The 244,843-nt window shown below is 42.3% G+C and overlaps 5 protein-coding genes across 50 annotated transcripts; 2 read left to right on the top strand and 3 right to left on the bottom strand.

Annotated features, from left to right (window-relative positions):
- Window positions 1-13,794: 13,794 nt before the first annotated feature.
- Window positions 13,795-126,295, bottom strand: ZNF10 (zinc finger protein 10). 19 transcript variants are annotated; one of them, XM_057526037.1, is made up of 12 exons: window positions 125,673-126,289; window positions 123,964-124,090; window positions 123,492-123,587; window positions 69,436-69,522; window positions 67,795-67,921; window positions 67,285-67,452; window positions 63,464-63,650; window positions 51,407-51,488; window positions 37,003-37,203; window positions 25,076-25,202; window positions 24,696-24,782; window positions 13,795-18,155 (listed from the first exon to the last, which is right to left on the bottom strand). In XM_057526037.1, exons 2-12 carry the CDS (start codon window positions 123,982-123,984, stop codon window positions 15,682-15,684), a joined length of 3,657 nt encoding a protein of 1,218 aa, XP_057382020.1. In that variant the 5' UTR covers window positions 123,985-124,090; window positions 125,673-126,289; the 3' UTR covers window positions 13,795-15,681. The 19 variants fall into 19 exon arrangements, with proteins under 19 accessions (XP_057382020.1, XP_057382007.1, XP_057382008.1 ...); XM_057526029.1 differs by lacking the exons at window positions 13,795-18,155; window positions 24,696-24,782; window positions 25,076-25,202; window positions 37,003-37,203; window positions 51,407-51,488 and having other exon boundaries at window positions 60,302-63,650; window positions 123,964-125,385; window positions 125,673-125,725; window positions 126,016-126,295; XM_057526028.1 differs by lacking the exons at window positions 13,795-18,155; window positions 24,696-24,782; window positions 25,076-25,202; window positions 37,003-37,203; window positions 51,407-51,488 and having other exon boundaries at window positions 60,302-63,650; window positions 125,673-125,725; window positions 126,016-126,295.
- On the top strand, window positions 93,167-94,940 carry ZNF891 (zinc finger protein 891). Its single transcript, XM_057526051.1, has one exon. It carries the CDS (start codon window positions 93,274-93,276, stop codon window positions 94,909-94,911), a length of 1,638 nt encoding a protein of 545 aa, XP_057382034.1. The 5' UTR covers window positions 93,167-93,273; the 3' UTR covers window positions 94,912-94,940.
- Window positions 126,296-138,594: 12,299 nt separating the features above from the next.
- Window positions 138,595-164,179, bottom strand: ZNF84 (zinc finger protein 84). 14 transcript variants are annotated; one of them, XM_057526039.1, is made up of 7 exons: window positions 163,857-164,048; window positions 163,191-163,285; window positions 162,309-162,421; window positions 160,602-160,788; window positions 147,162-147,288; window positions 146,244-146,339; window positions 138,595-144,427 (listed from the first exon to the last, which is right to left on the bottom strand). In XM_057526039.1, exons 4-7 carry the CDS (start codon window positions 160,614-160,616, stop codon window positions 142,443-142,445), a joined length of 2,223 nt encoding a protein of 740 aa, XP_057382022.1. In that variant the 5' UTR covers window positions 160,617-160,788; window positions 162,309-162,421; window positions 163,191-163,285; window positions 163,857-164,048; the 3' UTR covers window positions 138,595-142,442. The 14 variants fall into 14 exon arrangements, with proteins under 14 accessions (XP_057382022.1, XP_057382025.1, XP_057382026.1 ...); XM_057526042.1 differs by having other exon boundaries at window positions 163,206-163,285; window positions 163,857-164,044; XM_057526043.1 differs by lacking the exons at window positions 163,191-163,285; window positions 163,857-164,048 and adding an exon at window positions 164,061-164,179.
- A 7,803-nt stretch (window positions 164,180-171,982) lies between these two features.
- ZNF26 (zinc finger protein 26) lies at window positions 171,983-203,800 on the bottom strand. Of its 2 annotated transcripts, none has more exons than XM_057526052.1 (4): window positions 203,370-203,800; window positions 195,092-195,218; window positions 194,727-194,822; window positions 171,983-180,004 (listed from the first exon to the last, which is right to left on the bottom strand). In XM_057526052.1, exons 1-4 carry the CDS (start codon window positions 203,400-203,402, stop codon window positions 179,982-179,984), a joined length of 279 nt encoding a protein of 92 aa, XP_057382035.1. In that variant the 5' UTR covers window positions 203,403-203,800; the 3' UTR covers window positions 171,983-179,981. The 2 variants fall into 2 exon arrangements, with proteins under 2 accessions (XP_057382035.1, XP_007181358.1); XM_007181296.3 differs by lacking the exon at window positions 171,983-180,004 and adding an exon at window positions 190,284-192,236.
- An 18,922-nt stretch (window positions 203,801-222,722) lies between these two features.
- ZNF605 (zinc finger protein 605) lies at window positions 222,723-244,327 on the top strand. 14 transcript variants are annotated; one of them, XM_057527443.1, is made up of 9 exons: window positions 222,725-222,775; window positions 223,628-223,776; window positions 223,896-223,967; window positions 226,788-226,886; window positions 226,988-227,114; window positions 229,134-229,301; window positions 235,581-235,701; window positions 235,884-236,024; window positions 239,473-244,327. In XM_057527443.1, the coding sequence occupies exons 6-9, from the start codon at window positions 229,287-229,289 to the stop codon at window positions 241,266-241,268; spliced, it is 2,073 nt and encodes a 690-aa protein (XP_057383426.1). In that variant the 5' UTR covers window positions 222,725-222,775; window positions 223,628-223,776; window positions 223,896-223,967; window positions 226,788-226,886; window positions 226,988-227,114; window positions 229,134-229,286; the 3' UTR covers window positions 241,269-244,327. The 14 variants fall into 14 exon arrangements, with proteins under 14 accessions (XP_057383428.1, XP_057383426.1, XP_057383427.1 ...); XM_057527441.1 differs by lacking the exon at window positions 222,725-222,775 and adding an exon at window positions 222,796-222,970; XM_057527449.1 differs by lacking the exon at window positions 222,725-222,775 and adding an exon at window positions 228,664-228,726 and having other exon boundaries at window positions 223,333-223,776; window positions 226,988-227,074; window positions 229,243-229,301.
- The last annotated feature ends 516 nt before the right edge of the window (window positions 244,328-244,843 follow it).

Here is a 244,843-nt window from a genome sequence, read left to right as displayed (position 1 = left end):
GGTGCCCTCGTGCCCCTCACCCGCCGCGCCACCGCTCTGTTTCTCCCACTTCTCACACCGTTTGTCACCGCGTTTCCTCCTTCCTTCTCCGGGCTCTATGGGGGGCGGGCGCGCCTGCGCTGGGGTCATCCGATCCCCCCAGCATCTGCCAGACGGAGAGCAAGGCCTCTCGGAGTGGGTGGGCAGGGCCGCGGGCCAGGGGCTGGGCAGACGCCCTTGGCGCTCCTTCGAAGGGGAGTCAGAGGCCCGCTAGGTGGGACCAACAAAATTCGCTTTTAACTATTTTAATTTTGGGGGAAAAACCCCTTATATTTGAAAACCACAAACATTTAAGGGTTGCTCTAATCCGACAAAATAGTAAAATTAGAAAGGGAAGAAGGAAAGGAGGAACGAAGACAAGAAAAGAGAAAAAGAGTGAAAGGAGGAAGGGAGAGAAGGCACCCAGACAAAGAAATGAACACGTGCCGGCCTCTGGCCCAGCCCTGCTGGAGTTTGGGCTCCCTGCCCTCACATCGCCGCGGGCACCAAGCTTCCCGCTCTGCCCGGTGAGGGCACAGGCTGAGAGCTGAGGTGACCTGCAAAGGCCCGAGGGCGGGGGCCCGGCCAGGCTGGCTTCCGTGTGGCCCGCTGCACCCCAAAAGCCCGCTCTGCCGCCCTCCCACCCCGACGCAAACAGGTGAGCCACGGCAAGCTGGACCGAAGGCTTTGCATTGTTCTAAAAAATTACCGTCTAACTATGCAAACAGACACCAAGTTTTAACAGCAGAGAGAGTTTGCTTGTGGCGATACTCAATCGGGCCCGCACCGCAGGCATGACTCCCGGTCTGCGCCGGGTCCTGCAAAGCACCCGTGCGAGGCGCGGCGTAACGCGTAACGTGCAGCGGCAGCTTCCCAGCCGCGGCCGCTGACGCAGCTGGCGATCGCTTTTTCAAACAGCACGTGCAGACCTGTGTTCACAACTACCTCACGTCTGTGGAACAGGCTCCTGGAAGCGAGCGTAAAGGGCGCGTTTTTAGTCGGTGCTGCCAAACCGCTGTCCGCACGGGTTGAGGGAACCTGCGGAGAAGTGCCGCGCTCCCGGCGGAGGGTCTGGCCTGCTTCCAGCTCTTTCCTCCCGACAGGGCCTCCAGGGCGCCCGCCAGGGGACGCGCTTTCGCCGCCGCTTCCGGGCCTCAGCGCCTTGTCACGAGCTCCTGCCTCGGGGCCCCACGTTTCTTCCCGTCGCGACTGGCAGGAGGCCCGCGACCCCGCACCCTTCGAGGGACCCGGGTGTCCCCCAGCGCCGACAGCCCGCCCCACCCGGCTCCAGGAAGGGCGGGAAGGAGGCTAAGGGCCGAGCTCATGGAGAGGGTCCCGGAGTTCGGGAAGGAAGTGGGCTCGGGGGGCACCCCGAACACTGAGGGGGCCCGGCCCGGCGGGCACAGAGGGGGCGGGGGGCAGGCGGCTCTGCCCTGCGTCCTGCCCGGACACCTCCGTCTGGCCGTGGCCCTGCGCCGCCGGACCTCTCCCGGCGCCCTTCTCCCCGCGGGGCCCGAGAAGCCTCCCCGGCGGCCCGCCCCGGACGCCGGACTCAGTCACCGTCGCCTGGACGCCCCCCACGTTCACTCACCTTCATCCGCACGCCCCCAACTACCCGCGCCAGGCGCCCGGGGCCGCTTCCACGCTCGGCGCGCACGTGCTCCGCCCGCACGTCCGGGGAGGCGGCGGGAAGGCGCGGTTGCTACAGAGTATCAAGGCCTCCGCCAATCCCTGCGAGGGCCCCGCCCGACGACCCCCGCCCGTGCCCTGCGCCCCGTAAATCCGGGGGGCCTGCGGGTCCGCCAGCCTGGGTTTGGGGGGGAGCCGAGAGGTTCTCGGGGGTCCGTGGCATCCGGGGGGCTGCACAGGAGCCGACAGGTTGGGGGGCGAGGGGGGGCGTTGAAGGCGCCACCCAGCCTGCTTCTGCGCGTTCTCAGGTCCCAGAAGGAGCGGAGCCGGGGTTCTGGGGGCGCTGGGATGGGGTGGAGGAGAGGGCGCCACGACCCCCGGCCCCTGCAGCAGGAGGAAGCTGTGACCCTGGATTAACCCCACGCCACCGCCCTGGAGCTCTGCGGAGACAAAGCCCGGCTGGGATCGCAGCCCGGGGGGCAGACACCCCCGCCCCGCCCGTGCCTCCGCACCCCCAGCCGGAGGCCCCCGGCGATCCCACCCCCGCGTGACCCTGGGGCGCAGCTGCGCGCAGCGGAGAGGCCTTCGCGACGCTGGGGGCCTGGGGGCCCGAGTTCTCGGTGACCCTGGTCAGCCATGCAGGGGAAGCCTCTGAAATGCCGCCGTCCTGGCTCGGACACGGTCTGGCCTCTCCCCTGTGCAGTTTAGTTTGGGGAGATGTTGCACACACAGCGAGCTGGAAGGCGCTCTAAGAGAGGAGACCAGGAGGGTTTCGAGTTGCTTTTTAAAGGGTGGTCAGGGCAAAAATTCTCTGACATCAAAGCTCATGCCTAAACTTACGCAAAAGACTTCGGCAGAAAGAGAAACATTTCAGCGTTTGTTCACTTGAAAATCTGGAGACGACCCCAGTGCCTGGTGGACTATTGCTAAACACATCACACTTCGCAAACAGGATGGGCTCCTGGAGGGTAATTAGTAGTTGCGCGGAGAAAGAATGCTTCCTGACCCGACTAGTGATACATTGTACAATAAAAACCGCTGTTATAAAGCAGTGTGAGTGAGACGAGCCCATTTGAAAAGTACAGACACAAAATGATGTATGCCACATTGTTAAACCCTGGTTGCCACCGGGTGACAAAATTATTGTTTTATTACTTTTATTTGGCTTTTAAATTTTCTCCTTTTGCTTATCCATGTTTTCTAATTTTTATAAAAAGATAATCTGTTTTTCTCGTTTTAAGGTTCTTTTCAAGAAGTGAGAGAAAAAACATAGACAGCAGGGTTGGGGGAAGCAATCCCCACCGTCCAAATATACTAAGGCGGACGTGGGTGAACAGAGAGGAAATTGGAGATTTGCTGCAGGAAACCCTCCTGTCGTGGGAATGCGATCGCAGGCCCTTCCTCCAGGACCGGCTGGTGCTCAGTGAGGATATTCCTGGTTGCACTCCACCCGCGAAGCATCAGTGAAGTTAAAACCTCAATGGAAACCAAAATGTCCAGGTACCTACGTTATTAAATTTAAATGTAATTCAACAAATTTTATGATTCTAATTCATTGTTATAAAATCAGTTACTTTTTTTGGCTGCCAGGTGAGAAGTTATTGTTTACAAACATTGTCTTATTTGAGCCTCCCAAGCCCCCTCTGAGCGAGTTATGTTCCCTTGTTACTAAAAAGGAAATAGGTCCCAGTGCGTTTAAAACACTTCCAACCAGTAAGTGGCCTCCTTTAACTGTCAGACTCAAAAGCATACATTCTTAACTTAAGCACATAATAATTTCAAGTATTCTAAATCAGGGCAAACTCTTCGTAAGCTTCATTTTTAATAGAAGTCTGATCTTCCAACAAAAGGTAGGCCAAAAGGTAATTATCCAACACCGACTGTAAATAGAGGCTGCCTCTCTCTTCCATGCTCACTAGTCTGAAATGCAATCATTACCACATAACGCAACCTAAGGCATACTTACCTGCTATTTCCTTATTTTCTATTCTCTTCTGGACCCAGGCTACCTGGGGCGGACTCCCAGTTCAATTGCTTAATAGCTGTGTGACTTTGGACAAGGTACTGATCCTGTACCTTCTCTCCTCTTGGTAAAGTTTATGATTTGTAATAATAACAGGCCCTCTTTTCTCTTTGGTTTGAGATCATTAAATGAGTCAGTACTCTACACGCACTATCTTCTTTACCATTTTGTTTCTTACCGGTGTTGTTCACTTTTAACACATTCAAAATCTGGTAAGGGAACTTCCGCCTTAGGACTTCTCCTTTTCAGAAATGTCCTGGCCATTCATGTACTTTCCCCCATAATGAGTAGCTGAACACATTTTTTAAAATCCCTGATCCACGGAAGGCTGCAAGCCCATCTAGATACAGCCTCCTAAGAACCTCTACTTCACCCTGAACCCCTCTTCCCTCCAGGGAATTACCTTTGTTCCCAGAGGTCCCCCTGAGGGAGTTCCTCGCCCACCTGCACTGCCCCATGAAGCCTTCTCGAAGCCCCAGGGTGAGTACCCCCTGTCAGATTTGTCAGATTTGTCTAATCTGTCTGTATATTGGGGTGCTTGTAGCCACTGGAGACCAGTCCTTTGGGCCGTTCGTTGGGTTCACAGAACTACGGGGAGCAGGCTGTCTGGGGAACACCCTTGGGAAACCAATGCCTGACAGAAAAAGAGAGGGGATGTTTGACGTCCTGGGTAGAATGCTGAGAAGGACAGAGGGAACGTAAACAAGAGCTTGAAAGAGTGACTCAGCTGTCCTTCCTTTCTTGGAAGATGGCAGGTGCAGGTGGGGTAGGGAACAGGAAAACCCTCCCAACATACTGACCCAGAGACACTAGGAATGCTTCTTTTTTTTTGCTAGAGAAAATATTTTAAAAAAAAATTTTTTTTTAATTAATAGCTACTCTATTTATTTATTTATTTATTTTTAGCTTTGTTGGGTCTTCGTTTCGTGTGAGGGCTTTCTCTAGTTGCGGCAAGCGGGGGCCACTCTTCATCGTGGTGTGGGGGCCACTCTTCATCGCGGTGCGCGGGCCTCTCACTATCACGGCCCCTCCCGTTGCGGGGCACAGGCTCCAGACGTGCAGGCTCAGCAGTTGTGGCTCACGGGCCCAGTTGCTCCACGGCATGTGGGATCTTCCCAGACCAGGGCTCGAACCCATGTCCCCTGCATTAGCAGGCAGATTCTCAACCACTGTGCCACCAGGGAAGCCGTAAAAAGTTTTTAAAGATGAGATGAGTATTACCGATTTTTCCTTCTGCTTCAGGGTCAAAGGTGGCTGGGCAGTGGTGCTGTGCCCAAACAAGGCCCACTTCACCTGCTACAAACCTTCTTTCCCTCTGGTGGTAGGTCAGGTGCAGGGTGGGGACAGGGACTCAGAGCCCAAGGTCTATTTACTGAGCATACGGGACTCTGTGAGGTGGGTATTTTGCCATCATTCCCATGTGACAAGATGCCCATCAGAGAGGTTAAGTCACTGGTCTACTCACAGAACTGGTAGGGGGTGGGTTTGAGGTTAGCCCACTCCCATCTGGCCCCCAAGTGTTGGTTTTCACGTCACCCAGCAGCACACTGACTCGGAGGGTGGGAGAGAAGGAGGGAAGCCTCGCTGCGCACTACATTCTCATTACTCAGTAACCGTGCTTGTTACACTCCAGGCCGAGGCTGGACACTGACATCACAGATGAGTGAGTGTCCCTGCGTTTGAGGAATCCGTCCTCTCAGGACCTGTTGATTGCCTACTCTGTGCAGAGCTGGAAAAAATCAATCTATCTATTTTGAAAAAAGCCTAAATAGATATTTAACCAAAAGCATTTTAAATTAACATAATATTACATGTGAAAACTTGCACAGACATACAAGTCCAAGAAAATGAAAGCACATTGTGAAAGTTCTTGATGATTTTGATTTTCTATCCTTGTAAGTTACATAAAGTGCACAGATCTTTAGGGTTTACCTCTGATTTTTCCATACGTGCAGATACTGTGTCCTCACCATTTCCAGCATGCTTCAAGGCTCTCTCATGCTGGTTTCCAGTCACTACCCCCCCACGGTGACCACCCTGGACTTAAGTCACCAAATGTTAGCTTTGCCTGTTTTTGCACTTGATCTGCCTTCTCAAATGCTACAAAATTTCCCCCATGTAACCTTCTAGAAGGTCTATTTTTTTCCCCTTTACATTCAGGTGTACAATTAATCTGGAAATAATTTTAACTTATGGTACGAGGTATGGGTGTGTCAACTGCCCCCCCCCTTCAATAGGACATCCAATTTACCTGATTTATTGAAGAGTCTTCACTATTGCACTACAGTGGCACTTTTTGTCTTAAATCAGATGATGGTACATGTGTGGGTCTGCTTCTGGGCTCTCTGATCTGTTGTTCCATTGGTCTGTTTGTCCAACTTTACACAAAACCATACTATTTTAATCATGGGATAAGTCGATATTCAGTGTGTATCCTTCAGTTTTCCTCCTCTTTGTCTTTGCTATGCTTCACGCTTTGCATCTTCACAGGAATTTCAGAATCAGCTGGTTAATTTTGACAAAAATGCATCTACTAGGACTTTGAGATGGCACTGAATTTATAGATCAATTTGGGAAATTTTTTTTTATATAAATTTAGTTAGTTTTGGCTGCCTTGGTTCTTCGTTGTTGTGCACGGGCTTTCTCTAGTTGCAGTGAGTGTGGGCTACTCTTCGTTGTGCTCTGCGGGTTTCTCATTGTGGTGGTTCTCTTGTGGAGCATGGGTTCTAGGCACGTGGGCTTCAGTAGTTGTGGCACACGTGCTCAGTAGTTGTGGCTCGCGGGCTCTAAAGCGCAGGCTCAGTAGTTGTGGTGCACGGGCTTAGTTGCTCCGCAGCATGTGGGATCTCCCCAGACCAGGGCTCAAACCCGTGTCCCCTGCATTGGCAGGCAGATTCTCAACCACTGCACTGGGAAGTCCCTGGGAAATGTTTGAGAACAATATTGAGTCTCCCAATCCACAAATACAAAATAGATCTAGTTTATGAAATTTCAAGCAATATTTTGCAGTTTTCTGTATAGAGGCTTTTCACACCTTTCTTTAGACTTATTTCTAATCATTTAATATTTTTGATACTATTGTCATGGTACTTTTAGTTCAATTATCTAATTGTTTTATAATATACAGAAATACAGTTGACTTTTGTATACTGACATTCTACCTAGCCACTCTGCTAAATTCACTTAATTCTAACAGTTTATCTTCAGGGTTTTTTTGGTTTTCTAAGTACATAAACATATTGTATAGGAATGGCTAAATTTTCTTTCTTTCTTTCCAATGTTGAATTAAAGAGGTAATAGTTGTAATTTTTTCTATTCTTATATGCAAGGAGAGAGCATTAAGTATTTCACCTGAAATGAAATGATGTGTTTGCAACATGAAGTGTCTGTGATAGATTTCTTTTGTAAATATGCTTTATCAGATTAAGGAAGTTCCTCTCTATTACTAGATTTAAGAGCTTTTGCTATAAATACCTGTTTAATTTCATCACTTACTTTTTTTCTGCGTCTCTGGTTGGTTTTTCTCCCTTATTCTGTAACTGTGATGGATCTCAGTGTGTGTGGGTTGTTTGTTTGTTTATTTTGGCTGTACCACGTGGCATGTGGAATCTTAGTTCCCTGAACAGGGATCAAACCCGTGCCCCCTGCACTGGAAGCATGGAGTCTTAACCACTGGACCACCAGGGAAATCCCGTTTTTTGGGTTTGTTTGTTTTTTTAACAATAAACCCGGGCTTCCCTGGTGGCGCAGTGGTTGAGAATCCGCCTGCCAATGTAGGGGACACGGGTTCGAGCCCTGGTCTGGGAAGATCCCACATGCCACGGAGCAACTGGGCCCGTGAGCCACGACTACTGAGCCTGCGCGTCTGGAGCCTGTGCTCCGCAACAAGAGAGGCCACGACAGTGAGAGGCCCGCGCACCGCGATGAAGAGTGGCCCCTGCTCGCCGCAACTGGAGAAAGCCCTCGCACAGAAACGAAGACCCAACACAGCCAAAAATAAATTAATTAATTAATTAATTTTAAAAAAAAAACACCAAAAAAAAAAAACAATAAACCATCCTTGCATGGATACAATAAACCATACTTGATCATGATATAATTTTTATATATCACTAGATTCCATCTGTTAATTCATTGTTTAGGATTTTTGCATCTCTGTTCATGAGAAATAAATGTCCACATTTTCATTTTTTTCTAGTGTGTTTGTTGAATTTTGGCACCAAAGTTATGCAGGTCTCAAAAAAAGTATTGGGAAGCATTCTCTCACTTTTTCTATTCCCTGGAAAATTTTATAGAATTGGAATTATTTCTTCTTTAAATTTCAGAAGAATTCACTAGGGAAGGCATCTAGACTTCAAGCTTTCTTTGTGGAAAGGTTTTTAATTTTGGATTCAATTTCTTCAATAGATTTAGGACTGATTTGTTTTTTATTTCTTCTTATATCCAATTTAAGTTGTGATTTCTAAGGAATTTGTCCTTACTATCTAAACTGTCAAATGTGTTTGCCTATTGCATAACCTTCTTTTACATTTACTTTATTTACTTTCATGTAAAATCTGTTGTGATATCCCATTTCATATTGGATACTGGCAATGTATTTTTTTCCTCTTTCTTGGTTTTTCTTTTTCTTTTTTTTCCCAGTATTTTATTTTAACATCTTTATTGGAGTAAAATTGCTTTACAATGGTGTGTTAGTTTCTGCTTTATATCAAAGTGCATCAGCTATACATATACATATATCCCCATATCTCCCTCTTGCATCTCCCTCCCACCCTCCCTATCCCACCCCTCTAGGTAGTCACAAAGCACCAAGCTGATCTCCCTGTGCTATGCAGCTGCTTCCCTGTCTTGCTTTTTCTTGATCAGAAGTGAATTTTATTAATCAAAGAATCAACTTTCAGTGGCAATTTCTCTTTTGTACATTTGGTTCCTATTTAATCAATTTCTGCTCTTCATTATTGCCTTCCTGCTACTTTCTCTGAGTTTAATTTGCTTTTCTTTTGTGGCTTCCTGAAATAGAAGGCTAGATAATTGGTTTTCAACCTTTTTCTTAATACATTAAAGCTATACATTTTCCTTCACTTTTTACCATTGTATTTTACCATCATTTATGTAAAAATATTTCCTAATTTCTGAAATTTCTCAATCTAACATTACTATTTTTGTAATTAAGAAGTATCTGAGAGGAAAATACTTTGAGACTAATATTTGTTCCTCATAATATTTTTGCTTACAAGTTTCAGTATTCATTAATTCCTGCCTGAAACAATCTTTACTATAGTGGCTGCCTAATGACAATTTTCTAATTTCATCATTTCTTCTACATTTATCAGTTGGAATTCTCCTGCCATAAATGGTTTTTCTCCAGCCCCCTCCGTTATTTCAGTGCAACCTCTTTATATTTATTTTTTCTTCTGTGTGGTTCTTTGTTCTTTCAAATAATTTCTTTTGTAATTTAGGCTTCATATTGTTCCAGTTGTTACTTTTATATCTTCTTATAGTGCCCTGAATCCCACTTTTCTCCATCTTTTATTATCAGCCTAACAGTTAAAGTGGTATCCTTTGCTTTCCTCCTAATATCAATGGCAGTATCTTACTTCCCCCAACCCTCTCTTTCCTCTTCTTATGCTCACTTCATATTCTTACTTTACCAGAAAATATCTTTATAAAGTATTCTTCCATCTTTGCTCAACCCTCATTTTAGTCTTAGATGTAAAATTAAATATATTAAATGCTCACCATCAGCCCTTTAGCTGGAAGCTCAACCTCTAGTATATTCCTCAAAAAATTAATTTTTGTATATGGTGTAAGTATAGACCAAGACATATATTTTTCTCAAACAGATGTGCAAGTGTTTCAGCACCATTTTCTTTGTAAAGACTATTCTCTTTCCAATGAATTGATTTTGTAATTTTGACAAAAATCAGTTCACTATGTAGTGTGTAGTTTTATTCAGGACTCTCTTCTGTTTCACTAATCTATATTTCTGTCCTTTCACAATACCACAGTCATAGCTGCTGTAGCTTAATGACAGGCCTGGAAATCAAAGAGTATATGTCTTGCAACTTTGTTTTTCCTATTCAAAATTTTGAGTATTCTAGTTCCTTTGCTATTCCACATAAATTTTAGATCAGTTTGTCAGTTTTCACAGAAAATCTTCCTGGGAATTTTATTGGAATGGGATTGAGTCTAAAAATCCGTGTGGAGAACACTGACACTTTAACGACATTGAATCTTCCAATCCATTAACAGGGCACCTCCTCCCATTGTCCAGGTCATTATTATTCCCTTCTTCATTGTTGTTCTCAGCATACATTTCATGTCACTCACATTTAACTATTCCATGGTTTTTGGTGCTATCATAAATAGCTGTGCATTTTAACCCTAATTTTCCATTGTATATTGCAAGTATGTAAAAATAGAACTGATTTTTGAATATTGATTTTACATTTTGCTGTCTTGCTAAATTGACTTGTTATGTTGGCTTTTTTAGTGTGTGTGTAAAGTTTTAAATGGTGTTTGAGTGAAGGCAGTCATGCTGTCTCTGAATAGTTGTCGTTCTTCCTTTCCAATCTGTATCTTTTTAATTTCTTTTTCTTGCCTTATGCAGTCAGCTAAGTCTTCCAGTACAATGCTGAAAGAGTGGTGAGTGGATATAATTGACTTGTTCTCAATCTTAAGGGAAGCTATTCACTCTTTCACCATTATGACATTAATTGTAGACCAGCGGTCCCCAACCTTTTTGGCACCAGGGACCAGTTTCACGGATGACAATTTTTCCATGGACCAGGGGGCGGGGGGATGGTTCAGGAGGTAATGTGATTGATGGGGAGTGATGGGGAGCAGCAGATGAAGCTACGCTCACTCGCCTGCTGCTCACCTCTTGTGTGGCCCAGTTCCTAACATGCTGCAGACCAGTACCAGTACTATGGTGCCCCCTGGGGGTTGGGGACCCCTGCTGTAGACATTTTTCAGATGTGCTTTATTAGTTTGAGGAAGGTACTTCCTATTCCCAGTTTTCTGAGGTTTTTTATCATGAGTGCTGTGGAATTTGAACAAATGCTTTTACTACACCTGTTGATGTGACCACATGATTTTTATTTTTTAGTTGGTCAGGTATGAATTAGTGATTGGATTTTGAATATTGAATCAGCCTCAGCTTTGTATACCCAAGATAAACTCAAATTTGCCTTCATGTATTACCCTTTTATATGTTACTGGATTTAATTAACTAATATTGAGGCTTTTTACATCTATGTTCATGAAGAACATTTGTAGTTTTTTAAAAATTTGTAGTTTTTTCTTTTAATCAGTGTGACACTGATTTCATAAAATCGGTTAAGAAGTATTTGTCATCTATTTTCTGGAAGAGTTAGTATAGAATGGCTATTACTTCTTTCTTAAATGTTTGATAGAAATCACCAGTGAAATGATCTGAGCCTGGATTTTTCTTTGTTGGGAGAATTTTAACTATGAATTTAATTTCTTTAATAAACGTAGCACTATTCAGGTTACCCATTTCACATTGTTTTGGTGGTTTGTGTCTTTCAAGAATTTAGTCCATCAAAGTTGTCAAATTTGCGTTTTGTGTTGCTTACCCCTTCCACTGTTTTTGTTTCACTGGTTTCTGGTCTTATCCTTACTATTTCATTCCTATTTACACTGGGCTTTACTCTTCTTTTCCTAGTTCCTTAAGGTAGGACTTTAGATTATTGATGTGAGACCCTTATTCTTTTCTAATGTAAGCATTTAGTGCCATTAATTTCCCTCTACACACTGCTTTTTCTGCATCTCAAAAAATTCAATGTTATACTTTAATTTGTACATGTTGTATATAATAATTCAAAATATTTCCCATATTTTTCTTGAAATTTCTTGGAGCCATGAATTACTTAGAATTGTGCTGCTTAATTTCCAAGTGTTTGGAGATTTTTCTGTTCTTGTTGCAATTGGTTTCTTGTTAAACTGCACTATAGATGGGAGAAATTTTGCATGGTTTCAATTATTTAAAAAATGTTAAGATTAATGACTTAGGACATGACCTGTATTGATGAATGCTTCACAGGTAATTGAAAAGAATACATACTGTGCTGTTGGATATTCTAGGCATGTCTACCAGGTCTAGTTTATTGATGGCATTATTCAGTGCTTCTATAGCCTTGCTGATTTTTGGTCTCCAAGTTATGTTACTGAGAAATAACTGTTGAAGTGTCCAACTAAAATGGTAGAGTATATTTCTCATTTCAGCTCTGTTTTTGCATGATTTTGAAGCTTTCTTGTTAAGTACATGCACATTTAGGATTGTCTTTTTGGTAAAATGATGCTTTTCATTATATAAGGTACCTATATATTCCTGATAATTTTCTTTGCTCTTTGAATATATATTTACTTCCAGAAAAGGGTACATATTTTCTAATGTCAGCTCTTAGGCTGGGAGATAAGGTGGAGCTGAATCAATCTGATCTGTATTTCAGCTGACTGAGCTTTGTTGAAGCTTTTGGTTGAGTTAGTGCAAAACTGCCTTCAGATATTTTGAGGGCAAATCAGAATGTTTCCCTCAGCAGGGCCTGGAATCTGAGAATGGAGACATTGTAGAGATTTGTTTGTGCTCACAGCCAAGCTGCCAGCTCTCAGAGCTGTGCAAAACAACTCCTTGCCTTACAGCCTGTAGTTTAAATATTTGCCTGTAGTTTATTTTGGTTTTTCTAAATAGACAATCACATGTGCAAACAATAGGATTTTTGTTTCTGCCCCAAACCCCAATTCCTTACAACATTCTGTTCTCACATATTGGCTAGAACTGCCATTATATTGCTCAATAAAATTGATGAGCATTCTTTTTCTTAAAGGTATACATCTAATGTTTTATCATTAAATATGACATTTGTCAGTTTTTGGAACATACTCCTTGCAAAGTTAAAGAAGTTAATTTCTATCTCTAATAACATTTTAAAATCATCTATGGGTATTATAGCCCATCAAATGATTTATCTACACATACTGAGATACTCATATGGCTTTTTTCTGGTAGTGTGGTTAATTTTACAAAAAGATTTTCTAATATTAAATCTTCCAAACACCCTAATGTGTTTTAATTAGGATCAGATTCAGGTGCACATAACAGAACCAACTCTCCTCCCAAAAAGAAAAGATGCCGTGAACAAGACAGTCCATCTCTCTTTTGTGTAAAAATATACCCAGACTTGGTAGTCTAGGGCTGGCACAGCAGCTCCATCATTACCAGAGAGCCATACATCACTCTTATCTCTCTACTGCACTCCAGCAGGCAGCTTCCACCCTCAGGAGGAATTCAGATTCTAAGATGGCTGCTGAGTCTCCGGACATCCAGCGTGTTGCATATTAAAAAGAAAAGATGAAAGCACACTAGGGGGCTTTCCCCACTTGTTTTCCTTTTGAAAAACCTTCCCATTATCCCTCTCGGTAACTTCTATGTCCATTTCATTACTCAGAATTAGCAGCATGATCACATTTAGCTACAAAAAGAATGGAGAAATGCAGCTTTTTAGCCGGACACATCACCATTATGAAAAATACAGTGATACTGTTGGTAATGAAGAAATACTGGGTTCACTACTAACAGTCTGCTACACTTAATAATGTCATGACTTAAAAAAATAAAAACTCTACATTACTAGATGCATTTTTGCTATAATTCCATTTAGGATTTTTAAATCTATGTTCACAAATGACTTTGTCATTTCCCCCCAAAATGTCTACTTCCTGTGAAATATTGTAAAATGTTAGAATTATCTTTCCTTTAACTTTCCTGAAAATTATCAACTATTACTGAAAGTCTCTGGAACCTCTTTCTTTTCTGGGGCTGGGGCAGAGTTAGAGGAACTAGGTAGATTTTCAAGCCAGAAATTCAATTTTAACTTTCCTATTTTGTTTACTGGTTGCTGATCTATTGATTTTTGTTGTTTCATTTATCTGGAAAATTTTCCATTTCATTTAAAATCAGACCCAATCCAGCATTATCCTTTCACACAGTATTTGATTTATGCCTTCAACATTATGTTGACATCTCTGGCTTCTACTGGGAGAGGCTGAATGTGGATTTGCGTCACACAATACAGCACCTTTAAAATCTAATTGACCCTGGATAGTGGTAAACAGAATATATGTTTATTCTTTATTTTGTGTATGTATCTTCCTTGAAACATCAATGACAAAATACATATTTATGATATTTTCCAGGTTTAGGGGATAGACTGAAGCAGATATCTGAAATTCTTTCCTTATGCAAGTCTTCTCTTCCCTTCTGTAAATCATCATTCTTCACCCCAGGTCTCTTGACATTGGATGATAATAATGAGCTGAACACATAAGGACTTGGGATTCAGAAATCATTGACTACGTCCTTCAAGGAAGATGCAGTTTCTTTGGGTAAGAGATGGGATTCCCCACTGAAGTAAAGAGCACAAAGTAGTGGGTGTTTCAGAAATATTTGCAGTTTTGAAGCCTCATATTCCTCCAACATAGCCTAACCTAATTTTCAGATTAATGCTCATTCACATAAGGTAATTGGTGAGGCTGTGAAAAAAACTGACGTTGTAAGTAAGCAACTGGTAGAAAGACGTTTCACCATCCTGAATCTATAGCTATACATACACACTTCAGCAGCATCACTTAAAGGTATCACTTAAATGTACTGAGAGGACACAAGATAGTTCAAATTAACAGAGAAGTGAACTATGATTAAAAAGGGACAACACCTAAATCTATTCTGGGTAATCTATATAGAAGGAACTAATTAATACTAACAGTAAGATGCTACCTGAGAACAAAAGCTAAGTTTGATTTTCTGTACTAAGGAGTCCATTAAAACTTTATATTCTGGACTATCTCAGCCAACTCCTGGCAGGGCACCTTGAATGATGATCCCATCATGACTGCATACACTGTGAATTCTCTTAAAGGAAATCAAGGTGTTCTAACCAGAGAGGGCAGAACAGATTGCAAATACACAATCACATGAAATGTGCACTATATTGATTATATAACTAAAGAGGTAGCTTTCAGTACCATTTACAAAGGGTACAAAATAATAAAAAAAGGTTTAAAGTATTGAAATGCATTTTTAATGCCATATTGTTCTAGTAAGAAGTTGTATTTTTAAATAAGAATGTTGCTATGCAGAGTAGAAACCCCTGGAAAATGGTATTGTTATCTAGCTAATTTACCTATCAAATGTGGCATTCACAAGAATATGCAAAACTACAAAAAACATATTTTATAGTATAGAAAGGAAGATAACACCTAAACATCCCTGCAGGTCTTATGATGTAATCCTTATTGTTATCTTGATTATTACATTTATTTACACGGGTTAAAAAATCTTTATGTTCTACTATGAACATGCCTATCATTGATAGTTGAATACTTTCTCCAATCGTTTCCTAAAAGTTTGGACCATTTGGAACATAATTTCCCTTAATTTGTAAAGGAAATTATTTTTTTCCAAATGAATCAAAATAATAGTAAATAAACCTTCCTGCTGAGGCTTTACCCGATCTGAAATATTCATAGATCTTCATTCATTCAAATATTTTTTTCTTTTTTTTTTTTTTTACTAGAAGTTTGTCATTCCTAGATGAAGAATTTCCCTAACTTATAGCATGGTTTCTCCAAGGTATGAGCTTATGATACCTGCAATTCATTCATTTATGTTTTTCTCTCATTAAAATCCTAATTCTTAATAAATTATGAATTTCAAAGGACTATATTCTATATTCATTTGCATTATGGAATTTCTTCTTTGTGGATGTTAGCATATTAAAAAATGACTTTCTGACATTCATTTCATTCATAATGTTCCTCACCTGCACAAACCTACAAGACTTTCTGCTAAGAACTTTCATAGGGTTCACTGAATTCATAAGAGTCCCTTGTGCACATGTACTGATATTTTTTGTGTGTATAAAAAACAGTGTTCTGTGGATGCCCCTCCACATGCCACATATACATGGTGTACAATGAGATGATTCCATTTACAGAGTTTCTCTCTTGTACAATTCTGGGAATTCCTGTGAATTGACTTTTGAGAGAAAGTTTCTTACATTTACTTCACCAACATGGTTCTCATCTGCATGAGTTCTCTGATGCATAATGAGCTGTGACTTCCAACAAAAGGCCTTCCCACATTCACCGCACTTACAGGGTTTCTCTCCTGTATGAGTCCTCTGATGTGCACTGAGAATTGATTTCTGAGAGAAGGTTTTTCCACATTCACTGCATCCATAGGGTTTCTCCCCTGAATGAGTCCTCTGATGTACAATGAGCTGAGACTTCCTAATGAAGGCTTTTTCACACTCATTGCATTCATAGGGCTTCTCTCTTGTGTGCATTCTCTGATGTACAATGAGCCGTAATTTTCCACTGAAGGACTTCTCACATTGACTGCATTTATAAGGGTTTTCCCCTGCATGAGTGCGCTCGTGTACAATAAGTAGCGACTTCCAAATGAAGGCTTTCCCGCATTTGTGGCATTCATATGGTTTCTCTCCAGAATGAGTTCTCATGTGTATAATGAGGTATGACTTGCTACTAAAGGCTTTCCCACACTCACTGCACCCATAAGGTTTTTCCCCAGCATGAGTTCGCTGATGTGAGATGAGCTGATCTTTTCTATTAAAGGCTTTCCCACATTCACTGCATTCATAGGGATTCTCCCCTGTGTGAATTCTCTGATGTACAATAAGTTGTGAATTGAAACTGAAGGATTTCCCACATTCACTGCATTCATGTGGTTTCTCTCCTGTGTGAGTCCTCATATGTATAATGAGGTAGGACTTGCTCCTAAAAGCTTTCCCACATTCAATGCATCCATAGGGTTTCAATCCTGTGTGACTTCTCTGATGTACAATGAGCTGTGACTTCAAACTGAAGGCTTTTCCACACTGATTACACCCATAGGGTTTCACCCCAGTGTGTGCTCCCTGATGTACAATAAGCTGTGACTTGAAAGTAAAGGATTTCCCACAGTCACTACAACCATAGGGTTTCTCTCCTGTGTGGGTTCTCTGATGTACAATAAGATTCGACTTTGTATTAAAGGCTTTCTGACATTCACTGCATTCAAAGGGTTTCTCTCCTGTATGAGTTCTCTGATGTATCACGAGCTGTGACTTCAAACCAAAAGTTTTCCCACAGTCACTGCATTCATAGGGCTTCTCCCCTGCATGAGTTCTCTGGTGTGAAATGAGCTGGTATTTCCGACTGAAGGCTTTCCCACATTCACTGCATTCATAGGGATTCTCCCCTGTGTGAATTCTCTGATGTACAATAAGTTGTGAATTGAAACTGAAGGATTTCCCGCATTCACTGCATTCATGTGGTTTCTCTCCTGTGTGAGTCCTCATATGTATGATGAGGTAGGACTTGCTCCTAAAAGCTTTCCCACATTCAATGCATCCATAGGGTTTCACTCCTGTGTGACTTCTCTGATGTACAATGAGTTGTGACTTCAAACTGAACGCTTTTCCACACTGATTACACCCATAGGGTTTTACCCCAGTGTGTGCTCCCTGATGTACAATGAGCTGTGACTTGAAAGTAAAGGCTTTCCCACATTCACTACAACCATAGGGTTTCTCCCCCGTGTGGGTTCTCTGATGTACCATGAGGTTAGACTTTGTATTAAAGGCTTTCCGACAATCACTGCATTCATAGGGTTTCTCCCCTGTATGAATTCTTTGATGTATAATGAGTTGTGATTTCAAACCAAAAGCTTTCCCACAGTCATGACACCCATAGGGTTTCTGTCCTGAATGAATTCTCTGGTGTGAAACAAGCTGGTCTTTCCTACTGAAGACTTTTCCACATTCACAGCATTCATAGGGATTCTCCCGTGTGTGAATTCTCTTATGTATAACAAGTTGTGAATTGAAACTGAAAGTTTTCTGACAAACACTGCATTCATGCAGTTTCTCTCCTGTGTGAGTTCTCTGATGAACAATGAGGTAGGACTTGCTGCTGAAGTCTTTCCCACATCCATTACATTTGTAGGGTTTTTCTTTTGCATGAGTTCGCTGATGCACCACAAGGTGTGACTTGCTGCTGAAGGCCCTCCCACAGTAACTGCATTCAAAGGGTTTTCCTCCCATACGTATTTGTTGGCATATGAGCTGTGACTTTCTGTTGGCAGTTTTTCCAGATTCATTACTTTCACAGTATTTTATCCCAATAACAGCTTGCTCATGTTTAGAATGGAAGGACGATTCCCTATGTGCATGAAACCCATTAGGATTCTTTCTGGCATAATTATTACCGAAATCTGTATTATATTTCAAACTCTTTCCATTTGTGACACATTTATGAAGTTTTTGTTTTGAAGAAACATAATCTGTACTAAGAAGACATAGTTTTCTAAATGCAGTACACTGATAGCCTTTTGACATACTTCTTAGCTTGCCTTGATTTTCCTTATGCCATTCCATACGACCATCAATTTCCCAGACTTCGTCTAGAAATGAAAATACTCATGTTATAAATAGTAAAATGATCCTTGTACAGCATAAAATTTGCCTTAAAAATGCCATATCATGAGGTTTTCCTTAGTTTCAGATATCAGTTCTGAATATAAATAAAATCTCAAGTGTAAATGTACCCAAACTCCTGGGCACTGGGGAAAACAAAGCAAATCAAAACATGAAAATAGGTAACGGGAACTGACAATAAATAAAGGTAGTCTTGAGTTTCAAAATTTTGCAAAATGCCTTCTTTAGAAAGCACAAAGAAAAATGAGCAAAATATGAAGACGTGGGGTCTTCCCTGGTAGCACAGTGGATAAGAATCCGCCTGCCAATGCAGGGGACATGGGTTCGAGCCCTGGTCCAAGAAGATCCCACATGCTGCAAAGCAACTAAGCCCATGTGCCACAGCTACTGAGCCTGCGCTCTAGAGCCTGTGAGCCACAACTACTGAAGCCCATGTGCCACAACTACTGAAACCCGTGCACCTAGAGCCCATGCTCCGCAAAAAGAGAAGCTACTGCAATGAGAAGCCCACGCACCATAAGGAACAGTAGCCCCCGCTCGCCACAACTACAGAAAGCCTGCGTGCAGCAACGAAGATGCAATGCCGCCAAAAATAAATAAATTTATTTATTTATTTGTTTAAAAAAATATATATAAAGAGGTGGGAAAGGATCTCTGAGCATTAGCTTCATTCGACGAATAATCATTAAATATCTATTATGCGCCAAACACTGTGCTGAGCTCAGGAGAAAGCAGAACCACTGCAGATTGGTTTACAGTCCTCTTGGGAATAAAGTTCCACTGAATACCCAAATAGATGAAAATAAACTCACAAGAAACATCATCGAGATGTTTCAGAACACTGACAAGCAGCAGCTAATAAAGCTTCCAGAGAAACCAAAAAAGTTTCATATAATGGGTCAAAATTTAGAATGGATCTGACTTCTCATTAGCATCACTAGGAGAGAAAAAAACAGAGCATTCAGGAGTAAAGTATAAACATTTTCAGAGGCACAGGTCTCAAATTTTATATCAAATGCACCCTTTCACAGGAAGCAACTATGAAAGGTGTTCCTTTCACGGGAAGCTACTATGCAAACAAACCAAGAAAAAAGATGACACAAAAAAATAGAAAAGAAAATCTGAAAGGAGATTCCAGGTTAAAAACTGTACAACCAGGTCTTGAGAAAAATCAGGTTACACTGGAGCAAGTCAAACGACATGGGAGTGATGTCACCAGGAAGATGAAATTGACAGAATCACTAATTTAGCTGAATGTACCAAAAGAATATTTAGACATGTGAAGAAGAGTCTGGGGTTAAATTAATTATAAATACATTAATGATAACACCGAAAACTGGGCAGGGAAATAAAACAACTCAAGAGAAAAAATGATTTATGAACGAAAACTAACCATTGTACACTTGCATGATTTACCTGTAAACAGAAATTACATGGTCGTAAAGATACAAAAACTGAAGACTGATCTAAGTATGAAACAGCTTGATTAGGATGATGGAGGTATGGGAAGAGACAGTGTGTATATCATGGGGAGTATGAGGAGAGGAGGATGAAAGAGAATTAAATCTTTACCCTTCACACTAAGCAATTAGGAGAAAATCAAGGTGCAAGAGAATAAGCTGGTTATTTAGAAAACATGGAGGTAAATACCATAAGAAAGAGCTAAAGAGATGAAATTGTTTTTCTCTGAGGGAAATGAAAAACAGACGGGGCAGGGTGGCCAGAATGCTGTTTAAACATAAACCCAACCCAACTCCCACCCCCCAACCAAATTCCAAAACCACAAAGTAGATAGGGAACTAGACACAGGAATAAGTCCTCAGTCATAATGACAAATATTTGGAGGTTGAACAGAAGAGAGAATGGGTAGAGTTGACCTAGATGTCCCAAAGTAATATGCTGACCAAGGCAATGGACAGAAAAGAGTATTAAGAGAACACAGAAGCAGGTCAGGTTTGAAGACAGCAACATCACAGGATCTTAATACCTCACTTCAGGTTTCCCTACATCCTAAATCTGAACCCTCTTATTTATTTTGTACACAACCTCCAAATTATATTTTCCCAAACATCAGTTCCCAACTGGGATAGTACCCACCCCCATGCAGTGAGAAATGAACATGAGCATGTTTGACGATTACAGCGGCTCTGGAGGGAGTATTACTGGCTATTACTGGGTTGGCCAAAAAGTTCCTTCGGTTTTTAAGTAAACATAAAAGATACATTTTTCATTTTCACCAAGAACTTTACTGAACAACATACTCACCATTTTGTTCCACTACCTTCTGCCATTTTTCAGGCAACTTCATAATTCCACCTTCCCATAACTTTTTATCTTTTTGAGCAAAGAACTGTTCCAGGCACCTTTTACCATCTTCCAGGGAATTAAAATTTTTTCCATTAAGAGAATTTTGTAAAGACCGAAATAAATGGAAATCCAAAGGTGCATTGTCTCGTGAATGTGGCAGATGAATCAGAACTTCCCAGCCAAGCTGTAATGGTTTTTGCCTGGTCATCAAAAAAACATGTGGGGGCTTCCCTGGTGGCGCAGTGGTTGAGAATCTGCCTGCTAATGCAGGAAACACGGGTTCGAGCCCTGGTCTGGGAAGATCCCACATGCCGCGGAGCAACTAGGCCCGTGAGCCACAACTACTGAGCCTGCGCGTCTGGAGCCTGTGCTCCGCAACAAGAGAGGCCACAATAGTGAGAGGCCCGCGCACCGCGATGAAGAGTGGCCCCCACTTGCCACAACTGGAGAAAGCCATAGCACAAAAACGAAGACCCAACATAGCAATCAATCAGTCAATAAAGAAATCTTAAAAAAAAAAAAAAAAAATGTGGTCTTGCATTATCCTGATGGAAGATTATGTGATTTCCGTTGAGTAATTCTGGATGTTTATTCTCGAGTGCTGCTTAGAGTTGGTCTAATTGGGAGCAGTACTTGTTGGAAGTAACCATTTGGTTTTCCAGAAGAAGCTAATAATAGAAGACTCCCTTCCAATCCCACCATATACACAACATTACCTTCTTTGGATGAAGACCAGCCTTTGGTGTGGTTGGTAGTGGTTCATTTCGCTTGCTCCACGATCTCTTCCGTTCCACATTATTGTACAGTATCCACTTTTCATTTGCCCGTCACAATTCGTTTTAAAAACGGAACGTTTTCATTACGTTTAAGTAGAGAATCGCATTTGGAAACATGGTCAAGAAGGTTTTTTTCCCTTAACTTACATGGAACCCAAACATCTAAGCAATTAACATAACCAAGCTGGTGCAAATGATTTTCAACGCTTGATTTGGATTTGGATTTTGCATATGTCAGCTATCTCCCTTGTGATATAACGTTAATTGTCCTCAATTAATGTCTCAATTCGATTGCTATCAACTTCAACTGGTCTACCTGACCATGGAGCATCGTCCAGAGAGAAATCTTCAGCATGAAACTTCGCAAACCACTTTTGACATGTTAGATCAGTCACAGCCCTTTCTCCATATACTGCCCAAATCCTTTTCTGCATTTCAGTTGCGTTTTTACCTTTCTTGAAATAATACAGTATAATAGGCCAAAAATGTTGCTTTCTTCCATCTTCAATATTAAAATGGCTACACAAATATTCACCAATTTTGATAATTTTTTTTTAGTGCACACTGATACGACAACTGTCACAATACAATCTAACAAAACTGTTTCAAATGAAGTTAAAGACAACTAAGCGCTACTAGAGCCATCTTACGGAAAAAACCGAATGAACCTTTTGGCCTACCCAATACATGGTCTTAAAGTCAGAAGTGTTTCCATCAAGAAGACAACAGGCCAGTGAGTAATTAACCTTTGCCCTCAAATCATATTTGCTCATGTTTGGCTGTCAGTGTTGTCCCTGTAGACTCTGAAAGTTCATGGATACTGAATCTGTCAATTTCTGTACTTCACCCTTCCAATTCTTCTGTTGCTGCCACCACACTCCTGCTTATTTTCCCTTGGTTCCCACATCTCTGGCTTCCTTCATTTGATTTCCCAGGAAATCTAATGTATTTGCTGTTGAGCATTTTCTTTACAACAATAATTGCGGGAAATTAGATCATTGCTGGTATCTCAAGGGAGAGCACAAAGAATTCAAGAAATAAGGACAGAATACCAGAGCCAGTGAGTAGAAGACAGGAATTCACAAGATTAAAGATTATTTAAACATGATTCAAGACTGTATTAAACATGATTACTGGCTGTGGCCCATCTTGAGTTTAGCCACAGAAAACAATGGAAGAGGAAATCATGCTAAGACAGCAGAACCCAGGCTCACCACGCCACGGCAGGAAGCCCCAGCACAGCCTGCCCAGCCCGGGTTCCAGTGCTTCTCTGTGGTGCCACTACTGCTGCACTCCCAGAACGACGTTCCCGTTGTACCCACCCTATACTTCTCTCTACCACTCTACCTGTCTGGCTGGTTGTACGTGGATAACTTATCTTTAATTATAGATCACCAGACCATGAAGAACCACCACGTCTGATTAGAAGCAAAGATCCTAGACTTGCATTAATATACTAGAAGAATAACAAGAGGGGTGATAGAATATTTTTGAAGACGAATGGATGGAAAGAAGGGTGTGACTGGATGATGGCTAACCAAAGAGGTAGATGGAGGTGAACAGTGCTGCCTACCAAGCCGTTCTGCTGCCCTTTTCGTGGCTGGCAGAAACCTGATTTTATTTCCTACCTCCACTTGTAAGGCCATGTGCTGCAGTTAGGAAAATGGGGACCCACCTCCATACCCCTGCCGAGAGTGAAGCATGATATAGCTGAGCCAACAGTGATAGCCCCGTTTCCCTCACCAGAGTCTTCTTTACACAGGGATATGTGATAAGAATCTAGCCTGCTCAACATGGTAAGTCTGCTGGGGCTTCCTGAAATAGATTTTAATGCCTGATTAAAAGGGCCATGTGGGAAGAAACAGTCTTTCTTATTTCACTGCCCACTGGTATATCTGCAGGTGTTGGCTGGAACTGTAAGAGCCATCTGATGATCATGAGGGGAGGAAATCTGAGAAATACTGACATAGTTAGAATGGCAAGGCAGAGATAGACGTTTGGGGATTTAGTAAGTCAATCAGTCCCACATCAGGACATTTTGTGATGTGTGGTAATAAATCACTTCTGCCTAAATAGTTTGATTTAGGATTAATCAAAAATTGCAGCTGAAACAATCCTAATAATACAAAGATTAACTGTTGATTTATCCTGCCACACTTATGACGGAATACATAGTTGCTTAGGGAAATATATCTGACAGTAACATCAGGATGAACTAGCAGTATAAAAAGAGTAAAAGATATAAATTTGGCTAATAAGTAGAACAAGCAAGAAATGAAATAATGGAATTCCCTGGTGGTCCAGTGGTTAGGACTCCATGCTTTCACTGCCAAGGGCCCGGGTTCAATCCCTGGTCAGGGAACTAAGATTCCATAAGCCGTGTGGTGTATCCAAAAGAAAAAAGAAAAAAAAGATAATATTGGGAATTATCTCATTCCCAATGAGAAGGAGGTGGGAATTGAGAAGATGGAGGCCTTAAAAGAGTTATTTTTGAAGGACCAAAATACTAACAGATTATAGCAAGACTAGTGAAGAGAACTGCATAAAAAGGAGATTTAGGATCACGCCCCAGTGCCAGGAAGAAGAACCAGGAGCATAGCAGAACTAACAAACAGGAAGGTGAGAAGAAGTTATCATTACAGCTACAGGGCAGCAGAAGAGACATTCCAATTCCAGTTTCTGAAAAATGAGACAAGGGAGTGGCCCATGCAGGGAAGATGCCCTGTGGACCAATCAAACCCAGTACCAAAGGCCAGATTAAAGAGGGATGGGGCTGTCAGTCACCAATATAGAAAGAAAAAGCTTAAATCTTCAGAGTGGAAGTCTTTTAAAACTTATAACATACGAGGAAAGTGGGGAATATAGGAAAGACCCCTTTGCACTCAGAGGAAAGAGCATGCGAGGGCAGTAAAGCATGAGGAGAATAAGCACTGTGTCGTGCAGTGTGAGAGTGGGTTCCATGGGGTTCACTTGAGTAAGGCGTGGGGGAAAGGCTTCAGGCAAGAGAACTGATATTATCAAATGATGCAGGAATACACTCAGAAAGAACAGTGATGACAAAGCCATTAGGAAGGAGAAGCAGAAAGGGTAGAATCTCCTAACACATAGGTTTCAAGGAGAAGGAAATCGGAACTGTGGTTGTTGAATATGAATGGAAGTAATTTTTTAAAAATAGAAAAAAAGTAGAAGGGGTGTGAAAGTCACATGAAAAGAGGTAAAGAGGAAAAGCTTGCTTAAATGCATAATGAAATGAGTCTAACACCACGGGAAAGTAAGAAGGAAGCTGAGAATGCCACAGAGGAGATTAACTAAGAGACAATGGTTACAAATGACCCAAAAGTACAAACACGAAGGGAACATCATGTCAGAACTCACACCAATTCTGAGTAAGAAGGAAAAGATCTAAATGTCCTGACCACTCACCCGGATGGCCCTCACTTGGAATTTGCATCATCCACAGCTCTTCTTGTTCCAACTGGAAAATGATATTCGGTTTGGTGTGTTGATACCCTGTGAATAGAAAATCACAGACAACCTGGCCCAAAACTGCCTAGGACCCAGGGATTCAGCAGAATGGGGAAGACTCGGTTTAGAGGCAGCGTGAAGAAGCTGCCCTTTTGCACTTTGGCAAAGTAAACACCATTCAACCAGCAGATTCTGATGCCAAAAGGGGAATAAGAAAATCTGGCCTCTAAATATAAGCCCGAAATCAACAAGCATTTTACAAAAGTGCCCCAGCTTTCAGCAACTAACAAGGGGAGCCTGGAGATGACACACACTCCTTTCAGGGAAGTGGTACTTACCCAGGGACACCAGGTTGCTATAGTTCTCCAACATCACACTCCTGTACAGGTGCTTCTGAGCTGGGTCCAGCAGCTGCCACTCCTCCCAGGTAAAGTCCACAAACACATCCATGAATGACAATGGTCCCTGAAACAGCATATCCCCATTGAATTGCAAATCATTTTACTGAGTTTGTAGTAAACAAAAGGCTGCTAAGGGTGTCCATTATTTACATTCTACTTTGGGAGAAAAGCAAACGTTTACTGAAAATATCCCATCAATATACATTAAATCAGTCAACCTCTCATGCAACATATAAGAACACCATGTGCCAGATATTCAACTAGGTGCAAGTAATATAAAATGGATGAAAGACAGAAGTGTTCAGCATTGCAGAAAACAGCAAAGATTAAACCCATAAAAATGTAACAGGCAGTCAAAGATGCTATGACAAAAGAACATGCAGAGAACATGGGCACAAAGGGGGAAGCAAGCAATGCTGCTTGAATGCACCAGGAGCTACCACTGAAGAGAAGACGTTAAAATTTCGTTAAATAAAAAAGGCAACAGCTGTAAGGAGCAGCCACGTTGTGGGGTGACAGATCTGAACATGAAGATACACAGATGGTAAATCAGCATATGAAAAGATGCTCAACATCATATATCATTAGCGAATTGCAAATTAAAACAGTGAGTCACCATTACACATCTAGAATGGCTAAGATTTTCAAAAATGGACACCAAGTTTGAAAATGAAATTCCAAATTTGATGAAGCCATGAATATAAACATCCAAGAATCTGAACAAACTCCAAAAACGATGAACTCAAAGAAACACACATGCTCAAATTTTCAATAGACAAAGAGAACCTTGAAAGCATCAAGAAAGCAATGACTTGTTTCCTACAAGGGCTCCTCAGTAAGATTATAAGTAGATTTCTCACCAGAACCTTTGGAGACCAAAAGGCAATAAACCCATATATTCAAAGAGCTAAAAGAAAAAAAAACTACCAGCCAAGAATCCTGTATCTGACAAAACTGTGCTTCAAAAGTGAGGTAGAGGGCTTCCCTGGTGGCGCCGTGGTTAAGAATCCGCCTGCCAATGCAGGGGGCACAGGATCGAGCCCTGGCCTGGAAAGATCCCACATGCCATAGAGCAACTAAGCCCGTGGGCCACAACTACTGAGCCTGTGCTCTAGAACCCATGCCCTGCAACAAGAGAAGCCACCGCAATGAGAAGCATGGGCACTGCAATGAAGAGTAGCCCCCACTCGCCACAACTAGAGAAAGCCCACATGTATCAACGAAGACCCAATGCAGCCAAAAATAAATAAATAAATAAATAAATAAATAAATAAATAAAAAATGAGGTAGAAATGAAGACATTCCCAGAAGAACAAAAGGTAGTTTGCTACCACTAGACCTGCTTGGCAAGAGATGCTCAAGGGAGTCATGCACGTGAAATTAAAGAACACTAGACAATATCTTGAAGCTGTTTGAAGAAATAAAGATCTGAATAAAGGTAAATATCTGGGCAATTATAATGGCAGTATATTTGTGCCTCTACATTTCATTCTCTACATAATTATAAGAGACAAATGCATTTGAAATAATTATTAGTTTACATTTCAGGGCACACAATGTATAAAGATGTAATTCTGTGACATCAGCAATCAAAAGGGATGGGACAGAGCTGTAAAGGAGCATAGTGTTTGTATGTTATTGAAGTTAAGCTGGTATAAATTCAAATCAGAATGCTATAACTTTAGGAAGTTAAATGTAATCCCATGACAACCACAAAGAAAATAGTTATAAAACTTACACAAAAAGCAAATGAGAAAGGAATTTAGACATTTCACTACAAAAATTCAACTAATCACAAAAGACAGTGACTGCAGGAACTGAAGGACCAAAAAGCAATAAGATATATAGAAAATAGCAAAATGACAGAAATAAATCCCTCCTTATGAGTAATTACTGTAAGTGTATATCAATAAAACTCTCCAGTGAAAAGACAGTTTGGCAAAATGGATTAAGAAACATGACTCAAATATGCTGTCTATAAGAAACTCACTTTAGATCCAAAGACACAAACAGATCAAAAGTGAAAAGATGGATAAAGATATTCCATGCAAGTAGTAACCGAAGTAGAGCAGGGGTGGCTATACTAACATCAGACAAATCAAAAAGGTTATAAGAGACAAAGAAGGAAATTACATATTATTAAAGTTTCAGTACAGCTAGAAGATAGACAATTATAAACAGTTACACCTAATAACAGATCATCAAAATATATGAAACAAAAACTGACATAATTGAAGGGAGAAATAGTTTTATAATAATAGTTGGAAACTTCAATATCCCACTCCCGATAATGGATAGAACAATCAGAAAGAAAATAAGTAAGGAAACAGAATTTAAATAAACTAACTCTAACAGACATATACAGAATATTCTACCCAAGAACAAAATACACATTCTTCTCAAGTACACATGAGACATTTTCCAGGACAGAGCATATGTTAGGCCACAAATAAAATCTCAATAGATTTAAAAGATAAATATCATACAAAGTATCTGCTCTGACCACACAGGATGAAGTTAAAAATCACTAAAAGCAGCATAAAAAAAGGAAAATTCACAAATTTGTGGGAATTAAACAACATGGTCTTAAACAACCAATGGATCAAACAAATCAAAAGGGAAATTAGTAAATACTTAGACATGAATGAAAACAAAACACAGCATAAAGTTGTTGGGATGCAGCAAAAGCAGTGTTAAGGGGAAATTTTACAGTTAAAAACACATATTTAAAACAAGAAACATCTCAAATCAATAATCTAACTTTACAACTTAAGGAAACAGAAAAAGAACAAATTAAACACAAAGGTAGCAAAAAGAAGGAAATAAGATTAGAATACAAATAAAATAGAAACTAGAAAAATAGGGGGAAAAAAATCAATGAAACCAGAGCTTAGTTCTTTGAAAAGATCAACAAAATTTGATAAACCTTCAGGTAGCTAGACTGAGGAAAAAAAAAGAGAAGACTAGAATTACTAAAATCAAGAATGAAAGTGGGGAAATTAGTACTGATTCTACAAAAATAAAAATGATTATTGGAAAGTACTATAAACAATTGTATGCCAACAAATTGGATAACTTAGTTGAAAGGAATGAATTCCATTTGTGTTTCTATCAAGATCAAATCACAAAGAAATAGGAAATATGAATAGATCTATAACTAGTAAGGAGATTGGGTCTGTAATCAAAAATCTCCCCCCAAAGAAGAAAAGCCCAGGCTTCACTGGTGAATTTTAACAAATATTTAAAGAAGTAATAACATCAATCTTTCTCAAGCTTTTCCAAAAACCTAAAGAGGAGGGAACACTTCCTAAGGCTCTGATACCAAATCCAGACAAAGCCACTGTAAGAAAACTACAAACTAATATTCCTCATGAACATAGATGCAAAAATCTTCAAAATAATAGCAAATCAAATTCAGCAACTTATTAAAAAGATCATACACCATGACCAATGGGATTTATTCTTGGAATGCAAGGATGGTTCAACATTTGAAAATTGCTCAATGCAATACATCACACTAACAGAATGAAGTTTAAAAAATGATTATCTCAATGCAGATTATCTCAATTGAAGCATGTGACAAAATTCAACACTCTTTCATGATCAAAACACTCAACAAAGTAGAAATAGAAGGAAAGTACCTCAACATAATAAAACCCACATCTTAAAAACCCACAGTGAACATCATACTCAATGATGAAAGACTAAAAGCTTTTCTTCTAAGATCAGAAATGAGGCAAGAATGCCTGCTTTCTAGACTTCCCTGGTGGTCCAGTGGTTAAGAATCTGCCTTCCAATGCAGGAGACATGGGTTCAATCCCTGTTCAGGGAACTAAGATCCCGCATGCCACAGGGCAACTAAGCCCACGCACTCTAGAGTCCACGCACCACAACTAGAGAGAAGCCTGCACGCCACAATGAAAGATCCCGCGTGCAGCAACTAAGACCCAATGCAGCCAAATAAATAATTTTTTTTTTTAAAAAAGGAATGCCTTCTTTCTCCACTTCTATTCAACATAGTGCTTCAAGTTCTTGCCAAAGCCGTTGGACAAGAAAAAGAAATAAAAGGCATCTAAATTAGAAAAGGAGTAAAATTATCTCTGTTCATGGACAATATCTTCCTATATTATATAGAAAATCTTAAAGATTCCACACACATACATACACACACACACACACACACACACACACACACACACACACACAAAACCTAGTTAGAACAAATGAATTCAGCAAATAACAGGATACAAAGTCACACACAAAATCAGGTGCATTTCTCTACACTAACAATGATCAATCTGAAAAACAAATTATGAAAATGATTCCATTTATAGAATCATCAAAAAGTAATAACTGAACCTAGGAGATAAATGACTTGTAGAATGAAAACTGAAAACCTTGCTGAAAGAAATTAAAGAGCACATAAATAAATAGAAACATACCCTATGTTCCTTAATATTAAAATGTTAACACTACCCAAAGTGATCTACATATTCAATGCAATCCCTAATAAAATTCCAATGATGTTTTTTGCAAAAATAGAAAAACCCACCCTAAAATGCATATGGAAGCTCAAGGGACCCTGAATAGCCAAAACAATCTTGAAAAAGAACAAAGCTGGAGGACTCATACTTCCTGATTTCAAAACTTACTACACGGGACTTCCCTGGCAGTGCAGTGGTTAAGAATCCTCCTTCCAATGCAGGGGATGCGGGTTCGATCCCTGGTCAGGGAACTAAGATCCCACATGCTGCAGGGCAACAAGGCCAGCACACCACAACTACTGAGCCTGCACACTCTGGAGCCCACGCACCACAACTAGAGAGAAGCCTGTACACCGCAACTGGAGAAGACTGCATGCCACAACAAAAAGATCCTGTATGTCACAACGAAGATCCTGCATGCCGCAACTAAGATCCAATGCAGCCAAATAAATAAATAAATATTTAAAAAAAAACTTACTACAAAGCTACATTAATCAAAACAATGTGGTATTGGCATAAAGGTGACAATGGAATAGAACAGAGTCCAGAAATAAACCCCTGCATATATGGTCAAATGATTTTTGACAATGGTTCCAAGACCATTTATGGGGAAAGTCTTTCCAACAAATACTACTGGGAAAACTGGATATCCACATGAAAAAAATGAAGTTGGACCCTCATCTAACATTATATAAAAATTAACTCAGAATGGATCAAAGACCTAAAACTATATAAACCCTTAGAAGAAAACATAGGGCAAAAGCTTCACAATGTTAGATTTGGCAATGATTTCTTGAAAATGACACAAAAGGTACAAGCAACAAAAGAAAAAACCAACCAATTGGACTTCATGAAAATTAAAATTTTTTGTGTCAAAACACAACATCAACATAGTAAAAAGGCAACTCCCAAAATGGGAGAAAATATCTGCAAGTCATATATCTTATAAGGGATTAATATCTAGAATATATAAAGAACTAAAACTCAACAACAAAAAACAACCTATTCAAAAGTAATCAAAGGATTTGAATAGACATTTCCCCAAAGAAGATATACAAATGGCCAATAAGCACATGAAGATGCTGAACATCACTCATCATAACAAAAATGCAAATCAAAACTACAATGAGGGACTTCCCTGGTGGCGCAGTGGTTAAGAATCCGCCTGCCAATGCAGGGGACACAGGTTCGAGCCCTGGGTCAGGAAGATCCCACATGCCACGGAGCAACTAAGCCTGTGCACCACAACTACTGAGCCTGTGCTCTAGAGCCCAGGAACCACAACTACTGAGCCCGTGTGCCACAATTACTGAAGCCCGCACGCCTAGAGCCCATGTTCTGCAACGAGAGAGGCCACCACAGTGAGACGCCCATGCACTGAAACGAGGAGTGGCCCCAGCTCGTCACAACTAGAGAAAGCCCACGCAGCAGCGAAGACCCAACACAGCCAAATTAATTAATTAATTAATTTTCAAAAAAAAACCTATGAGAGTCCGCTCACACTCATTAGGATGGCTATCAAAAACCATGAAAATAACAAGGGTTGGCAAGGATGTGGAATAACTGGAATGCTTGTACACTGCTGGTGGGGATACAACATGGTGTAGCTGCTGTGAAAAACAGTTTGGTGGCTCCTCAAAAAATTAAAAATTATTATTACCATATGGTCCAGCAATTTCATCTCTGGGTATATCCCCAAAGGAAGTGAAAGCAAGGTCTTAAAGAGATATTTCTACATCCATGTTCACAGCAGCATCAATATTCACAGTAGCTAAAACATGAAAGCAATCCAAGTGTCCATGGATGGATGAATGGATAAGCAAAATGAAGTATATACATACAACAAATTATTATTCAGCTTTAAAAAGGAAGAAAGTTCTGCAGTATGCTATAACAAGGATGAACCTTGTGAACATTATGTCAAGGGAGATAAGCCAGTCACAAAAAGACAATTACTGTATGACTCCACTTATATGAGGTAACTAGCGTAGTCAAAATCATAGAGACGGAAAGTAGAATGGTGCTTGCCAGGGGTTATGGGCGGGGGGGAGTTATTGTTTAATGGTATAGAGCTTCAGTTTTTCAAGAGGAAGAGCACTGTGGAGACAGATAATGGTGGTTATGATTGCCAATGTTATGAATGTATTTAATACCACTGAATTGTCACTTAAAATGGTTAAGATGATAAAAGAAAATATGTGTGCAGAAATACGTATGCTCCAAAATACAAACAGTGGTTTAAAAAATCAAAGATCTAAAACATGTAACAATATAGGGTGTTCATGGATTGAAAAACTCAGTATTGTTAAGATGTAAATTTTCCCTAATTGGACTCATGGATTCACTGTAATTCCAATCAAAGTCCTAACAAGTTTTTTTGTAGCTATCCACAAGCTCTTCTATAATTAATACGGAAAGGCAAAAAACTAGAACAGCCAAAACAATTCTGAAGAACAAAGGTGCAGCACTCCCACTAGCCCACTTTAAGACTTCCTATAAAAGCAAGATAGCATGATACCGGTAAAAGATTAGACACAAAAATCAATGGAACACAAAAGAGAGCCTAGAAATAGACCCACATAAACACTGTCTCTTGAAAAAAAAAAATTCTTTTTTTCATAAACACACAAAAGCAATTCAATGGAGAAAGGATCACCTTTTCAACAAATGGTGCTGGAACCCTTGCACATCCATACACATAAAAAATGAACCTCAACACATACCCCACACTCTATACAAAAATTAACTAAAAATGGATCACAGACTTAAATGTGAAAGCTAAAACTTTACAAATTCCAGAGAAAAAAAATTTTTAATTTGTGCACTTTTGTTTGGGCAATGAAATTTTAGATATGACACCAAAAGCAAAACCCGTTTTAAAAAATTAAAATTCAGAAAATAAACTTTATCAAAATTAAAACATTTTGCTCTGTTGTTGAAAGTTGGTGTCATGGAAATGAAAACACAAACCAGAGACTGGGAGAAAATATCTGAAAATCACTTTTCTTATAAAGGATTTAAATCTAGAATAACACAGAATTCTTAAAAATCCATGACAACAGATGGCCAAAAAGCACATGAAAAGATGCTCAACATCACTAATTACTAGAGAATACAAATCAAAACTGCAATGAGGTATCACCTCCCACCAGTCACAGAATGGCCATCATCAAAAAATCTATAAACAATAAAATGCTGGAGAAGATGTGGAGAAAAGGGAACCCTCCTACACTGTTGGTGGGAATGGAAATTGGTACAACCACTATGGAGAACAGTATGGAGGTTCCTTAAAAAACTAAAAATAGAACTACCATATGACCCAGCAATCCCACTCCTAGGCATATACCCAGAGAAAACCACAATTTGAAAAGATACATGCACCCTAATGTTCACTGCAGCACTATTTACAATAGCCAGGACATGGAAGCAACCTATGTGTCCATCAACAGAGGAATGGATAAAGAAGGTGTGGTACCTCTATGACATAAATCACAGCAAGATCCTTTTTGACCCACCTCCTAGAGTAATGGAAATAAGAACAAAAATAAACAAATGGGACCTAATGAAACTTAAAAGCTTTTGCACAGCAAAGGAAACCGTAAACAAGACGAAAAGACAACCCTCAGAATGGGAGAAAATATCTGCAAACAAAGCAACTGACAAAGGATTAGTCTCCAAAATATACAAGCAGCTCATGCAGCTCAATATCAAAAAAACAAACAACCCAATCCAAAAATGGGCAGAAGACCTAAACAGACATTTCTCCAAAGAAGACATACAGATTGCCATCAAACACATGAAAAGATACTCAACATCACTAATCATTAGAGAAATGCAAATCAAAACCACAATGACGTATCACCTCACACTGGTCAGAATGGCCATCATCAAAAAATCTACAAACAATAAATGCTCAAGAGGGTGTGGAGAAAAGGGAACCCTCCTGCACTGTTGGTGGGAATGTAAACTGATACAGCCACTATGGAGAACACTATGGAGGTTCCTTAAAAAACTAAAAACAGAACTACCATATGACCCAGCAATCCCACTACTGGGCATATACCCTGAGAAAACCATAATTCAAAAAGACATATGTACCACAATGTTCACTACAGCACTACTTACAATAGCCAGGACATGGAAGCAACCTAAATGTCTACTGACAGATGAATGGATAAAGAAGATGTGGCACATATATACAATGGAATATTACTTGGCCATAAAAAGGAACAAATTGAGTTATTTGCAGTGAGGTGGATGGACCTAGAGACTGTTATACAGAGTTAAGTAAGTCAGAAAGAGAAAAACAAATACCGCATGCTAACACACATATATGGAATCTTAAAAAATGGTATCGATGAACCTAGTGGCAGGGCAGAAATAAAGACACAGACAGAGAACGGACTTGAGGACACAGCGGGGGTAAGGGGAAGCTGGGATGAAGTGAGAGAGTAGCACTGACATATATACACTACCAAATGTAAAATGGATGGCTAGTGGGAAGCTGCTACATAGCACAGGGAGATCAGCTCAATGTTTTGTGACAACCTATATGGGTGGGATAGGGAGGGTGGGAGGGAGGCTCAAGAGGGAGGGGATATGGGGATATATGTATACATATAGCTGATTCACTTTGTTATACAGCAGAAACTAACACAACATTGTAAAGCAATTATACTTCAATAAAGATATTAAAAAAAAAAGAATAAGAAAGCATGATTTTGTAGCCCCAAATCCTGAAGAGCCGTATGTAATATCTTAATGTCATGCCCATCAAACTCAGTAAGTTTGGCTTCTGCCCTCTCAAGACAAAATAAATAAGTTAAAGAATAAAAAAAAAATTTTTTTTTAATGATGCGGTACATATATACAATGGAATATTACTCAGCCATAAAAAAGAACAAAATAATGCCATTTGCAGCAACATGGATGGACCCAGAGATTGTCATACTCAGTGAAGCAAGAAAGACAAATGTCATATGATATTGCTTATATGTGGAATCTAAAAAAATGGTAGTAATGAACTTATCTACAAAACAGAGACAGAGTCACAGATGTAGAAAATAAACTTATGGTACCGGGGGATGGGAGGAAGGATAAACTGGGAGATTTGGATTGACATATACACACTAGTATATATAAAATAGATAACTAATAAGAACCTACTGCACAGGGAACTCTACTTAATACTCTGTAGTGGCCTATATGTGAAAAGAATCTAAAAAAGAATGGAGAGACTTCCCTGGGGGTCCAGTGGTTAAGACTTCACCTTCTAATGCAGGGGGTGCGGGTTCAATCCCCGGTTGGGGAGCTAAGATCCCACATGCCTAGGGCCAAAAAAAAAAAAAAAACCAAAACATAAAACAGAAGCAATATTGTAACAAATTCAACAGACTTTAAAAAAAATGGTCCACATCAAAAAAAAATCTTAAAAAAAAATTAAATTAAAAAGAGTAGATATATGTATAACTGATTCACTTTGCTGTACACCTGATACTAACACAACATTGTAAATCAACTATACTCCAATAAAAAAAATTTTTAAATATTAAATTAAAAAAAAATCAATGACAAGAAAACAGATACTTCACCAAAGATACAGAAAGAATAAAACACATATAGAAATATACTCGATAACACTAGCTAGCCATTAGGGAAATGCAACTTAAAACCACAGTAAAATATCACCTCACATCTATTAGAATGGCAAAATTTTTAACAACCTGACAATACCTAGAACTGGTCAGGATGAGGAACAGGGACGCTCATTCACTGCAAGTGGGAATGCAAAACTGCAAGGCACTCTGGAAGACAGTCTCTTAAAAAGCTAAACATAGAATCGCCATACAATCCAGCAATCATGCTCCTAGGTATTTACCCAACTGATCTGAAAACTCATGTCCACACAAAAACCCACATGTGAATGTTGATAGCATTCATAATCACCCAAAACTGGAAGCATCCAGATATCAAGACTTATTATAAATCAAGATAGCGTGAAACTGGCATAAGGATAGAAAAGTAGGCCAATGGAACAGAATAAAGAGTTGTGAAACCAAACTATATTTATGGACGCCTGATATATGACAAGGTGGCACCGCAGAGCCATAGGTAGAGGGTCAATCACTTCAGTGGCACTGGGGCAATTAGGCAACTTGATGAAAAAAATAAAGCTTGACTCCTACTCACACTAAACATAAATATTAATTCTAGATGTATTGTGACTCTACATGTGAAAGGTAAATGTGAACAATGAAAACTGTCTTCATGAGCTTTGGATAACAAAAAAGTTCTTAGATTGGACACAAAAAACACCAGTAATAAAAGAAAAAATTTATAAACTAATTTAAGTTAAAATTAGAAATAGCTGTTCATCAAAAGGCAGCATTAATTAACAGAATGAAAAGGCAAGACAGGAAAAAAACCCAGCTTGTAAACAAATACTGAACAACAGTTAATGCTGTGCATACTGAAGTATTTAGAGGGAAGCATGCTGATGTCTAAAATATATTAAGAAATACAGCAAAAATAAGATGGGGTAAGAGATGCAGAGGGATGGAAAGATGGATCATGTGATAAAGCAAGTACAGTAAAATGTTAAAGGTAAATTCAAGGTGATGAGTATACAGATGTTCACTGCAAAATCCTTTCGACTTTGCCCTGCGTTTGAAAACCGTCATAACAAAATACTGGAGGTAAGAAAAGCACCCCAGGTAAAACCTGAGTATGGATTTGGTATCAAGTTTGCTTTAAACTTCAATGTGCATGAATCACTGAATCTTGTTAAGATGAAGTCTTGATATAACAGGACTGAGGTGCGGCCTGAAACTCAGCATTTCTAACAAGCTTCCAGAAAATAAATAACTCCTTTCAGTCAATAAGAAACAGACAGAAAACACCCACAAAAGGTAACAAAATGTCCAAAAAGCATGCTAGCAGGAAATGCAAAGTAAGCCCATACAGAAACACCACCATACCAGAATGGCTCAAATAAAAAGAACAGTAATTAAGAGCTAGCAGAGAACATGAGGCAAGTGGACACCCAGACACTGCTGATGGCCGTACAAGAGGACGGTGCTTAATGAAAAATATAAGCAATACAGCAGGATACACATGTGTACACGCCACCAACATAAATTAAAAATGCATTCACACCAGAAACAATACACAGTTTGTAAACACATAAACAGAACAATATCCATTAAAAAATTGGGGGGGGGGTGTGGAAAAGGAGCTGAAAATTGAGTCTGGGGAAACCAGGAAACAGGGACCTCAGGGACCTTACACGACCTCCCACCTGAGGACCTCCATCCCTCTCCCACCAAAAAAATGAAAAAGAAATAAAGAAAAGAAGTGGAAATGAACAAAGCAGTAACTCACCCAGGTCTTCTTCGCTTTCGGCTGCTCCTGGGAAATAAACAGCCACTCTAGGACCTGCTCCGTCCCGGGACTCTTGTGCCTCTGCCGGGGTCCTCCAGGGAGAGGCCTCTGGTCAGGGGTCTCTTGACCCAGGATGGATCCCTCCCCTTGAAGCTTTCTGATGCCATCGTGCGTGCTGTCTCGCTCCTGGAGAGGTGGGACCTGCAGACCCAAGAGCAAGCTCACTTTTGCGAGCACTTTTCCTCTGGGCCCCGACCTTGGTCTCCTTTGCTGGTGAACGCGCTCACCCAGGCTGGGCTGGGGGCTCTGCAGACTGTGGTCAGTGCGGCTGGGGGGGGGGGGCACAAGTGAGAGGAAACGGAAATGGGGAACCCAGCACACGACCACAGCCACCCCCCACCGCCAAGACTCTGCACAGGCCCCCAGGAACCCTGGAAGTGCAGCAACCACCCAGAGATTTAAACAACTTCGGGCAGACACTCAAGAAGAACATGATGCCAGATGGTAAGGAGGGAACGACCCTGCTGGAGGCGATGTACACGAGAAATAGGCTGTGGACGAAACAGTCTGTTTCAGTAGAGCTTCTTCTCTCAATATCTGGATGTCCATGAACAATTCACTTCATCTCTCTCACTGAGTCTTACTTTTGTTGTTAAACATTGAGAGTAGGATGAGATCAGGGGAACAGTGTAGTCTTTTAATCTCCCAATAAAAACAAAAGAGGCCTACCAGAATAGCAAGAGAAGAAGCCCAGAGATGTCCACAGACAGACAAATGGACCCAGGTGACAGGGCTCCTCACAAACCTAGGATCCAGGCAGATGTGACCTAACTGCAGAACTGGGGCGGGGGACCGGGGGCCACATGCTGCCGATCTCCAAAGTCACCCCCAACAGGAGAGCACCTCCCGAGGGGAATCTGAGCCTCTCAGGCTCAGAGGTGCAGGTGACTAAAACAGACGTTCCCTAAGTCGCTAAGTGACCTAACAGTGCTATGGCCACCTAGGAACACAAAGGTCTGAGGAATCACGGGCAAAGCGTCCCTTCCACAAGGACGGGTCTTCCCTGCGAGGGGAAGCTGCTGGAAATGGAGCCCAAACTTATCAGCACAAGTGAGAAAAAAAAGATTCAGGCAAAGAGAGGGACGAGAGAAAGGAGATTCTGAGAATGAGAGGGGAAGGAGAGAAAAGGGAAGAGAGAAAGGCACTCGGCAGTCAGGGGGAAGGGTCCAGAGGATGCTCATTCCAGAAGCTATTATAACAACAAAATACAAGGGGTAAAACTGAGAGAAACATGTTAGGATACAAGGCGTGCTGAACTCTAGGAAACACCGGGCTAGAGGCAGAAAAAAGGCTTCCTGACAAGGCTTAGCGTTGAGTCAGGTCAGGTATGTGTGTATGTGTGTTTGCTTATATTTCCAAAAGAATCACTGAGAGGATGAACTAGAAACTGTAAAAATGGTTCCCTCCAGGGGAGGGAGGGAAGGAACAGAGCAGGAGGGATGGAGGCTTGTCTGAATGACACTACGTACTTTCTACTTTGAATCATGTACATATTTCACATGATCTAAAAGAGGAGGGAGGGCAATCCCTAACGCTGAAAATAAATGTCAACAAATACATTTATTTATACAATTGGAAACAAAACTACAACGGACAACCATTTTACCAACTGACTTAACATGTGGTATTTAACTGTGTATTCTTTGGATAAAATGGGCTACAAAGACAGACTGAACCTCATTTAGTACCCTTGTTAATGGTAACAAATTGTTGTTTTAAAACCGTCTTATGTATGCTATAGGACATGACAGTTATATCACTTTTTAAGAACCAAGATATCTAACACATGACAAAAAGCTGCAAGAATAAAGCTTTTAACCCTCACGCACAGCTGGTGAGAATGTAAAATGCAGCAGCCACTTTGGACCCAGCTTGGCAGTTCCTCAGTGTTAAACCCAGAATTACTGTATTACCCGGCGATCCCATTCCTAGGTATCCGCTCAACAGAATTAAAAGCCTACATCACAGAAACGCTTGCACACAAATGGCTCTAACAGCCTGATTCCTAATAGCCAAATACCCGTCAACGGATGAAGGGATAAACCATATGTGATCTATACATACAAAGGCACGTTATTTAGCCATAAGAAGGAATGAAGCACCAAAAAATGCTACTACATTATGAACCTTAGTACTATAGGTACCTGACAATTAGCTTCTTTTGACTGTAATGCAAGTGCCTGATCGTACTGAAAGCTTCTGATTTCTGAGGCGCCACTTCAAAGACATCCGTCTTCGATAAGCGCACTGCCAGCCACACGGCGGGATAAGGAGTCAGGCCGCCCCACCTGACGTTCCCCTCCCAGAAAGCCCTGGGTGACCTAGGTAACTGCTCACTGGAGTGACCCCGCTCTTCCCTTCCAGTGCCTGAATTCTCAGCCTTATTTTAAATTCACCAATAAATAATGAACCGGGCTTCCCTGGTGGCGCAGTGGTTGAGAATCTGCCTGCCAATGCAGGGGACACGGGTTCGAGCCCTGGTCTGGGAAGATCCCACATGCCGCGGAGCAACTGGGCCCGTGAGCCACAATTACTGAGCCTGCGCGTCTGGAGCCTGTTCTCCGCAACAAGAGAGGCCGCGATAATGAGAGGCCCGCGCACCGCGATGAAGAGTGGCCCCGCTTGCCACAACTAGAGAAAGCCCTCGCACAGAAACGAAGACCCAACACAGCCATAAATAAATAAATAAATAAATAAATAAAACCTTTAAAAAAAAAAAAAAATAATGAACCTGCGACCCCCCCTTGACCCCAATAATAAAGGCAGAACCTCAACCCCCCTTGACCCCGGTAAAGGCAGAACCCCAGGTGCACAGTCTCGTCCTCTCCCTCTCTGCTGTGTGGCCCCCCGTGTACCACGTACCCCGCAGGGCCTGTGAGTTAATAAACCTTACGTTCTCGTTGTTCCCGACGGTTGCTGAGGAGATGCGCCTTGCAGTCACAGTAAGAACCACAAGGGCTGGTCCAGCCACGACGCTGGCTCCAGTCAGGGGAACGTCTGTGGGGCTGCCACCAGCAGCACGGGCGCCGGCGAGCCCCGCCCCAGGCGCTCTGCGTCACAGCGTCATTCCTGCCAGGCTGAGACCAACACAAAGCTACCTTGAAAACACTACGCTAAATCCAGGAAGCCAGATACACAGGGCCACCTCTGACATGATTCTGTGTACACAAATGCCTAGGATAGGGAAATTCTTGAACACACCAAGTAGATTAAATGGCTGTAAGGGGATAGGGGATGGAGGGGATGGAGAGTGGCTTGTGAATGGGGACAGGGTTTCTTCTGGAAGTAATGATAATGTTCTGAAATTGGATACGGTGATATTTAGGCAACTCTGTGAATACTAAAAATGACTGAAGGAACACCTTAAAAGGGTAAATTTTATGGTATATAAATTATACCTCAATAATGCTTCTATATAAAGAGTAATTTTTTTTAACTTCAATGATTTTTAATAAATTGAAAGTTTTGCAACAGTCCGCTCATGCAGGTTTACAGCGTTCCTACTGCCTCAGACATTCCTCCGGAGCCGAGGCCCACGCTCACCCCCGACGCCCAGACAACCACTGCTCTGCTCCTGTGCACAGATCTGCCTGTTCCGGACATTTCACATGACTGGGACCACACGAGGTACTGCGTCTGGCTTCTTCCGCTCAGCACAATACTTTGGAGGTTTATTCTTGTTACAGCACACACCAGAGGTTTGCTCCTTTATTGCTGAATACTGTTCCATTTTGTCCATACGTTCACCACTTAATCCACATTTAGATTCTTTTTAGTTTTGAGCTACTATACAAGTCTTTGTGTGAACATGTCTTCCTTTATCTTGGGTAAATTCCTAGAAGTAAAACTGCTGCACTGTACAGTAAGTTTATATTTAACCTTTTAAAGAAACTGCCAAAACCTTTACAAAGTGACTGTACCACTTTATATTCCCACCAGCAGTCTACAGTGGTTCCAATTTCTCTACATCCTTGTCAACACTTACTGTCTGCCTTTTTGGTTATAGCCATTGGGTATAAAGTGGGACTTCATTATGATATTAATCTTATTTCCCTAGTGACTCATGATGTTAAACATCTTTTCCGGTGCTTACTTGCCATCTATACATCTTCTTTGGTGAAGTGTCTGTTCAAATCCTTTGCCCATGTTTTAAATTGGGTTGTCTGTCTTCCTACTGAGTTGTAAGCATTCTTCATATATTCTGGATATATCCTTGTTATCAGGTACATGATTTGCAAATACTATCTCCTGGACTTTAAATACTTAAAGTCCCGGTCTGGGACTTGTGTTTTCATTTTCTGAATGGTAACTCTGAAGTTCAAAAGTTTTTATCTTGATGTGGCCCAATTTCTATCTCGAAAAGCACAACCTATAAAAGAGCTTTCTGGGCTTCCCTGGTGGCGCAGGGGTTGAGAATCTGCCTGCCAATGCAGGGGACACGGGTTCGAGCCCTGGTCTGGGAAGATCCCACATGCCGCGGAGCAACTGGGCCCGTGAGCCACAGCAACTGAGCCTGCGCGTCTGGAGCCTGTGCTCCGCAACAAGAGAGGCCGCGATAGTGAGAGGCCTGCGCACCGCGATGAAGAGTTGCCGCCGCTCGCCGCAACTAGAGAAAGCCCTCGCACAGAAACGAAGACCCAACACAGCCAAAAAAAAAAAAAAGAGCTTTCTAAGAACTTTAGCCTAAGAGAAGGTCATGAATATTTTCCCCTATGATTTCTCCCAGGAATTTTATAGCTTTTGCTCTTGAAGTCTACACTCCAACTGGAGGTCATCTTCTGGTATTGGGTGAGCTAAGAGTCACGGCTCATCTTCTCAGAAGATTTTTACTTGTGAAAACATAAAATACGTAACATAAACTTAGCATCTTAACCATTTTCAAGTGTACAGTTCATTGGAATTCAGTACCTTCACAGTGCTGTGTAACCATTCCCAGCAGTCACATTCATCTCCAGAACTCTTCATCTTGCAAAACTGAAACTCTGTATCCTCTGAGCAGTAACTTCCCATTCTCCTCCTACCACGGCTCCCTGACAACCAGCATGGACCACACTTTCTATGCTCTTGACTACTCTAGGAACTGAAACCATGCTCCACAGGGTTAACAGACAGTGGCGACTAACAGAAATTCTCGAGCTCGTCTTACAGAGCAGCAGCCAAGGGGCAGCTTGTTAAACCCCCCGCCTGAACCCGCCCTCAGTGACTAAGCTTGCCTGAATTACTAACTGTCCCCTAGAGGTAACACCTCTGACATATGGGTCACTATATCAATGGGCACTTAAGCGGTTTTCCAGAAACCTAGAGTCAGCTCTTGTCCAGTGCAAGGCAGCCAAGACCGGTTGGGACCGCTGACCCTAAAAACCGGGCCTGCACACATGTCTGATGAATGACCGCCTGGTGTCAGAGGGCCAAAACCTCCACCCTCGGATCATGCTAAGTGTCTACATTTTTGAACTCGTATCCCACGAAGAAGCATGTACCCCAATACGCCTGCACAGAACACAGATTACCTCACCTTTTCCCTACTTCCAATCACTTCCCCACACCTAAGACCTCCCTACTTCTTTATCCAGGGAATATCTCAAGGCCCTCACCTGCGAGGAGACAGACCTGACATTTGTTCTCCCGTCTCCTCACTTGGCTGTCTCGTGAATAAACTCTTTCTCTGCTACAAACTGCAGCACCTCAGCGTTTGGCTTGCTGCGTGTTGGGCGAACAAACCTGGTTCAGTAACAGAACCTCACGCAAGTAGAATCTTACAGTATTTGTCCTTTTGTGACTGGCTTATTTCACTGAAAACAATGTCCTCAAGGTTCACCCATGTTGTAGCATGTGTCAGAATTCATTTCTTTTTAAGACTGAATATACACATACACACCCACACCCCATTTTGTTTATCCATTCATCTCTTAGTGAACAACTGGGTTACTTCCACCCAAAAAAGAGTAATTTCAAAAAAATAAATCTTTTAAACTCTGTAATTTGAATTGGAAATATCAAAATGAATCATAATTTTTTTCCTTTCCAAAGATCCCTAGGTCTGCCTACTGAAACAGCCCAGAAGTAATGACATTCCAGTATCAACAGTGGTCCCTGAGCACACTCCCTACGAAAAGACACAGGCTCCTGGAGAAAAGGTTGATTCCAGATTTGGGACGGGAAATACGCAAATGAGCGGAGAATACCTTCTTGGGCCCAAAAGCAAGGAAGCCAGGAAGCCAGCTAAGACTAACAGAGTCTTTCCAAAAAGCCTCAGAGCCAAGCTGAAAGGCTCCCTTTGGCTAAGGCTGGGACAATGAAACCCTCTAAAAGAATACTGACTGCAACTGATTGAAACTAACTGTAAACAGTATTAAGATTTACGAGTTTCTTAATCATACTCAAATTAACAAAAAGAAAAAAAAATCAAATGAAAAACTCACTGCTGTCACCAATGGATGTAACTAGCGCATCATCTCCTTAGTGAAAACTGGCAATTAAAGGGAAAGAGTTAAGCATAGATCTGCCATCCCTATACAAATCGTGTCTCTGGGTAACCAAACGGTTCTGTTGATGAAGAAATGTTCTTTTTTAGAGAAGCATTCTGTAAATTCTTTCAGAAAATTCCTGCTACAAAAATGGAAAGAATGATAGAGTTAGAAAGTCACCACTTTGTAGATGCTGTGAAATAACTGGCCGAGGGGAAGGTCATAATTGATGAAACCGTTAGAAAAGGCTGATGGGAAACTTCACAACAACAATACCACACCGTCACCCCTGACCCCACCAATTGATCTTTGCATCACCTAGAGCGAGTCAACCAGACATACGTGCCTCCTGAGGTGACAAGACAAAGCACTATCAAGTATTCTTGCCAAAAACATTAATAAATGAATCTAAAGTCTCTAAAGATAAATTTCAGTTTACCAGAAATACTGGTGACAGGAAACATGTTAAATGTGACCACAAGGAAACAGAGATAAATCTAAAATGAAGAACATTCTGAAGGACAAATGGCTCAGCATCTTTAAAAAGTCAATGGGGGAAAAAAAAGAAAGAAGGATGGGTTACTCTGGATTAAAAGAGACTTAAAGTATGTAACAGTAAGAAGTGTGTACCTTGTTTGGATTTTGATTTGAACTTGCCAACGTTAAAAAGGAAAATGAAATCTGAACATGGAATAATTCCATGATACCAAGGAATTATTCTGTTAGGTGTAATAGTGGTATTATAATTATATTAGAAAACGTATGTCTTTTAATGCCTAGTGATGTACGGATGAAATAACATGAGAACTGAACCTGCTTCAAAATACTTCAGAGTATTTTGGAGTAAGGTACCTTTATCCTATGCCTTAAATTTTTCCTTTGAAGAATTTTTCAAGAACAGTGACCACCACACAAGAAAATAAAGCTTTCAGAAAACTAGACAACATGAACAAGAACCAATGAAAATCAACAAACAACAGAAAGAAAACCTTGTAGCCAACAGACAGTGCAATTGATGGACACTGGTTATAAATCAAATATTATATTCAAGGAGAGAAAGGCAAGCCTTATGACTTGGCAAGGGCTTGGACAAATAACTTAGCAAGCACATTTGAAAAAGAACTAGAAAGAATTTATAGGAATGATAAAAATACATCAACTGAAGTCTCTTTAATAGCAGGTTAGGAAGAATTAGTAAACGAAAGGACTAACCGAAAGAAATTATCTAGAAAGTAGTATGGAGAGACAGATGGGCAAGAGAGGAGAGCAGTGATACACAGACTGAGAAGGTCTATCATAAGCTGCACTAGAGTCTGAAAGGAAACAACAGAGCAAATTTTAAAATGGGGGGTGGGGCACAGCTTTCTGACAGCAGGCAGGTATCTAATGAACGTAGAAAGAATAATGAAATTAGATAAAACTCATTTGTCAACTAGCATAATAAAAACGCACACAAGAATCACCCATGCAGGCTAAATGAGTGGGTGAAAGTTTGAGGACTAAAAGGTATTTATTTCATCTCAGTATCTCCCAACAGATACTGACTTACAAAGGGAAGAGAGAGTGACTACAGGGGAGGGAACACAAGACACCACCTTCACCAAGTGAGGCAAGTTCACATCAGCAGCCACGAGTGCCCCTGACGTGACGCAGGGAAGAATGCATCACTTCTGAAACGGATCAGGAGGAGGAGCAAACAACCCCAAACTGAGGGATACTCCACAGGATGCCCTGGACTCCAGAAACACGCCACGACAAAAAAGACTGAGGAACTGCTCCAGGTTAGACGAAAGAGCCAGCATAGCCCATCGCAACACATGATTCAAGTTACTCTTTCCCCATAAAGGACAGTATTTCCAAAATTTCTACAAAGAAACAATTGGCAAAATTGCAATAAGATCTGTAAATGAAATAACAGCATTGTATTGATGTCAATTTTCTGATTCAGTGGTTATGTAAAAAACTGTTCTTGTTCGTGAGATGTACTGCAGTATTTAGGGGTAAAGGAACATCATGTCTGCAAATTAGTTTCAGTTAAGAAAAAAAAATGTGTATGTATGAGGAGAGAGAAAGAGGAGAGGAGCTGGGAACAGAGAGTGAGAGAGAAAACGATAAAGCAAGTGCAGTAAAATATTACTATTTGAGGAATCTGGATGAAGGTATAGAAGAACTTTTGTATTATTCCTGCAACTTTTTTAAGATCTAAAATTATGTCAAAATAAAAACTTAAATTAAAAAAACTTTACAGCATAAATAATATGTATAATGCCCAAACATCTTTACAGAAAGAAAAAGAATAAAAATTATCAGTCAAAAAAGAGCCAAGAGAGGAGAAAAAACAAACAAAAAAAACAGATCAGGTACAGCAAACACAGTATAGAAAAAACACAGTAAGATGGCAGATTTAAACTCAAATATAACAGTAATTACATTAATCATAACGGACAAAGTGTCTAAGTTAAGTACAAAAATTGACAGACTGATTTAAAAAAATGATGCTATTTTAAAAAGACACATCTAAAAGATAAAGATACAAAAAAGTCAAAAGCTGAAGGAAAAAAAAAAGAAGCTAAAGAAAAATATATGACAAGCAATTAACCAAAAGGAGGCTCCTATAAGAATATAAAACAGACTTTAAGACAAAAAAAGGATTCCTGGACATACGGTGACTCCACAATCATCAAAGCCTCGAGTCACAAGGAGAGTGTAGTTTTCAGCTTGTCTGGAAGGGGTGAGCAGCCTTCTCAAAGACAGCCAAGCGGGGGACAGGCCGCCGCATGACCTGGCCCCCACCTAGCCCGACAGCTGAGCGCTGAGCCGGCTCCGGAGGCCTGATGGCGGCCGGCCCCTCCCCGCCCACTGCTGGCAGCGCACAGGGGCTGCCTCTGCCCGCAGCCTCCTTCTCCCTCGCCTTCGCACGGCTAATTCCACAGGTCCTTTGAGAGCAGCTGCCAAGGTCACTTCCTGGGCTTCCCTCTGCCCCAGCGCGAATCCCGTGGCCACCTGGCCTGCCCTCTGTCCCCTCTCTCAACTCCCAGGGCTGCCTTTGACCCGTGTATCCTCGGTGCCTAACAGGTACCTGGAATATATAAACAAGGGTGCGTGAGGGTTGTTAGTTTTGAAAGAGTAATTCATGAACACTGCCACATTTTAACAGGAAATTATCGGGGCTTCCCTGGTGGTGCAGTGGTTAAGAATCCGCCTGCCAGTGCAGGGGACACGGGTTCGATCCCTGGTCCGGGAGTATCCCACATGCCGCGGAGCAACTAAGCCCGTGCGCCACAACTACTGAGCCCGCGAGCCACAACTACTGAAGCCCGCGTGCCTAGAGCCCATGCTCCGCAACAAGAGAAGCCACCGCAGTGAGAAGCCCACGCACCGCAACAAAGAGTAGCCCCCGCTCGCCACAACTATAGAAGGCCCGCGCACAGCAACGAAGACCCAACGCAGCCAAAAATAAATAAATAAAAATTTATATATAAAAAAAACCCCAGGGAATTATCATTTTAACCTTTAATTCGCCAAGAGGGTCAGTCTGGGCGCAGCTGAAGACATTCAGCCTGGTATGCATGGGAGCGCTGGCCAACCTTCCTCTGAAAGGCCCCATCAGGCAGAATTCCCTTCTCTCTCCCACACCCCCTCGCGTCAGTCTTGAAGCCCCAACTCACTGCACTGCAAACTATGCTATTAGCAAGTCGTGGTGGTGACCGTGGTGACGGTGTTTGGCGGTGGTCCATGGGAGCAGAGGCCCTGCCCAACGCCGGAGAAAAAGGGAAACAAGGTTCCCTGGTTTAAAATAAGTCAACTCCTACATGAGAGGAGGACACGGAAAATCTTTCCAAGCCCCTAGGAATGCAGACTCCCTGAAGTGAATTTGTAATGACACATTTAAGGGAGGGAAGTGTCAACAGCAGAAAGTAGCCAAACTGAAAAAACAAAACCTGCCAGTAAGTGCCCAGCGTCCTCCGAGGAAAGAAACAGAGACTTAGGGGCTCACAGGCCTCAGTGCTACGTCACCGCCGAGGACCACCTCCCTCTGTTCTGAATTCACACTCATCTACAGCCTTCTAATTACTAGGTATCACCCTGGATACCCAGGAGGAGACACCCAGAGTATGGGTCGAGGATGTCACCGGCCACGGGAAAGGGACCCCTGTGTTGTACAGTTTTAAAATGTCTTGCATATGATATCCTTTCCGCTTTCAGCGCATCCCTGAGTGGGGTCATCCACATCCTCTCTATCGTTCCCCAGGGACTGGGCCACACACACCCACTGCGTCCAGGGCACGGCAAGGGACTTAACTGCTCCTGAGTCCAAGGAGCAGCTGATAAGTGACCTATTGTGGGTAAACAATAACTACTATTAGGGCCCAGGAGTCTAGAATCTCTGTCTCTTGAGAAATTCTCAGGCTACACCCTGAGGCAGTAGAGTACACTGGCCAGGGAAGCAGGTGTAGGGCCATCCCACCCAGGTTCGAATCCTGGCTCTGCACAAACCAGCAGTGTAACCTGGTCCCAAGAAGAGGCAATGATGAATACCTACAGCAGACGCAGCTCAGAACCCCACGCACAGTGAGCGCTGAGCATTCACGCTGGGCTGGAATGGTAAGAAGTACAGGACTACTTACACAAAATAAACAGTGACCACGGACTAGGTGAAAAGCATAAGTTGGCTGTCAGAAAAGAGGACTCACCTTCCAAACACCCCCAATTCTGTCTAGTCTCTCCGTTTCCACTGCTCCAGGCAACACCTCCTCCGCCTCTCGTCTGCGCCCCTGCAGTCGCCCATTCTCCACTGAGCAGCCAGAGGGTCTCTGAAAAGCCCAGCCCCCTTTCCTAACACAGCAGCTTCCCAGCCTGATCGGGCCTCTGGCCCCCTCTGTGTCTGTCTGCTCCCCTCCCCTCCCCTCCCCGCCAACCCGGGCCACACAGGCCTTCCTTCCCTGCTACAAAGGCACGGACCCTCCCCCACCTCGGGGCCTTGGCGATGGCTGTTCCCACCCTGCATGTTCATGCACCTGCTCTTCCCAAGGCCGGCTACTCTGGTAACTCAGACCTGCAAACGTCACCTCCTCCATGGGACCTTCCCCAAACACCCAATCTTTCACATCAACCAATATTAATTCCATGTACAACACGATAACGACATTTCCTGTTCACTTGTAAGTAGTTTCTCCATCATTTACATGGCATCTGCCTTCCTCCACCAGAGTGCAAACTCCCCAAAGCATGGATCCTGTCAGTCTCATTCACCACCACATGCCTGGACCTGGAAGGGGGCCTGGCACATAGTGGGTGCTCAATAAATACCTGGAGACTGAAAACATGATGAACACTTCAAAGACCAAAGCCTGGGATTTGCATCTATCAGTTCACTCTTCCGCCCCAGAGGGTATATGCTGTCCTGTTAAGAACTCAGAGCAGGGAGGGCTTCCCTGGTGACGCAGTGGTTAAGAATCTGCCTGCCAATGCAGGGGACACGGGTTCCAGCCCTGGGCCGGGAAGATCCCACATGCCGCGGAGCAACTAAGCCCGTGTGCCGCAAGTACTGAGCCTGAGCTCTAGAGCCCGTGAGCCACAACTACTGAGCCCACGTGCCACAACTATTGAAGCCCACGTGCTTAGAGCCCGTGCACCGCAACAAAGAGTAGCCCCCCTCACCACAACTAGAGAAAGACCGTGTGCAGCAACAAAGACCCAACGCAGCCAAAAATAAATTATAAATAAATAAATAAATAAAAGAACGCAGAGCAGGGAGCGTGAGCCCCTGGGTTTGAATTCTGTCTTCTGCTGAGTGATCCTGGCAGACCGCCTGCCTCTCTTTGTCACCTTTCCTTGTCTTTAAATGGGGCTAAGAGTCCTACCTTCCTATGAGGCTGCTGTGAGGATCAGTTTGTATCTGTAAAGTGCTGAGACCCAGGGCTAGGGAGAGTAGACACTGTAGAAATGTTAACTAGTATTACTGAAGTTGTAAAGTTTTCTTTATACAAGTCCTCTGCATTGCTCAGGTTTATAGTACTTTCACCTGTTTTACTGCCATTGCAAATAGGCTAATTTCCCTCATTATAACTTCTAAACAGATACAATTTATAAACAGGAAACGTACTGACTTTTAGACTGATTCATACCAAGGAATCTTACTGGATTCTCCTCAAGCTACCACTCTCTTCCCACAACCACAGGGCACACTGATTCAGTTCACATGGCTGTCTTCCTGCCTCATTCCCATTTCTGCAACCAACCGCTGCTCCCTCTACCCTACTCCTTCCTCTCCTGCCCAACAAACACCCGCACTCACACTCTGCTCTGGAAATATCACAGCGAAACCCACCACTACCATCACCACCAAGTCCGATTTGAACTTGTGTGACATAACAGTACTTGACCTCCCTGGGGCATCTCACATGGCAACCATTTTTGAGGTTTCTTTTTCTTTGACTCTGAAACATAAGTCTCTCCATTTCTCTCATTTCTATGGGGCTGCTCAACCTTCAGCCCCTCCTCCACCACCTTCCCTTGTCCATCCCCTGACCACTGCCCTCAGTGCTCTTCCCAGGAAACATGTGCTCCTTGAGCTAATCTGGCTATACCTACTCAGTGATACCTGTCCAGACCTTTCTCTCGAGACAAATACCTACCCACCTGCCCACCAGCAACCGCAGGGTCCCACCATATCTAAAGGAAATGTCCACCAGTCCTCCATAACAACTCTGATGGTCTTCACTGACTCAGGGAATGGTACCACTCCCAACCCAGGCCCACAGAGCAGACCTCCAGCAGTTATGCCTGGCTCTTCTGGCTTGCTCACCACCAGCACCCAACTAGTTACCAAGTCCAGTTGCTTCTGACCCTACCGTCTTTCTCCCTAGAGGATAAAATCCACGTGTTTTTTTTTTCTTTTTTTTTTTTTTTTTTGGCCGTGCCGTGCAGCTTGCAGGATTTTAGTTCCCCGACCAGGGATTGAACCCGGGGCCATGGCAGTGAAAGCACCGAGTCCCAACCACTGGACCACCAGGGAAGTCCCCAAATCCAAGTTTTTAATGTGATCCTCAAAGCCCTCTACGATCCAGTCTCTGCCTATGGCTCTGGCCTCATTTCTTAATACACACTCCACCACCACCATCACCTACAAAACCATAAACTCTACATTTCAGCAACTGTGAAGTGTTCCAAAGTCACCAACATACTACAACACTTCAAGCCTCTCAAATTTGCACGTTGCTTCCTTTCCCTAGGCTGACCTTCAGTCCCTTGTTCACCTCATTCACCTTTCAAATCTCAGTTTAAGACTCCCTTATTAATCCCTGAAGCATTTCTTGGGGTGTCCTTACTTCCAAAACTGGCCCTGTGCTGTGGGTCTCCAAACACTTCCACGGCCGGCTCTCGGAGGACCCCTAACGTGTCACTGTGCTCATACATTTTCTTGCCCACAATTCCCACCAGACCATGGCTCTTCCAAAGCAGGAACGACCTATCTTCGCACCTTTAGCACCTGCCCCAGGATCCAGCAAACAAAAGACAATAAACAAAACTGTTGAATAACCGAAGGGACAAATGCATAACTTCCCAAATGAGGCCCCAAAATCTTAGACACGGAAAGAAAAAACTAAGAAAATATTTGTCGAAGAAATTGGAAAATGGATGATGACCCCTCGTTTAACTCAAGGCTCAAGGTACAGAATTAGCAGAAAAGAGACTGAAAGAAAGAGTAAAGTAACAGTCTGATGACAAGAAGCACTTCTGGACGGCCCAACGTCATCTAAAGGAGGTGCAGTGGCTTGGAAGCCCCACGCAAGCTCCGACCCTGGAAAAGATGGATGAGCACACGTGGGTGTTCAGGGCGCTTTTCAGAAACGAGAGAAAAACCCCCGACTCACCCAGACGGCAGCCGTCCGGACCCTGGTGGCCATCCTCACGGCCAGTTTTGTGCGCCCTGCGGGGGGTGGCAGGACCCGAAGGCTGCGGGAGAAGAGAACCGTGAGGGAACCGGGAACCGGTCTCCCCGCCGCTCCCACGCCCACGCGGTACCCTCCTGCCCCCCCGAGGACCCGCCCCTCCCTTCCCACGGCCGGGCCTCCTTCCCTCACGCAGCGGCGGGGTTCCCCAGCTCCGCCCCCACCTACACACACGCGATCGGCTCAGGGCAGGCGCGGGGGGAGGTCAGACTAGTCTGCACGGTCCCGCCGCCCTGACACGGGAGGGACTCGGTGCGCGCGGCTCCCCCAAGCCCTGAACCGGCAGCGGGGGATGCGGGGGGAGACCGGCTCCGCAGCCGACCTCCCGGATCTGCAGCCAGAGCCACTCGGTCCTCGCTCTCGACTGTGCGCCGCCCGCTCCGGGTGCTTCGGCGACGGCTCTCGGGCAGACGAGGTCGGCGCGCTCCAGCTCAGGTCCCCACGACGAGCAGGGGACGCAAACCGCCCACCAGTGCTCTCCCGGCTGGGGCCGAGCCGACGGCGGCCGCTAGGGACGCACAGGAAATGCGTCAGGGCGACCCGAGGGCAGGACGAACTACAACTCCCGGAAGCCTCTGCGGGCGTTCCTCCTGCGCGGGGCGGCTCCAGCCGAGGGCCGCCGGGACGGGGCGCTGCGGCTGCGAAGCGCAGGCCCTTCCCGCCCCACCCCCGGGCGCGGGCGCGCAGACTCTCAGAGGATTAAAATAATTGACAGGAATAGCGCAAAGGCGGGAGGCGTATAAGTTCAGCTAAAAGTGTTCTAAGGTTCCTGCTTTTCCAAATGGTAAAAGTCCTAATTTATACTTTAATAACGCAAAGATTCGTTCCGTTGTATAAGTGACATTTATTTTCCAGGAAAATTAGGAGTGGCATTGTCTTCCTTTGGGGATGGGGGTGGGTGAATCCTTTAAATGTCTGGCTTAATATAAAACAGCTGGAGTCTCATATGTGCTTCTGCGTTCACTCTGTTGCATGTGTTGCTTATGTGGAAGTATCAATATATTAAAAAATCTGGCCTCACATAGGTATGTGTCAATAGTTGGAAAAGGACAGGGTATTTTAATATACTTAGATAACTGCATATTCTTTGTAGTAAAAGTTGAACAAGGAATAGGTCAGTTTCAGTGTACGATCTGAAACCAGAGAGGTGAGCTTTTTCTACTCTATTAAAACCCGTTGGTCTGTCTTGCACTTCGAATGCATGGTTTTATCAGGCATGATTTTGTAACAACATGCATTGGTCATTTGGAAAATATTGGTTCACTGACTAATGCAGATCTTCCAAACACTGACACCTCTCTTTATACAACATGAAAGCTCATATTCATCAATATCATCATTGATCTTAAGTACTGGGAATCTGTGAAGTTCACAGTGGCAGATACAAGATTTCCAAAATTCTGTTTGCACTTGAAAACTCTAGCTTTGTATTGGCAGACAATGCGGGCACTTGTTCCCCTTGTGTGACAGCTCACTTGGTTGGCAGTTGAGAATGTGTCTGCCTCACCCACGTTTGCCTCACCTTTCAGTCCAACTTTCACGCAAAGTTCAGCTCCCAACTCACATAATCACACAAGTGCATTTTCTAGAGACAGTTATGGAACTTCAGGACGCAGCACAGAATATCTGTTGCATAGATACTAAAAAGATACGGACTCAAGAGTTGAGATTTAATAAAATTAGTTTTCACTACTCCATCAAGGACATCCAGAAGTGAAATTGGTCCTTTTCTTTTTTTAACTGTGAATGTGATGATGAAGAACATAATGGCGACTAATAAATGTCTTTGGTGCCACTTCCTAGATGCATGGGGAGTGCCCACAGCGGTACCCCTATGGCTTTTGCACCATCAAAGCAAGTTCAACACAGTAGGCAACATCTTGAGTTTGGAATATCAGTACTCGCTGTAAAATTCTTTCAACTTTTCTGTATGTTTGAAAATTTTCATAATAAAATATTGGAGGAAAATATTGTGGAAGAGACAAACTTTTCAATAAATTGTGCAAGCCAAAAACAAACAAATAAATAAATAAATAAATAAAAATTGTGCAGGAACAATGAGATAGCTATACAAGAATAGAAAAAAAACTGCTGTCTCACAATATATTTAAAATAAATTCTAAATAGATTAAATATGGGACTTCACTGGTGGCGCAGTGGTTAAGAATCCTCCTGCCAATGCAGGGGACATCGGTTCGAGCCCTGGTCCAGGAAGATCCCACACACGGTGGAGCAACTAAGCCCATGTGCCACAACTACTGAGCCCGTGTGCCACAACTACTGAAGCCTGTGCACCTAGAGCCCGTGCTCCGCAACAAGAGAAGCCACTACATGAGAAACCCATGCACCACAACAAAGAATAGCCCCAGCTCCCTGCAGCTAGAGAAAGCCCGCGTGCACAAAGACCCAACGCAGCCAAAAATAAAAATAAATAAATTTATCTTTTAAAAGTAGATTAAATATTAAACGTGGAAAGGAAGGCTCTACAGGTTTTAGGTTGAAATGTAGAGTTAGCATCCTTTGCCCACTGATTTGTTAACCAATCCCTGTTATCTGCTAAGTTCTCGTGTTAGTTTTCTGTGCTGCTGTAACAAAACACCACAAACTTGGTGGCTTAAAACCACACACATTTATTATCTTACAGTTCTGAAGGTCAAAGGTCCAACACAGGTCTTCCTGGGCTAAAGCAAGGCATTGGCAGGGCTGCATGCCCTTCTGGAGGCTGCTGGGGAAAACCCTCTCCTTGCCTTTTCCAGATTTTAGAGGCCACGAGCATTTCTTGGCTCAGGCCCCCGTCTTCCACCTTTAGAACCAGCAACAGAGGGCTGAGTCCTCCTCGTGCTGTGTCGCTCTGGTCTCCTTTTCTGTCTCCCTCTTCCACCTTTAAGGACTCGTGTGATGACATTAGGCCCACACAACAATCCAGGATAATCTTTCTATTTTAAGGTCGGCCGATAGCAAACTTGGTTGCCCTTTGCCCTGCAAGGTAATACATTCATAGGTTCCAGGATTGGGATGTGGACGTCTTCCAGGAGCCATTATTCTGCTGTTCTGTTTCTCGTCTCTTTATTTTGTTCCGTTGATATTTGCCTATAATGGGGGTCTGCAAACTTTCTCTGTAAAAGGCCGGTGTATTAGTTTTCTAGAGCTGCTATAATAAAGTACCAGAGGGTGGCTTAAACAACAGGAATTAATTTTCTCACAGTTCTGGAGGCTGAAAGTCTGAGATAAATGTGTCAGCAGAGTTGGTTTCTGCTGAGGCCTCTCTCCTTGACTTGTAGATGGCCATCTTCTCCCTGTGTCCTCACAGGCCGTCCCTCTGTGCAGGTCTGCGTCCTAATCTCCTCTTCTTTGTAAGGACACCAGCAGTCATATTGGATTAGGGCCTGACCTAATATTCTCATTTTGACTTAAAATGTTTAAACTTTAAAGACCCTAAACAGTGACATTCTGAGTTACTGGGGATTAGGACTTCAACAAAGGAATTTTGGGGGACATAATTCAGCCCATAACAATCAGTTAGTAAATATTTTAGGTTTTCTGGGCCATAGTCTGTCATAACTACTGAACTCTGCCATTGTAGCACAAAAGCAGCTATAGATATTACATAAAATGAACATGGCTGTGTTCCAGTAAAACTTGGACAGCAGGCCAGATTTGGCCTCCTGGTCCACACTATGGGAATCCATCATTGTCTTGTTATGTCATCACAGCAAGCCTTGACAAGTAGTGGGTCAAAGCCCTTTTTTATTGTCATTCTTCAAAAAGGCCTCGGTTATTTTTCCTCCTTTGGTCTTGCGTGTACATTGTAGGCTTTGCTTGCTAAGTTCCATGTAAAAGCCTTCATAATAAAGGGTGATACGTGCCAAGCTGTATCTCCACGGGGCAGGCACTGCCACTTCACTGTACAACACTCCTCCCACCTTCTTTGCTGAAAGAACACTGTATATGCTCAGGTGCTGGTTGGCCGTACGTTTGTGGTTCAGTGGGTGGGTGTTGGCTTCTTCATCAATTCATTCAACTAATATTCACTGAACGCCCACTATGAGCCATACTTCACTCATTAAAGTGAAGCATTCATTCTGGTGGGGAAGACAGATAGTAAACAGGTAGGTAGGTAGGTAGATTGAAAGGTTACAAGCACTGTGGAAAAAATGAAAAGAACAGGGTAAAGGGGATTAGCAGTGCCTGTGGGGTGGCTGCACGTTTAAATAAAGCAGCATCTTAGATTCCTAGGCCTGCTGTAACAAAGCACCACAGAGTGTGGGCTTAAACCACAGAAATTTATTGTCTCACAGTTCTGGACCCTAGAAGTCCAAAATCAAGGTGTTGGTGGGATCGGTTCCTTCTGAGGACTGTGAGGGAAGGACCTGTTGCAGGCCTCACTCCTGGACTTGTAGACCCTTCTGCCACCTGTGTCTCTTCACATCACCTTCCCTCGATCTGTATCTCTGTGCCCAAATTTCCCCCTTTTCTAAATAAGGACACTAGTGATATTGGATCAGGGTCCACCCTAACGACCTCACTTTAACTTGACTACCTCTGTAAAGACCCTTCCTCAAAGTAAGGTCACATTCTGATACTGGGGATTACGACTTCAACACATGAATTTTGGGAGGACACAGTTCAATCCATAACAGGCAGTCTAGGTAGGACTAATTTGTAAGGCAATACCCTCTAAATCTAATCTCCTTCCACAGGGCTGTGTGACAAGGGAACTTTGTCACTAAAAATATCTAAAACTTAATTCCTAACATATGGAGTCAAAGGCAGTTGGCTTTTCCAGCTCTCTGAAGGCCCACATCTTTGGAATCTCTGTTCCCTTCCATCTGTCACCTAAATTTATCTCATAATTGGAACGTCTTGCCGACCTCAACCACTAGCTGTTTATACACACCATTGCTTTCTTTTCAACCAGTACAGCTGCTGAGACACTAGACACATGGCCACCTTGCAACTTATTTACGGACAAAGGTAACTAAGTCAATTTTTTTCACTTCTTGCCATTAACAAGAAAACAGATTTAATCAATATGTGCTTAATTCATGGATGAATATAAAGAAAATATTTTCTGATTCCCCATGGCCTATAGCGTTGGTGACTGAGATGCTGGGCCTTTCTTAAGATTCCCCAGTGGTTTCCCATTACCCTTAGGAGAGCGCCAGGACCCTTAGCCAGATGTGCAGGCAGTAGGAGCGGCAGGAAACCAGCAGACGCTGGAGCCCAAGTGATCTAGGCGCCTCCACTTCTTACTGGGCCACCGGGACAAGTCACTCTGAACTCACGAGATGGAAGGAAGGAGACGCATTAACAGAACTGGTGTGAAAACCAAATGAGAGGGTGCCTGTAACTCATGTGCCACACGACACTTTAACATAATTAGTTTACTTTCTTCCCGTTAGGACCTGGTTTCCACTTAGTAGCTGTGTCATTTTAAGATATCACGTCACTAACACAGTGACAGTATAAAGAGGGAGACCTCTAGAGGTCGTTGTTTGAGCAGGGTCTGAGTGAATTTGTCTCAGGAGAGGACAACAATGGTAGTGCGTATTTGTGTTTTACATTAGAATAACTGATTTTATAAAAACCTCTGCTATGTCAGACTATCTTATTTCAGATCTGCCACAGTTGCTGGTTGTTTTTCTTTCTTTTTTTTGTTTTTTGGCTGCATTGGGTCTTTGTTGCTGCACGCAGGCTTTTGCTAGTTATGGTGAGTGGGGGCTAATCTTTGTTGCAGTGTGCGGGCTTCTCATTGCAGTGGCTTCTCTTGTTGCAGAGCATGGGCTCTAGGAATGTGGGCTTCAGTAGTTGTGGCGTGCGGGCTCTAGAGCACAGGCTCAGTAGTTGTGGCGCACAGGCTTAGTTGCTCCCTGGCATGTGGGATCTTCCCGGACCAGGGCTAGAACCCGTGTCCCCTGCATTGGCAGGTGGATTCTTAACCACTGTGCCACCAGGGAAGTCCCTGTTGGCTGTTTTTCAAATGAAGCTCTACCATTTACTAGCTACATGATTTGGGGCAAATTACTTAAAATTTCCAAACTCTAGTGCCCTTAACTGTAGGGGAATAATATTATGCTCCTCATAGGACTATAGAGAGAAATAACTTAACGCATTAAGGGGCTTCACAGATTGGCTATCTCATATCAAGCTGTCTATGATGAAGATGCGTTACAAAAATAAAAACCACCACACATTCGTTATTAGCGTTCGTTTGGAGCTGCAGGTTTTCTTGTTTCCCAGAAATCCTTGGTTTTCCGATTTTTTTAAAACAACTTTATTGCGGTTAAAGGTTACACACAACAGCCTGGATCCAGCTAAAGTGTCCAGTTCAATGAATTTACCAAATGAAGACAGTCATGGAACCACTACCACAACCAAGACACAGGTCACTCCCAGTGGTCCCCTTATGGTCCTCTTTGCAGTCAATTGCTCTCCCACCCGGGCCACAGGTGACCCCTGACCGCTCTCCTTTATCTATTACGCTTTCTAGAATTTTATACATGGGAGTCATATAGTATGTACTCCTTTGTGTCTGAATTCTTAGAATGCTTTTAAGATTTAACCATTTAGCCTTGCAGGGCTAGATTACAATGTGTTTATCTACTCACATGCTGTGAATTATTATACATGACATCTGTTGAGTTTACTGTATTTGTGTTTGTTTTTAGGCGATCACAGTGCTTAACATTCAGGCACACATTTTTGCATGGACATATTTTCACTTCTCTTGGTTATTTACCTAGGAATGGAATTGATGGGTCACGTGGTAACTGTATGTTTAGCCTTTTGAAGACAAGCCAAACTGTTCTCCAAAGTGGCTGTACTATTCTGTAATCCCACCAGCAACGTGTGAGGGTTCCAATCTCTCCAATCTTCAATAACTAGCCTTATCTTTTTTATCTTAGTCATGCTACTAGATGTGAAGTCCTATCTCCTCCTGGTTTTGACTTGCATTTCCCTATGACTGACGCTGTCGAGCATTTTTACAAGGGTTTACTGGCCATTTATACACATTCTTTTGTGAAGCATCTGGCAAATCATTTTGCACATTTTTTTGTTCACCTTCTTACTGTATAATTTATGAGTTAGTTATGAGCATCCTTTGTATTCTGGATACAAGCCCTTGTCAGATATACATATTGTTAATATACCAGTCTATGGATTGCCTTTTCATGTTCTTTTCAAAAGAGCAGAAGTTTTAAAATTTTTATTAAGTCCAATTTATCATTTTTCTTTTATGATTCATGCGTTTTGTTCTATCTTTGCTTAGCCCAGGGTCATAATCATTTTCTCCTATGTTTTCTTCCAGATATTGAAAAATTCTAGCTTTTGCATTTAGGTTTGCAATGCATTTTGAGTTATTTTTGGATGTGATGTGAGATAAGGGGAGGGTTTTTTCCATACAAATATCCAGTTGTCACACCACCCTTCATTTAAAAGAATGTCTTTTCCACATTGAGTTATTTTGGCTCTCATGTCAAAATTTAATTGACAGTATATGTGTAGGTCAATTTCTGAACTCTCTATCCTGTTTTATTGATCTATATCCACCCTCATGCCAGCATTTTATTAGTATAGTTCTATAGTAAACTTTGAAATTAGGTATTGTAGGCCCTACAACCTTATCCTTTTAAAAAAATTTCTTCAGTTATTCTAGGTCATTTGCATTTCCATATAACTTCCTGATTAGCTTGTCAGTTTCCACACAAATGCCCCTGAACTTAAAGATTAGTTTGTGGAGAATTGCTCTCCTACTATATTGAGTTTGTCCATCCTTGACCATGGTGTATTTCTTCACTTATAATATTTATTACATGCTCTCTATTATGTGTTCTTGAATTTCTTTCAGCAATGTTTTATACTTTCACTGTACAGATCTTGCTCAACTCATTAAACATATCTAAGTATTTCATATTTTTGTATCATTGTGAGATTGTATTTCTGATTTCATTTACAAATTGTTCACTGCTTGTACATATCAATTTTTGTATATTGATCTTGTATCCTGCAACCTTGCCAAATTCCCTTATTAAAGTTCCAGTAGCTTATTTGTAGACAAGAACTTTTGAAGAGAAAATATTCCATCACTGAAAAGATTATTTTCCTGATCCTAAAAGTAATACATATTCTCCGAAGAGACTTTGAAAAGTACAAAAAAAAAAAAAAGAAAAGAAAAGCAAACACCAATTCTCCCAATATGTAGGTTAATTGCTATTGATCTTTTGACAAATCTTCTTAGAGTTTTGAGCAAGATTCATTTCCGTTTTTTGAAATTCATTTATTTATACATATCTGAGCTTACTCGGTATTGACAATTATTTATCATGCTTTTTTTGTATACCACAAGGACATTTTTCATGTTACCAAGCTTTCTGTTTGTGTAACCTTAATGTCTATAAATAAAAAATTTTCTATTATACATTTTTAATATTGCAAATTTTGCAGTATTATAAGTACTGTTTCAGTGATCATCCACAGACGTACATTCCTTAGGGTGTTAATAATAGTAATATTATTATTATTAATAGCTAAGACATACAGTACTTCCTATGTGCCAGGCACTGTTTCAAGTACTTTACACAGTATCTCACTTAATCCACACAACTATCCTCGGACATAGGTACCAGCAGTATCTCCACTACACAGTTCAGGAAAACTGAGCCATAGGTTATCGGAAATTCTAAGAGGCCCAGCTATGGGGCTCCTCTTTTACGCCCACAGAGAACCACTGCTTGTAATGAAAACCACTTCTGGTAGGAGTACGTTACATACGTGAATGGTGTGTAATCACTGAGGAGTTACTCAGCCATAACTGAGGCGCCAGGAGGTTCTCAAAACGTGAGGCCTTCATCCCAACTGTGCCAGAAGAGTGAGCTGTGGCCTCTTGCTCCTGCAGTTCTCAGGTCTCTCGAGTCTAACAAGCATTTCTAGATTAGTCCTGGGAGAGACAGCAAGGTCGTCGTCCTGTTATTCTCAACAATCTTTATATCATTCAACAATCAGTGAGCATCTAACGTATACACATTGTTTGCTGGAAAGTGGCAAATAATGGTCAGTCCCTACACACACAAGATCCATTTACAGAATGAAACAGAGAATTAAAACAGATTCTCTTTCTAAATCTTTTTTGGGTCATGGACTTACCAGAGAATCTGAAGATTAGGTTCCTCTCTCTTAAAGGGAAAACCTCCATAAAAAGAGAGTGCTTTTGCATGCAATATTAAAAGCTGTTTACTGATCCTCAGAATGCATCCATATACCCACTATGGGTCAGTGATTTCCTTGGTTGGTAAGTTCTGATGCAGGTAAAAGGGAAGACATGTGTGACTGGAATGGAAGTGAGAACTCCATCAGTTCTTACTGGCAATTGATCAGTTTAAAGTGAATGACAGACACTAGGGTGGGGCAATAATGTAATGTTAACAATCACACCTAATGTAATAAAGCACTTCATACATATGAGGCATGTTCTAAGCTCTTTATGTGTTTACTTGTTTGCTCCTCAGCACGATCCCATGAGGTAAGTAATGTTATCCCTAATTTGCAGAGGAGGACATCTGTAAGTTAGGCACAGAGCAGCTAGGCAGCATGCTCAAGTTCACCCAGCAAGGGAAGGACAGAGGTGGGAGTTCAACTTGGGGAGCCCAGCTCAGACGTATACTCTTAACCACTGTTTTCTTCATAAAGATACAGCAGTGCTGTGTCTATTTTAGGAGCATACTTGCTCCAAGTATTGCCCGGGTACCTGCTCCCGCTCAAATGGAGCCTCTCCCTGGCGTGTTCAAGTACCCAATGCTCCTTTAGGTCCCAACAGCCAGAGGATCATTGTTTTTAACCTCCCAAGAGTCTTTAGCAGCCTGTCCCAAGAAGCACAACTCTATGACCCCAAACAACTTAGAATTAATGGGAAAGTTTGCTAGCAGGAGGTTCTCAAGCTTTCTTGATGGTAGAATAGGAGAAACTGGATATCCTTTTTTAATATTTAAAAGCGTCTCCAAATAATTATTACAGTGACACCTAATAGACTATAAAACTCACTCATAATTCCCTTATCTAACAAGTCAATTCTGTTCATTTATCCATAGATACGTTTTCAATTGTTACCCACATGCAAATATATTTAAACTGGGTACTAATAGTAGTAAATGTGTTCTTCCTTCTCTGCCTCACATGATAAGATTTTCCCTGCTGCTAGCCAAAATGTGGTTTATATCAGACACATAAAACAGACTAAACACTACAAAGTATCCCAGGAGAGAGGGACAATCAAGTAAAAAATGGCATCTTAACTCACTGCAATATCATTTTCCATTGTTTGTTACAATAACTATACCCATTTTTTATTCCCCTCAGCAGCAACTCTCATTTATTTGCCTTTTTAAGGTAGCGCTCTCATTTATTTTTTTGAAGGAAACAAAGCTGGATCATCTATCAATAACTCACTTACTTAATGGTTCCTTCTCAGATTTTAGCATTTAACGCTGGGTGAAGAATGCTCCCAGGCCAACTACTTTTGCGGGAATTTGGGAAAAGAAGACAATCTGATATACTAAGGTGAAATTTGTGTGTTTTTCCCCCTCCAGGACCAATTCTCTAGTGCAAGAAAGGGTAGTAACAAGACTGAAAGCAGCTCTTCTCCAGAAGGAGTTCTCCAATGCTAAAAAAAGTTATTGATCTTTGTGAATAATTCCATATTTATTACATTAATATGCATTTTCTCTAATATGATTTGTCTGGTATCTAATAAGGTTAGGGCTATTAACAAGTGCTGTCCCACACTGATTACATGTTAGGAACTGCTCTCCGGTGTGAGCTATTTGATATACTATACGTGGAGAGTTCTGGCTGAAGATGATCCCACACTGATTACATTTATAGGTCTCTTCTCCAACATGAACCCTCTGGTGCTTAATAAGGTCATTCTTCCGAATGAAGGCTTTCTCACACTGACAGCATTCATATGGTTTCTCTCCAGTATGAATTCTCTGGTGCACAATGAGGGCAGAACTCTGGCTGAAGGATTTTCCACAGTCATGGCATGCATATGGTTTCTCCCCAGTATGGGTTCTCTGATGTGAGAAAAGGTGAGAGCTTCGACTGAAGCATTTTCCGCAATCTTTGCACTCAAAGGGTTTCAGTCCAGTGTGAGTTCTATGATGGACAACAAGGTGAGACCTCTGGCTGTAAGACTTCCCGCAGTCACTGCATTCGTAGGGCCGCACCCTAACATGGGTTCTCTGGTGCAGAATGAGATGCGTGCTCTGTCTGAAAGACTTCCCACATTCGGCACACTCATATGGTTTCTCTCCAGTATGAGTTCTCTGGTGCCGAATAAGCCTGGAGCTGTGAACAAAAGACTTTCCACACTGATTACATGTGTACAGTTTGTCTCCTGTGTGAGTCCTCTGATGGGTAACAAGGTGAGAGAACCAGCTGAAGGACTTCCCACATTCTTTACATTCATAGGGTTCCTCACCAGTATGAGTCTTTTGATGTCCAATGAGGTGAGAACTCCGGCTGAAAGATTTTCCACATTCTTTACATTCATAGGGTTTTTCTCCAGTATGAATAAGCCGGTGCCTGGTAAGATTAGAGCGCCAGCTGAAGAATTTTCCACATTCCTTACATTCATAGGGTTTCTCTCTATGCGTACCCTTTGATATACCAAGGGATGTACCATGAGTAAGAGAGTTGTTATCAGGGCATCTGTACAATTTATCTCCTGCTTGAGTTCTTGCAAATTGAAGAAGGTGAATGTTTTGACAGAAGGTTTGACCAGAGTCATTACTGTTGCTTGCATAACTTTCCTGATGACCACTGAAAACCAAATCATGTTTTAAACTTTTAGGATGTGAGTCATGTTTATGGAAATACTCTCGCAGTGCTAGCTGAGAAGGAAGAAGACAGTTTCTCCCATATTTCCCATTTTCACAGACTCTCTCCTGACGAAGTGCTTTCTTTTGGGTGAATGCCACTTGCCTCAGATGTCTCTCCTGGCTGTCCTGGGGCCTGTCCAACTGACCTTCACGTGTCCAGACTTCTTCCAATGACAAATACCAGAGATCACTCTTTGCCATTCTTTTCATTTTAACATCACAGGAGTGTTTATCTTTAGAAATGCTCTTACTGGAAGTTGATGATTTAACTTCAACTGCAGTCTCCAAATCTGAAAGAAATGGAAAAACTTTGCATAACTAAAAACAGTATTAAGGTCAGAATGGTAGGATGTATGTAGAAAAAAGTATGTAAGTCATGCAGAGTTGCTTTTAAATATGGTTTTGTAAGCTTGACAGAGAGTGAGAAAGGGAAGGAAGGCCCATTAACAGGAAATGGGCCGGGCTATAATATGCACATAAAAGGAGCAAAGAGGGTAAGAGAAGCCACAGGACTGGCTACGACACATGGGATCAGGATGTTCAGTGCTGGGGTGGCAATTAAGGAAACCCAGAAAGCGCTGCACTGCCACGATGTAACCCAACTATTAATGATACAAGAACCTGACATGTCTCCTTGCTGCCAGGCCCTTCCCCCACATGAATTCTTCACATTCCTAAACCATGAAAGCAGCCATGTGGCAGGAAATGGCTTCTATCTATGTCACCAAAGCAGTACAGAATGATTACATGTGACTGACAGAGCAAACCTCTCAGAAAGGCCATGGGGTCGGCTGGCAGGGCGACTGCACAGAAGGGACCCAGATACAGGTTCTAACCTACGCTTTGCTACTACTAGTGGTGAATTTAGACAAGTTGCTAAACTTTTCAAAAATCATATTGCTTCTCTGTCATCTAAGGACCTATAAGGTTATCCTAAGTATCGTATAAGGTGGGAGCTCATAACCGATATGCTCACTGTTATCATCATCCCCGTCTTCTACTTTGATTCCTTTGTTCTGAGACACCAAGACTTAATTAAAACTGACAGGACTAACACAGGACACTAACTCAGAACCTGAACCTTAACTCACATTCTCCTGGACTTTTCGCCCTTCTGTTTATATGCATGCATATTACTGCAAATTATTTTCCCTGGTTCAAAGCCTGCGTTTGTTTCTCAATGCCTTTCAGCTAAAATGTTTGGTTCTGAAATCTAGAAAAAAATCCACTATTTACCCAATACCACCTCTTCCTACATAAGTGGGGCAATACTCTACTCTTACTTGGTGTATGGGGTGAATTGTGTTCCCCAAAGAAGATATGCTGAAGTCTTAACCCCCAATATCACAGGTTATGACCTTATTTGGAAATAGGATCATTGCAGATGTAATTAGTTAAGATGCAGTAGTACTGGTGTAGGAGGGCCCTAATCCAGTCTGACTGGTGTCCTTACAAGAAGAGAAGAGAAGATACAGAGGCAGACACACAGGGGAGGCGGCCATGTGAAGATGGAGGCTGGGTGAGGTGATGTGTCTACAAGCCAAGGGGCACCTGGGGCACCAGAGCTGGAAGAGGCAGGAAGGACCCTCCTCTGGAGCCCCAGAGGGCACACGGCCTGCCCACACAGTTCTAGAGACTTCTGACCTCTAGAACTGTGAGACAATAAATGTGTTGATTTAAGCCACCCAGTTTGTGGAACTCTGTTTTGGCTGCCACAGGAAACAATCCCTGGTAAACAATCCCTGTGCCAGGCTCCTAACTGCCTCCTTTGTACAACCCAAACCCCTTTCCCAGTCCTCATTTTCATTCCCAGCTCTGTTAGTTGCTAGTTTCTTCCCCATCCTGATTTCTTTTTTAAAAAATTGTGATTAAAACAATACGTATAACATAAAATGCACCATCTTAACCATTTTTAAGTGCACAGTTCAAGTATTAAGTATATTCACATTGTTGTACAGCCATCACCACCATCCATTTTCATCTTGTAAAACTGAAACTCCATACCTATTAAACAATAAGGACCCAATCTCCCCTCAACCCAGCTCCCAGCAATCACCATTATACTTTGTGTCTTTATAATTTTGGCTACTTCAAGTACCTTACATACGTGGAATCATACACTATTTCTCCTTCTGAGACTGGCTTATTTCACCCAGCATAATGTCCTCAAAGTTCATCTACGTTGTAGCAAACTGCAGTATTTCCTTCCTTTTTAAGGATAAATAATACTCCATTACATATACACACACCTCTACCTTGATGAGCTTTGACAGGACGTATACCATCTTTTCCCTCTCCTCCACCCAGTGCATCAGAATCCCATGGAGAAGTTTTTCAAACTACTAATGCCAACTGGAAAATTCTAGAATGAACATGTGTGATGAGGGGTAGGGCTGGGTATGGAAAGACAAGTCTGGAGAAAGCGACAGAAAACACGGACGCGTTAAAGTCCTAAAAATCTTCCATGTGTTCTGTAACGTGGAAGATAACTCAGGTGCGTTATCTTCAAAATCTGCAGCATCCATTAATCAATTCATCATCTGAGTTTTTAAGGCCATCACCCGTTATACTTTTCATTTTGATAATGAAGTTCCCATAGCTTGTAGATTCCCTTAAATTCCAGTCGATTAAGCACATACATGGAATTTCAGTATTTCTTTTGACAACAAATTTCCCATTAAAAATGTAAACTGCTGGTTATAGTCAGTTATTTTTGGATACTTGTCAACAGACATCCAGGAAAGCCTGCTAAACTGAACACATGAATGGAAAAAATAAGGACAGGAAGAAATAGGGAAATGAAAGGAAACAGAGAACAGTCTTTCCTGCCATGGCCCCAAAGCAGCTGACTGATCAAGTACTTCCCAGTGTCTGAGGGACCTGCCCTGAGACAGGTACTGGCTACAGTCACCTACGAGGCCCAATGTAAAAAAAGTCAAAAACAAAATTTATGACATTTAAAAGTAGAAACAAAGTGGAAGCTCAGAAAAAGAAGGAACCTGTACTTAATAAGCCAAAAGGTTTCACAAAAAAGGACTGGAGGCGAAACACAGAGGACGACTGAGACACTGGCGACTTCATTCACATCACACTCACAGCCTGAGGTGCAGGGAAATGCCTGACATGAGTGGACGTGAGTGCCAGAGGATTACGAGGTGCCTAGACTGCACTGGGCCTGGGAGGCCATGTGTCCCCAGGAGCCCACGTGGGTCACTAGCACATGGAGTCGGCCATCGGCAGCAAGATCCAGACAGCAACCCCCCAGATGGCTGGGCTAAGGAGAAAGACATAAGAGCACTGAGCTTAGAGACAGGGGTCAGAGAGAGCATTGCTCAGAGAGAACAGAGCAGGAGGAAGATGAAGCACTGACTTTGTTTCTTAACCCAGAAGGATGATCTTCCCTACACAGGGAAGCTGGGGAAAGGACTGATGCTAGGAATGCACACAGTGGTCTGCATTTTACAGATATTAAGATTAAAATGAAAAAAAATTAAATTAAGAGCTAGATTATAATGAGAAAACAGGTGTTTTTGAGAGCAGCAATTCTGGAAAGGAAGGAGGGTTAAGTCAACAGGGATTGGTGAGGCCTCTGCTGCAATTTGCTAACCGGCAAAAAACAAACTCAGAGCAGGGGCAGGCGATGGGGTCCCATGGCAGAGCTTACACAGAGCAGCAGATCAAAGGCTGTGGGAAGGGACACAGAACAGGGAAAAGACAGGCAAAGATAACAGAATAATTCTATGAAAGATAAGAGAACGCAGATGCTTGAGTTAGTAGTAATTATCAGGAAAGCAATATGAACAGGGCTGGAACCAAGCACTGAAACAGAAAGATAATTTTCATGAATGCAAATGGAAGTGTGACAAGACTGTAGAAAGCAGACTAGCAATGGGGAAACCGAAGCTAAATAAACCCAGTCCTCACCTTCGAAATGCGGAGAACTAGTGACCACTCTCGCCAGGGACTCCTGCCCGGAACGGGCGGTCTGGTCCTCACCTGGATGGGTCTCTTGGTGAATCCCTCTCTCCACCAGCCACGGCTCCTCCCCCTTCTCCAACTGCAGGATCACCTCTGGCTTGGGAAGCTGATGCCCTGTTCCCAGTGAAAGATAAAGAACTGGGCGAGGGTTGGGCGCTCTGGGCTGGACACAAAGAAGCATCCCAGTTCAGCCCCAACCCCCGGCCCCTTCAATAGTCCTGGGAGGCTCTGAAGAGTAGACAAGGTAGGGCTACAGAGGCAGCAAAATACACATTTCTTAAAATTCAACAAACCAATTTTTTTTTCATAAAAGCAGAAGGAGCACGAAAACCCTGTTCCATGCCCCAAAGAAATTAGGTCCCTGGCCCCAAGCTCACACTCCAATGTATGCTTCAGGCTCTCCATACCTTTTGATCAATGAGGAACCCAAACCCCCCAAACAGAGGTCCATCTCACCCAAGGACATCAGGTTTCTGTAGTTCTCCAACATCACATCTTTGTACATGAGCTGCTGAGCGGGGTCCAGCAGCTTCCACTCCTCCCTCGTGAAGTTCACAAGTATGTCCTTGAAGGTCACCAGTGTCTACAACACAAAGCAAATTTGAGCCTGATGTATATCTCTGCTCTCCCTTTCCCGAATATTGACAGAAAGAGAGATTAGGCAGATAGCACTTGGGTAGGGAAACAGGATAGAACAGAATTCATTCTAGGAGTGAGTAGCATTTACGTTGAATTCTGGACAAGTCCTAAAAGGAATGGTATTAAGTACGTACTGTCTAGAAACCAGTTCCATGTTATGCTTTCAGTTTAGAAACTGTCAGAAACACTTTCATTTAAATCAAGTATGTTGTAAACGGCTAAAGCAAGGAGAATCAGTTAATCTACACTTATGTGAAATAATTAGAACCTAATACAAGTCAGGAGAAGAAGGGAAAAACAGTCTTGAGCTCAAGTGCAACTTTACACTTAAGAGACCAACCTAGTCATGTTTTATGACCTAAAATAAATTTCCAAAACATTTTTCCTAAATATTGGTAGGCATTTAAAAAATGGAGAAGAGATTATATTTTAATAGTAACAAAACAATAGATACAGAAGCAAGGCCTTTATTAGATACATCAAAAGGATCTATAGATGACACACAGAAAAAAACCCATTTGAATAACTGAGCATTTCTCATCAAAGACTGTGAAGGTAAAACGACAGTGGAATAGTGGGGATTTTTTAATGCTGAAAGAAAAGAACTGTCATGCTAGAATTTCAATTATTAGGTGAAAATATCTTTCAGGAATGATGAAAACTACATTCTCAAAAAAGTTAAAGAAACAGGATTTGTTACCAGCAGACCTGCTCTAAAAAGAATGCTAAAGGTAATTCTTCAGGCAGAAGGGAAATGATACAAGAGAGAAACTTTAAATCTCAGGAATGATGAATGAGAAAGAAAAAGAGTAAATATCTGGGTAAATACAATAGACTACTTTTCTTCTCTTAAATCCTTCAAAATATGTAGGACAGCCAAAAGCAAAGACTATGCTTTCTGGTGGGGTTTTGAGTACACGTAGGAGTAAAGTATGAGGGATCATCTAGGGGCGAAGCTCAGTGAGTCTGAAGGAGGGTCCCCCACCCATCTCTCTGTCCCCAGAAGACCCACCCTCCCCCGGGGCTCTTCCTGTCTTGGTTGCAGTTACTCCTGGATAATTACCTAACTTGTCCCCAAGCTCCTCCACAGGCAGTCCCCAGGGAGGAATTAACACACCAGACCCACACCCAAGACCACCAGGGACCAGGGAATCCCTCAGAAAGGCACCAACATCCCAGTTCTGTCATCATCTTGAAGGGAGAAAGCTTGCTGTGTGCTCAGTCATTCCTCACTGTGGACGAAAGAGCAGCTCATCAGAGTCCTCAATATTTCACACATTTCTGTTCCAGTTGTGTTTCTTTGATATGAAAGGAAATAAAACTACAGCTATAAATAAAGCAAATAAACAGTGCTAGTCTATTGGAGGAAGTGTCTGAGATACGGACCCCTTAAGAACCCTTAACTAAAAAGGGATTCTCAGCCGGAAAACAAAGAAGAATGAAGGCAGCCCAACTTACGTGAGACCGGGCAGTTAGCAACTCGGCCTCCATGCCCTCCTCGTTCCTGACGCTTCCTGAGTAACAGGAGATCCCGAGCAGGTGAAGCTGCGGAAAAGGCAGAAACTTGAGGAAAGGTGCTGTGACCTGGGGCTCATTAATCGCGAGCCTAGATTCCCTCAGACCAACTGCTGTACCTATACATCCACACATCCAGACGACATCTGACTGTTCCAGAAATACACCTATAGTGCCCGAAATCCCCAGGAGTAGGAAGAAAAGAGCTCCGAAGACTGCCTCTCCCGCACCCTGCAATCTCTACAGTTCCATGCTAAATTTCATTTGGAACTGAATGGTTCTAATACATCAAATCCTCTTATTTTTTTAAAAATCCTTTTTATTACTGAAGTATAGCTGATTTACAATGTTGTGGTAGTTCCAGGTGTACAGCAAAGTGACTCAGTTTTACACACACACATATATATATATATATTCTTTTTCAGATTATTTTCCCTTATAGGTGAAAAGGGAATCATACGATATTTGCCCTTTCATGTCAGGCTTATTTCACTCAGCATCATGCTTTCAAGGTTCATGCATGTTGTAGCCCGTATCAGTAGTTCACTCTAATGGCTGAATAATACTCCATTGTATGGACCCACCACATTTTGTTTATCCATTCATCTGCTGACGGGTATACCTAGGAGTGGAATTGCTGGCTCATCCGGTAATTTTACGTTTAGCTTTTTGAGGACCCACCAAACTGTTTTCCATAGTGGCTGCACCATTTTACTTTCACACAAGTAATGTACAAGGGTTCCAACTTCCCCACATGCTTGCCGACACGTGTTGTACCATCTTTTAAACTATATAGCCATCTTAGTGGGGGTGAAGTGGTATCTCACCGTGCTTTTGATTCGCATTATTTTCGTGTGCTTACTGGCCATTTGTACATCTTCTTTGGAGAAATGTCTGTTCAAGTCCTTTACCTGTTTTTAAATTGGGTCATTTGTCTTTTAGTTGTTGAATTGTAGTTTTTTATCTATTCTGGATAGTAAACCCTTATCAGATAATATAACTTCCAAATATTTTCTCCCATTCTGGAGGTTGTCTTGCCTTTGTTGTTGAAATATACTTTTGCCAAATATAGACTCCTAAGCAGACAGGTATTTTTCCTTTCAGTGCTTCATATAGCTCCACTCCCAGTGCTCCAGCAATCAGAAGAGCTTTCCAGCCTGGCCAGCAGTAATGGCCATAACCCCCATGTGAACACCACATGCTGTTCCCTGCAGCTTCCTCCCCCTTGTGTGCTTTGTGTGATCACTCAGGGGCACCCTCTGCACTCTGTGAAGGCTGCTGCCCTGCCCTTCGCAGCCTCAGCTCTGCATTCTGGACTCAGGGTCTGCTCAGCCGCTCTCAGCTTCCCCTTCCTCTGCTGTAACCTGGAAACCCTCTCAAGGCAATAAACCAGGGCAGTCAGAGGGCTAACCTGCTTGGTTTTCCATCTCTCAGGGATAATTGTCCTTTGTGGTCTGATATCGAATGTCTTTAAACGATTGTTTCATGTATTTTGTCTTTTTGTTGTTGTTGCTGTTTGTTTGGGCAAGAGGATAGGTAAATCCCCTCCCTGTTACTCCATCTTGGACAGAAGTAGAAGTCTATAAACACTGCACTTTTAACTTGTTTTAAATTTAGATTGTATCTTTAATTTCCACCCTTTGAATACTAGGTTTGAATATTTTCCATATGTTTATGTTTATGGCTCTTTTGTATTTGCTTCCTTTTACATTGTTTGCCCCCTTTGTCTTCTGGAGATCTTAAGGATTTCCATTTCAATTCTACCCATACTTATTGTACCTGAACAAAAGCACTAGGGTTTCTGACCCCTCACCAGTGCTAAACTGGTTTTCACCAATGACACCTGTTATAGAGGCACTGCTGGCCTCTCAATTGTTCTTGAACCTCTTTATTGACTTTGCTAGCCCCTCACCTAGTTTTCCTCTATATATCTTGGTACTTCTTAGTCTTCTCTAATGACTTAAAAAATTATGATTAGATGCAACTAGAGACTACCATACTAAGTAAGTCAGAAAAAGAAAGACAAATACCATACGATATTACTTATGTGTGGAATCTAAAATATGACACAAATGAACTTATCTATGTAACAGAAAAAGACCCACAGACATAGAAAACAGACTTGTAGTGGCCGGGGGGAGGGGAGGATTGGGAGTTTGGGGTTAGCAGATGCAAACTATTATATATAGAATGGACAGACAACAAGGTCCTACTGTATAGCACAGGGAATTATACTCAATAGCCTATGATAAACCATAAAGGAAAAGAATATGAAAAAAGAGAATGTACACACACACACACACACACACACACACACACACACACACATATAACTGAATCACTTTGCTGTACAGCAGTAACTTTTTTTTTTTCTTTTAGCCACATCGCACGGCTTGCGGGATCTTAGTTCCCCGACCAGGGATTGAACCCACATCCTCAGCAATGAAAGCACAGAGTCCTAACCACTGGACCAGCAGGGAATTCCCTGTACAGCAGTAATTAACACAACATTGTAAATCAACTATACATCCATTTTTTAAAATTAAAAATACTAATAAAAATTAAAAATTATGATTAGCTTAAATGTAGGTCACCCTTTGTTGCTTCTCCGTCTTTCTCAGTCTCCGCCGTATCAATGGCCCCCTGGGCACTTCCAGGGCATGGAGCACACCTACTTGTTTTACCCCATGGTCCATCCCATTGTTGGCTCACGACAGTCTCAGTGTTGGGCTAGAATGAACAGATCACTCTGTCCTCTGCCCCTATGTCTTCCCCAACCTCAAGTGCATATTCCCAACTGTGGTTAACAGCATGGCTTCTGCAGCCAGACAGCCTGGGTTCAGACCCCACTCCACTGCTCACAGGTGGCTTCTTAACCTTTCAGTATCTTGGTCTCTTCATCTGTACAGTGGGGACTAAATAGTGCCTACCATAGGGTTATTACGAGAATTAAATGAGTCCATATTTGTAAAACACAGAAAACAGTGCCTGACACACGGTAAGGATTATCTGCTTGTTAATTAAAAACATACACGACATCTAGGGACAAGTAACGCAAGTATCTTTCTGGACTCTGTCCTCTTAACATCCAATCAGTTACTACAACCTGTAAATCCCCTCCTAGACGTTTCTCTAGCCCACCCCTCCAGATCCCACGGCCTTGGCTCAGGCTTGGCTTCCCCGCCTCTGGTCTTTCTCACTCCGATGAGTGTCCACATCAGCATCATCTCTGTAAAACACGTAAGTTGCGCTTCTTGATTAGAATTCTCTGCTGATCTCCCAGTACTCACAGGAAAATGGACCAAGTCCTCAGCAAGGATTTAGGGTTCTTTGTGGCGGGCCCTTTTCTCCCTCACTAGCCCTAAATGTCCCATCAAACTACCACCCACCCCCCCCACATCCATGCTGCACCACCTGAACTGCCCAACCTCTTCACACGCCCTAGTCCTAGGCCAGGAAGGCTCTGCCCTTTCGTGCCGCTTGGTAAAATCCTACCCATCCTGCAAGATCAAACATCACCCTTTCCTATGTCATTCCCTAATTTCTCCAGGAAGGTTTAGTGTTCTTTCGCCTCTGTGCTCCCACAGTCCCTAGGACAGGAAGCAACATGAACTGAACAAAAGTACAGCCAAAGAGCACAGCTACCTGCCCAAGGTCATGTCTGCTTGGGGTGAGGTCACTGATGCCAGGCACAGGTCTGTCCTTACTGCTTTTAACCCTTCCCCAGAAACTTGAGTAACTTTAGCTGAACACACCAGCTGTGGGAGTTAAGACACAGAAGCGGACACGTGTTCTCTGTGGGGTATCATCAGAGGAGCACAGGCTCATTTCCAGGAGTCAGAATCCAGTCAGCAGGATGGAAAGGTGGGATGAACACGTGTGTTCCTTGTTCACACCTTCTTGCTCCAGATGTTTACCAAGGGCTCACGAACCACATGCCAAGTACTATTCCAGGGGCTGAGCCCAGAGCAGCAGCTGTTCAGACAGGCCCCTCCCTCACTGAGCTCAGGTGAGTAAAGGCTGAAATAACCAGGGACGTCCAGCCTGCATAAGAAATTACTTGGGTGAAGCAAGAGAATGGTCTTCACACATTTACAGATCCTGTGGAACAGGGATAATATATATATTTTTAAACATTTTGTGTTTTATTTTTTTGGGTACGTTGGGTCTTCGTTGCTGTGTGTGGGCTTTCTCTAGTTGTGGCGAGCAGGGTCTACTCTTCGTTGCGGTGCACAGGCTTCTCATTGCGGTGGCTTCTCTTGTTGTGGAGCACGGGCTCTAGGCGCACGGGCTTCAGTAGTTGTTGCACACGGGCTCAGTAGTTGTGGCTCGTGGGCTCTAGAGCACAGGCTCAGTAGTTGTGGCTTGCAGGCTCAGTAGTTGTGGCTCACGGGCTCTAGAGCTCAGGCTCAGTAGTTGTGGTGCATGGGCTTAGTTGCTCTGCGGCATGTGGGATATTCCCAGACCAGGGATCGAACCCATGTTCCCTGCATTGGCAGGCAGATTCCTAACCACTGCACCACCAGGGAAGTCCACAGGGATAATATTTATTATGAGTTGTTCCAGAGGGCAGAATTTGGAAAAACGTGTGGAGTCACAAAGTCAATTACAAGTCAACATAATAAGACACCATTAATCAAACAACACCTGGTAACAGATCAGGTCACGGAAAGAGGCAGGAAATTTCTAGTCACTGATAAACTTTCAATAGGATCTTATTTAAAAAGAAAAAAAGAAACTATATACAGCCTCCAGTTTACATGGACATCTAAGGTTCATTCCAGTGACTCTCCTGTTTTATGATTTAAAGCAAATAGTCTTATGTCACCCTAATTTCCCTTAACGCCCACTTCTAGATAATTTATTTAAAACTTTATCTAAACTGGCGGTTTATAGCCCTGACTGCACACTGGACTTTCCCCCTATATTAATAAATTATTAATACTTGGGTCCCATGCCACCCTTCCCCACCAAGAGAGTCTCATTTAATTTTCTGGGGAGGGAGCACTCCAGGTGGTTCTGACGTGCACCATGGTTGAGAGCCACTGATCCAAGCTGTCATGGAGTCTATTTAATTCTCAGTTTCTACCATTTCTTGGGGGTAATCAGATCCTTTCATCAGACACCAGATTTACGAAAGATCTTCTTATGCAACTGACCAAAACTGACTTCTCTAACGTAACAACAGATATTGCCAGGGGAGGGACACCGGGATGAGTTTTCATTTGTATTTAGGGAAACAGCAGGTAAGCTGATAACTATTGTGATCTTCTGTCATTTTTCTAAATCATTCCTGAACACTTTACTATGATCCCAGCTGTGTCCCAGGCCCAGGGGATAAAACGTGAGTGAAGCATTTATCCCTGCCCTCAGCAGCTAAGTCGAGCTGAAGAAACCGACCCCCATGGAGCACAGACGGCAGCCAGCACGAGCTGGGGGTCTCAAGGCTGAGTCCAGAGCACAAGCTGGGAGTCTCAAGGCTTAGTCTAGCATGAGCTGGGGGTCTCAAGGCTGAGTCCAGCATGAGCTGGGGGTCTCAAGGCTGAGTCCAGAGCACGAGCTGGGGGTCTCAAGGCTGAGTCCAGAGCACGAGCTGGGAGTCTCAAGGCTTAGTCTAGCACGAGCTGGGGGTCTCAAGGCTGAGTCCAGCACGAGCTGGGGGTCTCAAGGCTGAGTCCAGCACGAGCTGGGGGTCTCAAGGCTGAGTCCAGAGCACGAGCTGGGGGTCTCAAGGCTGAGTCCAGCACGAGCTGGGGGTCTCAAGGCTGAGTCCAGCACGAGCTGGGGGTCTCAAGGCTGAGTCCAGAGCACAAGCTGGGGGTCTCAAGGCTGAGTCCAGCATGAGCTGGGGGTCTAAGGCTGAGTCCAGCACGAGCTGGGGGTCTCAAGGCTGAGTCCAGAGCACGAGCTGGGGGTCTCAAGGCTGAGTCCAGCACGAGCTGGGGGTCTAAGGCTGAGTCCAGCACGAGCTGGGGGTCTCAAGGCTGAGTCCAGAGCACAAGCTGGGGGTCTCAAGGCTGAGTCCAGAGCACGAGCTGGGGGTCTCAAGGCTGAGTCCAGAGCATGAGCTGGGAGTCTCAAGGCTTAGTCTAGCACGAGCTGGGGGTCTAAGGCTGAGTCCAGAGCACGAGCTGGGAGTCTCAAGGCTTAGTCTAGCACGAGCTGGGGGTCTAAGGCTGAGTCCAGAGCGCGTCTGAGTTCAGGCAGATAAGCGAGGGTGGGGAACCATGAACAAAGGCAGGGCCTTCGACAGTGACGTGGGGGGAGAAGCTCGACGTGTGGCCGTCGAATGTGGTGCAGGGCAGGGAGCAGCCAGAAACAGGCCAGGTCGAGGGCACAGAGGCCCAAAGTGCCATCCTCAGAAACACAGACTCTTGCCGACATGCTGTCAGCTGGGCAATGACAACAGATGTGTCTGTCTTTGAGGTAGCTGCGTGACGGACTAGAGGGGGTGAAAGAGCTGCAAAACCAGGCAGGAGGGAAACTGTGATCTAGAAGACAGGGGCACAAAGGAGGGCAGCAATGGAATTGATTAGATGTGGATGGGAACACAGGTTCAGGGTTCAAGGTGACCCCAGGTTTCTGGGTGACAGAATGGACAATAACGTCTGGGGGTAGGACTGGCTGTGCACACGGTGCATGAGCCAGAGGAGGAAGAGGGAGAAGGACACGTTTAGATGTGAGGGTTATCCAGCTGTATCACCCGCCATCCACATTTCTGTTCTACCTGGATCTACTCAAGCTGCACAGCTATATTCTCAAACAGGACAACTTCTTGAGGGGGAGTGGGGGTGGATCTTTAGTCACAGATTTGGGGGTGATGTATTCATCTACTCTGATGCGGGTGAAGGAGACAGATGGGGTCTAAGGGAGATTATACATCCCTGGGACATGATTCCTATAAAGCCCACCAGGAGACAGAATATCTGGTAAAGCTGGGTAATGGCATTATCAGATGACACCATGGCAGTGCATAAAATCAACCAAAGATACCATGGAGAGTAAAATAAACTGTAGGACCAGAAAATTGTGGGATAGGGACTTCCCTGGTGGCGCAGTGGTTAAGAATCCGCCTGCCAATGCAGGGGACATGGGTTCGAGCCCTGGTCCAGGAAGATCTCACATGCCGTGGAGCAACTAAGCCCATGCACCACAACTACTGAGCCTGTGCTCTAGAGCCCGCGAGCCACAACTACTGAAGCCTGCGTGCCACAACTACTGAAGGCTGCGCGCCTACAGCCTGTGCTCCGCAACAAGAGAAGCCACCACAATGAGAAGCCCGCGCAGCACAACGAAGAGCAGCCCCCGCTTGCCGCAACTAGAGAAAGCCCGCACGCAGCAACAAAGACCCAATGCAGCCAAAAATTAATTAATTAATTAATTAATTTTTAAAAATCATGGGGATCTAAAAGGAATAAAAATTGTGGGATAAATTAGCATCTAGGAAGAAAACAGAGGAGAAAAGGAATCCCAAAAAGGAAGCAGAGAAAGATCCACCAGAGAATGAGAAGATCTACAGACAGATCTATAGAAGAGCTGTAGAGATGTATATCAGAAGCCAGAAGAGAGAATTTCAAGGAAGGGAGGATTAACAGAGTTCCGATGAATTAGGCATTCTAGTGCCCTGACTGGTTAGATGAGGGTTCACTAAAGCGGGAACAGCAGACAAATTCCACAATAGGGCTGAGAAGTTTGGAGGCGAGAACAGCAACGAAAGGGCGGAGCTAGAAGAGGTGGTAGGATCAAATGGGGACCTGGGCGTGTCTGTGGGCGTGAAGCAGGGCACGGGTGGGCTCAACAGCTGGGAGGGAGGGACCAGGCTTGCAGGCAGGAAGCCCGCAGCAGCAAGGTCACTGCCCTCTGTGCCCTGCCGCCTCCGCTGTCACAAGTCCTCCGACCCTCACCCTCTGTCCCCCTGTCCCCCCCACATAACCCAGGGCAGGCTCCCCGTTCCAAGGTCCTCGGCTGAATCACATCTACACGGTTCCTGTTGCCAGGAAGCTGAGGCAGCCACAGCTTCTGGCAGTCAGGACGCAGATGTCTTTTGAGAGCTGCTATTCTGCCCACCACCAGAGCAGAGATGGCCTGAAAGAAGCTTCCAGCACCAGCAAGAAGGCTATGGAAGTTACGATCTGAGGCACAGAGGTTCCATGCACAGCTCTGATCACAACCATCCACATTCTGGGCCCTGACAACCTTTCAACCTTCAATCCTACTGCACTTGCCCCATGTTCTCTAAGCCTCATTCACATGCCACCTTTTCCAAAAACCTTCCCATCGTCCCAGAGAAAATCCCTGGAGCCTTTTGCCCACGCTCCTAGCACTTCAACACTTGGCTCATTTGTCCACCTCCCTGTAAGATGAAGAACCACTTGAGAACTGGGATAACCTCACTCTAAAACCTGGAAAGAGGCCAGCACAGTGCTTTGTGCTTCGTATTTGTTCACTCAGCATTTGTCAAACACTAGGCGATAACTTGTGGTTTGTACATATGTCTGCCCTCAGGGCAGGCAATGGAGACTGGAATACCCAGTGCTTGAGGACCAGTGCCCATGGACCGGCGAGACCTTCTCGGGGATAGCGTTTCTCTTGGGCATATGGAGTATGTAATTCTTAATAAAAGAGAACAGATCTCTTAAGGTTCTGAATAAGTTCACTGGTATTTGGCATCTGTGAAGGACAAGGGATCATCAGCCAAAGGACCCAGCAGCAGAGACAGCAAAGACATACTCAAAGATACAAAAGGCAAAGATTGTGCATCTGTGAAAACTCAACAAATGGACACTCTCAGGTTGTGCATTTCTTTTTATGTAAATTTCACATCAAAAGCAAAAGCGAAACAAACATTAAATTCTGGTTAACAATGCACATGCATTCAGAAGTATTTCAGGAAAGCATACTGATGGCTGCAATTTACTTTGAAATGCATCCCAAAAAAGAGGGACTGATGAAGAAAGGGACAGACAGATATATGTTCAAATTAGTATAGTAAAATGTTAATGGTAGAGTCTAGGAGGGGAGGTTACAAGTATTCACTGTAAACTTCTTTCAGTTTAGCTGTATGTTCAAAATTTTTCATAATAAAATATTGACCAGAAAAGGTAAGAATGAGACAGCAGAAAGGTATTGTGTGGAAAGAGGCAAAAATTATGCTCCTGGTGTTGGTTCTAAGCCAGAGATGCATATACAGCCGGTGACACACCAGTCCTTACCTTGCTTCAGAGCCAGAAGATTTAAGACCCTGGCTGATCTGAGTCATGCTATAAGGAAAAGTACAGGTGAAAATCTATTGTAAGCAAAACGGAGATATCACACAATGAAACTCCTTTTTCCTTAAAACAAAAATTTTAAAAAACTAAAAATTTTTAAAACTATATGCTACTAAGCCTTCAGTGCTTGAATTATGTGATGAAAACCAAGGGAACTCATCATTTCTAGGAGTATTTTTCCTTTAACAGAAACATTTTCTCATCTAATTAAAAGGAAAAGGAATGAGTCACTTTCATAACATTTTTAAGAAGATGGAGATATAAAAGAAAGAAAAAATTGCATGGGGTTCTTTAAAAAAACAATCCTAGTAATATTTTCTTGGCAAGTGCATTTAAGCCATGAACAGAACTGTTCTCATTCCTACTCATCCTTTATTCTTATTTATGACTCCTAGGATTATTTCTAAAGTTTTCTCTTATTATTCAGATACATTTCTAGTTAAAATTACTAGGTATCTTCTTCCTGTTGTGAACAGACTTTCTTTTACAAAGGTATTTGCAAATTTGTTACTGAGGACAGTTAAGCAATCTGTTTATATGCTCTTTCCAGTCCCTTTACTAAACTCATTGATATTAACTAAATCTCTTGTACATGCTGGGGATGTAGTTAATTAATAAGATACTGTGTCATCTCTTTCCCAGAAAGTACACCTTGTATCTATGTAAATACTATTAATATCTTGTCCTAGACAAAAGTTTGAGATGTTTATATAAAATACTGAGAAGCAGACTTCATAATTTAACTTATGATATATATCTCAAATACTGGCCCTGTGACTGGCACATGCTAAGAGCTCAAGAAATATGTGTTGAGAGAGGGAATGAAAGAACAAATGAACAATTTTCAAGAAGGGCAGGAACGTGTGCCACCCACTGTCCACGAGGCTTTGTAAGAGAGGGACAATTTTAATGAAACAAGAGAAGAGGCGATTAGTTAGGTCACCGAAGAAAATTACTGCAGCGTTGATGTAGTTTAAAAAGGGGCCGGGAGGGGTTGTGCTATTTATGTCCCAGGTTAACTTTAGTCAACACCGCTAAGGTGACTAATATTTTTTAGCTAGCACTTTGGATGACAACCTGTCTTCCCTTTTACTTCTTTTTTTTTTTTTTTTAACAGTATATTCTGTATATGAAGTAAAGATAGAACTTAAATTCTTCACCTTCTCCATATACTTTGGGTGGGATCTATGTAATTTTGATGTCAACCTCATCTTTCACATTCATACCAGGTGTTAGTTTATGTACAAATTTGATTCGTTTAACCGTCAAGAGAAAATAAAAATATAATAATTATGAGCTATCTCTGAAAAGTAAAACTAGGTTAAACACATACACACCCTCAATTAATCTATTTGATTAAAAAAGAAAACCCAACAACTGAAGATCAGGAAGCCAGGAGCTAGAGATGCCGAACCTGCTGGATCTTAAACACTGATAAGACAGGCAATTCTGAGGAAAATAACTGCCAAAATAAGTCTCAATAAGTAAAAAGTTTTTTTAATGAATATTTTTAGACTGGAGCAAGAAATAGAAATCGATCCAGCCCTTTCTGCCACCAAACTTCTTAAAAGTAGACCTACTTCATCAATGTTTGCAGCATATAACTTCTACAATATCCACGAATAGAATCCAGAAGTATATATTTTTTAAAACCAGTATAACCACGTTGGATGTCTTTTAGGAACGTTAGGACATTTACTGTAAAGAAATTTCCCATTCTAACAAAAAAGAGCATGATCACGTTTAACAGATGCTGGAAAGGCCATATGCAAAGTTTTAAACATCTAGCCCCAGTTGGGAAGGAAAAAAAAAAAAGAAACAGGAACAGACGAAATCTTATTTTGCATCGCTGAGAATATGTGGTTCAAACGCCCCACCACCGCCCGGCGCGTCCGGGCGTCAGGGTCCCATCCCACCAACGCGAAGGCGCGCTAATCCAAGTGGCAGCGGGGGTCACTCAGGCCGGGAGACCACAGGGAAGAAAAACCATTTGTTGGTGAAAACCGTCCGCCTCGGCGAGGAGACGAGGAAACGGCGGCGCCGCCTCCCGCTAGGAAGAAACCACATCCAGCCCTCTCGCGTGTACCTGCGATCGGCACCTGCAGGCGCAGCACCGGGAGCGTCGCCGGCGGGGCTGCACCGTCACAAAGGCAGCGGCTCGGCGAGCGCGCCCACATCCGGGCCTCCGCGTCCCGCGCGGGTCCGCAGGGCGGGCGGCGGCAGCTTGGTCCCCGCCCGGCCTCCTGCGCCCGCCCGGCCCCCACAGCCCACGCCGCGCCCCGGGCCCTCGCGCACGCGCACGCGCTCCACGTCCACTCACGACCCGCCGAGAAGCGCAGCCGGACGCAAAGCCCAGAATCGCTCCGCGGGGCGGCGCGGGGGCTCCTGGGAAGTGGAGTCCCGGCCCTGGCTCCGCGGGCCTGGGGAGCGCGCGGCTCTGCTCCTCGCCTCCCAGCTGAGGGCCCTCGGCGCCGCCGCCTGCTCCGCGCGCTCTCGCCTCCCTTCCCACTGCAGCCCGGTCGTCCCCACGCGAGAGGCAGGCAACCCGAGGACAGGTGAGCGCGCAAGCGCGCGGACGTTGAGGAGACGCGGGAGGGGGGAGGGTGAGGGACGCGTGCACCCGAGCGGTGGGCCCTCCTCGGAGTTCTCCCCAGCTGGGGGGCGGGGGCTGCCGGGAGCGCCGGGCTAGCGGGCGGAGGCGGGAGGCTGCGTTCCTGGAGCCCTGGGTTCCCTGGGGCGGAGCGGGCGCCGGGGGGTGAGCAGGCCAGGCGCAGGTAGGGAATCTGACTCTACCCCGTGAGTGAGAGGAGCAGGGATGTCCTGCTTGTACGTCTTATTTTATCCAGGACCTGTTCTTCCATCTGTCTTAACTCCGGTCTATTGAAAAAAAAAAAAAAGCACAACCCAGAAGTTGACCATTCCGTTACGTTGCGCGTACTTTCTGAGGCTGTAGCCCGGGCTCAGCCTCTCCGAGAGCTCTGAGGGACCGCTCCCCAGAGGTAAAGGGGGAGCAGGGTATACAGGAGGCTTGCAACAGAAGCCAGGTAATCAGAACCTCGGAAGATTTCTGTCAATTAACGAGAACCAAACACCTCAAGTTAATGACCTTAGCACTTTTCTGTGTGGGAAGATGCAAGAGCTTGGGCTCTTTGAAGTCATTCCTTTGATAAGGATCTTAACTCTCCAGGGCCTAGTATCCTGCCTGTCTCCACCCTGAATCCCCTCAGGGTGTAGTCAGGACGGCTGCAGTGGCTGAGGACTTGAAGGCTGCAAACATCCTTTGTTTGCTGATGTGGCAGGTGACATTCTTCCACAGTGCCTCCTCTTGGTCATAAATTTGTTTAATATTTGGGAGGCATTTCATGACCAGTTTTTTGGTTTTGGGGGGTTTTTTGGCTGCGCTGCAGCATGCGGGATCTTAGTTCCCCAACCAGGGATTGAACCCGTGCCCTATGCAGTGGAAGCGCGGAATCTTAACCACTGGACCGCCAGGGAAGTCCCCATGACCAATTTTGTCCCATGGCACTAGGAAGGCTCATTCCTAGATCAGGCAAAGTTTCTGTTGATAGGCCATTCGATGCGCTGGGTTTTTTGTGTTTGTTTTTTGTTTGTTTTTTGGATTAGGCCCTGTTGAGAATCTAAAATTCTCTGGATTGCTTGTCTTACTAGTTTATATGATCCAGTAGATGTTTTCCCTTGTTGCTTCTAACCGTATTTAGAGTTTGTACTATTACAATTATTCTATGTAGAGTTAAGTATATGGTTAACTTCTTGAGACATCATTAATTTTGTTGGAGGCCTGCTAACACATTGGGTAATTCAAGAGACAACAATCTTAGAAAACAAACAGAATATAAGACAGCTGGTAACATTAATAAAGTTATAGTGTAGCGGAGAGAGACACAAGGCATAAATAATTTGAAAACGAGAGAGAGCAAATTAAAACAATGATTAGTATAACTAGTTGTAATCTGGTCACAGTAGGCCATCAAGTCCACAGTGCAGCCAGCTGGAGAAGCCAAATTCTGGAAGGATCAGGTAGAAAGAAAAAGATAAATGTTTCATCTTTGTTTACAAAGGCATACTTTATCAACTTGTAGGTCATAGCATAAGAGGAAAGTTTTTAGTGGAAAACGAAGATTGAAAGCCAGTATATTTCATTAAAATGTCATAAAATTATGAATCATATTTATCAGTTCATTCAGTCCCATGTAATTAATTCCTGTTATTCTGGATGAAGCCATCAGGTTTTCCATTAGAGTTTTGTAATTTCTTACCCATTTCAGTGGTATGATTTAAAAGTTATACTTGTATTTGTCAAAAAATCCTTTTTATGAATCTTCTTGAAGATCTTCATTTTATAAAAGCATCAGTGTAAAATAATGATTGTCTATAAATGACAAAAGACTTAAAATGACATGGTCAAAGATCTGATTCCAAGGCAGTTGACAAGAAACTTGGATATTTCTGTGACATACAACATTTTAAGATAATAACTAGAATTATGACTGATAACATTATACCAGGACATACCACATTTTTAGGAATTCCATATAAATTTTGGAGTATCTATATTAATGACATTTACCCATACAATATAACCTAAGGTTTATCTCCAAACACTTGACAATGCTTCTCAAGTAATTTAACATACCAAATAAGACTAATTAGTTTAATATTCCTCTCTGAGATGTCTCAGGGCTCCTTTGAAGCATCCCAGAGTTGGCGGAAGGTCCAAAGAACTTTAGTTAGAATTTGATATTTGAGAAGTTTGTCAAAAATATCAAAAAGGTTTCAAAGCACTTGGTCAAATAGGATCATAGGACACTGTGAAACAATGCTTATTCACTTAACCAAAGTGACAAAAGATTTCAAAAACAAATACAGATCACTTAAAGGCAAAGAAGTTCACGCAATGTGTTACCAAAAGCACTATTCCAAGAAAACTTTGTTCTCTTAACAGAGAGGAACCAAATCAAGTCTCGCACCAGCCTACTTTTAATAACAAAATCCGTTTACCTAATTAAATTTAATCTAATCCAATCCTAACCATGGACAAAACTACTTTTTCAGGGCTCCCTCAACCACTGTGCCACCAGGGAAGCCCTCCTTTTGTATGTTTACTTAATATTTCCTGAGGGGTACATCTACGTGCCTTGTCTTATAATACCAATACCAAGCGGGGGAAGCATTACTCATTGGTCACCAACATTAAAGGACCCCTATCAACAAGTTTTGGTCTTATAAGGAGTCCTAGAAACTTTCCTTTCATTTATCCCTCAACCATTTTATCTATTTTGTATAAAATGCTCTGGGGTCCCCAGTGAGGGGTTGAACCAAGGGACTCAGGCCCTTTTGTCAATCTTTTAACTTGTTTAATTGGCCTAACTGTTGCCCCAAGTAATTGTTGGTCAGCTATCTCAGTGTAATTTTCTTCCACCCCTTTATTTTTTTTAAACAAGTTTTTTTTAATTAATTAATTAATTTGGTTTTGGCTGCATTGGGTCTTCATTGCTGTGCACGGGCTTTTCTCTAGTTGCGGCGAGCGGGGGCTACTCTTCGTTGCGGTGCGCGGGCTTCTCACTGCGGTGGCTTCTCTTGTTGCGGAGCATGGGCTCTAGGCACATGGGCTTCAGTAGTTGTGGCACATGGGCTCAGTAGTTGTGGCTTCCGGGTTCTAGAGTGCAGGCTCAGTAGTTGTGGCACATGGGCTTAGTTGCTCCGCGGCACGTGGGATCTTCCTGGACCAGGGTTCGAACCCATGTCTCCTGCACTGTCAGGCAGATTCTTATCCACTGCGCCACCAGGGATGGCTAAGCTCTTTAAACATATATATTTTAACTGGGGTAAATCGGGTGGACTTGTATGGGTCCCTTTGGCCCATCCAACCTTAGGTAGTATTGTACCAAAACCTTTTGTTTTAATCCCATTAACATTTGTTTTATTTATCCCATTTCTTAATAACCATCTAGAGATTTCTTTATCTTTTGGAGATGAGTCACTTTAAAATTTCCACCTGGTTGGGAAAAAATCTCTAAACTTTCAGTTTTATTTTTAATTTCCCTATTAATCAACCTAATTAACATTAATTATTCCAGTGTTTTTATTAGCATCTGTAAGACCCATTGAGGGGAAGCATAGACCACAAATAAGACTTCCCGAGCCAGTTTTTTGTTTGTTTTAAATTAAAGGAGTTCTTAGATTAACCATTATATATATATTTTTCCACTGTTTAATGTGTTTTTCCCCCCCATAGGTACCAACAAAACAGCTGTTTATAATGAGTGCTCTCTAAAAATTTACCAATTTAGAAGTTTCTCCCATTTGAAGGATCCATCATCTGGCCATTAATGAGATATATCATAATAGTGACTCAAACCAATAAGATGCAAGAGGCTTCCCCACAAGACAGTGTGAAGGATACCACCTAAACAAGACCCAGAAAGTTTACTCCCAAAAATAGTTCAAGAAAGTAAAGGCCTTCGTTGTACAGGCTGACACAATGAAGGTTAAGGTGGCAAAAAGCCCCTGCGAATTGGTACAGTCAGACAAATGACTGCTCAGAATCCCAGTCTATTCGATTGCCTCCAAATGTACACAATATGTGTACCTTTTGGATGGCAGAGACCAAGTTCTCAAACCACACACACACACACACACACACACACACACACACACACACACAGAATACCCAAGGAGATCAGATAGAACATTAACATTTCAAAGACACAGGAAGAGAAAGGCAAGTTACCCCTAGAAGGGCTTTTGTTTCTTTGAGATCAGAATTCTGAAAAGATGTTTTATCAAGCTAGCTTTCTCTAACTTAACTGTGTATGCAGTAAAAGAGCCCCATCTTAGTCATTTTCTGGGTGAGATTTCCTTTAATTCCCAATTAAGTAGATCCTTGCAAGTACGAGCTCTATACGTACATGCATCTGGCTGGGGTGTTAGTTGGAGGTTGGCTTTCTGATGCCCCTAGTTTATCTGAGAGAATCTATTTCCGATTTTAAAGTTGAATTCGTTGGAGATAAAATTTACTAGTGAAATTGCATGGTGGCCCAGTGTGCTGCTTGTGAGCTTGACTTCTCTAGGTTTTTACCCTAGAGTCTTTTCAGCTCGTCTTATGTGTCTAGGTTCTCCCTCTGGTAGTATAAGACCATCGTGGATGCTTGGATCAGAGTGGCCAGTTCTTATCTGTGTCCCAAGCAGAGCAAGTTTTTTTAAGTTAAATTGAGTGGGCTTCCTTATAGGGATGTCTGCATGGTATGAGGACTTGCCTTTACCAGTCCTGCAAGTTTCTCAGTTGCCTGAGAAAAAGCCGTTGCTGGCCATGAGATTCCCTTCTTCAGTGCTGAAAGCTCTCATGTAATATTTTCACTTTTATCCCGACAAATTCTTGTTAAGATAGCCATTTGAGGAAGAATGCCAGGTCAGCCTCCTACCTAACCACTCAGCCCAGACCACTCAGTGTCTTTCAACTGTTGCAAGGGGGTTCATTTTCCCAGAATCTGTCACCTGGGGAGCCAAGCACCTGTTATACACCACCAAATAAAACACAGGATCATCAACCAATAGTTGGGAGATCCAAGAACCAGGAGCGACTCACCCAAATTCATCTGAACTCTCTGAGGAGGCAGACGGACACAGGAGGCCTCTACCAAGGCTCTTTCATTGTAGAGTTCATGCAAAGGAGCAAAGTCAGCTCTGGGTCCCTTCATTGTTTGCCAAAACTGTCGACTGAAAAAAAATGCACAACCTGAAAGTTGAGAATTATGTTTTATTCAGTGGACTTTCTGAATAGCTCTGAGGGACGGCTCTGAAACCATAAGGGGGGAGCCAGGATATACAGGAGTTTTTGCAGCAAAGACCAGGTGGTCACAACATCGAGAGATGACTGTTCATTAAAGAGAACCAGGCATCTCAGATTAATGAGTTTAGCACTTTTCTATGTGTGGGAAGATGCAAGAGTCTGGGCTCATTGAAATCATTCCTTTGGTACACATCTTAACTATCTAGGGCCATATTCTGCTTTTCTCCATCCTGAATCCCCTCAGGGTGCACAGTCCGGAGTGGCTGCAGTGGCTGGTGGCTTGAAGGCCACAACAACCTTTACTGATACGGCAGGCGGCATTCTTGGTCTGCACCCCTTAATCTGTTAATGGATTGCATCACAGTAACGAGATATCATTTCTCTAAGGCAAACCTTAATACATCATTCCCAGATCTGCTTCAAAATAGAGTGATGGATACAAGAGTGTTCATTATACCATGACATTATAATAACAGTAATAGTTTTTCTGCTTTTTAACCATCCTGCATTCCTGGTTAAACCTTGCTTGAATGGGACATTGTATTATTACTTTAATACTCTGCCATACTCAATTTACTAATATTTTACTTAGGACTTTTTCAGTGTTCAGACTTAAGATTGCACCTTAATCTTTCTTTGTACTATCCTTGCAAGATTTTACAAGTCTCATGAGTAATTTGAGAAGCATAACTTTTTTTCTTCTACCTGGTAAAATAATTTTTCCCTTGAAAGTTTTGGGCTCAAAATCTTTCAGGGTGGATATTTGACTTCTGATTCCATTTTAAATGGTAGTGATTAATTTCAGTTTGTAGTTCTTAATTGAGTCAATTTGGGGCACATGTTTTTCTAGAAAATTGTTCATCTCATCTAAGTTTTCAAGTTTGTTGACACAAAGTTGTTCATACTATTCTTTTTTAGTGATTTTTTTTTTTGGTGTTTTGTTTTTGTTTTTGCTTTTTTTGGCCTCGCTGTGCAGCATGCGGGATCTTAGTTCCCCGACCAGGGATTGAACCCATGCCCCCTGCATTAGAAGCGGAGAATCTTAACCACTGGACCACCAGGGAATTCCCTTTTGGTGATTCTTTAAATTGCTGTTTGTTAGTGATATTTTAAAATCACTGCTCTAATTGTAGCTATTTTTTTTTTGAGTTTAATATTTATTAGGGCCATCTTTTTTCTTGATTGGCTCTGCAAGATATACATCTACATTAATCTTTTCAAAGAAGCAGATTTGGGTTGTTTTGGTAATCTGTGCTGTGTTTTGGTTTTGTCTTATGTTCCTTGTTTTTGGTTTTCAGTTAGAGTAACATTTGCTCTCTTTTTAAATTTTCCTTTCCTTTTTGCTATTTTTCTACTTCTTGATTTGATTGCTTTACTTTCTCTGTAATTTATTTACTTTCTGAAAAATGTGTATATACATTTTAAAAAGTCTCATATATTAAAAGGCTCATAATAAAAACAGGAGTGTTTCTTCTCAGTAGTGTTGACCTGAAATAAATACACTGCCATGTATTTCTCCAGCAAAAATGGCTTTTTGGGGATCAGCGGAGAATTGCAATTCAAGGTCAGCTATCATAGAAATCCCCCACAGCAAGGGAAGAAGAGCGCTTTTATAGAGAGGAAAAAGGAAGTTGGGAGGGTGATAGTAAACAATCAGTCTGTGGCTCTTCATTGGCTGAGTCCTCACCAGGAAAGAAGAGGAGTCTGTCTTCTTCCTGTTGGGCTCTGCTATGATCACAGGACGTGAGAGCTCCCGCTTCTGGTCTCCCAACTCTATTTAATTCATGTTTCTGTTTATTAATTTTATGGTGGCAAACAGTTTAAAATTTTTAAGCAGTTTGTCAATTTGACACATTTTTTAGTTCCTTAGGCATTAAATGAGAATCTTGACTATTATACCTGCCTTCCTTCCTACATCCTTAAATCAATGTGATTATGTTGCAAGTATTGTAGTGTAGTTCCTCTCAAAAATTTTGGCTAAATTCATGTTCAGTGTTTTCATTGTGATGACTATATAAGTGTTCTTTATTGCTGAGCCATAATAAGTTTCTTTCTTGTATAAATTTTACTTTTCCTGTTTTGAATAATTGCCTTTTTATTTATTTGCTTTGTTTTCCCTAAACCTATGTAAAATGTCTCTCAATTCCGTTTTCCTCAAGATCAAACCTGTCACACAATCTAATCATTTTTCTCTTTTCCTGAACACACATCCCCAGGAGCCCTCCATCATGCTGCAGTGTAGACTGATCAGTTATTCTCTAGGCTACAGCACACTGGCAGGCTGGGACTTCCCTTTATCCTCGCCAATTCCCTCATCTCATCTCTGTGTTGGATCTCTTGTTTCCTGGAAACTTTTTTTTTCCCTTTTTAATGGATGATAACCTTATTACCTTCCCGAAAAGGGGTCTATATTAAGGTTGTGTATGACTAGAAATTATTTTACTTTGTCCTCATATTTGCATGGTATTTTGGACTAGTATAATTTCCTGGATAAGAAATTATTTTCCCTCAGAACTTTGAAAGCTGGCAAAGCTAGGTAGAAAATGGAGTAGTGTTACTGTTGAGAAATCCCATTCCATTGTTCTTTTGTATGTAACCTGTTTATCATCACTGAAACCTTTACATTCATCAGTTTATCTTTGGTATTCAAATTTTTCATGATGATATGTTTACTCCCAGTCTTTTTAAGAAATTACCCATTTGATGGATCAGTCCCTGGATAGTGTTATTTTTAAGAATTTTCTCTTTGTTTGATTCTGTTTTCTTCCCATTTTCTCTTTTCTTTCTTGAGCTCTGAATAATCTGGTGTTGAACCTTTGAAATTGTTCTTATAATTTTCTTACCCTTTCTGTCTCATTGCTTATCTTTTTTGGGGGGGAGGGGAGGTCGGCTTTCTGGAAAAGTTCTTCAACTTTATCCTTAAACCTTCAACCTTTTTTGGTTTTTGTTATTAAAATTTTAAATTTCTGGGACTTCCCTGGTGGCACAGTAGTTAAGAATCCGCCTGCCAATGCATGGGGCACGGGTTCGATCCCTAGTCTGGGAAAATCCCACGTGCCGTGGAGTCCGTGCGTCACAACGACTGGAGCCCACGCACCTAGAGCCCATGCTCCACAACAAGAAAAGCCACCGCAATGAGAAGCCCGCGCACTGCAACGAAGAGTAGCCCCCGCTCACTGCAACTAGAGAAAGCTTGCACGCAGCAGCCGGAGACCCAATGCAGCCAAAAAAATAAATTAAAAATTTTTTTAATTTTCTAAAATTTCCTAAGACCTCTCATTTTGTGATTTAAAAAACTGTAACATCTTAAAACATCATGTTTTACAAATGAAATATCTCTCTGGTGATTTTAAAATTTATGTTATGAAAGTTTCAAAACATAGAAAATCAGAATAGTATAATGACCACATTTGTACCTGTCACTGTATGTTGAAGTAAATCTAGGACATGATTCATTATTTGTAAATATTTCAGAATTTATTTCTGAATGATAAGTGCTCCTTTAAAAATCATAACCAGGATATCATTATCACACCTATAAAATTAGAATTAATTCCTTAATATCAAATATATAGATAGTGTTCAAATTTTTCTATTATTTCAACAAAGCTTTTTTTAAAAACAATTTCTTTGAATCATGGTCCAAATAAGGCTTATGCAAATTTAGACCTCTTTTAATTTAAAGTGTGCCTTAGATTATGTCTCAGTGTTTCAGTTTGCATTTCTCTTATTATGAGCATCATTTGAGGATGCTATTGTTACTTTGAAATATGTCAGTGTCTTTTTATTGTTCTCACTCTTTAGCACACTATTGAATTCTGGGTTTATATTGTTTTCCTTTAGTACTTTGAATATATTACTGTGTGGTCTTCTGGCCTCTATCTTTTCAGCTTAGAAGTCTGTAGTCAGTATAATTGGTATTCCTTTGTAGGTAATTTGCCTTCTCTTTCCAGTAACTTTAAATATTTACTCATTATCTCTGGTATTCTGCAGCTTTTGCTCGTGTATCTGGTGGATTTAAAACATTTATTCAGTGTGGCATGTGGTGTATACACTTGCAGATCAAGGACTTCTATCTTTCAGCTTTGGATAAAAACAACCATTTTCTCTAATATTGGTTGTTTTTTTTTTTTTTGTATTCTCTCTATCTTCCTCTTCTAGAATTCCTGTCAGGTACATATTTATGTCTTTCATCCATCTGGGAATGTGAATGTGTGAAGTAGGGTTTATGCTTTTCCCTAACAGCCATTTGTCCTGATGCCATTTAATGACTAGTTTATCCTTTCCCCCACTGATTAGTAGTGCTGCCTTTATCATGCACTAAATGTCTAGCTACACATGAATCTGTTTCTGAAGTTATTCTGTTTTTTTTGTTTGTTTGTTTGTTTGCATTGGGTCTTAGTTGTGGCTCGCTGACTCCTTCGTTGTGGCATGCGGGCGCTTTAGTTGTGACATGTGAACTCTTAGTTGTGGCATGCATGTGGGATCTGGCTCCCTGACCAGGGATCGAATCCAGGCCCCCTGCATTGGGAGCGTGGAGTCTTAACCACTGCGCCACCAGGGAAGTCCCTGAAGTTATTCTGTTTTATTTTCTCTTTTTGCCCTATTATCATTCTGTTTAAGTTAACAGAGATTTATAATGCATTTTGAAATAATATAGTAGAGCAAAGCATTACTTAATAACTGCCTTGTTATTCATGTCTTAATTTTTCTATAAAAGTTATAAAACAAATTGTCATGTTTCAAGAAGTTCCTATTGAACATGTAGGAATGAATTTAATGAAAATCCCAGTGCAATTCTAGTTTGAGAAAAATTTAAATCTTTTAATACTGAATGGTATTAAAATAGTGAATCTCTCCATTTATTCAGATATTTTTTCCTGTTGTTTGGTAAAGTTGTTTAGTTTTTTTATTAGTTCTGTAACTAGGAAAGAAATAAAACTATGAGGAATGAAGAAATGAACCCAGAGTACAATTCTCAGCTTAACAGTTTTAACCAGAAGGCAAACTAATGTTCTTTTTTGAAGAGGAAGCCTAACTTTCTGATTTTGTGGGGGTTTGTTTTCTATAAGAAGAGTATAGATGTGAAAAAAATACTTCTTCCACAAAACCTTAATTGCCATAGAGTCATTCAGTTTATTCAATAAACATTTTTTGGGTGTCTGCCATGTGCTGGGGAGTGTTCTAGGTATTCAGAATACATGCAATGGACAAATCAGACAAATATTTCCATCTGATTTACACTAAGTGGCAGGCTTATATACACTTCTGCATTAGGGGCATAAAATCTACCTGTTGAAGATCTTTCTCTAAATAAAAATGCCAATTCTCGGGGCTTCCCTGGTGGCGCAGTGGTTGAGAATCTGCCTGCTAATGCAGGGGACACGGGTTCAAGCCCTGGTCTGGGAAGATCCCACATGCCGCGGAGCAATTAGGCCCGTGAGCCACAACTGCTGAGCCTGCGCGTCTGGAGCCTGTGCTCTGCAACAAGAGAGGCCACGATAGAGGCCTGCGCACCGCGATGAAGAGTGGCCCCCGCTTGCCGCAACTAGAGAAAGCCCTAGCACAGAAACGAAGACCCAACATAGCAATCAATCAATCAATAAATAAATCTTTTTTAAAAAAGGCTATGTGTAAATAGGCCAGAAATTTTAAAAAAAAGAATGCCAATTCTCTAATTTTGTCCATTAAACCTGAACTCTATTGAAGTATAATACTGAGATAGAAGTCTTATATTGAAGGTTATCAACTAATCTTAAAAAATTGAGATCTGTAAAAATATTAGCGTAATACATTATTGCGTGATTTGTTGTAGTCCTTAAAGTCTCCAAGCATTCCTCTTTTGTTTCACACTGTGTCAATTGTTTTGATATTTATATTAAAGCCATTATGAAAATTATTCAGGAAAGTATTATACCATCTAAAGTTGTAAAGGCCTCAGTCTCAAAGCTTAGAACTTAGCTCATGCCTCTTTGTTGATCCCATTCAAGTTTTAGATAGAATGAATCATCATAAGGAAATACAGACTTTGAGGATAGAGATTAAATTGGAGGTAATCAAATGAACGTTTGTTTCAAAGTCACATATTTACCTTTAACAACTCCAATAAAATTCCTAAGTAGGGTAGCAGGCAAATCATCAGTCCTATTAATTATATGTGAGGTTATTTGGGTAAATACCAAGTTACATATACAATAAATAAATTTACCTAAAACAGTTGTAATTAGCAGAAAAAAATTTTTTATTCTAAAAAGTAAACTAAAAAAGCAAAGTACGCATGAAATTCAAACAACTATGCCTTTTTAAACTGGTTCTTTGACTTTAATTTTAAAAAATAATGCATGCTTTTTCTACCCAGGGCTGAGTAGTAGTCTACAGGAGAAGCCAGTATAAATAACCAAGATAACAGTAGAGGGCCAAGGATGACTATATTGCATGTCAGTACAAATCCCAATAAATATTTTAAGCAGGTGAGACCTTGCTGGAAGGTACAAGAGAGGGTCTACAATTTTTTTTTTAACCTTGCCTCCAAAGGGACCCTATTTTCACCTTTCTTCTTTTACCTGAACCTGCCTCTTTGGCTACAGGAAGGACACCCAGTGAAATGCATCCCTGACTTGATTGGATCAGAAAAACAAGAAAAGAAGTATCCAGCTCTCTCAGCCCTATTGTGCAGGTGGATGTCACGTTCAGGCTCTCAAGATGGCAGCCATTGACCTATGCCCGATATGGGCTCTGCCTACACAAGACTCTGCCTGTTTCTATGTGAGAAATACTGAGGGGGAAAGGATAGTGCCTGGATTCCCAGCAACCTGGTTACAGGGACCAGTGTCCTTTAAGGATGTGGCTGTGGAGTTCACCCAGGAGGAGTGGATGATGTTGGACTCTGCTCAGAGAAGTATGTACAGAGATGTAATGTTGGAAAACTATGTAAATCTCACCTTAGTGGAATATCAATTATGCAAGCCTGTGATCTCCCTGTCGGGTCAAGAAGACATAAGAACTGTGAAAAGGAGAATTCCCCAAGGCACCTGTCCAGACTGGGAGATTCAACTGAAAACCAAAGAATCAACTTCTAACCAGAATATTTTTGGGGGAAAATCATCTAGTGGCAAGAAAATGATAAGATTCACAATGGATGATTGGTCTCCCACATTAAGAGCAGACTGGGAATGCCATAAAATCAGAAAACAGCACAAGATCCCAGAGGGGATCTTGAGGCAAGTGACATTTACTCAAAAGAAGGGAGCATCTCAGGAGAGATTGTATGACTATCATGAATTAGAGGAGGACTCTAAACTCAGATCAAAACTTGTTTTTTCAAAGAGAGTTTCCATCAGTAAACATTGCCATAAGTGTTACTTAGATATTGAGTGTTTGAAGTATAATTCAATCCTAAACAATTATGAAAAAAACTCTGTAAGTGAGAGGGTCTGTGAAAGTCATGAATATGACAGAGCTCTGTGGCATCCTGAAAGAACTCAAACAGCACAAAAAGAGTACACATGCTCCAAACATGGCATACACTTTAAACATAATAATATGCTTCCTATATGCAACAATTATCATATGGGGGAGAATTCCTATGAGTGTAATAAAAACAAAACCTTTTGTCATCATTCATCCCTTAAGCAACAGGAGCAAACTCCTACTGAAGAGAAGTATGAATGTAATCAGCGTGGAAAAGCCTTCAAAAGGATTTCTAATCTTATTTTGCACAAGAGAAGTCACATGGGTGAGAAACAATATGAATGTAAAGAATGTAGGAAAGTCTTCAATGATTCCTCAACCCTAAGGAGACATGTAAGAACTCACACTGGTGAGAAACCCTATGAATGTAATCAATGTGGAAAAGCTTTCAGTCAAAAAACATCTCTTAAGGTTCACATGAGAACTCACACTGGAGAGAAACCTTATGAGTGTAATCATTGTGGAAAATCCTTTGGCACAAGTTCTTACCTTACAGTGCACAAGAGAATACACAGTGGGGAGAAACTCTATGAATGCAGTGACTGTGGAAAAGCCTTCAACACAAGCTCTCACCTTAAAGTTCACAAGAAAACACACACTGGAGAGAACCTTTATGAATGCACTGACTGTGGGAAGGTTTTTAGTGGTCTCTCATCTCTTAGAATGCATGTGAGAACTCATACTGGGGAGAAACCCTACGAATGTAAGGAATGCAGGAAAACCTTCAGTGTTTCCTCTTCCCTTAGGAGACATGTGAGAACTCACACTGGAGAGAAACCCTATGGCTGTATTCAATGTGGAAAAACCTTCAGTCAGAATTCTTCACTTACTATACACAAGAGAATTCATACTGGGAGAGAAACCTTGTAACTATTAAGAACGTGGAGTTGCCTTTTTCATTGTCTTAAGGTGGATTCCAAGCTCATTATTTCAGTCTGTGTTCTCTAAAATAAGCATTTAAGGCTATAAATAGTCCTATAAACACCCCTTTAGTTATATAACACATTTGGTGTATGATAATTTATTTAGTTTTAACTCTAAGTGTTGTCTAATATTTATTATGACTTTATGACTTTCAGATCCATAGCTGTTTAGAGTTATTTTAAATACGTTTTCAGTTACCTTATTGATTTCTAAGTTAATTGCATTATCTGGACAATATGATATTACTTTATTATTTTCTTTTTTCTTTTTTTTTAAATGCTACTCAATTTTACAATTTATTTGTAAGAATCTTAATTTATTCTATTATTTTCTTGAGAGTTGCTTTCTGATCTGGTGTGACAGGTATTGTTAGTAGCCAATCGAACATCCAGTTCATTCCTCCCTGTAGGGAATGGACAGTATCACTGGGAACAGACCTATCTAGTGTTTTCTCTTTGCCTTTTGCACTTTGTCTTTCTGCCTTCCCCAGTCTTCTCCCTTTGGATTTTGCATTCATAGAGCTGAATGAGCCATCTTGTGACCATGAGGATGACAAGGATGGTGTCAAAGAGATCCTGGTTTCCCAAAGATATCTTCAAATAACTGTACCAGCACTGCACTGCTTATATCTGTGCATCTTTTTATGTGAGAAAAATAAGCTTCTTGATTTTTTAAAAACAGTATGTAAATAGTCAATACAGTAACCTCGTTTTAAAAAAGAAAAAGATCACAAGGTATGTAGACTTAAATATTTTACGTTGGATGTACAAATTTGGATAAGAACATGGAAAAGGGAGGAATGGAAGAGGAATATTGATAGAACTTTTGTGCTTAGGCTAGAGAGGATGGAGCTGAGGTCATTGAAAGCAGGTGTCAGAGAAGCAGGAGGGAAATCCCAACATTTCAGCATGAGAAAACCAAAGAGTCTTCAGGTAGAGGGGAAGTTACCAATTTTAAATGCTGAATGAAGCCCTTGAGATTTTGCTACTTGGTTTTACAGATACTGAGCAGATTAGCTCTAATTTATTAAGAAACAAAACATGGAAGGAGGAAACTATGATGGAAGAAAGAGGCAATAGTCATAGTTTTAGTCCTGTTAAGTTTATAGAGTTGTGAGATATCTAGATGAACGGGCTGATGTGTAGTTTTGAACCTGAAGAGGTGTCTAGGACAGAGATATAATTTTTAGCAACATCAGGAGATAGAGTGTACTGGGTTTTGTGGAGGTGAGTAAGATTGTATAGGGAAAATGGATGGTGTGAAAAGAGAATATCTACCACTGACCATGGAGACCTCCTATATTTAAAGTAAGTAAAAATGGAGTTTTACTAAACCAAGACAAACTAGTGTTTGAAGAAGGAAGGTAAAATCGGTTGTTTTAAATGCTACTATGAGGTCAAATTAGATGAAGTCTTCAAAAGCAAACATATGGCAACGTGAAGGTTATTGTTGACCTTAGGTGGAGATAATGATATGTTGAGGATTGGTGGTAGGTTGGGATGAGTTTCATAATAAAGGACGAGGAAGTAAAGAGTGAATACAGACAAGCTTGAATAGTAGGAGAAAGATGGGGAAGTAGCTGGAGAAAGATTTGGTCAATGGAAAATATTTTTTAAATAATGAGAAACTAGAACATGTTTAAATCCTAACGTGATGTATCCAGTATGGAGAGATTAAATGTGCAGGCATAAGAAGAGGGACAGTCAGTACCATAAAGTTCCTGAGAAGGGGATGGAGGTATCTGGAGCACAAATAGAAGGACTGATGTTTGCTGCAAGAAGGGATACTTCCACCATTCTCTCAGAAGGAAAGGAGGACTGTGTGGGTTGGTTTTAATTACCTCTTTATTTACTTATATCTAAGTTACTTGAGCTAAGAGTATCTGAGCTATACAATACTGATTGTTTGGTTTCTTTTTTTTTTTAATATAAATTATTTATTTATTTATTTTTGGCTGCGTTGGGTCTTTTGTTGCTGCGCACGGGCTTTCTCTAGTTGCGGCGAGCAGGGGCCACTCTACGTTGCGATGCAAGGGCTTCTCATTGCAGTGGCTTCTCTTGTTGCAGAGCACAGGCTGTAAGTGCGCAGGCTTCAGTAGTTGTGGTTCGCAGGCTCTAGAATGCAGGCTCAGTAGTTGTGGTGCACGGGCTTAGTTGCTCCACGGCATGTGGGATCTTCCCGGACCAGGGCTCGAACCCGTGTCCCCTGCATTGGCAGGCGGATTCTTAACCGCTGAGCCACTAGGGAAGTCCCTGTTTGGTTTCTTAAGAGCTACTTTCTGGCCCAATGTGGCAGATACTGCTAGTTGCTAACCTAATACATGTTCCCTCCTTCTCTTTTACTAATAGTACCTCAGTTTTGCTTAGAGTAGCAGTGTGTCTAGTTACAAAACTCTTTATCCCAGGCAGGCTCCATGGCCAAGATTAGTCATCCCCCCTGTTCTTGGCCAACAGAATATAGGCATGAGACTGTAGGTTTCGTGCTAAGATTATCTGCCAAGAGTAAGATGGATGAAAGACTGGTCAGAGGTTTTACTGGAGAAGACTCTATGCATGTGAAAGTCCCCCCACGTTACCGGTAGGGCCTCCTGTGAAGACAGCAAAGCAAATAGCAAAGTCTAAGTGAATGAATAAGGAGAGTCCAGTTGAATAGAAGATAGCAACAAAGAAGAGAGTTGGAAAGTCGAAACTAGCTGGTATGAGCCTCAAAGAAGCTTTTTGTTTGTTTGTTTTTACAAGAGGCTGCAATTGGTTAGAGGCAATATTGGTAAGCAAGGGGGACATTGATCCTACATGCCAACCTATAGATATGGAGTGCATGCGAATAGACAGCCCTTGTTTGATGTGACAATTGTCGAGTAGGTTTTTTCCAGGGGTAGCCAAGTTTAAGTTAGTGCAAAGAAATGAAGGGAATTTTTAGGGAAGTTGTTGAGGACATAAAGGAGTTTGTTACTCAGGGAAATCTCAGAGGGCACCATGGAAAAAGTTTCCATGGGGTTTGTGGCTGGGGCATGAGGAATACAGAACATTGTTACGATGGCAGTACTGACAGAGAACATAAGATCAGAGCTGAGGGTGGGCTGAGACTAGGCTGTGACCAGTGAAAACAAAATTTAGAGGGAGCCTAGATTAAATCCCAGGAGGTTCTAAGATGCTAGATTCTTAGTCCAGTAAGATTCACACGTAGCTTGGAAAGGAGCACGTGCAGTCATGCTGTGGCACCAAATATTCCCGTTGTTCATTAGGTGTTTGCGGCCCTCCAGGGTACGGCAGTAGCAAGCAGCAGTTAGAGAAGGATCCCAAATGCGTGTGGCGTTTCCACGAGAAGATCATCTTGAGTGGCATTCAGGAACGGGGCGTGCTCTGCTTGGTTGGGTGCTGGCATTTATGCACTAGTTTTGGCTCACCAGTGACTTGGCACACCAGCAGCTGTGGGCTCAGGCAGTCTCACCCGGCGTCTCACCTGGATTTTACTGCAGCAGCCTCGTTATGGGTTTCTCTGACTCAAACCTTACTTTGTTCCAGTATGTTTCCTGTGCAGCTAGCTCAGTATCCTTCTATTATTTTTTATTATTTATTACTCTCGGTGGTTTTTTATTATAAAAGTAATACATGCATATGAGAAAAAATGTAAACAACATCAGCCCTACACAAGAGAAAGTCCTCCTCCTTCACAGATCCTCCTGCCTTAGAAATTTAATATTGTGGATGAATGTACTTTCTGTACATTCCATGTACAAATATAGATTTCTTTGTACAGAAATTGAGTCATAACTTTCATTCCATATCTTTTTTTAATCATATCTATGTCAGTATATGTCGTTCTGTTTCATTCTTTCATTCATTTCATTGAAATAGTTTAGTATTTGATTATGTGGATGGACTATAATGTACATTTAATCCATTTTCCCCTCCAGATGTTTCATAATAACAACCAACACTGCATGAGCAATATTGTTAATATATTTTGCTTTCCTTTCATCTGTTCTCCATACTGCTCCCAGGGTGATTCGTCTCAAGTACTAATCTGGTTATATTACATCTCACTTTTAAATCCTCAACTGGACTTCCCTCCTTTTACCTTAAATGTTCTACAAGACCCTTCATGCTAAACTCTTACCTGTCTTTTCAGGCCACAGCCCTTGCTGCTCCATCTCTTCACTCTCTCTGGACCTTAACCTGGCCTGTTCATCCTTTAGGTATTGTATCCTACATCTGCTTTAACATGCTTTTCATACCTTCACAGTATTGCCTGGTTAATTATGTGTCTTGCCCTCTAAACTTTAAGCTTTGGTAAGGTGGGAACTCTAAATTGTTCATTGTTTTATTCCTAGTACTTGGCCCATAATAGGTACTCATTTAGACATCTATGGTTTTTTCCAAAATTTTGTGCCTTTTCTTTGTTTACTTAGTATTTCAGTGGAGGCTGAACTTAAAATAAGAATTGGGTTTTAAGTGATTGTATAAGGCAAAAATTGCGTAAAATCAAAATTTCTTTTTTCTAAGCGCTGGAGTCACACTCAGCATAGCAAGATATTCTAATAATTGACAGGCACGCAGAAACTGAGACTGTTAAGTGAGGTTTAATTATTCATATACCCTGCCCTGCCTCTACCACCCTCAAGTTCATATACCTTGTTTGGCCACTGTTCATATGCTGCTACAGTGTGTATTACATTAAAAGGAGTGAAATGACCCAGTACTGGTGAGGGTGCCATGTTCTTTAGGCTACTGATGGAAGCGTAAATTCACACAACCTTTCTGGGGGACAGGTAAGCAGTATGTGTCCAAAGCGAGAATATTCTAAACCTTTAACCTAGCAATTTTTTCTTAGCTTTTATAAAAGAACCCTTCATTCAAACATGTATAAGTAACAATAGTCATCTGAGTTTCATACTCTAGTGAAAAACTAAAATTCCTAAATTCCCAATAATAAATTGGTTTTTAAAAATTATGTATGACCATAAAATGGAATATAATGTGATCATTAAAATGTTATTATGTATTTATTGACAAGTGGGGATGTATCTAATATACAGTAAGTCCCCTACATACGAACCTTCCAGTTGTGAACTTTCAAAGATGCGAACCTACGTTCGCATGTCCAGTCACGTTAGTTCATGTGTCTAGTGTACATTGTCACGTGCATGCATCCTCTACAAGTGGTTGTGCTTTTGTGTACTTTACTGTACAGTACTGTATAGAATACAGTAACAGTGTCTTTATTTCAAGCCCAGGATGTCCGGAAGCAAGCATAAAAGCAGCGGTGATGTAGCTTGTACTACTGTATTTTTCAAGGTACTGTACTATAATGTTAAAAACTTCTACTTTTTGTGTTTGTTTTTTATGTATTTGTGTGAAAAGTATTACAGTACGGTACTATATAGAAAATTGTGTTAGTTGGGTACCTAGGCTAACTTTGTTGGACTTAACGAACAAATTGGACTTAGGAACGCGCTCTCGGAATGGAACTCATTTGTACATAGGAGACTTACTGTACTGTGATTTTTAAATACAGTTATAAAATATCAGAGTATAACCATGTTTTTATTAAAATATATATTGTAAATGTGTGTGTATGTGTGTGCATTGAAATATCCTGGAAGATTATATACCAAAATGTTATCAGTGGTCATTTCTGAGTCGTAATTTTTTTACTTGTTGCTAAATTTTCTAGTTTACATAGTAAATAGATCTAAGTTATCTATTTTTTTAAATAGTAAACAATTCCATCATGAACTACTTAAATAATTTTCAAAAGCATGATTTTAATATCTTCAAAGTTTTATATAGATTTGCTCAGGCTATTGTTAGATATATAGATTCTAGCCATTTTTAAAAATCAGATAATTTTTTTTTACTTTTTAAGCCAACTTTTCTATCTACAGCTTTTTAAAGGCACTTTTTGAAAAGGTTGCTAAAGGCCCTGAGCTCTTTTTAGACTTCATCTAAATTGACCTCTAGGCAAAATTCAAAATATGAGGGAAACAAATAAGGTGCTATGATTAGAGGAACATATGGTCGATAAGGCAGTCAGGAAAGGCCTCCATGAGAAGGTGACATTCAAGCTGAAATCTGAAGGAGTCATCCACAGAGGATTGGAGAGGTGGAGGGACACAGAGCTTTATAAGTAGAACAGCAAGAACAAAAGTCCTCACTGAGATCTTGACATGTTTGTTTAAAAAAAACAAAAAAGTCCTAGGCCAGTGGCTGGAACGTGGGCAGGCAAGGTGGTAAAGAGAATATATGAAACCAGGCTGGAGAGTAGGCCGGATTTAGAAAACACCTTACCAGCTCCGGCACAAGTTTATATTTTATTTGAAGAGCCATCAGAAGCTCTTTAAGAATCTTTCATGAGAGATTAAAATTATTCTTTCTTTGAAAATTACACTATTGTATAGAAAAATCTTCGGAGACCAGTTTAGGAGGCTACTGTAGCAATTCATGTATGAAATTTGGATTACAGAAAACTGTCATTTCCTTAGCATACAGAGTTCTTTTAAGACAACAAATAAAATATTTACTTAACATGAACAGGGAATTCACAGACTAATAAATGTCACAACATAAACTCACCTGTAATTTAAGAAAGGCATAGCAAACAGATAAAATTATATTTTTTACCTGTCAGCAAAGTTTCACATTGAATCTGAAATTTCTATTTTCTGATCAATTTCCATTTTCCTACATAATATTGTTCTCTGTGATATTGAGAGTACTGGTGATGCAGTATTTCTTAATACTTAAAAAAAAAATTAAAATTCATTTCTTAAAAAATTTTTTTAAATATCAGATAACTAATTTGTTTATCCTTTTCTTTACTACCTTTTCTCTCTCCCAGCCTTTAAAGGCAGACTTTTTGAAAGTGTTACTGAGAACTTGGCCTCTTCTTCCAAGTCATTCACACCCAATCTGCAAGGTTTGCTGCCTCTCTGCTTTGAAATTTCTTCCATCTCTTCAGAAGGATTTAACAAAGTTTCCTGTCCTGAGGTGCATTGTATAATATTCAATAGAAAATTCTTTGGGGTCATTTCTCAGTAACAAAACTTGACTCAGCCTTAACTCTATGTGGGTATCTTATTTTAAGTCCCCTGAAGCACACCGGTTGTTGCTTTCTAAGAAAATATAGAATTCTGATTGTTCTTGCAACAACTAATATTTACATCACTAGTACTGAATGTACCTGTTGCTCCATCTCCTTATCCTTCTGCATTTATAGTAACTTCTTGTTTTAATGTTGAAGCGTAATAATCTTTCGGGAAACTTGTAAAAACTTTTTTTTATTGAAGCATAATACATAGAGAAATGTGTACAGCTTAATGAATTTCCCCAAATAGAATACACCTATTTAGTCGGCCTCTAGATCGAGAGAACCAAATGAGTACTTTCACTGATGCTACTAGAATCTTACACTCAACTCCATTCATCCCCTCCTATCAGGTGTTACTGTCATGCTTCTTTAGTTTCATGTATATTTTAAATTCCAGCTGATATTATAATAATTGTTGTATTGACAATATTCATTTATATTTCTTGTGGAGTCATCTTTTTAACAGCCATTTAAAATGTGAAAACCATTCTTAGCTTTCAGGCCCTGATATAGCCCATGGGCCTTAGTTTCCCAATACTTGACTTATATTTACCCCTTGTGTTCTTTACTGCCTTCTGCACTGCCAGGTTTCCATCTAGGACCAGTTCATACTGCCTGAAGAACTCATCTTAAATAATGTTTCTTTTAGCACAGGAATGCTACACAAGTTCCCTCCATTTTTGTTTATCTGAAACAAACATCTTTATTTCAGCTTTATCTCTAAAGGACTTTTAGCTTGGTATAGAAATCTAGATTGGTCGAGTTGTTTTTTTTCTTGTCAACACTTTAAAGGTGTTGTTTCATTATCTTCTGACTTCCATCGTTTCATTTGAGATGGAAACTTTCAGTCTTCCTGTTGCTGCTGTGAAAGTAGTCTCTCCCCTACTCTGTACCAGCTTCTGATAACCAGGCTTTATCTTTTGTTACAATGTGCATAATTGCAGTGATGTCCCTCTTTAGCCTGCTTGGAACTTGCTGAGCTTCCTGAATCTGAGGGCTGATATCTTGCATCTCTTTGCAAGGTTCTTGACTAACTCCTCAAATATTTCTTCTGTGTCATCCTCTTCTTAAAAGACTAACTACACACATTAGAACTTTTGAGTTTGTCCTAAATGTCTATGTCTTACACTCATCTTTTTTCCCTTCTCCCTTCTCTGTGTTAGTATGGATAATTAGATAATCATGACAACAGGGTAATAAAAATATTATAACTTTCAGAGCTATAATGGTTTCCTTCCTATGTTTCACACAAACTTTTCACAACTTGAATATGCAAACCTAAGACAATTGTGTGTCTGTAGTACAAACTCCTTATAAGTTTATTATATTATAAACTCCTAGGTCAAAATGTTCAAATTGGATGTTTACCCCTTCACATGTATTGAGATGGTCACACTATGTATCGCCATTATCTCTGTCAAACAAATTGGAACTGAAATAATGTATTATACAAGTAATTTAAAGTACATCATAGAGCCATTCAGAATCAAGCCCCCTGCGCAAGGAGGAGCTAGCTGTCTGCGCCCCGTGATTCCAGGGGTTCAGGAAGAACTTGGCCCCGAATGGTCCTTTACTTCATGCTTGAAAGTACACACTGAGGTATTTGGGTACCTGAAAAGAAACCAGCCAATACTCCCAGGAAGTTTTAGGCACTTTCTATTTATTTTTCCTTATGGGATATGAAGGTTAAGAAAGACACACACAGGAGATTAACCAAGATGGCGGAGTAGAAGGACGTGCACTCACTCCCTCTTGCGAGAGCTCCAGAATCACAACTAGCTGCTGGACAATCATTGACAGGAAGACCCTGGACTTCACCAAGGAGGATACCCCATGTCCAAGGACAGAGGAGAAGCCACAGTGAGACGGTAGGAGGGGCGCAATCAGAGTAAAATCAAATCCCATAACTGCTGGGTGGGTGACTCACAGACTGGCGAACACTTATACCACAGAACTCCACCCACTGGAGTGAAGGTTCTGAGCCCCACGTCAGGCTTCCCAACCTGGGGGTCCGGCAACGGGAGGAGGAATTCCTAGAGAATCAGACTTTGAAGTCTAGTGGGAATTGATTGCAGGACTGTGACAGGACGGGGGGAAACAGAGACCCCACTCTTGGAGGGCACACACAAAGTAATGTGTGCATTGGGACCCAGGGGAAGGAGCAGTGACCCTGGGGGAGACTGAACCAGACGTACCTGCTGGTGTTGGGGGGTCTCCTGCCGAGGCAAGTGGTGGCTCTGTTTCACCGTGGGGATAAGGACACTGGCAGCAGAGGTCCTGGGAAGTTCTCCTTGGCGTGAGCCCTCCCAGAGTCTGCCATTAACCCCACCAAAGAGCACGGGTAGGCTCCAGTGTTGGGTTGCCTCAGGCAAAACAACCAACAGGGAGGGAACCCAGCCCCACCCATCAACAGTCAAGTGGATTAAGGTTTTACTGAGCTCTGACCGCCACAGCAACAGTCAGCTCTACCCACCACCAGAGCCTCCCATCAAGCCTCTTAGATAGCCTCAACCACCAGAGGGCAGACAACAGAAGCAAGAAAAACTACAATCCTGCAGCCTGTGGTCCAAAAACCACAGTTACAGAAAGACAGAGAAGATGAAAAGGCAGAGGGCTATGTACCAGATGAAGGAACAAGAAAAAACCCCAGAAAAACAACTAAATGAAGTGGAGATAGGCAACCTTCCAGAAAAAGAATTCAGAATAATGATAGTGAAGATGATCCAGGACCTCGGAATAAGAATGGAGGCAAAGATTGAGAAGATGCAAGAAATGATTAACAAAGACCTAGAAGAATTAAAGAACAAACAAACAGAGATGACCAATACAATAACTGAAATGAAAACTACACTAGAAGGAATCAATAGCAGAATAACTGAGGCAGAAGAACGGATAAGTGACCTGGAAGACAGAATGGTGGAATTCACTGCTGCAGAACAGACTAAAGAAAAAAGAATGAAAAGAAATGAAGACAGCCTAAGAGACCTCTGGGACAACATTTAACGCAACAACATTCGCATTATAGGGGTCCCAGAAGGAGAAGAGAGAGAGAAAGGACCAGAGAAAATATTTGAAGAGATTATAGTCGAAAACTTCCCTAACATGGGAAAGGAAATAGCCACCCAAGTCCAGGAAGCGCAGAGAGTCCCATACAGAATAAACCCAAGGAGAAACACGCCGAGACACATAGTAATCAAAGTGGCAAAAATCAAAGACAAAGAAAAATTACTGAAAGCAGCAAGGGAAAAACGACAAATAACATACAAGGGAACTCCCAAAAGGTTAACAGCTGATTTCTCAGCAGAAACTCTGCAAGCCAGAAGGGAGTGGCATGATATACTTAAAGTGATGAAAGGGAAGAACCTACAACCAACATTACTCTACCAGGCAAGGATCTCATTCAGATTCGATGGAGAAATCAAAAGCTTTACAGACAAGCAAAAGCTAAGAGAATTCAGCACCACCAAACCAGCTCTACAACAAATGCTAAAGGAACTTCTCTAAGTGGGAAACACAAGAGAAGAAAAGGACCTACAAAAACAAACCCAAAACAATTAAGAAAATGGTCATAGGAACATACATATCGATAATTACCTTAAATGTGAATGGATTAAATGCCCCAACCAAAAGACATAGACTGGCTGAATGGATACAAAAACAAGACCCATATATATGCTGTCTACAAGAGACCCACTTCAGACCTAGGGACACATACAGACTGAAAGTGAGGGGATGGAAAAAGATATTCCATGCAAATGGAAATCAAAAGAAAGCTGGAGTAGCTATACTCATATCAGATAAAATAGACTTTAAAATAAAGAATGTTACAAGAGACAAGGAAGGACACTACATAATGATCCAGGGATCAATCCAAGAAGAAGATATAACAATTATAAATATATATGCACCCAACATAGGAGCACCTCAATACATAAGGCAACTGCTAACAGCTATAAAAGAGGAAATCGACAGTAACACAATAATAGTGGGGGACTTTAACACCTCACTTACACCAATGGACAGATCATCCAAAATGAAAATAAATAAGGAAACAGAAGCTTTAAATGGCACAATAGACCAGATAGATTTAATTGATATATATAGGACATTCCATCCAAAAACGGCAGATTACACGTTCTTCTCAAGTGCGCACGGAACATTCTCCAGGATAGATCACATCTTGGGTCACAAATCAAGCCTCAGTAAATTTAAGAAAATTGAAATCATATCAAGCATCTTTTCTGACCACAACGCTATGAGATTAGAAATGAATTACAGGGAAAAAAACGTAAAAAAGACAAACACATGGAGGCTAAACAATACGTTACTAAATAACCAAGAGATCACTGAAGAAATCAAACAGGAAATAAAAAAATACCTAGAGACAAATGACAATGAAAACACGACGACCCAAAACCTATGGGATGCAGCAAAAGCGGTTCTAAGAGGGAAGTTTATAGCTATACAAGCCTACCTAAAGAAACAAGAAAAATCTCAAGTAAACAATCTAACCTTACACCTAAAGAAACTAGAGAAAGAAGAACAAACAAAACCCAAAGTTAGCAGAAGGAAAGAAATCATAAAGATCAGAGCAGAAATAAATGAAATAGAAACAAAGAAAACAATAGCAAAGATCAATAAAACTAAAAGTTGGTTCTTTGAGAAGATAAACAAAATTGATAAGCCATTAGCCAGACTCATCAAGAAAAAGAGGGAGAGGACTCAAATCAATAAAATCAGAAACGAAAAAGGAGAAGTTACAACAGACACCGCAGAAATACAAAACATCCTAAGAGACTACTACAAGCAACTTTATGCCAATAAAATGGACAACCTGGAAGAAATGGACAAATTCTTAGAAAGGTATAACCTTCCAAGACTGAATCAGGAAGAAACAGAAAATATGAACAGACCAATCACAAGTAATGAAATTGAAACTGTGATTAAAAATCTTCCAACAAACAAAAGTCCAGGACCAGATGGCTTCACAGGTGAATTCTATCAAACATTTAGAGAAGAGCTAACACCCATCCTTCTCAAACTCTTCCAAAAAATTGCAGAAGAAGGAACACTCCCAAACTCATTCTATGAGGCCACCATCACCCTGATACCAAAACCAGACAAAGACACTACAAAAAAAGAAAATTACAGACCAATATCACTGATGAATATAGATGCAAAAATCCTCAACAAAATACTAGCAAACAGAATCCAACAACACATTAAAAGGATCATACACCACGATCAAGTGGGATTTATCCCAGGGATGCAAGGATTCTTCAATATACGCAAATCAATCAATGTGATACACCATATTAACAAATTGAAGAAGAAAAACCATATGATCATCTCAATAGATGCAGAAAAAGCTTTTGACAAAATTCAACACCCATTTCTGATAAAAACTCCCCAGAAAGTGGGCATAGAGGGAACCTACCTCAACATAATAAAGGCCATATATGACAAACCCACAGCAAACATCATTCTCAATGGTGAAAAACTGAAAGCATTTCCTCTAAGATCAGGAACGAGACAAGGATGTCCACTCTCACCACTATTATTCAACATAGTTCTGGAAGTCCTAGCCACGGCAATCAGAGAAGAAAAAGAAATAAAAGGAATACAAATTGGAAAAGAAGAAGTAAAACTGTCACTGTTTGCGGATGACATGATACTATACATAGAGAATCCTAAAACTGCCACCAGAAAACTGCTAGAGCTAATTAATGAATATGGTAAAGTTGCAGGTTACAAAATTAATGCACAGAAATCTCTTGCATTCCTATACACTAATGATGAAAAATCTGAAAGAGAAATTATGGAAACACTCCCATTTACCATTGCAACAAAAAGAATAAAATACCTAGGAATAAACCTACCTAGGGAGACAAAAGACCTGTATGCAGAAAACTATAAGACACTGATGAAAGAAATTAAAGATGATACAAATAGATGGAGAGATATACCATGTTCTTGGATTGGAAGAATCAACATTGTGAAAATGAGTATACTACCCAAAGCAATCTACAGATTCAATGCAATCCCTATCAAATTACCAATGGCATTTTTTACGGAGCTAGAACAAATCATCTTAAAATTTGTATGGAGACACAGAAGACCCCGAATAGCCAAAGCAGTCTTGAGGCAAAAAAATGGAGCTGGAGGAATCGGACTCCCTGACTTCAGACTATGCTACAAAGCTACAGTAATCAAGACAATATGGTACTGGCACAAAAACAGAAACATAGATCAATGGAACAAGATAGAAAGCCCAGAGATTAACCCACGCACCTATGGTCAACTAATCTATGACAAAGGAGGCAAAGATATACAATGGAGAAAAGACAGTCTCTTCAATAAGTGGTGCTGGGAAAACTGGACAGCTACATGTAAAAGAATGAAATTAGAATACTCCCTAACACCATACACAAAAATAAACTCAAAATGGATTAGAGACCTAAATATAAGATTGGACACTATAAAACTCTTAGAGGAAAACATAGGAAGAACACTCTTTGACATAAATCACAGCAAGATCTTTTTTGATCCACCTCCTAGAGTAATGGAAATAAAAACAAAAATAAACAAGTGGGACCTAATGAAACTTCAAAGCTTTTGCACAGCAAAGGAAACCATAAACAAGACAAAAAGACAACCCTCAGAATGGGAGAAAATATTTGCAAATGAATCAACTGACAAAGGATTAATCTCCAAAATATATAAACAGCTCATTCAGCTCAATATCAAAAAAACAAACACCCCAATCCAAAAATGGGCAGAAGACCTAAATAGACATTTCTCCAAAGAAGACATACAGACGGCCACGAAGCACATGAAAAGATGCTCAACATCACTAATTATTAGAGAAATGCAAATCAAAACTACAATGAGGTATCACCTCACTCCTGTTAGAATGGGCATCATCAGAAAATCTACAAACAACAAATGCTGGAGAGGGTGTGGAGAAAAGGGAACCCTCTTGCACTGTTGGTGGGAATGTAAATTGATACAGCCACTATGGAGAACAATATGGAGGTTCCTTAAAAAACTAAAAATAGAATTACCATATGACCCAGCAATCCCACTACTGGGCATATACCCAGAGAAAACCGTAATTCAAAAGGACACATGCACCCGAATGTTCATTGCAGCACTATTTACAATAGCCAGGTCATGGAAGCAACCTAAATGCCCATCGACAGATGAATGGATAAACAAGATGTGGTACATACATATATACAATGGAATATTACTCAGCCATAAAAAGGAACGAAATTGAGTCATTTGTTGAGACCTGGATGGATCTAGAGACTGTCATACAGAGTGAAGTAAGTCAGAAAGAGAAAAACAAATATCGTATATTAATGCATGTATGTGGAACCTAGAAAAATGGTACAGATGAGCCAGTTTGCAGGGCAGAAGTTGAGACACAGATGTAGAGAATGGACATATGGACACCAAGGGGGGAAAACTGCGGTGAGGTGGGGATGGTGGTGTGCTGAATTGGGCGATTGGGATTGACATGTATACACTGATGTGTATAAAACTGATGCCTAATAAGAACCTGCAGTATAAAAAAACAAACAAAACAACTAATACTAAACTTTCATTGGGTTATCTGTATGGAAATATGTTAATATAAATGTTTCAGACATTACATGAAATTTCTAAAAATCTTATATTTGTATTTGTATGGAAATATGTATGGAAATATGTTAATATAAATGTTTCAGACATTACAGGAAACTTCTAAAAATCTTATATGTTCTGGTATAAGGTTATAAGTAATAATCCTAGTTATTACTTTAAAATGTATATCTCAGAAATAACTAATTTTCTTGTCAACTGCATTATTATGAACTTTCATCAAATCTTTAACCATGGTCATTTTTAAGTCTTCTCTCATTTACAGACAGTTCTGGGTGTACTCTGATGATTTTGCAAATATGTTTCTATAAAAGGGTTTCATCTTCAAGAAATTCATGGAAAAGACTCTGACAAGTACAGGTTTCTGGTAACTGACTGTACTGCTGAACTGAATGAATAAGCATTTTCAGAACTCTAATGAAAAACTGATGAACTCATAAAAGTGCTAACAAAAGATCAAGATGAAAAAAAAAATTAATTACATGGGACTGAGTGAACTGATGAGGATGAGTATAATTTTTGTGACTTTCTGTCTGAATTAAAAAAAAAAATCCCACAAGGACTCAGAGGCAAAGAATATACAAATCAATTTTCACTGCAAAGTAAAGGAGCTGTTACAGTGGAGGATTACTGGACTGAATGTCAATATTATGACATAGTATGAGTGTGTTTCATGTTTGGTAATTGCAATCATTGTTGCTTTTGTTGTGGTCATCCATGTACAATGCTTGGTGTCAGTCTATTTATCTCTTGTAAAAATAAAATAGTGTGTGTGTGTGTGGAAAAAAGACACACACACACACACACACACTTTCTCCATTCTCCTAAAAAAAAATAAAAAATAAAGTACATCATATACTTTATTCCCACTGTTTGCTTTTATACCTTAATGTGTCTGGCTGGCTATTGCTACTGAATTTCATCTTGAAAAACAGGAAGCTTTTCTTTTGGCCTTCTGCTGCCTCTGAAAAGTGCCACACCTTATAAATGTTAAATACAGAAAGATATAACACAGACTTGTGTGCTAAAATTGACTGAAAGCAACTATGAACCTTGCCAGCACTGACTTGCTATGACAAAGAAAGCATACTGTATAAATGAAAACATCCACAAACTATTCACTTTGTTTTTTCAGTGGCAACAGTGTTTTGACATATCTTTTACTGTATAGCCTAGGAATTAACTGTATTTTAATTTAATGTATTTAATACATTATCTGTATTTTAATTAAATTAAAAATAGCAGCATAGTTCTTATTTTGTGAAATATTTTACCACAAATGAACAAGAGGACTTTTTGGGTGAGTTACATAGTTCAGAATGATGTTGCATGAATTTTAGGGGAAATTTCTTATTTTTGATAAAAATGATTCAAGCAACATATTTGGTGAGCTACCTGCAAAGGCACTCCCTTTCCTGCGTGCCCCTCACTCACCTTATCATAGGCCTCTTCCCACTTTTTTCTCCATCATTCTTCACTCTCCCTTGCTCCATTAAGGAGGTCACATTTGCTTTAGAAATAAAAGTCCTGCTTACTAGAAGAAAATAGATAATTCAAAATATTATGGTTTTCCTAGACCCTAGGGAAGAGAAGCTATTACAAGAAGAATCAAAGCAGAAGAATGCATGCCATTTCCTACTTGTGCCTATTTTAAAACATTCCCTCAAGAACATGGAGTACAAATTCAGCCAGGCAACTTACAGCCCACCCCCTGATACTTCCTATGGAGAAGGCAGATACCTAAATTCAGATTCTGAATTTGGAGGAATGGTAAACTCCTTAGGCCAGATTCCCATAGTTCTCCATCATTACATTCCCATATAAAAAATTGGGGGCAGGGTCTGATCAGCCCCATTCTTCCTGGGAGAAGTCTATGGCCACACTTCTGAATGTTACACACCTCTGAGATGACAAATACATTCTTGTTCACCAAAGACTGCCACAGGGTGTGAGGGAAATTAATAATACTGGCCACCACTATAGGAAAGAGGGGATTTATACAGTGGAGTTGTTGTGACAGTTTGAGGCTTTGAATGGTTCTAGTAAAGTAATTAGGCAACAGCTGTGTGTTTTGTTACATTGAATGGAAAAGAAATATGCCAGCCTCTCACTTTGTGAAAGAACAATTATATATGCATGAAAAAATATGCTTAAATGAGGCACTCATTCAAGTTCTAAATTACATATTTCATGTACTAAACGCAAGGGAAGTTCTTGAAAGGAGGCAATCAGACGCTTTAAAGATAACCTTTACAATGGGAAAATAAAGGATGGGCAGGTGTACATGGAGATGAAAACAATCTGATTTATTTGGACAAATATGTGCTTACAAAAGAAATGTTCTTACTGAAAATGGGACAAAAGAGGAAAACAACCTTGACATTTTCCTGTGATGTACCTTATTTACATTTATTTCAGACTAAGACATGTAGTCAGATTCAAGGGTAAACATGAGTTAGCATAACCTTAAGTCCAAACTCTGTCTCAAAATTAAAACCATAATATATCTAAAGATGTTTCTATAATAATGTCTGTATGTTTTTACAAAAGCATGCTCATTGTTGATGTCAATATTGTGATAGCTGCATATTCAGAATCACACATGCTGTAGGAAAAAAATTCAGCCAGTACTACATTTACTATGAATCAAAAGATTTATTCGTAGCTTTTCTGAATTTGCTTCAAAACAAAACAACAGAAAACAAAACCCAAACAAACATCCCCCTGTAAAAAATCCTCCCACACCGATTCTCTCCAGTATAACTTCTCAGAACTCTTATGACTTTGCCATGCTCATTACAATGGTAGTTCTTCCCCAGGATAATTCTGTAGGTTTGAAATACTGCAGAAAGTCACCCTATGTTAAGTTCATTTATAGGGTTGCTTTTTCTCCTCAGAAGAGTATTTAAAAATTTAATAAATATTGCATGGTACATGAAGGCATTCCCAAATCACTGTTTGTATGACTTTCCTTCATTATGAATTTTCTGGTGCCCAGGAAAAAGTACACCCTTACCCATGCATTCTGTCCTGTCCTGAGCTGACAGATGCAGAATGAGACCTAATCTCTAAAAGTTTTCTCACATTTATTGGACATGTATCCTTTCCTGGCAGGAATTTACAAATGTAGATTAAGGGAATCCTACCAGGTGAAGAGTCTTCTCAGTATTGTTTGATTTCATCTTCTGGTATTACAAAAAGAATGAGCAGGTGTTAATGGCTTTCCTATACATTCCTTGGGTTTTTCTCCAGAATACTGAATAGAGCAGAGACCACATTTCATCACAATCAACACATTCACATAAGGCTTCTTTCCAAGAGTTCTCTGAAGTCAAAGTAAGGCATTAGCTGCTTTTTTTTTTTTTTTTAAATCCATACATTCTTAGGTTTTCTCTACAGTGTGAATTCCCTGGTGTTCAGCAAGGAATGAGTGGTAGTTAAATGAATTTTCATATTCATAGGGGTTCTCTAGAGTGTGTGTTCTCTGATGTTTAGCAAGGTTTGAGCTCCAGCTGAAGGATTTATTGCATACCTTACATACATAGGGCTTCTCCCCAGTATGAGTTATCTGATGTAGAATGAGGGAAAAGCTCCGACTAAAGGTTTTGTCACATTCAGTACATGCATAGGGCTTTTCTCCAGTATGAATTTTCATATGTTGTGCAAGGGATGCGTGCCATGTGAAAACTTTACCACATTCATCACATTCATAGAGCTTTTCTCCAGCATGAATTCTCTGATGCTTAATAAGGAATGAGTGGCAACGGAAGGCTTTACTGCATTCGTTACATTCATAGGGGGTTTTGGAGGTATGGACACTCTGATGCCGGGTAAGGTGTGAAGAACGGCGAAATGCCTTCCCACACTCAACGCATTCATAAGGTTTCTCTCCAGTATGTGTAATCTGATGGCGAATGAGTTCAGAGCCACTGCTAAAGGCCTTCCCACATCTCCTACATACATACTGTTTCTTTCCTATGTGAATTCTCTGATGTCGAGTGAGGTTTGAGGCACGGCTAAAGGCCTTTCCACATTCGGTACATTCATAGGGTTTCTCCCCAGTATGTGTTCTCTGATGTTCAATGAGGAATGAAAGGTAACTGAATGTTTTATTACAGTCTTTACACTCATGGGGTTTCTTTCCCGTATGTATCATCTGATGTTTTACGAGGTTTGAGATCTGGCTAAAGGTTTTCCCACATTCCTTACATACATATGGTTTCTCTCCAGTATGAGTTCTCTGATGTAACACAAGGGAAAAGCGCCGACTGAAAGTTTTTCCACATTCATGGCATCCATAGGGTCTCTCCACAGTACTAACATTCATATGTTGAGACAGGGCTTCTTGATGGGAAACTGTCACTTGCCTGATATATCCCTGATTTCCCTGCAGCATCTCAGTATCACCCTCACATTTCCAGCCTTCTTTAAAACTGGAATACTCAAGGCCTTGGCTTAGAAATCTTTCCATTATCAAATACTGGGATGAATCATCTTCGTATATGACATTTTTTGGAGAAAACTCTTTGATCTCACCATTTGACTCTGAAGCTGAAAAAACAAAGCAAATGTTTCTTACTTTCTGTGTTGAGTAAAATAAAAGCCACTCCTCCATTTTTTTAATGAGAATTACATTGAAAACAAAAATCTTAGCATTGCATTGCTTTTACAGTTATCATATATGACTCTGAAATCTGAGCAGTAGATCCAGAAATTCAGAAGACATCAAACAGAGGAGAGCTGTAGGTGAATAAGGAGAAGATTAAAATTAAGCAACTGAAGGTGAGGGAAAAACAGAACTATCAGAAAGATAAGTAATTGTAAAGGATAGGTGGTTAATCTTCCTCACCTCCATTTAAACTTTATTTGCTGCCAGAATGACTTGAAAATGACAATTTCATAGTGCTGCTAATAGACTACAAGCGTCCCTCAGGTCCCACAAAGAAATGAGATTGTGTTCACTTAGTGCCTTTGGAACATCTTACAGTAACTTATTCTGAATGAATGAATAAAAAGGTTTCTCTGAATATCTTCCAGCATCCTCACTCTACCTCTACCTTCTAAACGGACATGTGAAGCTCAATTTAGGGATAACAGTGTCTTTCCATCAGATGCTTTTGACAGATAAACACAGGATTTTCTCCAGGCTAAATTTCAATAAGGGATTTTATCATTTTGGGAGAACAGAGTTTTATAATAATACAAAGGTTTAAAAAACATATATTCTCACATATCTTTATTCTTAGGAAATATGTGGAGTTAAAGGCTATGATGTATACAATTTATTCCCAAATGTTTCAGGAAAAAAAATCATATACCAAATGACAAAACAAACAGGGCAAAATATTAGCCATGGGTGAATGTGAGTAAAGGGCATATGGGTATTTTTGCACTATTCTTACAACTTTTCTGGAAGTTTAAAATTATTTCCAACTTGGTATATAGATTCAACAAAATCCCAATCAAAATCCCAGCAAGTTATTTCACAGATCTCAACAAACCGATTCTAAAGTTTATACAAAACAGAAAATGACCTAGAATACCTAACACAACACTGAAGGAGAAGAACAGAGGACTGACACTTGACTTCAAGACTTCTGTAGCACTACAGTAATCAAGACAGTGCAGCACTGGTGAAAGACTAGACAAGTAGATCAATGGAACAGAGTACAGAGCTCAGAACAGACCTGCATAATTATAGTCAACTCATCTTTGACAAAGGAGCAAGGACAACACCAGGGAGCAAATACAGTCTTCTCAACAAATGGTACTGGAACAACTAGACATCCACATGCGTAAAAGTGAATCTAGATACAGATTTACACTCTTAACAAAAATTAACTCAAAATGGATCACAGGCAAAAATGTAAAACAAAAAACTGTAAAACTCCTAGAAGATAACAACGGAGAGAACCTAGATGATGTTAGGGAGTGATGACTTTTTGGGTATAACACCAAAGGCACAATCCATGAAAGAAATAATTGATAAGCTGGACTTCATTAAAATTAAAAACCTCTGCTCTGCAAAAGCCAATGTCAAGGGCTTCCCTGGTGGCACAGTAGTTGAGAATCCACCTGCCAATGCAGGGCACACGGGTTCAAGCCCTGGTCAGGGAAGATCCCACATGCCGTGGAGCAACTAAGCCCGTGTGCCACAACTACTGAAGCCTGAGTGCCTGGAGCCCATGCTCCGCAACAGGAGAGGCCGCCGCAGCGAGAGGCCCACACACCGCAACGAAGAGTAGCCCCTGCTCGCCACAACTAGAGAAAGCCCGCACGCAGCAACAAAGACCCAACACAGCCAAAAATAAATAAAATTAATTAATTAATTAATTATTTTTTAAAAAGCCAATGTCAAGAGAATGAGAAGACAGGATGAGAAGACTGAGAGAAAATATTTGCAAAAGACACATCTGACAAGAGTTATTACCCAAAATATACAAAGAACTCTTAAAACTCAACAATAAGAAAATGAACAATTCAATTTAAAAACAGGCAAAAGACATGAACAGACACCTCACCAAAGAAGATATACAGATCCAAATAAGAAAATGAAAAGACCTTCAACATCATGTCATTAGGGAACTGTAAATTAAAGTGAGACACCACTTCACACCTATCAAAATGGCCAAAATCCAATTCACTGACAACAACACATGCTGGTGAGGATGTAGAGCAACAGGAGCTCTCATCATTGCTGGTGGGGACGCAGAATGGTGCAGCCACTTTGGAAAACAGTGTGTCAGTTTCTTATAAAACTGAACATCCTCTTACCATGCAATTCAGCAATCACATTCCTTGATATTTACCCAAGTGAATTAAAACTTACATCCACACAAAAACCTGAACATGGAAATTTATAGCAGCTTTATTCATAACTGCCAAAACTTAGAAGCAACAAGATGTCCTTCAGTAGGAGAATGGAAAAGTAAACTGTGGTACATCCAGACCATGGGCTATTACTCAGCACTAAAAAAAAAATGAGTTATCAAGCCATTAAAAGATATAAAGGAATGAGCCTCAAATGCATAATATGAGATGAAAGAAGCCAATGTGAAAAAGGTAAATACCCTATGAATTCAACTATATGACATTCTGGAAAAGGAAAAACTATGGAAACAGTAAAAAGATCAGTGGTTACCAGGGGTTAGTGGGGAGAGGGGGATGAATAGGCAGAGCACAGAGAATTTTTAGGGCAGTAAAACTATCCTGTATCATACTAACATATGGATACATGTCATTGCACATTTGTCAAAACCCATAGAGTGTATGACACTAAGAATGAAACTTAAGGTCAACTCTGGACTTTGGGTGATAATGATGTGTCAAGGTAGGTTCATCAATTGTGAAAAATGTACCACTGTGGTGTGGGATGTTGACAGTGGGGAAGACTGGGCAGGGGTGGAGGTGGGCAGGGGGATATATAGGAACTCTCTGTACTTTCCACTCAATTTTGCTGTGAACCCAAAACTGCTTGAAAGAAAATTAAGTTTATTAATTTAAAAAAATCATTACAGTATTTGCAGGGAAGGTTTAGAGTATTTTCATTGCTACAGTAAAGACTGAGAGATACAAATATACAAATTCACTAGCATTCCTATAGAAAAGCAATATAACTTCTTAGAAAAGAAACTAAAGAAAGTTGCTTAAGAATAAATTCAACAACAGGGGGCTTCCCTGGTGGCGCAGTGGTTGAGAGTCTGCCTGCCAATGCAGGGGTCACGGGTTCGAGCCCTGGTCTGGGAAGATCCCACATGCCACGGAGCAACTGGGCCCGTGAGCCACAATTAATAAGCCTGCGCGTCTGGAGCCTGTGCTCCTCAACGAGAGGCCGCGATGGTGAGAGGCCCGCGCACCGCAATGAAGAGTGGTCCCCACTTGCCACAACTAGAGAAAGCCCTCGCACAGAAACGAAGACTCAACACAGTCATAAATAAATAAATAAATAAATAAAAGAACGTGAATTTCAAAAAAGAATAAATTCAACAACAGATGTACAGGGATTTTACAAAAAAAATTTCAAAATCTTAAGAAGCTGTGCAGATAACTCCTAACTCCTACTTTAGCTCAGCATCAGCATCACCTGGGAGCTTGTTAAAATGTAAATTCTTGAGTTCCACCCCAAACCTAATGACTTAGAATTTCTGGAGTGGGGCCTGGGAATATGTATTTTAAAACGATCCAAAGGACTAAACTTTGAGAAGCACTGTGATCTCTCTCTTAAGCACCAGAATATGATACTCAATTGCTTACTGAATTTATATACTCGACTATCCCAGAGACCCAAAACTCAGTAAGTCACAAATTGATATAATCTTTCCCTCCCCTTCAAACTTGCTCATCCTTCCTTTTTTTTTTTTTTTTGAGATAATAATACCAGCAAAAAGAGTGGTGTCAACCACAATTCCTCAATCTTCTTTACTGTCTTTTATCTAGTCATCACCAGGTCTTTCTGAGTCCACTTGCTTACTTTGTTACCGTCTGTATACCTTCTTCCATTCCCTGGACACCTCCATGGTTCAGGTGATGATTACATCTAGCCTACGTTATGACAACAACTTTTAAATGGCTGTGCTGTTTCCTAGTCTCGCTTCCAATAAATCTGTTTTCCAAACTGCAGCTAGAATGACCTTACTAAAATGCTCGCCTGCCTGCCTGAAATCTTTGGATGACTCCTGATTAGCCTACAGATGAACTCTAAGTTCATTAATATGACCTATAAAACACCTGCATGATCTGACCAGTGCTTTCCCTAACCATCCTTAATTCCCACCATTTTCCTCCTTACACTTTATACTTTTGCTCAATGTAGACTGAACCTCATACTCTCATTTTATTAGTATGATCTTTATACATGCTGTAACTTTGGGTTTTGTTTCAGTTATAAAATATGAATGGCTCCAGTCCTGTAAAGGTGGAGTAAGTACACTCCAACCTGGCTCTCCCACTGAATACAAGTGAAAACCATGAACAGAATGCATAAAGCAGCTAGCTGAGAACTCTAAAAAGTAAACGGGGAACTTCCCTGGTGGCGCAGTGGTTAAGAATCCGCCTGCCAATGCAGGGGACACGGGTTCGAGCCCTGGTCCGGGAAGATCCCACATGCCGTGGAGCAACTAAGCCCACGAGCCACAACTACTGAGCCCGCGCACTCTAGGGCCCGTGTGCCACAACTACTGAGCCTGCGTGCCTAGAGCCCGTGCTCTGTAACAAGAAAAGCCACTGCAATGAGAAGCCCGCGCACCACATCGAAGAGTAGCCCCCGCTCGCCACAACTAGAGACAGCCTGTGCGCAGCAGTGAAGACCCAATGCAGCCATAAATAAATAAAATTTTAAAATTTAAAAAATCTATTTAAAAAAAAAGTAAACAGTAGCAAGCTGCTTGCGGAAGGAAGCCAGAACACAAAGTAACACTGAACTGGTGGTGAGTTTCTTGGGTTTTTTCCCCCACTCCAGTCTCTCCAGGCCTAAACTCAAATGCAGCCTGAAAGCAAGAACTGGGCAGCTGGTGTGAGGAGAAAGAGCTCCATGAGAAGCCTCTATTTCTGGTCTTAGGAATGGGAAAGGGGAGTCCATACTGGTCAGAGAAATCATATTGTTTGTTCATTTCCCATTCTCTTCTGCCCAAACCCAAAGCATGTTGCAGCAGCTGTGGCCATACAGGCAATTAAACCTCTAAGACAGGGTAACCTTCCTCCCTCAGCAAAAAGATCTATGGTCCCAAGAGCAGAGGGGTAATACCCCCCTTTTTTTCTTTTTCTCTCCATCCCCTCGCTGCATGGCTGCAGAGGCAGACAAACTTGCAGGAAGTGCAGAGGGGAACCTACAGGCCTGCCTTTCTAACCAGAAGACCTGAAAGAGGGGGTCCAGGGAGCTAAAAAGGAAAGGGGAGATGGTGAAAAAGGGAGCACAAGAAGGTGATCCCATAAAGTTGTGTACGAAATTCTGGGCTCCTCCCTGAGCTGTGCATGCATGGATCTGACCCTGAATAGCACACCTAAAGCTGCGAGAACTGAAACAAAGGGGAACCCGCTGCCTAACACCACTAGGAGGTGCGTATGGGGACAAATGAGAGACCTGCGAAGGCTTTGAAAACTGGACTGTCATTGGAACCACATGCATAGAAGACAGGTTAGAACTGTGACTTCAACTTACGCATATCGACAGCCTGCTTAAATAAAGTTAACATCTCAATAGGATTTAAATAAGACCCAAAGTCTTAATATTAAAAAAAAAAAAAAGTTACAAGTCAAAGCTATAGGACATACAGAGAAACAGGAATTTCATCATCCCACAGGGAAAAGACAATCCAATTATAAAACACATTTATGGAGTATTTATACATGGACAGTGCATTAAAATGAAATTAAGTGAAACTATTATTTTGATGTGAAAATATTTCAATGATGTAGAAAATATCCCTATACTTTATACATGATAGTGAAGTACTATGCAGTGAAATATCAAGATATCTGTAAATTACATTATTCAGCAAAAAAAGGGATGAGGTGAGGCAAATACAGTAAAATGTTATCCATTATTAAACCCATAACTAAGACTGTATAGATTTATGCAAAGATAGAAAAATAGAAAAACAAAAACTAGAGAACCCAGAAACATATGCAAAAACTGACACTTAACTTATGACAAACCAGTGAAGGAAAGGACAGACATGTCAATAAATGGTGCCTCAAGAACTGGATGTCCATGCAGAAGAGACCAAAATTGACCACTAAGTCACATGACATACAAAAATAAATTCAAAGTGGACCATGGATCTAAATGTGAATGCAAAGTGACTTTTTAAAGAGAAAATCTAGGAAAATGTCACCATGACCTCATGGTAAGGAAAGATTTCTTAAACATATCAAAAAAAAAAAAAAAAAATACTGGGACTTCCCTGGCAGTCCAGTGGTTAAGACTCCGCACTTCCACTGGAGCAGGCAAGGGTTTGATCCCTGATCAGGGAACCAAGATACTGCATGCCGCACAGCACAGCCGCAAAAAAGGAATACTAATCATAAAGGAAAAGACTGACAAATCTGACTATACTAGAATTAAGAATCTCTGTTCATTAAAAGAGGTTTTAAAGGGGAAAAGTAAGCCACATGTAAGAGGAGACATTTGTAGTGAATATAAGTACAGTGATTTGTATCCAAAATATACAACTCCTGCAAAACAAGAAAAAGACAGAGAATCCAATAGATAAATGAGCAAAAACCTTCAAGAAGCACTTCATAAATGAGGGTATCTAAATACTCAATAAACATATGAAAAGGTGGTCAACCTCATTAGTAATTGGAGAAATGCACGTTTAAACCAGAATAAGCTACCACTGCACACTCTCCTGATGGGTGAAGAGTATGATGCCTGGCAGTACAGGGCATCTGGTAAACATGGGGAGCAAGAGGAACCCACTTACTGTGTCTGTGGGAGTGTAAGTCAGTAAAAGCACTTTGGAAAACATTTTGGCATCATCTAATGTGTGAAAGAGATACATTATCCTCTGACTCAGCAATTCCAGTCCCAGATATAAACCACAGGAACCCTGTGCCAGGAGGTACCAGGACCCAAGGACAAGAGCAACATTGCTTGCAATAGCCCTAAACTGCAAACAACCCAAGAAGCCATCAATAACAGAATGGATACAAACTACTAGACGAGTATGCAAAATGCATAAATATTAAAAATAATTTTGAGAGAAGCAAATTACAATATAATATATATATTATGATCCCCTCTATATAAAGTTCACAAGCGTACAAACCTAAACTAGTGCTTAGAGACACCAACAGTTGATAAAGCTCTAAAGAAAACCAAGGAAGTTACTACCATTAAAGAAGATTACTTTTGCAGGGGGCGAGGTGGGGGTGGGGGGTGACTGGGACGAGCACCCAAAGAGCTCTTAGGGACCTGGCAGTGCTGTGTTTACTGACCTGAGTGGTGGTTACATGGGTGTCTTATAATCATTTAAGGTGCACGTTTATGTTTTATGCATTGTCTGTGAGCTATTTCCCTTTTCAAAAAAGGTACTGGAAGAAACACACAAAAATTCTAAGAGCTATATTAAAGTAGTGGAATTAGAGGCAATTTTTCCATGTTTCCCCTTTACCTCACTTCCCTTGTACATAGTTTTATGGGTTTTATTACTTTCAAAACATTTAGAAAAGAACATTTTTCTTCAACTCATCCTTTCACGAGGAAGTCTCTGGGCACTTGTCCCACCTCGTGACTTCAGCTCACACAGGGCTCTTTCCACGTCCTTCCTCCTGAAGGTCTCGCTCTCACAGCCAGAGCTTGGTTTTCAAGGCATCCTCTGTTCCCTCACTAGTCCTTCCATTAGCTGCTTCTCCATAAACATAAGTATCGCCCTGTTATCTCAAGAGGACCACTCCCTAAAGTCCAGTATACTTCCATTAGAGGTTTGCTTCAGAATCAACTATAGAACTTATGGAAATTGTCATAAACACATATAATTTAGGCTCCAAAGATCTTCTATGTCAGAATCTTCAAGGGCGGTGCATGGCCATATTTATTTTTAAAGAGCTTCACCAGCAATTTTATTTCAACCTAAGGTGAAGAAGGCTTTCAGAGCCCTTCTCAATCAACCTCATTGCTTCTGTTTTTCTTTCTTAATGTAAGATTTCCACATCTACACCCCTATCTTGAATTTTTTTCTAAGATATATTCCAATAGTTTGTTGCACCTCTTCACTTGGAAATACCATCCTCTACTCACACCATGCATATCTCAAACTAATTCACCACGTTTTCTTTAAAACTGACCCTCTTCCTGTCTTTTATATTTCTGTTACTACTATCCCTATCCACATTACCCAGGTCTATAACACCAACTGGAAATTCCTTTCTTCTCATCGTTGAACTGCCAACTTGAGGACTTCTAACAAAGTTATTTACAGACCCAATTTATCTCACTATGCCATGCCTTCTACTCTCTGAGGCATACCACCTAAGAGAAAGTCTTAACAAGATTAAAACTTCGATAAATATCATTAAAATAGGGACTTCCCTGGTGATCCAGTGGTAAAGAATCCGCCTTACAATGCAGGGGACATGAGGTTTGATCCCTGGTCAGGGAACCAAGATCCCACATGCCGCGGGGCAACTAAGCCTGCGCGCCACAGCTACTGAGCTCACGCGCCTCAACTAGAGCCCACCTGCCGCAAACTACGGAGCCCACGCGCTCTGGAACCCACGCACCACAATGAAGATCCCACGCGCTGCAATGAAAGATCTCACATGCCTCAACGAAGATCCCGCGTGCCGAAACTAAGACCCGACACAGCCAAAAATAAATAAATAAATAAATAAACCTTTAAAAAAAATTGTTAGAATAACATATGACTGAAGGAATAAGCCCAACAATTAACCAAAGTGTAATGAATCACTCTTTCAAGAGGGTTAGAACAACAGTATAATGAAAAATATATATACCTTTTAACTTAGACAATGGAAACATATATGTCAATTTTTAAAAAGAAAGGGAAGGGAAACCGAAGAGAAATAAAATTCAGAGCCCAGACAGAGCTAATAATGAAAAGAAGGGACACAGCTATCTGTGAGAAAGTGAGGAAAGGATGAGAACTGAAGGCAGACAGGTAAGTGGGTGTGAGTGGTCCCCTTGCTGTGGGCAAGACTTCACAGTCCCTGTATCTCTGGTACCTTTAAAGGAAAACTTTCCATCCAGCATATAACAAAGTACTGCTTTCTCATTGACTGGGTGGGTTGTTATTTTTAAAAACTTCCCCACCAGCTTCTAACTCACTCACCTGAAAACAGACCTCTGCTCGCATCTTTCCCCAGCCAGGGCTCTTTCCCTTGCTCCAGTAAGGAAACCACATCTGGCTTAGAAATGTTAAGACCTGCTTGCGGAAATGAAATAAATTCACAATTAGTCCCTGAATCCTTACGAAAGAGGGGCCGTTATTAGAAATGCCAGATGTAAGTATGAAAGATTTCTAAATATTAGGTGAAGTTCTAATCCCCCTCTTAAAAACTAATAAAGGACTTCCCTGGCTGTCCAGTGGTTAAGACTCTGCACTTCCACTGCAGGGGGCTCAGGTTCGATCCCCTGGTCAGGGAAGTTCCCATGCCATGCAGTGCAGCCAAAAAAAAGAAAAGCTTATAAAAAAAAAAAAACAACTTACCTCCCTTGGGAATGTTCAGCCAGGTAATCAAGATTCGCAACAGCCATCCTAAAGGTCAAATTCTGACTGAGGGGAGATGAGAAGAAATACCTACCCAGTGAGACCAGGTGGCCATAGTTCTCCAACATTACATGTCTGTACAAATCTCTTTGAGCAGGCTGGAGCCATTCCCACTCCTCCCGGGAGAAGTCTACGGCCACATCTCTGAATGTCACTGACCCCTGAAATGACACACAGACATGTGCACAACCAGCACCCATGCTCCCAAAGGCCCTGATCAAGGAGTGAAATGAGTCCCACTGTGGAGGGTGGACAGTGTATACAAGTAGCGCAATGACAGTTTTCAGGATTCTGAGTAATTATTAAGAGTATAAGTAAGAGACTAGCTGTTTTGTTTTATTATATAATTGGAGAAAAGACAAAAAAAATACATGCTTTGTCCTGAGATAATTTACAATTTTGTGAACGATAAAGGACTATACATGTGAACAACATGGATTTCTGGCTTTGGTTGTAAAAATTCTTAAGATCTCACCACGCTTTATGAATAATGAAGACAATCCCTTTATGTCTAATAGGGAAAGTGTATTTTCCTTAATACCAGCCTATTTTAATATGATCTGGCAAGAATTTCTTCGTAGGCACAACTGGCTGTAGCAGAGAGCAGCAGCTCCCGATTAAGGAGCACACACTCAAGTTTACCACAGCTAACCCCGTTTCTGAAGAAATAGCTGTGATACTTAGCAATGTCGCCGAACAAGACGATGAAGGCTACAGTACAAGGGCCTCCCAGGATGGAACCTGCAGCTTCTTCCCTCAGGGTTAGGGAGGAGTAATAAGCCCCTGCTTTTCAGCCTGGTTTTGCAGCACTTGAGTGACCCACATAGCTGTTAGGCATGAAGAGGGATTTTTAAAAGTCCCAAACTAGTAACAGCCCCAGAGGTATGACAGAGTTATATTTTAGTTTAAAAAAAATTTTTAAGTGCCTATAATCTGTTATAGATTATTGACTAATAAAGGAAGCTGTTTCCTAATGTAAACAGTGGGCTCTACAGAACGGAAGGAAACTGGACTTCCAGCAAAAGCTGGAGAGCCTCTGGCTTTGGAGACAAGTACGACAGAAAGTAGGACAGAGAAGTGACACTAAAACCAGACGGACTAATTTGGAAGGGCGGGCCTTCTTATCCCCGACCTCTGTGAAGCACAACTGCCAGCCACGCATTTACCCTCCACCAAAACAACAATAATCAGTGTTCCTTGCTAGAGAAACTTCACGTCTTGCCTGAAAAATGAGCTCGGTGAGTTCGGAGATTTTGTTTTGCTCCCCGCTGATCCCCAGGACCTAGGAAGCGCCGTGCAGGAGAATCACGTGGAGGGACTGTTCACATGCAGACTCCCAACCCGCACACGCACAGGTTCGGGTTCACAAGGCTGGGGTGGGGCTCGCGAATACCCAAGTCCAGCAGGTTACCAGGTGATGCCAACAGAGCTGATCCAGGATCACGCACTGAGACCACTGATGCAGGCGTGGAAGCAGACGCCCAACGGAAGCAGGAGTCAGCGAATGAACGGCAGCGGGGGCGAGGGGCAGAGTGAAGCCCTCCTCGTTCCAATTCCGGGGAAAGCAGGCGCAGGACAGCCTGCTCTAAGACCCGGCCGCCCGGTCAGCGCCCGCCCCGCGCCCGGCCCCGCCAGCCCTCCCACGTCCTCTTAGGCGCCAGAAAGGCGGCAGGGGGAGGAAAGCCTGTGTCCCCCGTCCGGAAAACACAGCCGCGCTGAGGAAGAAAGGAAACACCAGCTCACCTGAGACATGGCTCACGGCAGGGCCCGCGGAGAACCGAGCGTGGAAGGCGGAGCTGGCGGGGAGAGCGACGAGCTGACGCGCGGGCCGGCGCCCGGGCTCCGCATCCACCGCCCTCGTCACGAGGGTCAGGGACGCCCGCGACAGCTCCCTCCCCGCGGCGGCGGGGGCTCCGAGCCTGGGCGCGACCCGCGTCCCCAGCGCCGCCGCCTTTAACGGGGCCGCAGCTGGGGCGTCTCCTCCGCGCTGCTGGCCGGGCAACCAAGGCTTCCCGAGCTCGGGGCAGGGCCACCGCCCCCGGCCCCCGGCGGGGACAGGCTCTGGCAGGGCGGGCCCTTCCCCTACCTCGGCCCGCGCAAGCAAGGCTCTCGGCTCTGCGACGGGGACCCCGCGCCAGCGTCCCGCAAACTGCGCCTTCCGGAGCCTCAGAGACCGACCGCGACCAGGCCGCGGGCCTCAGACAGCTCTCCTTCCCAGGACCCACCGCGGCCTCGGCGCGTCGCGGGCAGAGTGCCCGCCCCACCCCCCTACAACTCCCAGGACGCCCCGCGCCCGTGACAGGGAGAACGGGGGTCTCAGACAACTACACTTCCCAGGGTCCACCGCGGCCTCAGCCTGCGGCCTAGCCCTACACGCTCGGACTACAACTCCCAGAACCGACTGCGGCCCCAGCCGTTCCATTAAGGACCTCCAGCCCTGACCACGGCAGTAGTAGGACCCGCAGCCCCGCGGGGTCACTACTCCCAGAGCCTGGAGCCCCGCGGGGCGGCCCAGCCATGGCGGCCTGGACGGCGACCGCCCGCACGCTGAGCCTGGACTGGCGACCTCTCCGCGTGAGCAGAGGAGGCATTCGGGCTCCCCCTGCAGCCCTGCCGTGGGAGCCCGCGATTCCTGGGGGCTTCTTTCTGCCTGCGCTGGTGGCTCGGTCCCGAGCACGTGGGGAGGTCTCGGGACTCAGCACCTACAGAGCTCCAAGCCCAGGGGATGGGAGGCCGGGTGCAAGTTTTGTATTGAAATGGGAGGGTTAGGAGAGAGAGTGGGCCTGCTGAATCAGGGAACATTGTTCTAAGTGGAGCCAACAGTTTATGAGTTTATGAAAAAAAGATTAGAGACAACAAAGGAAAATGGTGTGTTATCAAACAGAACTTGGGTCCACTCACCTGCCCGCAGTAAAGCCGATCTACTGACACTGGGTTGTGATGAAGGAAAGCGCAGCGTTTATTGCAGGCGCCAAGAAGGAGTCAAGGGAACTAGTGCTTAAAAGGCCTGAACTCCCCGAAGGCTTTCAGGGAAAGGTCTTTAAAGACAGGGTGAGGGAGGGGGGTTGTGTGGTGTGTGATCAGCTCGTGGACCTTCTGATTGGTTGGTGGTGAGGTAATCGGGAGTCAGCATCATCAACCTTCTGGTTCCAGCTGGTCTGGGGTCTACGTGCTTGCGGGCAGCCTACAGTTTACTTCTCCCACCTGGTAGGGGTTTCAGAGCTGCAAAACAGCTCAAAGGACACGGCTCAGAATAGTATCTACAGCCCTTGAGGAGGAACTAAAGGTCCTTGACTTTGTTTAATGGCTAAACTATTATTATTTTGTCGTGTTTGACTATTTTCCTTTCTTTCTGCATTTTCTCACTTCTCTGATTAAATTTGTTCTTTGGAACTTGGGGAAGACCTAGGAGGCTAAAGTTTTTCTACAAATAAGAGGCAGGTGGAGAACGAGGTTGGGGGAGAGTCTGTCCTGGGAAGGCCCCATGGGGTCCTGCTTGGTTACAGTCCACTATAAAAACTGGAAGAGAAAAAAGGAAGAAAGAAATTCACTGACCTGGTGAAAAGAGGTCAAAGGAGAGGTGACTTGAAAAGAGAAGAGACTGAAAAAGTAAGCATCCTTGTGAAGGAAAGTGCATGCTGTGAAGTGACAGGACAATGAAGAGTTTTAAAGAGGCTGTGACGTCTCATGTGCAGTGTGGTGCAGAGTGGTAAGGGTGAACCAACAGGAAGAAGGACTTGAGCCAGGAAGGCCACTGAAGGCAGTGCTTCTGTATCCTGTGGCCCAGGAGCTGGGGCTAAGGAAGACTGATTCAGGAAACAATTTAAAAGAAGACTGTAAAGGACCTGGTAATGAACTGGATAGATGAAGGAACTAGGTTTCTTGCTTGGGTGAAATGCTTCCAGAAGTACATTCTTTAAAACCGCTTCTACCACTGTTATCCACTCTCATGACTTCAACTTCCACTTATACAACTTGCCCAGATATTTTGATTAATCATCATATTTCACTAAGACGATAAAACACAGGAAAAGACAAATTTAGGATAGAAGAAATGGATTCGTTTGGGACATGTTGAGATCGGCGTGTCCGTGTTTAATCTTAACTACTAATCTTGTCCAAACTATTATTTCTCACCTGCAATCTTGCTATAACTTCACATCAATTTCCTCCAAATCTTTTCTTTATACAGAAGTCAGCCTCATGTTTATAAAAGCAATTCCAAATATATTCCTCTGCTTAATATAATTTGATGGCTTTTGATTGCTCTGAAGTAAAGGCAAAAGTCCTTAACATGGTCCTCAATACTCTGCATGATCTTACCCCTGTTTTTTCAAGCTCTTCTTATGGTATTACCCTCCTCTCTAACCTTCTTTCCCTATATACCATACATCGCAGGACCTTTGAGCATGTTTATTTTCTCTACCCCTGAAAAGGTTATCTATCCCTTCATACAATAACATAATTAGTACATTTCAGTTTTTCCTTCATATTTCAGCTCAAGCAACTCTTACTCAGAGAAGTGTTCTCTGATCCCAGTGTGATCTCCAAATAAGGTTCCTTTGATTGTAAACTCTCCTTGAATCCTATACTTATTCTCTTTATCATTTACAATAATTTGCAATTGTATTTGTAATTATTTATGTGTATTTGTGATTATTTGTTACTAATTATTTTCCTCACTAGCCTATAAGCACTATGAGATATGCCCATAACTAGCACATTGCTTGCCACAGAGTGAGGGCTCAATGAACGACAAATGGACAGCATCAAAATTTAATATTGTCACATGGTGAGTGAAAATATCTTGCTTTAATGTACTTTTTGCGAGACTAAACAACTGTGTTTATTGACTAGGTCTTATTTATCTTGTGTGAAATACCTGTTCATGTCCTTTGCCTATTTTTCCATTAGGATCCCTGTGTTTTTATTATTGATTTGTAGGAGTTCTTAGTGTGATGGGATTTTATAACTTTCATATGTATGTTTATAACTTTTATAACTTTCATATGTATGTTTCAGATACAGCATATTCTCAAAAGTCATTACTTGTATTTTCCCTTTGGGGTTGTGTGTGTGTGTGTGTGTACATGCTGTACTTTGAAATTTTTATGCAGTCAAATCTATCAGTCTTTTCCCTTCTGACTTTTGAATTTCTCTCATTTAGAAAGGGTAACCACATACCAAATTTTAAAATATACCCTATATTCTTCTAATACTAAATCCCCTTATATCTGCGTCTCTTTCCTCTGTTTTGTCCCACTGATCTGTTCTTCTATTCCTGTACATATCATACGGTTTTAATTACTATAGCTTTCTGGGAGAGAATGTACCCGCTTTTTCTCTTTTTTAATTTTTCTAGGGTAGTGTTATGAGTTTGCCTCTGGATAAATTTTAGAATCATCTTGCCTAATTCCCTATGCAAATTCACTAGAAATTCAGTTGTGACTATTCAATCTGAAGACAGAAACAATGCATTCCCTATAAGGGGACAATTGAATGATGGTGGATTTCTCATCTGAAACCATGGTGGCCAGAAAGAGATGGCACAACATTTTTCAAGTGCTGGGAAAAAAAACAAAACTGTAAACCCCTAATTCTCTATCTAGCAAAAATGCTCTTCAGAAATGAAGGGAAAATAAAGACCTCCAGATGATGAAGACTTTCAGATGAAGGAAAGCTAGGAATTTGTCACCAAAAGGCCTAACTGTAAAAGACTGGCTAAAGAGGTTCTACAATTATAAAGGAACTGGTAACAAAAGAAAAAGCAACAGTGGAAATAAGGGTAAACATAATGGACTGTCCTCATGAGTTTTCAAAATCACATTTGACGGTTGAAACAAAAAATTATAATGCCATCTGATGTGGAACTTAAGACAGTTATATTAATGCATGGGGAGGGTAAAGGGACTTAAATGGAGGTAAGGTTTCTGCACGTCAGTCAAAATGGTAAAATGTCAATACCCGTAGACTGTGTTGAGTAGGGTGTATATATTGTAATACCTAGTGAAACCACACACACACACACACACAAAATACATAAAGAGACACACTCAAAAATACTTTCAACGATTAAAAATAGAATTTGGGCTTCCCTGGTGGCACAGTGGTTGGAAGTCTGCCTGCCAGTGCAGGGGATACGGGTTCAAGCCCTGGTCCGGGAGGATCCCACATGCTGCGGGGCGGCTAGGCCCGTGTGCCACAACTGCTGAGCCTGTGCTCTGGAGCCTGTGAGCCACAACTGCTGAAGCCCACACGCCTGGAGCCCACGCTCCGCAGCGGGAGGGGCCACCGCAGTGAGAAGCGTGCACACCGCAATGAGGAGTGGCCCCCCCCTCGCTGCAACTGGAGAAAGCCCGCACGCAGCAACCAAGACCCAACTCAGCCAAAAATAAATAAATAATTAATTTTTTAAAAAATAGAATTCTAAAAAATGTTCAAGTAACCCACAGAAAAGCAAGAAAATGGAAAAGAGGTATGAGAAACAGGGAACAAAAAATGTTAAAAGTCCCAATGTATGTTTATGTACAAAAACAGTACACACACCTATTTAGATGTGATTATACTATTTTTTTTTTTTTTTGCTGTTTTTCCTTCTCTTTCACAAACATACTAAAAATTCTCACCGATTACTCTTTCCTCTGCCTACAGCACTCTGTAGGGTCTCCACTCAAATTATCTTCTCACAAAGTCCTTTCAGAACCCACCCAATTGCAGCTTCTCTCACACTCAACCTATTCTACATCATACTGCCCTGTTTTGTTTTTATCGTATTTATTTTTACTAGATATCTTCTTCTTTTAAAAAATTTTTAATGATTATTGTCTATCTCCCCTCATTAGAATATAAGCTCCTGAGAGCAGAAACCTTTTCTGTATTATTTGGACCTTTACCTCATTGCCTAGAACTGTGGTACATGATAGGTAGCACATGGTATGTATAGGCTCATAAAATATTTTTTGCATAACTGAATATATTCAGTAAGTATCTTTTTGTAAATATGCACACTTGCATTGTATCAATTTATCATAAATTAGTCAAATAGATAAAAGACTTAAATGTTAAAAATAAAACTACAGACAAGTAACAGAAGACAATTTTATAGTCTATAACATTAAATTTATGAGGTGAAATCTATGCTTTATAGTTGATCTCAATACATGTTTGAAGAATCCTCTTCATCCATGATATTGTAAGTATTCATATAATTGTATATGATGCTTTTATTGTTTCTTATATTGCAATTATAAAATTATCCCTTTTGGGATTTCTATTTTTTAGTGTGATATAGGGATGCAGTGTTATTCTTTTGTCCAAAATGTTTGGTTGTAGGTCCCAAAAACATGTATTGAATAAAACATCCTGCTCTTAATTTTTAAATCAAATTTCTTCAGTGGCCCAGAGATCACATAGGGACAAACCATAAGTCTTCTGTTCAAACGGGCTCCCAGACTCTGTCACATGAAGCTAACTTCTGAACATATTTTTTAAGAATAAGAATATAAATATATCCCCCTCAGGTTTCTCCTTTTATTGACTAACTTTTTCCTGTTCTATGACCACAGTTTCAGCAGCAGGGATCAGAAGCAAGAGACAAACCAAACCTTATGAGCACGGTGTACAAGTTTTTATGGACGTATGTTTTCATTTTCCTTGGGCATGTACTGCTGAATCCTGTGGTCAGTACACATTAAACTTTTTAAGAAACTGCCAAACTGTTTTCCAAAGTGGTTGTACATTGTTTTACATTCCCACCAGCGATGTATGAGCGTTCTGGTTCCTCACATCATTGCCAACACTTTGTACTGGAGTCTTTTATGTCTGGCCATTCTGATGAGTGTCGTGTGGTATCTCAGCTTAATTGTTTCTTCTAAAAACATGAGACAATCCGAATGTCCATCAATAGGTGAATGGATGGACAAACTGGCATAACCATACAGTGGACTACTCAGCAATTACAAAACAGACTACCGATACACACAGCACCATGCACAAATTTCAAAAACATCAGGCTGGCACAAAGGATTACTTATTGTATAGTTCCATTCATATGAAATTCTAGAAAAGATAGAAATAATCTACAGCGTTAGATGAGAGATCAATGGTTGGGGTCAGCGGTGGGAGTGAGATCTGACTGGGAAGAGGCAAAAGGGAACGTTTTGAGTGATGGAAATGTTCTACATCTTGGTGGGAATGGTGGTTATACAGGCACAGATATTTATCAAAATGCATGGAACTTGGGACTTCCCTGGTGGTCAAGTGGTTAGAACTCCACACTCCCACTGCAAGGGGCCCGGGTTTGATCCCTGGTCAGGGAACTAAGATCCCGCATGCCGTGTGGTGCAGCCAAAAAAAAAAAAAAAAGCGTGGAACTTGAACTCTACATTAAAATAGGTACATTTTATCAGTAAAATTTATTTTTAAAATGTGGTTCTGAAGAAAGAATGAAGATGGATAGACTAAAATTTGTTAAAGGGACAATCTTTAAAATAGCAGGTCTAACCCCGTAGAAAGCAGCAATTGATCAGAGCCTGGGCCCTGTGGAGGACAGATCTATTGTGTTTTATAAGAGGTAGCAAGTACTCAAGATGCCCTGATAATGCACACATGCCCCAAAAGGTGTGAGGTAAACCCCCCAAAGACTTAGGAGCCTGATATCAATGACGTTTTTAGAAGTTTAGTGAACCAGCAATGCTGGGACAGCCCTCTAAAGTAAGGGATGAGGTACTAAAACTCACACCCCACACCACAAAGATGTACAACACTTTGAATCTGGAAGGCAGTTTGGGACACACTTGGAAATTCTACTGTGAATAATTTGTGGGTGTCTTGGAATGCTTCCAGTTTTGAGCGGAGCCCAGAGCAAGAGCTTGGCAGCAAGGCCCAGGGCTTCATCCTCCGGATGAAGCCACATGATGCCGCAGCTCTTGCTGTGTTAGGACCCGAGGCAGATGGGATGCTGTGGGGAGCCTACTTCAGTCTCCGATAGAGCTACAAAGCCCTCGGATTCAGTAGCAAGGCCATGACTTCTGTGGCAGAGAACGACTCTGCATTGGAGAAACAGATTCCGGCGTGCCACACGCTCTAAGAGACCAAGCCTCACCGCTGTGCAGTCATTGACCAGTGACGGCCATCCTCAGGTGGATTATCGGGTTCGCTGACTGCTGCTGCAATTCATCGTACTGTGGAAATGATTTATTTGGGACCGGGCCCTGGAAAGTCCAAAAGTAAAATGTTTGAATGGGGAGTCCAGACCCCTATGTCCCTCGTGGGGGGCTCCCTACGACCACTGGCCGAGGAGGAGACAACTCAGGCCTGGCTCACAGATGCATCAGCACCATCTGGAAGGGACCAATGATGTGCAGCCCCCATTCTGTGAAGACCCTAAAGGACAGTTTTAAGGGAAACCTTCCCAGTGGTCAAAGCTGTGGGCAGGACGCTTGGAACCCTGCTTCATGTGGGAGGAGGGGTGGCTGGGAACACGGATATGGACCATTTTCTTGGCAGAAGTAACTGACTTGGCTGGTTGTTAGAATCCGGACAGGAACAAAACTGGGACAGCAGGGACAAGGAAATATGAGGGAAAGGCCATGTGGTTGAGCTTGGCACTTTGCTCGTGGACATCAAGCATGTGGGGTTTTGTGTTTCACACTGATGCCGAGAAGAGGCAGAGAAAGAAAACGGGACAGGGTGACTCATCTTGTGCAGATCCAACGACCCATTTTAAGCAAAGATAGTGTAATAATGGGATGGTGATCATGGGTAAGTCCACCGGTGTTAACATTTATCTGCTTACCCAGAAACAGTCAGTAAAATGGCCTGTAGACGGTTCCTAAGTTTTACAGTATGTACTTGTGACCCAATGACAGGGTCTATCCTCAAGGATATCCAGCTTCTATATTTTTTATTACAAAGGTAAGACCTTCATAAGCTGTCCCTTTATTTTGGACCTTAAGATCTCATGAGCAGTTAACCACTTCCAAAGGTCTCTATAGGTCCAGCAATTCTGATTACCATCATGGCCTGAACCCACTGCAGTTATAAGAGGGGCGGGGCAGGTGACCAGCCATTAGCGAATAACCGTAACGGAGAGACCCTTAGCTCGGGACCGTTAGCCTGGCGGTTAGAGGTCCCACTGGGTCAACAGTCAGACTCGCAGGGGTCCTGGGTCAGAGAGTGCAGTGAGAGGTGGATGGCAGCCTTCTCCCCAGGGCCCTCCGGGTCCTCCAGCCTTGGGGCTGGTGGGTGAGCTGAGGGCCGGCTGGGTCCTGGGAGCCTGGCTCCCTCAGTGATGATGGCTGGGCAGGGTCTGGGGACCTGGCCCTGAGGGCGCCACCAGCTGAGATCTGCCTCTTCAGCTGAGCCTGGGTACTGGCGGGAGGACCCAGACCGTGTGCTGGACGAGCACTCCGAGGCAGGGTGACCAGCCCGTGCAGGGACCCTCTGCTCATAGGCAGGACCTGGACCTTGGGGGCGAAAGTCAAGCCTTGGGACTTTGAACAAGTAAACGAGGGGTAATGATGTTGCTTTGCTTATGGGATTTGTTAAGTGTTAAAAGCCGCCAGGAGGCTTGGAAACAGAACAGAGAGTAGCAACTGTTTTGTTAGAGGTTTACAGGAACATCATGACCTGACGGTGACCTGACCTCAAGAACAAAGGATCTGACACCAAGAAGTTTGCAACAGCTACCCAGGCCCCTCCCTCACCTTTCCTATAAAAGGGCTTTGGGGAAAGCTTTCCAGGAGTTCAGGGTTTTTAAGGCATGAGCCACCCGTCTCCTTGCTTGGCCCTGCAATAAACCTTCCTCTGCTCCAAACTCTGACATTTTGTTATTGTTTGGTCTCACTGTGCTGTTGGGTACATGGACTTACGTTCGGTAACACAGTAACCATGCCCACCTGGCCTCTCAAAACTAAATTCTGCTACCAGGACTGCTCCCTCCCAGAATCCTACACTCCCCTCTGATAGCAGGGGTCTCACTTCAGCGGCAGCATCTTCCCTCTTCACCCTTAGCCAATAAGCACATTTTCTAAGATTCAATTTATCAAAACTTCTAGACCTGCATAACGTAAAAGCAAGCAGATCCGTGGTTAGCGCTGGTATGGGGGGCAGTTTGGAAAACAAGCACATTGTTATAGGATGCTGAGACTCCCATCTCCCCGTAGTGTCTCAGTGCCCAGGTAAAAGAAGTGTCTTCTGGTCCCTCTTGGGGGTCAAAATTGGAGGAATTGGTGAGTGAATTACTCATGATAAATCTAGATCAACAATCATATTTCTTTAAATACTTATGCCAAGGAGTTTCTGGTGCCTTAGGATTGGCCTCTGCCATGTCCAGCTTTCAGCTAGTTAACTGAACAGAAACAAAGGTACTGACATATCAACAAAATCAAAATCTTGTTCACTGTAAAAGCTAATAAATAAACTTCTGCCAAGATGGAACAAGAATAAAAGGGAATTCACTAATATTATTAATGAAAAATTCAGGACTTCACTGGTGGCTCAGTGGTTGAGAATCTGTCTGCCAGTGCAGGGGACACAGATTTGATCCCTGGTCCAGGAAGATCCCACATGCCTCAGAGCAACTAAGCCCATGTGCCACAACTACTGAGCCTGTGCTCTAGAGTCCGTGAGCCACAACTACTGAAGCCCACATGCCTAGAGCCCGTGCTCCGCAACACGAGAAGCCACCGCAGTGAGAAGCTCACGCACCGCAATGAAGAGTAACCCCTGCTCACCACTACTAGAGAAAGCCTGCGTGCAGCAACGAAGACCCAACGCAGCCAAAAAAAGAGGAATTTTTCAAAAAGAAAAATCAACATAACTACAGATACAGAGAAGATTCCAAAATTAGTAAGAAAATACCTATAACTTGATGTCAATAAATGTGTAAATGACTAGAAAACCAGCCTCCCCAAACTTCCTGAATAATCTATAAAGTAGTGTGCAGCAATGTGAGTCCTATGCTACCTTTGTGGTAAGTTGCTAACCCTTCACAGGGTGTCGCCCAGCCTCTGGGATGCGTGTAGTGCATCAGGTGCCCAGGCTGCTGGCCACCTCATGTGCATCCTGCTTGACTGGAGTGATTTCACTGCCTCAGTGGAGCACGCTGATGCTATGCACATCCAGATAGTCTGGATCTCTTCAGACTATGACAGCCCTGGGATAAAACTGTGAATGTGTAATGCTGTCTGCTCCATGGTAATGCAAACATTTTCTGATCCTTTTTCCTGAGCAGGATAAAAAGGGTGCTCTTGTCAAATCAAAGGCTGCATGCTATGTACCCAAGGGCATGTAAATCTGCTATGGAAACAAGGCCATGTGTGCAAGTTGGACCACTACTTGGCTATGGTCTAGCCTAGTGTTTAGCCTATAGTCATTCTCTAGGATACGTCAGGCTTCTACCCGGGCTATGTACTGAATCAAACAGGGACATGATAGGGACACCCCCCAGGTACCCTTCAGGTCTTTAAGAACAGCACTAATCTCTGCCACCCTCCCTCTCAGCCCCTACCTAGAAGGCAGTAGTGTTTTTTTTTAAATAAATTTATTTTATTTTTATTTACTTATTTACTTATTTTGGCTGAGTTGGGTCTTCGCTGCTGCACGCGGGCTTTCTCTAGTTGCTGTGAGCGGGGGCTACTCTTCGTTGCGGTGCGCGGGCTTCTCATTGTGGTGGCTTCTCTTGTTGTGGAGCAGGGGCTCTAGGCGCATGGGCTTCAGTAGTTGTGGCATGCGTACTCAGTACTTGTGGATTGCGGGCTCTAGAGCACAAGCTCAGTAGTTGTGGCTTGCAGGCTCTAGAGCGCTGGCTCAGTAGTTGTGGCGCACGGGCTTAGTTGCTCCACGGCATGTGGGATCTTCCTGGACCAGGGCTCGAACCCGTATTCCCTGCATCGGCAGGCAGATTCTTAACTACTGCGCCACCAGGGAAGTCCCAGTATTGTTTTTATTTACTATCTTATCTGGGGAGTAAGCTTCAGAGCCATCCATCTGGCCTTCCCCACCATGGGGGCCCTTAACCAAAGGCCAGGGATCCAATGCAAGCGCTACTCTAATTGCCAAGAATGTCCACACCGTCCAACAGCACAGAGCCTCTCTCACCATGGCTGATTTGGCCACTACGGAATGTCTAAAATAAGAGACCAAGACTGAGCCCCAGTACAGCACCATTCCTTGGGGAGACCAACTGGCACTTGACTATGGTGGCCCTCAAAAGTCCGGTGTGTTTCTCACAGGAGAGACACATATTCCAGGTATGCGTTTTCTTTCCTGCCCACAGGGCCTCAGCCAGCACCACTATCCAGAGGCTTATGAAATGTCTGATCAGCTGGTATGGGATCCCACATACACTGCATCAGACCAGAGGACCCACTTTGCAGCCAAAGGGTGTGCAAGACTATGCCCAGCACAAAAGGACCCACTGGGTGCACCCATAGCTGCTTGTGCAAGAGGGCTTTAGAACAGCCTAGTGTAAGCACAGCTGAAGCCCCAGCTCAGAAGCAATATTCTGTCAGGACAGGGTGCCACCTTTCAGAGTGCAGCCTATGAACTGGACAAAAGCCCTTTATATGGTGCTGTGTCCTCAAAGTAGAAGAACCCATGGGTCTGGGTGCTGAAGTGAGGGTAGGCCTCACCTACCACCGCTACCAACGACCCTCCAGGGGCCTTTGTGCTTCCAGTACCGTCCACTCTGGGCTCTGCAGAGTTAGAGGTCTTGAACCCCAAAAGGGACACACTTTTCACAGGGACAGAGCATCTTCCACTTTATTATAAGAAGCCCATGACCTGGGGACTGTGTGCCTGTACCCAGGGACCATCAGGTGAGTGAAGCCACGGTCTCTGCAGGGGTGTCTGACACACCACGGGGAGAACAGGCTGCTGCTACAGCTGGGCCGGGAGGAGTCTGAGTGGACTCAGGTGACCCACCGAGGGGCTTCTTGGGGCTTCCTTGCCCACTTGTAACGGTACCTGGAGAAACTCAGCAGCTGGGATCTGAGAAGGGCACGGTGACCAGGCCTCAGACCCCACTCAGATCCTCGAGGATCTGGCTCATGCTGACGCCAGCATGGGTGGTAGCTGTGTGAGAATCTAGAATGGGTAACAGATGAGAGGAAACAACTGCAACAGGAGGGCTGTAGTTTGTCCTGATCTCCCTTTTGTTCGTCTCTCTTTAGACACGCCCAGCACTGGGAAGGGATGCTCTGTGCAGTCATGGAGATGCACCACCCAGGTCCCTCTTCAGGGAATGACCTTCTGCCCAGAGACAGGGACTCCCCCCCTCGCCAGTGTGTCCAGAGTTGGCCTCAGGGGGAAAAGAGCCGCTTCACCTGAGGTCACTCCCTTCCCAGGGCAGCCTGCCTCTGCTGACTGACCACTCAGGGCTGTAAAGGCCTGAGCATCCTGGCCAAATATGAGACGCTCTTACGAGTGATGCTTGCTTCAGTGCCCCCGCTGGCCTGGCCAAGGTCTCCACAACCTACAGTGCAGTGTCACCTCTTCCTCTGACCAAGCCTTTCCTTTTTATTCTCCCATCACTTCATGTTGATCCTCAATAAACATCTTGCACCCCAAACTTCATCTCAGTATCTGCTTGCAGAAGCCCCAACTTACGACACGGCCTGACCTCGCTGTTAGTTGGGTTGTAACAAACACAACTTGAACCAGCTGAAGTAAACATGGGGATTTATTAGAAGGATGTTTGGGATATCTCACAGACCAATCCAACAACCAAGGCAGGAAAAAGGGCAGAGATGAACCCGGACATCAAGACAAGAACCAGATCCTGGGGCGCAGCCAGGGTGCTCATGACTTTGCTTCCATGGTGGCTTCACTCTTCTCTCTCATTGCAGACTACATTTCCCCATGTGGTAGAAAACACAGCCACTGACACCACCCACATTTATGTACTAAAGCTTCAGTTGCTATAATTATACAAACAAGATAGTCCCAGCTTTCCAGAAGCTTTCTAATGGGAAAGATAAAACATGCAATGATAATATCACCAGTGACAAATACATGTACAGGTTCACATATGCTGAATAGGCGTTAACAAGTAACAAGGGCATTTCAGTGGCAGCAGATTTGCAAAAAGCGTACGATGAGATTGTAGAAATCTCAAGGAACTGCAAGTAGTTCAAGAAAGCCAAAAAACTACTGTGTAAGAGGAAAGATAAAGTATTCAGAAATTATGGGTAAAAGTCCTCACGTACCATGAGGATATTACATCTTAAGTCCACAATTAGCCACACGATACTTCAGCACAGGAGTATATCATCAGAATTGCATCTTAAAATAACTACTATGTATAAGTGCGAAAAATGGACTAAAAAAGGATGAAAGTAAAGGGGCAAAAAATATGCATACAGCTGCAAGGGTCATGGTTGAGTTAGTTTATCAGCATGTAGGCCAGGACTAGGTGCTCAACATCTGAAAGCGTGTTGGTACCATGTTTGTAGACTAACAAACTCATTGAAATTGACAACCTGGGCACGTATTGCTGGAATAAATGACCAAATGACTGAGGTCTCAAGTGTAGAATCCAAATGTCTATGAATGTATATTCTTCTATGTAATACAGGTATTGGTAGATAAATCTGGTATTCTTTAGATTCATTTTATTTCGGGGTTCTACAAGTGATGTTCTTGAAACCAAAATGTCAGGAACACATGGACCCATACAGATAACTGTCAGAAGATATCAAAGCCCATAAAGAAAGGCTGAACACAAGGCAGTCCTGAGACAGGTCTCAAAATTCACAGACGGGACCTCCAGAAGATCTACTACCTAGTAAAAGGGATACAACAGAAATTGTGCTCTGCAGGATCATCTCCAGGCCAGTGGAGGGAACTGGGTGGTGAAAGAGGAATGGAAAGGAGATGCTCCCCCTCACGTATTCAATCTCACTGTAATTTACTGTGCTTCATGAAACCGCAAGTAAATCCAGTCTAACTTTAAAAGTGGCTTTCTTCTTGATGTGGCGTTTGTGGTAGGAATCAATGAGGGGAAATGTGGAGACACATTTTTTTGTGGTTTACCAAGGTAATTTTAAAACGCGACACTAAGAATCTCCAATTTCAGAATCAGAGCCCTCTTGTGACCCTTCAGAAGAGAGAGCTCCCAGTGAATTCTACACAACACACGTGGGTCTCCACCTCAGGTATTTTGATAAACAAAACCTCTGCTGCCAGCATCAGCCCTCCTGATGACTAACACCAGACCCTTAGAAAACACATTTGCTCTTCGGATTCAATCAAGAGGCTAGTGCTGAAGTTCCATCAACTCGTAAAGGAAGTTCTAAGCTTAAGTGCTTAATAGTTAATAGAATAATCTAGAATAGGAGTGAGCAAAATTAGAAAGTTTTTAGACAACAGACTCCTGAGCTCAATCCAAGACCTAATGAATCAACCTCTAGGCTGAGGAAAGAGACCCAGGATAGATGGAAAGGAAAAAATGGAAAAAAACCACAAAGTAAAACACCACACTGTAACTACTTGTTCCTTTACAAAGTTCTGTTTCCCCCACCTGGTAAAATGACCTTCAGGTATTAGGGAGAAAAGTAGGAAGTCCATAAATTTGAGTATGAATAAAAATTTGGGAAATGGGACTTTTAAAAATTACCATGTGGAAAAAAAGGATTATCTGGCTGTTGAAATTCTGGAACAATGGTTCATAAAATTACTATTATTAAAAGTCCCAATTTTCCAACCATCATGTAAAATTGGTAATCAGAGGGGAAAATACTGCTAGAATCAAAGGTACCATACACCACACTGATAAAACAACTTGTGCATGAGAGAGGGCCTGATTTTTCCAAGTTTGGAAACAAGGCCAATCCTGGACTTTTCTGAATTTCACCATCACACAAAAAATACAGTTGACTTTGTCAAGCAACATTATAGAGAGGTTACTAGAAAATTCTAAATAAGCTCAGGAATAGTTCATGCATTTTCAAAAGGAACCACACTTATGCAATGGTAGCTTTCCCATGTGCATGATGTAACAGGTGAAAGGCCGGTAAAACACAAATATTTCAAATGATGAAATAATAAAAAACCTGTTTCCTAATACTCGTCCACTAATCACAGAAATCTGCAGGAAGGCAAAATAGGCTTCCTTGAATACATCAAAAATATATTTCTCACCACAAAATTCTCAAATAACTGGTTTCTGCATCTAATTTTTTTACAAGATATTTTACAGAACACCAAAAACATAATAGCAGCACACAGTATCCATGCTATTTCATCACAGTAAGTTAAAATACAAGTTGTACTTGGGTGACATGGCACTTACGACACAGGGGGGCACCGCACTCCATGAGGAGAGGGTCCCGCCGTTTAGGGTGAGCGCAGAGCCGCAGTCCACACACCTCCTCTCCTCTGCTCACGAGTCACTTGTGCTGTTCTGCGGTTCTGCCCTTGAATACTTGTTACCCAGGTTTTATATAAACTGCTTCTCAGACTCTGGGGATGCAAAAGACTTTATATAATGTTGGCTTTTGTTACTAAAGAAAAAGGTCAGTAACAACAATAGACCCTTTTATAAACCAACAAATCATAACGAAAAAGAAATGTGGTGATATTAACCATGCTACTTACTGAACAACAAGACATGTATGAGTTACCATTTTTATAGTTAACATTAAAATAGAAAAACCAGTGGCATGTGGTGTGTCTTGACAGACATCAGAGGCACTACAAGGCATGTGCATCTCATGCTCCCAATTACATTACCATACGCAATTCCTAAATACAAAACACGTTATGTGACACAGGAAAATAAGCCATAATTACATACCACTGAGAAATTTATTTAGATATTCCAGTGACTCAATTTAGTCACGTATTTTTTAAAACTTCATACTTCTGCCTAAATATCATTTAGAATTGGGTATTTTTGGTACCCATGTCTATAAAGAATGCATGGCTTTCCATTATAGCATTATTTCTAGGGGCACATATTCCTAATGTTTTTAAGTTGTTAGGTTTACCCACAGAATACAATATGGTGGGGTTATTTGCTGAAGACTGTCCCATATTTAGTATTTTCATCGATTTTCATTCCTGAAGGCATCTTTTTGTGTACAATGAGCTTCATTTCTTGATGAAAATATTACCTCACTTGCTGTGTTCATGAAGTTTTCCTTAACTCACTGGACTAGGATTCATTCCCAGTGGGAATGTTTCTGACAGCTAATGAGATCTGATCTCTGGAAGGCTTCCTGATATTCACAGCATTCTTCTTTGCTGTTAGTTCTCTGCTGTGTAAGGTTTGAGTATGGTCTGAAAGGTTTTTGAAATCCACTGCATTTCATAGGGTCATTCTCCTCTATGCATTTTAACATGTAATAATAAACACGTTAACCTGCTGAACCTCACTTAGAGTTCTTACCCTAAACAGGGACTCAGACATGTAAAGTGATGCGACTATTACCTGGAAGATTTACCATAACTGCATCCTCTGAAGTACAACGCGGTTAAGATCTCTGTCAAAGACTAGTGTTAATGCCATTCCTAGGACTTCTTTACTGTGTGAGTTCTCCGATGATTAATGAGCTGTGACTTTTGGGAGAAGGCTTTCCCACATTCACTGCATTGATAAGGTTTCTCTCCGGTATGAATTCTCTGATGATTAACAAGCTGTGACTTCTGAGAGAAGGCCTTCCTACATTCACTGCAACCATAGGGTTTCTCTCCTGTGTGGGTTCTCTGATGTGGTATGAGGTGTGACTTCCGAGAGAAGGCTTTGCCACAGTCGCTGCACTCAAAGGGCTTCTCTCCTGTATGTGTCCTCTGATGATTGATGAGACTTGACTTCTCCCTGAAGGCTTTCCTACATTCACTGCACTCATAAGGTTTTTCTCCTGTATGAGTTCTCTGATGTCTAATTAGTTCTGATTTCTCAAAGAAAGTTTTCTGACAAAGACTGCATCCATAAGGTTTCTCTCCCGTGTGAATTCTCTGGTGAGTGTTGAGCTGTGACTTCTGGGAGAAGGCTTTTTCACAATCCCTGCATTCATAAGGTTTTTCTCCTGTGTGCGTTCTCTGATGGGTTGCCAGACTTGACTTCTCGCCAAAGGCTCTCCCACACTCACTGCATTCATAGGGTTTCTCTCCTGTGTGAGTCCTCTGATGTGAAATGAGATGTGACTTCTGACAAAAGGCTTTCCCACACTCACTGCAAACATAGGGCTTCTCTCCTGTATGAATTCTCTGATGATTAGTGAGGCTTAATTTTTCACTGAAAGCCTTCCCACATTCACTGCATTCGTAGGGTTTTTCACCTGTGTGAGTTCTCTGATGTCTGACAAGCTGGGATTTCCTACTGAAGGCCTTCCCACATTTAGTGCATACAAAGGGTTTCTCTCCGGTGTGTGTCATCTGATGTGATAACAGGTGTGACTTCTGGGAGAAGGCTTTCCCACACTGGACACACCCATGAGGCTTCTCTCCTGTATGGGTTCTCTGATGGTTAATGAGACTGGACCTCTCTCTGAAGGCTTTCTGACACTCACTGCATTCATAGGGTTTCTCTCCAGTATGAATTGTCTGATGTCTAATGAGCTCTGATTTCTCAAAGAAGGCTTTTCTACAATCGCTACATCCATAGGGTTTTGTTCCTGTGTGGGTCCTGTGATGTGTGACGAGCTGTGATTTCCTGCTGAAGGCTTTCCCACATTCTCTGCATTCAAAAGGTTTCTCTCCTGTGTGAGTCCTCTGATGATTGATGAGATTTGACTTTTCACTAAAGGCTCTCCCACATTCAGTGCATCCATAGGGCTTCTCTCCTGTGTGTGTCCTCCAGTGTGATATGAGGTGTGACTTCCGGGAGAAAGCTTTCCCACACTCACCACATTCATACGGTTTCTCTCCTGTATGTGTCCTCTGATGGGATGTCAGCTGTGACTTCTGGGAGAAGGCTTTCCCACACTGGCTACAGCTGTAAGGTTTCTCTCCTGTGTGCGTTCTGTGATGTGTAATAAACTGTGACTTCTGGGGAAAGGTTCTGCCACATTTACCACAGCCATAGGCTATTTCTCTTATGTGTCTGCTCTGATGTTTAATGAGACTTGATTTCTTACTGAAGCGTTTCCTACATTCACTGCATTCATAGAGCTTCTCCCCTAAACGGGTTCTGTGATATATGATAATCTGTGACTTCTTACAGCTAGCTTTATCATACTTATCACATTCATAGTATTTTAACCAAGTATCAGTTTCCTCAGTCTTGGTATGGAGAAACAATTTATCAAATACGTTTAAGTCAGCTGGTTCTGTTTTTCCATAATCTGCTTTTGGAATAAGTAAATCTATATGATGTTTTAAAATTAATCCACCTATGTCATCGTCACTGTTTGATTTCCTTAAAGGAACAAAGTTCATGCTCAGATTGAAATTTTTTCCAAGTGCATCACATTCTTGATCTTGTTTCATATTTTTAAGCTTCTCTTGGTTATCCTTGTGCCAAGTGATGTGACCATTTACTTGCAAGACTTGTTCTAGGAAAAAAAAAACCCTGTGAACCCTTCTATAGTTGTGCTTACTGAATGAAACCTAGAAATGCTATCTGAGGGAAAGAATGCCTTTTAAAGCTTAGTTTCCCAGTCTGAATACAACGTCTATCCTCTACGTATTGAAAAAAAAATTTAAACGCTGTAAACAAGAACAGAAAGCCGACAGTAGATTAAGTTTGAATGGAGTTGACCACCAATTTGGGGGAAAGGCAGAAACAGCTGAACAGGCCACATGGGCTCACTCCGTGGGTCCTCAGCCTCACCTGCTCCCTCAGCTACACTCAGAGGACACTGCAGCTCGGGCTGACTGTGGGGCCCACCCCAGGTGCCCACATCTCTCCACCAAGACCTTTTGTGGGCTGCAAGTGCATGTCTGGGCCGGGTGCAGGGATGTTAAACACTCTGGAGCCCTAATGTTCCCTGCAGCAGTGCTCAGTCACTGAGAGACAGGAGGGTTAGGGTGATACCAGCTTCCTGGTCCCTCAGAGGGTTCCCAGCAGCACACCCTTTGTGCATTCCTCCCCCGTCCCATCTCACTTCCCCTTCTCCCACTAACACTGTGGGGTCACAGCCCCACTAAGTTCTTGCACTCAGATAAGTATCTCAGGGTCTGCTTTTGAGGGACCTTGAAGTAAGTCAATATCACAGCAGGGAAAGAGGAGGGAGGTGCAGCTGATCAGAGCACTGCTGGATGCTTGGTGGTGTCGCATAAGACAACTTACAAAAGGAAATGAGAACCTGGATCTGTCTAGCAACTTGGGAAGTTCAAGATTAGGCCCAGTTTTAAGTGGGAATTGAGAAGTCTTTAAAAAGATGTTTTCCAAAGGGCAAAAAACTTAAATAATAAGAAAACATGTTAGGAAGAGATAATTCCAGGTACTCCATGGTGTCTAAGCCACAGAAAAAGCACACCAGAACCTAATTTAAAAAGGGAAGATGAGATTTCCCTGGTGGCATAGTGGTTAAGAATCTGCCTGCCAGTGCAGGGCACACGGGTTTGAGCCCTGGTCTGGGACGATCCCACATGCCGTGGGATAAACTAAGCAACTAAGCCTGTGCGCCACAACTCCTGAGCCTGCGAGCCACAACTACTGAGCCCACATGCCACAACTACTGAAGCCTGCGCACCTAGAGCCTGTGCTCCGCAACAAGAGAAGCCACCGCAATGAGAAGCCTGCGCACCGCAACGAAGAGTAGCCCTGGCTCTCCGCAACTAGAGAAACCCCGTGTGCAGCAATGAAGACCCAACGCAGACAAAAATAAACAAATAAACAAATTTGTTAAAAAATTTTTAAAAATAAAAAAAAAATGATTGTGCTACATTCCTTAAAAAAAAAGAGAGAAGAAATGGACCAATGGTTTGGGAGGAACGAAAATCCACTTTCTGACATAATGAGACTGAACAGAGAGCACTTCATGCCAGAGATGCCCAAAGTGAGGAAAAATAAAGCCCTGATGGACAAGCACAGGTGTCTCTGACCACGAAAGGAGGGAGGACAGAAGAAGATTAAGCACATCAGGGGACAGAATACCTAACGAGAAGTCGAAGTCTCAGATGTGACAGACAGGGAATAACATCATGGCCCAGACCAGCTGGAAATATTTCACTTCAAGCTATGAGCAAAGAAGCCAAATGTAAATGTGCTTTACCTGAGTAGCTCACATCAACTGTTCTGAATCGCCATCAAAGGTTGGAGATTTTGAGACGAGCTCTCTAAGGCACATTTCAAAGATGCCAACCCCTACCCAGCTGAGACGGAACTTCCACCTTCTCCCCTCGGTCTGGTCCTCATACACTCACCTGGAGAGTCTGAACCTGGAATTTCTCCATCTCCTGTCCATGGCTCTTCTCCGTGCTCCAACTTGAGGATGACACCAGGTTTCATAACTTCATACCCTGTTCAGGGGAAATCACAAAGGCCTTGGCCCCCACTGCTTGGCCTCTGGGGCCTCTGAAGAATGAGCAGGGTTTGGCGTTAGTTGACCCAGTGAAGCCACCCATCTGAATACCAACAGAGTAAGTAATTCTCAGAGGAATGGTAATGGTCTCCCCAGTGGCTAATAAGGTCTAAGAATCTTTGACTTCTATAATTCAAGGCCAAAACCATAAACCGTTCAGAGAAGCTGTAGACGGTCTGCCTGGGTTCAAATTCGGGCTCTTTCATTTACTAGTTGTCAGTCCTTGGGAAAGTTACTTAACCTCCTTTACTTCAATTTCCTCATTAGAAAAAAAAAAAGGAAAATAACACACCTGCCACACAGGATTGCTTTTATGATTAAGTGAGTCAATATATGCACGATATGTGAAATACGGTAAATTACATGCCTCAGGAGCTACCACTACCACTGTTACTATTAGCTTCAGAGGCCACACAATGAAATTAAGACTTTATTATTGGAAGGTGAGATCCAAATACTTTCCCTGGAGTCACAGTCCAAGAACTTTGATCTCCTAAATTTAGGTCCAAAATCATTAAAAATTTTGGAAGTCCCAAAGCTCTCAGCAACTAAAAAAGAAAAAGCAGGTACTAGACACAATATGAGGTCCTCTGGGCAAGTTTCTTTCTTTTTTTTTTTTTTTTTTTTTCTTTTTTTGGCCACACTCACAGCTTGCGGGATCTTAGTTCCCCAAACAGGGATCGAACTTTTGCCCCCTGCAGTCGAAGCGCAGAGTCCTAACTGCTGGACCGCCAGGGAATTCCTAGGCAGCTTCTCTTACCTAGTGACACGAGGCTGCTATAGTTCTCCAACATGACATCCTTGTATAAGTCCTTCTGATAGGGGTCCAGTAGCTGCCATTCCTTCTGGGTGAAGTCCACAGATAAATCTTCAAATGAGAACGACCCCTGTAAGAGCACAATCCCAGTGAATCAGAAGCAGGTATCACTAGGTGATGTGGGAAGGAAGTACCAGAGCTTGAGTACATCATTCTCACCAAGGCAAGTTACAGAATGTCTACTGGGTCCCTACTTTTGCACTCTTATTTTGTGGGATAAAATGCCATTATGCATTCTTTCATCCTTCCACTTACATGAGAACTGAAATACACGACTTTAAATCTTCCAAACCACCAACAAAATATTTACTGAACCTCAACTTTGGCACTAGAAGAGATGGCAGTGAAAGATAATAAAACAGTATCCTAAAAAACTGCCCAGTTTGTAGACAGCTGCAAACATGTACACCTATAAATAAAAGAAACTGCTTTAAGAGCTGAGACAGAAAGACAGGGAGGGCATGACATGGGTCAGGAGCAGGGAGCATGGCACTCCACCTGTGGTCACATCAGCCTCTATTGAAGAGGTGAAGCTTGAAACGAGTTTTAGGAAATTAGTAGTGCTTTCTACAGAAAAGGGGGTGCAAAAGCATTCTGAGAGACAGCAGCTCCAATACGGGGCCCCGCACTGCCGGGGCTCAGGTGGTACAAACAGTTCAGTCAGACAAGGTCACAGGGTGTGGGGTAGTGACTGGACTGCAGGCCACAGTGGGGGCAGGGCAGACGTGGTGACCACACCACTTTCTTGCTGCCAACAGTTAGCCACTAGAGCTTTTACGGGACGGAAGTGATATAACCAAATATAAGTTTTAGAAAGGTATCTGGATTTTTAGATCAAGATGGATTTCTGTCCCAAAGTCTCCTAAGACGACAAGAAAGCACAAACACACTCTTTTAAAAATCCAGAATACCATCAGAAAATAAGAAACCTGACCCTAAACAGCACACCACACACTTTGAGAGTAGCAAGGGAATCTGAAAGACAGTCCATAGAAAGTACCCATTTTGAGCAACCAAGAGAGAAAAACTTGAGAATGGACAGAGCTCAGGTCACTGCAAGACACAGCAAATGCATGTCATGGGAGTCCCAGAAAGAGAAAAGAAAGAGCATGGTGAAAAAAAAAAGTTTCAAGAAATGATGGCTAAATGCTCCCCCAAATTTGGCAAAAGATATAAGCCTGCAGATTCAACAAGCTCAGTGAACCCCCCAACTGGATAAACACAAAGAAATCCATGACCAATCACATCACAACCAAACTTCTACAAAATCACATCACTTATAGGGAACAGTGATTCAAATGACTGCAAATGTCTTATTAAATAGCAAAGAGGCCAGAAGGAAGTGCTGAAAGGAAAGATCTGCTAAGCCAGAATTCTGTAGCCAGCTTAAATATTCATCAGGAATAGTATGAGAGAGACTCCCCTGGTGGTGCAGGGGTTAAGAATCCACCTGCCAATGCAGGGGATGTGGGTTCAATCCCTGGTCCAGGAAGATCCCACATGCCACGTAGCAACTAAGCCCATGCACCACAACTACTGAGCCTGTGCCCTAGAGCCTGCAAGCCACAACTACTGAGCCCGTGTGCCACAACTACTGAGCCCGTGTGCCACAATTACTGAAGCCCGCGCACCTAGAGCCCGTGCTCCACAACAAGAGAAGCCACTGCAATGAGAAGCCTGCGCTCCGCAATGAAGAGTTGCCCCCGCTTACCACTAGAGAAAGGCTGCATGCAGCAACGAAGACCCAATGCAGCCAAAAATAACTAAAATAAAATAAATAAATCTATTTTAAAAAAAAGGAATAGTGTGAGATAAAATATTTTCTTATGAAGAAAAACTAAGAGAATTCAAGGGTAGCAGACCTGCTCTAAAAGATTTACTAGTGGAAAATCTTCAGATGGACATGATACCAGAAGGCAACTTAAAAAAATCGAGAATGAAGAAAGAACAGAAATGGCAAATATATGGGCAAATAAAATACATTATTCTCCTCTTCAGTTCTTTAAATATGTTTCATGGTTGACAGCAAAAATCATAATGTTTTCTGATGGAGTTTTCAGTGTATGCAGGTGTAACTGTGTAAGACGGTTACAATATAAAGGAAAGAGGGTGAGGGGCCTAGACAGTGGTGAAGTTTCTACATTCCTATTGAAGTGGCAAAATAAAATTTAAAACTTTGCACTTCAACCAACGTAACTGAAAAATGAAATGACAAGCCACAGACTGAAAAAAATTATTTGTAAATCCTATTTCTGATAAAGAATTGACCCAAGAGCTTCTTTTAAAAACTCAATAATAAAAAATAAATAACCCAATTAAAAAATAGGCAGAATATTCGAATACATTTTAATACAGAAGATACAGAAATGGCTAATATGCACATGAAATGATGACCAACATCATTACTTATTAAGGAAATTCATATTAAAACCACAATGAGACACCACTTCATGTTCACTAGAATGACTATAATCAAAAAGACACAATAACAAGTGTTCAAGAAGTTGTGGAGAAACTGGAACTTCATACTGGAAGAAATATAAAACGTTCAGACACTGGAACTGTGGCAACTTCTTTAAAAGTTAAATATAATTTTACCATACAACCCAGCAATTACACTCTTAGGTATGTACCCAAGAGAAATAAATATATGCTCATACAAAAAGCTGTACATGGTCCCAGAAGAGAAGAGAGAGGACCTGAGAAAATATTTGAAAAGATAACAGCTGAAAACGTCCCTAACCTGGGAAAAGAAACAGTCACCTAAGCCAAGAAGTGCAGAGAGTCCCATACAGGATGAACCCAAAAAGGGACACACCAAGACACACTGTAATCAAACTGACAAAAAATAAAGATGAAGAGAGAATATTAAAAGCATTAAGGGAAAAGCAACAAATAACATACAAGGGAACTCCCATAAGACCATGAGCTGATTTTTCAGCAGGCCAGATTTTTCAGCAGGCCATATATGGCATGATATATTTCAAGTGATAAAAGGGAAAAACCTACAACCAAGAATACTCTACCCAGCAACACTCTTGTTCAGATTTGATGGAGAAATCAAAAGCTTCACAAACAAAAGCTAAAAGAATTCAGCACCACCAAACCAGCTTTACAACAAATGTAAAAGGAACATCTCTAGGCGAAAAAGAAAAGGCTACAACTGGAAGCAAGAAAATTATGAAATGAAAAAGCTCACCAGTAAAGGCAAACACACAGTAAAGGTAGGAAATCATCTACACACAAAGCTAGTAGGAAGGTTAAAAGACAAAAGTAGTAAAATCATTTATATCCACAATAAGCAGTTAAGGGATACATAAAACGATTAGATGTAAAATATGATATCAACAACAGTAATCTTGAGGGGAGGAGAATACAAATGCAGGGTTTTTAAAATGCATTTGAAATTAAAAGATCAGCAACTTAAAACAATCACATATATATACAGTCTGATATACAAAAACCTCATGGTAACTGCAAACCAAAAAATCTATAATAGATATACACACAAAAAAGAAAAAGGAATCCAAGCATAACACTAAAGATAGTCATCAAATCACAGGAGACGAGAACAAAAGAAGGGGAAAAAAAGACCTACAGAAACAAATCCAAAACAATTAACAAAATGGCAATAAGAACAAACATATTGATAACTACCTTAAGTGTAAATGGACTAAATGCTCCAATCAAAAGGCACAGAGTGGCTGAATGGATAAAAAAACAAGACCCATATACATGCTGTCTACAAGAGACCCACCTCAGATCTAGGGACACACACAGACTGAAAGTGAGGGGATGAAAAAAGGTATTCCACACAAATGGAAATCAAAAGAAAGCCAGAGTAGTAATACTTATATCAGACAAAATAGACTTTAAAATAAAGACTGTTACAAGAGACAAAAAAGGACACTACATAATGATCAAGGGAACCAATCCAAAAAGAAGATATAACAATTGTAAATACATATGCACCTAACATAGGAGCACCTCAATATATAATGCAAATATTAACAGACATAAAAGGAGAAATCGACAGTAACACAACAATAGTAGGGGACTTTAACAGCCCACTTACATTGATGGACAGATCATCTAGACTAAAAATATCAATAAAGAAACACTGGCCCTAAAGAACACATTAGACCAAATGGATTTAATTGATATATACAGAGCATTCCATTCGAAAGCAGCGGAATATACAATCTTTTCAAGAGCACGTGGAACATTCTTCAGATTACATGCTAGACCACAAAACAAGCCTGGGTAAATTTAAGAAAACTGAAATCATATCAAGCATCTTTTCCGACCACAATGTTGTTGAGACTAGAAATCAACTATAAGAAAAAAACGGCAAAAAAACACAAGCACATAGAGGCTAAACAACACGCCACTAAACAACCAATGGATCACTGAACAATTCAAAGAGGAAATTAAAAAATACATAGAGACAAATGAAAATAAAAACACGACGACCCAAAACCTATGGGATGCAGCAAAAGCAGTTCTAAGAGGGAAATTTATAGTGATACAAGCTTACTTCAGGAAACAAGAAAAATCTCAAATAAACAACCCAATCTTACACCTGAAGTAACTAGAGAAAGAAAAACAAAACCCAAAGTTAGTAGAAGGGAAGAAATACAGATCAGAGCAGAAATAAAATAGAGACTAAAAAAACATAGAAAAGATCAACAAAACTAAAAATTGGTTCTTTGAAGAGATAAAATTACTCATCAGGAAAAAAAGGGAGAGGGTCCAAATCAATAAAATCAGAAATGAAAAAGAAGTTACAACCAACACCATAGAAATACAAAGGATCATAAGAGACTATTATATGCAATTATATGCCAATAAAATGGACAACATAGAAGAAATGGACAAATTCTTAGAAAGGTACAATCTCCCAAGACTGAACCAGGAAGAAATAGAAAATATGAACAGACCAACTACCAGTAATGAAATTGAATCAGTAATCTAAAAACTCCCAATAAATAAAAGTCCAGGACCAGATGGCTTCACAGATGAATTCTATCAAACATTTAGAGAAGAGTTAATACCCATCCTTCTGAAACTATTCCAAAAAACTTCAGAGGAAGGAACACTTCCAAACTCATTCTATGAGGCCACGATAACCCTGATACCCAAACCAGACAAAGATGTCACCAGAAAAAGAGAATTACAGGCCGATATCACTGATGAACATAGACACAAAAATCCTCAACAAAATACTAGCAAACCAAATCCAACGAAACAGTAAAAGGATCATACAACATGATCAAGGGGGATTTATCCCAGGGATACAAGAATTTTTCAACATCCGCAAATCAATGTGATACACCACGTTAACAAATGGAAGAATAAAAACAACATGATCATCTCAACAGATGCAGAAAAAACTCTTGATAAAATTCAACATTCACTTTGATAAAAACTCTCCAGAAAGTGGGCATAGGGGGAACATACCTCAACATAATAAAGGCCATATATGACAAAATCACAGCTAACATCATATTCCATGGTGAAAAGATCAAAGTATCCCCTCTAAGATCAGGAATAAGACAAGGATGCCCACTCTCACCACTTTTATTCAACATAGTTTTGGAAGTCTTAGCCACAGCAATCAGAGAAGAAAAAGAAATAAAAGGAATCCAAACTGGAAAAGAAGTAAAACTGTCACTGTTTGTAGAAGACGTGATAGTATACATAGAAAGTCCTAAAGATGCCACCAGAAAACTACTAGAACTCATCAATGAATGCAGTAAAGTTGCAGGATACAAAATTAGTACACAGAAACCTCTTGCATTTCTATATGTTAACAACAAAATATCAGAAAGAGAAATTAAGGAAACAATCCCATTTACCATCGCATCACAAAGAACAAAATACCTAGAAATAAACCTACCTAAGGAGGCCAAAGACCTGTAATCTGAAAACTATAAGATGCTGATGAAAGAAATTGAAGGTGACGTTAACAGATGGAAATATATACTGTGTTCTTGCACTGGAGAAGTCAATATTGTTAAAATGACCATACTACCCAAGACAATCTACAGATTCAATGCAACCCCTATCAAATTAACAGTGGCATTTTTCACAGAACTAGAACAAACAGTATTAAAATTTGTATGGAAACACAAAAGACCCCAAATAGCCAGTAAAGAATCTTTAATGGAGCTGGACAAATCAAGCTCCCTGACTTCAGACTATACTACAAAGCCACAGTAATCAAAAAAGTATGGTACTGGCACAAAAACAGACATATAGATCAATGGAACAAGACAGAAAGCCCAGAAATATACCCACACACTTACGGTCAATTAATCTACAACAAAGGAGGCAAGAATATACAATGGAGAAAAGACAGTCTCTTCAATAAGTGGTGCTAAGAAAACTGGACAGTTACATGTAAAGGAATGAAATTAGGTTCTCTAACCATATACAAAAATAAACTCAAAATGTATTAAAGACCTAAACGTGACACCAGATACTATAACATTGCTAGAGGAAAACACAGGCAGAACACTCTTTGACATAAATTGCAGCAATATTTTTTTGGATCTGTCTCCTAAAGTAATGGAAATAAAAGCAAAAATAAACAAATTGGGCCTAATTAAACGTAAAAGCTTTTGCACAGCAAAGGAAACCAGAAACAAAATTAAAAACAACCCACTGGGACTTCCCTGGTGGCGCAGTGGTTAAGAATCCTCCTGCCAATGCAGGGGACATGGGTTCGAGCCCTGGTCTGGGAAGATCCCACATGCCAAGGAGTAACTAAGCCTGTGTGCCACAACTACTGAGCCTGCTCTCTAGAGCCCGCGAACCACAACTACTGAGCCTCTGTGCCACAACTACGGAAGCCCGTGCATCTAGAGCCCGTGCTCCACAACAAGAGAAGCCACCGCAATGAGAAGCCCATGCACTGCAATGAAGAGTAGCCCCCGCTCGCTGCAACTAGAGAAAGCCTGCATGCAGCAACAAAGACCTAACGCAGCCAAAAATTAATTAATTAATTAATTAATTTTTAAAAAGACAACCTACAGAATGGGAGAAAATATTTGCAAACAATGTGACTGACAAGGGCTTAATTTCCAAAATATACAAACAGCTCATACAGCTCAACATCACAAAAAAAACAAACACCCCAATCAAAAAATGGGCAGATGACATAAATAGACATTTCTCTAAAGAAGACATACAGATGGTCAAAAAGCACATGAAAAGATGCTCAAAAAGTCTAATTATTAGAGAAATGCAAAACAAAACTACAGTGAGGTATCACCTCACACCAGTCAGAACGGACATCATCAGAAAGTCTGCAAATAGTAAATGGTAGAGAGGGTGTGGAGAAAGGGGAACCCTCTTGCACTGATGGTGGGAATGTAAATTGGTGCGGCCACTATGGAGAACAGTATGGAGGTTCCTTAAAAAATAGAGTTACCATACGATCCAGCAATCCCACTCCTGGGCATATATCTAGAAAAGATGAAAACTCTAATTTGAAAAGATACATGCACCCCTATGTTCATAGCAGCACTATTTACAATAGTTAAGACATGGAAGGAACCTAAATGTTCATCAACAGATGAATGGATAAAGAAGATGTGGTACATATACACACAGTGGCATACTATTCAGCCATAAAAAAGAATGAAATACTGCCATCTGCAGCAACATGGATGGATCTAGAGATTATCATGCTCAGTGAAGTCAGTCAGACAGAGAAGGACAAATATATGATATCACTTATATGTGGAATCTAAAAAAAGTAATACAAATGAACTTATTTACAAAACAGAAGTAGACTCACCAACATAGAAAACAAACTTATGGTTACCAAAGGGGAAAGGAGGGAAGGAATAAGTTCAGAGTTTGGGATTAACAGATACACACTACTATATACAAAATCGGTAACTAACAAGGACCTACTGTTTAGCACAGGGAACTATATTCAATATCCTGTAATAACCTATAATGAAAAAGAATCTGAAAAAGAATATATATACACAAGTACGTATACCTGAATTACTTTGCTGTAACCTGAAAGACATTGTAAATCAACTACGCTTCAATTAAAAAAAAAAACAAACTTGTACGTGATCGTTCATGTTAGTATTACTTATAACCAACAAAACGTGTAAATATTCCAAATGTCCATCAAGTGGTGAATGGATAAATAAAAAGTGGTATATCCTTACAATGGAATACTATTCAACAATAAAAAGAATGAATTCCTGACATATGCTAAAGCATAGATGGACCTCAAAAATACTATGCTTATTGAAAGAGGCTAGACACAAAACGATTACACATTTATATAAATCCATTATATGATATGCCCAAAAGGAAAACCTATATAGACAGTAAGCAAATTAGTGGCTGCCTCAGGCTGGGGATGGGAAGAGGAACTGACTGCAAATGTCACAAAGATTCTCTTGGGGTGATGGAACCCTTCTAAAACTGTATTGTGATGATGGTTATACAACATAAAGTTACTAAAAAAAAAAAAAAAATCACTGAATTGTACACTTAAAATAGGTGGATCCTACTGACATCATAGTCCAAAAAAGCTGCTAAAAAGATAATATAATATTAATAAATTTATGCCAACATATTTGACAACTTAGATGAAACAGATATATTTCTTGAAAAATAATCTACTCAAAAATGACACAAGAAAAAAGATCTCAATTAGTCTGTAACTGTTAAAGGAATTAACCCTCACATTTTAAAACCTTCCTTCAAAGAAAACTCAAGGTCTAGATGGCTTCAAAGGTGAATTCTTCCCAACATTTAAGGAATAAATAAAATGATCTCACATAAATTCTTTTAGAGAACAGACAAAGAGTGCAAACTTCTCAACTCATTTTATAAGGCCAGCAGACCTCTAATCCCAAATCAGACAGGAACACAACAAGAAAAGAACATTACAAGCAAATAACTCATAGAATCAAAATTCCTAACAAAATATTAACAAACTGAATATAGCCATGCATAAAAAGTATAACATGACCAAATGAGGGTTCCTTCAGCTGTGCAAGATACCGATTCAGAAATCCCTGTCATATTAACCGAATAAAGGAGAAAAGAAAGCCATTATCACCTCAAAATGCAGAAAAGGCATACAGTGAAAATCTGTTCATTGTAAAATACTATCAACTAACTAGGAACAGAAGGAAATTTAATCTGATAATCATAATCTACAAAATATGTACAGTAGCATCATACTTCATGGTAACACACTGAGTGCTCGCTCTCTGAGGACTAGCACAGCACTGTCCAGCAGAATTTCTTGTGACAACTGAAATGCTCTATATCTGCACCCTCCAATACAGTAGCCACTAGGCACCAGTGTCTACTGAATACTTCAAAGGTGACTAGGCATTGACTTTTCTATTTTATTTAATTTTAATTAATTTAAATTTAAAGAGCATGTGTAGCTAATGGCTACCTGTTGTATAATAAAGACTGTCTGGTCTTTGTCCCAGGTTCCTGCAACGGAGCTTCCTTTGTAATTCGTGGTGGGCCCCTCCTGAGTTTATGGAACAGGTAACTCATGGTGGGCTCCTGGAATCTCCAGGTGGGCACTGCCCATGCTGGAAGTTCCAACCATTTGATTGGAGGGTTGGGGCTTTGAGGCAGACGCTATCAGCCCAACCTCCAGGCTGGAGGCTGAGTTCAGTCACATGGCTGTGATTTTATCAATCATACCTACACAATGAATACCCAGTAAAAACTCCGGATACTGCTGCCTCATGTTAGCTTCTTGGGTGGTAAACAGACATGGGCCAAGAGGGCGATGTGCCCTGATTCCATGGGGAGAGGTTGCAGAAGCTCCATGTTTGGGACCCTGCCAGACCTCACCCTGTGTGTCTCTTCATTTGGCTGGTCCCAATTTGTGTCCTTTATAATAAAACTGCAATTTTAAGTATAGCACTTTCCTAAGTTCTGTGAACTATTCCAGTGAACCTGAGGGGATCATAGGAACCCCCCAAATTTGCAGCCTATTGGTCAGAAGTGCAGGTGACCTGGGGACCCCGAAACTTACAGCTGGCAACTGAAGTGAAAGCACTCTTGTTGGGGATGGTGCCCTCACCCTGCAGAGTCTGCGCTAACTCCAGGTGACTGGTGTCAGAGGTGAGCAGCTGTGATGTGCTATGTAGTGGAGAGTGCAGGCTTAGTGCGAGGCAAGGGTGTTCCCAATGCCACCTCTAGTCTACAAGGTACTGCAGGTAGAGTACTGGCCAGGAGGTCAGTACAATATAATGCAAGGAAAAAGTATAAATATTGAAAGGAAGATGTAAAACTGTCATAGATGGCATGATTGCATAAAGAAAATCCATAATACCTTACAACAATTAGAATTAGTTAATTGTGGATATTCTTCTTTCATAAAAACCAAAACTAATCAACTGGTCTCACAAAGATGAACTACAATGTAGAATCTTCAACTATATCAATGAACTTCTCACACGGTCACATTAAAATCTATTGTTTTATCTTCCTCTTTAAATGGATCATTTACCCACTAATGATTTTATAAACCATGCATTGGTCATGTGGAAAACGTTGGTTCCCTGAGTTTAAATCTTCTCACAAAAAAATGGCTTTACCAGTTAATTCTGTAAACATTTAATGCAGAAATAATTCCAATTTTACTAAACTCTTATAGAATATGGAAGCAACTTTTGATAAACTTTTTGATACTAACATGACCTTGATAACAAAATCCAGTAAGGGTATTGCAAGAAGGGAAAAGCAAAGGCCTACTTACACATGAACACTGATGTGAAAATCCTAAACAATGTTACCAAACTACTATATTGAGCAAAACATAAAGAAGAAAATATATCAAGACCAAGCTGGAGTTTATCCCAAAAATTCAAGGTTGATTTAACATTTTTTAAAAAAATCACTGATGTTTACTACCTTAACAGATTAAGAAAAACATAGTATCACCTCGATAGATGCAGATAAAGCATATCTGTAAATGGAAGAATGTATATAACAAGAACTACAGATAACAGAAAAATCTAACAGAGTTTTTAAAAAGCACGTTTACATTTTTCAAAAAGAAGGACTAGATTTCATAAGAATATAAAAGTATGAAAAAGAACAAACAGATGAAACAAAGAACAAAATGAACACAGCAAAAATTGAAAAATAATCAACAATTATTTGTTATAGAAAGTCTCATCAAACTAGGAAGTCAGTGGAATTTTTTTACTAAAAAAAAAGTATTGCTGATATTTTTATAAACATGGAAAATCTAACCAAATCTAAAGAAAAATTATTAGAATTAGTAAATGAGCTTACAAAGTTCCTGAATACCAAGTCAATATGCAAAAATCTAGTATATTTCTATGTTTTGGCAACAAACACTTTTAAAACTAATGACTAAATTTTAAGATACTAATTGCAGTTCTGGGACAGAAAATGTACAAACTGACCCTTGATATATCTTGTCATGCTAGAAAGCTGCATTCTAGTTAATAAAGAAATGTTACAAAGAGGGTGTTACCATTTTGCAGCCCCTAATGAAATAATCCATCTGGGCAATGATTATTTAAAGCCATCAGCAAGGGACTTCCCTGGTGGTCCAGTGGTAAAGAACTGCCTTCCAATGCAGTGGACGCGGGTTCGATCCCTGGTCGGGGAACTAAGATCCCACATGCCATGGAGCAACTAAGCCCGCGCGCCACAACTACTGAGCTCACGCGCCTCAGTGAGAGAGCCCTCATGCTGCAAACTACAGAGCCCACGCACCCTAGAGCCTGCCCGGCACAACCAGACAGAAACCTGATCAGACCGAGCGCCCTAACAAAAAGATCCCACATGCCTCAACGAAGAGCCCGTGTGCCACAACTAAGACCCAACACAACCAAAAAAAATAAGGAGAATAAAGCCGTCAGCAAGACAAAGAGAGACAAGTGGGCTTTATGCACCTCCTGAAAGAAGTACCACCACGACCTCGGAAGCACTCTTGCCAAAAAGTCACACTTAAATCTGATCAAGCCTCAAAGTGGAACTTCCTGTGGCGATGGAAATGTTCTTTACCTGTGCCACCCAATTCGTGGCTGTCCAATCTGTGGCTACTGAGCACTTGAAACGTGGCAACAGCGACAAAGGGATTTAATTGAATTAACTTAAGTTCAAACAGTCACATGTGGCCGGTGGCTTCGGGACTGGACAACGCAGCTCTGAATCTACCAATTCACAGGAAACACAGATGGCAGAACACACCAACAACACTGGGGGGGTGCAATCAGTCAAACGAGGACATTACCTACCACGCCACTTAGTCAAAGCCTTCAGATCGTGGGAAACTACAGATAAACGGCCTGGCTTCCTCAACAGATAGTTTGGACAGAAAAAAATAGGCAGAGCCAAGATTCAGAGACAGATCAATCAACTGTACTGTATGAACTTTACTTAGATTCTGATTCAAACAGAAAACAATTTATGAGACAACTGGAAATTTGATAATGGCTGGATTTGGTGATATTGAGAAGCTACCTTAATTGGAGAGAAGGCTGCAATTGCTAAGTGACAGAAGCAAAACACAAATGAGTATACACAACAGCAGACAACACCAAATGGCAGTGTTTAAGGATACACACTTAGGAGTAAAATTATACAAAAAAGCAAGGAAATGGTTACAAAAGATGGAGTCCTGGCTCCGTCTGTCAGGAGGGAGAAGTTGTGATTGGGAGGGGGCACAGGAAGGGCCTCATTTGGGCTGGGAATGCTCTATTTCTTGAAATGAAATGGTGGCTTCATGGGTATTTATTTGATAATACATTAAGCTGTACTTTTACATTTTATGAACTTTTCTCCATGTGAATTCTGCTTCACAACTAAAGAGGTAAATAAATAATTTAAATAATTACGGGGACTAAATTCTGCTTTGGCATTTTCCCCGTGGGTCACACTCTGTGGAAAACTATGAAAAATGGCTATAATACCATGTATTTATTACAATCTTTCTCCTAAGGCCATTACCCACGATATCATTTATTCAAAGGCTTCACCAAGGAATGACCAAGAAACATTTACTTTCTATGAAGAATCAGTTTGCTTTTTCCTTTAGATAATGCAATTCATATAAACATACTCATTACACCTGTCAAAAAATTTGAGAACCAAGTTTACAGCTCAAATTCAGTAATTATGTAGGACAGTAAGGCTTATAAAAATTGAAACTTTAAGAATTTCTCAAGGCCCTATAGTTAACGTACCGCTGCTTCAATTTTGTCCCAACTTGGATCTTCCATTCTGAGGGTATTTTCCCCTCATTTCTTAACCATTTATTCTTTCCTTTTTCACTAGCGGTCTTACACACCTCTTCTAATTCCCTGGAAAAATAATGAGGAATAAACATGAACTCACCTGTAACATGGTCATTTTTGCTGCAAGATGAGTAGCAAGTCTGAGATTTGTTCTGTCCTGCAGCCTCTGCTTCTGCCCCGAAGCTCTGGTGTGAGGTCTTTTACACTAGGAATGAATTTCTGCTTCTGGGAACGCCTTTCTTATCTCACACGAGCAGGCTTATTTGTGTGGAACCAGGATCTGTGGACTTGGGGACAAACGAACTTCAACTGGTATATTCACGCTGCACCGAAAATCCTTTCCTCTCTTGCTAGGAACTAGGAATTCATGATCATCTAAGGCCAGAGTGTGTTTCCTATATAACTGAAACAGGACTACCAGGGACAGAAACAGAATGTAACGTAAAAGAACAGCAAAAGTCTCTGCACACAAATAAAGAAGTACCAGCAGTAAGTAATTCTGAGATCCAGTAAGTGTCCACTGAGGACACAGGAACAGGTGCTGTGAAGGACAAGACAGCTCTGTGTTAGGCAGATGGAATTTTGGAAAGCTTATGTGATTTGTACTATAACAGATATGAGTTTCAATCAACCTTTTCCCTTTGCTGGCTTTGTGACTTTGGGGAAAAACAAATAGGAAACTAAGGCTCATCTTTCTGAGCCTTAGTTTCCTATTAAAATTTTCTATAACCTTCCTAATTTATGTCTGCCAATCCTATCATTTTCTGAAGGAAGTGTGTTAAACTCTCCCAATATGATTACAGATTGGTCAGTTTTTCCTTGCAATTCTGTTGACTGTATGCTTAAAGCTATGTTGTTTGATGCACAGAGATTATATATTTCTGGAGGATTATTCTTTAATCATCATGTAATGCCACTGGGATTCTGAGGAATAAATAAGATATTAAAAGCAAAGTGACTAGTTCCTTGTAGTAATAATAGCTAACATCTGAGTGCTTTCTACATATAAGACAAAATACTAAGCACTTTACAATTTAACCCTCACAGACAACCCAAAAGGCATTTAACAAAATCTCCATTTTATAGAAAGAAAACTGAGACTTAGAATGTGCCCATAATTGCACAATTATTAAATATCAGAAATGGAATGTTATTTCTCTTTCTTGCTACCTCTTATTCAAGGTATTCACTACCAAAATCATAATGTCACTTGTGTGTATTCATGTACACATATGTACACACACACACACACCCCCCAGACAAGGAAAATATACCTACAATGAATACGTCATTTCCTTTGCATTATGCTTTCACGTCATCTCATTTCATGGAATAAAAACTCCGGTATTCTGACAAATAAAACTACGTTTACATTCAAACCATTTCCTTAAGCAGACAGCCAAATTCACAGTGTGATTTTTAAATTTCCTTTGTAGTTTTGTCAAAAACTATTTGGCAAAGTTTAGCTGGATTTCAGCAAAAACTTATCAAGAATAGAGACACATGTCAAAATGAGGCAGATTTTGCGGAGAACACAGAGTTGAGAATGTGAGGTGGACAGAGTGTGACACGCCATCAGTGTGGTAGTTTTAAAATATTTCTGATATATTAGTTGCTCAGCACAGTACAGATTGGACCTTATTTTCCTTTAATTTAAACAAATGTTTTTGCAAGTTGGCCCTGGAGGGAGAAGTTCTCCCTGAGTGCTCTTACACTTGACTCTTATGTGTCCCTTCAGCAAATGGAAGCCTATGCCCACTCTTCGTTGTACAATTTGGCCCCTTTTAACTTCACGGTGTGACTTTACCTCAGCAGTTTCCCGCCGAGCACTGCAGCTCTCCCTGCCACACACTCACATTTACCCGCAGGAGGAAGGGGCACCTTCATCATCATCCTGTAGCTCCCACTCAGCATCAAATTCTGTGGAATTGCAAGGGAAAGAATAATGAAAAAAATAACTTTTACTTACACCTACTACGTGCCAGATGTTCTACACACCGTACTGTCTTTTTTGATGCATTCAGTTCTCGTCACAGAAGAAGCAATAAGGCACAGAAGTTCAATAACATGCCGAAAACAGATGACATACACAAGAAGTGGCAGATCTGGGCCACTGGTCCCATGCAGCCCACCCCAGAGCCTGTGACCACAGGCCCTCAACAACTGTGTTGGGAGGGGTGGGCAGAGGCCTTGGGAGTCCCTGTTTAGAGTCCCAGTACACGCATGACACAGTCTCCTGCCCAGAAATGATGGTACCAGGGCAGACTAAGGAGAATAACAAGAGAAGGATAAGTTCTCAGGGGCAAGTTGAAAAAAACTTCCCCGGTAAGTTTAAACTCCCCACTTGGGACAAAATATTTCAACTTAACATATCTGTGATATACTCTAAGGGCTTTAAGCAGGACTTGCAGCATATTCCCAATTTTGTTTTTTTTTAAAGGGAACACGTAAGGTGTATTCAAAACATACACACGTTTCTTGACTAAAATAAATGCACAAAATGTTAACAGTGACTGTTTCCTGTTGATGGGATCATGAATGATTTTCATTTGAATCTGTTTATCAAGATACTCTAAATTAACTACAGTGAACGTATTTTGAAGTCCTTAACCCAAGAACACAGGCAAGCAGAGCAGTTTCAGTCCAGCACCACGTGGTTGAAACAAAGTAAACAGTAAATAATAAATACCATAAACTAATGTACGTTTTGATGACAGCAAAAAGCCTCCGGGCTAGGGCAGAAAAGGTCACTTCTTTCCATTCCCTCATTTTCAGATGAAAAGCCTGAGACCCAGAAATCGTGAATGGGCTGTTGTTCCAAGGGGCAGACGTGGGTCCAGGTCAGAGACAAGGCCTTGAGGCAACGCGGTGCCCACCCCGCCAGCTACTGTCAAAGTTGTTTGGGGGTTCTCGTTAGTGGAGGACCCTCGGAAAAACCCTCCTGATAAAGGCGGAGGCGAGCTGGGTGGAGCCAGGGTGGAGGGGCGACACAAGCCCAGCAATCGGGTCACGCCGCGGACACTCGCCGGACGCTCCCCGACCCGCCGTGGGTCCCGGCGCTCCGACCGCGCCTGCCCAGGGCTCGCGGCCGGGGACGCGCAGGGACGCGCGTGGGGAGGCACCGCCTTTCCAAGCCGGCCTGGCAGGAGACGCCCCGGCGCGACGAGCACCGGCCGCGGCGGACGAAGGGCCTCCCCCCGACCCCCGGGGGCCACCGGTGCCCACCGCACCCCAGCCGCGGAGACCCCGGCCCAAGCGCTGACGCCCACTGGCGGCCCTGGCACGACCCCCAGCCCCTCCCCCGCGGGCCCCCTCAGCCCCCGCCGCCCGCCCCACAGGAATCCAGGCCCGGAACCTGCAAAAAAGGCCTCGGAACCACGGACGCGCGGGGCCAGGACCCACGTGACCGCCCCGCCCCCGGCCTTTGCGCGACCCGGGCGGACCCGCGGGATCTCGACGGCCCGGAGCTTGGCTGGGGAGCCGCGCGCGCGCACGAGCACGAGAACACGCGCCCACTGGCCTCTCGCGTGGCGGCGAAGGACAAAGAGAACGGCCAAACCTGCTGCGTGCGCTGCGCGTGCGCGACGGGGAGGAGCTGCCGAACTACACTTCCCAGGAGGCTCCGCGGCACGCGGTGTGCGGCGTCGTAGGAGCGCTGGTCGCCTAGAGACCCGGGCGGCCGCTGCCAGAGCGAGCTGTGGGAACGCGCGTTCGGGGGAAACGTAAAGAATTAGGATTTTTAAAAGACCGGGAATCCAAATCAGGTCGATCGATAAGTGATAGGTAGGTATGTAGACAGATGTGATAGAGAATTGGCTTAAGAACTCAATTGAAGAAAACAAAAAAAGCAGATAGTAAAGCAGAAAAAAAGGGACGTTAATTTATAATTCAAGGGCTGTGGGGGGAGTTATTATAAGTCACTCTATTTTTTAAAAAAAGAGAGTGAAGGGTAGGATGAAAAAAGAGGAATAATCACAGATACATAGGAGATTGAATGAGAATCCGCTCTGTGTTAATAAATACGGAATTCTCTGTGACACAAATGATTCTTAAGGGGTAGATGTGTCAAATTCGACCCAAGAAACAAAAAAAACCCAAACGTGAATGGAAATGAAGACAATGTCAGAGATTCTCCGCCGAAAAGCATCGTTCATTGAGTTTCCAGTGAATTCTTTCAAACATCCAGTGATCAGAGAACTCGTATTTAAATAGTTCCAGAGGAATTAGAAGGGAAAATTTCTATTTATGTAATAGCATAAAGGCACCAAAATGGACAGATATATGATTTGAAAAGGAAGCGCAGACAAAACTTGATTATTGCTGCCCATGAAAAAATACTGAGAAATTATCAACAGATAATTTTTGTAGACTATTTTGCAATATTTTGTAGAAATAGAAATATTTTTGTAGAATAGAAACCAAGTGGATTCTATTCTAGAAATATAAGGGTGATCAGGATATACGTTAATATAAATAAATAAGGGGAAAACAGAATTCCCTCAATAAAATGAAAAAAATTTTTAACTGAAAAAATACACTCTAGACTTTAAAAAATAAATCAGAAAAAGTTGTTTCCTAATTTAGCCTTATGAAAGATACAGACTTCAACCATGAAGCCAATATGCTGCTTAAGTGTGGAATATAAGGAGGAGTTAGGAACAAGGTACTAATACCCAGGATTAAGATTTTTAAAACTGGACTAATGCTGGGACTTCCGGGGCAGTTCAGCGGTGAGGACTCCACGCTCCCAGTGCAGGGGCACAGGTTCAATTCTGGTCGGGGAACTAAGATCCCAGAGCCATGCAGCACAGCCAAAACAAAAACAAAAACACACAAATAAAATGGACTAATACTTAAAATGCAGAACACAAGTGTTACCGAGTCCAAGCTCATGCCGGTCACCACACGACAGGCCAGTAAATCCAGAGGTGATTTGCTGGGGCAATGAATAGCAACTTTATTTGGAAGGTCAGCAGACGGAGAAGATGGTGGACTAGTGTCCCAAAGAACCATCTTCCCTGAGTTAGAATCCAGGCTTCTTTTATACTAAAAGGGGAGGGGTGTGGTTGGTTGTTGTGAACTTCTTGGTGCCCGAATCCTTTGTTCTTGCAGCTGTCCACCTAGGTCCAGTCACAATGTTCCTTTAAACCCCCAACAAGACAAATGTTATTCTCTGCTCTGCAACTTTTTATCTCTATATGAATGGAACAGTGTTACACTCTTAATAAGTATAACAATGTTATACTCTTAATTCTCAGAGCCTTGAGAACGGGTTATCCTGTAAATTTCAGGCTATAGGCTACACTCTTAACTTGTATTATGGTGAAAGCAATAGAATACAAACCTTAAAGTAAAAGAAACAGATCAAATGTGGAGTCAGATTTGTTCTTCCCTATGACACAAGGGTGTGTGTCAATGATCACTGCTGAAGTAAACACATTTTTACACCATTTCGGAGTTTTATTCCATAAATTGTCAATTATCTTTGCCATTTTTCTGTTCTGTTATCTATTCATGGAGGTGAATGTATATTGTTTACTAATTCTCAATATGCAATATATATTTTAATTTTTTTCTGCCTATTCCTTGTCTTTGAACTTTGTTTATAAAATTGCTGATCCCGTAGGCTTTATTTTTGACATAAAATTTATCTAGCTTTTCCTTTATGGTTTCATTTGTGGTTTACTTATGTGTCTTGCTAAGAAATATTTCTCCATCCTGGTATCACAAAAGATTTCCATGTGTTATCTTCTAATAGTTTCAGCATTTTGCTTTCACATTTAAGTTGGAATCTGTCTGAAGTTGTGTGTGTGCATGTAGTGTAGATATTGATATAATTTCATTTTTTAAAAATTATTTATTTATTTATTTTTTTGGCTGCACCAGGTCTTAGTTGTGGCTCATGGGATCTTCACTGCCACGTGTGGGATCTTCGTTGCAGCATGCAGGATCTTTATTTGTGGCCTACAAACTCTTAGTTGCGGCATCTGGGATCTAGTTCCCTGACCAGGGATTGAACCAGGGCCCGCTGCATTGGGAGCTTGGAGTCTTAGCCACTGGACCACCAGGGAAGTCCCTATAATTTCATTTTCTTTCCACATGGGAAGCCAATTTCCTCATCCCAAGTGCGTTCAATTGCTAGAGCTGCCATAACAAAATATCACAGACTGGGTGGGGTAAACACCAGAAACGTATTTTGTCACAATTCTGGAGACTAGAAGTCTGCTTTCGCGGTGTTGGCAGGTTTGGTTTCTTCGAAGGTCTCTCTCCTTGGCTTGCAGGTGGCCGTCTTCTCCCTGTGTCTTCACATGGTCCTCCCTCTGTGCGTGTCTGCGTCCTAATCTCCTCTTCTTTTTTTTCTCCAGTTTTATTGAGGTATAATGGACATACAGCACAGTATAAATTTAAGGTGTACAGCATAATGATTTGACTTACCTACCCCATGGAATGATGACCACAATAAATTCAGTGAACATCCATCATCTCATATAGATACAAATTTAACAAAATAGAAGAAGTTTGTTCTCGTTGTGATGGGACCTCTTAGGCTTTACTCTCTTAACGACTTGGAGCAGTATCCACAACACACAGCGGTGCTGATTCTGTTTACCGCGTCACACATTCCATCCCTAGTACCTATTTGTCTTATAACTGGAAGTTAGTTCCTGTTACACAACACAGTGATTCTGTTACTGACTTCGGTCCTTGGACACTTTAATCAACAGAAATTGGTAAGTGGCCAGACGAGGAATTCAGGCAAGGCTTTACTGGGACTCACACTGCAAAACAAGAAAAGGTGCCCTTGCTTGCTTTCTGAGGTGGGGCAAGCTGGTCCCCTAAATGGGGTGAGGATAAGGGCAGATCAGGGGGTCGGGCCAGAGGGGTGGCTTAGGTGGTCTGCCCACCCCCTTGGTGCAGGGATCATGCACAGTACCCTGCTTTTGCTCACTAAACCTCAGAAGCATCAGGTGGTTTTTAGCCTTTTAGCATCTTATTCATAATTTGCCCCAATTGTGCATGCATGCAGTTATTTTTAGTCCCTTATAATTTCTTTGTATCTGTTGCTCAAGGAGACGTTTGTCCAGGTGCCAGCACTGCAGCAAATGGTCCCAGATCCCAGGTGCCAGCCTGTCTCAATTTATATTTCTATACATTTCAAAATGATCACCACAATAAGTCTAGCTACCATCTGTCACCATACAGGACATTATATAATTATTGATTATATTCCACACACTGTATATTTCATACCCATGACTGATTTATCTTGTAACTGGAAGTTTGTACCTCTTAATCTCCCTCACCTATTTCTAGCCTCCCCCACCTCCCTTGCCATTTTGAAGGAAAAAAAAAACTATTAGAATTAATAAATGAATTCAGAATAGTTGCAGGACAAGATTAATATACAGAAAATCTGATGCTTTTATATATAGTAATAATTAACTATTGGAAAGAAAAGCAAGAAAACAGTCCTGTTTAAAATTATATCAAAAGGGCTCCCCTGGTGGCACAGTGGTTAAGAATCCGCCTGCCAATGTAAGGGGCACGGGTTCGAGCCCTGGTCTGGGGAGATCCCACATGCCGCACAGCAACTAAGCCCGTGAGCCACAACTACTGAGCCTGCGCCCTAGAGTCCACGAGCCACAACTACTGAGCCCATGTGCCACAACTCCTGAAGCCCGCGTGCCTAGAGCCTGTGCTCCGCAACAAAGGAAACCTCTGCAATGAGAAGCCCGTGCACCGCAACAAAGAGTAGCCCCCGCTCACCACAACTAGAGAAAGCCCGTGTGCAGAAACAAAGACCCAATGCAGCCAAAAATAAATAAATAAATATTTTTTTAAATTAAAAAAAAAAAGTGAGCATATTCCCTAGTAGTCAACTGGTTAGGATTCCACACTTTCACTGCTGAGGGCTCGGTTCAATCCCTGGTCAAGGAACTAAGATCCCACAAGCCACTCAGCGTGGCTCCCACTGCCCCTCAAAAAAAAAAAAAAAACAGTATGGTACTGGGACAAAAATAGACATATAGATCAATGGAACAGGATACAAAGCGCAGAAATAAACCCACACACTTATGGTCAAATAATCTATAACAAAAGAGGCAAGAATATACAATGGGGAAAAGACTGTCTTTTTCATAAGTGGTGCGGGGATAAATGGACAGCTATATGTAAAAGAAAGTAGAATATTTTCTCATGCCATACAAAAATAAATTCAAAATGGATTAAAGACCTAAATGTGAGACCAGAAACCATAAAACTCCTAGAAGAAAACATAGGCAGAACACTCTTTTGCATAAATCATAGCAATATTCTTTTGGATCTGTCTCCTAAGGCAAAGGAAACAAAAGCAAAAATAATCAAATGAGATCTAATTAAACTTAAAAGCTTTTGAACAACAAAGGAAACCATCAATCAAACAAAAAGACAATCTACTGACTGGGAGAAAATATTTACAAATGATATGATAAGCAGTTAATATCCAAAATATATAAACAGCTTGTAAAACTCAACATAAAAAAAAAACTCAATTAAAAAAGGGGCAGAAGACCTGAATAGACATGTTTCCAAAGAGGATATGCAGGTGGCCAATAGACACATGAAAAGAAGTTCAACATCACTAATCATCAGTGAAATGCAAATCAAAACCAACAATGAGATATCACCTCACACCTGTCAGAATGGCTATCATCAAAAAGACCACAAATAACAAATGTAGGTGAAGATGTGGAGAAAAGGGGACCCTTGTACACAGTTGGTCAGAATGCAAGTTGGTGCAGCCAGCATGGAAAACAGTATGGAGGTTCCTCAAAAAACTAAAAAGAAAAGTACCATATGATCCAGCAATTCCACTCCTTGGTATATATCTGATGAAAAGGAAAACACTAATTCGAAAAGATACATACACCCCAATGTTCATAGCAGCACTATTTACAATAGCCAAGATACGGAAGTGACGTTAAGTGCCCATCGGTAGATAAAAGGATGAAGAAGATGTGATATATATACTGGAGTATTACTCAGCCATAAAAAATAGAATGAAATCTTGCCATTTTCAACAATATGGATGGAAATACAAGGTATTATCATGCCTAGTGAAATAAGTCAGAAAGAGAAAGACAAATACTGTATGTTATTACTTATCTGTGGAAGCTAAAAAATGAATGAATATAACAAAACAGAAAGAGACTCACAGATACAGAGAGCAAACTAGTGATTACCAGTGGTGGGAGGGTGGGGAGAGGGGCAAGATAGGGGGAGGGAATTAAGAGGTACAGACCATTATGTATAAAATAAATAAGCTACAAGGATATATTGTACAGCACAGGGAATACAGCCAATATTTTATAATAGTTTTAAGTGGAGTATAATCTACAAAATATTTTAGTCACTATGTTGTACACCTGAAACTAAAGTAATATTGTAAATCAACTGTATCTCAATAAAAACAAAACATAATGAAACAAAAATAAAAATAAAGTGGTTATTGATAGGTCTGTACTTATTCCCATTTTGTTATTTGTTTTCTGGTTTTTCAAATTCTTTTCTGTTTTGTTCTTTTAGTTTCTTTCCTTGTGGTTTGATGATTTTATTTTGTAGTACGCTTGTGTTCCTTTCTCTCTAGTTTTTGTTATCTTTTGTAGGTTTCTGATTTGTGGTTACCATGGAGTTCATATATGTTACCTATAATGATATCTACTTGTTTTAAAATGATAGTCATTTAAGTTCAACACATTCTAAAAGGTCTACATTTCTTTACTCCCTTCCCCCACGTTTTGTGTTTGTGATGTCATATGTTACATCTTCATATCTATCCCTTAACTGTTCAATGTACTTACAGTTGATTTTACAATTTTTGTCTTTTAAGCTTCCTACTAACTTATTTAAGTGGTTGAGCCTCAGCCTTTACTATACATTTGCCTTTACCAGTGAAATTTTACTTTTCCTATAAAATTCTTACTTCTTGTTGTAGCCTTTTCTTTTCCACTTAGAGAAGACCCTTCAACACCTCTTGTTGGGTCGTTTTGGCATTGATGAACTCTTTCAGTTTTTGCTTGTCTGAGAAGTTCTATGTGAATACCACATTGTCTTACTATTCTAGCTTAATAAAAACCTCTTGTCCTCTTGTATCTAGGAAGGAAAGCTCCACTGATTGTTGAGCATGTTCATTATTGTCATGTATATCTGAGACCTGTAAACATTCATGTAAATATTAGAATTTGTTTATCACATTTCAAGAAAAAATTATTTTGTTTTGATTTATATTAAATATATATTTTATAAGAATTAATATTTTACAATATTGACTCTACTCCTCCATTAATATAGTATATCTTTCAATTTTCAGTTTTTTATGAACTTTTATAGAACTTTAATTTTATTGTTTTATTAATAAATTCTCAGTTTATATAGTTTCTTAAACATTTATTCCTACAGGGACTTCCCTGGTGGTCCAGTGGATAAGACTCTGCCCTCCCAATGCAGGGGGCCCGGGTTCAATCCCTGCTCAGGGAATTAAATCCTGCATGCCACAACTAAAGATCCCGCATGCCACAACTAAAGATCCCACATGCCACATGTAAGACCAGGTGCAGCAAAAGTAAATAAATAAATAAATATTTTAAAAAAGATTTATTCCTAGATAGTTCTCATTTTAAAGTCAACATTGTATGAGATGTATTCCTAAGTAGTTTATCATTCCCAGTGATATTATGAAGACAAGCTTTTTTCCCCCAGTATAATTTCTTTTTGCCTATTAATTGTGCTGTGAACTGAACGTTTGTGTCCCTCCAAAATTCATTTGTTGACATCGTAACCCCCAATGTTGCTGTATTTGGAGATGGGGCTTCTAAGGAAATTAAGGTTAAGTGAGGTCATAAGGTCAGGCCCCGATCCCATAGGGTTAATGTCCTTATAAGAAGAAACACCAGGGAGCTGGCTCTCCTGCTAATCTCGGAGAGGCAGCAGTGAGTGGTGGTGTGAAGCAAGATCTTAATCCCCTGCCCAGGAATTGAACCTGGGTAGCCTGGATGAAAACCAGGAATCCTGGACTTCCCTGGTGGCGCAGGGGTTGGGAATCCACCTGCTGGTGCGGAGGGCGCGGGTTTGAGCCCTGGTCTGGGAAGATCCCACGTGCTGTGGAGCAACTAAGCCCGTGCGCCACAACTACTGAGCCTGCACTCTAGAGCCCACGAGCCACAACTACTGAGCCCGTGTGCCACGACTGAAGCCTACACGCCTAGAGCCCGTGCTCCGCAACAAGAGAAGCCACCACGGTGAGAATCCCACACACCGCAACAAAGAGTAACCCCCACTCACCGCAACTAGAGGAAGCCCGTGCATAGCAACAGAGACCCAGCGCAGCCATAAATAGATAGATAGATAGATAAATAAAAATTTATTAAAAAAAATAAAACAGGAATCTCAGCCACCACACCCCCTGGCTCTTGCCCCCAGTGAAAGACGCATTTCTCATGGAGGCAAACCTGTAAAAACAGGTGCAAAGTTTATTATTAGAGACACAGCACAACAACAAGTGGGAGAGCACACAGAGAAACAACTTGTTCAGTTAAGACAGAAGCAGGGCAGAGACGGACACCCAGAGAGAAAGGGTGTGGGCATCCCCCCTAACAAGGAGGAGCCCAGTAAAGAGGCGGTTAAGTCACTTATATAGGGCAGTTCTTCCAGGTCTCTGTTCACCTCTGGCCAATTATCTGGTTTCTTTCTCCACACCGTCCTGCCCTAGGACCCTCCCCAGCATGCATGCGCAGCTTCTTTCCAACATGGATTCCAGCCCAGAGGCCTATGGGATGGCCTTAGCATCACCTATTATGGGGTGGTGCCCCCTCCTTTTGACCCCCACGGAGGCTTTCTGCACATGTGCAGTGTCTCCCTTGCCCCAAGGATGGTAAATGTGTGACCTCTTGATCTATTACTCAAACAAGGGTTAGCCCGTCTCTGTTCCTGCCATGACTGTTATCTTAAGGCGTCCACAGGAGACGAAGCCTGGCTATTTACCCTGTTTCTGTTGTTACTTCCATTTCAGAGAGCAAACAGGAGGCTGATTTTAAATGTCTAACCTGGAGCCCACCTATCTCCTGTCTCAGGAAATGCAAACAGGAGACTAGTTGTGTCCGGCCCGAAGGCCACGTTTTCCTGCCCCATGAAATGTAAGTGGGAGGCCAGTTGTAAATGCCTAGCTTAGAGCCCATCTATCTCTTGCCTCACTGGCACACACACCAAGGAAACCCATGTGAACACAGTGAGAAGGTGGCGGCTATTTACAAGCCAGGAAGAGAGGTATCACCCAAAACCGACCCTGCCGGCACCTTGATCATGGATATGTAGCCTCCAAAACTGTGAGAAAATAAATTTCTGCTGTTTAAGGCACCAAGTCTATGGTATTTTGTTACAGGAGCCAGATCAGACTAAGAGAGATGGTGTACAGGAAGAGAATTGATTTGTACCTAGCAACAGTGCTAAAATCCCTTTTCAGATCTTGCTTCGAATAACCACAATTCTTCCTCTTTCTTTCCAGTCCGTATAATTCTTAATTTTCGTTTCTTGTCTTTTAGTGCGTTGATTAGGGTGCCAGTTCAATGCTTAACAGTATGAGAAGTAGGGGGGTCAGCTCAGTTGTTCCTGATTTTATAATGTTTCTAAAGTTTTACTTTAGGTATGATGTTTCCTGTAGGGGTTGGTAGCTATCCTTTATTATCTTAAAAGGAAGTTAGTTTCCATTTTGAGTTTGTTAAGGACTTGATTATGAAGAATTGCTGAAATGTACTGAATATTTTTCTTCAGCTATATAGGTAGTTATGTTTTTTTTATTAATCTATTTCTACATTAAGATTAATATGATGCATACATTAATAAGGTCTAATATTATCTTGAACATATTATTTATTTACTTATAAGGTTGAACAATATGAAATTGTCCTTTTGTGGGCTGGTCCAGTTCCTCTTCTACATAATAGATGACAATTTAGTGGCTTATTATATCTCACAGTTTCCTGGGTCAGAAATTCAAGACAAGCTCAGCTAGGCAGTCTTGTCTTGGGGGTCTCTCATGTGGTTGCAGTCAGTTGATGGCCAGAGCTGGAACAGCCGGGTGGTGTAGGCAGCTCTCGCTCTTCCCGTAGCCTCCGGCCTCTTCACTGGTCTCTTCTTGTGAGTTGTTTGCACCTCATCACAGCACAGCAGCCTCAGGGCAGTTGGACGGCTTACCCGGCTGCTGAAATCTTCTTCATCAGGGAGAGCTTCTGAGAACAAGGTGTGAAGCTGCATCTCCTTTCATGACCTGGGCTTGGAAGCCACACAGCTTCATTTCTGCTGCAATCTGTTGACTATGAACAAATCAGCAGCCCATCTGGATTCAAGGGGCAGGGTGCGAAGACCTCTCCTCCCCGTGGGAGGAGTGGCAAAATCACATTGCATATTGTAGAAGAGGGTGCTGTGCAGGAGGTGTTCTTGTAGCCATCTTAGGGAAACAAAACTTACCACAGACTGCCCTCTGGCTTTGACCACTGACATCTGCAAACCATAACCGTCTCCTGCCCCAAGACCCCAAATGTCTCATTCCATCGCGGCGTCAGGTTGAAGTCCAGGATCTCATTCTCGAAATCAGGCCCTGCGTCAGGTGAGGGTCTTCAGGACTGCTCCCTTGGGTACCGCTCTTTACATACTATTCTCTCAGTCTTCGTCTTACACACTTGAAATATGACAGTGGGGCAGACAGAGGAAGACTTCTATAGATACTCCTATTCCAAACTGGGGACAACAGGAGTCCCCACACAGCAGCCGCTGGTCCACAGAAATTCCAAATCCTGCTGGCTACGTGTTACCAGTTGACTGATTAGGGTCCGGTCCTGCTCGCGTGGAGCTCTCCGTACCTCTTAGCGGCACCTTGGGGCTTGGTTCTGCCGAGTCACGCTTCCTTATCCTAAACGTGATCCACGTTTGCCAGAGTGTCCTTCTCAGCCTCCTTCCTGCCCAAAAAACGTTGGAGCCCAAAGAGCTCTTTATTTTGTCCAGGGTTTGTCTTTTCAAGTTAATATGGCTGGATTTTTTTGTTTTTGTTTTTGTTTTTACAAAGTATATTTTATTTTATTTATTTATTTATTTTAAGACCTGCTCACTGCAGTGTTACAGAGTAGATGGGGGGATTAAAGGAGGGGTTATTGGAGAGAGCTCAGAGCCCTGACCCTTGAACCTCGGCCCCATAGCCACCTCTTCTTTGCCTCCTGGGTACCCTCTGTCCAACTGTGGTGACAGGGATGTGAAATCTCTGCAAAATGTCAAGTTCGTATTTAGTGTCTTTTATAGGCTCTGCTCTGCACCTGCCCCCCTCCCTGATCTCCTAGTTTCATTGAGATCCTTTTTAAAAATTTTATTTTATTGAAGTATAGTGATTTACAATGTTCTGTTAACTTCTGCTGTACAGCAAAGTGACTGTTTTATATATGTAGATATTCATACATATATTCTTTTTTTTTGAATTTCTGAATTATATTTTATTTATTTTTTTATACAGCAGGTTCTTATTAGTCATCAATTTTATACACATCAGTGTATACATGTCAATCCTAATCGCCCAATTCAGCACACCACCATACCCACCCCACCGTGGCTTTCCCCTCTTGGTGGCCATACATTTGTTCTCTACATCTGTGTCTCAACTTCTGCCCTGCAAACCGGTTCATCTGTACCATTTTTCTAGGTTCCACATACATGCATTAATATACGATATTTGTTTTTCGCTTTCTGACTTACTTCACTCTGTATGACAGTGTCTAGATCCATCCACATCTCTACAAATGACCCAATTTCGTTCCTTTTTATGGCTGAGTAATATTCCATTGTATATATATACCACATCTTCTTTATCCATTAGTCTGTTGATGGGCATTTAGGTTGCTTCCATGACCTGGCTATTGTAAATAGTGCTGCAATGAACATTGGGGTGCATGTGTCTTTTTGAATTATCGTTTTCTCTGGGTATATGCCCAGTAGTGGGATTGATGGATCATATGGTAATTCTATTTTTAGTTTTTTAAGGAACCTCCATACTGTTCTCCATAGTGGCTGTATCAATTTACATTCCCACCAACAGTGCAAGAGGGTTCCCTTTTCTCCACACCCTCTCCAATTATGGCTGGTTTTAAATTTTGTGGTGTGTATGTATGTGTTTATACTATCTTTCAGTTTACAAGTAGCCTTCACTTTTCCCACTTCTTGCTGGGACCCCTACAATTAGTTACGCTTCTATTGTAATTTTGTCCTGTATTTTCCTTTCTACTCAAACATGTTACAATTTCACCATTTTTCTTTATTAGACACTCATGTTATCTCTTTAGTTAGCATGCCTGTGACCTCAAGTAATGGAAAATATTCTTGGGAATTGAGGCTGTAATGAGACTTTCTTCAAAATGATTCTCCCCAGATCTGCAACTGGGACCTTAGAACTCACCAGCTGACTCCACAGCTTACCTCACTGAGAGCTTGTTGATTTACCTCAATTCTTAAAGACGAAGCTCCCAAATTTCTGTTTTGAGAGTATTTTGGTGGAGGGGTTTCGTGGATGTACATATGAGTTGTTGGGAGGATACATAGGAAATGGGGGGAAAATTTTTGTGGGCTTTTTAATATATCAATTAGGCAAAAGCCACATCTTCAAAATATCTCTTAGAGATAAGACTTTGTCTGCCTTGGGCTCTCTGTGAACGTTCTGTGTTAACACTGACAGAAGCTCTGTTTTTTATGAGAGGATTCACAGAGGCTTTACCATAAGGTCCTTAGAAGGTTTTTCTTTTCTCTGAAGGGGTACACGAGGCACCCCCTTAGGTCTTTCTGAAATCTTACCTAAGGATTTTACAGTCCCTGAGGACCTTTCTCGTTTTGAGAACACTTTAACTGGCTGAAAAGACTGTACTGGGCCATTGTCACTTCCTCATGGACTGGTTCATTTTTTAGCTCCTCTCTCTCCTCTCTCATTTTATTATAAGCAGTGAGAATAAGCCAGGTAACACAGTAACACTGTGTGTAGAAAACTCTTAGCTCGGGACTTCTCCGGTGGCGCAGCAGTTTAGAATCCACCTGCTAATGCAGGGGACACGGGTTCGAGCCCTGGTCCGGGAAGATCCCACATGCCACGGAGCAACGAAGCCTGTGTGCCACAACTACTGAGCCCGCGTGCCACAACTACTGAAGCCTGCGCGCCTAGAGCCCGTGCTCCACAACTAGAGAAGCCATCGCAAAGAGGAGGCCGTGCACCGTAACGAAGAGTAGCCCCTGCTCGTCCCAACTAGAGAAAGCCCGCGCGCAGCAACAAAGACCCAACGCAGCCAAAAATAAATAAATTAATTAATTAATTTTAAAAAAAGAAAGAAAACTCTTAGCTCTACCATTTGAGGTCATTATGTTATCGAACCAAACTTGGGTCCACTTGCCCCCGCACAGCAAAGCCAATCTACTGACACTGGTTGTGGTGAAGGAAAGGGTAGCGTTGACTGCAGGTGCCCAACATGGGGCCAAGCAAGAAGCAAGGTTGGCCAGTGCTCGACAAACACAAAGTTCCCGAAGGCTTTCAGGGAAAGGTTTTTAAAGACAGGGTGAGGGAGGGGGGTTGTGGGGTGTGATCAGCTCGTGGACCTTCTTCTGATTGGTTGGTGGTGAGGTAATCGGGAGTTGGCATCGTCAACCTTCAGGTTCCAGCCGGTCTGGGGTCTACGTGCTTGTGGGCAGCAGACAGTTAACTTCTGACACCTGGTGGGGGTCTCAGTATCTGCAAAACAGCTCAAGGACACGGCTCAGCATAGTATCTACAGCCCTTGAGGAGGAACTAAAGACCTTTGACTTTAACAGCTAAAGTATTATTATTTTGTCTTGCTTGACTGTTTTCCCTCTTTTCTGCATTTTCTCACTTCTCTGGTTGAATTTGTTCTCTGGAACTGGGGGAAGGCCTAGGAGGCTAAAGGCTTTGCACAGACAAGAGGCAGGCAGGGCTCTGGTCGGGGTGCTGTCCTGTTCTGGGAAGGCCCCACAGGCTCCTGCTGGGCTACGATTAGGTGCGTTTCTATTTTCCATGTCCATTAGGTGACAGTGTTGAGATACTTTCTGCCACTCATAACAAAGTCTCCTTTTCTCCATGTTCCCATAACACTCTCCTCATGTCCCTTCAAGCCCCCATCAACAACCTCCTTGATGACCTTCAGGCTCTGCTAACACCCTTCCTAAGGGCCCTTCAGGCTTTCACTAACATTTTCCTCAAAAGTCTTCCAGATTCTGCTCACCACCCAGTGCCCAAACCAGTGGCAGATGTTTTATGGTTTTGTTGCAGTAGCACCCCACTTCCAAGACCAAATTTCTGTTCCAGTCAGTACTGCTGCCTAAAGCATGCCCCCAAACTGTAGCGTACATAACAACAAAGATGTTACATCTCTCACGGTTTCTGTTGGTCAGGAGTCCCGGGAGGGTTTGGCTGCTGGTTTATGGTTCAGGGCTCCTCGTGCACTTGCTGTCCCTTGGTGGCTGGAGCTGGAAAGTGTGGCACTGGAAGATGTGGGGCTGGATGGGCATCTCTTTTTCTCCATGGAGCCTCAGAGCCTCTCTACGTGGTTTCTCCACCGGCACTATCTGAGGTTTCTCTCTGAGCACCACAGCCTGACGGGCTGCTCACAGGGCCGCCAAAGCTTCAAGAACACGTGTTCCAGCAAGGAAAGCAGAAGCACTTTCTCCACAGTCTTTTAGCTACAAACAAGTCACCAGCCAACAGGACTCTCAGTGGGGGTGTGTCACAGTCACATTGTAGAAGAGGATGCCAGATGGGACATGTTGTTACAGTCAACTTTGGAAAACAAAATCTGCCACAGGTGTCAATAATGGGTCCATTGTTGGTGATTTCATATAGTTCCACCTAACATAGACATATACATATGTGTGGGGGAAGAAACCTGGATTCCATTTTATTCAGAAGTTTTTCATCTATTAGATTGACCTCTACTTTTTTTTCTACTGTGTCTATCCAGTTTTGGTGTGAAGGTTATACAGGATTGTAAATGAGTTTGAGAGTAATCTATCCTTTAAAATTTTTCTAGCACTGCTTGTATAACATAATGATGATCAAGTCCTTCAATGTTTGGTGAAATTTTACTGTTCAACAATCTAGGCTTGTTACATTTCATTGAGGGATTTTTGACTACAATTCAGTTTCTTTATTTGTGATTGATTTATTCAGTCTTACTTTTTCCTGCTTGGTCAATTTTGGTAATGTATAATTTACAAGAAAATTGAAAATTTTAATCTAAATTTTCATATTTAGTGGCACATTGTTATTCTTAGTATTCTCATATAATTTTAAAAATCTAAATTATCTGTGTTTATGTCCCCTTTTTTATCTAATATTAGTTACAAGTACTTTCTCATGAATGTTCATGAATCTATCACCCAGTCTGAGAAACAGAAAATTACAAATCACTTGCAGCCTCTGTCTGCTGTTCCTCCTTTCCAACTCACTGCTTTCTCCACAGAGGTAGACACTATCCTAAATATTTTCCTTATCATTATCTTGCTCTTTTATTTCATCATCTTATCACCTACACATGTGTGTCTAAATAATATATAATTCCATTTCACTTTATTGGCCTTTAACTATGGTATTATATACAGTCTTCTGAGAATGACTTTTTTTATTCAATACTATGTATCTAGGATATAAACATGTTGTTTATTCAATTGTAGTTTATTTCATAGTTACAGCATAGTATTCTATTGACTGTATATAATAGTTTATTCATTCTTCTTTTACATCCTTATTAGATTTATTTTGTTTTAATTAAAAATTTTATCGAGATAATTGCAAGTTCACCTGCAGTATAAAATAAAATACAAAGCGATCCCTAAAACACTTTGCCCAGTTTACCCCCAGTGTTAACATTTTGCAAAACTACAGTGTAATATCACAGCCAGAGTACTGACATCGATACAATCCACAAGACATCCTAAGATTTCCCCAGTCTTACTTACACTCAGTTGTGTGTGTATATGTATCAAGTTCTATTTGATTTTATCACCTGTGTATGTTTATATACCAACGACTACAGTCAAGATACAGAACAGTTCCAACACACACACAAAATTTATTTGTGTAATTTTATACTTTTGAAAATGAATTCATTTTTATTAAATCCTATTTTATAAAGTTTTTCTGGTGTGTAGAAGTAGAACTGACTTGGATATACTGACCTGACATCCAGTGACCTTGCTAAATTCATTTTTTCTTTCTAACTATATTATTTACAAATGATTTCATGCTACTGAAAAGTTGAAAAAATGCTACAGAAATACAGAATTTAAAGAATTGTTAAGAATGCCTGATTGGTTCAAGATGGCAGAGTAGACGGACGTGTGCTCACCCCCTCTTGCGAGAGCACCGGAATCACAAATAACTGCTGAACAATCATCGACAGGAAGACACTGGAACTCACCAAAAAAGATACCCCACATCTAAAGACAAAGGAGAAGCCAAAGTGAGACAGGAGGAGGGGCACAATCACAATAAAATCAAATCCCATAACTGCTGGGTGGGTGACTCACAAACTGGAGAACACTTATACCACAGAAGCCCTCCCACTGGAGTGAAGGTTCTGAGCCCCACGTCAGGCTTCCCAACCTGGGGGTCCGGCAACGGGAGGCAGAATTCCCAGAGAATCAAACTTTGAAGGCTAGTGGGATTTGCTTGCAGGACTTCGGCAGGACTGGGGGAAACAGAGACTCCACTCTTGGAGGGCACACACAAAGTAGTGTGTGCATCAGGACCCAGGGGAAGGAGCAGTGACCCCATAGAGACTGAACCAGACCTACCTGCTAGTGTTGGAGGGTCTCCTGCAGAGGCAGAGGGTGGCTATGTCTCAGTGTGAGGAAAAGGGCACTGGCAGCAGAAGTTCTGGGAAGTACTCCTTGGCATTGAGCCCTCCTGGAGTTGGCCATTAGTCCCACCAAAGAGCCTGGTAGGCTCCAGTGCTGGGTCACCTCAGGCCAAACAACCAACAGGGAGGGAACTCAGCCCCACCCAACAGCAGACAAGCAGATTAAAGTTTTACTGAGCTCTGCCCACCAGAGCAACACCCAGATCTACCCACCACCAGTCCCTCCCATCAGGAAGCTTGCCCAAGCCTCTTAGATAGCCTCATCCACCAGAGGGAAGACAGCAGAAGCAAGAACTACAATCCTGCAGCCTGTGGAACAAAAACCACATTCACAGAAAGACAGACAAAATGAAAAGGCAGAGGACTATGTACCAGATGAAGGAACAAGATAAAACCCCAGAAAGACAACTAAATGAAGTGGAGACAGGCAACCTTCCAGAAAAAGAATTCAGAATAATGATAGTGAGATGATCCGGGACCTCGGAAAAAGAATGGAGGCAAACATCAAGAAGATGCAAGAAATGTTTAACAAAGACCTAGAAGAATTAAAGAACAAACAAACAGAGATGAACAATACAATAACTGATATGAAAAATACACTAGAAGGAATCAATAGTAGAATAACTGAGGCAGAAGAACGGATAAGAGACCTGGAAGACAGAATGGTGGAATTCAATGCCACGGAACAAAATAAAGAAAAAAGAATGAAAAGAAATGAAGACAGCCTAAGAGACTTCTGGGACAACATTAAACACACCAACATTCACATTATAGGGGTCCCAGAAGGAGAAGAGAGAGAGAAAGGACCCAAGAAAATATCTGAAGAGATTATAGTTGAAAAACTCCCTAACAGGGGAAAGGAAATAGCCACCCAATTCCAGGAAGTGCAGAGAGTCCCAGGCAGGATAAACCCAAGGAGAAACACTCCAAGACACACAGTAATCAAACTGATATTATTAAAAGCAATAAGGGGAAAATGACAACATACAAGGGAGCTCCCATAAGGTTAACAGCTGATTTCTCAGCAGAAACTCTACAAGCCAGAAGGGAGTGGCATGATATATTTAAACTGATGAAAGGTAAGTACCCACAACCAAGATTACTCTACCCGGCAAGGATCTCATTCAGATTCGACGGAGAAATCAAAAGCTTTACAGACAAGCAAAAGCTAAGAGAATTCAGCACCACCAAACCAGCTCTACAACAAATGCTAAAGGAACTTCTCTAAGTGGGAAACACAAGAGAAGAAAAGGACCTACAAAAACAAACCCAAAACAATTAAGAAAATGGTAATAGGAACATACATATCGATAATTACCTTAAATGTGAATGGATTAAATGCTCCAACCAAGAGACACAGGCTTGCTGAATGCATACAAAAACAGGACCCATATATATGCTGTCTACAAGAAACCCACTTCAGACCTAGGGACACATACAGCCAGAAAGTGAAGGGATGGAAAAAGATATTCCATGCAAATGGAAATCAAAAGAAAGCTGGAGTCACAATACTCATATCAGATAAAACAGACTTTAAAATAATGTTACAAGAGACAAGGACGGACACTACATAATAATCAAGGGATGAATCCAAGAAGAAGATATAACAATTATAAATATATATGCACCCAACATAGGAGCACCTCAATACATAAAGCAAATGCTAACAGCTATAAAAGAGATAAGCGACAGTATCACAATAATAGTGGGGGACTTTTAACACCTCACTTACACCAATGGACAGATCATCCAGACACAAAATTAATAAGGAAACACAAGCTTTAAATGACACAAGAGACCAGAGAGATTTAATTGCTATTTATAGGACATTCCATCTGAAAACAGCGGCTTACGCTTTCTTCTCAAATGCACGTGGAACATTCTCCAGGATAGATCACATCTTGGGTCACAAATCAAGCCTCAGTAAATTTAAGAAAACTGAAATCATATCAAGCATCTTTTCTGACCACAACGCTATGAGATTAGAAATCAATTACAGGGAAAAAAAGTAAAAACCACAAACACATGAAGACTAAATAATACACTACTAAATAACCAAGAGATCACTGAAGAAATCAAAGAGGAGATCAAAAAATACCGAGACAGACAAATGACAATGAAAACACGATGATCCAAACCTATGGGATGCAGCAAAAGCAGTTCTAATAGGGAATTTTATAGCAATACAATCCTACCTCAAGAAACAAGACAAATCTCAAACAATCTAACCTTACACCTAAAGGAACTAGAGAAAGAAGAACAAAGAAAACCGAAAGTTAGCAGAAGGAAAGAAATCAGAAATATCAGAGCAGAAATAAATGAAAGAGAAACAAAGAGAACAACAGCAAAGATCAATAAAACTAAAAGCTGGTTCTTTGAGAAGATGAACAAAATTGATAAACCTTTAGCCAGACTCATCAAGAAAAAGAGGGAGAGGACTCAAATCAATAAAATTAGAACTGAAAAAGGAGAAGTTACAATGGACACTGCAGAAGTACAAAGCATCCTAAGAGACTACTACAAGCAATTCTATGCCAATAAAATGGACAACCTGGAAGAAATGGACAAATTCTTAGAAAGGTATAACCCTCCAAGACTGAACCAGGAAGAAACAGAAAATATGAACAGACCAATCACAAGTAATGAAATTGAAACTGTGATTAAAAATCTTCCAACAAACAAAAGTCGAGGACCAGATGGCTTCACAGGTGAATTCCATCAAACATTTAGAGAAGAGCCAACACCCATTCTTCTCAAACTCTTCCAAAAAATTGCAGAGGAAGGAACACTCCCAAACTCATTCTATGAGGCCACCATCACCCTGAAACCAAACCCAGAAAAAGATACTACAAAAAAAGAAAATTACAGGCCAATATCACTGATGAATATAGATGCAAAAATCCTCAACAAAATACTAGCAAACAGAATCCAACAACACATTAAAAGGATCATGGAGCATGATCAAGCAGGATTTATCCCAGGGAAGCAAGGATTCTTCAAAATACGCAAATCAATCAATGTGATACACCATGTTAACAAATGAAGAAGAAACACCGTATGATCAACTCAATAGATGCAGAAAAAGCTTTTGACAAAATTCAACACTGATTTATGAATAAAAACTCTCCAGAAAGTGGGCATAGAAGGAGCCTACCGCAACATAATAAAGGCCATATACAACAAACCCACAGCAAACATCATTCTCATTGGTGAAAAACTGAAAGCTTTTCCTCTAAGATCAGGAACAAGACAAGGATGTCCACTCTCGCCACTATTATTCAACATAGCTTTGGAAGTCCTAACCACAGCAATCAGAGAAGAAAAGGAAATAAAAGGAACACAAATTGGAAAAGAAGAAGTTAAACTGTCACTGTTTGCAGATGACATGATACTCTACATAGAGAATCCTAAAGGTGCCATGAGAAAACTACTAGAGCTAATCAATGAATTTGGTAAAGTTGCAGGATACAAAATTAATGCACAGAAATCTCTTGCATTCCTATACAGTAACAACGAAAGATCAGAAAGAGAAATTAAGGAAACAATCCCATTCACCATTGCAACAAAAAGAATAAAATACCCAGGAATAAACCTACCTAAGGAGGTAAAAGACCTGTACTCAGAAAACTATACATCACTGATGAAAGAAATCAAAGATGACACAAACAGATGGAGAGATAAACCATGTTCTTGGACTGAAAGAATCAATATTGTGAAAATGACTATACTACCCAAAGCAATCTACAGATTCAATGCAATCCCTATAAAATTACCAATGGTATTTTTTACAGAACTAGGACAAAAAATCTTAAAATTTGTGTGGAGACACAAAAGACCCCGAATAGACAAAGTGGTCTTGAGGGAAAAAAGCAGAGCTGGAGGAATCAGACTCCCTGACTTCAGAATATACTATAAAGCTACAGTAATCAAGACAATATGGTACTGGCACAAAAACAGAAACATAGATCAATGGAACAGGATAGAAAGCCCAGAGATAAACCCACGCACCTATGGTCAACTAATCTATGACAAAGGAGGCAAGGATATACAATGTAGAAAAGACAGTCTCTTCAATAAGTGGTGCTGGGAAAACTGGACAGCTACACGTAAAAGAATGAAATTAGAACACTCCCTAACACCATACACAAAAATAAACTCAAAATGGATTCGAGACCTAAATGTAAGACTGGACACTATAAAAGTCTTAGAGGAAAATATAGGAAAAACACTCTTTGACACAATTCACAGCAAGATCTTTTTTGACCCACCTTCTAGAGTAATGGAAATAAAAACAAAAATAAACAAATGGGACCTAATGAAACTTAAAAGCTTTTGCACAGCAGAGGAAACTATAAACAAGACGAAAAGATAACCCTCAGAATGGGAGAAAATATCTACAAACGAATCAACGGACAAATGATTAATCTCCAAAATATATAAACAGCTCATGAAACTCAATATTAAAAAAACAAACAACCCAATCCAAAAACGGGCAGAAGATCTAAATAGACATTTCTCCAAAGAAGACATACAGATGGCCAAGAGGCACATCAAAAGCTGCTCAACATCACTAATTATTAGAGAAATGCAAATCAAAACTACAATGAGGTATCACCTCACACCAGTTAGAATGGGCATCATCAGAAAATCTACAAACAACAAATGCTGGAGAGGGTGTGGAGAAAAGGGAACCCTCTTGCACTGTTGGTGGGAATGTAAATTGATACAGCCACTATGGAGAACAGTATGGAGGTTCCTTAAAAAACTAAAAATCTAATTACCATATGACCCAGCAATCCCACTACTTGGCATATACCCAAAGAAAACCATAATTCAAAAAGACACATGCACCCCAATGTTCATTGCAGCACTATTTACAATAGCCAGGTCATGGAAGCAACCTAAATGACCATCAACAGATGAATGGATAAAGAAGTTGTGGTACATATATACAATGGAATATTACTCAGCCATAAAAAGGAACAAAATTGGTCATTTGTGGAGACGTGGATGGACCTAGAGACTGTCATACAGAGTGAAGTAAGTCAGAAAGAGAAAAACTAATATTGTATACTAACGCATGTATGTAGAATCTAGAAAAATGGTACAGATGAACCGGTTTTCAAGGCAGGAATAGAGACACAGATGGAGAGAACAAACGTATGGACACCAAGGGGGAAAAGTGGTGGGGGGAGGGTGGTGGTGGTGTGATGAATTGGGATATTGGGATTGACATGTATATACTGATGTGTATAAAATAGACAACTAATAAGAGCCTGCTGTATAAAATAAATAAATAAAATAAAATTTTAAAAAAATTGTAAAGAATTCCTAAATACCATTTACTTATACTTCCCCAATTTTAATGTTTTACCACGTCTGCTTTCTCTATAAAAGAACATATTTTTCGTGAAAGGTACGAGCATGAGTTGCAGATGTGAGTCCTCTACACTCCCCAGTGCTTCAGCATCTCCAACAAGGTCATTCTATTACCTAGTGACCATAAAATTATCAAATGAGGAAATTAACATAAATGCCGTACTATTACCTAATACACAAAACTTATCCAAAGTCCATCAATTGCCCAGATAATGTCCAAGAAACAAAATTTGGGTTCAGTGTGCAGTGCCCTGTCTCTTTAGCTCTTTTTTAACTGGAGCAGCCTTTCAGCCTTTTTCTTCTACAACCTCAACGTGTTTTAAAGTGCATGCCATTTTCATGGTAAATGGCCCTAACTTGTGTTTGCTAAATATTTCCTCACAATTTAGATTCAGGTTATGCATTTGGGGCAGGAATACTACAGAAATGACACTGTGTCCTTCTCAGAGAATTATAGCAACAGTTCCCTGATATTTGTTTGTACCTGTAGTGGCAATATTAGTTTTGATTGCTTAATTAAGGTGGTAAATGCCAGATTTCTCTTTTTCCAACTGTAATTAATAAGTATCTTGTGGGCAGATGTTTTGAAACTAATAAAATATCCTCTCATAAAACTATCACTCAAAACAAAAAAAACCAAAAAACTGTCACTCACCCAGTTTTAGCATTCATTAATGATTCTTGACTAAAACAAGTATTACTGTGCTGGCTACCAAATGGTGATTTTCTAATCTGTCATTTCCTTTCATATTTATTGATATTCAACTTTTTAAAAGAGTTTTCCCCTCTTCCCTAGTTGTTTATATTTATATATCTATATATCATTATGGATATATGGATTGTTATTTTATTCTTTGGGTTATAACCTGTTATCATTATTTATTTGGTCCCAGTTTTGGCCAGTGTCTTAGAGCTGCTTGCAGTGTCCTTCGGGGCTTGTTCTGTGGCCTAGTATGTGGTCTGTGCGGCACAAAGTTCCATGTGTGCTTGGGGAGTCTGCTGCAGTGGAGTAGAGTGCTCCACATGTCTGCTAGGTCCAGCTGGTTTAGAGTGTTGTTCAAATTGCCTGTTTCCTTGCTGAATGTCATGGGTTGAATTGTTTCCCCCCCAAAAGAGATGTTGGAATCCTAACCCCCCACCTCAGAATCTGACCTTATTTAGAGACAGGGTCTTTACAGAGATAACTATGTTCAAATGAGGTCTTTAGGATGGGCCCTAAACCAATATGATTGGTATCCTTATAAAAAAGGAGAAATTTGGACACAAAATAGACACATATAAGGAGAAAAATGATGTGAAGAGACAACGGGAGAAGACGGAGACCTAGAAGTTGAAGAGAGAAGCCTGGAACAGATTCTCCCCTCACAGCCCTCAGGAGGAATCAACCCTGCTGGCACCTTGACTTCAGACTTGTAGCCTCCAGAACTATGAAAAATATAAAAAATAAATTTGTTACTTAAACCACTCATTTTGTAGTACTCTGTTACAGCAGCCCTTGCAAACAAATGAAGATTTTGGCTGGAAAACAGGGTGCTGCTTTAGCAAATACCTAAAAATGTGGAAGTGGGTTTGGAATTGGTAGAGGATGAAAGAGTTTTGAGGTACTTGATAGAAAAAGCCCAGATTGCCTTGAGGACACTGTTGGTAGAAGTACGAATGTTAAGGTAGTACTGGTGAGGTGTCAGATAAAAATGAGGGACGTGTTATTGGAAATCAGAGAAAAGTGGCAGAGAACTTGGCTGACTTGTGTTCTATTGTTTAATGGAAGGCAGAACTTGTGAGTGACAAATTTGGATATTTAGCTGAAGAGATTTCTAAGCAAAGTGTTGAAGGCATGACTTAACTTCTGAGAATGTATTATTAAACATAAAGGAACTAGATCATGAAGATCTGGAATCTCAGCTTACTCATATCGCAAAAAACGAGAAAGCAAGCTCAGGAGAGAACACCAAGCATGTGGCCAGATGCTGCTTGCTCAACAGATTATGGGTGTAAGACTTGTGAATCCAATTAATCATCTCAGCAGAAATGCTACCAACTTGGACTGAAGGGAACAGAGAATGGTTGAAATGAAGGAACTTTGTCAAACTTCTGAGATTCTACAGGCAGGAAACGGGCTGGAAACAGGCTGATAGAGCTATCTAGCTGTGAACATAGGTCATCCTTACAGCAAAGGAAAGAATGACCCTGAGGGCGGGACCACTTCCTTGGTTCCAGAAGGTGAAGCTTCCTTTTTAATTCCAGAGGGCTGGCCCACCATCCAGGGTTGAAGGGGCAGGGCCACCACCCCAGTGGGCTCAGAGGACAGAGCATTTAGCCAAAGAGGGTTATTCTCAAGCCTTAACATCTATCGGAATTTACCCTGCTACTTTTTGGACTTGGTTGGGACTCATAACACCCTTTTTCCTGATGATTTCTTCCTTTTGGAATGGGAATATCTATCCCATGCCTATCTGATTACTGTATTTTGGAAGTAGATAACTTATCTGGTGTCACAGATTCACAGATGAAGAGGAATATTGCCCCAGGATGAATCATATCCCAAGTCTTACCCATACCTGATTTAGATGAGATTATGGACTTAGAGTTGATGTTGGAGTAGATTAAGATTTGGGGGGATGTTGGGCAGGGGTGAATGTATTTTGCATGTGAAAAGCATATGAATTCGGTGGGGTGGGGAGGGGTAGGAGGGCAGACTGTTATGGGTTGAATTGCATCCTGTCAAAAAAGACGCTGGATTCCTAACCCCCAGTATCTCAGAATGTAAAGTTAGAGACAGAGTCTTTACAGAGATAATCAAGTTTAAATTAGATCATAGGGTGAGACCTAAGCCAGTATCACTGGTGTCCTTACAAGAACAGGAAATTTGGACACAGAGCTGGTAACAGCGAGGCATTGGGTACTGCAAGAATAAGCTGCCTCCTACAAGGTATGGTCCACTTTTTCATGGAAGGGAAGGGCCTCTACATCAGGAGTTAGTGGATACTGTGGGTAATACCGTGTCTGCCGCAACCATTCAACTCTGCCACTGCAGTGCAAAAGCAGCCGGACAGCAACACACAGCCAGATTGTGTCTGGCTGTGGTCCAAGGAAACTTGGTGGATGGACACTGAAATTTGAATTTCAAATAATTTTCTCATTTCATAAAAGTTTGGGTCTTTTTAACAATTTTAAAATGTAAAAGCTTCTTAGCTTGCCATCCATACAAATATGGGCTGCAATCTGTATTTGGCCTGCAGTCTGTAGTTTGCCAACATCTAGGCCATATCCCCGAGTGGAGACCATACAGTGCAAAGTACATCACGAGTTTGCTAGGCTGAGTCCTCGGATTCTTCTCAGATATCACTACTCTAATTATCAATTATCAAGAGACAACTTTTCTAATGCACGTTTACATAAGGGATTAGTGCGCACTTAAGGTAGATGACTCTTTAATTTAGCAAGCCAACTATGTATTTGATTTCCACCATCTCAACCCTACAGCTCTGAGTAAGCAATTATTTCAGCAATGTCAGAGCATGGCTGAGTTCAGTACTCTACCTTGAGATGAGATTCCAGGTCTTCAAGTCTGTCCTTGCTGTGTTTAAGAGCCGATGTAACCAGAACGAGCCATCTCATCTCCTGCCCCAGATTTCCTCGTTAATTTAAAACTCTTCTAGGACAGTAGTTCCTCACTGTTCCCAGAATCTTACCAACAGGGGTCACAAGGTTCTTGGTGTACACAAGCAATAACACTATTTCATACTACGTACTAGAAAGTATCCACCGTGGAATATAAACAGGAATCTGAAAGATTTTCTTCTTGTCTCAGGAAAAAACCTAAACCACACACCCAGCTCTTCTTCAACAGTTTACTACCTACAGCTACTCCAGAGCAACGACTTACCAGTTAATGCCCTTCAGTTACAAGAAACAGGAACTCATTCTGCTTCACTTTAGCAGAAAACAATATTTATTGAAAAGATGAGGAAGCACACAGAAAACCAGAAAACCAGGTTCAAAAGGGGCAGTATCCAAAGTTATTCTGAGAAATCAAAACAGCAAGAACTAACTGACGGTCTCAGTAGAATTCTGGGAGAAGAATGAGTTCCAATATTTCCCTGCTGGTTCATGGGAGACTGAAATCGAGACGCAAACTCTGGGAAAAGAGGCTCCCATTTCCCAACAATGGCAGAGTGCTCACCTGTGACTGGTGGAAAGGACACCCTGAAAGACCCACCACAAGGGTGCACACACACAGGAAGAGTATTTCTCCAGAGAGATCTAAGCCGCTCTTACCGATCAATGGGGAACAGACACTGAACTGGTAAATATAATCAATGTTCATTATGGTGAGTGCTCTTAGGAAGCACCCCTTTTAACAACTGCTAGACCCACTTGCTGGATAAGTAAATTCATTTGGAGTGAGAACTGAATCCTTTCATTTATTAAAAACTACATTATTTTAGTTATATTGCTAAGAAATAAAGAGACAATACTGATCCTTAGCATTTAATATGGAAAATATTAGAGGGTGTTATTCCACAAACTATCAAACATAACAAGTTACATTTAAAAATAAAATACCAAAAATTTTTAAAACGCTATTCAGTGTTACTCAGGAAAGTCTCACTCCATACCCCTTAACCTTCAGAGTATGTTCCTTGCCCTTTTCCTGCTATTACTCTAGTTACATATTAAAATAAAAAACAACTTTACTCTCTACCAAGACTTTCTTCAGCACATCTGGAACACAACTCCCCATGTAACACAGCTTCCACGGGAAGTGCTTTCCTGATTTATTAAAGTTACAAGGGCTTATCAATATGAATTCCCCAAGTTAAATCTTCATAATCAGGCTACCACATCTGATACAGTTACTGCTCTGTACTCCTGCAACTATTCTCTCGTGTATAAAGATGTGTATGACTTACTTCTGAAAGCTTTTGCCCGTTCATTCCAAATATGATTGGCCTCTCTCTCATATGACTAATTTGATAAGAGAGTATTTTTAGGACTTCCTGCCTCTATTACCATCTAAAGGTTTCTGTGGATCAGCTTCTGTGAGAATGCTTCTAACATCTACTCCGTTCTGATTTCTCACTTGTGAGTTTTTCGATGTATACGAAGCCCTGAATTCCAGCAGAAAGATTTCCCACATTCAGAACATTTCCACGGCTTCTCTCCTGTATGAACTCTCTGATGTTCACTGAGAGACGACTTCTGAGTGAAGGCTTTCCCGCATTCACTGCATTTGTGGGGTTTTTCTCCTGAATGAGTCTTCTGGTGTATCTGAAGTGACGCCTTCCTAGGATAGGCTTTCTCACATTCGCTGCATTCATAGGGCTTCTCTGTTGAATGAGTTCTCTGGTGTATAATTAACTGTGATTTCCCACAAAAGGCCCTCTCACAGAAGCTACACTCATAGGGTCTCTCTCCTGTGTGTGCTCTCCGGTGTATAACGAGGTATGACTTGCTGCTGAAGGCTTTCCCACACTCACTGCACCCATAGGGCTTCTCTCCTGCGTGAGCTCTCAGATGTGCGGTGAGCTGTTCCTTCCTACCGAAGGCCTTCCCACATTCACTGCACTGATAAGGATTATTTCCTGTGTGAATTCCCTGGTGCACAACGAGTTGTGTCTTCATGCTGAAGGCCTTCCCGCAATCCCTGCACTGATAAGGCTTCTCTCCCGTGTGCATCCTAATGTGAATGAGGAGATATGACTTACTCCTGAAGGCTTTCCCACAGTCACTGCATTTATGAGGTTTCACTCCTGTGTGAGTTCTCTGGTGCACAATGAATGGGGACTTCAGACTAAAGGCTTTCCCACATTCACTGCATTCATAGGGTTTCACTCCTGTATGGCTTCTCTGGTGTAAAATAAGCTGTGATTTCCAGCTGTAGGCTTTCCCACATTCACTGCAACCGTAAGGTTTCCCTCCTGAGTGAATTTCCTGATGGACAATGAGCTGTGACCTGAATGAGAAGACTTTCCCACACTCGATACAGGAATAGGGCTTCTCTCCTGTGTGGACTCTCTGATGAGCATTGAGGTTTGACTTGGCACTGAAGGCTCTCTCACATTTAGTGCATTCGTATGGTCTCTCTCCTGTATGAATTCTGAGATGTACAATGAGCTGTGATTTACAACGAAAAGCTTTCCCACATTCATTACATACACAGTTTTTTTCTATACTATGAGTTCTTTGATGCTTAAGAAAATATGATTCATCACACCCATGAAACTGATCAGGATTCTGTCTTAGATAGCTTCTGGCTGAAGTTAAGTTTTGTGTCAAGCTTTTTCCATGTGTATTATATTTAAGGAGACTTTGTCTTGAAGAAATGTGGCTTTTGCTCAGATGAAGCTTTCCAAATGCATTACAAGCATAGCTTCTCTCAACACTTTCGAGTTCATCTTGATTTTTCTGGTACCATTCTTGCCAACCTTCTAGAAAAAAAAAAACACAAAAAAACACCGTATATTTAAAATCATAACACAAACCTAATATAGAACTAAAGGGCTTTAGGACTGCCATGTACTGAGTGTTTTTCTTTTGGTCCAGGCCTCTGACACACTGGTTCAAAAGAAATACTGGCCAAGTGCACACACATCACATAACCAAGCATGGGGGTGAGGGGAAGTGAATCAAACCAAAATAAGTCCCTTTACAGAAATGGGTAGCCGATTAGCAGTGATCGAAAATGTTTTTTTTAAATAGAAGTTTAAAAAATTTAGCCTGCACTTAGAAGCCAATGCCATCTATTTATGCCAATTTTATTATTGCAGGAGTTTACTCAACAAGTTAATTCACAGGATACAGAAGAGCTAGGTATGACATTTACGTAGGTACAATGAGACATTAAAAGAGAGACTGAGTGAGCCATAAGGAAAGTAAGGCAAAAGCATTCCAAACAGAAGGAAGAGCAAATGCAAAGCTCCTGGGGAAGGAACCTGAGTGGCATGGTTAAGGAACAGAACAAAGGCCAGGACAGCTGAGACCCCCTGAGTGAATAGAGTGAAGGCAGGAACCAGATTAGGCAAGGCCCCAGGAAAGAGTTTTCACCCAAAGGACTTTAATTAGAGGGGATCTCGATTCATCTTCTGCTTTTAAAAGATCAGTGGCCGTTACGTAAAAACGAATAGGAAAAGGGCAGAGAGACAAATGAAGAGCCACTGCAGCAGTCCAGGATGACAGGGTGGGGCTGGCTGTCCTTCTGGAGCTGAGCAACGTGTACATACTTGGAGAGAGAACTAAGAAAGGTACTAATGGACTGGATGTGAGAACCCAGAGGAGGGGAGGACTTAGTAACTCCTGGATTGAGACTTGAGAAGCAGGTGGTGCTGCTCTTTGAGACTGAAAACACTGGGAGAGAGACATGTTCGGAGGAAAAACAAAGGACTCTGTTTTGGATCTTATTACATTTGAGATCATAGTTAAATATCCAAATGGAGAAGCAGGTAGGCAGTTAGACCTCAGTTCAGTGCTCAGTAAAAAGTAGGCATCAACAGCACATACAAGGTATTAAATGACGTGAGGGATAACATCTTCTAGGGAACACGTGCAAATTAAAAGGGATGCCAAAACAGCCCTGGAGCAGACGACATTTAAGGTTGGAGAGGAGATGCAGAGAGAATGGGAAAGTCCATCTGTGAAGCCCAAACAGTGTGAAGATGACAGTGATAGCAAGACAAGGGTTAAAGGAAAGGAGGAGCAGCAGGGTGCGGTCTGGACAGCAGCTGTCCAGGTAAAAGCATTCCAAACAGAAGGGACAGCAAGTACAAACCTCCTGAGAAGGGAACCTGCATGGCATGGTTAAGAAACAGAACAAAGGCCAGGACAGCTGAGACCCCCTGAGTGAACAGAGTGAAGGCAGGAACCAGATTAGGCAAGGCCCCGTACACACTGTCTGACTGTGTGTCAGCACCCGTCAGACACACAGCCTCAGTCACCCCCATACACGACTGCTGCGCTGGGGGCCTCAGTAGCTGTCCTGCTTTCTCAGGACTGCTTGCTAAACACTTTTCTCCCCAAAGTGGTGGGAAACCGGAGGAAGAAGAGCAATTTCAGAAGTGCCTTCCCATTTCTGCCACTGAGAATGCAGAGTGGGAAAGCCCAGGGGCACTCTCCTGCAAGCGTATAAAGCTGGGACCAGAGCGCACGAGGAAAAGAGAAGGAGGACGGCAATTCTGCTGTTACAACACTGGGAGGAAAAAAGCTTTGATTTTCAGGACAGAAGAGTCTTTCCACAGTTACAATGTAGAAGAGAAGCCCAAAGCTGGACAGCTCAAAAGGGAAGAGTAAGCGGGGTCAGGGAAATAAAAGTAGGGTGATAAAAACCACCTAAGATACAGGTGAGACGAGGCTAGGTTTCAGGATTCTTTTAAGAAAAGAGCCCAAGGGACTTCCCTGACGGTCCAGTGGTTAAGAATCTGCACGTACACTGCAGGGAGCATGGGTTCCATCCCTGGTCGGGGAACTAAGATCCTACGTGCTGCACGGTATGGCCAAAAAAAAAGAAAAGAAGAAAAGAAAAGTGCCCAAGAAAGTAACAGTTGTAATTTCCAAGTGACTGGTGTGAGAAGAGAGAAGGAAGCAATGAAATCTCCTAAGACAGTTAAGGGGAGAGGATGAAATGAAAGACTATGGGTAAAGTCGAGGGACTTAACTGCAGAGGCAAGAGAGAAAACGAGGCCCATGACTACGGAAAGGAAGGCAGAGAAAAAAGGTGCCAGAAGGAAGGAAACTAACCCAGAAAGCAACCTCTCGGAGCCACGGGAGGAAACCGAGGGCCCTGTCCTTACCTGAGGACTCGCGGGCTCATGCCGAGTCCACCGGTGGTTCAAGTACTTCAAGAACAGTTCGCGCACACAACACTCCCTGAGTGCCAGCCCCGGTTCACTCCCGACCTCCCATCTCCATGGTTTCTGCTAACCCACCTGGACCGCTCTGACGGGAAACTTCCGCGTTTATTATCCATGGCTCTTCTCCTTGCTCTAACTTGAAGATTAAATCAGGTTTGGTACCATGATACCCTGTTAAGGGAAAATCACAAAGGATGTGGGCCAAACTGCTGGGGACTAGGAAAGGAAGCTAGGAGCTAGGAAAGGAAGCAGCTCGTTTGCACTTGGGGAAAGATTACAATGAGGGGATGAAGGCCGAATAGGGACTAAGAACGTATGACCTCTAGAGCTCAAGTCCATAATCATTAATTACTTCAGAGGCCCCGGGATAGAACAACAAAAGAAAAAGTGGTGGCAACTTATGACTCACGACCTGAGCCGAAAAGAGAAGCTGTACTTACCCAAAGACACCAGATTACTATAGTTTTCCAGAGTCACATCCCGGTACAGGTGCTTCTGCGCAGAATCCAGTAACTGCCATTCTTCCCAGGTGAACTCCATAGATATATCCTTGAATGACGACAATCCCTGTAACAATACACACACCATTCCACAGGCTGCAATTACACTGGGAGACATGGAAAAGATGTAGAGGACCCAGGAAAGGAGAATGTCCCTCCACAGACTGCATCCTGTGCCCAGGCCACCACTTGCTTTGAGAGAGAATTAAAAAATAATAATAATAATTGAGCCTCCATGTGCCAGATACTCTTTTGGGTCCTGAAGACTTCAGGATGAGTGAAGCCCACTCTGGCCTCCAGAAGCTTTTAGTCTTGTAGAGGGAAATGAAAAGCTATGCATGCAGACAAAATAAGGTGTTTCCAGTCTGATAAGAACCTATTCAGGAAGACCTTGCACGGGGTGGCGAGCATGACTCTAACTACGGGCACCAGACACACAAGGTCTGACCCTCCGAAAGTGCCTGCCGTCTGGCCAGCTGCTCAGCCCACCTGAGTCTCAGTGGGAGTGAGCACATTAAGAAAACATGCCAGGGACTTCCCTGGTGGCGCAGTGGTTAAGAATCCACCTGCCAATGCAGGGGACACGGGTTCGAGCCCTGGTCCGGGAAGATCCCACATGCCGTGGAGCAGCTAAGCCCCTGCGCCGCAACTACCGAGCCTGCACTCTAGAGCCCACGAGCCACAACTACTGAGCCCGCGTGCCGCAACTACTGAAGCCCGCGCACTCTAGGGCCCACGTGCTGCAACTACTGAGCCCACATGCCACAGCTACTGAAGCCGCGCTCCGCAACGAGAAGCCACTGCAATGAAAAGCCCGCGCACCGCAACGAAGACCCAACGCAGCCAAAAATAAATAAAATTTTAAAAAAAAAAGAAAGAAAAGAAAACGTGCCAAATAGGTGACTTCCCAGGCTTCTTCCAAGAAAATAAGGGGTCCACGACCGAGTCGACCAGGGGACACCCAGCACAGACTGTGAACCTAAAGCCCAGGTCGTGGAGCCGCAGGTCACGAGCCAGCGCGGGGGCATCTGCTCCCCGAGGTGCGCGGGTCCTACCAGGCGGCCCTGTGGCAGTGTCAGCCATGCGGCCTGCATGCCTGGTGCTTGATGCCTCTGAGAACTACCCAGTGTGCTCACAATAAATTCCTCTCACAGGACCAAAAGATAGCAAGCCACAGACCCTCAGGGGATCATTCAATAAGCACTTATTAGGCACCAACCACGGACACGGTCCCTGTCCTCAGTGGGTTTCCATTCCTGCAGGGGAGATGCCAGTAAACACACAGCCACCTAGCACGCAGGCGGTGACAGTGCTCTGACAGGCCTCCAGCAGCTTCAGGGGAGAGAGGCGGGGAGGAAGACACAGGCGCTATCTCAGATGGGTGATCAGGAGCCCCCTGCTGAGGCAACATTTAGGCAGAAACACAAGCAGTGTGAGAACGGGCTCCGAGATTTCTTCGGGAAGAGCCTTCCACGCAGCATGAAAACAAAGGCACAGGCCTGCAGGGCTCGAAGGACGTGGTAAGGACTTGGATTTCATTCCACAGGAGGAGAAGCCCCCGGAAGGCCTTGGACAGGGTGGTGCGCTCTGACCCCCATCTGAGACCATTCTGACTGCCACGGAGAGGGGAGGGGTCCTAGTTCCAGTGGAAGATGAAGGTCCTGGGGCTGGAGTGAGAGCACTGGGGTAAGGAGCAGTGGTTGGGTCCCAGGCATCCAGTGAAGCCAGAGGCAGAGACGTCCCAGTGGAGACGACAGCGCAGAGAGAGAGAGAAGGACGTCGAGGAGAAGGCAAGGATCCTGGCCGAGCAAACGGAAGACACTGCCCTCTACTGTGGTGGCCCCCAAGCTGTAAGCTTATTCAGCTTTCTGCTTTCCGGAGAACTCCTTGTCTCTTTCTTGGTATGCACTCCTGACGCTGCGGTATTGAGCGTAAAAAAGGAAAATGGCTTGCGGCCAGTTTCGTTCCAGGTGCCTGCTCTGGATCTAAGAGCCCCTGGTTGTTCCCCAGAAGAAGGACGTGCTGCCCTAAGGGGGAAGTCTGTATCTCCAGAGAGCAGAAAGCTGAATAAGCTTACAGCTTGGGGGCCACCACACTCTACAGGTTGGGAAGCCTGCAAGACGAGAAAGGAGAAAGGGAGGGATGGGGGCTGAAGACAAGGAAGCAGCAGCTAGAGGAGCCCCGACTGACGCCCTAACAGGCTCCTCCCCAAGAGCACTGCCTGCAGAGAGGGGGACCCCGGGGAAGACACAGTGAGTGCAACTCTGGGGGAGCCTCAGAGGCCAGTGGAAATACAGGGTAGAGCCCTGTCACAGGGTCCAAGCGATCCCCGTCGTGCTGGGGACTGACCGCCAGACGACAGGAGCTTCCCATCCCAACCCACAAGGAGCTCCCACAGGGACAAAAAGTGAAGTGGGAATAAAGAGAAGAGCCTCCCATCTCCCGCAGGCTGAGTCGGGGAAGAAGAGGGGTTGGAGTATAGCCTGGACTTTCCAACGCCTGAAAGTTAACTTACATCCAAATACTTGGCTCTTGCCAAGATGACTGCCAGGGCCGGGGAGGGACAGCTGACAGGGCATGTCTGAGGTCGTGATGGAGAAAAATGAAGCCGTGACATCAAGCCCAGGGCATTCATGCAGGGGGGAGGAGAAACAGGAAGCAAGGCCTGAGGCAGATGCCACAAGAGCAAATGCAGACCAAAGGGACAGGATGGAAGAAGAAAGGGGTAGAGCAGAGAGTATATTTTATTTGAAGCTTTTTGCTATTTTTAAGCTTGATAAGAATAAAAACAAAATACAAAGGAACTACTACAAAAAATTTTAATTGGGCAAGCATAATCAAGAAATGAGGGGACTTCCCTGGTGGTCCAGTGGTAAAGAATCCGCCTTCCAATACAGGGGAAGTGGGTTCGATACCCTGATCGGGGAACTAAGATCCCACATGCTGTGGGGCAATTAAGCCTGAGCTCCGCAACTACAGAGCCCACGTGCCCTGGTGCCCTCGCACCACAACTAGAGAGAAGCCCACGTGCCACAAGGAAGAGCCCACCCCACAATGAAAGATCCCGCATGCCGCAACTAAGACCCGAAGCAGCCAAAAAAATAAAGAAAATAAATAAATTTAAAAAAAAAAAGAAAAGAAAGCAAAGAGGGAATGACCAAGACAGAGTGCATAACTCTTAAGGAAGGGATTTTAAAATTCATAAACGATCACTATACACAAGCAGTTCTGCTATAATGTGATATGTATGTTACCAAAAAAAAAAACAACACCACCACCACTATGCAAAGTCTCAGGCTTATGAGAAGAACAGGGTTGGGGTGTGACACCTTTGTAGCACACATGAAAAAAGAAAATCAGGAACCTTAATAAAAACAGTAGCAGTTTTATACATGTTTGATTTGAGAAATACATAAATACTACCATAAATATGGCACTGTACCTTGAAAAACACCTGACGTTTGGGCGTCAGAAGGGCCGTAGGTTAGTATCAAGTGGTGAAAAGAGGCTTGCCTGAAATCAGTCAGAAAGCTCACATTGTTCCCTAAGATATCAATCATGTTGAAACAAATTTACATCCTTAAAGCAAACATGATAGCAGAACTGACTGTATTTACAAATTTGTTCCAATAAATTTGAAAACTTAGAAGAAATGGAAAATTTCCTAGGAAAATAAAAGTAACCAATATTTGCCCAGAAAGAATTAGGAAGACCAGACTGACGAGCCCATGGTCATAAAATAAACTGAAACAGTAATCAAAGGTATACCCTCTCCATAAAGACAACAGTCCCACACTATCTTTAAAAGTAAGTTCTATCAGCATCCAAGGAACAGAAAATTTCCCCCACATCTAATCTGATGTAGAGCCAGGAAATGATGGGAAACCCATCAAACAAACCTATATAATCCTACAGAGCAGGCAAGGACAGCACAAACTGTAGTCCAATCTCATTTATTAAAAATACCTAGATAAAGACACTAATAGAGTAAAACAAATCCTGTACATACATACATAGCAAACTATGAATGAAGTTTATCCAGAAATTTAAAGGACAGTCCAAACTTTAAAAAAACAAAACACAACCGTATCAAAGAAGTAACATTAGTACATTAATGGAGATCAGACAATCATCTCAATAGATGAAACAAAGTACTATGATGAAATTTAACACTTTTAAAAATTACAATTTAGTTTGTTACAGGTAAAAGTAATTTCCCTAAGCCTATAAAAAAAATCATACTTTGTGTGAAACTAAAATCAGGAACAAGACACGGACGCTCACATCAACTCTGCTAGTCAGCACTGTCCCAGAGGACCCAGCAGAGCAGGAACAAAGCAAAATGCCAGTGATAAACACTAAGCAAGGAGGAGAAACTTCTGTCATTATTTACAAACATCTGATTTTCTGACTAAAAACCCTAACAGAAATAGCTGGCATAACATGAGAACCGATAAGAAACATCAGCAGGGTGGCAGTTAAAAAAATCAACATGTAATAGCTCTTTGATACATCAACAGTAACCAACTTGAAAATGTAATAAGAACCACAACAAATCTAGAAAGTACTCAGGAATAAAGCTTAAAAATAGAGAAAAACCTAACGAAAACTACACATGTGATAAAATACATAAATGCAAAGGCAAAGAAAACACAGTAGCCCAGATATGGAAGGAACGTAAGTGTCCACTGATAGATGAATGGATATAGAAGATGTGATACACACACGCACACACACACACACACACACACGAACATTACTCAGCCATTAAAAAAAAATACCAAAATCTTGTCATCTGTGACAACATGGATGGAACTAGAGGGTATTATGCTAAGTGAAATAAATCAGACAGAAATACAAATACCATATGACCTCACTTATATGTGGAATCTAAAAAATTAAATAAACAAAACAAAAACAGACTCATAGACACAGAGACCAAAAAGGTGGTTGCCAGAGGTAGAAGGGTGAGTGAAATAGGTGAAGGGGATTAAGAGGTACAGACCTTCAGTTATAAAATAAATTAGCCACGGGGATGCAGCATAAGGAATATGGTCAATAATGCTGTAATAACTTTGTATTGGGGCGATTACCAGCCTTGGGGCGGTGATCATTTCATAATGTATGCAAATGCCAAATCACTATGTAGTACACCTGAAGCTACCATAATACTGTATATCAACTAAATTTCAAACATTTTTATATTAAAAAAAAAAAGGCCTGAGTAATTGAGTTAACATTTATGATATGTAGACTCAATGTGGTATAAAGATATTAATTTTCAACAAATTAATTTATAAATTCAACGAATTCTCAATCAAAATGCTAAGAAGATGTTACATTTTATTTCATCTAATGGTAAGTCTTTTCTAACACTTATTCACAATAAATAAAATCATACATTTGGACTACCGCTGCTACAACCAGAAAATTAATGGTAAATTACAATCCTCGTGAACATCAGAGACCCACGGAAGCAAGGAAGACTGAATGAACCAAATTTCAGAGAGGGGAGAGCTCTTCCCAGGTGAGCTAAGAGTGCTGGCTGTTTACTTCGCCAAGGGCATTTGTCCAGCCTGAGAACAGGCGGGACGGGGTCAGCTGAGACAGAGGACAACACCAGGAGAAAGAGAAACCAGTGGAGCCTTCGATGCCCCCCTGGACAGCAGGCTGTCCCCCTGGGGCATTTGCTGAGTGCGGTCAGTGCAGGAACTGGGCGGGAATGGCAGACTGACTCTCCCATAGTCTCAAGGCACTTAGGACACAAAGTACTGCGAGGGAGGAGCCTGCGATCGGCACACCCCGCTGAAAATACAGGTGAACCGAGTGCAACTAAAGCAGCACCCCAGCCCCAAACCAGCTCAATGTCTGTTTAGATGAGGTGATCAGTCACTCCCCATCTGCACAACAGAGGAGAGGGGAAAGAGGCTCTGGTAGAAAGTAACACTGAACTTCAGTCTCTGTGGCTGTTCCCTTTATACCAATTCATGTACACACACACACAAGTAAAGAGAGAATGATAGAGCTAATCTGGGGAATCTGGGTGAAGGGTTTTTTTTTTAATACAATACAGGAGATTAGTTTATACTATTCTTGCAACTTCTCCAGTTTTGAAATTATTTCAAAATAAAACATAAAATGTAATAAACTCCTAGGGCTTTCCAGATGATCCTTTGCCTACTGAAAGGGCCCTACACAATCTGGCCTTGCTCTCGCATGCTCCCTCCCTATTCCTGCCACATGCCTTCTTTCCACTAGACAGGGCACCTTAAGGCCACTGACTTAGCTGCTTCCTGTTCTGTGCCCCCATCCTCCCATGATCATCCAGCTGTCATTCAGATTCTGCTTAAATGCTGCCTCAAGACAAGGTTGCCAGTCTGAAGTAGCCACCCAGCCTCTCAGTGCATGAGCATTCACAACTTTGTTCATGATGTTCCCCTGATATGTCTTACCATCTCCCATACCTTCCACGGGGTCATGGGCCCTGTCAGTCTTGTTCACCCCTGCGTGCCCTAGAAAATTACCTGGCATAATAGTCAATAAAGGCTTGCTAAACACGTGCACTCAAAAACAAGGAAATACTGTCTACATTTGTTCAAGTCTTTTAGGTCCTAAGAGGCAATAAGAGCGCAGGCTCTGAGGACACTCTGCGTGGGTATGAATCTCAGCTCTGTCACCCTCGTGTCCTTGTTTCCCTTACTAGTTTGGGAGCTGGCAGGCTCCCCAGTTTCCTCAGCTGTAAAATGGGGACGTACATGCCTCACAGGGCCGTGAGGTGTAATGACGTCACACACACAAAGTGGCTAGGCCAAGAGTGGTGCCTATTAATATTATTCTACCGTTGTGAAGTCTTCTTTATTCAGGTCCTGTATCCTTATGGTCACTTATTTTATCTTTTCCAATTGCTATTGCAAATACGTTTTCTCTCGTTGTACTCTCTGTATAGTTATTGTTTAAGAGCAAAAAGTTCATTGATTTTGAGGTTAACTGTACCCCTCCGGCCGCCTCGGTGAAATCCCTTCTCCCCTGACACCCAAACTCTTCCTGTCACACTTGATCACCTAAAAAAGTGTCTATACTATTACTAATCGCTTCTCTACATCCTGCTGCCCACAGCCGCATGCAATCCCTTCGCCTCTCAGTAAGTGACAACCTGCACCACCCCCGACATTCTGTCTGCTCTGGAAAAGCTGCTTAAGACCCACACATTCTGAAGTCCAGGCGGCACCTTTCGGCCTCATGGAACACTTCTGAGGCATTTCGTATCATGGCTTCTAAGAAGCTCTCTTTTCTCAAATTTGCAAGGGGAAGAAACCACTCTCCAAATTTTCTATCACCTCCCTTGCACCCCAGGCCTTCTGCACCGCCGTCCTGGTTGCCCCGAGTCCTCTACTGGTCCCTCCTGGGGCTCTACTCGTCGTACCCCGCGCTCCCTCGAACACAGGCGCCTTTAATCTGCACATGTTAGTTGAAAACCCCTACCCAAGCTACCGGCTCGACGACAGGCACTGCGCTTCGGACACCTACAAGCGCGCTCGGCCCCTGGATACCTCTTCCAACAGTTTTCTCAAGGCCGGAAACACGAGCAGCGCGCCAACGGCTCCGAGGAAGTTCACCTTCGCCGGGAAGCCCGCTCTGGCTCACCGCCCAACCACCCGCCCGGCCCGGCCGGTCCACTGGCCCTCTCCCCTCGCGACGCGGCTCTTTCCGGCTGAGCCCTCGAACCCGCCCACCACCCTGCCCAGCGACCACCCTCCGCAAGAGACCGCAGCTCCTCGAAAGCAAGAAACGTACGTAATTCCTTCGCACTGCCAGCGCCAGTCTCAGCGCCCCGCACACAAAGACACTCGGTGTATGAGCATCTCAACAAGGGAATGGACAAAGAGGAGGTTAATTTCCCTGATGGGGCCCGAAAGGGCTGGACACGAAGACAACTCCGTACTTGTGTGTGAGAAACCTGAAACGACAGAGGATCACTTCCTTCACGAGGAACCCTCGCTGCCCTCAGAATTCAGGGTCCGCTGTAGACAATAAAACAGGGTACCTGCCGAAGGACAGGGCACCGGACACAAAATGCCCGAAGACGAGGAACGTTCCTGGAGACCCAGGCGGACGGCGGCGAACACGCGAGTTCAGGCCCTGGCGTGGCCGTCACGGGATGAACACGGCCACGCTCACGGCCCAGTCAGCTTGCGCAAGGGAGAAAGTCCCGACTCACCCAACACGAAGCTGTCCGGGACCTGCTGGCCATCCCGCGCTGTTTCGTGCAGGGTCTCCCGGCTGCTCCCACCCCGCCCACCCAGCAGGGGCTTCGCGCCCCACGGAGGGACGGTCCGCGGGCACCAGGCACCTGCCCGTCGGGGCTGAGCCCCTCGCAGGGACGCGGCCTCCGGGCCCGGGCGGAGGGAACCGGGGCGATGAGTTTGTACCGTTCCGCAGCCGTGAGGCGGCAGGGACCGAGGACGGGCTGGCCGCCTCCACGCCCGGACCGACCGTGGGGGTTCAGGCGGCCAAGAGCCTGGTGCGCACAGGACGTTCCGGGCCAGGGTACCTTCGCGTCTCCGCCAGCTCCGCGGCCAAGGAAAAAGAACGTCCCCGGCCCGCCTCTGCGCACAGTCGCCAAGCAGGCTGCAGCCCGCTAGGCGCGTACTCCGCTGAGGCGGGGGGTGCGGCGCACGCGGAAGTACGTCACGCGACCAGGAGCGGCCGGCAGAAAACGACATCTCCCAGAACCCTCTGCGGAGGAGGCGGAGGGCCTGGGGAGAGCGGCGGAGGCTGACGGGAAAGGCAGGCGGGCTGCTTCTGCAAGCGCACCGTGTCTGCCCCTGCCGGCGTCTGCGCGGGCAGAGTCCGTCCCCAGGCAGGGGCTGGCGCTCGGGTCTGGACGCCACACCGGGCAGAGTTTCGACTGGAGGACACAGTGGAGAAGAACAGCGTGTGAGGCTGCAAGCTGCAGTGCACAGGGTTATACAACAGTTGTGAATATCAGTGCCCCAAATAATAGTTACCAACTTCATAACGGTGGATGAAAAGAGAAATAGAAGTACATCACTAATGGGAGACATGAACATGTCAACTCTCCGTCCCAGACAGAGCAAACAATAGCCGAATGAAAAAAAACGCACAACCTACACGTTGAGACTTATGTTTTATTTTATGAACAAAACTGAGGACTTAAGCTTGAGACACAGCATCTTAGCTCTGAGGGGCTGCTCCAAAGAGGCAAATGGGGAAGCCAGGATATTATAGGAGTTTTTGCAACAAAGAGCAGGTAGTCGGAACATCAAAATATTACTGTTGGTTAAAGAAAACCAGACATCTCAAGTTAAGGAATTCAGCGCTTTTGTTGTTGTTGTTGTTGTTGTTACTTTTACCATAAGGAAGAGATTTATTTATTTATTTATTGTTGTAACTTTTACTATAAGGAAGAGATTTTTTATTTTTATTTTTGAATTTTTCAATTTTATCTTTTTATACAGCAGGTTCTTATTAGTCATCCATTTTATACAAATTAGTGTATACATGTCAATCCCAATCTCCCAATTCATCACACCACCACCACCATCACCACTTTCCCCTCTTGGTGTCCATACGTTTGTTCTCTACATCTGTGTCTCAAATTCTGCCCTGAAACCGGTTAATCTGTACCATTTTTCTAGGTTCCACACATATGCGTTAATATATGATATTTGTTTTTCGCCTTCTGACTTACTTCACTCTGTATGACAGTCTCTAGATCCATCCACGTCTCTACAAATGACCCAATTTCATTCCTTTTTATGGCTGAGTAATATTCCATTGTATATATGTACCACATCTTCTTGATCCATTCGTCTGTTGATGGTCATTTAAGTTGCTCCCATTACCTGGCTATTGTAAATGATGCTGCAATGAACATTGGGGTGCATGTGTCCTTTTTTTTTTTATTTATTTATTTATTTATTTATTTATGGCTGTATTGGGTCTTCGTTTCTGTGCGAGGGCTTTCTCTAGTTGTGGCAAGCGGGGGCCACTCTTCATCGCGGTGCGCGGGCCTCTCACTATCGTGGCCTCTCTTGTTGCGGAGCACAGGCTCCAGATGCGCAGGCTCAGTAATTGTGGCTCACGGGCCTAGTTGCTCCGTGGCATGTGGGATCCTCCCAGACCAGGGCTCGAACCCGTGTCCCCTGCATTGGCAGGCGGATTCTCAACCACTGCGCCACCAGGGAAGCCCTGCATGTGTCTTTTTGAATTATGGTTTTGTCTGGGTATATGCCACGTAGTGGGATTGCTGGGTCATATGGTAATTAGAGTTTCAGTTTTGTTTTTTTTTTAAATAATAAATGTATTTATTTATTTATTTTTGACTGCATTGGGTCTTTTTTTTTAACATCTTTATTGAAGTATAATTGCTTTACAATGGTGTGTTAGTTTCTGCTTTATAAGAAAGTGAATCAGTTATACATATACATATGTTCCCATATCTCTTCCCTCTTGCATCTCCCTCCCTCCCACCCTCCCCATCCCACCCCTCTAGGGGGTCACAAAACACCGAGCTGATCTCCCTGTGCTATGCAGCTGCTTCCCACTAGCTATCTATTTTACATTTGGTAGTGTATATATGTCCATGACACTCTCTCACCCTGTCACATCTCACCCCTCCCCCTCCCCATATCCTCAAGTCCATTCTCTAGTAGGTCTGTGTCTTTATTCCCGTCTTGCCACTAGGTTCTTCATGGCCTTTTTTTTTTTTCCTTAGATTCCATATATATGTGTTAGCATACTGTATTTGTTTTTCTCTTTCTGACTTACTTCACTCTGTATGACAGACTCTAACTCCATCCACCTCATTACAAATACCTCCATTTCATTTCTTTTTATGGCTGAGTAATATTCCATTGTATATATGTGCCACATCTTCTTTATCCATTCAGCCGATGATGGACACTTAGGTTGCTTCCATGTCCTGGCTATTGTAAATAGAGCTGCAATGAACATTTTGGTACATGATTCTTTTTGAAATATGGTTTTCTCAGGGTATATGCCCAGTAGTGGGATTGCTGGGTCATATGGTAGTTCTATTTGTAGTTTTTTAAGGAACCTCCATACTGTTCTCCACAGTGGCTGTATCAATTTACATTCCCACCAACAGTGCAAGAGGGTTCCCTTTTCTCCACACCCTCTCCAGCATTTGTTGTTTGTAGATTTTCTGATGATGCCCTATCTAACTGGTGTGAGGTGATACCTCATTGTAGTTTTGATTTGCATTTCTCTAATAATTAGTGTTGTTGAGCAGCTTTTCATGTGCCTCTTGGCCATCGGTATGTCTTCTTTGGAGAAATGTCTATTTAGGTCTTCTGCCCATTTTTGGATTGGGTTGTTTGTTTCTTTAATATTGAACTGAATGAGCTGTTTATATATTTTGGAGATTAATCCTTTGTCCGTTGATTCGTTTGCAAATATTTTCTCCCATTCTGAGGGTTATCTTTTCGTCTTGTTTATAGTTTCCTTTGCTGTGCAAAAGCTTTTAAGTTTCATTAGGTCCCATTTGTTTATTTTTGTTTTTATTTCCATTACTCTAGAGGGTGGGTCAAAAAAGATCTTGCTGTGAATTATGTCAAAGAGTGTTTTTCCTATATTTTCCTCTAAGAGTTTTATAGTGTCCAGTCTTACATTTAGGTCTCTAATCCATTTTGAGTTTATTTTTGTGTATGGTGTTAGGGAGTGTTCTAATTTCATTCTTTTACGTGTAGCTGTCCAGTTTTCCCAGCACCACTTATTGAAGAGACTGTCTTTTCTCCATTGTATATCCTTGCCTCCTTGTCGTAGACTAGTTGACCATAGGTACGTGGGTTTATCTCTGGGCTTTCTATCTTGTTCCATTGATCTATGTTTCTGTTTTTGTGCCAGTACCATATTGTCTTGATTACTGTAGCTTTGTAGTATAGTCTGAAGTCAGAGAGTCTGATTCCTTCAGCTCCGTTTTTTTCCCTCAAGACTGCTTTGGCTATTCGGGGTCTTTTGTGTCTCCATACAAATTTTAAGATTTTTTGTCCTAGTTCTGTAAAAAATACCATTGGTAATTTTATAGGGATTGCATTGAATCTGTAGATTGCTTTAGGTAGTATAGTAATTTTCACAATATTGCTTCTTTCAATCCAAGAACATGGTTTATCTCTCCATCTGTTTGTGTCATCTTTGATTTCTTTCATCAGTGATGTATAGTTTTCTGAGTACAGGTCTTTTACCTCCTTAGGTAGGTTTATTCCTGGGTATTTTATTCTTTTTGTTGCAGTGGTGAATGGGATTGTTTCCTTAATTTCTCTTTCTGATCATTTGTTGTTAGTGTATAGGAATGCAAAAGATTTCTGTGCATTAATCTTGTATCCTGCAACTTTACCAAATTCATTGATTAGCTCTAGTAGTTTTCTGGTGGCATTTTTAGGATTCTCTATGTATAGTATCATGTCATCTGCAAACTGTGACAGTTTTACTTCTTCTTTTCCAATTTGTGTTCCTTTTATTTCCTTTTCTTCTCTGATTGCCATGGCTAGGACTTCCAAAACTATGTTAAATAATAGTGGTGAGAGTGGACATCCTTGTCCCTGATCTTAGAGGAAATGCTTTCAGTTTTTCACCAATGAGAATGATGTTTGCTGTGGGTTTGTTGTATATGGCCTTTATTATGTTGTGGTAGGTTCCTTCTATGCCCACTTTCTGGAGAGTTTTTTTCATAAATCAGTGTTGAATTTTGTCAAAAGCTTTTTCTGCATCTATTGAGTTGATCATATGGTGTTTCTTCTTCAGTTTGTTAACATGGTGTATGGCATTGATTGATTTGCGTATTTTGAAGAATCCTTGCTTCCCTGGGATAAATCCTGCTTGATCATGCTCCATGATCCTTTTAATGTGTTGTTGGATTCTGTTTGCTAGTATTTTGTTGAGGATTTTTGCACCTATATTCATCAGTGATATTGGTCTGTAATTTTCTTTTTTTTTTTTTTTTTTTAAAGGATTTTCTTATTTATTTATTTTATTTATTTATTTATTTTTGGCTGTGTTGGGTCTTCGGTTCGTGCGAGGGCTTTCTCCAGTTGCGGCAAGCGGGGGCCACTCTTCATCGCGGTGCGGGGACCGCTCTTCATCGCGGTGCGCGGGCCTTTCTCTATCGCGGCCCCTCCCGTCGCGGGGCACAGGCTCCAGACGCGCAGGCTCAGCAATTGTGGCTCACGGGCCCAGCTGCTCCGTGGCATGTGGGATCTTCCCAGACCAGGGCTCGAACCCGTGTCCCCTGCATTAGCAGGCAGATTCTCAACCACTGCGCCACCAGGGAAGCCCTTCTTTTTTTGTAGTATCTTTTTCTGGTTTTGGTATCAGGGTGATGGTGGCCTCGTAGAATGAGTTTGGGAGTGTTCCTTCCTCTGCAATTTTTTGGAAGAGTTTGAGAAGGATAGGTGTTGGCTCTTCTCTAAATGTTTGATAGAATTCACCTGTGAAGCCATCTGGTCCTCGACTTTCGTTTGTTGGAAGATTTTTAATCACGGTTTCAATTTCATTACTTGTGATTGGTCTGTTCATATTTTCTGTTTCTTCCTGGTTCAATCTTGGAGGGTTATACCTTTCTAAGAATTTGTCCATTTCTTCCAGACTGTCCATTTTATTGGCATAGAGTTGCCTGGAGTAGTCTCTTAGGATGCTTTGTATTTCTGTGGTGTCCGTTGTAACTTCTCCTTTTTCATTTCTAAATTTATTGATTTGAGTCCTCTCCCTCTTTTTCTTGATGAGTCTGGCTAATGGTTTATCAATTTTGTTTATCTTCTCAAAGAACCATATTTTGGTTTTATTGACCTTTGCTATTGTTTTCTTTGTTTCTATTTCATTTATTTCTGCTCTGATCTTTATGACTTCTTTCCTTCTACTAACTTTGGGTTTTGTTTGTTCTTCTTTCTCTAGTTCCTTTAGGTGTAGGATTAGATTGTTTATTTGAGATGTTTGTTGTTTCTTGAGGTAGGATTGTAATGCTATAAACTTCCCTCTTAGAACTGCTTTTGCTGTATCCCATAGGTTTTAGATCGTTGTGTTTTCATTGTCATTTGTCCCTAGGTATTTTTTGATTTCCTCTTTGATTTCTTCAGTGATCTCTTGGTTATTTAGTAACGTATTGTTTGGCTTCCATGTGTTTGTGTTTTTTATGTTTTTTTCCCTGTAATTGATTTCTAATCTCATAGCATTGTGGTCAGAAAAGATGCTTGACATGATTTCAATTTTCTTAAATTTACTGAGGCTTGATTTGTGACCCAAGATGTGATCTATCCTGGAGAATGTTCCGTGCACACTTGAGAAGAAAGTGTAATATGCTGTTTTTGGATGGAATGTCCTATAAATATCAATTAAATCTATCTGGTCTATTGTGTCATTTAAAGCTTGTGTTTCCTCCTACCTCAACATAATAAAGCCCATATACGACAAACCCACAGCAAACATCATTCTCAACGGTGAAAAACTGGAAGCATTTCCTCTAAGATCAGGAATGAGACAAGGATGTCCACTCTCACCACTATTATTCAACATAGTTTTGGAAGGCCTAGCCATGGCAATCAGAGAAGAAAAAGAAATAAAAGGAATACAAATTGGAGAAGAAGAAGTAAAACTGTCACTGTTTGCAGATGACATGATACTATACATAGAGAATCCTAAAAATGCCACCAGAAAACTACTAGAGCTAATCAATGAATTTGGTAAAGTTGCAGGATACAAAATTAATGCACAGAAATCTCTTGCATTCCTATACACTAATGATGAAATATCTGAAAGAGAAATTATGGAAACACTCCCATTTACCATTGCAACAAAAAGAATAAAATACCTAGGAATAAACCTACCTAGGGAAACAAAAGACCTGTATGCAGAAAGCTATGAGACACTGATGAAAGAAATTAAAGATGATACCAACAGAGGGAGAGATATACCATGTTCTTGGATTGGAAGAATCAATATTGTGAAAATGACTATACTACCCAAAGCAATCTACAGATTCAATGCAATCCCTATAAAATTACCAATGGTATTTTTTACAGAACTAGGACAAAAAATCTTAAAATTTGTATGGAGACACAAAAGACCCCGAATAGCCAAAGCAGTCTTGAGGGAAAAAAGCAGAGCTGGAGGAATCAGACTCCCTGACTTCAGACTATACTACAAAGCTACAGTAATCAAGACAATATGGTACTGGCACAAAAACAGAAACATAGATCAATGGAACAAGATAGAAAGCCCAGAGATAAACTCAGGCACCTATGGTCAACTAATCTATGACAAAGGAGGCAAGGATATACAATGGAGAAAAGACAGTCTCTTCAATAAGTGGTGCTAGGAAAACTGGACAGCTACACGTAAAAGAATGAAATTAGAACACTCCCTAACACCATACACAAAAATAAACTCAAAATGGATTAGAGACCTAAATGTAAGACTGGACACTATAAAACTCTTAGAGGAAAATATAGGAAAAACACTCTTTGACATAATTCACAGCAAGATCTTTTTTGACCCACCCTCTAGAGTAATGGAAATAAAAACAAAATAAACAAATGGGACCTAATGAAACTTAAAAGCTTTTGCACAGCAAAGGAAACCATAAACAAGACGAAAAGACAACCCTCAGAATGGGAGAAAATATTTGCAAACGAATCAACGGACAAAGGATTAATCTCCAAAATATATAAACAGCTCATTCAGTTCACTATTAAAGAAACAAACAACCCAATCCAAAAATGGGCAGAAGACCTAAATAGACATTTCTCCAAAGAAGACATACAGATGGCCAAGAAGCACATGAAAAGATGCTCAACATCACTAATTATTAGAGAAATGCAAATCAAAACTACAATGAGGTATCACCTCACACCAGTTAGATAGGGCATCATCAGAAAATCTACAAACAACAAATGCTGGAGAGGGTGTGGAGAAAAGGGAACCCTCTTGCACTGTTGGTGGGAATGTAAATTGATACAGCCACTATGGAGAACAGTATGGAGGTTCCTTAAAAAAGTAAAAATAGATTTACCGTATGACCCAGCAATCCCACTACTGGGTGTATACCCAGAGTAAACGATAATTCAAAAAGACACATGCACCCCAATGTTCATTGCAGCACTATTTACAATAGCCAGGTCATGGAAGCAACCTAAATGCCAATCAACAGACAAATGGATCAAGAAGATGTGGTACATATATACAATGGAATATTACTCAGCCATAAAAAGGAATGAAATTGAGTCATTTGTTGAGACGTGGATGGATCTAGAGGCTGTCATACAGAGTGAAGTAAGTCAGAAAGGGAAATACAAATATCGTGTATTAACGCATGTATGTGGAACCTAGAAAAATGGTACAGATGAGCCGGTTTGCAGGGCAGAAGTTGAGACACAGATGTAGAGAACAGACATATGGACACCGAGGAGGGAAAACTGCAATGGGGTGGGGATGGTGGTGTGCTGAATTGGGCGATTGGGATTGACATGTATACACTGATGTGTATAAAATTGATGACTAATAAGAACCTGCAGTATAAACAAACAAACAAACAAAACAACTAATACTAAACTTTCATTGGGTTATTTGTATGGAAATATGTTGATATAAATGTTTCAGACATTCCATGAAATTTCTAAAAATCTTATATGTTCTGATATAATGTTATAAGTCATAATCCTAGTTATTACTTTAAAATGTATATCTCAGAAATAACTAAAAAATAAATAAATAAATAAATAAATAAAGCTTGTGTTTCCTTATTAATTTTGTGTCTGGATGATCTGTCCATTGGTGTAAGTGAGGTGATAAGGTCCCCCACTCTTATTGTGTTACTGTCGATTTCTTCTTTTATAGCTGTTAGCATTTGCCTTATGTATTGAGGTGCTCCTATGTTGGATGCATATATATTTATAATTGTTATATCTTCTTCTTGGATTCATCCCTTGATTATTATGTAGTGTCCGTCCTTGTCTCTTGTAACATTATTTTAAAGTCTGTTTTATCTGATATGAGTATTGTGACTCCAGCTTTCTTTTGATTTCCATTTGCATGGAATATCTTTTTCCATACCTTCACTTTCTGGCTGTATGTGTCCCTAGGTCTGAAGTGGGTTTCTTGTAGACAGCATATATATGGGTCTTGTTTTTGTTTGCATTCAGCAAGTCTGTGTCTCTTGGTTGGAGCATTTAATCCATTCACATTTAAGGTAATTATCGATATGTATGTTCCTATTACCATTTTCTTAATTGTTTTGGGTTTGTTTTTGTAGGTCCTTTTCTTCTCTTGTGTTTCTCACTTAGAGAAGTTCCTTTAGCATTTGTTGTAGAGCTGGTTTGGTGGTGCTGAATTCTCTTAGCTTTTGCTTGTCTATAAAGCTTTTGATTTCTCCATCAAATCTGAATGAGATCCTTGCTGAGTAGAGTAATCTTGGTTGTAGGATCTTCCCTTTCATCACTTTAAATATGTCATGCCACTCCCTTCTGGCTTGTAGAGTTTCTGCTGAGAAATCAGCTGTTAACCTTATGGTAGTTCCCTTGTATGTTGCCATTTTTCCCTTATTGCTTTTAATAATTTTTCTTTGTCTTTAATTTTTGTCAATTTGATTACTGTGTCTTGGTGTGTTTCTCTTTGGGTTTATCCTGCCTGGACCCTCTGCACTTCCTGGAATTGGGTGGCTGTTTCCTTTCCCATGTTAGGGAATTTTTCAACTATAATCTCTTCAAATATTTTCTCAGGTCCTTTCTCTCTCTTCTTCTTCTGGGACCCCTATAATGCAAATGTTGTTGTGTTTAATGTTGTCCCAGCGGCCTCTTAGGCTGTCTTCATTTCTTTTCATTCTTTTTTCTTTATTCTGTTCTGCAGCAGTAAATTCCACCATTCTGTCTTCCAGGTCACTTATCCGTTCTTCTGCCTCAGTTATTCTGCTCTTGATTCTTCTAGTGTATTTTTCATTTCAGTTATTGTATCATTTATCTGTTTGTTTGTTCTTTAATTCTTCAAAGTTTTTGTTAAACATTTCTTGCATCTTCTCAATGTTTGCCTCCATTCTTTTTCCAAGGTCCTGGATCATCTTCACTATCATTATTCTGAATTCTTTTTCTGGAAGGTTGCCTATCTCCACTTCATTTAGTTGTTTTTCTGGGGTTTTATCTTGTTCCTTCATCTGGTACATAGCCCTCTGCCTTTTCATCTTGTCTATCTTTCTGTGAATGTGGTTTTTGTTCCATGGGCTGCAGGATTATAGTTCTTCTTGCTTCTGCTGTCTGCCCTCTCCAGTGCTTTTTTTATGTATGGGAAGATGCAAAGTCTGGACTCACTGAAATCGTTCTTTTGATATGCACCTCAGCTATCTGGGGCCAGGATCCTGTGTTTTCTCATCCTGAGTTTCCTCAAGGCTCACCATCGGGGCAGCTGTAATGTGATGGCTTGATGGCTGCAACATCCTTTGTTTACTGATATGGCAGGCAATATTTAACTATAAATTAATAACATAATTTCAAAAGGTCTTTCTGCCTGAAAATCTTTTTTTAAAAAAGCTTTCTATTCAACAAATAGCGAGGGAAATACAGACAAAACCATAGACAACACTGTACAAGAATTTGTGGGAGAAACTTAAAGCAGTGATGACAGGAAATTTCATAATCTTAAGTAATTATAATAGTAAAAAACAAAACAATAAGTGAGTTGAATTCTCAAAAAGCGAAAGAACAAAGTAAACCTAAAGAAGGCAAAGGAGAGGAAATATTAAAGATAAAAGCAAGAAACTATCCAAGGGCTTCTCTGGTGGCACAGTGGTTGAGAATCTGCCTGCCAATGCAGGCGACACGGGTTCCAGCCCTGGTCTGGGAAGATCCCACATGCCACGGAGCAACTAGGTCTGTGAGCCACAACTACTGAGCCTGCGCGTCTGGAGCCTGTGCTCCGCAACAAGAGAGGCCACGATAGCGAGAGGCCCGCGCACCGTGATGAAGAGTGGCCCCCGCTTGCCACAACTAGAGAAAGCCCTCGCACAGAAACGAAGACCCAACACAGCCATAAATAAATAAATAAAAATTAAAAAAAAAAAAGAAACTATCCAAAATCAGCAGGAACAGAAAAGACTGAAATAATACTATGAATCCACTCAAAGTAACAGACAACTATAGAACACTGTCTCTAAAGATTGTTAAATATGCATAATTTTTACATTTTTACATGTGCATGAAACATTCTCCAAGATAGGTTCTATGTTGGACCACAAAAAAGTCTTAATAAATTTGAAAGGATTGAACTCATAAAAATTATGTTTTCTGACAACAATGGAACTAAATTAGAAATCAACCCCAGAAAAATTTTAGGAAATCCCCAGGTTTTTGGAAATTAAAAAACACATTTTTAAGCAACCCCTAGCTCAAAGAAGAAATCATAGGAAAATTAGAAAATACTTTGAACCAAATTAAAATGAAAATGCAACATATCCAAAAGTCTAAATTACCAGAAATTCAAATCCTGAGCTCTTTCCTTTATTCCACTTACCTCCCATTTAATCTTCCCTTTCTATTTGAACCCAGACCTGCTCAGTCACTGTTATGGTTTCATAAAATTCGCAAGCAAATTGTATTTGTAACAAGTCCCAAACACATTCTATGCCTGGTTCTCTGATTGAAGGAAACTCAGCACTTAAGATCTTTCTTAGGCTGTCCTACCATTTGGTTTGCCATTTTATGTCATTTAAGTAAATTTAAATGGATAATCCCTAATCTTATTGTCTTTCCAGATCTTTCCATGTTAGACCTTAGTCACCTGTTAATCCAAGTCTCCTTATTCATAATTATGAAACTTTTGTTATGGTGTAAACCTGCTACTGCCTTAAAAAAATGCAGAAGTATTTTTAGGGAAGAGGGCCTAGGATTGCTATTGGGTATGAGGGAACGGAAGGAGGTCTTGGAAAAGTGCATGAGGGAAATAGACATCTGTAAGAATAATTAATGACAGTGTGTAGACAAGAGGAGACCAACGAGGGCATTTCAGTGTGTAGGATATGACAGAATACAACACAAAGATAACCATTCTGTTCATAGAAGATTAGGGACAGTAATTGGGGCAACTGCATGCAAAAAGGAAGTAGAGCTGCAACAATGAATAAATACATACCTTTTTGTTTCTATATTTTTCAGTGATTTAGCTTAGGTTTTTTTTTTTTAATTGGCATGGGAACTGATGCTGGAAATGAGGTAGGAGGTGGATGGGCTCTGGGGCTGAGCAGCTGGAATTTGTCAAGCTGAGTAAATTGGGGTTTGTCTCCCCCTGACACTTCAAGGAAAAAGTTAATGGCAGGAGCTGAGCTCTGTTGGAGTAAAGAGATAAATGACCACATCTACCACTCCTGAGGTCAAGGAGACCTCCCCAACTGCACATGCACAGAAAGGCTCCTCAGGGGTCAGAAAGGGAGGGGCTGCTATCCCATAATAGGTGCTGTCAATCTCCCAGAGACTCCCACGGTGGAATCCATCTTGGCTAAAAAATGCGCACACATGGTGAGGGCCCTGGGCCAGGTCAGATGTGGGAAACAAAGCAAGATTATTGGCCAGAGGAAAACAAAGACTCAGAAGAACTGCCCTCAGATAAGTGATTTAAATCACCTCTCTGGCGAGCTCCTCATTAAGGAGGATGCCTGCACTCTTTTCCTGGTGCGTATTTCTGCCTTGCTTCTGCCTTAAATAAATAAACTGCTTCTCTGTGTGCTCTCCCACATGTTGTGCTGTGTCTCTAATAATAAACTTTGTGCCTGTTTTCAAGTTTTTGTCTCCTTGAAAAACTTTTGTTTTCAAAGGGGACAGGAGCCAGGGCAGCTCTGCTTCTAGCCTCTAGCTTCTGGTGGTCTAGTGGTTAGAATTCCTGGTTTTCACCCCAGCTACCCAGGTTCAATTCCTGGGCAGGGAACTAAGATCCTGCTTCAAGCCACCACTCACTGCTGTCTCCCTGAGATCAGAAACACCATGCCTAATTAATGCAGTAAATTTGTATTAAGAGTCGTTTGGATACAAATGCCAGAAATATAGCTCAAACTAGCTTAAACTAATGGAGAAAATGTATTAGTTTTATAACTGAAAGGGACAAGCAGTGGGCTTCAGGAATGGCTGGACTCATAGCTTCATTCGCCATTACTCTACTTTCTCCCTTTCTCTATTCTTCCCAATTGGCCTTTCCTCATGAAATAGCAGAGGAAAACTCACCCTTCTTTCATAATCGTTCTGGAAAATATGTGGGGATGGACTCTCATCATCCCTGAACAAGAGTCACAATGACTGATGGTCCAGGCCTTGCCCATTGTATAAAACCAATACTTCATTGTCTGAAGCTTTACTGAACCCACATAGACTAAGCATAGGAGAAAGGTTGTTTCCCAAAGAAAAACTGAGATGAATTATCAGAAGAAAGGGAATGGATGTAGGGAAGGCAAAAATAGAATTTCTCAGGTCCTCTAGTTCTAGAATTACTCCCCTGATACATGAATTCACCCTGTTCCATGGGACAGTCACAGCATGAGGAAGCACTATACACACTTTCAATTTGCTCAGGTCATATCGCAAAGCCTCCAAATTCATTCTTGTCTATCCCAGTGAATTTTGATCCCACCATATTTATGAATTGTGGTAGGACTTGTAATTTGAACCATGTAAATTACTCCTATGGCCTTCATATCACATATCATTCTTTGTTTCCTCCTTGCATATCTTTATTTTTTTCTCTACTTAAATTCTAAGCTTCGGGTAAGAAAGTGCTCCTATTTATTTTGCTCCCAATTTTGGAAACAGTAGTTTCTCTTTAGATATTGAATTGGTTGGTTGATTTATATGGAAGATGCCTAGAAAAATTATTTCTCCATTTTTAAAATGGTCTTTTTCATAATAATTTCTTCTCAGTCTCAGCTTCCCTGATCTTCCATTCTCTTTCTGTGCTTTTATTTTGTGTGTGGGAAATCTACTATATAAGCCTAGGACTTTAATACTAAGGGACTCAGCAAAAGATGAGACAAATGTATTTCTCTAACAGACACTTATAAAGTAACTGGAACAAGAAGTGTACACAGGTAGCAGGTTGAGTTTTGCAGGAAGCAGACTTTGTAATGGAGATTTATGAGTGGATGGTTTGTAAGGGAATGAGGGAAGCAGGACTGGACGGAGGGGAAATTTGAACAGAGATCCATTTACAAAGGAGGCCTCAGCTAAGCTTGCAAAGGTCTCTGAAGCGGGCCCTTCAGAGATATCCAAAATTGAGGCAAAGGGGTGGGGACTTTGTACCCCCATATTGACCAGTTGTTGGATACAGGCTGTCCCCAAGGAGGAGGCTAATCTTGGGTGAGGCAGCTCCTTTAGCTGAGGGCAATTTCTTGAGAGGGACTCACTTGTGGCCTCTTAGAAGGCACCACAATTGGTAGCTGGACGGATCAGTGCCTCAGTCCTTAAGGAGGTTCTGGGTCGCACATCAGAGCACCCACGACAACACACAAGGCAGTAAGCCTCTGAGATAAGATTTTGCAGAAAAATCAGTCTATTGTTACAAAGTCAGCTTTTAAAAAGAACTAGGGGACTTCCCTGGTGGCACAGTGGTTAAGAATCTGCCTGCCAGTGCAGGGGACATGGGTTCGAGCCCTGGTCCAGGAAGATCCCACGTGCCGCAGAGCAACTAAGCCCTCGTGCCACAACTACTGAGCCTGTGCACCAAAACTACTGAAGCCTGTGCTCTAGAGCCTGCGAGCCACAACTACTGAGCCCGTGAGCCTACAGCCCATGCTCCGCAATAAAAGCCCGTGCACCTACAGTCCATGCTCCACCTCAGTGAGAAGCCCGCGCACCGCAACGAAGAGTAGCCCCCGCTCGCCACAACTAGAGAAAGCCCGCACGCAGCAACGAAGACCCAACGCAGCCAAAAATAAATAAATGAATAAATAAATTTATAAAAAATTAAAAAATGAAAAGAACTAGGCAAAACCACCATAAGACATAACCTGCATAGGGTCAGTACCTATACTTAATAAGAAAACTCATTCAGTTTGAGGGAAAGTAGTATTTATGCCAATAACGATTTTCAGAGTTCAATCAGGTACACAGATTTAGAGTGACCCCAATTTTTTTTCAGATAGAAAACTTCCTCTTTATTTTTCATTCTGAAAAGTCAAGCCTGAAATTTCACACAGACTCTTCAGTGAATAGGCCTGTATTGTATTTTTCTTTTCTGAGTCACAACTTTGTATTTTGACCACCTAGGTTTGAATTTTTGATATACTACTAAATAGCTTTGTGGCACTGGGTTTAAATAAAAGTGGTCAGTAATTTTATCTATTATCATCTTTATTGCTATTCTTGTCATTATGACATGTGTAGAGTTGCAGGGCAGATGTCTGGGAAGCCCTTGAAGGTTTTCGGTTAGCACCAGTAATATAAATTGATATTTTAAAAACATGAGTCTTAGATACAGAATGTTTTGGAGGTTGGAGGGAGAGAGTTCACCACTTATTACATGATTGCAGATATACTGCGAAGAATATGATTCTAAATCGACTTTTCTCTAATTCTTTAACTTAATAATATTTTCCTGTGTTATTATTTCCCTTTATTGTATCCAGTGGTTTTCAAAGTTTAGGATTCGTTGGAATCACCTTAGTAAAACATGTGTTCTTTCCAGAGGATGAGACTTGGACATTTGTATTATTAACAAACTTGCTGCATGAATACAATGCTTGTTGAAGCATGAGAATCACTGATTTACCTCTTTCTCTAATATCCTTTGTCACATTCCTAGACAAAAATCTCCTAATTTTCAGTGTTACTGTTCAATTTTTAGATTGCAAATCCATAGTAAAGAACTGTCTGTGTCATTCATGTATTATTTGATATTTAATGATCCCACTTTTAGTATAGAAGTCTCCTTTCTTCAAAACTAGGAAATCAAAGTAGGATTTTTTTTTTCTTTCATGCAGGAGTCTAGGATATTTCTGAAGGTAACTCATCCCAACACAAAATGATGGAAAAACTTTTAAGCCACAGTCTTAAGTGTTCCAGTTTCAGAGAGAATTAGGAATGTAAAGACCAGTATATGAAACAGAAGGGAAATCAGAAGGCACTTTCAGCACCTAACAAGAAATCCCTTCTTTCAGCCAATACACAAATCTTAGTCTATATCTGGGAATTCTTACTGGAGAGAAACCTTGCGAACATTCTAAGTGTGAAAAATATCTTAGCTCTAACATAGTTCTAACCCAACATCAGAAAATACATGCTGGAATCAAACCCTATGAAGATAATCCCTCGTGTACAGATCAAACATTACTTCATGCCCCATAACCATTCGTGTAGAAAATCTCTCTGAACGCAAGGAATGTGGAAAAGCCTTTAACTATTACTTTCTCCTTATTGATTAGCAGGATGTTTATAAAAGGTTCTAACTATAAGCAACGTGGGAAGATTTTTAGTTATTGCTCAAGCCTTGTTAAACATCGGAGAATTCATACTGAAGAAGGACCCTGTGAGTTTAATGAGTGTGATAGCCTTCAGACACCTTTAAGACTTCACTACACATCAGAGACTTCTAAGCCAAGAGTCAACTTTACCCAAATCAAACCGAGAGAACAGGTCCCATGCGCACTCTGAAGAGTCTAAAGAACCAGTTGGGGGCTTCCCTGGTGGCACAGTGGTTAAGAGTCCGCCTGCCAATGCAGGGGACACGGGTTCAAGCCCTGGTCCGGGAAGATCCCACATGCCGCGGAACAAATAAACCTGTGTGCCACAACTACTGAGCCTGCTCTCTAGAGCCTGTGAGCCACAACTGCTAAAGCCTGCACACCTAGAGCCCATGCTCCGCAACAACAAAAGCCACCGTAATGAGAAGCTTGCACACTGCAACGAAGAGGAGCCCCTGCTCGCCGCAACTAGAGAAAGCCCGTGCACAGCAACGAAGACCCAACGCAGCCAAAAATAAATAAACAAAATAAATAAATTTATTAAAAAGAAAAAGAAGAACCAGTTGTAGGAGTGTTAACTAAATTGCCTACTTAAAAAACAAAACCAAACCTTCTTTGCCACTTAAAAAGGCATTAAGTAGTTGATCCAACTTACTTAGGAAATCAACTGATTTATCACAATAAATTAGCACCAAAGGAAGCTAGGTGAAAAATGAATACAAAGTTAATAATTTTCACCATATCATCAACAAATTGTAACCAGGTGTTGGGCTCATTCCAAAGAGTGATGGAGGTGCAAAGAACAATGTCAAGATCGTCAAGATCGAGACTCTACAGGGTATCATAGTTAAGATGTAACTAGCAGCAGTAAGCACTCTAAACTTTCACTGACAAAGAGGATGAAGTACATACCTAAGTGCTCAGGTCATCTTGTTCTGTTGATCTTGAGCAGAAGTTGTCCTCTTCATGCAGTCATCTGCTTCTGAAAATTTCCTAAGACCCTTCAGTGTGATGCCTCCAGCTGGTACTGTTTCCCAGTTATTTAAGAATGACAAGTCTTGGGACTTCCCTGGTGCTCCAGTGGTTAAGACTCCACGCTCCCAATGCAGGGGGCCCAGGTTCCATCCCTGGTCAGGGAACTAGATCCCGTATGCCGCAACTAAGAACCCGGCACAGCCAAATAAATAAATAAATATTAAAAAACAAAAACAAAACAAAAAAAGAATGAGAAGTCTTTTTACTTGAGACCAGGATCAACAACCTGGAGATTTAATGTTGTGTTTGTTAACAATAGTATTCATGTAAAGTTAAGACATAAAATGTATGACATATGATAAACACAGTCTGCGTGTAGTAAAATTATACATGGAATGGCAGGCTACACAGCACATTCATTGCAATGATTGCCACAAGAGGAATGGTAATAGGAGGAAAGAGACTAAAGGCTCAGAGAACAGCAACTGAATATACAATGTTTTAATTTTTTGTTTTTTTTTTTATTTTTTGATTAAAGAAGGATCTGAATCAAATATTACCAGATATGAATATCTGATCATTTGACTGTTTATGATCTCATTCTCTATACTTTCATGTATTTTTAAAATATTCTCAATTTAAGAAAACAATATTGGTGATAGTTTTATGATTTCTAATGATAATACTTCTTATACCGTTATCCATTTATGAGACATTTATTTTCACATGTTGTGGTAGTAGTATCTCAGCACTTCTGTGTGTTGTTTTTTTTAATGGACATTCTAGGCTGAATTTATTTAAAGATTTTTCAGTATTTAATTAGATGATGATGCATGTTTCCCCCTTTAATCTACTGATATGGTGAAAAGTCCTGCAATGACTTCTACTTGTTTATGATATATGTTTTTAAATGTATTGCTTGATTCCATTTGCTATTTTTTTTAATTTTTCACATAAATATCATAACTAAGACTGCTTTACAGTTGTTGTTTTTTTAATTTACTTTTGGTTATGGTATAACTATTTTGCTATCTTTGTGTTACGAAAAGGGTTCGGTCTAGATTTTTCAAGAAATTGGTAAGATTATATTCTTTAATAATGTGGAAGATTCACCAAGGAAAACACATGAGCCTGTAGCTAAGAACTTTTAAAATTTTTTTATTTTATTTTATTTTTGGCTGCATTGGGTCTTCGTTGCTGCACGCAGGCTTTCTCTAGTTGCGGCGAGCAGGGGCTACTCTTCATTGCGGTGCGCAGGCTTCTCGTTGTGGTGGCTTCTCTTGTTGCGGAGCATAGGCTCTAGGCCCGTGGGCTTCAGTAGTTGTGGTTCGCAGGCTCCAGAGCGCAGACTCAGTAGTCGTGGCACACAGGCTTAGTTGCTCCACAGCATGTGGGATCCTCCTGGATCAGGGCTCGAACCTGTTTTCCCCTGCATTGGCAGGCGATTCTTAACCACTGCACCACCAGGGAAGCCCCCTAAAAACATTTTTAACCATCACTTTAGATCTAAAAAGATATTATTTTCTTAAGTTAATTACCTAACTATTCCTTTATATCACGTACTTCATTAAGTTCTAAATTTATTAACATAGTTCCTAGATTACATATAACTGAGCAAAATATTCTTTCACAAATATTTTAATTTGTTCTTTTTGGCTAATTTTCTTTTTTCATTACCAATTGTTTTTGCTGTTTCTTCTCACTTTTTGATAAAAATCTCTAGTATGATTTTATATTTTATTTAAAAAATTGGATTTATCAAGTTTAGTTTTTTCTATTTTAATTCCTTTTATATTCTGCTTTTATATTCTTTAATTTACTTCTCTTCCCATAATTACATTTTATTTCTCCCCAAATCCCTCATTTCATTTATTTTCATTCTTTTTGTTAGTACTGTTGGACTGGATAAAACGTACCTATACTACTACTTTGATTTTATAAATTACTTTGCTCTATGATCAAAACTGGAAGGGATGGTGAGCACATTGCGGGGTGGGGGGGAGCGCAGGCTACATCCCACCGTCTGAACCGGGAGCCCCAGGCAGCCGCAAAGAGCTTGGCACTAGGAAACCTCACCCCAGGAGCCCTCTGGGAAATGTAGTTCTAAAGCGAACGGGGCTCCGGGAAATGTAGTTCTGCGCGGACACTTCCGCGGCCGGGCCGTGTCCGCCTCGGCGCCGTGGGCCAAAGGGGTAAGGGTGTGGGGGGCGGAGACGGGACGGCGGGGCTGCGGGCTGGCGGTGGCCTCCGCGTCCGACCGGGGCCGCGGTGACCACGGCGCGGACCGGCTCGGGGCCACGCCGGCGTGCGCACGAACCGGCTCGGAGCCGGGTGCGGGGAAGGCGCGGGAGGACGGCCCTGCCGCGCAGGCGCCGATTCCGGTCCAGGTCGGGGGGCGCTGTGGGGGAGGGGCGTGGGGCGGCAGAGGGGAGGGGCCGCGGGGGCCGCGGGGCGGCCGGGCAGCGGGGAGGCGGGAGGGAGCGCGACGGTGGGGAAACGTTTGGGGGACAGGGGTCTGGAGGGGCGGGTGTGGGCGGCAGTGATGTGGGAAGCAGGAGGGAGATTTGGGGCGCAGGGCAGGGCCTCCCGTGGTGGTGGGAGAGGAGGGGCTGTGCGGGGAGACGGTGGGGCTGATGAAGCTGGGGACCCTTGGCGGGCGAGGTGGTGGAATGTCTGTGAAAATCAGTAATTTAGAGCCAGGGAGGGGTGAGTGGTTGTGCGGAGGGAATTAAGTGGATGGTGGGGGCCTCTGGGAGGGGCCTCTGGGGGGACCTTAGCCTCGGGGGCTGGAGGCAGCAGGCCCTGAGGGTGAGGGAGCCCGGAGGCTCCCCTCGGGAGTGAGTGGAGGGCTGTGCGGGGCCGGCGTGTGCGCTGGGGATGTGGGTTAGGGTTTGTGTGCAGCAACAGTTAAGGCTCTAGCCATCCACGGTTTGCGTGCCTTTGGCTTGGCGACGGGGCGCGAAGGGATGAGCGACGAGGCTCTGTGGGCGCGTGGGGGGCACGTAGAGGGCCCAGAGTGGTTGCACTGAGGATTTCGCCGGCAGGAAGGGCCGCTGGTTGCTGCAGTGTTGGACTGTACCTGAGCCGTGTGCTCCTGGGAAGATCCCCCCCTCTCTCGGGTTCCGGGAGACAGCTGGCTGCAAAGGACCCCCTTCCCACATGATGCCCTTGTTTACCTGTGACAAGGCCATAGGTAAATATGACACAGCCCCTCTCATCTTTTGCCTCATCAATGATTAGCTGAACCGTTTGTTCTCACTGATTAGAACGCTTAGAAACCAAACTTTGGTTCAGCTTCTCTCCTTCCTGCAGTTCCCTGAACTCTGGGCCGTAAGCTTGAGCAGCGTGCAGCCCGCCACCGCGCCCAGAACTGGCCGAGCTCCGGTGAGACGTCCTCTCGTCTGCTGTCTGGTCCCCTGCCCTTTGATCCAGCTTCTCCACACTCTGCAGAGGTGCTGTGCCTCTTAGGGCCGCAGCGTCCTTCCTCTTTCAGCACCCCTCCCCCCCCAGAATAAATCCTCGGAGTAAAACATTTCTTTGCTACGTCTGCGTTTGGTTTGACTTGACAGTTCGATGGTAGCTTTTTCGGTGGAGGGCAGTGACCGGGGCGGCCCGTGCTGGTGAGTGGTCTGGGCCCGTGTTTGGGGATCTTGTGGCTGAGGCATCAGGTCGGAGGCCGCGTGTCAGTGGCAGGGGTCTGCACACAGGTTGACGGGTGGCCTGTTGGGGGCTGTGAGGGGGATGTGGGGGTGGTAATTGGCGCCGTTGGAGGGGCCAGGGGTGTTTGTGCGGAGCTGGGGGCCCTCGCAGGGTGATGAGCTCTGGGGGCGTCTGAGCGGTGGGTGAGCTCGGCGTGGACTGGAGAGTGGGTATCTGGAGGTGAGTGGCTGGCAGCCCCGTGTAATGAGGCCTGGTTCAGGGGGCGGGTGGTGACGGGCTCTGTGAAGGTGAGTGGGTGGGCACCGCGAGAGGGAGGGATTGGAGTTCTCTGGGGGTCCTTTGGGACTCAGCACTTGGGGTTCCACTGACTCAGTGTCTAGTCAGTGGATAGACCGTGGAGGTTATTGAGTGGGGTTTGGAGGAGCAGTGATGGGATTTTTGGCCTTGGCATTGAGAAGCCTGTGGAGCTCAGAGGGCTCTGGGGTCGTAATCAATCAGGTGGTCCGTAGGGAGGCCTGTGGCTGGTGCGCAAGGCTGAGTGACAGCCCGCCGTGACCGGGAGTCAGGGGTTCTGTGGGTGTCTGATCGGGGTTTGGCTGTGGAGAGACTTTGGGGTTCATTGATTCACGCATTTCTGTGGATTGGTTTTGTCACTGGTGGTTGGTGATGGCGGGGGGCCTTGCTAGAGGAGCCGATGGGGACTCACAGTGTGTGTAATTGACGGCCCAGACCCCCTGGGGGGCGTTGGCACATGGGGTTTATGGAGTCAATGGTTGTGTGGCCTGGAGACTCGTGTGTCCAGTGATCTGGGGGCTGGAGGTTCTCAGGGGGTCCGTCAGTGTGATTGAGGCGGTCTTTGGAACCGAATTTGAGGGGCTTTGGGTGTTGGTGATTGCGGGGCCTGTAAGGGTGGTGTTTTGGGGTTTGGGTGAGTCCTGCGTTGGCTCAGGCGAGACTCACGTCATGACTTCTGTTCAGTAACCGTGTTGTCCTTTGTTCTTTGGCCCCTCTCACCCAGCGTGTACGCGGCTGTGTTGGTCAGTGATGGCTCCTTTTACTTGAATATTTCCTTGTTTAAAAGTGCTCAGAGACCCCACTGGCTAGGAGTCCTCCCCTCGCTCCAGCCCTCTGTGTCGGATGCTCCTTGCCGGGCCCTCCTCCGCAGGGCTCGGCTAAAGGTCATCTGCAAGGAGTGCCCCCCACCCGCCCACCCTGGCACATCTGAAGTTTCTTCTGAGCACTCGCACAGTCTGACATTACTTCACTTACTGTGTGTCTGTTTCCCACCCCAGAGGGCAGGGACTGTCTGTCCTGTTCAGCGGTCTCTCCCACGTGCCCGGAACAGGGCCTGGTAGTAAGAGGCCTTCAGCAAATTGCTGCTTTCCTGGCCCGTAAATGAGACTGTGAGTGTGTGTCTCGGTCTGCATTAGTGTGTGAGTGGGATCTGACGTGGATGTGAGAACACAGTGCAGGAGTATGTTGGGGTCCTGGGGGAGGAACCAGGGTGACTGTTCGGGGTGTTAGTGCAGTTGGCACGTCCCCTTTTCCAGAGGAGAAGCTACAGAAGGTCTCCTGTGCATCAACCCAAAAGGGGTCCAGATGAGATAGAAGTTTCCAGGGCAGGTGGGCCTGTGTCTCAGGGGGCCTCAGGTTTGGAAAGCAGTGACTCTGGGCTCTCTTTTCACTGGGCCTTCTAGACCATCGGGACCTGCCCGTGCCCAGGAGCCCCAGGGAGCTCCCTGCGCATCTCGGGAAGAGGCGCTTCTCCTTTGGGTGTCGCTCTCTGCTCTCCCAGGACGTTTTTCGTGAGAGACCTGTTCTCATGCACCACACTCTTCACTCTGGTCTCGGGAGAGTCCGGTTTCACTCAGGGGATCTGACCTTTGTGTCTGCTGCCCCCCATGCGTGGGCAGAACCCATGCCATCCTTCTCCGTTCCCAGTTGTAGAGTTCTTCCTGCCCTGGATGCCCTCGCTCTGCCCTCTGCCACTGTTTCAGGTCAAATTTCAAAATCCAGTCTGTCTGTCTAGATGGGCTGGTTCTTGACTCTCCACAGGATCCTCAGCACCTGGGTAACATTGGGACCTGCCCTCCCTCCCTGGCCTGTGGCCTCCCTCGATTCGCTAAAGGACGAAGAGGGAAACGTTTAAGGCCCTCGAGAGACGGTGGCGGGAGCTGGTCCGTGGTCCGGCTGGCGCTGAGCAGCATTCCTGGGTTTCCTTTCCTCTTTCCCTTGCTGACCGAGGGTGTGGGGCTCCCGAGCGGGTGGTCTGATTCCAGCCCTCAGCCCAGCTCTAGGGGCGGGCAGGAGGAGCCTCGAAGGGGCCAGTGTTCTCTCCACTCTTGTTAGCTGCCCGGGGGCAAAACCTGGCAGTCTGCTAACGCCAAGGCATAACTTTCTTCCCTCATTTGTGGAGGGCGAGTCCGCCCATCTCTGTTCCGCTGGGACCCTGAGGATACCGCCCTCCTCTCCCTCCATTCTTTGTTAGAACAGGGGGCTCCTGCTCTAGATCTCCTGTAGCTATTATGTTCTCTCCTTGCTCAGCTTACTTTGCGGAAAGGTGCCCGCTGACCATCCACCATGTCGGTCCTCCTCTCAGCCTGTCAGCCTGTGGGACCAAGCCGGGAGCACGAGGGGCCGCAGGTGTGGACCACAGCGCTGGACAGATCTCGGGGGGGAGGTGGAGTTTGTCCCTCTTGCCCCCAGGCTTACCGGCAACTGAAGTTTTGGATATTTCCTTTCAGGTGCACCCTCACGAAGGAAGCCACATCCCTGTGTGACCCAGCTGTGAGCCCGTGGAGTCCTCGGCCCTGATCCGGTATCCGGCCGGGGTAAGTGGCCTGGTTCGTGAGCGGTGGAGAAATTGAAAGTGTAAGTATTTGTGTGCATGAAGACGTCGTGTTTTTTGTGACTGTGCTGATCTTAACTCTTGGTCCATCTGTTCCGCTAATTCTGCCTCAGATGATCTCTGTAATACAGTTTGTGATCTTTTAAAAAGTTTTTAAAGTAGTGGTTGTACTCGTTTATTTGGTTATTTGGCTCGTTGGGGAAATAATTTCAACCAGTCTCTGCCAATCCAGAAGACTTCTCTGCAAAAGTAGAAGAGAAAGAATAGGTGGTGGTTGTTTATAAATTTTTTTTTTTAATTAAAAAAATTTTTTTTTGGCTGCACGCATGGCATGCAGGTTCTTAGTTCCCTGACCAGGGATCAAACCCGTGCCCCCTGCAGTGAAAGCATGGAGTCTTAACCACTGGACCACCAGGGAAGTCCCTTAGAATAGTTTTATTATTGAATAAAAATTGAACCAGAATTTGATGCCCACCTGAGGCAGTCTGCTAAAGACATTACGAGAGACAGGAAGAGATCATGCCCTTTTCTGTAGCCGGGCAGGTACAACCCGTTATACACACGGTCTCAAGGTAAGTGATCATTTGTCACATGTAGTCCATCCTAAACTTGCCCGGTAGTTGGGGTGGCTACTGTGTTAGCTACTTGCCTTCATCCAAAGGAGAAATACACTTGTCCTACCTTTATAATGGGGGTAATTTTACAATTTGGAGCCGGGTGCCAAAGTCAGGCTGGTTAGGCTCCTGTCCTCGCAGAGACCCGGAGAGAGAGGTGTCCCTTCCTGGGTGATTCAGAGACGGCTCCCAGGTCCTTAAGAAAGGCATTCTTGAGTTGTTAAACTTAGTTTTAGGAAAGATTTACATACATCCCAAAGGGGCAGAGAAAGATTTTGTAATTACAGATTTTCTACAGTAAATACTCTTTGAATAAGGTTCTGGGGAGTCTTTTTCTTTTTAATTTGTATTTGCCCTCACAGGCTCTGAGCTGTATCCCCCTAGAGGTGTTATCTGCTCTCCTGCTCTGATAATTGCATTAGGGAAGGGCTGAGGCCAGGCCTTCGAAGCAAAGGGGAGGGAAGGCGCCCCAGGGCCAGCAGTGTGGACCTTAGAGCCACTGGATAGCCCCGTACCCACCACTTGTCTGAGCAGCTCTTCCGATCAGGGAGCAGAGACCCTTAGGAAGAAGCAGGTGTGGAGCAGTTTCCTTGCGGTCCATGGGGCGGTGGGAGACAAGTAAGTGCCTGAAGGCAGCTGGGCCCTTGCCGTTTCTGTGATTCCTAAACTCAGCAGGGATTTTGATCTGCCTTCTACGGTGGCCTAGGCTGTTCTGCTGATTTCCGAGGGAAGGGAAGGCAGTATTTGCGCCAATGTGAGCTGAGAAAGAAAAAACGGAAAAGATTTCCTTAGGCCTCTCTTCTCGCTGCGTCTGCTCTGGGCTGTAGCGGGGCCGGCTCAGCCGGAAACCCACAGCTGAGCGTCAGCTTCACCGCGGCCTCCGTCTCCCCCGGGGTCTCTCCTCTTCTTCTGGCCATTTCTTTTAGTTCCTCTGATCTATGCTTTCCTTTTGCTCCAGGGCTGATTTTGGAGTAGAGAGCCAGCACCCCAGGCCATTTCCCGTTCCCTGTCCTGCCTAGAAGTGAGTGGCGTTTTATTCTGTAGTACCTGTGCCAGTGGTTTCATCTAAGTGCCCCTGGGAATAGGTGCTGCAGGGTGAGTGAGCCAAGACTGTATTTCCAGACTTTGTTGCCGTCTCTGCAGAGTGCTTTGAGGTGGTGGGGCTCCCCTGGGGTCTTTGGTTGAACCAGCGAGGCAGGTGGCTCCCGTCGGGCATTCCCAGGTGGGAGCCAGGCTGCAGAGCCCAGTGTGTGGTGCAGGCCTGGCCTGGCTGCGGTCGGCTCGGCTGACACATGCCAGTAGCTCACTTTCTATCCTGTTTCTTAGTGCTAGCAAATAGCTTGTCTGAGTTCCCAGCTATAGAGAACCAAGATTGAGGTCCCCAAATGAATTACATCATCTAAAATAAAATTCCCACTGCACCTCCAGGCCATGGCTCTCAGGAGCACGAAAACTCATGTGAAATAAGAAAGAAGAGGCCTCAGGACTTGGGGTGCATTCCCAGTCCACAGACCTTTGACCAGAGGCCTTTTTCCAGAGCATCAGGACAGAGCAGAGCAGATTTCCCAGGAACGGGGGAGAATGATCAAGTCACAGGTGAGTTATTTGTCCTCTAGCAGTTTTATCTGTGGGTGTGATGAGGCTCACAGGCGTCTCTACAACTAACAGGAAAGGTCTAAATACATTTAACTTATAACCGGAGAAAATATAACCTTGGGAAGGAAGATGTCAAAAGAAGTACAAGGTGGATCATAGAATCGTACAAAAGTCTTGAAGATGGGGCATAGACGTAAGACAATTAAGGCCCTGCACTGTTGGAGTTGAGCCGCAAGCTTCCTCAGATGTTCCCAGAAGCCGCCACAGAAAGAGAAACAGGAAGAGTTGCGTGGTTTCCTCTGTCAAAAAGCAGACCATTTGCTTGGTGGAAGCAAACATCTCCTGATGGTTACCTGTAAAGAAGGCGTTTTGCTAGCTGTTGATGGAGATGACGTGGCAGGTGACATCCTGTAACGGATGAACATGTTTCTGAGGCTGTTCCTCGCAGGTCCTCGGTGGGCGCGGGTGCAAGGAGCACAGCAACGGGCAGCAGGCCTGGGTGCACGTGCCACCTGAGCTCTGGGTTTATGAGGAAACCTGAATCATCTGGCACAACTGGTTGTTACAAAGCCTTCAAATGGCCCCATATATATTTTCTCAGTTGGAATTTCCATACATTTTAGGTAGAACTGTTTTTGCTTCTGCTGGCAAAAGCTGCACGGGAGGGTATCCGCCTTCAGTTCCTTTTCCTGACCTTTTTTTTTTTTTTTTTTTTTTTTTGATGTATAGTTGATTTACAATGTTGTGTTAGTTTCTGCTGTACAGCAAAATGGTTCAGTTATATATATAAATATATATACATTGTTTTTCATATTCTTTTCCATTATGGCTTATCCCAGGAGATTAGATATAGTTCCCTGTGCTCTACAGTAGGACCTTGTTGTTTATCCATTCTATATATAATAGTTTACATCTGCTAGTCCCAACCTCCTAATTCATCCCTCCCCCTACCGCCCCGACTTTATTTTTTATTTTTTTTAAATTTATTTATTTATTTATGGCTGTGTTGGGTCTTCGTTTCTGTGCGAGGGCTTTCTCTAGTTGTGGCAAGCGGGGGCCACTCTTCATCGCGGTGCACAGACCTCTCACTATCGCGGCCTCTCTTGTTGCGGAGCACAGGCTCCAGACGCGCAGGCTCAGTAATTGTGGCTCACGGGCCCAGTTGCTCCGCGGCATGTGGGATCCTCCCAGGCCAGGGCTCGAACCCGTGTCCCCTGCATTGGCAGGCAGATTCTCAACCACTGTGCCACCAGGGAAGCCCACCCCGACTTTATTGACTCAAGAAACGACTGCGGTATCCCTTCACCTTTATTCTTTTTTTTTCTTTAATTAATTAATTAATTTTTTGGCTGCATTGGGTGTTCGTTGCTGCACGCAGGCTTTCTCTAGTTGCAGTGAGCGGGGGCTACTCTTCGTTGCGGTGCGCGGGCTTCTCATTGCAGTGGCTTCTCTTGTTGCGGAGCATGGGCTCTAGGCACGAGGGCTTCAATAGTTGTGGCACACGGGCTCAGTAGGTGCGGCTCGCAGGCTCTAGAGCACAGGCTCAGTAGTTGTGGTGCACGGGCTTAGTTGCTCCGTGGCGTGTAGGATCTTCCCAGACCAGGGCTCAAACCCATGTCCCCTGCATTGGCAGGCGGATTCTTAGCCACTGCACCACCAGGGGAATCCCTCCCTTCACCTTTCAAAACAATTCCCATCCACCTAGCTGACCTCCTCCCTCTTTTCCTCCCTCTGTTCCTTTCTTTCTTTTAAAAATCCTATTGTTTAAAGCAGCGCACAGCACTGTAGCTTTTCCCCTTTGCTGCTGTGTTCTGTGCCAGGAGCTCAGCAGAGCTGAGAGGGCCAAACTGCCAGGTGTCAGAGTAGCTGGTGACAGCAGCAGCCAGGGTGACAGTAGCCGAGAGCGATGGCATGAGCAAGAGCCAGATGCCGCAAAAGGCGCCGACTCCCCATTACCTTTTCCTGAGGAGTGAACAGCGCCCTGGCCACGTGTCAGGTGTGTCAACACAGGTGTTCGCTGCCCAGGGAACCCCGAACAAAAGGCTCCGGCAGATTTATGGACTTGGGGACCAGGAGGAGGGGAAGAGGAGGAGGGAGTGGAAAGTACAGAGTACCGGGTCAGAGTGCGGACAGTGTCTTCAGGTCCCCCCTCCCACAAGGGGGTCTTAGGCACCTGAGAAAGGCTTCTGCCAAAGGCCTCAGTCAAGTATGGTACTGGCACAAAAACAGAAATATAGATCAATGGAACAGGATAGAAAGCCCAGAGATAAACCCACGCACATATGGTCACCTTATCTTTGATAAAGGAGGCAAGCATATATAGTGGAGAAGACAGCCTCTTCAATAAGTGGTGCTGGGAAAACTGGACAGGTACATGTAAAAGTATGAAATTAGAACACTCCCTAACACCATACACAAAAATAAACTCAAAATGGTTTAAGGACCTAAATGTAAGGCCAGACACTATCAAACTCTTAGAGGAAAACATAGGCAGAACACTCTATGACATACATCACAGCAAGATCCTTTTTGACCCACCTCCTAGAGAAATGGAAATAAAAACAAAAATAAACAAATGGGACCTAATGAAACTTAAAAGCTTTTGCACAGCAAAGGAAACCATAAACAAGACCAAAAGACAACCCTCAGAATGGGAGAAAATATTTGCAAATGAAGCAACTGACAAAGGATTAATCTCCAAAATTTACAAGCAGCTCATGCAGCTCAATAACAACAACAACAAAAAAAACCCAATCCAAAAATGGGCAGAAGACCTAAGTAGACATTTCTCCAAAGAAGATATACAGATTGCCAACAAACACATGAAAGAATGCTCAACATCATTAATCATTAGAGAAATGCAAATCAAAACTACAATGAGATATCATCTCACACTGGTCAGAATGGCCATCATCAAAAAATCTAGAAACAATAAATGCTGGAGAGGGTGTGGAGAAAAGGGAACCCTCTTGCACTGTTGGTGGAAATGTAAATTGATACAGCCACTATGGAGAACAGTATGGAGGTTCCTTAAAAAACTAAAAATAGAACTACCATATGACCCAGCAATCCCACTACTGGGCATATACCCTGAGAAAACCATAATTCAAAAAGAGTCATGTACCAAAATGTTCATTGCAGCTCTATTTACAATAGCCAGGACATGGAATCAACCTAAGTGTCCATCGACAGATGAATGGATAAAGAAGATGTGGCACATATATACAATGGAACATTACTCAGCCATAAAAAGAAATGAAATGGAGGTATTTGTAATGAGGTGGATGGAGTTAGAGTCTGTCATACAGAGTGAAGTAAGTCAGAAAGAGAAAAACAAATACAGTATGCTAACACATATATAAGGAATCTAAGGGGAAAAAAAAAGGCCATGAAGAACCTAGTGGCAAGACGGGAATAAAGACACAGACCTACTAGAGAATGGACTTGAGGATATGGGGAGGGGGAAGGGTAAGATGTGACAAAGTGAGAGAGTGTCATGGACATATATACACTACCAAACGTAAAATAGATAGCTAGTGGGAAGCAACCGCATAGCACAGGGAGATCAGCTCTGTGCTTTGTGACCACCTAGAGTGGTGGGATAGGGAGGGTGGGAGGGAGGGAGATGCAAGAGGGGAGAGATTTGGGAACATATGTATATGTATAACTGATTCACTTTGTTATAAAGCAGAAACTAACATTGTAAAGCAATTATACTCCAATAAAGATGTTAAAAACCAAAAACAACAACAAAAAAAGGCCTCAGGCAGAGACGCAGGGCACACGAGATCCTCACCGGCCCCTCGGAGGCCATGGCATGCAGGCTGCGCCCCAGGTCTGGGGGCAGAGGTGGGGGCAGTGTCCCCCAGGAGGCCTGCGGGGTAGCCCTCTGGGCCTGCCTGTGTTTGGACCTGAGGATTCACACGTAGGTTTTTAACCAGGAGCCAGACTCCTCAGCCCAGCCGCTTGATTTTTCAGGACCTGAGTGAGAAACAGGCAACCCCATCATGGACCTGAGCAGGTCGGACCTAGAGGGGCCGAGACAGGAACCAGGGAGTTCATCCGGGGCAGCCTCCCAGCCTGCATGTGGTCTCAGCCGTTTCCCAATCAGGAAGGCATGTGTCAGCCCATCAGGAGGCTTCTCAAGTGGCCTTGTGAACCTTTGTGACCTGGCACAAGGCAGTGGTTCGCATAGCACAGCTCTGGCAGCAGGCGGAGGCTGGCCTGAACGCCTGCCAGGGCTGAGACAGCGGGGTCACACGGCTGGGTGTGCACACCAGGAGCACAATCCCAGAGCCTCCAAGCAGCACATGCTTTCCTCAGGCAGTTAGGCTAACAGGGCCCCAGCGTGGCTTTCCGTTGCCCAGTCTGAATAATTTACTTCAGTCCTTGGTTTTCGAGGGGCTGCCTGGGGCGCTGAGTTCCAGGCCATTTTGTTTGTCCAGGCCCTGCCACCTCACGGGGTGCAGACAGTATCGGGGCTGTTGCATGGGAAGCACGGGGGCCGAGGCGCCCTGTGCCGCTGGCCGGCAGCCCCGTCGAGCAGGAAGGCGTCAGTCTACACCCAGAGCGGTCACGGGCGTGGAGAGAAGCACAGGGAGTCATTTTCTTTTGTTTCTTGTTTTTTTCCCAGGAGGAAGGAAAGTTTTCAGGAGCAGGTCTAAAACAACAAAGGTCGTTAATATCTTTCTCCCTCCCCTGTGCCTCCCCTGGTGCTGGGCTTTATTTTCTTTTCTCTCTGGTCATCATCAGTATGTCCCATTTAGTAATCAAAACTTTAAAAGAAATCATTTCTGTTTTCATCCAGACCCTTTGTCTGGAAAGACACTTTGTCCCTATACAGAGGGACAGATATTTTTACATCATTTAACCAGAGAGACAGAGCGTGTTTAAGAATTGGTTAGCAGAAACTCCTGAGTTTTTAAAAGATTTGAAAGTGGTTGTACAGGATCTCGCACTCACTGAGTCTTCAGGACGGGGTCGTAGGGGTGGCGGCTCCTGCGGGGTCTCCCGCAGGGCATGACGGTCAGTGACTGTGAGAGGAGGGCTGTGACTGGGGACAGCCTGGCCGAGCCCCGGCGCGGTGAGAAGGGCTGCTCCCTTCTGAGCTCTGTGCTCCAGGCTGGGGTCACCGTGAGCCCCCCTGTCAGCCCCTTAAGCCTGTCCTAGAACTGTCCATTAAAACGCTCACTCAGCCCCTCTGCAACTATGGGGCTATTATCAGATGCAGTGAATTCGAACAGGAAGTAAATGTGGTCAGGTAGGGCCTGGAGAGTGTGACCCGTGCCTGGGGAGCCCGTGAGGATGGCCAGACCAGACCCCAAGAAAGTGTCAGGGTCCAGTGAAACCCTCTGGTTGGGGCCAGAGGACCAGTGAGGTCCGCGTGTTGACAGCGTCCTGGCCCGCTGGCACGGGAGCCTGTCCCTGAGCGGTGTTTTGGGCCTTGTCCAGCGTCTGGAAGGCAGGACAGCTTTCCACGCTGTTTTGGCACCTTCCGATGACACGGCAGCACACGTACGTGGGCCAGCCTGGGACGGTATTGGTCTCTATGGCGTCCTGTCCTTTGCCCAGATACCAGTGGCACCTTCTTTGAGAAACACTGCTTATTTAGAGACAGCCTATTCCAACTTCTTATTCTATGGGTAGATGGGTGGATAGGTGAATGAATTCATAATGATGAATATTTTAATAACATCTTTGTTTTCCTCTCAAAGTATAATGCGCGACTAGGATATTATATTACTTATCCATTGCTATGTAACAAATTACCCCAAACCTCAGTGGCTGAAAACACAAACATGTATCTCAGTTTCTGTGAGTTAGGAGTCTGACAGCTGCTCACCCATTTGATTCTGGTGGAGGGTCTCACGCGACCCTGTCATCAGGATGTTGAGAAGGGCTGTGGTCATCTCACGGGCGGTAGGGAGGTGACCCCCTCCAAGCTCACTCACGTGGGTGTTGGCAGGCCTCGGGTCTTTGCCACGTGGGCTTGTGCACAGGGCTGCCTCGCCATGTGGCCCAGGGAGAGCAGGAGAGGGTTCCCAACGTGGAAGTCACATTCTCTTACACCTGATCCGGCACTTCTACCCTGTTCCATTCGGTGGAAGTGAGTCAGTAAGTCCAGCCCATAGTCAGGATGGTGGGGATTAAACAAAAGCATGAATCCCAGGAGTTGGAGATCATGGGGCCAACTTGGAGGCCGCCTGTCACTGTAGAGAAGAAAGCCTGTATTCAACAAAGAGAATGACTTCCGATTTAACAGGGATTATGCTTTTTTAGATATCATTTGAGGATGTGGCTGTGGACTTCACGTTGGAGGAGTGGCAGCTGCTCAATCCTACTCAGAAGACCCTGCACAGGGATGTGATGTTGGAGAACTATAGCAATCTAGTTTTCTTGGGTAAGAACATTCTTGTGTGGCACAGGGCGCACCCAGCAACTGTGGGACCCCTAAGATGTTACGGATTTGGGGTTTAAGTTTCAGATGTCAAAAGATTTTTTGATTTCTACACCCAATTGAAAGGTTTTTATTTGCTTGTTTTGTTTTTTAGCCTCTGTAGTGAAATCTTCTTTATATTTAAGGGTCCCTCAGCCCAAGCAGTTGGGACTCTCTGTGTTTCCAATTGACAGGCTATCAAATGATCAAACCTGAGGCGATTTTCAAACTGGAGCAAGAAGAGCCATGGATATTAGGTGAAGAAATCCTAAGTCAGAACTTTCCAGGTGAGAAATAATCAGGTATATGGCAGATAGTGAAAGTTAGGTCTCGGGTTTTGATGACAGGTTGGTACTTTTGAAATGTTATCTGTAAAACCGTGTTTAAAGTTCCTCCGTCCTTAGGGTTGACTCAGGACTAGTGACACGAGTCCTTCCTGACTTTTCATGTGCTCTCTGTCCTGGTCTCCACGTCAGGATGCGTCCCCTTTGGTGGAGCTGGTGATGAAGTGTGCCCCGTCTTCCATAGCCGGCAGCACAGTCATTTAGGACCTGCCTTTGTGGATATGCCCCTTCTGCTAGCTTCCCCAGTCCCACCTGTACAGGTGGGCTTCCTTCCTCCTCTCTAAGAGTTCATAGTTTTTTCCTGTTTGAGGTGACACTGATTACCTTTGAGTTCCCTTTATTATTTTTCTTTTCTCTCCCTAATTGGTCCGATTTCTATTTCAAACCCACATAGAGTAGAAGGTGAGTTCATGGATACAGGAGAAAAGTCTAACGCCTTAAGCACTCTTCCGGCCTCCCTGCAGATAAGAACTTCAGGGTCAGCATCCAGGGCTTCTTTCTGGTGCCTTTGGTATTCAGCTTCTAAAGCTTCTCATTTTTCCCTTCAAATAGTCTGCTGGGTTTAAGACCTGCTCTGTGATACTTTAACGCCATTTGTGTTGAAGACCCTCACAGTGTGGCAGCATCTTATCTCTGCAGTTTTTCCTGTGCCCAGAGATCCTGGTTGACGCCACTCAAAGTAGTTCTTTCCTCGTGTCTTTCACATTTGTTTCTCTGCATGTGGGCCTTTGGTTGTCCTACACTTTCCCATTTAGACACCCTCCCCCTCTTCACTTTAAGCTTTTTCCACCTCCAGGGAGTGTTCCCTGACTCCCAGCCTTTTCTGAAATCTCTACCCACTGAGCAGTATTGTAGGAATCCGGGTGTGATCACACATTATCTGTAATTCCTTAATCAATTAGGTCTTAAGGTTTTTTCCCACATAGAAAGATGGTGAGTAACTTACTCTTCTCTGTTCTCTATGGAATTTATGCTGTGTAATTACTAAATACTTCATTAATTGGTTGTGGTGAGGCCAGGTAAGGCAGGAACTTTCTTATTTATCAAATATTTCTTTAGTACAAAGGTTTTCGTCTAAGTGTTTTAGCTTACCTTAGGAAATATTTCAAATTACAGATATCTAGGCACCATTCACATGGATTATTAGGACTGGGTATGTGTAGTTTGGAAAAGCTGTCAAGATAGACTTTATGTTCCCCCGTTAATTTAGAACCACTGCTATTTTGTAGAATGAGAGGAGTTGAGATAAAATATGAGTCATGAAATAACCTTGCAGGACCAGAGAATTTTAATTTAGAAGAAAATATAAAATTAATTCAGTGTTTGAACATGAAGCATTTGTGTCAAAATGCAAAGTTAATTGTCAAGATTAACTATATAGAAAGGAATTGCTTTAGACGTTTAATGACAAGCGAAGAGTATTTATCCTACATGTATTGAGGGCTAGTTATGCGCTATGTAGTGGGGGTACCTCAGTGAAAAACACAAACCTGTTCCCTGCCCTCAGGGTTTACATTCTAGTGCGAGAGACAGAAGCAAGGTGATTACCTATTTGATAAATGCTGTGAAGGGAATAAACAGGGTGTTTGTTAGTGTGCCCTTAAAATTATGTGAGCCAGGCATGCTGGAAGCTGGGCAGGGAGAGCACATGCAAAGGGCCTACAGCAGGAAAAGGCCTTTGGGGTCAGTGGGACGGGGAGGAGCCCAGTGTTGTGAGAGGGAGTGGGGGGCTGGAAGGAGCCGGCACGCAGGGGTGCAGAAGCCGTGATAAACGTCCGGGTTTATCAAAGGTTTCTAAGCAAAGGGTTAAAAGGCCTGAGTACATTTTCTAAATATTACGTGTTGCTGTGTGGAGACTAGAGTTGGGAGGGAGCAAGCCTAGAAGTGGGAATATCAATTGAAAATAGGGTGAAATGAAGGCAGAAAGGACCGGAGTGTAATGGAAACAGAGACGGGGAAACACACGTGTACCCGCACCTGAGGTGGCACCAGAGAAACCCAGTCCAGGTGTTTGGCAAAGTGACGAGACTTTTTAAAAATTTCTTAAAGATTTTTTGGTACAGTTTAACTTCAATATTGTTTTATATCATTTAACTTATTAATTTGGATATATATCTTAATCTTATTTCCTGATTTGATTTGAATTAAAATTTGTAATTTTTCTTTAACATTTCCTGAAACAATTTTTTGTAAACTATTCAGATGGATCTCACACTTCTGTGTCTACAGACGACTTTGCTTTTAACCCCCTAACTTCTCTCTCTAGTCTTTAAAATACCCATGAATAGCATTATCATCCACACTCACTGAAGCTCGGAACGTTGAATCCTTTGTTCTCCTCCGTATCAGGCTCTAGTTGGTTCTTCCTCTGAAATTCTGGTATGTCTGAGAGTTAGATGTGGCTTTTTTCCCCCCAAAAAAATTATCCTGCAGAAAAGGAGTGATAGCCTTATATCTGAGATCTTGCCATATCTTTCATCTTGGGAGTATTACCTCACAATTCCTAGTAAAGAATATCGTGAACTAAACAAACCTTTAAAAGATCATTTTAAAATACTCAATAAATGGTCATATTGTGGAGATCACAAATAATTGTACTTACAGGGTAAAAAAAAAAATCTGTCCTAATGTTATGCAAAGAATACTTGTGGTTTAGAATAATTTCCATCATATACAGATGCAATATATAGATGATTGATTCAACTAAAATGTCAAAAACCTAAATACAAGTGTTGATGCTGAGCTCTGGAGAACTCTCGGATAATTCCAAAAAGTAACTCTCATGATGGTGAAATTACTGATATCAGTGATTCGGGTGAGGATCTTGAATGAGAACTTTTTTTAATGTACCAGTAGTACAGCAAACTAACGTACCTCACCTTTCAGACGTGAAGTTGATATCCTGCATTTGCTGTGCATCATATTCAGTGTTTCTTCCTGTCTGACGTTCAGCACTGTGTACTAATCTTGCTCTTCTGTGTACTGTGATTCTCAGCCTTCTCTGATGGGGGTACTTACCTGCCTTCCTCCCTGATTTCTGCTACTCACAGCGTCTGGGCACACAGTAGATAATCAGTAGGTTATTGTGGAATGAGTGTGTTAACCACCCCAGTATTTGATCAGAAATTGCTTGTCTCTTTTACCTCATCATGATCACTTGAGTATATTTCATCTTTCCTTATTTGAAAGTTGTGTTTATAAACATTTGTAATTTTAAAATCTGTTTTCATTTCTATTAAAATTTTCAATGCCTAATAAGTAGACATTGTATTTGGGAGAATTTTTTTTTTTTTTGATGGACTGGGATCTTAGGCTCCATTTCAGAAGACTTATTCAATAAGCATAATCATTGGGGAAATTTACACAGTATGGTTCATTTTTTCCTTTTTAGAAGAAGTCTGGCTAGATAATAATCTCAAAATGTGGCACCAGGATAATCAAGACAAGCTTAAAAGTATGGAGAGAGGCCATGAATATGACGTCTTTGGGAAAATGTTTCATTCAGGCATTAACTTTGATCATTTAGGAATGAGATCCCATAAATGTGGCACAGGTGAAAAAAGTTTGAAACATCCTTTTGATTTTCTTATTCCAAAAAGTAACTGTGAAAGAAAAAAACTTGATGAGCTTAATAAGAAATTATTATTCTGTATCAAGCCTGACAAAACCTGTGGTGGAATAAAATACTCTGATTGCAGTAAATGTAGAAAAGTCAGCAGTAAAGAGCCAGGGCTCATTACAAACCAAATAGCACATACAGGAGTCTGTTTATGCATGGAATGTGGTAAGGTTTTTAACAAAAAGTCACAGCTCATTATACATCAGAGAACTCATACAGGAGAGAAGCCCTACGGATGCCGTGACTGTGGAAAAGCCTTCTCCCAGAAGTCATTACTCACTATTCATCAAAGGACTCATTCAGGAGAAAAGCCATACGGGTGTGGTGAATGTCAAAAAGCTTTCAGCAGGAAGTCACTGCTCGTTTTACATCAGAGAACTCATACGGGAGAGAAGCCCTATGGCTGCAGTGACTGTGGGAAGTCCTTTAGCAGGAAGTCACAGCTTCAAAGACATCAGAGAACCCACACAGTAGAGAAGCCCTATGGCTGCAGTGACTGTGGGAAGGCTTTCTCCCAGAAAATAAGGCTCATTACTCATCAGAGGACACACACAGGGGAAAAGCCCTACAAATGTAATGATTGCGGAAAAGCCTTCTTTTGGAAGTCACAGCTTATTACTCATCAGAGGGTTCATACAGGGAAGAAACCGTATGCATGTAGTGAGTGTAAAAAAGCCTTCAGCAGGAACTCACTCCTCATTAGGCATCAGAGGATCCACACAGGAGAGAAGCCCTATGAATGCAGTGAATGTGGTGAAGCCTTCATCAGAAAACCGCAACTTGTCAAACATCAAATGACTCACACAGGAGAGAAGAACTATCAGTGCAGGAACTGTGAAGAAGCCTTCTTTAAGAAGTCAGAACTAATTAGACATCAGAAAGCTCATTTAGGAGAAAAACCCTATGGATGTGTTGAATGTGGAAAAACCTTCTTTGGGAAGTCACAGCTCCTGACACATCAGAGAACTCACACCGGAGAGAAACCTTATGAATGTGGTGCCTGTGGGAAAGCTTTCACCCAAAAGTCCAGCCTGGTATCTCATCAGAGGACACACACAGGGGAGAAACCCTATGAGTGCAGCGAGTGTGGGAAAGCCTTCAGTGAGAAGTCAAGCCTCATTCACCATCAGAGAACCCACACTGGAGAGAAACCCTTCGAATGTAGTGAGTGTAGGAAAGCTTTTGCCTGGAAGCCACAGCTTCTTAGGCATCAGAGAATTCATACAGGGGAGAAACCCTATGAATGCAGTGAGTGTGGGAAGGCATTTGTTCAGAAAGTACAGCTCATTAAGCATCAGAGAAATCATACAGGAGAGAAGACCTATGGCTGCAGTGATTGTACAAAAGCTTTCTTTGAGAAGGCGCAGCTCATTATACATCAGAGGATTCATACAGGAGAGAGACCCTATAAATGTGGGGAATGTGGGAAATCTTTCACTAGAAAGTCGCACCTTATGAGGCATCAGAGGATCCATACAGGAGATAAATGCTATAGATGCAGTGAATGTGGGACAGCCTTCCACAGGAAGGCACAGCTCCTGATACATCAGAGAAGTCATATGCTGTAGACACGGGGCGAGTGCGGTGAGGATGGGGAGTCTGCCATCAGGTGTCAGGCCCCTCACACTCTGAGGATACGTACAGGAGAAAACTCTGTCACTGCAGTGACTGTCTCACCATACAGAATTCAGAAAGAGAACTTTTTTTTAAGTAGGCAATATAGGAAAACCTTCTTCCAGAAAACAAGACTTATTACATATTGATGGCTCCTCAGTGTGGAAGTCTTCTCAGTATTGTGATAAGTACAGACCTTTCAGTCAAAAGTGACAGCCTATTAAATATTTAGAAGACCTAAACAGGAGAAAAACTCAATTGTCATAACAAGTAAGTGAAAGATTTCACCGGGAAAGGGTAACTCAGAGTACACTAGAGAATACATGCACAAAGGAAATACTGAGTATTATATATTAGAGATCTCATGCAGAGGAGTAGTCCTAATAATTTGAAGAATTTGATAAACATGATCCTATTAAAATAATTCTAAAAGGAAGATGTGTTCATTGTATATAAATTATTATGAGAAAATAGGCATTTTAAAGTGGTAGCTGTGTTTTATGTGTGAAGACTTCTGCTTTCTGCTATGGTGCTATAGGAAGAACCAGATAAACTCTCCTGCCTTAAGCAGCTAGAAACCGTACCATTTATGAAATAGTGGTTTTTAGACATATGTCAAACACAGGTTTGTGATCCCTGGCAGGAGATGGACAAGGTGAGGAGAGCCCCACGACTGCCCAGCCTAGACCCTGGGGGCAGCGTCCAGGCTGCAGGTTAGGGAGGGGAATGAATGTGGTCCTGCTGGACTGAAGAGAGTTGCCGAGTTGGCGTCTGGGGAGCCCTGGTGGCTAGAATTTGCAGGGAAAAGCTTCTGGAAGAAGCTTCCCAGAGAGGGCCTGCAGAAATCCGCAGTGAGTCCCCCCTTGAGTCTGTGGGCTTTAGTGCTGATTCACACGTGTGTGGAAGTAAGCTGAGACCATGAGAGCGGCACTGGGGAGCAGTGAGCTCGGCAAGCCCTGGAGCTCAGCACCGGCGGGGACGGTTCACGTTCCCACCAGCCACACGAAAGCACGTGGGCATCAAGAGAGTTCCCAGAACAGTATTGTCTTGGTGGGGAGGGTAACTAACCCTAGATTAAAAGCTACTCTGGATCCACAGTGACTGGCGTCCAAACACTTACCTGGCATGCCAAGGGGCAGGAACATATGACTTGTAACCAGGAGGAAAATCAGGCAGTAGAAAGAGAAAAGACTGAAGTGATTGGAATTAGTAGACAGGGATGTTCAAATAGCTACTGTAAGTATAAAGTAGAGGAAAACATGAATTTGACGAAACATAAAGTGGAAGATATATTTTTAAAAGCTCAAATGGAACTTCTCAGGATGAAAACAACATCTGTAAATTAAAAAAAAAACTGGATGGAATTAAGAACATATTAGACACAGAAGAAGGAAAACAATCAATGAATTTGAACAGTAAGTATAAAAATTATCCAGATGAATGATACACACAGAGAGGAAAAGACTGGGGGGAAAGGAGAACAGGGAATTAGTTACTGTGGCGTAACATACATGGAATGGGAGGTCCAGAAAGAGAGGAGGGAGAAAAAGGATTTGGATAAACGATGGCTGAAAAATATCCACATATGATGAAAAGTATGACTCCACATATTCAATAAGCTCAAAGAACCCAACACGTAAGAAACATAAAGATACCAATGGACATCATCGTCAAATTGATGAAAACCAGTGTTAAAGAGAACGATTGTAAAACGCCTGGAGGAAAAGACACAACACGTTCACAGAACAAAGAATAACAACATACTTCTGGTCAGGAACTATGCAAACTAGAAGACAGCAGAGTGACATCATTAAATTATGAAAGATAAAAAAGAAACCCCTGCAACCTGGAGTTCGGTTGCCTGTCAAAAACATCTTTCAAAAGTGAAAGCAAAAAAGACTTCAAAGAAACAAAATCAGAGAGAGTTCCTGCCTTAAGGAAACATTGAAGGAAGTTTGGGGGCAGCAAGAAAAGAACACTCTGGAAATGGTGAATGTGTGGGTGAATATGAAAGTTTTTTTTCTCATTTTAAAATCTTTCAAAAAGGTAATGGACTGCTTAAAACCAAAGTAATGACAACATACTTGGGGTTATGATCTATTTAGAAGTAAAGTGTATGACTACGATAGCACTTAAGTGTGAATCTTTAAAAATAGTTGAACAGACTGTCGTCTGAGACAGGGGCTCGGGATGACTTGTGTTTGTAGCGACTGCGCGATGGAAGCTGTCTGTGTTATGGATCTGTGCACGTCTCCACACCCATTCTCCTTTTTCTGCTCTGCATGCCCAGAGGGAGTGCACGACTGCTTCCTAGGGTTTCTGCTCAGGTTCACACAGGGAGGTATGTGTCAGCCCTCCCTCCCTCCTGCTGGCCTACAGACACCCAGATGGCTGCAGCTCCCTGCTCATCAGATGTAAGGGTGTTAACTGCTTCTGGGGGCTTCACCGTCCCTGGTTGGTTTTCTTAATTGTGAACACAAATCTGTAAATAGTCCCTTTATTAAATGTTCTTGAGTTAATAATTTGAGTGTAACATTTGTTTTCTGTGACGTGTTAAATGATGAACGGTTGACCAAATTTTGAGTATCAGTTACTGGTCCACGGGGCAAAGACTGACATCTGTCAAGATTTCTCACACTCAACATCAGTGTTTTCTCTTTGTGTTTTAATAATTCAGTAGAAATTATAACAGAGTTCTTTGTGTTTTTTGTTTTGTTTTGCTGCAAACGTAAGTGGCTCTGGAGATCATTACCATCTGCTCCATATGCTGGTGATCTTGCAGTTATTACTAGAGTTTCTTCACTGATAGAAACCGAAATGTTTATGAGGTCTTTATGCTGCCTCTGGGTTAGCTGAACACCTTACAAGAAAGCGTTGTTATTTATGTTAAATGTGTACAGACAAGAAAAAGGTAGCCCATTACTGAATGAAGAAAGAAAGGAATGATGTACTGTACTTCCCTGTACTCTCAGTTTAAAAACTTGTGCTGCGCAATTAAAATACTCTTATTCAATGTTCTGCTGTTTTTATTATAATTCATGCAGTCTGTCACCCGTAGACAAGATTTCCCATCTCAGGAGTCAGAATCACCCCAGAGAAGCTCTTCAAAGGCTCCACACCAGTTCGCATCACAAACACCACGCCAAATTGAAAATCAGCTTTTCTAAGATTAAAACAGAGGTGCTTCAGGTACAACCTCATGAAGCCTAATAAATTAGGTGGAAGTAGACTGTTAGGCTGGTGTAGAGCGCACTCCCCTGTCATTTATCAGACATCCTCTCTCACCCAGTCTTTCTCTCCTGCTGACATGCAAACCTGATTCGAAGGGAAATAATTGCCATCAGGCTACACAGTGGTATTTTCTCTAACAGTTGGATTTGCATTTCAATCTGCATTTTGAAGAAGCTCTTCGTGCAGGTTTTCCATTTCATATAACTCCAGGAGGTACTGTTCACAATGCAGACTGTGTTAATAAACTTGTGTATCACTCTGGTCCTATCTTTCTGAAAATAGCTAGTGAATGAAATAA

Source organism: Balaenoptera acutorostrata, chromosome 13, assembly GCF_949987535.1.
Source record: "Balaenoptera acutorostrata chromosome 13, mBalAcu1.1, whole genome shotgun sequence".
NCBI classification, from domain to species: domain Eukaryota; kingdom Metazoa; phylum Chordata; class Mammalia; order Artiodactyla; family Balaenopteridae; genus Balaenoptera; species Balaenoptera acutorostrata.
This window is presented reverse-complemented; position numbering and strand designations above follow the sequence as displayed.

Coding starts and splice junctions, on each gene's coding strand:
- ZNF891 (XM_057526051.1), top strand. CDS start 93,274: ATGGCAGCCATTGACCTATGCCCGATATGGGCTCTGCCTACACAAGAC.
- ZNF10 (XM_057526037.1), bottom strand. CDS start 123,984: ATGGCCACCTGGTCTCACTGG. Junction 67,922..69,435: donor TGCTAACTGCCCGGTCTCAC/GTAAGTTGGGCT, acceptor TTTGTGTTGTAG/ACACTGGTGACCTTCAAGGA. Junction 67,453..67,794: donor CAGAAACCTGATGTCCTTGG/GTGAGATGGACC, acceptor CACTGGGAACAG/GGCATCAGCTTCCCAAGCCA.
- ZNF605 (XM_057527445.1), top strand. Junction 235,702..235,883: donor TAGCAATCTAGTTTTCTTGG/GTAAGAACATTC, acceptor TTTATATTTAAG/GGTCCCTCAGCCCAAGCAGT. Junction 236,025..239,472: donor CCTAAGTCAGAACTTTCCAG/GTGAGAAATAAT, acceptor TTTCCTTTTTAG/AAGAAGTCTGGCTAGATAAT.
- ZNF84 (XM_057526043.1), bottom strand. Junction 146,340..147,161: donor TAGCAGCCTCGTGTCACTAG/GTAAGAGAAGCT, acceptor TCCCCTGAACAG/GGTATGAAGTTATGAAACCT. Junction 144,428..146,243: donor TCCAGGTTCAGACTCTCCAG/GTGAGTGTATGA, acceptor TTTTTTTCCTAG/AACAAGTCTTGCAAGTAAAT.
- ZNF26 (XM_007181296.3), bottom strand. CDS start 203,402: ATGGCCAGCAGGTCCCGGACAGCTTCGTGTTGG. Junction 195,219..203,369: donor CCCGGACAGCTTCGTGTTGG/GTGAGTCGGGAC, acceptor GTATTGTTACAG/GGATTGTCGTCATTCAAGGA. Junction 192,237..194,726: donor TTCCCGTCAGAGCGGTCCAG/GTGGGTTAGCAG, acceptor TTTTTTTTCTAG/AAGGTTGGCAAGAATGGTAC.